Source organism: Gorilla gorilla, chromosome 13 (assembly GCF_029281585.2).
Source record: "Gorilla gorilla gorilla isolate KB3781 chromosome 13, NHGRI_mGorGor1-v2.1_pri, whole genome shotgun sequence".
Classification (NCBI taxonomy): domain Eukaryota; kingdom Metazoa; phylum Chordata; class Mammalia; order Primates; family Hominidae; genus Gorilla; species Gorilla gorilla.
Window position 1 is genome coordinate 129,350,895 of NC_073237.2, and position 264,540 is coordinate 129,615,434.

Here is a 264,540-nt window from a genome sequence, read left to right on the forward strand (position 1 = left end):
TGAGCTGAGATTGTGACACTGCCCTCCAGCCTAGGCGACAGAGCCAGAATCCGTCTCAAAAAAAAAAAAGGGAAGATAAGCAAGATATTTTCAGATAAGTGTGAATGCTAAGAAGAAAGAGGTGGGTGAAGGAATAGAAAGTGACTGGGGTGGGGAGGTCCTACTTTAGTTGAAGGTCAAGAAGGTCTTTCTGCAGAAGTAACATTTCCGCTAAGACCTGGATGACAAGAAGGAGACAGGCGTGGGGAAATCAGAGAGTTAGGCCATCCAGGCAGAGGGCACGAGAAGTGCCAATGACCTGAATGAGTGAGATTCCAGACAGTGTCATTTGAGCATCTGGATCCAACCATGTCAGAAGCTGAAAATTTTCTGTGACATGAATTAATTGTTTCATTGTTGTTATTAAATAAGTTTAAATTGTGTTTCTGTACTGGGCACGGTGGCATGCACCTGTAATCCCAGCTACTCAGGAGCTTGGGAGGATTGCTTGAGAGCAGGAGTTCAAGACCAGCCTGGGCTACAGAGCAAGACCCCATCTTTTTGAAACTTCCTGCAACTCGCATCTGGAAAAGTGCCGTTATTTGAAAGGGTGCCGACATTGTGAAAAACACGGAGTATTGATCTCTGAAGCTGAGATTTTTGTCCTAAAGGTAAAGGGAAATTATTGAAGGTTTTTAAACCAGGGAAGAATCTTCCTGATCTTTGTTCTTTTTCTTTCTCTAGGCTCAGCTCTCAAAAGTCCTAACCTTCCCTCCCCTTCCTTCAGTCTGCATTTCTTCCCTAATGAACTTGGCTGCTGTCAGCTCCCTTCAGGGGACCTCCAGCTCTTAGCACAATGCTGTTCCTCTTTGAGACATTTTTCCCTACCTTCCTTCTCCCAACTAACTTAGCCTAGGCATCAACTTAGATATCACTTCCTTCACCAACCCCCCCAAGCCTGGGTCCATTTCCAAATGCCCCAGGCTTCTTTTGTATACTATGTTTATATCACAGCACTTGTCACCCCAAATTGTAAATTTCAGGTTGCTCTTTCCTACCCTCTAGACCAGGAAGGAATATGTAAAGTCCGGCTGTTTTTTGAAACCCCAGCATGTGGTGCCTTGTTGTGGGCACTCGATACACACGTGTTAGATAAGGGAGGGAAGGAAAGAGCTGATACACGAAAGGTACCTAATGGTAACTGTTAAATGAATGAATAAACTGATGAATGGGCACGGGAATGCGGAAGTGATTTAGCTCTTGGGAGAGACTAAATGAAGGTGTTGACTCCAGGGCTGCTCACGAAGGGAAGGGTTGGTAGCTTTACAGGCAGCCCTGGAGGGGACACAGAGCATGGGAAGTCCAGGGCTGTAAGGGCCTGGGTGAGGCTGGCTGGGGACTCCTGGCTTCAACTGCTATGCCAGGGGACTGGCTGCCTGGCCACTGCTCTCCCATCAAGGGGAGCCTTGGTGGCTTCATCTGCAGGCTGGGTCCCTGGTCTGGGTCTGGGAAGGCTGTCCCTGCGTCAGTTACTCATGCGGGAAGGTAGGGACCCTAAAGTGGGATTACAATCTTAGAACAGCAGTTGAAGTGCAAGTGCCTGATACAGCCGCTTCCTATTAGAAAACACCCTAAACAAGTGGAGGAAGCGTTTGGTGAGATAAACCATGAAACCATTAAAGATTTAATGGTGGAACCATTAAAGATGTCAATAAAGGCTGCAAACGAACTTAGGAAGCACTTCCATAAAATCATGTTTCACGGAAAATGACACGCTGGTTTACAGTAGCAAAATGTGGGTATGTGTGTATAGGGAAGTGAGAACATGAGGAAACTGGGGACTTGTTGACTTGGAGAGAATATTTTAAGTTTTCTGCATAATGGCAAGCAGTTCTAGCTGATTGTTGGCAATGTACAACACCCACAGAATACTCAAGATGTGTCCCTGGCTGGGCACAGCAGCTCGTGCCTGTAATCCCAGCACTTTGGGAGGCTGAGGCAGGAGGATCGCTTGAGGCCAGGAGTTCAAGACCAGCCTATTGTGAATAGTACCACTATAAATGTAAGTGTGCAAATATCTCTTCGAGTCTGCTTCCAGCGATTTTGAGTCTATACCCAGAAGTAGATTCACTCACTTTTGACATTGCATTCTCTGAATTTTAGAGGAGACATTTGAGAACTTGTAAATTTCAAATAAAAATAATGATTTAGACCAGACTGGACAGCATAGCAAGACCCCATCTCTAAAAAAAATAAAAAAATTAACCAGGCATGGTGGTGCGCCTGTAGTCCCAGCTACTCAAGAGGCTGAAGCAGGAGGATCTCTTGAGCCAGGGAGGTCGAGGCTGCAATGAGCTATGATTGCAACACTGCACTCCAGTCTGGGCTACAAAGCCAACTCCTGTCTCTAAGAAAATAATAATAATAGTAATAATTTTCTTGAGACAGAATTTTGCTCTTGTTGCCCAGGCTGAAGTGCAATGGTGCGATCTGGACTCACCGCAACTTCTGCCTTCTGGGTTCAAGCAATTATCCCGCCTCAGCCTCCTAAGTGGCTGAGATTACAGGCATGTGCCACCACACCCAGCTAATTTTGTATTTTTTGTAGAGATGGGGTTTCTCCATGTTGGTCAGGCTGGTCTTGAACTTCCGACCTCAAGTGATCCTCGCCTGCCTCGGCCTCTCAAAGTGCTGGGATTACAGGCGTGAACCACTGTGCCCAGCCAATAATAATTTTTTAAAAAGATGTTTCTTTCCACCAAGAGAGGCCACAGTGGTCTGCTGTCTGTGGCCTGGGGCTGGGACTGACACCCCAGCATTACTGAGGCCTGGTGACCACAGGGTTGTGTCCTCCTGGCTGGTGCTCCAGGGCTGGCCCAGCAGAAAGACCTCGCCTGAAACACCCCTTTTTCTTCATTTTGAACCTTGGACTTGCAGTTTAAATTGGGGCTTCCTGTCACCAGACTTGTTTTCTTTATGAGGGAAACATAATATCTCCAGCACCCGGGCTGGAAGAGCAGGCAAAGCAGCCTAACAGTGCTCTGTTTGTGGCGTTCTCATCTTATGCAAAACCTCCTGAAATAAATCAGTCATCCTGCAAGCGGGAGGAGGCGGGGGCCAGAGGAGGAGGGAGAAGGTGGGGAGCCAGGGGATGGGACGCCCTGCCAAATGGGAAGAAATGCCCCAGCCAGCTCAGCCAAGCTTTACCGCCCTCACTCCCCCCCACATCAATGGGACACCCCAGAGGCCCCCACTGGCCTCCCCATCACTTTGTCTGCCACCAGAGGGCAGCACACACGGGCTCTGGCACCTGGCCTTCAATCTGTATGGCAGCTTCAGCAGGCCGAGCGTCTCCTGGCCTCCGAACTCACTGCCACACCTCCAGGGTGCCTCTACCCGCTCAAAGGTCATATCTGGGGGAAATGCAAATTTGATGTTTCTTCTGAAATATGACCTCTGCAAGGACAAGAGGGGCCTCTATGCATGTGGCCGGCTCGGGTACTAGGGGCTTTGCACGAGCCTGGCTCTCACAAGCCTCAGGGTGCTGAACTTGGGGAGGGAGGGATGGGAGGAGGCAGAGAGGAGGGAGGCAGGGAAAAAAGGAGGGAGGAAAGGAGGGAAGAGAGAGAGAGGAGAGGAGGAGAAGGAGGGAGGGAGGGAAGGAAAGAAGGAGGGAGGAAGAAGGAAACTAAGGAAGGGAAGGAGGGAGGGAGGGAGGAAGAAAGAAAGGAGGAAGAGAAGGAAGGAAAAAGGAGGGAAGGAGGGAAGGAAGAAAAAAGGCAAGAGAAAAGAAAGAAGAAAAAACCAAAGAGCAATGACTTCTCTATGCAAAATCGAGTTTTATAAGTTAGAGCTTTTTTTAACTTTAATTTTTAAAATTTAATAATTTAGCCATCACTTGCTTTTTGTGCAGATGTTATTCAAAATTTCCAGCGAAATTCTGAATTTCTCTGCAGAGAGAAAGCGTGCCGCTCCAAGTATCGAGGGTTAGAAATGAGAATTCGAAGTCTTGCGTCCTGGAAAGTTTTGATAAGCAAATACGGCTGAGCTCCCGCGCTCTCTTCATTGGCTGCTTCTTCACCGCCAGATTTTGACACAAATAATCAGATTGAAAATCAGGGAGGGGAACAGAAGAGGAAAAACACACAGAGAGACAGAGCAAAAAGGAGAAGTATCTATTTGTGCAAAGAGTCACACAGTTGACAGAGTGGAGGCCAGTCCCGAGAGAGGCTTTGCAGTTCCCACCTCGGGAAGCTCCGGCAGAACCCAGGCGAGGGACAGCTCCGGGCAGGTGAGTGCTGGAGGATGCGTTTCTGCGCTTTTGTTTTGAAATGTGCCTGTGCGCCGCAGGTGGCTTCACAGCAGGCTCCCTGGCTCCTCCTGCAGTCCTAGGAAGGGTGAGGTGGGCTGGAAAAGCTCTGGAAGGCAAGGAGCCAAGGGAGAAACAGGGTGAGGACGTAGCCTCGTCTGAGCCACTGTGCTAGGAATTGCGCCTTTGCCGGCTGCACAGAAACACTTTTCAAAGTTTGATTTTAGGCTGACAGACGTCACCTTCGGGCACAAAGTCATACCCACAACCCAGCTGTCCTGGGGACCTGGGCAGTGCTCAGGGAGACACACTTCCAAGTGCCTGAGTTGTGTTCCCCCTTGGAGACAGTCCCAGACTTTAGGGACTTGACTAAAGTTCCTGGGACACTTTTTTTTTTTTTTTTTTTTTGAGACAGAGTCTCACTCTGCCGCCCAGGCTGGAGCGCAGTGGTGCGATCGCACTGAAACCTCTGCCTCCCGAATTCAAGCGATTCTCCTGCCTCAGCCTCCCAAGTAGCTGGGATTACAGGCGCGTGTTACCACGCCTGGCTAATTTTTGTATTTTTAGTAGAGACGGGTTTCACCGTGTTGGCCAGGCTGGTCTCGAACTCTTGACCTCAAATGATCCACCTGCCTCGGCCTCCCAAAGTGTTGGGATTACAGCCATTAGCCACTGCGCCCAGCCAGTTCCCACGACACTTTGAGAGTCAGGCGCTCTCCCCTCCAGAGCCTACTAAAGGGAGATGACAGGGCTGCCCTCTCCCACACACTGCCCAGGCTCCAGGAACAATAGGACCGACCATGGAGAGGTACTGTTTCAGCTCTCCTTTCCCTGTGACTGTTGTTAGCCCTTTCCACCTATTTTTGGAGAAAAAAAACAAGTTTAAGTGTTGAGGCATCTAGGGAGACATGTTCACTCTAAAATAGGACTTGGGAAGAGGAGGTCTGCAGAATTGCCGTGGGTATGTGCCTGTGTACATTTTTCTGGGGAGAAAGTCCAGAGCTTTCATGAGTTCTTAGGGAGTAAATTCAATTACAATCTGTGGGCATGAGTCTGGTAGATATTAGAAGCTAGCTGAGCTGCACCTGACCGCCTGGACGCGCCTGCATGTTTCTTAGTAGGCAACAGGCAGAATATTTCTTCCAAGTCTAGCAAAGTGTCAAGTTTCTTGTCCTCAGAAGTACTGCAGAAGGAATTCTTTGGACAAGAAAATGCGTAATCTCCCTTGCTCTTTCTGTCAGAGTTTGGTCTTCCTGAAGAGAGTTCTTGGGGAACATTGGAGAGCTATACCTGGTTTCGGTTTGATTAACGGAATCACTCAAAACCAGTGCAGACCATTGCCCCAAAGCTTTCAGGGGGGCAGGGTAGGGTGGGTGGGAATCTTATTGGACAGTGCAAGGATTTTCAAAGGCTCTGGGACCAGATGGCTCCAGATCACCTGGGGAAAACAGCCTGATCAAATGGGATTCTTCACTGTCTGTGCCGCAATATCCAAACCCTTGGTTGAAACATCAGCAAACGCCACCCACTCTTAGCCTAGAGGGAGGCTTTTCGTGTGTTCCTTGCCAGGAGTTCAAGCCAGTGGGAGCTGCTTTAGTCTATAATATAGAGATATGCAGAAAGAGTTTCATTCACTCACTTGTCTTTTTATTTTGATGAAATACATATAACATAAAATTTCCCTTTTTAGCCATTTTCAAGTGTACCATTCAATGGTATTAAGTACATCCACATGGCTGTGCAACCATCACCACCATCCATCCACAGAACTGTTTCATCTCATAAAGCTGAAACTTCATACCTATTACACAGTAACTTCCATTCCCTTCCCCTCACCTCTGGCAACCTCTGTCTATTTCTGCCTCTATGAAATTGCCTATTTTAGGGACTCCTATAAGGAATCACACAGTATTTGTCCTTTTGTGACTGGCTTATTTCACTTAGCATAAATCCTTCAGGTTCATCCATGTTGTAGCATGCGCCAGCATTTCCTTCCTTTTAAAGGCCGAATAATGTTCAACCATATGTCTAGACCACATTTTGTTTGTTTGTTTGTTTGTTTGAGACAGAGTCTCTGTCACAAAGCTGGAGTGCCATGGTGCGATCTTGGCTCACTGCAACCTCTGCCTCCCGGGTTCAAGCGATTCTCCTGCCTCAGCCTTCTGGGTAGCTGGGATTACACGCACCCACCACCATGCCTGGCTGATTTTTGTATTTTTAGTAGAGGTGGGGTTTCGCCATTTTGGCCAGGCTTGTCTTGGAACTCCTGACCTCAGGTGATCTGCCCACCTCGGCCTCCCACAGTGCTGGGATTACAGGTGTGAGCCACTAAGTCTCGCCATAGACCACGTGTTGTTTGGACATTCATCTGCCATGAAACCTGGGTTGCTTCCACTTTTTGCCTATTGTGAATAGTGCTGCTATAAAAATGAGTATGCAAATATCTCTTTGAGTCTCCCCTTCCAGTGATTTTGGGTCTATACCCAGAAGTAGATTCACTCACTTTTGACATTGCATTCTCTGAGCTTTGGAGGAGACATTTGAGAACTCCTTCTAAATTTCAAATAAAAATGATGATTTAGACCAGCCTGGGCAACATGGCAAAACCCCGTCTCTACAAAAAATACAAAAATTAGCCAAGTGTGGTGGTGCATGCCTGTAGTCCCAGCTACTCGAGAAGCTAAGATGGGAGGATCGCTTGGGCCTGGTAGGTGGAAGTTACAGTGGGCCAAGATCAAACCACTGCACTCCAGCCCAGGTGACAGAGTGAGACTCTGTCTCAAAATAATAATAATAATGATGGTGATGATGATGATGATTACTTTCTGCTGGGGCCCCTGGGCCTGACCTGGGCTCATTTTCCCCCAACTCCTCCACGGACAAGTCTTGTTTTCCCCTTGAATCTTTTTTTTTTTTGACAGAGTCTGGCTCTGTCACCCAGGCTGGAGTGCAGTGGCGCCATCTGGGCTCACCGCGACCTCCGCCTTCTGGGTTCAAGTGATTCTCCAGCCTCAACCTCCCGAGCAGCTGGGATTATAGGTGCCTGCCACCACACCCAGCTAAGTTTTGTATTTTTAGTAGAGACGGGGTTTCCCCATGTTGGCCAGGCTGGTCTTGAACTCCTGACTTCAGGTGATCCACCTGCCTTGGCCTCCCAAAGTGCTGGGATTACAGGTGTGAGCCACCACGCCCGGCCTCCCTTGAGTCTTTAAACATAAAGGAAGTCAAAAGGGTTCTCTGTAGCTGACCCTGAGAACCAGCTGAGTCTTACCCAACCCTCCCAAAAGGGGAACCCAAGTGACAAGTCTTTTAGTCAAGGTGGTTCAATCTCTCACTGAAGGTCAACGAATTCTACATGGGATTTTAGAGCAAAAGGGAAGTTTAGAAATCTCTTAGCCCAACCGTCCCTTTTAAGAGATAGGAAAACCAAGCCCCAGGTTGGTGGCTGATGCGGTCACAAGCTCCAGGACCCCAAATCAGACTCAACTCCTTGGGCAACAAAGGGGCCTCATTACAGGGACATCACAGGCCTGTTGACCCAAGTCCAGCTGGAAGTTAGGGTGCTGGCTCCTGCCAGGGTGCAGGGTCCCCTGTCTTCAAGAAGCACTGACTGAGATTCTGACTCAGGGTCAGGGGGACTCTATCAGGATCGGGGGTTATGGAGTGATGTTAACAGTGGGCCTCTTTCCGGAGGTCCGATACCATCAAGTCCTCTGTTTTATGAAGAAATCCTGAGCTTCTTTCATAATCTCTGCTCTTAGCTCCTTCTCAGGACGGAGTTCATGTCAATCAAAACCAAGTGGTTGTTAATTAACTACAGTGTAGGTGATTGGTTCCTGTTTTTTCTTTAAAAAAAAAAAAAAAACAACAACTCTCTTAACAGGGGCCAAAAGGAAGTTCACTGGGTGCATTTGGCCCCTCTGTGAGCCGGAGGGCTTGGCCGTGGCGTTGGCTGTGTCACTGTCACTTGCCAAGCTCAGGGGAGAGCACACTGGGGGAGGCAAGAAAGGGGGTGTGGGGCTCAGGGGAGATCACTAGAATAAGCACGAGAATCACCTTCCTGAAGCTGGAGAACCCCAGAAGCCAGCCCCATCTTGCCCTGTGCCTAAGTGAAAAGTGCTTGGCCGGGGCTCATGAGTGCTAGAAAGTGTCCTTGTTGTGGGGCCCAGGGTTAGAGTCAGTTGACCTGGGGTATCCTTAGGCCCTGAGCCCAGGAGAATACCAATGCTTCCTGAAGGGAAGTCTGTCCCTGGCCTGGCCCCACCAAGACTCTTCAGGAGCCACGTGGGTCTTTTAGGAGCCTGGAAAGACTTGAGGGTCAGAGGGTTTGATTTTTCTCCCTTCTTTTTTATTTTTGAGACAGAGTGTGGCTCTGTCACCCAGGCTGAAGTGCAGTGGTGGTGTGATCTCGGCTCACTGCAACCTCCGCCTCCCGGGTTCAAGCGATTCTCCTGCCTCAGCTTCCTGATTAGCTGGGACTGTAGGCAAGTGCCACCATGCCTGGCTAATTTTTGTATTTTTTGTAGAGACGAGGTTTCACTGTGTTGGCTAGGCTGGTCTCGAACTCCTGATCTTGTGATCCGTCCGCCTCGGCCTCCCAAAATGTTGGGATTACAGGTGTGAGCCACTGCACCCGGCCTGATTTTTCTCCCCTCTTGCCCCAGCACCCTGCATTTCCCTCTGTGCTGCAGGTGGTGTTCACCGGGTGCTGTGAGGACCTCTGACAGTGCTGGGTGGCACAGTGGCTTGAGAGTAAAATCCTAACAGGCTAGGAGCCCTGGGTCTGAGTCACTTTCCTCTCTGCACCTCAGTTTTCCCACCTGCAACCTGGGAAGACACTGCTTGACACGGGCACACGAGGGAGCTTCAAACTGCTGTTTTCATCCCTAGCACGTCGGCTCCACTCCCTCTGCAGAGAGAAGCCCATGCTGGGCACTGCCCAGCACTTGGCACCCATTCTGCACCGAGTAACTGCCCACCTGCTGGGCTGAAAGTCAAGAGCATGGAGGCCTGGGGCCAGACAGACCCCAGTCCTTCCCTGCTCACTCTGCCCCAGGGTCCTGAGCCCTCCAGACTTCAGCTCCTCCTTTATAAAATGGGACAGCAGCGGGACTCAGCATCTGGATTAAGCATCAGAATTAAAGGTGTAATAAGCAAGGCAGGCTAAGCAGCCCCCTGCCAGAAGGTTTGACCAGCTCCTCTTCTATCACAGAAGCCTCGGCGAGTACCTTTGGTTCTAGTTGATTTCCTCATAAATATTATGCGCAAAAAAGGATCATCTTTTGATATTTTGATAGGCAAACCATGACCCTCACAGGCCCCCTCAAAACAAAGTGCAAGGGGAACCCCACACCCCCAGTCCTCCTCCTGCTCACTGGGTCCCCTCCTCTCCCCCTAGGGTCTGGCCTCCCCATGGGCTTTCTTGAAGCAAAGAAGAGTTAAAAGCGGGAAGGAAGGGGGGTGTGGGGAGCCCTGGTGAGGGAGGGGGAGGAGGCAAGAGGAGGAAGACGTGTCCCTGGGAGATAAGGCCGTGGGCTGCCCCCGGCCCGAGCCTGTGTTCAGAGAGCCGAGAATCTGACCGCGGGAAGGGACCCCAGAGGCCTTCAAGGTCCTTTCTCCTAATTTTAGAGCTCAGAGAGTACAGGGCCTTGAGCGCGGCCCTGGCTTCTGGGAGGCTGCTGCAGCCCTTGGCACAGGGCTTACCCCATCCTTTGAATGCACCTGCAGTGGGCTGGGTGCTGGGATGCGGGGGAGCACATGCTGAGCACCTCCCACACTCGCTCCTGATGGATGAAGGTCCTTTCTCGCTCCCCACCATCCCATGGGGTTGGATTGGGATCCCCGTTTAGCAGATATGAGCACTGAGGCTCAGTGATGAGCCTTACAGCAGACAAGGGCTGGGCCTGAGCTTGGCCCCCTGTGCAGAGCCCCCAGTCCAAACTCTTGATGCCCCCAGGCTCTGGGCCAGGGGGAAGCAGGCCTGGGCACAGTCGGGTCCCTCTTCTGCCTGGCTGTGGTTCATCTCCTTGGGGAAGGGGTGAGTCCCTGGCCCTTTTCCAAGCTGCATTCTCTAATCTCCCACCTCCCTCGCTGCTCCTGGGCCAAGGCCTTATCACCCAAGCCCTCACTGCTGTTCTGAAGCAGCTGTGATCCCTTTCCCGCCTTCTCTGGACCCTATCACCCCTGCAGCCTTGCATGGCGGCTGGCCCAAGGGGTGGGGGGGTGGGACTCCTCTGACGCCTCAGGCATGGGCCTGGTGTTGGCCTGGGTGCAGCATGGGGGCAAAAAGGATAGAGGACCACCAGAAGATGCTCTCCAGAGTGCCCGGGGGAACCTCACAGGCTGAGTGCAGGGATGTGAACCATTCTGGGGGCCAGGCAGGGCTCTCAGCTCCAGAGGGCTTTGCAGGGGAAGCCAGGAGTCCTGGGGTGGTCAAGTTGGTCCAGCCCTGTCACTCCCTGACTCTGCCTGGGATGGTCCCTTGACTGATGTGGTCCTTGGTTTCTTCCCCCACTCCCTGACTGGTGGGGTTGGTAGTGATGCTGGGCTGCCCACGGAAGCTGGGGGATGTTCACCTCTTCTCCTGTGTCCATGAAACCTCGGGCCTCCAGGTGCAGTGGAGTGGGGGGTCCCCTCAGGTCTTGAGTCCCCACACCCCACTCCTCAGAGAGAGAAAGCCTCTGTCTCTCTAGGGAACAGACTCTGGGCCAGGGCTGTGGACAAGGCGCAGCCGTGCTCTGGCGGCTGTGGCTTGCGGCTTGCAGGAGCACGTGGATTGGCAATGTCCCCTCGTTTGCTGCAGCTTCTCTGCCAGAGCCCCCTGTGATAGACCCTGAACACCTGTGATGCACCTGTCAGTTCTGCAAGCCTGGACATCCCCACTTACAGCAAAGGGGATAGGCCCAGAGAGGTTAAGTGTGTGTCCCAAATTGCACAGCAAGTGAACTGAGATTCTAACCCACGAACCACTGATTCCAAAACCTAAGCTCAGACCACCCGTTTCTATGGCCTCTGAAGGTGAATCTCACTGGTACCCAAATGTAGCTTTCTAGAATTGGGGTCCACCGTGTGTCACAGAGGGAGACCCCAGTCCCTGCCTTTCCTTTTCTGCTCCATTGCAGCCCAGATCATGCCAACGGGAGCAGGCTTGTCTGAGCGTTTTCTAGGGGGCGATGCATTCATTTCCTGGTGAAGGAGCAGTGAGGGAAGTTAGGATTTGTAGCTGCCGTAACAAAATAGCACAAACAGGTGGCTTAAAAACAACAGAAATTTATTCTTTCACGGTTCTGGGATCTAGAAATCCAAAATCAAGGCGTCCGCAAAGTGGGTTGTTTCTGCAGACGCCAGGGGAGAGGGTTTCATGCCCCTCTCCGAGTTCTGGCGGCTGTCGGCACTGCCTGGCATTCTCTGGCTGATAGAAGCTCTGAGTTCTGGCGGCTGTCGGCACTGCCTGGCATTCTCTGGCTGATAGAAGCTCTGAGTTCTGGTGGCTGTCGGCACTGCCTGGCATTCTCTGGCTGATAGAAGCTCTGAGTTCTGGCGGCTGTCAGCACTGCCTGGCATTCTCTGGCTGATAGAAGCTCCCTCCGAGTTCTGGTGGCTGTCGGCACTGCCTGGCATTCTCTGGCTGATAGAAGCTCCGAGTTCTGGTGGCTGTCGGCACTGCCTGGCATTCTCTGGCTGATAGAAGCTCCGAGTTCTGGCGGCTGTCGGCACTGCCTGGCATTCTCTGGCTGATAGAAGTGTCACTCTCTGCTCTGTTGTCAGCACACGGCGTTCTCCCTGGTTGTCTGTGTCTCTGGGTCCAAATTTCCATCTTCTTATAAGGACACGAGTCATCTTTGATTGAGGGCCCATCCTAAGCCGGAATGACCTCATCATAACTTGATTACATCTGCAAAAACACCCTATCGCTAATAAGGTCACATTCACAGGTTCTGGGTGGACATGAACTTTGGGGGCCACTGTTCAACCCAGTATAGCTGGTGTTTTATCTCAGGAGGAGGTTCTGAGATACGGAGGGGTATTGTCCTCTTGTCCTTCCTAACCGCTCCCATCCCTCCCCCTTGCAGGTGTGGGGTGCACACTGAAAATGCCACGCTCCTTCCTGGTGAAGAGCAAGAAGGCTCACACCTACCACCAGCCTCGTGTGCAGGAAGATGAACCGCTCTGGCCTCCTGCCCTTACCCCGGGTGAGTCAGAGCCCGGGCTGGCGCCTGCTGCACCCACGGGGGGCTCTCGGCTCTGCGTGATGAGGGTGCAGCAGCGTCCCTCCTGCAGCAGCCTCTTCTTCCAAGTCTGGAAACAGGAGTGCAGTAACTGTGGGTTGCAGATGAAAGGAGTAGACAAATGAGTGATGCCCTCATCCCTTCTGCCCTGTTAGGGAGACGAGAGTGTCAGGTTGGAGCCAGTACTTAGTTACTGGCATGTGGGGCCTCACTGGAGGCCCAGTCTAGGGCTGGAGTTGGGTTGCTCAGAAAAACAGACTGGTCCAAAGTCTTCCCCAGGGTCTCCTCCTGGCCTCTTCTTGCCGCCGCCTGCTCTGGGCAGAGCGGGGGAGTGTGAGCCGCCAGAAGCAGCGGCACATGGCTGTCTCTCTGGGCCTCCTCCTCCTAGGAAGGGCGTGCCCTCCTTGCTCCCTCTGGGCTTCCCAGAAACTGTGGCTATTGATGCTGATGGTCCTATCTCCCCACAGTGCCCAGAGACCAGGCTCCAAGCAACGGCCCTGTCCTCAGCACTCTATTCCCAAACCAGTGCCTGGACTGGACCAACCTCAAACGAGAGCCGGAGCTGGAGCAGGACCAGAACTTGGCCAGGATGGCCCCGGCACCAGGTACCCAGCTGTGACCCACTGTCATTCCCCAGGGAGTGCCAAGGGGAGGAAGGATGAAGGGACTCTCGCAGCAGGGCCCCTTGGGGCCCTGGAGTCAGGAGGGACCCACGAAGTCACTGGATGCAGCCCGGGCTCTGTGGCTTCTGCTTGGGCCTCCCAGACAGGGAGCTAATTCCCGGATGTGGGCTAGGTGGGAGAAGAGGCCAGAAGCAGCAGCTGGGCCGGTCCGTGCAGGGAGTGAGGTGGGCACTGTGGAGTGAGGCTGGGGGTGTCTCTGGGCTGGAAAAGCTGAGGAGCCACAGTGAGGACCCAGACATTCCTGGCAGTAAGTATCTGGGTTGACACCCTGAAACCCTCCACATGAGGTGATGAAGGTAGTGGTGTGTGGTAGAGGGTGGTGGGAAGGGGGTGCCCTGTGTTTATTTTATTTCATTTTATTTTTTGAGACAGGGTCTCACTCTGTTGCCCAGGCTGGAGTGCAGTGGCACGATCTCAACTCACTGCAACCTCCGCCTCCCAGGTTCAAGCAATTCTCCTGCCTCAGCCTCCCTAGTAGCTGGGATTATAGGTGTGAGCCACCACGCCTGGCTAATTTTTGTATTTTTTGGTAGAGACAGAGTTTCACCATGTTGGTCCGGCTGGTCTCGAACTCCTGACCTCAAGTGATCCACTTGCCTCGGCCTCCCAAAGTGCTGGAATTGCAGGCATGAGCCACGCCACTGTGCCCAACCCCCTGTGTTTAAATGAGTAACCAGGCCTGTGTCGCTATCTCCACAGAGGGCCCCATTGTGCTGTCCCGACCCCAGGATGGGGACTCTCCACTGTCCGACTCACCCCCATTCTACAAGCCCAGCTTCTCCTGGGACACCTTGGCCACAACCTATGGCCACAGCTACCGGCAGGCCCCCTCCACCATGCAGTCAGCCTTCCTGGAGCACTCCGTCAGCCTGTACGGCAGCCCTCTTGTGCCCAGCACTGAGCCCGCCTTGGACTTCAGCCTCCGCTACTCCCCAGGCATGGATGCGTACCACTGTGTGAAGTGCAACAAGGTGGGCAGCGGGGGGTGTGGTGGGCACCTGGGCCCTCCTCTCTGCACTCCCTCTCAACTCACTGGCAGCTCTGGGCCTTCTCTGTGCTGTGAATGTTGGGGCTCTGGTGGGATTGAAGATTCAAAACATTCATCCTCATCACCGTTCATTGAGCTCTGACCATGTGCCTGGCCCCGTGCTAAGCAATTGACAGGCACGAGTGCCAGAGTCAGGTGAAAGGTTAAGGTTCAGAGAGGTTAAGTCACTTTTCCAAGATCAGACAGCAAGTAGATATCAGAACCAGCATTCAAACCCAGCTTCGGCCAACTCCCAGCTCTTAACCACTGGGCTATTCGGCCTCTAGATGAGGCAAGGAGGGGCCTCCAGATCCCCTCTCTCACATCCAACGTTGTAGAAGGGAGACTGAGCCACAGAGAGGCAAACGGACCTCCCTGGGACACACAGCAAGCAAGCAGCAGAACTGGCGATCCAGTGCCCCTTACTCTGTGTACCCAGCCTTGGCCAGAGCTGGACGTGGAAGAGACCATGGGACCCCAGGCCTGTCCCTGTCACTGCAGCCCCCCAGTGGCCTCACATGCTGCCCCTGCTCCCAGGTCTTCTCCACCCCTCACGGGCTCGAAGTGCATGTGCGACGCTCCCATAGTGGGACCCGGCCCTTCGCCTGTGACATCTGCGGCAAAACCTTCGGCCACGCTGTGAGCCTGGAGCAGCACACGCACGTCCACTCCCAGGTGGGCACCTGGCCCAGCGCAGGACTCCCAACCCCACTCCTTCTCTGTGCTTCCCCAGGGAGCCTGGGGGCTGTGGCTGGGTCCCTCCCCCTGCCCCTGGGGGTGACACAGATTGGGAGGGGTCCCCTAGTACCCACCTCCCTGGGTCTGGGTCTCCAACACCTGCCGTTAACAAACTTCAGACTCTTAACTAAACCACTGTGCAGACCACAACCATCCCTGCCTCAAGGAACTCACTCTAGGTTAATGGTCATGAAATGTGAACCCCTAAAAAACCTCTGAGATCAGTCAGTCCATCAGTCAATCAACGAACATTTATTGAGGTTTATTTTGAGCGGGATACCGTGAAGATTACAAGGAAAAATCCCACAGGAGGCCAATGAGACTCCAAGCCCCAGTTTCACCTCAGAGGCAGAGATGAGGGGTCCCCTGGTCCTGCTCCTCCAGGCCACCCCAATGGAGTGTCCTGTTCCGCAGGGGATCCCGGCCGGGTCCAGTCCTGAGCCTGCACCTGACCCCCCGGGGCCTCATTTCCTCCGGCAGGAGCGCAGCTTCGAGTGCCGCATGTGCGGCAAGGCCTTCAAGCGCTCATCCACGCTGTCCACCCACCTGCTCATCCACTCAGACACGCGACCCTACCCCTGCCAGTTCTGCGGCAAGCGTTTCCACCAGAAGTCCGACATGAAGAAGCACACCTACATCCACACAGGTGAGTGAGTCTCACCTGCCTGTGCCCCCTGGGCAGAGCACCCCCACCTTTCCCTGAGAGATGCATCAGAGGTCCCCAGCGTGAGGCTGGGGGTGGGGTCTAGTTACAAAGTCAAAGGCCACTGCTGATGGAGGGCTGGGCACCTGTGCTACTTAAGTGCACTTAATGCATGGAAAAAGATACAGGGAGGAAACAGCAAAATCTCAACACTGGTGATCTCATGGCAGACATGAGACTAGCAGGCGAATTGCTCATTCATTTGTTCACTCATTCACTCACTCACTTGCTCATTCATTTGTTCACTCATTTGCTCATTTATTCACACATTTGCTCACTCATTTGCTCATTCATTTGTTCACTCATTCATTCATTTGCTCATTCATTTGTTCACTCATTCATTCATTTGCTCATTCATTTGTTCAGTCATTCATTCATTTGTTCACTCATTCATTCATTTGTTCACTCATTTGCTCATTCATTTGTTCACTCATTCATTCATTTGTTCACTCATTTGCTCATTCATTTGTTCACTCATTCATTCATTTGTTCACTCATTTGCTCATTCATTTGTTCACTCATTCTTTCATTTGTTGATTCATTTGTTCACTCATTCACTCATTTGCTCATTTATTCACATATTCACTCACTCATTTGCTCATTCATTTGTTCACTCATTCATTTGCTTATTCATTCATTCACTCTTTCATTCACTTGCTCATTCATTGCCTCCTTGCTATTAGCTGAGTGCCTCTTTTGTGCCAGGTATACCAGGCTTGGAGATGTATTGATAAACAAGATGACTCGCCAGCTGCCCCTAACCACCCTATAATCCAGTAGGGGTGGGAGGAGGGTCCAAGTTGTATCTTTGCTTCTCTCTCTTTTCTAATTATTTTCTAAAGTGAATGTGAGTTGGCCATGAGAGAAAACATAGGAAGGTATTGGAAAATGAACCCGGGGGCGGGGCAGGGGAGCAGCAGGCCTGGTGAGGAGGCCCTGACCCCGCCCTTGCTGTGCTGCACTGCCCTCCCTGCAGGTGAGAAGCCGCACAAGTGCCAGGTGTGCGGAAAGGCCTTCAGCCAGAGCTCCAACCTCATCACCCACAGCCGCAAGCACACAGGCTTCAAGCCCTTCAGCTGTGAGCTGTGCACCAAAGGCTTCCAGCGCAAGGTGGACCTGCGGCGGCACCGTGAGAGCCAGCACAATCTCAAGTGAGGCTGCGCCGGCTCCCAGCTCCTGGCCAGCCTGCCCTGCGGTCCTGTCACCTGGAGGCCAGCCTCACATGCCCAAATCTCCAGTCTCCTGGAGGTGGGACTGGACAGGAGTCTTCCAGCTTGTTTTGAGACTCATGAAATTGCTGTGTGAACTTGGGCAAGTCACTTACCCTGTCTGGATCAACATTTCTCCTGCTGCCAAGTGTGGCAGCCTGGCTGGGTCTTTCTCAGCAGAAGTTGTTTCCAGGTGTGCTCAGGTGCCTTCCTCTAACAGAGCACAGAAAGCTAGAATACCCCCAGGGAGACAGGGATGCCAAGAGTAGACCAGAGCTGGGACCCACAGACAGAACCTCCACCTGCCTGCTGCCCACTGAGCTGGGACCTGATCACCTTGGATTTTAGTGGGCCTCTTTCTGACTATAACAGGCAGAGTCAGAGCTGCCTCCCACCCCAGTCAGAAGCCTCACACCCCCTCTGCTTCGGCCAGATGTGCTGGCTGACTCCGACTTCCGACCAGCACTCAGCTGGCCACTGGGGATTCCAGCTCCACAACCAGGCCGTGAGGCTGGAGAAACTGGCAGTTATTGCTGTCAAAAGCCTGTTCTCTCAACTGCTGTCAATAAAATTAAAGATACAGATTTGCTGCCATGTGACCAGCATTTATTAAGTGCCTATGAGGTCCAGGGTACTGCATGAGGCTTTGGGGAGTGATGCGGGGAGGCTTGAGGAGCAGAGAAAGCCATGGAGGTGCTCATAGGCAAGTTGTGGAGACGTGTACTCAGCCCCCACGTGCACAGACCCGCTGACGAGCCGGGAGCAAGCAGAAGGGGCCCGTGCGACAAGACCACAGGGGTGGGCAAGGCTAGTGCAGCTGGGGCGGTATCCGTTTCCTGTGGCTGCTGTGACAAATGACCACAAACTTAGTGGCTTAAAACAACACACATTTATTCTCTTAAATTCTAGAGGCCAGAAACTCAAAATGAGTCTCATGGGGCTAACATCAAGGTGTTAGCAGGACTGCATTCCTGCAGGAGGCTCCCAGGAGAGTCTGTTTTCCTGTCTCTTTCACCTTCCCAAGGCCGTCTGTGCCTCTGATCTTGGCCCCTTCCTCTGCCTTCAAAGCACATAACTCGGACCTCTGCTTCTGCCTCCATCTCTGTCTTCTGCTTTCAACCTTCTTGCCTGTCTCTTACAAAGACCCTTCTGATTACACTGAGCTCAGGTATAAATCATCCCATCTCAAGATCCTGAACGTAATCACCGTGATTGGCTGAATAATGGCCCCAAAGATGATATCCACATCCTAACCCTGGAACCTATGAGTGTGACGCTATAGGGTAAAAGGGACTTTGCAAGAGTGATGAAGCTAAGCCTGGTGCCGCACCTGTCTAGCTGTGTGACTTCAGGTGAGTTCCTGAACCTCTCTGGGGCTCAGCTTCCTCCTCTGTAAAATGGTAAATACAGCAGTCCCTTCCACCGATTCGCTGAGACCATTCTTACAAAGCGGCATACAGGGCCAGCCCAGCATGTAGTAAGTGCTGCCGAGTTGTGAACATTCCTTTTTGAAGTCCTGTCCATCCTATAAGGCCCACTTAGCCATCTCCTCCATGAAGCCTCCCTCGGTCATCCAGCCAGAAGGTCTTCTCTCTCCTCTGTTACCGAGCAACTCAGTCTCTTTGCTTACAGCTTAGGAGCCATTGAATGTGGAATGCAGTTATGTGTGGATAACTTCAGGAGGTCTTCTGTCTGAGCTCCAGCCACACCCCATCCCCAATCCCACACCAATCCTGTGCCTGGCCCACAGCCATGGACACCTCTGAATGAACTTGCAGGTACTGAGCTAAGCCAAGGGTTTCCACACATTGTCTCTAACCCACGCAACCTTCTGCAATGGAATGCCATTCTCCCATTTTACAGATGGGGCAACTGAGGCCCAGAGAGGTCAGACATAAAAAAAAAACATAGATATGGGCCAGGCGCTCACGCCTGTAATCCCAGCACTTTAGGAGGCTGAGGCGGGCAGATCACTTGAGGTCAGGAGTTCGAGACCAGCCTGGCCAACATGGTGAAACCCTGTCTCTATTAAACATACAAAAATTAGCTGGGCATGGTGGCACGTGCCTGTAATCCCAGCTACTTGGGAAGCTGAGGCAGGAGAATTGCTTGAACCTGGGAGGTGGAAGTTGCAGTGAGCCGAGATGGTGTCATTGCACTCCAGCTCTGGGCAACAGAGCAAGACTCCATCTCGGAAACAAACAAACAAACATAGATACTAGGGCTTACCCTTTCCAGGTGTGCTCAGGTGCCTTCCTCTAGCAGAGCACAGGAAGCTAGAATACCCCCAGGGAGACAGGGATGCCAAGAGTAGACCAGAGCTGGGACCCACAGAGAGACCCTCTTTCCTAGAGAAAGAAGGATTCTTTCCAAAGAAACGCCACTATCGTCCGATGGTTTCTGTGTATAGTGTGATTTAGCCTTGGGTTCATGAATCGACTTGTTTAATGTGTATTTGATTGCATGCCAACTTATGAGGCTCAACCTGTCATGAAATGGCAAATGTCCCATGCAAACGCCCAATTCCCATCCATTGTGGGCAGCTCAAACCTGGGTCAAACTAGAAGCTGTTCACATGGATCGTCGGGGGAGTGAGGGACAAGCCCTCAGACTCATGTTCGTGGTTCCAGAGAGGCCCACAGAGCCGGCTGGACATGCCTCAGACCCGTTCTGGTGCTCCCCAGGCGTGCGCCACAAGCCTCCAGGGGTTCGTTTGCTTTAGACGGAGTACAGATCGCATTGCTCAAATAACTGGGAGGAACTCTGGGTTAACGTTCAGTCTATTGCAACTGCTTCTTAGAGCCTATAACGTGTGATACGCATGTGTCCATCCCCAAGGGGAGGATTTGGGTGTTCAGTGTTTTCCTAAGGTTAATTTGGGAACCAGAGAGGGAGAGGGAGAGGTTGGCCTACTTGCCCAAAGTCACACAGCAGGCAAAGGCAGGGCTGGGATCAGAAACTGATTCCGAGTTGAGGCTATCTTTTTGGAGTCTGTGTACTCTCCCTCCCACTGAGACCCAAAAGTGTTTCTTCCAGGTCTCTTCTCTGGTGTGCAAGGGGCTTGGGCCCCCAAGAGGAATGGAACTCTTACCCACCCCCGGCTCTGCATTTGGCTAGGCAGAACCCTGACATCCATTTCCTGCTAGAAGCTCTTCCTGTTTCCTTTAGCCAGAATTCCTCTAAGCAAACCTGTCAGGTGTGCGGGGTGGGCTCGGGGCTTGGGATTTGCATGGGAGGGTGGTCCCGTCTCCTCAGCAAGCTCCCTGTCGGTGTCCTGTCTTGAAATCCAGCTCTTGGAATCAGGAGAAGAGGGACCCTGGTGGCCAGAGCACCAGAGCCAGCAAAGCCTTAGAAACCACCTGTTCCCACCTCTCCTCCTGTCCAGGAGGACAGAGAAGCCCAGAGAGGGGAAGGGCCTTGCCCACAGCCACACTTCTGGGGCCAGGCCTGGAATGGGCTCCTGACTCATCTCTTACACACGCATGCACACATGCACACATGCACACACACGGATTGGGAACTGCTTTGCATACTCCCTGTTTGCTAAACAAAACCAAACCAGTATCGGGATTTCAGCCACTTCTGCAGCAGGGCGGGGCAAGGCGGAGGAGCTGAGCTGTGAGGGGAAGCCAGACAATGTTCCTTCTTAGTCGACTGAGGTTTGGCGAGATCGAGATTAAGCTTGTCGGTCTCCTCCAGTGAGTGGGTGTGTGGGGTGGCGCCAGCGGGAGGCCACAGCAGCCTCAGAGCAGTGAGGGCTGGAACCCCATTTGCATACAGCAGAGAAAGAGGGCATGTAGTGGGGAAGCCTGTGACACCTGCTTCCAGGGGAAGATTCTGCACTGGCTGGGAAGGCTTGGCTTGGGATTCCTGGCCCTGCTGAGGCCATGGATTGGGGCTTGGGGGTTGCTGTGAGCCAGAGGGCGGTGCTGCTGACCCTTCCTCATGCCTGAGAAGCTGCTGCAGGCTGGCCTCATGTGCAGAGCTGGGAGCCCCCAGGAGAAGGCAGCCCTGGAGAAGACTTGGATGGGCCCCAGTGGGAGCAGAGTTCCCTGGATGTTCCGTCTCCTTCTGGATGCAGAGGCTATGCCCATGACACTGGGGCGGGGAGGTGGCCCAGGAGGTGCTGTGGGGCACCACCCACCTGCAGTCTGTGATTTCAGGGAAGTTCAAGCTCCCCCACCAATTCTCCACTTCCCGTCAGCTCCCTGCGGCCAACTACCTGGCCTGCAATTCCTGCCACCGGAGTTGCAATGTGACCTGGAAGGCACTGTCCAGCCCTGTGGAGACTGTCCATGGCTTCCATGTGCCACACAAGGAAACAGAGGCCCAGAGAGGAGAGGTGCTAGCCCAAGGTCACATTGCCATTAACAGCATAGTACGACAGAACCCAGGTTTTCCAGCTCCAGTCTAGTGGCCGTCCTAGCAGGGCCTCTGGGTTGCCTGACTCCAGGGTGCTCCATGTGCATAGAATACGGTGTAAATGGTGTTGGTGGGGTGGGTGGCTGGGTGGGGTGGAAGGGTTCCTTAGACTGTGGCACTGACCCCCTGCTTCCAAGGATTGAATGGGGACTTGTGAGACCTCAGGATGCTGCTGGTGACATGACCCAGAATATCAGTTCACTCCATGGTAATTAACAAAACCAATATTTTAATATCAAAACTAGCCAGCCACATTAGGGAGTGGAATGCAACATCTGAATTAATTTTCAGATAAAATGTCCTGTTCGTGGTGACAGCTTCAGGCTACACTGCAGGCCCTGCACCCCGCATTCCCTCTGGATGCAGGAGAAGCCCCTCTTCCAAGCAGGCCACATCCCACAGGGCAACCAGGCCCAGGGCCAGGGCCTCCTGAGGGACAGACTGAGAGGTGCCCAGTGAGCCCGCCATGGAAATCACTGATAAGGATGGAAATGCATCTCCCAGGGTGAGCCTGGAGATTTGTGCGTGTGTGCACTCACACACATGTGTTGGCCCCAGCCTGTCTCTATCTGCCCATGACTGGAGTGAGCTGGCCTGAAAGCAGGGGTGGACAGACCGAGGTAAGGAGGCAGGGACCGGGCACTGGGGCTATAGGGAAGTGGAAGTAAACAGGGTTCTGTATGATCCAGAAGATCAGGACCTGTCCTGAAGGTTCCCTGGGGATCAGACATCCCCCACCCCATCGCCGAGAGAACTGAGCCCCAGCCCCAGCTGCTCACCATGACCTAGCCTTCAGGGCTGACCCCAGTCCCCTGACTTCAAACCCCTCTCTGCAATCCCTGCCCTATGGGGGCTCCCACTCAGTGTGGTGTGGGTGAAGGCTGTTCCACGGGAAGGAACTGAGAACATAGAAGAATCTGGGCTGGCCAGAAGTGAGAAGGAAGCAGGAAGGAGTGCAGGAAGTGGGCAGAGCATGGCACACGCTGTGCATCAGGGGAGACTGAAGACCCCCAGGAGTTCTTAAAGGCATTGCAGCCATTGACTTATGGGCCCGAAGCCCCGAGGGAGCTGCTATGACGTGGGCTGAGCTTTAGAAGGAAGACCCAGGTGGGTGTGCAGTGTGGCCTGGGGGCACAGAGCAGGGGCACTGGCTGGGGGCCGGTCTTGTCAGTATCAGGAGCGACAGCAGCTCCAGCCTCAGCGTCAGCCTGGCCTGCGCTTTCCCTGCTACCCTGTTGAGGCTGCTCAGGGAGGGGAGGGCGGCCCGGCCCTGGATGGAGGGCGGGACCCAGAAGAGTGAGGCCCCACCCCACCCCGCCTCCTGGGGTCACTGGACAAGCAGCAGGGCCCTTCTTGCTATTCCTAAATGTTCTTAAGAGAACTCTCAATGCTGTTTCCCACCCTCGAGCCTTTGCCCCTGGTGTTCCCTCTGCCTGAAATGCCCTCTTCTTGTTCTGAACCCTCTCAGCCTTAAGTCAAGTTCATAAGAAAAGCTTTTGAAATGTGATCGCCCATGACCCTCCATTCCACTCCTAGGAATGTATCTTCAAGAAATAGATATGGGACGGGCACAGTGGCTCACATCTATCATCACAGCATTTTGCAAAGCCCAAGTGGGAGGATTGCTTGAGCCCAGGAGTTCAAGACCAGCCTGGGCAACGTAGCCAGATCCCTTCTCCACCAAAAAAAAAATTGGCCGAGAGCGGTGGCTCACACCTGTAATCCCAGCACTTTGGGAGGCCGAGGCGGGTGGATCATGAGGTCAGGAGTTCGAGACCAGGCTGGCCAACATGGTGAAACCCCGTATCTACTAAAAATACAAAAAAAAAAAAAAATTAGCTGGGTGTGGTAGCGGGCGCCTGTAATCCCAGCTACTCAAGAGGCTGAGGCAGGAGAATTTCTTGAACCCGAGAGGCGGACCCGAGAAGCGGAGGTTGCAGTGAGCCGTGATCATGCCACTGCACTCCAGGCTGAGTGACAGAGCAAGACTCCGTCTCAAAAAAAAAAAAAGTTGAGAAGTAATTACTGATGGGAATGTAGATTCAGCTGCAAGAGCATCTTTGCAGCCTGTTTATAATGGCAAAAAAAAAAAAAAAAAAAGAAAGAAAGAAATCAGAACCATCCTAATGCCCATGGGAGGAGGCTGGCCAAGCCATTGGTGCAACAGATGACCACATGGCCAGGAAGAGGAGCAAGCATGCTTTAGAAGGCCTGACCGGGGGAGGAGTTTATCAGGCTGATGTGGAGTGAGGAATGCATGTGGCATGCTAGCATGCAGGTTCTGTAAGCCTCTGTCTGTGTATGCTTAGTAAAACACAGGTGAAGAAAGTCCACAAAACCACTGACGGCAGCTATTTCTGGGGGCTGGAACAGAGGGTTAAATTTCACTCTCCGTGCCACCTTTAAAAGAGACTTGTGGCCGGGCGCGGTGGCTCATGCCTGTAATCCCAGTGCTTTGGGAGGCCAAGGTGGGTGGATCACTTGAGGTCAGGAGTTTGAGACCAGCCTGGCCAACATGGTGAAACCTCATCTCTACTAAAAATACAAAAATTTGGCCGGGTGCGGCAGCTCACGCCTGTATTCCCAGCACTTAGGGAGGCCGAGGCGGGCGGATCACGAGGTCAGGAGATCGAGACCATCCTGGCTAACACAGTGAAACCCCGTCTCTACTAAAAATACAAAAATTTAGCCGGGCGTGGTGGCGGGCGCCTGTAGTCCCAGCTACTCGGGAGGCTGAGGCAGGAGAATGGTGTGAACCCGGGAGGCGGAGCTTGCAGTGAGCCGAGATTGTGCCACTGCACTCCAGCCTGGGCAACAGAGCAAGACTCTGTCTCAAAAAAAAAAAAAAAAAAAAAATTGGTGGGCTCCTGTAATCCCAGCTACTCGGGAGGCTGAGGCATGAGAATCACTTGAACCCCAGAGGTAGAGGTTGCAGTGAGCAGAGATCGTGCCACTGCACTCCAGCCTGGGCAACAGAGCAAGACTCCATCTCAAATTTTTTTTTAAAGAGACGGCGTTTGTTGCAGATTTTTGGTAACTAAAAAATTGAAGAGAAAATAATTTTGCAGAATAAATGTATTGACAGAGGAAGCTATTGATATCTTAAGTGAAAATGAGGTTTAAAAAATCAGTATACAACCCATGATTCATGTTGTTAATTACATACACACACACACACGGAAGAAAGTGTGCAAGGATAAACGGCAGTGTCTTTTTTCTTCTTATTTTTTAGTGTGTATGTTTTATTTCTCTGTATTGGGCATGCATGATAACATTATCACTGGCATGACAAAAAAGACTCTGTCTGCTGAAATATGATTTCCCGGCCTTGAGGTTTGTGTCTCTGTCCCCTCCCTCAAAGCTGCAGGTCCCTTCAGGCCCCTCTAGTGCAGTGCACAGCCTTGCAGGCAGGTGCCTTTTTACTTTACAAGTGCTGGCTGTCTCGCCCCCACCCTGCTACTCTGTGAGCCACCTCCTGGCAGATGCTGGGTCCTATCCTTTGGGGCCAGGGCCTACTAGGTCCCCAGTAAGTTTAGGATGGGTATGCAACCTCCCGACTCCTTCTTAGCAGCTGGGGCAGGGCCTCCAAGGTAGGTAGAGTGACAGCCTGGTTTGGGAACAGTGGGGTGGACACTGGACCTGTGACTTCTCACAGGGTCCCCAGCTCTTCCTCTGGTCTGGGTCGGGGGCTGTCCGGGACCACCTCCATGGGTGTCTAGCTGGAGTTGGGCCTGGCCCGGAGACAGGCAGGACCCAGGGTTCCCGGGGGATGGGGGCTGCAGGGATGCTGCGGGAGGGAAATCTGAGGCAGGGCATGTTCCGACCCGGCATGCTCAGGTTTGGCCTGATAAGTTTATCGCACGGTGCCGGCTGCCAACCGTCGGTGTGGAGTAGAACCATGGGCCAAGCAGGAGGGCACTCCTGAGCCGATAGCGCCTTCCAAGTGTTATCAGGGGCCTGGTGGCCCAGAGAGCAGGAGAAAGGGACCAGAGGAGGGAGAGAGAGAGAGAGTGAGGGAGAGAGACAGACACAGAGAGAGAGAGAGAAACAGAGAGAGAGAGAGAGAGACTTCCAACCACTTCACTCAAAGGACAAGCTGGGGAAGAAGAGGCCTCCGAGGTTCCTCAGGGGTCCTTGACATCCCAGCCTTGAGCCACTGCAGCAGGGAATCAGCCCCGGGTAGGCACAGGCTGAAGACCCCATCAAACCCAGGCACAGCCTTCCAGACCACCAGACCATGCTGCCACTACTCAGCTCTTCCGCAAGACCTAGAGAAAAAATCTCCCTTTCCTGGAAGGTCCGGGGGCTCCAGGATGCACGTGGAAAGCCCTGGGAGCAGGAGGGCCAGGCTGCCGGGGGCTGCTTCTTTAATTACTTGAACCCCATTCCTTCCCACCCCAACCCTTTTCCTCCCTAACCCCAAGCCCCAAGGCCTCGGGTGAGAGTCAGGCTCAGGTTATCTTTTGTGAGTCCCTCTGGGGTGTCCAGCCTGGCACTTGTCTCCATCCAGGGAGGCACGGCTTTCCAACATTACATCCCTCCTCATGACTGGGGAAACTGAGTCTGAGAGTCAGCAGGAGAGCAGGCAGGGGGGCAAGGACCCAGAAGACCAGGAGGAAGAAGAGCAGGAAGAGAAGGGAAAGCTGGGAGGTTCCACGCCCACCCTGAGGTCTGGAGGTCCGACAAGTGCTTCATGATCTGCAAGGAAAAGTCGCACATGAGGCAATGCCTCCCAGCCCTAAGCGCAGCCACAGGGCAGCCTGGTCCTCAGCCGCGCACAGCCACCTGGCGGGGGGAGGCAGGCGCCGGCATCCACAGGGTTATCTTTGGGGGGTGGATTTTTAAGTCCTTTTGTTTGTTTGTTTGTTTTTGTTTTGTTTTGTTGAGATGGAGTCTCACTCTGTCACCCAGGCTGGAGTGCAATGGTGTGATCTTGGCTCACTGCAGCCTCCACCTCCTGGGTTCAAGCGATTCTCCTGACTCAGCCTCCCTGGGTAGCTGGGATTACAGGTACCCACTGCCATGCCTGGCTAATTTTTGTACTTTTAGTAGAGATGGGGTTTCACCGTGTTGGTCAGGCTGGTCTCAAACTCCTAACCTCAAGTGATCCACCTGCCTCGGCCTCCCAAAGTGCTGGGATTACAGATATGAGCCACCGCGCCCGCCTAAGTCCCTTTTATATACATATATACAGTTTTCTGTGGTTTCTATAACAACAATGTTTTGGGGGAGGGTGTGGGGAAAGAAAGGTGATTTGTTCATTTGTTTTAAGAGGCAGAGAAGGAAAAGGCATTGCTACCAAGGCTCTCTGGCCTGGTGGGAACGGTCCCAGCCCAGGATCAGTCTGTAGGTGCCCACCTCTGCCAGCCTGGGGTGCAAGCAGGGGGCCATGCCAGTGTCTGCAGAGCCAGCAGTGTGTCCCCTGGAGTCATGTATGAGAGACTGCACCCAGGACCCTCACAGAGGCACAAAGACCACCCTGACAGGTCAGAAATCTTTCATTCATCAACTCCTATATCTATCGAGTGCCTGCCACAGGTGGTGAGGATTGGGCCAAGGGGAAAACAGACAAAATCCCTGCCCTCTTGGAGCTCAGCGGGGATGCAGAGACTAAACAAAGCCAGGAGAAACAGAATGCAGAGAAGCCGGGCATGGTGGCCCATGCCTGTAATCCCTGCACTTGGGAGGCAGAAGGGGGTGGATCACCTGAGGTCAGGAGTTTGAGACCAGCCTGACCAACATGGTGAAAACCCATATCTATTAAAAATACAAAAATTAGGCCAGGTGCGGTGGCTCACACTTGTCATCCCAGCACTTTGGGAGGCTGAGGCAGGCGGATCACCTGAGGTCGGGAGTTCGAGATCAGCCTGACCAACATGGAGAAACCCTGTCTCTACTAAAAATACAAAATTAGCCGGGCATGGTGGTGCATGCCTGTAATCCCAGCTACTCGGGAGGCTGAGGCAGGAGAATCACTTGAACCCAGGAGGCAGAGGTTGCGGTGAGCTGAGATCGTGCCATTGCACTCCAGCCTGGGCAACAAGAGCGAAACTCCATCTCAAAAAAAAAAAAAAAAAAAAGTTAGCAGGGTGTGGTAGCCAGTGCCTGTAATCCCAGCTACTCTGGGGGCTGAGGCAGGAGAATCACTTGAACCTGTGAGGCAGAGGTTGCAGTGAGCTGAGATCGTGCCACTGCCATCCAGCCTGGGTGATAGAGTGAGACTCTGTCTCAAAAAAAAAAAAAGAAAGGTGTGGGGGTGTTGATGACGTGGAGATCACCAAGTTAGACGGGTGGCCAGAGAGACCTCATTAAGAAGCACTGAGTTTTCTTGCACAAGAGAGGGGGTTGTGGAAGGACAGCCCTGGATGGAGTCAGGAGACCAAGGGATGTCACTCTGCTTGGCTGGGTGGCTTTGGTCAGACGCTGCCCTCTGGGCCTCAGTTTCTTTTTCTTTTCTTTTCTTTCTTTCTTTAAAATTTTTTGTTTGTTTGTTTGTTGAGAGAGGGTCTCACTCTGTCACCCAGGCTGGAGTGCAGGGACATGATCACAGCTCACTGCAGCCTCAACCTCCTGGGCTCAAGTGATCCTCCCACCTCAGCCTCCCAAGTAGCTGAGAGTACAGGCATGTGCCAACATAACCAGCTAATTTTTGTATTAGACAGGGTTTAGCCATGTTGCCAGCCTGGGCTCATACTCCTGGGCTCAAGCAATCCACCCACCTCAGCCTCTCAAAGTGCTGGGATTACAGGTGTGAGCCACTTCGCTCAGCCAGTTTCTTTTTCTTTTTTTGTGCAGACAAGGTCTCACTGTGTTGCCCAGACTTGTCTTGAACTCCTGGCTTCAAGCCATCCTGCTGCCTTGGCTTCCGGAATAGCTGGGACCACAGGTACTCACCACCACTCCAGGCTAATTTTGTACTTTTTGTAGTGATGAGGTCTCACTCTGTTGCCTAGTTAGTCCTGGCTTCAAATGGTCCTCCTGCCTCAGCCTCCTGTAGACACCTCTTGACTCCCAACCTCTGCTCTTTCTGTCCCCTCTACCCAAGTGACTCTTTTCCTCCTACCGATTTGCTCGGCTCTCTCCTAACTGCCCTGGGCCCAGCTCAAGCCTCACCTCCTCCGGATGCCTTCCCAGGCAGTTCTCTTCCCTCTGACACGTTTGTGGCACGATCACAGCACTTTCCTGTGAACGCTGTGAATGGCTCAGGGTGCGGGGTAGGCATACAATAAATGTAGTTGTTATTTCATTGCCAAAAGCTCTGACCTTGGAGCCCAGGTTCTGGGCTGGACCTGCAGGGCCACAGGTCCTCCCAGTCTGGGGTTGGGGAGCAGGTGGGCCCCCCCATGCTGTGATGAGCTGAATCCTGCTGCACTCCTCGGCTGTCCCTGCCGACAGCTGGAGCTACAGATGCCAGGCTGAAGCCCAGAGCTATTTCTGCCAAGGGTGACTTGGAACTTCCTCCCGGATCTCTTAAAAATAGAGGGGTTATCGTGGCCGTCAGGCCCCTTCCTCCACATGGGGAACTCGAACATGATTTCTGGGGAAGGCCTAAGCCCCAGGCCTCTCTCAGCCCAGCAAGGACTTATCTCTGAGCTCAGCTGGGCAGCAGGAAGGGAGTGAAGCGACCACCGTGGGCAGCTCTTCCTGCCCCAGGAGCCCCTTTTGGGAGCAGCAAGGGATGTGGCCACTGACTCAGGGGTGTCAATCACCCCTCTTCCCCGGAGCTGCGGTTGCCCACCGGACTCTGAGGGGAATCAGAAATCAGCCGCGTAGAGAGCATCCTGGGGAAGCTTCAGGCACCGTCCGGCCTGGCCTTTCTGCTCCAAGCCCTCCCCCTGCGCCCAGCACGACCCCATTTCTGTACACTACCATGAGATCACTGGTGGACAGCTGTCTCTACTGTGTGGCCAGCCCCAGCAGAGGCTGAGGGTCGGACACCTGGAGGTCAGGCTGGGATCTACCACTCCCAGCAGCTAGGTCCTCTCTGCAACAGAGGGCATTCCTGGGGGCCAGCCCAGCTCCTCTGGGGATTTCTTCCCACTTTGCAGACCCCAGACTTAGTGCCAATAGAAGACCACTTCTCGTAGGGTACAAAGTCTGTTCAACAAGTATTTGCTGGGCGTCCACTCTGGGCAGGGCCCTGGCAAGACCCAGGAGAGGAGACGCTGTGGGGGGCCTGGAGGCCCAAGGGGGTTACTAAGCCCAGCCCTGGGGGTAAGGGAAGTCTTATGAGGGAAGTCGGCATTTGCAAGACAAAAAGAATTTGATCTGTTGGAAGTGCAGAGGGCTGACCCAAGCCAAGAAAACAGCGGGGCGCAAAGCCCTGGGGGAGACAAGAGGCCTCCCCTGCCCCCAGCTCTTGCCCAACCTGTGAGGGACCAGTGCTCTAGCCAGCGCCTTCTCAGGGCTTCAGGAGGCCAGTGTGCAAAGCAAGGGTGACCTAGTGGGGTCCTGGGGGCTATCCTGTTGGGGCTTGGCAGCCAGCCACATGCATCTTTGGTCATTGCCAAGGTCACGGTCCCTGCCTTCCCGTCCCTGCTGGCTCGTAGGATGTCTACGGGGCTTGCCTGGCACCCCCGGCCCTCCTCTGCACTCCTCAGGAAGGAAGGTTCAGGATCCCTGAGCTCAGCCTCCCCAAGGCAGCTCTTTAGAAGCCTACAATCTTAGCTGGAAACCGTCACGGTTAAGGGTTTCCTCCCGGCAGCTCCCCAGCGCCCCTCAGCCTGGCCTGAGACTTATCACTGCCCCCCAGCTGGTGCCCCCCTCCTCCTCCAACCACCTCACCCTGGGTGATTCAGCAAATCTTCCCTCCATGGGGGGAAAAACAAGAGTGAAAAATCACAATGTCAGATTACAAAGCCCTAACTGTAGGGCAGGCCCCTGGCAGGGAGATAAGGGTCTCATTCCCCACCCTCAAAGCCTCTCTGGCAGATAAACCTCCTAGAGCAGTACGGGCTGCACTGCTGCAGGTGTGGGGTGGGGAGGCCTGGCCTCACGGAAGTCTGGTCAGGGGACACAGGGCCCTGCCAGGAGCTGAGGGCCCACAGCTCAGCCACTGTGCAGAGCTGGCCAAAGAGGAAGTGCCACGGCCAGCATTGATGTTGCCATCCCAACAACTGCCTTGGAGGGAAAAATAGAAGGGCAGGGCCTTCTGAGAAATTTCGATGACAGGATGCCCCACAAATGCCCTTCGCCCTGGGGTGTCCCTCTGCCAGCTCAGCCTGCAAACCATGATCCCTTGTAGGACTGCAGCCCAGCTGTGTTGCAGAAGTAAAGGTGTCTGCCCCCATGAAGCCAGCCCAGAGGAGGGAGGAGCTGGGATGCCATTCCTGGGAGGGGGGCCTCCTCTGGGGAAGCCTGGGTGGACTTGAAGGCAGTTCAGCCTCATCTGCCCTAGAGACCTTGCCAGGAGAAATCCTGGGTCTCCAGGCCAGGAGATCTGCTAGGCTGGGAGACCTGCCCTGGGAGCCACTTGTCAGCAGGCCTGTGATTGTGGGGATGAGGCTGGGGGTAGGAAGGGGGACGGTCACTAGGCTTCCTCTACTGGTGGAGGACAATGAAATGATGGATTTGAAGCTGAACTCTGTGCTGGGCCCTGGTGCTCTAAGCAAGTCATTTCTCTACTTTTTAGCCCCGTATGCTGTCTGTAAAGTGAGATAAGAAAACCCACCCGCAGGGCTGTCCTGGGGAGTCCAGGTGCATGCCAAGCAGGAGTGGCACAGGTCCTGGTCTCTGTTTCCCAGGGTTGGGGACCAGCATCTGGCTGGAATGGGGGTGGCTTTGGGATAAGTGCCTGCACAGCTCTTGGTATCCAGGGCCAAGGGTCCAGCTGCCCAGCATTCTAAAGACTCTCCTTTGTCTGGGGAAGCTCTCTGAGGTCATTTCCCACAACACCATGGGATGGCTGCGGTGGGCTAGGGAAAGGAGGGTGTGCAGCAGGCACATAAACTTTCTAGAGTAGTGTGGGTTGCACCACTGCAGGCATGAGGTGGGGCGCCCCGGTGTCACGAAAATCTGATCAGGGGACATATGGTCCTGCCAGGAGCTGAGGGCCCAGAGCTCGGCCACCGTGCAGAGAGCTGGGCGAAGAGGAAGTGCCGCTGCCAGTGGACTTGGTTCCACTCAGCTGCACAAGGAAGAGAGCTGGTCAAGACGAAGTCTGCAGTCCCTTCACTATAGAATTTTGCAAAATACAAACTGCTCAGTGGGTGTGTAGTTGGCCGAAGGTACTCCACCAAAGAGGTACCAAAAGCCGGTGGGCTTCAAAGCAGCATCGTCCCCAGCAGCCAAAAGGTGGGCACCCCAAGTGTCCATCCACAGATGATGGATAAACAAAATGGGGCCTGTCCATGCTAGGAAATATGACTTGGCCATCAAAGGGAATGGAGCTCTGACACATGCCACACGTGGACCTTAAGGACATCATGCTGAGTGAAACAGGTCAGTCACAAAAGGACAAGCACAGGATGATTCCACTTATATGAGGTCCCTAGAGTAGTCAAATTCATCGAAAGTAGAATGGTGGCTGGCAGGATCTGGGGGAGGGGAATGGGGAGTTAGTGTCTAATGGGTACAGAGCTTCAGTTTGGGAAAAGTTCTGGTGATGGCTGGTGGTGATGACTGCACAACAATGTGAATGTACCCAATGCCACTGAACTGTACACTTAGAAATAGTTAAGAAGGTAAAATTTATTAAGTATATTTTAGTAACCCCCCCGTCCCCACCAAAAAAAAAAAAAAAAAAAGCCCATGTGCACAGTGGTCTCTGCTGAATGAAGACTTGAAAACCGGAGCCCAGCCCTAAACAGCTCATGCATAGTCCAGGCAGAGAAACAGAGGAGGTAATGCCCCCTCAACTGATGGCAGACGGGCCAGGGAGCCCTGCTCTGGGATGGAGCAGGGAGGCACCTTCAGGGTTGTGGGAGATCTGCAGGGAGAGCCACTTCTCCCTAGCGGTGGGTGTCTGAGCAACAGCACCAGAATCCCAGCGACCTTCTCTCCTTCCTCCTTCCAGACTGGCTTTGCCTGCCTCTGAGGCTCTGGGAATGCTGTTCCCTCCACTTGGAAGGCAGTTTCTTCACTTCACCAATTCTTTATCTTTGTCATCCCAAACCCAACCCACGTGCACCCCACAAGAAAACCTCCCCTTGCCAGTTATAGACTCTCAAATCCCCCAGAAATTCTGCCCTCTGATGTTGATCATAATTGTCATGAAATAGCTGTTTGTGTCATTGTGTGACACGTTCTATGAAATTCTCCATTGCTTCCCCAGTACTCATTAAGGAAATGCTTTTTGTCGGATGGACAGATGGATGGTTGGGTGAGTGGATGGATGGATGAATGATGGATGGATGGATGGTTGGATGGATAGATGGAAGCATGGATAGATGGATGGATGGGTGGATGGGTGGATGGATGGATGGTGGATGGGTGGATGGGTGGATGGATGGATGGTGGATGTGTGGATGGATGGATGGATGAACAGATGGGTGGATGGATGGATGGATGGATGGTTGGATGGATGGATGGATGGATGGTGGATGTGTGGATGGATGAATGGATGAACAGATGGGTGGATGGATGGATGGATGGATGCATGGATGGATGGACGGATGGATGGATGGATGGATGCATGGATGGATGGACGGATGGATGGATGGATGGATGGACGGATGGATGGATGGATGGACAGACGGATGGGTGGATGGATGGATGGGTGGATGGATGATGGGTGGATGGATGGATGGATGGTGGTTGGGTGGATGGATGGTGGATGGGTGGATGGATGGACAGTGGGTGGATGGATAGGCAAGCAAACTGAGGGGTCTACCCACCCAAAGGGGCCAATGCATGGAGTGCCTAGGCCTGGATAACAGGGTGCAAGTGTACGTGTGAATGGGTGCTTTCGAGTCTTTTGCCTAGAACCATGAATTACAGTTCAGGCCCACTGTCAGTCCTACCTGACACTGTGTGGACTGTGGACCTGTCTGAGAACGGCTTCCTGGATCTAGAGGTTTGGCTGAAGGACAGCACTCACCATCTCCTGGGAGGATGAGCTCTCAATCTGATCTGATCTGATTGGCTTGGAGGGCCCATCCCATATGGCACCATCCATCTGTACCTAGCACTTGCTGTGACCTGGGCTGGCACTAGCTGAGCACTTCCCATAGAATAGCAGGAGCTACTTTTCCCTGTTTTACAGACATGGAAACTGAGGCACGCATTTGCCCAAGGTTTGACTGAACTTTAAAGGACCTCTTCCCCAAGGCTTTTTAATCCCACGGTAAACCCTTCCCAAGGAATCAAGGGGTCAGTGATGGACCTGTGGCCCACTCTCCTCTACAGATCCCCTAAAACAGACAGCAAGTTCCCAGTGTGGTGCTCTGGGCCGGCGTGGAGGGGTCAGGAAGGGATGAGCCTGGAGTAGGGGAGCACTTTGGAGAATGCCAGCCCCGGGGCCCTTCCCTCCCTCTCCACCTCCCTCCTCCTGTTCCTTTCCTCCTCTTCCCTCCCTCTTCCTCCCCACCTCTTCCCTCCCCTCCTCTCTCTCCCTCCTCTTCTCCCCATCTCCCTTTCCTTCTCCTCCTCCCTCTCCCCTTTCCCCACTCTTCCTAGCCGCAGGTGGGGTTGTGGCCCTGGCTGAAACTCTTGAATGACTTAGTGATTCTTTCCTCCCAGCATCTTGAGTTCTTCCTGGACCTAGGGGTGGGGGGCACTGCCAGTGGCCAGGGGAGGGGACTGCGGGGCACGCGTGGGACTCCCTGGCTCAGTCCTCTGTTCTCTCCTCCATTTACGGGTTTGCTCACTCAGCAGCATTGATTTTGTGCCAGGCACTGGGGAAGCGGGGTCCAAAGAGACACCCTCGACCCTGCTCAGTGACAGGGGCAGTAGGTGTGCTGCACGGAGGGGCCTCTTCAAGTGGGGGCAGAAACCCCTTCCCGGAGGTCACCCAGAACCAAAAGGGGAGCAGGAAGGAAAGGCATGGAGGTCCTGGGGAGGCCCTGGCATCGCAGGGCCAGGAATTTGGGGGTAGGGGCAAAGTGGGAGTGGTTAGGAGAAGACCGGGGTAGGAGCAGTAGGACCCACTCCCACAGTCTCTGTTAAAGCTTTGGGTTTCTGCCCCAGAGCAGTGGGATCCGACTTGCATTTTGGGGGGAGAAGCATCCCTGGTGTCCTGGTGGCCAGGGACGTCAGGAGCCCTGCAAGGTGACTGGAGCCCTACAACTCAGGGGGCAGGGGTTGCAAAGGCCAGCCAGGCAGCCCCCTCAAGATGGAACCGCTCACAGGTCTAGGGAACCAAGGTGGGCCACCGCTGGAGGGTGGCCTGAGTCCTCTGAGGCACCTGTGGTCCCAACACAGGCAGGTCTCCTGGTGGGAGAGACAGAAATGGTTGTGGCTCCAATGGGGAACAATGTAGTAATGTCTAACTAAATCACAGAGGCACACACCTTTGGCCCAACAATACCTTATAGATGCCTAGCCCATGTGTACACACTACAGTGATTCACTACAAGCGTTTGTTTTTGGGAAAGGTTGGAAACAACCTAAGCACCCATTAAAGAGGGTTGCGTAAATAAACCATGGTCCAGCCACACAGGGGAATACTGTCCATCTGTTCAAAGAAATGAGGAAGCACTTTCTGAATTGATGGAGAGTAATTTCCATGATATATTGCCAAGTGAAAAAAGGAAGGTAGGAAGGGAATGTATACCAAGGCACCACTGGTGGTCAACGAATTGATAGTTGGCTGTAATAGATGAAGGAGTCATATTATAATCTCTGGGGAAGCCAGTAAAAGCATGTGCAACTATTTATTACAGGGGAAGTTGAATAATAAAACCCATTTGTGAGTTAGTTGTTTGCTTTTTAAAAAGGGGATGGAGAATATATATATATATATATATATATAATTTTGTTTATAACACTGTAGATTGTCTCCAGAGAGATAAACAAGAAACCGGTGACATGGATCACCTCCAGAGAAAAGGTGATCTCAGTGTCTGGGGGAAAGGAGTGGGAGGGAGAATTTTCACTGAGTGCCTTTTTGTCTCCTTTGAATTTTGAACCACATGCATGTAGTTACCCATCCTCTTAATAGAGAAGTGTAAGTGGATGTGGGAGATGCCTTAGAAGGCTGTTCCCAGTGGCGAAGTGGAGGCTGTTCCCAGTGGTGTGAGTTGAACCAGGGTGATGGATGGATGGGTGGAGAAGATGGATTTCTGATGAATTTAAGAGATAGAGTGGACTGATGTGGCAGCAGATGGATGAGGGGCAAGAGGGGAATCCGGGATGACACCCACGTTTCCGGTGCTGCCATTCCTGAGAAAGAGAATCCTGCAGGAGGGAGTCATGGGAAGAGATCTGGGAAGATACAGGGTGAGTTCAGTTTAAGCATCATTTGTTTTTTTGTCTCCCCCTTTGACTGTCCAGGATTCTCCCATCTCCCCTGTGAATAAATTTCCCCATGTGGGTGTGGTCTTAGAGAATGGACAGTTCCCTGTGTGGCCCCTGCCTGTTGGAGTAAGTCCTGGGCTTAGATGCTTCCTTGGTCACCCTCTAGCAGGTAGTCCCATAACCTAAGCCCTACCCATTCTTGTCCATTCTAGGAGTTTTGATGTTCAACAAGTGATGCAAAGAACCCACTCACCCTCCAGAGCCCCCAGGTCCCCTGTCTGCCCCATTGGTGGGGTGACTCACTAAAAAGGAACCTGGGAATTCTTTGGGGGTGATTGAAATATTCTGTGTCATGATTGACATGGTGACTACATTTATATAGTTGTAAAGTCATCAAACTATATACTTAAACTGGGTGTATTTTATTGCATATAAATTATACCTCAATAAAGCTGATTTAAAAGTATAACACAGGCTGGGTGTGGTAGCTCACACCTCTAATCTCAGCACTTTGGGAAGCCAAGGTTGTAGGATCACTGGAGGCCAGAAGTTCAAGACCAGCCTGGGCAAGATAGTGAGACCCCCATCTCTACAAAAAATAAAAATAAAAAATAAAATGGCCAAGTGTGGTGACATGTACCTATAGTCTCAGCTACTCGGGAAGCTGAGGTGGGAGGTCGAAGGCTCAAAGCTTGAGACCAGGAGGTCGAGGCTGCAGTGAGTGCTACTGTACTCCAGCCCAGGTGACAGAGCAAGACCTTGTCTCAAAAAAAAAAAAAAAAAAGGAAAAAGTAATAATAAATACACACATACATGTATGACGTGATAACAACAGAACAAAAGGCAAGAGGCAAAGAAGCATTCAAATGTGTCTTTACATTGTTATGGAAGTAGTAGAAGTACTAATTTGTATTTGACTTTACCAGATCAAGGATTCATATTGTAATCCCCAGGGCAACCAGTAAAAGTTTATACAACTATTTATTAGAGGAAAAATAAAATAACAAAATATAATTAGTATTAAAGAAGGAAAAGGAAGGAAAACCATATAGAACAGATAGAACAAATAGGAAACAGTAATGTGAAAGCTTTAAACACAAATATATTAGTATTACATGAAATATAAAAAGATTAAATATTCCAGCTAAAAGACACAGGATCTTAGAAAAGAGAAACGACTACATGCTGCCTATAAGAGATAGACTTAAAATATAAGAATACAGTGGCTGGGTGTGGTGGCTCACACCTGTAATCCCAGCACTTTGGGAGGCCAAGGAGGGTGGATCACCTGAGGTCAGGAGTTTGACACCAGCCTGGCCAACGTGGTGAAACCTCATCTCTACTAAAAATACAACCATTAGCCAGGCGTGGCGGCTCGCACCTATAGTTCCAGCTACTTAGGAGGCTGAGGCATGAGAATCACTTGAACCCGGGAGGCGGAGGTTGCAGTGAGCTGAGATCACACCACTGCGTTCCAGCAACAGAGTGACACTTGGTCTCAAAAAAAAAAAAAAAAAAAAAAAAGATAAAGAAAGGTTGAAAGTGAAAAGATGGAAGATGGAAAAAGATATATACCATGAAAACACTAACCAAAATAAATCTCTTACAGCTATATTAACATCACACAATTTAGACTTTACTAGAGATAAAGAAGAACATTTCATAATGATTAAAAGAAATGATATAACATTTCTAAATTTATATGTGCATAAAAATATGACCTCAAATATATACAAAATAAAACTGACAAAACTAAAAGGACAAATAGGCAAATTCACAATCACAGTGGGAAATTTTAACACATCTCTCACAGAACAAGCAGACCGAAAAACAAAAGCAAACAAATACAACAATTAAGAAGAATATAGAACATTGTACCTGATGCTTTCAAATGTACACAGAACACTTAACCAGACTGACCATCTGCTGGGCCACAAAGAAGCCCCAGTAAATTTCAAATAATGGAATCATGCAGAATAAGTTCTCTGATCATGGTGGAACTAAGCTAGAAGTCAACAACAAAAAGGTTATTTTTAAATCCCCAATTTTTGGATACTAAGCAATAGACTTTAAATAACCCATGGGTCCAGTGGCTCATGCCTATAATCCCAGCACTTTGGGAGGCCGAGGTAGGCAGATCATGAGGTCAGGAGTTTGAGATCAGCCTGACCAACACGGTGAAACCCCATCTCTACTAAAAATACAAAAATTGGCCAGGCGTGGTGGCACGTGCCTGTAATCTCAGCTACTCGGGAGGCTGAGGCAGGAGAATCGCTTGAACCTGGGAAGCAGAGGTTGCAGTGAGCTGAAATCGAGCCATTGCACTCCAGCCTGGGCAACAGAGAGAGACTCCATCTCAAAAAAAAAAAAAATAGATGAGCGTGGCGGTGCACACCTGTAGTACCAGCTACTCAAGAGACAGAGGTGGAAAGATTGCTTGAGCGCAAGAGGTTGAGGCTGCAGTGAGCCATGACTGCACCACTGCACTCCAGCCTAGGTGACAGAGTGAGACCCTGTCTCATTAAAAAAAAAAAAAAAAAAAAAAAAAAATCCATGATAATAATAATAATCAGGCTGGGCGTGCCAGTGGCTCACGCCTATAATCGTAGCACTTTGGGAGGCCGAGGTGGGTGAATTGCCTGAGCTCAGGAGTTCAAGAATCAGCCTGGGCAACATGGTGAAACCCCGTCTATACTAAAAATACACAAAAAATTAGCTGAGCATGGTGGCACACACCTGTAGCCCCAGCTACTCGGGAGGCTGAGGCACAAGAATCACTTGAACCCGGGAGATAGAGGTTTCAGTGAGCTGGGATCACACCACTGCACTCCAGCCTGGGCAACAGAGTGAGACTCTATCTCAAAAAAATAAAAAAAATTAAAAAATAGTAATAATAATCAAAAATCACAATGGATTTCTCTTTATTTTCAACTGAAGAGAAGAGAGAGAAAGAGAGAGAATGAGGATATTGAAAATTGTGAAAGACAAATTCTCCACCATAACAATGAAAAAACTAAGAATGAACTAAAACTATAAAGCTTCTAGAAGAAAATGTCGACTATCTTTATGAATTTAGAGATAGGAAAATATTTTTAGTACAACATAAAAGGAACCATAAACCATAAAAGAAAAAATGTATGTTTAAGCTAAACATATTCTTAAGTATGTTTTAGCCATGTCAAAGCTAACAACTTCTACTCATCAGCAGGCAGCATTAAGAATGTGAACAGCCAAGCCATGTTCTGAGAAAACTTTCCCACTCCATATCACCGACAAAAGACTTAAATCTAGAATATATAAAGAACTCCTAAATTAAAATACAATAAACTTTATTTTACTAAAACACTAACTTGATTTAAAAATAGGCAAAAACTGGCCAGACCCAGTGGCTCACGCCTGTAATCCCAGCACTTTGGGAGGCTGAGGCAGGTGGATCACTTGAGGTCAGGAGTTTGAGACCAGCCTGGCCAAGACGGTGAAACCCCATCTCTACTAAAAATACAAAAATTAGTCGAGCGTGGTGTTGGGTGCCTGTAATCCTAGCTACTCGGGAGGCTGAGGCAGGAGAATTGCCTGAACTTAGGAGGAGGAGGTTGCAGTGAGCCGAGATCAAGCCATTGCACTCTAGCCTGGGCGACAGAGTGAGACTCAGTCTCAAAAAAAAAAAAAAAAAAAAAGCAAAAACCACTTTGGAAGGCTGAGGCAGGAGAATACCTTGAAGCCAGGAGTTTGAGACCAGCCTGGGCAACATGGCAAGACCCTATCTCTAGAAAAAAAATTTGAATTATCTGGGTGTGGTGCTGCATGCCTGTGGTCCCAGCTACTTGAGAGACTGAAGCCAGAGGATTGCTTGAGCCCAGGAGGTGGAGGCTGCTGTGAGTCATGATCGCACCACTGCAATCCAGCCTGGGCAGCAGAGTGAGACCCTGTCTTAAATTTAAAAAAGCAAAAAGGCTTGAACAGACATTTCACAAAACAAGTTATTTAAATGGCCAAAAAGCATGTTAAAAGATGCTCAATAACATCATTAGTCAGGGAAGAATGTAAATTTAAGACACAATGAGATATGACTGCAACCTATTAGTACAACTAACATAATACTAAGTGTTGTTGGAGATGTGGAGCAACTGGAAGTCTCAAACACCGTTGGGATGAATGTAAAATGGTACAACTGCTAAAGAAAAGAGGTCATCAGTTTCTTATACAGTTCAGCACACACTCTCCACGGGACTTAGCCGTTCCATGCCCAGGTGTCTAGCCAAGATGAACATTCATATCCATAGACATGACTTGTATGGGAATGTTCATCACAGCTGTATTTGTAATGGTGGAAAATTAGAAACCACCTAATCTGGTTACACAGGCTGCGTTACAACTTATCCCCAAAATAGAGTGGCTTGAAGCAATAGTGAGTAGTTATTCTCTCTCACGGTTTCTATAGATCAGATAATCAGACAGAGCACAGAGGCAATAGCTTCTTTCTCCTCTGTAGTGTCTGAGACCTCAGCTACAAGACTCAAAGGCTGGCAGTTGGAAGCATCTGAATGTCCTTTCATTCACATGTCTGGCATTGGACGTTGGCCCTTGGCTTGGGAGACTGGCTGTGGCTGTCATCTGGAACACTTGGTCTCTCCGTGTGGCCTAGGTTTTCTCATGAAATGGTGGCTGGGTTCCAAGGGCAAGCATCCCAAGAGAGGCCATGTTGCCTTTTATGATCCAGCCTTGAAAGTTCTGCAGCATCCTTTCTGCCACATTCTATTGGCTGAGGCAATTGCAAAGGTTCACCCAGGTTCCAGGGGAGGGAATATAGACCACCACCTCAAAATGGAGGATTGTTGGACATCACATTGTAGGAAGACCATGGGGAATGGGATATTCATTGGGCAGCCACCGCTGGGAAATGCAATCCGCTACACCGCCAAATGGCCATCAGTAGGAGAATGGATGTTATGGACTGCATGTTTACATCCCTCCAAAATTCATATGTTAAAACCCTAACTCCCAATAGGATGATAGTAGAAGGTGGGGCTTGGAAGGCGATTAGGTCATGAGGCTGGAGCCCTCATGATGAGATGAGTGTTGTTATAAGAAGATACCAGAGAGGTGGAGTGGCAGTGAGCTGATATTGCGCCACTGCACTCTGGCCTGGGCAACAGGGGGAGACCCTGTCTCAAAACAAACAAACAAACAAATAAATAAAAATAAGAAGATACCAGAGAGAGCTGGCCCCCTCTCTCTGCTCTCTGCCATGTGAGGATACAATGAGAAGATGGCTGTTTGCAAAGCATGAAAGGCACCCTCAGTGGACACTGGATCTGCCAGCACTCTGATCTTACACTTCCCAGTCTCCAGAACTATGAAAAGTAAATGTGACTGAAGCTGCCCAGTCTGTGGTGTTTTATTATAGCAGCCTGAACTAAGACAATGAAGAACCAAATGTTGGCATAGCACATTTATCCAACAATATACTGGCCAATAATATGAAAGAACAACTCTTGATACACACCATATAAATGAATCTCAAAATCATTATGTTGAACAAAAAAAGCCAGACAGAACAGATATGGAGTATAATTCCAGCCAAACTGTTACATATGGTGAGAGAAATCAAACAGTGGTTGGGTCTGACAGCAATGGACATATTGACTGGAAAGAGGCATGAGATGTTCTGGAATGATGGCAGTGTTTTTCTTCTTGATCTGGGAAATGGCCCCATGTATATGTATTAATTCACAGGCAAAAATTCATGAAGGGCAAGGCGCAGTGTCTTACGCCTGTAATCCCAGCACTTTAGGAGGCCAAGACGGGCAGATCACCTGAGGTCAGGAGTTTGAGACCAGCCTGGCCAACATGGTGAAACCCTGTCTCTACTAAAAATACAAAAATTAGCCAGGAGTGGTGGCGTGCGCCTGTAGTCCCAGCTACTCAGGAAGCTGAGACAGGAAAATCACTTGAACCCAGGAGGCAGAGGTTGCAGTGAGCTGAGATCGCACTATTGCACTCCAGCCTGGGTGACCGAGCAAAACTCTGTCTCAAAACAAACAAACAAAAAATTCATGAAGGTGTGCACTTCAGATTTGTGCATTTTACTACAAATAAATTATACCTCAATGGAGTACTATAAAAAGGTCATAAGGGAATATTATGAATAACTTTATCTCAATAGATTTGCAAATTTAGATGAAATTGAATAATCCCTAATAAAACATAACTTACCAAAGCTGACACAATAACTGGAAAATCTGAGTAGTCCTTGATCTGAATCTGTAATTTAAGACTTTCTCACAAACCTCCCTCCCATTCCCAACACTTAAAAAAAGAGATCATGTACAAAAACAAAAATTAAAAAAGACAAAATAAAAAAAGAAAAGAAAGTAACAAGTCATGTACAAATTTACACAAAGAGAATGGAAAAAGAGAGAACACTTTTCAATTTATTGTATAAAGCGAACATAAACCTTGCTATACAAAACTGGCAAGCACTTTACAAGAAAGAAAAATTACAGGCTAGTCTCTCTGGAAGACCTCTAAAGGTGAATATACTATACAGGGACACCTGGTTTTATAATGCTCTATTTTATGCAATTTTCAGATATTTCTTTTTTCTTTTCTTTTTTTTTTTTTTGAGATGGAGTCTTGCTCTCTCGCCCAAGCTTGAGTGCAATGGCACGATCTCGGCTCCCTGCAACTTCCGCCTCCTGGGTTCAAGTGATTCTCCTGCCTCAGCCACCTGAGTAGCTGGGATTACAGGTGTGCACCACCATGCCTGGCTAATTTTTGTTGGCCAGGCTGGTCTTGAACTCCTGACCTCAGGTGATCTGCCTGCCTCGGCCTCCCAAAGTGCTGGGATTACAGGCGTGAGCCACTGCACCCAGCCTGGTTTTTTTTTTGTTTTGTTTTGTTTTTTTAACAAATTGAAGGTTTGTGGCAACCCTGGGTCCAGCAAGACTATTGGCTTCATTTTCTTAACAGTGTATGTTCACTTCATGTCTCTGTATCACAATATTTCAAATGTTTTCATTATTATATGTGTTATGGTGATCTGTGATCAGTGATCTTGGATGTTATTATGGTAATTGTTTTGGGGTACCTCAAACTGCACCCATATAACAGCAAACTTAATCAATAATTGTTGTGTGTGTTCTGACTGCTGCACTGACTGGCCATTTCCCCATCTCTCTCCCTTTCCACAGGCTTCCCTCCCACCTGAGACACAAAATACTGAATTTAGACTGATCAGTGACCCTACAATGGCCTCTAAGTGTCCAAGTGAAAGGAAGGGTCCCAGGTTTCTCCCTTTGAATCAAAAGCCAGGAATGATTAGTGAGGAATGTTGGCATGAGGAAGGCAGGTTGAAAGCCAAGGCAGACCCAAAGCTAGACCTCTTGTGCCAGACAGTCAAGGTGTGAATGCAAAGGAAAAGTTCTTGAAAGAAATTAAAAGTGCTACTCCAGTGAACACACAAATGATAAGAAATCAAAAAAGTGTTATTGCTGACATGGCTAAGGTTTGAGTGTTTCGGATAGAAGATCAAACCAGCCACAGCATTCCCTTAAGACAAAACCTAATGCAGAGGAAGGCCCTAACTCTCTTTAATTCTAGGAAGGATGAGAAAGGTGAGGAAGCTGCAGAAGAAAAGTTGGAAGCTAGCAGAGATTGGTTCATGAGGTTTAAGGAAAGAAGCCATCTCCATAACACAAAAGTACAAGGTAAGCTGGGCGCGGTGGCTCATGCCTGTAATCCCAGCACTTTGGGAGTCCGAGGCGGGCGGATCACCTGAGGTCGGGAGTTCGAGATCAGCCTGACTAACATGGTGAAAACTCGTCTCTACTGAAAATACAAAATTAGCCTGGTGTGGTGGCACATGCCTGTAATCCCAGCTACCCGGGAGGCTGTGGCAGGAGAATTGCTTGAACCCGGGAGGTGGAGGTTGCAGTGAGCCAAGATCGCGCCATTGTATTCCAGCCTGGGCAACAAGAGTGAGACTCCATTTCAAAAAAAAAAAAAACAAGAAAACAGTACAAAGTAAAGCTGCAAGTGCTGATGGAGAAGCTGCAGCAAGTTATCCAGAAGATCTAGCTAAGATCACCGATGAAAGTGGCTACACTAAACAACAGATTTTCAATGTAGATGGAACAGCCTTCTATTGGAACAAGATGCCACCTAGGACTTTCCTAGCTAGAGAGAAAAAGTCAATGCGTGGCTTCAAAGCTTCAAACGACAGGCTGACTTTTGTTAGGGGTTCATGCAGCTGCTGACATTCGGTTGAAGCCAGTGCTCATTTACCATTCCAAAAATCCTAGGACCCTTAAGAATTATGCTAAATCAGCCAGGTGTGGTGGCTCATGCCTATAATCCCAGCACTTTGGGAGGCTGAGTTGGGCAGACTGCTTGAGCCCAGCAGTTCAAGACCAGCCTGGGCAACATGGCGAAACCCGTCTCTACAAAAATTACAAAAATTAGCCAGGCATGGTGGTGCATGCCTGTGAAACTCCCAGCTACTCAGGAGAATGAGGTGGGAGGATCACCAGAGCCTGGGAGGTGGAGGGTACAGTCTGTGCCACTGAACCCCAGCCTGGGCCACAGAGCAAGACCCTGTGAAAAAAACAAAAGAAAAGAATGATGCTAAATCTACTCTGCCCATGCTCTAGAAATGGAAGAACAAATCCTGGATGATAGTGTGTCTGTTTGTGGCATGGTTTACTGAATATTTTAAGCTCTCTGTTGAGACCTGCTGCTCAGAAAAAAAAAAAAGATTTTTTTCAAAATATTACAGTACAGTTCAATGACACTGAATACATCCATATTGTTGCGCAACCATCACCATATGACTTTTTTTTTTTTTTTTTGAGATGGAGTCTCGCTCTGTTGCCCAGGCTGGAGTGCAGTGGCGCGATCTTGGCTCACTGCAACCTCCGCCTCCTGGGTTCAAGCAATTATCTTGCTCAGCCTCCTGAGTAGCTGGGATTACAGGTGCATGCCACCATGCCTGGCTAATTTTTGTATTTTTAGTAGAGATGGCGTTTCACCATGCTGGCCAGGCTGGCCTCAAACTCCTGACCTCAAGTGATCCACCTGCCTTGGCCTCCCAGAGTGCTGGGATTACAGGTGTGAGCCACTGCGCGTGGCATGGCCCTATTTTTAAAATTTTTTGGAGACAAGATCTCTCTATGTTGCCCAGGCTGGTCTTGAACTCCTGGGCTCAAGCAATCCTCCTCTCTCAGCCTCCCAAAGTGCTGGGATTACAGGAGTGAGCCACAGTGCCTGACCAGGTAAACCTATTTTTAATATTTTGACGCTGGGCACGGTGGCTCACGCCTGTAATCCTAGCACTTTGGGAGGCTGAGGTAGGTGGATCACCTGAGGTAAGCAGTTCGAAACCAGCCTGGCCAACATGGTGAAACCCCATCTCTACTAAAAATACAAAAATTAGCCAGGCATGTAGCCTGTAGTCCCAGCTACTTGGGAGGCTGAGGCAGGAGAATCGCTTGAACTTGGGAGGCAGAGGCTGCAGTGAGCCGAGCTCGTGCGATTGCACTCCAACCTGGGTGGCAGAGGGAGACTCTGTCTCAAAATAAATAAATAATAATAATATTTTGAGAAACTGCCATACTGTTTCCACAGTGGCCGCACCATTTTACATTCCTCTTTTTATGTTTTACACATCTGCTGTTTGGTGAAATTTTCTACAGAGTAGCTTTTAACTCTGAGCACTATACTTCCTTTGACCCTGGACTTCACGTCAAAACATCAGTAAACTGTCACAGAAGGTAGTAATAATGTGTATTCCTGGAAGCCATTTCTACATGGGATGATCAGTGATAACTATTAAATTAAATGACTGCAAGCCACACATGCAGTCCATTCAATCCAAACTAAATGCATTCCCAATTCAACTTCCCCTCAGTCAAATTCCCCAAATGCCTGTGACTGCTTCAGTGTCTCCCAACACCAGGGGACATGTGATAGAGGGCAGGTCCCATGGAAAGAGACAGCAGGCTGGGCGTAGTGGCTTATGCCTGTAATCCCAGAACTTTGGGAGACGGAGGCAGGCAGATCACCTGAGGTCAGGAGTTTGAGATGAGCCTGGCCAACATGGTGAAACCCCATCTCTACTAAAAATACAAAAATTATCCGGGTGTGTGTGGTGGTATGCCTGTAGTTCCAGCTACTAGGGAGGCTGAGTCAGGAGAATCACTTGAACTCAGGAGGTGGAGTTTGCAGTGAGCTGAGATGGCGCCACTGCACTCCAGCCTGGGCAACAGAGCAAGACTCTGTCTCACAAAAAAAAAAGAAAAGAAAAGAAAAGAAAGAGATAGCAGTTTAAATTGCAGTTAAAATCTTGTGTTTTCAGTTTTTATAAAAACATGCCGCTCTCCCTCTCCCTCTCCCTCTCCCTCCTTTCCACGGTCTCCCTCTGATGCCGAGCCGAAGCTGGACGGTACTGCTGCCATCTCAGCTCACTGCAACCTCCCTGCCTGATTCTCCTGCCTCAGCCTGCCGAGTGCCTGCGATTGCAGGCGCGCACCGCCACGCCTGACTGGTTTTTGTATTTTTTTGGTGGAGACGGGGTTTCGCTGTGTTGGTCGGGCTGGTCTCCAGCTCCTAACCGCGAGTGATCTGCCAGCCTCGGCCTCCGGAGGTGCCGGGATTGCAGACAGAGTCTCGTTAACTCAGTGCTCAATGGTGCCCAGGCTGGAGTGCAGTGGCGTGATCTCGGCCCGCTACAACCACCTCCCAGCCCCCTGCCTTGGCCTCCCAAAGTGCCGAGATTGCAGCCTCTGCCCGGCTGCCGCCCCGTCTGGGAAGTGAGGAGCGTCTCCGCCTGGCCGCCCATCGTCTGAGATGTGGGGAGCACCTCTGCCCTGCCGCCCCGTCCGGGATGTGAGGAGCGTCTCTGCCCGGCCGCCCCGTCTGAGAAGTGAGGAGCCCCTCCGCCCGGCAGCCGCCCCGCCCGAGAAGTAAGGAGCCCCTCCGCCCAGCAGCCACCCCGTCTGGGAAGTGAGGAGCATCTCCGCCCGGCAGCCACCTCGTCCGGGAGGGAGGTGGGGGGGTCAGCCCCCCGCCCGGCCAGCCGCCCCGTCCGGAAGGGAGGTGGGGGGGTCAGCCCCCCGCCCAGCCAGCCGCCCCGTCCGGGAGGGAGGTGGGGGGGTTAGCCCACCGCCCAGCCTGCCGCCCTGTCCGGGAGGGAGGTGGGGGTTCGGCCCCCCGCCTGGCCGGCCACCCGGTCCGAGAGGGGAGGGGCGCCTCTGCCCGGCCGCCCCTACTGGGAAGTGAGGAGCCCCTCTGCCCGGCCAGCCGCTCCGTCCGGGAGGGAGGTGGGGGGGTCAGCCCCCCTCCCGGCCAGCCGCCCAGTCCGGAAGGGAGGTGGGGGGTCAACCCCCCGCCCAGCCAGCCGCCCCGTCCGGGAGGGAGGTGGGGGGGTTAGCCCCCCGCCTGGCCAGCCGCCCCGTCCGGGAGGGAGGTGGGGGGGTCAGCCCCCCGCCCGGCCAGCCGCCCTGTCCGGGACGGAGGTGGGGGGGTCAGCCCCCCGCCCGGCCAGCCGCCCCGTCTGGGAGGGAGGTGGGGGGTCAGCCCCCCGCCCGGCCAGCCGCCCCGTCCGGGAGGTGAGGGGCGCCTCTGCCCGGCCGCCCCTACTGGGAAGTGAGGAGCCCCTCTGCCCGGCCACCACCCCGTCTTGGAGGTGTACCCAACAGCTCATTGAGAACGGGTCATGATGACAACGGCGGTTTTGTGGAATGGAAAGGGGGGAAAGGTGGGGAAAAGATTGAGAAATCGGATGGTTGCCGTGTCTGTGTAGAAAGAGGTAGACATGGGAGACTTTTCATTTTGTTCTGTACTAAGAAAAAATTCTTCTGCCTTGGGATCCTGTTGATCTGTGACCCTACCCCCAACCCTGTGCTCTCTGAAACATGTGCTGTATCCACTCAGGGTTGAATGGATTAAGGGCGGTGCAAGATGTGCTTTGTTAAACAGATGCTTGAAGGCAGCATGCTCGTTAAGAGCCATCACCACTCCCTAATCTCAAGTACCCAGGGACACAAACACTGCGGAAGGCCGCAGGGTCCTCTGCCTAGGAAAACCAGAGAACTTTGTTCACTTGCTTATCTGCTGACCTTCCCTCCACTATTGTCCTGTAACCCTGCCAAATCCCCCTCTGCGAGAAACACCCAAGAATGATCAATAAAAAATAAAAAAATAAAAATAAAAATAAAAAAACATGCCTATGTGAATACGATGATAAGGGACCTACCAGGGCCTTCAAAAAGTACGTGCACTTGAGGGAATCTGATGCTTAAATTGTATTAGCTTTATTATAAATTTCCCTCTGCCTGTTACATTTTAAAAAATATTTATTTTAGGAATATAACTCTTTATGAACAGACTTTGAAATTCAGTACTATATGTATGTAACTTAATTTTGCTTCAGAATGAAAAATTGGTTAAAAGGGAGAATATCCTTTGGAACAGGTTGCCCCACTTGGAAATAAAAAGAAAATTGTGAAGTATCTGCATAAACCCCATCCCCAGGTCCCCATCATTTGCCACCCAGTGTTGGAACCGTGTGGGAGTATTCTTGGACCTGGATATGGGTGTGTGTATGGTCGGACGTGATCGGGAGCAGGCTGGTGCCCCCTGGCCCAGCACATGGCTTCCACGAGGCTCTAAGCTCCCCAAGCTGGGTTCACCTTCCGTCGCTACTTCGCCCTTTCTTCCAGGTTGTCATGGGCACTGATGGTCACCAGGTGGCGATGTTGCCTAGGAGGACGCTCTGTTGCCATCTCATGGCCAAAATTCAACACTACACTCTTCCTCCTGCTCAGGGTGCAGGAATCCGCTCCAGACCAGGGAATACTAAATAAATACCCGCTGTGTGCTTCACAGACTGACCTAGCATCCCAGGAAGGAATATTCAGATTCTGGGACCCGAAGAAAACTTTTTTTTTGAGGTGGAGTCTCGCTCTGTTGCCCAGACTGGAGTGCAGTGGCACAATCTCAGTTCACTGCAGCCTCCGCCTCCCAAGTTCAAGCGATTCTGCTACCTCAGCCTCCCGAGTAGCTGGGACTACAGGCGCCCGCCACCACGCCCGGCTAATTTTTTTTTTTTTTTTTTTTTAGTAGAGATGGGGTTTCACTCTGCTGGCCAGGCTGGTCTTGAACTCCTGGCCTCCAGTGATCCGCCTTCCTCAGCCTCCCAAAGTGCTGGGATTACAGGCGTGAGCCATTATGCTCCAGTGCAAAGAAAACATTTTTGAAAGCCCTCCTTGTCTTCAGTTAGTAGAGGATCAATATCCCCCCACCCAGGCCCCATCACAGAAGGGCCTCCCCAGACAGTATTAAGTATTCAAGGCCCCAGACAGAAGTCAGGTGTGGGGGTTGTGGGGTGGCCAGAGTGTAAGGCCCCCCACCGCACGGGATTTGGTCCTGTCAATCAGCCAGTAGCCCCTTTTTTGCCTTGGGACACCTCAGCAGACAGGACAGCTGTGTGATGTTCCCCACGTCTACAATCAGGGAGCAGGGGCGGGGCTTCAGCTGGATGCTGGGGCAACTGAGGGCGGGGACTGGCAAGTCCTTAGTGCTTGAGCTGGGACCATAGACGGCACGGCACGGTGGCACCGGCCACCCCCTAACTTCCACACCGCTTGCCCCTGCTGCCCAGGGAGGCTGTGAGCCTGTGTGGACCTAGTTGAGAACTCACTCTGTGACTTCCGGGGATCTGGAGGCAGCGGCTGCGGTCGGCAGGGCCCACTGCAGGTAAATGGTTAAAATGCGCTGGGCTTCGTTTTTCCCAGAAGCCCTCATTACCTGGTATTACCTTAGGTGTGGATTTCCTTTATTCGCCTGCTGTCTGTCTCTGCCAATCAAATGTGAGCTCCGTGAGGGCGGAGGAGGGCGGTCCTCTCGGCTTCATCGTCCCAGCCCAGCACAGGATCGGGCACATCGCGGGGAGCATTTGGTAAATGGATGTCTGAATGGCTGCTGTGAAGTGACCGGTCTTAGTTCAGGCTACTAGAACAAAAATGTCATAGACTGAGGGCTTAAACAACAGAAATTTATTTCTGGCAGTTCTGGAGGCTGGGAAGTCCCAGGTCAAGGTGCGGGCAGATACAGGGTCTGGCGAAGGTCCTCTTCCTGGCTGGCAGGCGACCGCCTTCTTGCTGTGACCTCACATAGCAGAGTGGAGTGAGCACGCACTCTTGTCTCCTCTATGAGGGCACTAATCCCGCCACGAGGGCTCCACACTCGTGACCTCATCACCTCCCAAGGCAGCAACTCCTAATACCAGCTCAGGGAGTTAGAGTTTTAACGTATAATCTGGAGAGTGGGTGGGGACAACACTTGCTGCAATTCAGCCACCCAGGCTGGGCTGCGACATTTACACCATGTGCCCCCAGTGATGGTCAGTACCTCAAGGAGGACCCCCAGCCTGGAAATGGGTGGTCTCTGGCCCCATAGGAGGGGTAAAGAATGAAGCGGGGAGGCCTGATTTATAGTGAGTGAGCTCCGGTAACTTAAGAGAAGAAAACCTGACCTGCTTATGCCAGAAAATGTTATGACTCGGCCCTGCGCAGTGGCTCACGCCTGTAATGCCAGCATTTTGGGAGGCTGAGGCAGGTGGATCATGGGGTCAGGAGTTCGAGACCAGTCTGGCCAACATGGTGAAACCCTGTGTCTACTAAAAATACAAAAATTAGCCAGGTGAGGTGGCATGGTCCTGCAGTCCCAGCTACTTGGGAGGCTGAGGCAGGATAATTGCTTGAACCTGGGAGGTGGAGGTTGCAGTGAGCCGAGATCATGCCACTGTCCTCCAGCCTGGGCAACAGAGCAAGACTCCGTCTCAAAAAGGAAAAAAAAAAAAAGAAAATGTTATGACCCAAAAATGAATTGTGGAAATGCTCTGGAAATTCAAGGACTCCCTGATCTGTATTCATCTCCTAAGGTGACTGTGAGAAATCGCCACACACTGGGTGGCTGAACACACAACACAAATGTGATTTTTAGAGTTCTGGAGGCCAGCAGTCCGGTAGCAAGGTGACAGTAAGATCCAATTTCCCCCCCACTCACGTCACAGGAAATTAAACATTTAAGCTGAAAAAATGTTCAAACCAAGCAGGGCAGTGCCCATGCACAGAAGTGAGGCCCAACGGGCGAAGCGGACTCATCCTCCCTCCTCATGCCAACAGCAGCTCAAAGCTTCTCAATGGCAAAACTTCTGCCAGGTCCTGGCTAAGGCCAAGATTCCTCCTAAAACCCAAACCATCCCCGAGGGGGCCAGCTCCTCGGTCCCTTCAGCAGGAGGGTCCCTGAGTCTGGAAAGAGGAGCTCAGCTCCAAGGGGTGGTGGTGGAAGATGCACCCTTCTGTGTCTTGTGCCAGGGGTCCCCGCCTGTGGGCAGCAAGCCACCCAGGTGCCGAGGCAAGAGACTGAGGGCACAAGCTGTTCCAGTATAATAAAATATATAAAATAACAAGAGTTATACTACATATAGATCATAGATATGATTATATGTAAGTATCACTAATCATTAGTTTGTAGTAATTACTCTTTATTCAACTATTATAATAATCCTTGCTCTACAATCATAACCGAGGAAAAGCCAGGCCATACAGAGATAGGAGCTGAAGGGACATGGTGAGAAGTGACCAGAAGACAAGAGCATGAGCCCTCTGTCACGCCCGGACAGGGCCACCAGAGGGCTCCTTGGTCTAGCGGTAACGCCAGCGTCTGGGAAGACGCCTGTTGCCAAGCGGACCGTGTTCTAGCAGTAGCATCAGTGCCGAGGAAAAGCACCCGCTACTTAGCCGACCGGGAAAGGGAGTCTCCCTTTCCTGGGGGAGTTTAGAGAAGACTCTACTCCACCACCTCTTGTTGAGGGCCTGACCCGCCCACAGTTATCTGGAGGCCTAACCTCCCTGTGATGCTGTGCTTCAGCGGTCACGCTCCTGGTCCGCTTTCATGTTCCATCCTGTACACCTGGCTCTGCCTTCTAGATAGCAGTAGCAAAATTAGTGAAAGCACTAAAAGCCTCTGATATGCAGAAATAATGGTGTAAGCTGTCTCCTCCCTCTCTTTCTCTCCACCTTGGCTGCCAAATAGGGAAGGGCCCCCTGTCCAGTGGACACGTGACCCACGTTACCTTACCTATCATTGGAGGTGGCTCACACTCCTTACCCTGCCCACTTGTCTTGTATCCAATAAATAACAGCACAGGCTGGCATTCGGGGCCACTACCGGTCTCCACGTCTCGGTGGTAGTGGTCCCCCGGGGCCCAGCTGTCTTTTCTTTTATCTCTCTGTCTTGTGTCTTTATTTCTACGATCTCTTGTCTCCGCACAAGGGGAGAAAAACCCACAGACCCTGTAGGGCTGGTCCCTACATCCACCCTTTCCCTGAGCAACAAACGCTGGTTGCAGCTCCCAAGCGTCCTTCAGGAGCTCCGAATCTCTCCCGTGTGGAAGTGGCACATAGAGGCTGCCCCCCATCCCCAGTGTGCCCAATCCGCCCATAGGAGGTGGCTAGAGCTTTGTGCCCTTCTGTCCAGTGGGATGAAATCTGCCACCCCACAGCAGGGCAAGATGCGAGAAGGATGCCGCGTTAGTCTGTTTTCTGCTGTTACAACAGAATATCCCAGACTGGGTAATTCCTACAGGAAAGACATTTGTTTCTTGTAGTTCTGGAAGCTGAGAAGTTCAAGGACACGGTGGCAGCATCTGCTAAGGGTCTTTGCATTCTTGCTGTGCCATAACATGGTGGAGGGCACACATGCAAGAGGGCAGGAGAGAGAGAGCCGGAGAGAGCTTGCCTCTATAACAAAGAGATAAGCAACTCACTCCCACAACAGCGACATTAATCCATGCATGAGGGCAGAGCCAACATTAATTTATTCATGAGGGCAGACAAATTAAGTTTCCAACACATGAAATTTGGGGGACATTTTCAAACCATAGCATATGCCCTGAATCCAGGCAGAGAAAGTGTCCCCTCAGTGCACAGATATTGTCACAGCTGCCTGCTCTGAATGCTGCAAGGTTTTGGAGAACGTTAAAGCTACTTCTTTTTTTTTTTTTTTTTTTTTGAGATGGAGTCTCACTCTGTCACTCAGGCTGGAGTGCAGTGGCATGATCTCTGCACACTGCAACCTCTGCCTCCTGGGATCAAGCAAGACTCCTGCCTCAGCCTCCCGAGTAGCTGAGATTACAGGCATGTGCTACCACATGTGGCTAATTTTTGTATTTTTAGTAGAGACGGGGTTTCACTATGTTGGCCAGGCTGGTCTCGAATTCCTGACCTCAAGTGATCCACCCGCCTTAGCCTCCCAAAGTGCTGGGATTACAGGCATGAGCCACCGCTCCCAGCCAAAGCTACTTTTTAACTGGGTTCCTGATCTTTCTTGGCCTGTCTCTGCTCCCAGCCTTGCCTTACTGCTCCTGCCTCTGACCTCCCGCTTTGGATCTCAGGCAGGACCAAGTCTAATCTCAAAAAGCTTGGTCTAATGCCCTGGGGTTGGTCCCTTGTCTTCCCCTCACACCCAGCCCCTCCTCACTTCCTGTGCACTAAGGGACACTCCTTGTCTGACAAGCCTTGATTTAGTGTCCCTATGACCATGCCCTGACCTGGGGCTCGATTGAAGGCTCAAATAAGACAAGTGGCCTCATTCAGTTGTTCAATAAATACTTCCTGAGCACCTGCTCTGTGCTCAGCCCCGTGCAAAGCAGTGGTGACAGTGGGAAGACAGTGGTGAATAAGACAGACATGGTCCCTGTCTTCAGAAAGTTGCCACTCAAGTGGAAAAGTAAAAAAGAAAAAAAAATAATAGTGCTTCAGGCTCCATGATGCAGTGGGTTTGGGACCCCAGGCAGCGAGGATGGCACCAAACTAGTGTTTTGGGGTCAGGGAGGATTTACCAGGCAAAGTGAAGTCTAAGGCAACAACCTAAAGGAGAGGAGTAGTTAGCCAGGTGGTGGGCCAGGGATGCTGGGGAGTCACTGGAGGCGGGGACAGACTGTGATCTCATTCTGGAAAGATCACTCTTGCTTCAGTAAGGAGGAAAAATACAGCAGACAAACTAGAGGGTCACTGGATTGCAGGGTGGGCTCACTAAGGTTCCAGGTGGTTTGGAATCAGCTTTCCAAATTCAGAAACTCAATCTCTTCAATACCCAGAGGTGGGAGTGCCATATTTAGCAAATTAAAAAATCATCTAGCTAAATATGAATCTCAGATAACACATATTTAGTGTAAATATGCCCCAAATATTGCATGAATTCAAATTTAACTGTGTTCAATATTTTATTGGCTCTACCAACAGTGACCAAGTCTTCATGACTGTCTTATGTGCACCAAACTCACAGGGATCTGATGTAAATACACCAATTTATTGATTTACAATTGCAGGCAAGGTTAAAATATACATGTTATTCAGTTTCTCCTTTCTGGAAAATGAAACAATCAGAAGATTCGTGAACATGGAATGAGGACAAAAGGACACAAGGAAGTTTGAAAGGAAATTTCATCTCAAGGCATGGTAAATTCTGGAGAATCATCCTGGCCTCCCTACAGAGAATCCTCTTTGGTGGCAGAAAGTACAGGTCCCCCCTGGAGAGGGCAGGTCAGGGACCACCGGGTCCTCGTGTGCAGCTCCCTGTGGAAACACGTGCTTCTTCTAGCTCAACCATCATCTGCTGGTGGTTGATTTCCCACTGTACTCTCAGGAGGCGTTCTTTCAAAGCTTTGGGGCTCCTGACCCAGCCTTCCAATTACAATACAATATATTTCACATTGAGGTTACACTTTAGAATGTATTCAGTGGGCTGAATTCATGTAGCTATTTATTCTGCCTTCTTAAACCCAATGAGAGCAATCAGGTACTCTTCTGATTAAGAAATCACAGGCTGGGCACGGTGGCTCACGCCTGTAATCTCAGCATTTTGGGAGGCCAAGGTGGGCAGATCATGATGTCAGGAGATCGAGACCATCCTGGCCAACATGGTGAAACCCCATCTCTACTAAAAATACAAAAATTAGCTGGGCGTGGTGGCGCATGCCTATAATCCCAGCTACTCGGGAGTTTGAGGCAGGAGAATCGCTTGTACCAGGGAGTCGGAGGTTGCAGTGAGCCGAGATTGTGCTACTGCATTCCAGCCTGGTGACAGAGTGAGGCTCCGTCTCAAAACAAACAAACAACAAAAAGAAATGACTTTAGGCAACATAGTGAGACCCCGTCGCCACACACACACAAATACAAAATTAGTCAGGTATGGTGGTGCACGCCTGTAGTCCCAACTACTCAGGAGGCTGAGGCAGGAGGATCACTTGAGCCCAGGAGTTCGGGGCTGCAGTGAGCCATGATCACACCACTACACTCCAGCCTGGGTGACAGAGGGAGATCGTGTCTTTCAAAAAAAAAAATCACTTCAGAAACGGGGTACCCATACCCAAGGGGTCACTTGCTCTTACTAATTTCTAGCTGTAATGCAAGTGGCATGATCATAGCTCATTGCAGCCTCCAACTCCAGGGCTCAAAGGATCCTCCTGCCTCAGCCTTTTGAGTAGTTGGGACTACTGTGGCATGCGCCACCATGGCCGGCTAATTTTGTATTTTTTGGTAGAAATGGGGTCTTCCCCTGTTGCCCAGGCTGGCCTCCAACTCCTGGGCTCAAGTGATCCTCCCGCCTCAGCCTCCCAAAGTGCTGGGATTACAGGCGTGAGCCACTGTGCTGGGCCATGATTCTCATCTCCCAATATTCTCAAACCCAGTCCCTTCATCTCTTGACTGGATTATGGAGTCTCGGAGCTGGTTTATCTGAACTCACTTTCTCCCCCTTTGATCTGTTCTCCACACAACAGCCAGAGAGGTCTTTTAAATGCATGAATGGGATCACTGCTCTGCATAAAACCCTTCAAGGGGCCAGGCGCGGTGGCTCACGTCTGTAATCCCAGGACTTGGGGAGGCCAAAGCAGGCGGATCATTTGAGGTCAGGAGTTCAAGACCAGCCTGGCCAACATGGTGAAACCTCGTCTCTACTAAAAATACAAAAATTAACCGGGCATGGTGGCAGGCGCCTGTAATCCCAGCTACTCGGGAGGCTGAGGCACGAGAATAGCTTGAACCCGAGGCGGAGATTGCAGTGAGCCGAGAAAGCGCCACTGCACTCTAGCCTGGGCGACACAGCGAGATTCCTTCTCAAAAAAAAAGAAACCTTCAGGGGCTCTCCACGGCACTGGGAAGCAGCCAGCCCGACGGGTGGACCCTTTTCGTGGGTGCGGGTCTCTGACCTCGGTCGGCCTCGGACCTCATCTCCTCCCTGTTTGAGGGGCTACACTCCTCGCTCCGGGGCTTCGCAGCAGCCCTGGGCGCCTACCGGACAGACGCTGTTCTCCCTGCCTGGGTCTTGAGTAGGGCCCAGCACAAGTAGGCGCTTAATGTCTGCCTGCCTAACAGACGAACGCCGGATGCCCGCGTTCGGCCCCGAGCCGGCGCTTCGGGGCTTTCTGTGGAGGCGGGGCGATGGTTACAGCACAGTTCCCTCGCGCTCGCCTTTTCCACATCCACCTCCGCGAGGCCCCCCGCAAGCGCCGTTAGAAACCTAGTCCCGAGGGGGCTGCAGGAGCTTGGGAGAAGAAGCGCCAACACCGACAGAATACCAGGACGACCCGATGCGGAAATCAATTCTCAGCCGGGACCTTTTCCCACCCAAGCAGGCGGGCCGGAAGTCTGCCTCTGGCCCGCCCCCGAGGTGTCATTGGGTGGAATACCCAGAAGAGGGCTGGGACGAGGTCAACTCTAGTTCTTTATTGGTTAAAACGTACGAAGCTGGAGGAGAAGGTGGGACCTAGCTTCCTCCGGACTTCTCATTGGCTCAAAAAAAACTCGCTCGGCCCTCGGATTCTCATTGGCTGAAGTCGAGGGAGGTTGGTGTCTTATTATCCTCCGGGTCCTTCGCTGGCTAGTAGGAGAGACTGGTGCTTGCCCCGCCCGGTGGACTAACCCGCTTAATTTTAAATAAAAAGTCGAGGACACGGCGGTCGTTTTCCCGAAGACATGGGCCCTCCCATGGGCCATTTGCTCCCTGGAGGCCCTCGCTTCTTGCTGAGCCCGGGGAGTTAGGATGACGCGAGCGGTGAGGGAGCCCGGAACGATTCCTTCGCGGAACAATTGAGGCGAGGCCTTTGGGAGTACTTTGTGGGACGGACCCTGGCGGGCCCTGCCAGACGCGCAGGGATGGCGGCGGAGGCGGCCGATTTGGGGCTGGGGGCCGCCGTCCCCGTGGAGCTGAGGCGGGAGCGACGCATGGTGTGCGTGGAGTACCCGGGCGTGGTGCGTGATGTGGCTAAGATGCTGCCGACTCTGGGCGGCGAGGAAGGCGTCTCCCGGGTAAGGGGCTGGGAATCTCGGTGTTGGAATAAGAGCTCGGAGTCGCAAAGAAAACGAGCACCCAAAGGATTTCTCAGCAAGGGAAATTTAGCAAATTGACTTATGCAGAAGGGTGCTGCTCGCTCTTCTGGCCGCTGCAAGAGAGCCAACAGAACAAAGAAGGGGAGGATTTTTGTTTTTGTTTTTGTTTTTTGGTTGGTTTTTCAGGCGGAGTTTCGCTCTTGTTTCCCAGGCTGGAGTGCGGTGGTGCGATTTTGGCTCACTGCAACCTCCGCCTCCAGGGTTCAAGCTATTCTCCTGCCTCAGCCTCCAGAGTAGCTGGGATTACAGGCGCATGCCACCACGCCCGGCTAATTTTGTATTTTTAGTAGAGAGGGGGTTTCATCATGTTGGTCAGGCTTGTTGGAAATAAATTTGGGGTGCCGCAAAGAAGAATCAGCACTCTGGCAAACAGTTTTCTCAGCAAGGCAAATTTACTTCTATAGAAGGGTGCATCTTGCGGATGGAGCAATGGCGAGAGCACACCGACAAGGGAGGGGAAGGGGTTCTTATCTCTTACACAGCTAGTCTCTACTGCTGTGTCTTTCCCATATTGGCTAGGGTTGGACCGCACAGTCTAAGCTAATTCCGATTGGTTATTTCAAAGAGGGCAGGGGCACAGGCCTGAGTGGCGGGGTAAGTAGTTTTGGTGGGAAGGATGGTTACAGAGCAGGTGACTCAGGATGACTAAGGACAGAGCAGGTGATAGAAGCTAGGAAGGGGTTGTTTACTGAAACTAGGGGCAAGGAGGCGTAAAGAACGAGGGGTTAAACTTTAAAATGGAGAACAAAGAACAGGGAAGCTGAACATACTGACATATTGGTTCTTTGAAATGGAACTCATAACTCATTGTATTTATTAATTTTCCCCCTCTTGAATTTAAAGGAAGGTAACAGGTTAAAATCTTTGAAGTGGAATTTACTGTGTCCTATAGGCTGGTCTTGAACTCCTGTGCTCAGGTGATCCACCCGTCTTGGCCTCCCAAAGTGCTGGGATTATAGGCGTGAGCCGCTGCGCCCAGCCTGGAATGGGTTTTTATCCCTAACGCAGTCAGTCCCTGTTTTTGTGTCCTGTCCCTGCTGGTTGGAGTTGGACCACACAATCTAAGCTAATCTCAATTGGCTATTTTAAATAGAACAGGGGTGTGGGTTACAGTGGCGGGACGAGCGATTTCGGTGGGAAGAATAGTTTCGGCGGGAAGGGCAGTTAAACAGAGCGGGTAACTAAGGGCAAGGAGGCACAAAGAACAAGGAAGTTAGACTTTGAAGATGGAGAACAAAGAACAAGGGAGTTGAAGAAGCTGAACCTTTGAAGAAGAATTCACTGTATCGAACAGTTTCCCCCTCTTGATTTTCATACTTCTTTCTCTTCAAACCTTTTTAGCATGTCTCGACTTTGCTGTTCTTGGTTTTCTAAAAGTAGAAGTTTGTCTGAATAAGGCGGGGGGAAATTGGAGGTTGTAGTGAGAGCTGTCTCCGTAAGTCTTTGTATTAACCCTCAGGCACAGGGTATGATACAACATCCTACGAGAATAAACACGTTTTTTACAATGGCAAGGGACATAAGGATCGAGGACATAAGTCCTTTCCACCTGCCAAACAGTCTTCCCATTAGATCAGTGAAGAGATCGTTTAGCCCAGAATTTTAAGCTAGCTCACTGGATAAAGCAGTAAGACCTTGCAGTGCCTTTGCTATGGTTCCGTCAGGAACGGTATTATTTGGGATAAAAGTACAACATTGGGTTCCAAGCATGACACAAACGCCACCCCTCTCTGCTAGTATCATTTCTAATGCTATTCTATTTTCCCAAGCCATTTGACTGGTGGGTCCTAGTTGTTCAGCTGTTCCTTTGATAGCATTCCTAGTATAATTAACAAATTGTTGCTGGTTGTAATAGATGTAATTTATCCAATCTACATTTTTATTTATAGTTAACCACCAGAAAAACATAGACTCAAATCCCGCAGCTATTTGATTACAAGCCTTAAATTCATCAGGTACCCCTCGGGGGAACTCCAGTGGCATCTGTATAAACATGAGGGTCAAAAGAACCACGGGGGGCATCTCTTACTCTACGGTGCCTTGTTTTTACTTCTTCTGGTTGATGAAATGCCAGAGTGAAAGGGATGGCCAATTGGATCAGAGCACAGGTACCGCTCCAGTTACTTGGCAGAGTATCCAGTTACGGTCCACCACAATGCCACCATACATCTGCTCAGGATGAATGACTAGGGGCAGATTCATGGGTAAGCTCTTGGAAGGGCTTAAGCTCACTGCATCCTGTTAGGTCCCCAAGGAATGCCAAATTTTCCCTGTCACAAGAGACACAAAGTAAAATTTGCATTGGGAGACGGAAGCCGGATAGCCCTCAGGGGCTGACCCGCAGGGTGTTGAACTTCAGGGAACAGCAGAGAGAGAGCGCGGCACGATTTATCACCCCAGGCTGTGGGGTCCTGGAAAAGAGCTACCATACAGCCCATGCCCACTCGGCTGGAGGACCATCCAAGTGGAAAGGGGACAGTCTGGGCCTCTGGTCTACCGTGTGCACAAGTGTAACCATCACTTTTGGTTAAAGTGCGGACAGAATATTTAATCCATTCCATTCAGGCGTTTGCATCTCAGTACCCTGTTTCAATTGCTAGAGTTTGCTTTAGGTCTCTTACTTCTACAGCTGCTACTTTGGCTGGGTCGTTGTGGAGACGGGAGGGGAATGCTGGGCCTGATATGTTTGGGGAGAGCGTTGGGTCTCATACGTTCCCTGGACTCTGGGTCTGGGTTTCTTCATTGTTTTTAACCGCCGATGGTCCAGTCAACCTTAGAGAGGGTTCCTATGGGATCGAGTCCTGTAACATCTGCTCCTAACCCATACCGTCCGAATACAGAGGGTTCTTAGGCCATTGTTTGGGGATTATCTATAATTAGCAATAAGGGGTTACACTGCAGTGGCTTACAATTTGGTGGAGTGGAACCATGGATAAGTTAGAGTTTTTGTTTGAGTTTCCGCAACTTATTTAAAGGAGGGGGGTTGGCTGTCCACCTCCTATATTGATTGGTCCACCAAACCTTTGCCCAGTCACCACAGGGGCCCTTTAAGGCTCCATACTTATACTTGTTTGACTGTCTGCGATATGGACATAGATACTTACCTACATCCGATAGCTGCCTTTGAGCTTGTTCGTATCTGCACGGGGTAAGAACAAGGGTCGAACTGAAGGGTCAAGGGATGGTTAGCCTGAGTCACATTGATGACAAGATGACCTTCTGTTGGAAAGAAAAGGAAAAATAGACAAGTGATTATTAAGCCCTTTTTAGGGTTAGTTTGGTAGGGGTGGGTCCCGGGGTGACAGCCCATTTTTCCCTGTCTGTGGACATTACTCCTTTCACCTGGCGTGTAGTGTGCCCAAACCTTTTCAGCCGTTCGGATCGCTGTTTCAGTAGTTAAGAGTACCAGATAAGGCCCTTCCCAAGCTGGTTCAAGTTTTCCCTCCTTTCAGCTTTTGATGAGAACGTGATCCCCGGGCTGATGCTGGTGTGCTGGAAACTCTAGGGCTGGCGTCTGTGCTAAGAGGCCTTCAGTCCTGAGGGAAGAAAAAGTGGAGGATAGACCAAGTTTATAGTTTTTAAGAAACTGATCTTTGTTTCAAACGTAGCAATGTCAGCAATGGAGTGTAGATAAGGCAACCCATATAGCATTTCGTAAGGGGATAAGCCAACATCTTTCCAAGGGGCAGTTCGGATTCTTCACAAGGCAATGGGAAGGCATTTAGTCCATGGCAACTGAGTCTCTAAGACTAATTTGGTTAAGTGACTCTTCAGAGTTTGGTTCATTCTCTCCACTCTTCCTGATGAAGGTGGGTGCCAGGGAGTGTGGTATTCACCTGCTATGTCTAGTACTTGGGCTAGTTTCTTGATGGCTATGTGCAGTGAAATGAGTCCCATTATCTGAATCAATATTTTGTATTAATCTATTAAACCTGGGTATAATATTCTTAATCAATGCTTTAATTACATTATTAGCAGTTGCACTTGAAAAGGAAATAGGTTCCCTCCAGTGCGTAAGGTGATCTACTATCACTAATAAGTACTTTAGGCAACCGACTGGGGGCATTTCGGTGTAATCAATTTGGACACTTTGGGACGGTCTTAACCCTGGACTCCTTTCCCCCAGGAGTGGTTTTCTTAGGGTCTGCTTATTAGTCTTTTTGCATATTAGACAACTATCTGTAACTTGTCTTTCCAGAGTATAAATTCCTGTACATCCCTAAACCCTGAGAACTGCATCACACATAGCTTGGGGTCCCCAGTGAATTCCTTGATGCAGCTGAGATAAGACTTCTCTCTTGAGGGGTTTGGATAACATTTCTCTTTGGTCTGGTAACACCCATTTCCCTTCAGAATTCTCTTTGGCCCCTATTTTTATTAATTTCCCTTTTTCAGTGGAAGAGAAGATGGGAACTGCGGTCGGGGGAGGAAGACAAGGGGTTAGGTGAAAAGTGAGCGTTTTGAGGAAATGGTAGCTTGTTTGGCTATTTGATCTGCAAGGTTATTCCCTCAGCTTTCACAAGAAAGACCTTTCTGGTGTCCTGGGACATGGACAGTAGCTATTTCTTCTGGCAGCTGGAGGTTACCTAATACTTGGGTGATTAATTCCTTGTGGGCAAGGTCTTGGCCTTTGCTATTAATGAGACCTCATTCGGTCCAAATTTTTCCAAAGGTATGAGCTAGCCCGAAGGCGTACTTGGAATCAGAATAAATAGTTCCGTCTTGGTTTTGCAAGTGCTTTAAGGCTTGATTCATTGCAAACAATTCACATGTTTGGGCAGACCAATGATTGGGCAGCCTTCCTGACCCTCCTTCTGCAAGGGCTTCCCCATAGACTACTGAATATCCATTATGTCTTTTTCCTTCAGTTACCTGGGAAGAGCCATCTATAAATAAGTGCTGCCCTGTTTGAAAGGGGTCTCCCTTACATCGGGCCTGAATCTAAACACTCATGCTCAGGTCCTTTTAGATTTGGATTCCCTGTTAGGAAACCTGCTGGGTTAAGTGAATTATCAGTGGTTAGTGTTAAATCATCTCTCTAATAGGATAGCTTCATACTTTAAAATTTTTGAGTCAGTGAGCCATCTCCCTGCTTTCTGGTTTAAGATAGTTCTAACTTGATGAGGCGTGCTCACAACTAAATCTCCCCCAAAGGTCTTTCTGCTTTCTTCAGTTAACAAAGCCGTAGCCGCAATGGATTGAATACATTCAAGCCATCCACAGGTTGCCGGTGAGCCCCATGTTCTTGAGTAGTACCCCTAAAGCTACCCCCTTCTTTACATTAATGAAAAGGTGAGATGGCTTTTCTAGGGAAGGCAGGGTTAGGATGGGGCAGTTATGAGCATATGTTTTAGTTCTTCAACCTGATGGATTTCTTCAGAGGTCAACAGAAGAGGGTCAGGCTTTTCTTGGGCAAGCTTTAGGTATAAAGGTTTTGTTTTTAGGGCATATGAGTCAATCCGTAAGTGGCAATATCCAACCAATCCTAGGAATGTTCCGAGTTCCTGCTTAGTTTTAGGCAAAGGTAAGAAGGACACAATCCCTTCAACGTGTTCAGTCCCTATCCTTCGTTTGCCCTTACTTATCAAGTGTGCTAGGTATTTAACTTCTGGCTCTACAAATTGAAGCTTTCCCTTTGAAACCCCGTAACCCTTTTCCTTGCAAATGGTTAAGGAGGTGGACGGAGAGGGCAGCTATCCGTTCTGTAGCTTCACCAGATACCAGCGGGTCATCCACGTATTGGAGCAGGCATGTGTTTTGGGGTAGAAATTTGTTCTAGAACTTGTTCTAGAATCTGACTGAAGAGGTTAGAGGAGTCTGTGAAGTCTTGGGGGAGAACTGTCCGTTGATACTGTTGCTTCTATCCAGAATGGGGATCTTCCCATTCGAAAGCAAAAATGTCTCGGCTGTCCTCAGCCAAGGGGCATGCCCAAAAAGCATCTTAAATATATTACTGTAAACCACTGATGGTCATATGGAATTTTGCTGAGGAGGATGTAAGGATTAGGGACAACAGGGTGAGTAGTCTGGAATATCTGGCTGATGGCCCAGAGGTCTTGCACTAGTCAGTATGACCCATCTGACTTTCTTACAGGCAGTATTGGGATAAGGGGACACACAGGGTTCAAGGAGCCCGTCCCTAATGAGACTCTCAATGATAGGTTTTAGGCCTATTCTGCCTTCTAAGGGGATGGGATATTGCTTCCTTCTTACTATTTCCCCCCGGGGTTTTTAACTTTATATGTATGGTGGGGGGGGGGTGGGACTTGGAGTCTTCCCCAATTCCCTTCCGTTGACCACAGATCGGGATGAATGTATTTTTCTTCATGGTGGTAAGTAGGTTTAATGAGGTGAGGAATCCTTCTGGGCTAACATGTAAACCTATACCTAACTTTAAGTGTCTTCCTGACAGGTTAGTTCCTGCTTCAGGGATTAGCAGAAATTTAACATGGGCTGTTCGATTTTTATGTTTGACCTCTGTGTCTTCTAAGATTTTTGCTCTAAATCCTTCTCCCTTTACCCTTGAAACAAAAAGCTCTTCTGAGGAGCAGCTGATGCTAGACGGAAGGGAACAAACAGAAGAGCGAGCAGCCCCCTTCTGCAGAAGTAAACGTAGCACTTTTAGTTCTGCAGAAGAAAGGTGCTGTGCTGCTCGCTCTTCTGGCCACTAGAGCACACCGAACAAAGGAGGGAAGGTTCCTGTATCTTGTCCCACTGGCTGGAGTTGGACCGCACAATCTAAGCTGATCTCGATTGGCTATTTCGAGTAGAACAGGGATGTGGGTTACAGTGGCTGGACGAGTGGTTTCGCCAGGAAGAATAGTTTTGGCGGGAAGGGCAGTTACAGAGTGGGTAACTAAGGGCAAGGAGGCGCAAAGAACAAGGAAGTTAGACTTTGAAGATGGAGAACAAAGAAGAAGGGAGTTGAACAAGCTGAACCTTTGAGGAGGAACTCACTATATCTAATATCCGGGACACCGAGAGAGGGACGGAGTTGCTGGACGGCGGCTGAAGGGGAGAGTCTACCTGGGTGTGTGGTTTCCTTGGCAACGGAGAGTGTGGTGGACTCTGGGTGGCCAATGCGCAGGGCTTTGGTATCTGTAATTGCCAGGAACGGCCTTTTTCTCCCCAGGGAACAGAGGGGAAGGGACTGTGGGGGAGACCCCTAGGGGCTTTTTTTTTTTTTTCTTTTTTGAGACGGAGTCTGGCTCTGTCGCCCAGGCTGGAGTGCAGTGGCGCGATCTCGGCTCACTGTAACCTCCGCCTCCCGGGTTCAAGCAGTTCTCCTGCCTCAGCCTCCTGAGTAGCTGGGGTTATAGACACCCACCACCATGCCCGGCTAATTTTTGTTTTTGTTTTTTTAGTAGAGTTGGGGTTTCGCCATGTTGGCCAGGCTGGTCTTGAACTCCTGACCTCAGGTGATCCACCCGGCTCGGCCTCCCAAAGTGCTGGGATTACAGGTGTGAGCCACTGCGTCCGGCTCCTAGGGGCTTTTTTTTCATTCCATCCACAAATGTGAGCCACAGCCTGGGCACTGGTGCCAGGAATGCAACTCTGCAGCCCCACAGGGTGTGTTGCACTGCCGTATCCTCATTACCCGGGGTAGAAAACTGAGGCACGGGGAGATGAAGCTCTGTTGACTTACCTGAGAGGGATAGACTGTTATGTTGTTAGGATTAGAGGTAGTGATGGTTGACATCTTATTCTGTGCCACGTACGGCTCTAGGTGCCTTACTTAGAGTCCATCCTCTTTAGAACCCTACCAGGTAGGAACTGTCAGTGTCTGTATTTTACGGGGGAAGGAACTTGTTCGAGGTCACACAGCAAGTGGGGCAGCTGGAGGATGCTCTGTGTAAGTTCTTTACATGTACCAGAACTTGAAGTGTCTCTTTAGAGAAGTTTTCCCTGATTGCCCTAACTAAAGTGGCCACTGGCAATTATCTGCCTCCTCATCCTGTTAATTCCCATCTGAAAATGTTTTAAAATGTTTATTCTGACAAAGGCTTATACATATAAAACATTTAAGAAAAAAGGAAAAAAAAATTTACTGTCTCTCGTCCTCTTGACCCTAAGAGTGTCAACTCCATGAGAGTGGGGACTTCTTTTGTTCACTTCGGTACTTCTTTATTTTTATTTTTTTATTTTTTGAGACAGGGTTTCATTCTGTCACCAAGGCTGGAGTGCAGTGGAGCAATCATGGCTCACTGCAACCTCAACCTCCTAGGCTCAGGTGATCTTCTCACCTCACCCTGCCAGGTAGCTGGGACTATAGGCATGCACCACCACGCCCAGCTAGTTTTTGGTATTTTTTTGTAGAGACGTGGTCTCCCTAAGTTGCCCAGGATGGTCTCGAACTCCTGGGCTCAAGCGATCCGCCTGCCTTGGCTTCCCAAAGGGCTGGAATACATGCATATGAATCTGCCGGGATCTTGCTAAATGAGCCACCATGCCTGGCCCAGTTCTCTGTTCCTAACATCCATAACAGTGCCTAGTTCTGTAAATACTTGTCAAATGCACGATTGAGTCTTCACAGCAATCTAGTGAGTTAGATGCCATTTTTATTCACATTTTTCAGATAAAGACACAAGAAAGTTTAGGTCAGACATCTACATGGTACAAGGGGATTTGAACTCACGCTTTGCTCTAGAGTCTGAACTTTTACCTGCTGCTTCCTCATCCTTTATGAATATGGAAAAGCCCTGAATTCATTAAGCACAGGCTGCCAGTAGAGCCCCAGTTAATCACGTTTTCTTCTTTTATATTATTCACTTGATTTATGGCTTTGACAGAATCCTTACTCTCGCTAACCTCAGGGATTATTACAGTGTGAGCACTTTGGGAAGGGACCTTCCTTACCCATTCACTCTTCTCATGTTTCTTGAGCACCTCCCCTGTGCCAGGCCTACGTTTGGGTTCATTCCCACCCCATCAGGACTCAGAGGTGTGTGTTTTATGAGGAGGAGATTCCTGAGGACCAAGTATTCTTCATTCTCTCCCGAGATAGTTCCTGATCACTTCCTAAGGGACAGACCCCGTCCTGGGTGTTGGGAACCAGCTCACCAGCACGTAGGTGACCTTGTCCCAGTTCACGTTGTTGGTGCTTTCATATGCACACATCCAGTGCTCATTGTGACCCAGCATTGGGCAAGTATTCATTCATATGTACGTGGCACATATTGAATGTCTACCATGAGTTAGGCACCAGGAGCTGTGCTTTATAGATATTTAATCATAACAGTCGTATGACATAGATGCTATTCTTGGGGTTTTTAAGGAGAGGGACCCAAAAGAGTGTTGGTATTCAGTTTCATGTGCTTGGAAAGCTAGAGGTAACAGCAAGTCAGAGCCCAAATGGTTGTTACTGATTGATTTAATCTCATTTGGACCTCGAAACATTTGCATATGAGACTAAATACCAACACCCTTTATGGTGGGTAGTTGTTAGAGTAGGTAGCCCTAGACAAGCCACTCCACCCCGCACCAAGCCTGAGTTACCTCCAAGATTGTGGGTGGCAAGCCACCCAGGTGCTGAGGCAAGAGACCGAGGGCATGAGCTGTTCCAGTATAATAAAATATATAAAACAACAAGTTATACTAGATCTAGATCATAGACATGATTATATATGAATATCATTAATCATTAGTTTGTAGGAATTACTCTTTATTCCAATATTATAATAATCCTCACTCTATAATCATAACCTAAGAAAAACCAGGTCATACAGAGATAGGAGCTGAGGGGACATGGTGAGAAGTGACCAGAAGACAAGAGTGCGAGCCTTCTGTTATGCCCAGACAGGGCCACCAGAGGGCTCCTTGGTCTAGCGGTAACGCCAGTGTCTGGGAAGACGCCTCTTGCCAAGCGGACCATGGTCTAGCGGTAGCGTCAGTGTCAAGGAAAAACACCCGCTACTTAGCAGACCTGGAAAGGGAGTCTCCCTTTCCCTGGGGGAGTTTAGAGAAGACTCTGCTCCTCCACCTCTTGTGGAGGGCCTGACGTCAGGCAGGCTTGCCCACAGTTATCCAGAGGACTGTCTCCCTGTGATGCTGTGCTTCAGTGGTCACGCTCCTAGTCCGCCTTCATGTTCCATCCTGTACGCCTGGCTCTGCCTTTTAGATAGCAGTAGTAAATTAGTGAAAGTACTAAAAGTCTCTGATATGCAGAAATAATGGAGTAATCTGTCTCTCTCTCTCCCTCTCTCTCTGTCTGCCTCGGCTGCCAGGCAGGGAAGGGCCCCCTGTCCAGTGGACACATAACCCACATGACCTTACCTATCATTGGAGATGACTCACACTCTTTACCCTGCCCCTTTTGTTTTGTATCCAGTAAATAACAATGCAGCCAGACATTTGGGGCCACTACCGGTCTCTGCGTCTTGGTGGTAGTGGTCCCCCGGGCCTAGCTGTCTTTTCTTTTATGTCTTTGTCTTGTGTCTTTATTTCTACAGTCTCTTGTCTCCACACACACGGAGAAAAACCCACCGACCCTGTGGGGCTGGTCCCTACAAAGATAAGGGTGATAGTATCTCCCCTCAAGTGTTGCCAGAAGGACTAACTAATGCCCCACACCGAGCAGGCACTTGATGGATGATAGCATTTACTTAGAAGGAAGGAGACGATTCTCATTTTTTCCACCAGATAAAAACTAAGATACATGGGTTTTAAAAATGGGCCTTTTGGGAATTAAGGGCCCAGAATGAAACGTGAGCCTCCTGGCCTTTCCTGGATCACCGCCAGGCTTTTATTGAGAGAGGAGCAGCTCCCCACTGGCTGCTTGGCTTGTCACTGCTTCACTCTGTCTCCTTTGGCCTTGCCACAGATCTACGCGGACCCCACCAAGAGGCTGGAGCTGTACTTCCGGCCCAGGGACCCATACTGCCACCCAGTGTGCGCCAATCGCTTCAGTACCAGCAGCCTGCTGCTCCGCATCAGGAAGAGAACGAGGCGGCAGAAAGGGGTGCTGGGCACTGAGGCCCACTCCGAGGTCACATTTGACATGGAGATCCTTGGCATCATCTCCACCGTTTACAAGTTTCAGGGTAACTGAAATCTGCTCTTGCAATGTCTGGTTATTTCGGGGCCGGCCATCCCAGCTGCCTGCAGGAGCTGTGTGGGTCATCTGCACCAGTGGAGGGGGCCAGGATATGCCCAGGGGCTGTGGGGACACAGCAGGGCACAGGCCCCATCCAGGAGGCAGCCTTTCTTCCCTCCAGCCAACAGTTCCCCAGAGACTGCGGGTTCATTGCTGCCCAATCTTCAGCATTCTTAAGCTAGAAATCTCCGAATTTTTAATGAAACCATTGTGTGGGACCAAATAAAACTGGTCAGTAGACCTCCAGTCTTTCCCCCACCACAGTGTTTTGAACCTTCTCTTGTCTCGGCTGCTGTTGGTCTTGCCCTCCTAGCTCCCGAAGCCCCTTGGGACCTCCTCCTTCTCTGAACTCTCAGCAGGTTGAACGTCCCTCGTGGAGCCCTCAAATCAGGTTTGCCACCTACCAGGAACCCCAGTGAGGAAGCAATAAAGCAAGGGAGGGAGACGGGTGAGAAAGACAGACTCTGGCATTGTGCCTGCCTGAGCCCTGCCAGTTTCTTTGGGAGGTGGCTTGGCTTCCCTGAGCCTCAGTGTCCTTGTCTGTGCAGTGTGGGCTACAGAGCCTGCGTTCCTTAGGCCCTCGTGAAGATTCCGGGAGGCAATGCTTGTGAATGGGCCAGCCTCTGGCCCACAGGAGGTGCCTGGCATATTACTAACAAGCCTTAGAGATGGCTAAGTTACATCTGCAGTTCTAGGCAGAATCTGAAGAGTATAAAGATTGAGAAGGGCAAAGAGGACTAGAAAGAAAAGAGGGGAAGAAAGAAAAGTGAGATGAAGGAGAAGCAGGACCTGGGGTCCCATGGGTTGGGCATTTTTAATGGCAGTCATTCTGGTGGGTTGTGGCATTCACCAAAGAGGGCTGTTCTTTCTGGGACAAGGTTTCCCAAGTGATTCATAAAACATAACACCTCGTATTTTTCATCGAATTGAACCAGCATCTTGCTGCTCAGTGTGTGTCTCTGGACTGGCAGCATCAGCCTCACCTGGGAGCTTGGTAGAAATGCACCATGTCAGAACCTGCATTTAGCAAGATCCCGGCAGATTCATATGCATGTTACTAGGTTGGTGCAAAGGTAATTGCAGTTTTTACAGTTAAAAGTAACATCCATCTAAGAAGCACTGACCTGGACTCCATCCTCACCTATCACGTAGCTCCCCACCTCCCCAAAATAATTTTCATGTAAGTGACTTAGACTGCATCGAGCCAACTTTGCAGAGGCATTTGGGAAGGGTGTGTTTTCCTGCCACCCTCACCCTGCAGCCTCCACCACATGGCCCACTCAGCACCTCCCTAAGCAGATGTGGGTGTCGGTGTGTGGCAGCTGCCCATTCCTAGACTCAATGTCTGCCATCTGCCCACCTCTCTTTCTAGGGATGTCTGACTTCCAGTACTTGGCTGTGCATACGGAAGCAGGCGGCAAGCATACGTCGATGTATGACAAGGTGCTCATGCTCCGGCCCGAGAAGGAGGCCTTTTTCCACCAGGAGCTGCCGCTCTACATCCCCCCGCCCATCTTCTCCCGGCTGGACGCCCCGGTGGACTACTTCTACCGACCAGAGACCCAGCACCGGTAAGGCCCCCCTCCATGCAGCCTCAGTTCTCCATCCTGAAAATGGGATGGGCCGGGCACGGAGGCTCACGCACTGGGCGTGGTGGTGCACACCTGTAATTCCAGCTACTCGGGAGGCTGAGGCTGGAGAATCACTTGAACCCAGGAGGCGGAGGTTGCAGTGAGCCAAGATCGCGTCACTGCACTCCAGCCCGGGTGACAGAGTGAGACTTTGTCTCCCCCCCAAAAAAAAGAAAATGGGATGACAGTAGTACCTACCCAACAGAGGTATTGGGATTGAATTTAAAAAGCATGTGCAGTTCTCAGCACAGGGCTGAGTACAGAACAGGGCCTTAGTAAGCGGTGGCCTGTGCGATCGCCAGGTTGGCCTCAGTCCTGAGGACAGTGCAATAACGTGACTGTGGGACATGTGGGTTCCTGCTGAGAAATGTCCGTTGGCTTAATCCCCTGGTCATTGCTGACCAGCCAGTCTCTGGACCTTGCTGTCACTGGTAATGACACTACGTAAGCAAGCCGCCTGGGAATGTCCCACTCTCTGACCCCAGCTCTTGCCTACTTCCTTTGCTCCCCATGGCCTCACCGTCCCTGTCCCTGGCGGAGATTTCACAGCCTCTTTATCATCTGTCCCTGCCCTGCCCTCCTCTCTTTGCCACACTCACCTGCCAAGCCTTGGCCCTACTTCACCCCAGCTGTTTACCCTTTCCTGGTCTGCCCTGTGCGGCTGGAGGTCGCTTCAGAGAACCCCTGACCCTGCCCATCGCCCAGTGCCATCCTTCTCAAGGCATCTGTGACTCTACACAGCTCTCGCCTGCTCTGTACTTGGTTATGGACTGCGTCCCCTCCGGAACACGGTGCCTCTCCTGAGGACGGGCGCTCACTCTCTCTCATCAGTAGTGGGTTTCTCCTACACCGAGAGCTATGAAAAGCCACATGGACGTGACTCATAGTGCACCCACCGCCACCCCCTGCCACCCACACACAGGCTCCGTGCACAGCCTGCCCAAGCCCACATGCAATTCAGATGAAATGAATTCTGTAACTCAGAGGTTCTTGACATAATTAGAGACCTCAGCGGCTGTTGGAAAGGCAGGCCTGGGCATTGTCAAATGTAGTCAAATTGTCAAATGCCATACATTGACATAAAAGAATAGGATTTCCTTTATATAAAATCCAAGATTGAATACTGTGAAAACAAAATGAAGAAAACAAGTTTGAAAATACCCAACTGGGGATGAATAACATTGACCAGCTACACTGCCAGTTATTTCACGTCCCTGTGCAGCAGCGCTGTGAGTGCATCTCACCCCAGCCTGGGAGCAATTCCCCAGGGTTCCTGACACCCCCATCGTACACATGAGGAAGCTGAGACATGGGGTCAGCGCCACGTCCCGCCGGCAGCACCGCCCCGGTCTCTCCCACTCTGCAGGCTTTGCTCGTGGCCCAGTGCCACGGTGTCCTGATTTTTGTATGCTCTACTTTCTAAAATTACACACAAAAAGACAACATGGAAAAAAACTTTGCATTGTAATGGATGCTTCCCAGAAGTAGCGACTTGGCCTGCTTCGGTCTCTGTCATAGCCCCGGTGCCCAGAACAGAGCCTGGCCTGTGAGAGGTACTCAGCAAGTGTCCATGGGCCCCACACAGATTTAGGGGAGCAAGATTACTGCCAACAGATGAGCAAAATGAAAGGGCCTTTTTTTCTTTTTCTTTTTGAAAGGCGGAGTCTCGCTCTGTCCACCCAGGCTGGAGTGCAGTGGCGCAATCTTGGCTCATTGCAACCTCTGGTTCCTGGGTTAAAACAATTCTCCTACCTCAGCCTCCTGAGTAGTTGGGACTGCAGGCGCCCACCAGTACGCCCAGCTTATTTTTGTATTTTTAGTAGAAATGAGGTTTCACCATATTGGCCAGGCTGGTCTCGAACTCCTGGCCTCCAGTGATCCGCCCACCTCAGCCTCCCAAAGTGCTGGGATTACAGGCATGAGCCACAGCGCCCAGCCCGAAAAGGACTTTGAAAACTGGGCCAGAGGTGATGGTGTTTGTTGAATAATTGTTCCGTAGCATGTTTTAAGCTTCCAAAAATGCAGCCCTCAAGAGAATGGGCTTGGGCCTAGTGTAGTGGCTCACACCTGTAATTCCAGTGATTTGAGAGGCCAAAGTAGGAGGATCACTTGAGGCCAAAAGTTTGAGACCAGCCTGGGCAATATAGCAAGACTCTGTCTCTACAAAAAAAACTAAAAAAGTTAGCTGGGCGTGGTGGCGTGCACCTGTATAGCCCCTAGCTACTCGGGAGGCTGAGGTGGAAAGATTGGTTGAGCCCAGGATTTTGAGGCTGCAGTGAATATGATCACACCACTGCACTCCAGCCTGGGTGACAGGACAAAACCCTGTCTCAATAAACAAAACAAAAAACAAACAGAAAAAAGAGCGGACTCTGTGGACTGATGGGACCCATGCCCAGGTGCCTCCCTTGCTCTGTGAGAAAGGCAGATGCAAGACCAGATTCTGTGGAATAGAAATAAATGGTGGTGTGATAACAGAAGCCTAGAAAAGTCTGGAAGATTTGGGGCTCAGAGCAGTTTTCTTTGAAGGGGTGGGAGGGCTTTCTCATTCCTCATTATGTATTTCCTTTATGTCCTGACTGAGCACCTGTGGTGGCCCAGGACACTCCCTGGAGCCTGGTGTCCACGGACAACACAGCAGCTGGGGTGCAGTGCAGGGGCGGGGAGCTAGACGGAGCATGAGTACATGGCTGGGAGCCTTAAAGGAGATCATGGGGAGTGGGCCACACTGGTGGAAGGCAGTGGGCGGGGGCTACAGGTAGCAGCGAGGGCCCTCAGAGGAGCTGACATCTGGAGCTGAGACAGAGCCGGCCAGGTGAAGATCCAGGGAGAACTTTCCAGACCAGGGGATTGGCGCATGCAAAGGAAGGCTGGGGAGGCTGTTGTGCCCCAGAGCAGGTGAGCCAGAGAATGGGGGTGGGGAGTGGAGACCAGTGCCTAAGCTTCATCCTCAAGAGAGAGTGTGTTATTCTCTGCCTCCAGAAAAGCATTGCAGAAAGGTGGAGAGAATTGGATTGTCTAGCAGCCCCCACGTGCCCATCAGGAGCGTCCAGTGAGCAACATTCTGCTCCTCTCCACCCCCAGTGGCACAGTGCTGCCTTCAGAAACAAGCAGTGCAGATCTCCGACAGGGAAGACTCATGTTTCAGACAGACTCGCAATACCAGTCTCCTACCCAACAGAATTAATAGCACTCCCCAACAGCCCCCACAACCAGTCCTTGTTCACTTTTTCCCGATTGTCTCAAAAGCCACTCAGGAGCCAAACAAGGGCCACACATGTTGCTTTTGGTTGCTGTCCCCTAGTCTGTAACATCGTCTACCACCACCACCCCCTACTTTTTTCTGATTGTAAGAATAAATTGTACCTGTTAGAAAAAAACAAAACATTGTGGAAATGTATTAACTAAAAAGAATCAAGTCACTTTGCCTCCCTGCAGAAAACTGTTGCACATAGAATGATACCATTTTCTGTAAGTATATTGTACTCACTATAAGAGTTTGAAGCAGGGGGTGACATGATCCTTTTTTTTTTTTTTTTGGAGACGGAATTTCCCTCTTGTCGCCCAGGCTGGAATGCAGTGGCGCGATCTCGGCTCACTGCAACCTCTGCCTCCCGGGTTCAAGTGATTGTCCTGCCTCAGCCTCCCGAGTAGCTGGGATTACAGGTGCGTGCCATCACGCCCAGCTAACTTTTGTATTTTTAGCAGAGACGGGGTTTCACCACATTGACCAGGCTGGTCTCAAACTCCTGACCTCAGATGATCCGCCTGCCTCAGCCTCCCAAAGTGCTGGGATTATAGGCGTAAGCCACCGCACCCAGCCTATTTTTTAAAATTACTTATTGGCCAGGCATAGTGGCTCATGCCTGTAATTCCAGCACTTTGAGAGGCTGAGGTGGGAGGATCGCTTGAGCCCAGAAGTTTGAGAACAGCCTGAGCAACATAGTGAGACCCTGTGTCTACAAAACATTTTTAAAAATCACCCAAGTGTGGTGGCACGTGTGCCTGTGGTCCCAGCTACTTGGGAAGTTGAGATGGGAGGATGGCCTGAGCCTGGGAGGTCAAAGCTGCAGTGAGCTGTCATTGTGCCACTGCACTCCAGCCTGGGTGACAGAGTGGGACCGTGTTTTAAAAAAAAAAAAAAAAGTGGTTTTTTGGTTTGTTTTTTCTTCACCACAAGCAGCATACTCTTGTCAGAAACAAAAATACATAAAAGAAAACAGGCTGGGCACGGTGGCTCACACCTATAATCCCAGCACTTTGGGAGGCCGAGGCGGGTGGATCACCTGAGGTCAGATCAAGACCATCCTGGCTAACACAGTGAAACCCTATCTCTACTAAAAATACAAAAAAATTAGCCAGGTGTGGTGGTGGGCGCCTGTAGTCCCAGCTATTTGGGAGGCTGAGGCAGGAGAATGGCATGAACCCGCGAGGCAGAGCTTGCAGTGAGCCGAGATCGTGCTACCGCACTCCAGCCTGGGCGACAGAGCGAGACTCCATCTCAAAAAATAATAATAATACAAAAAATTAGCCGGGCGTGGTGGCGCATGCCTGTAATCCCAGCTACTTGGGGGGCTGAGGCAGGAGAATCGTTTGAACCCGGGATGTGGAGGTTGAGGTGAGCTGAGATCGTGCCATTGCACTCCAGCCTGGGCAACAAGAGTGAAACTCCATCTCGAAAAAAAGAAAACAGCACTTGTCAGTACTGCCGCCCCTGGCACTAGATGGCAGCAGCATCTGAGTCACTGCTCTGCCCTGTGGGCCAGTGGGAAGCTGTTTCAAGCCCCTGGGGTAAAATGAGGGAGGAGGGCCAGCTGCCCTCGGGCCCCAAGGCCCCCCTCCCTCCCCATGTGGTTTATCAGTTTCCAGCACCTGGAAAGAACCTGCATTTTCTCCCAGGGCTGCTGTCGATTTTCCTGCCCTGCTGACGTTGCTGGATGCATGAGGACTGGCAGGGAGGAGACCTAGCCACTGCCTCCTTGGCCCCTTCCTGGGGAGACTGAGCTTCCCACAAACCAGGTGGGCAAGCAGAGGCTGCTGGGTGGCCCGACAGGGTCCTCCTAACTGGAGGATGGTGGGTCCCTCCTGTTCCTCAGGGACTCTCCAAGGTGGTCCTGTTGACTTTGCCATCAGCACCCTTCGACCCCTGCCAGCAGTTCCCCACCTACTTAGAATCATGGTGACACAGACCACAGCCTGAGGCCACCATGGGGAGTGGGCTGGGGGTGCAGCCAAGGCTGCCGCAGCCTCTCGCTACAGGGTTGGGCACAGGTGGGCTGCTCTTGCAGGTGACCACCCGGTTTTCCTGGGGGACATCTTTGAAAACGCGATAGTGCTGACCCGTCCTGTGTGGTTTCTAACGCAGGCACTTTAAAAAGAAGGCCCAGGCTTGATCCCGTCTTTCTAGTTTTGTTTCACAATGTGAAAATTACTGCTATTCTTTGTAAGTGTGCAGATGCTATGTGCTCATGTAGAAAACTAAGGTAAAATGGAAGCAAATTTTAAAAGGTAATGATCACCCGAGTGAATTCGATGATGTCTGGGACCTACTTTAAGATGCACTTCGATGAAATGCAGTTAACCACGTGCTGATCATTGTTGAAGCTGTTGACGGGCTTGTGGGGATTCTTTACACTGGCCTGCCTGCTTTTGTGTCAGTTTGGTGTCCAACCTTAAAGATGTAACCACTACAAATCGTTTGAGAAATACCTACCTAAGGGTGTTCTGTGCCAACACACAGAGGTAGTTCTAGAATCTCTGCTTCGTATGTGTGTGTATGTGTTTTAAGACTTTATTTTTTTAGAGCAATGTTAGAATCACAGCAAAATAAGGCGCAGCGATTTCTCCTATGCCCCCCAGCCGCCCCCACTCAGCCTCCCCCGTGATCAGCATCTCAGTAGAGTGGGGCGCTTGTTACCAGTGGATGAACCTATGCTGAGACATCGTCACCCAGTGTCCGTAGTTGACATTGGGGTTCCCTCTTGGTGTTGGACATTCTACGTGTTTGGACAAATGGAACCCTTGGCTTTAACCCCTGTGTTTCATGACAGTGCCATTTGGTGAGGTTCTTTGTTCATTCATCTACATGTGGTCGAGATGCTTGTGAGCCAAAGAGTCATGCTCTGTTGGGTGGCAGGACAGGTGTGTGATGGGACCCTTGCAGCCAGGCTTCTCGATGGGAGTCCCAGCTCCTTCCCAGGAGCTCCATCTCTGGGCAAATTTCCCAGTCCCTGTGGTTTCAGCTGCTTTATTAGAAAATGGTCCCTTCTCTGTAGGATTAGTTTGAGCGTTAAATAAGTGAATCGCATGTAAGCAGATGTGAGTGAGTGCAGCTCTTGTCCCTGTTTTGACAATGGATTGCGTTCTCTCATGCAGCTGTGCTGGGTGATTTCACCATTGCCAGCTGCTGGACATTAGACTCTGTCCAGTTTTTCACTGGCTGGACAGTGCTGCGCCTGACTCAGTGCACTTTTGGTGCCACCAGCCCCATGACAGGTGCCCTTTCCTGCACTCCAGCCTCTAGGACCTTTTGGCCTTTCCCCAGTTTGAGAGCTGCAGGCCCCAGGGTTTCTCTGAGTTGTCATAGGCAGTTGTGGCTGCGTCTCTTCCTCTGTGAATACGGGTTCCTTTAGCAGCCGACTCTGGGGTCTTTTTCCAGCACAGATGTCCAGAGAGAGGCACACGGTGGCTGCGGGCCTTGCCGGGCTTCTGGGCTCCCTGCCTGGTCTGGCCCAGCGGGTGCCTGGGATGGCCTTGGTGCTCCTGTTCTCACCTGTACTCTCTGCCCCCAGGGAAGGCTACAACAATCCCCCCATCTCAGGTGAGAATCTGATTGGCCTGAGCAGAGCCCGGCGCCCCCACAATGCCATCTTTGTCAACTTTGAGGATGAGGAGGTGCCCAAGCAGCCGCTGGAGGCTGCAGCCCAGACGTGGAGGAGAGTCTGCACTAACCCCGTGGACCGGAAGGTGGAGGAGGAGCTGAGGAAGGCAAGTCCTGCGCTGCGCCTGGCCCCGGTGGCTCCACCCTCACTGTTGGCTTCCCGTATTTACCCAGCTGCTCCCTGTTCCTGGCTGTGGGGTTGGCTGCACTGACCTTTACCCATTCCTTAGTGCGTGGGAACTTCTCACCTTCAGATGCCATGTCTAAAGGCTGTGTCGGTATAAGTTCTACATTCCCGAGGTTGAAAATGCTTCTTAGAGTTCTTAAGAAAAATATGCGTGCATTGTTCAAATGTGACATAAACGTGGAGCTCTGGGATCCACTGAGCTCTTATTCATCCATTCACTCATTGCAGCCAAGCCAGTGGGGCACCTAGTGTGCCAGGCCCGGCACTTTCTTACCGTTAGAACTGGAACCGTGCTGCCAGGCAGCCCTCCTTCCCTGGGCTTGCGGGTGCCGTGGAGTCCTGCGTCCCCACTGGCATGAGCATCAGGTTCACAGTGAGGCCACTGCCACCTGGAGCCCGGCGCTTCCCTTACGCAGTGTGCCTGTGGGAGACCACGTGGATGTCTTGTTGATTTCCAGCAGTCACTGGGGCACACTGTCAGTGGCTCCTTATTGCCCACCAGGCACAGCCCACATTCCTGACCTGAATTGGCTTGTGAGGCCCGCTGCCCCGGCCACCTGGCCCTCTACACTCCGGCCACACTGACCTTTGCAGTCCTCTCCAGGCCAGGCTGTCCCCTTCAGCCCTGACGATGTCCCACCTCAAGCACCTGTTCTGTAGATTGGGGCAGCATGGGGACGCTGGGACTCTAGCATGTGCCCCCTGAGCCCTACTCCCCACCACGCTGTGGGCTGTATGAGGACAGCGACCATGTCTCTTATCGTTTGAGAGACCCAGCCCCACAACTGCACTTGGCACAGGCTGGGCATGCAGCCCAGGCTTCTGAGGGAAGGGATGAATTAGTGAGAGCAGGAGGTCCTAGGGCCACGTCCTGTGTGTCCAGCCCCTGTCCTCTACCAGCTCCTCTCTGGAGGGGCCGCTGGGGCCCAGAACATGTTGGGAGTTCAGGGCAGAAGGGTGGAAGCTGCTGGTGCTCATCTCAGCCTCTGCCCTTGGCCTCCCCAGCTGTTTGACATCCGTCCCATCTGGTCCCGGAATGCTGTCAAGGCCAACATCAGCGTCCACCCAGACAAGCTCAAGGTCTTGCTTCCCTTCATAGCCTATTACATGGTAAGTGTCAGCTGCCCACCCACCTTCCTTGGTTCCCACCCATGTGGTCCCTGGTCCCTGCTGTGATGTCTCAGAGCCACAGTAAGAGCAGCCAACCCCCTATCCTGGCTCCCCATCCTTCCTGCCCCACCCCCATCCTGGCCCATCCTTCCTACCCACCCCTGGCCTGGCCCTCATCCTTCCTGCCCTACCCCCAACCTAGCACCTCCCCCGTCCTGGCACCCCCATCCTTCCTTCTCCCCTGTCCTGGCCCCCCGATCCTAGCATCCCTAAGACAGCTTATTAAAGCCAGCTAGAAAAGTTTCAGCTCACTGAGTCCAGGGCGCCCTCCACAGCCTGTTGGGCTGCAGAACCCAGCCCCTGACCACAGCGGCCCCATGTCGTCCTCTACCTGTGTTGAGTGGGGTTCAGTGGGAGGCACATCCACCTTTGATCCACAAGCATGTAAAGACAGATGTCATTACTGGGATTCCCAAAGGTGCTGGTTGGAAAGGGATCCTCCCCGCTGCCAGGCCTCACAGAGCATTAGGGGAGGCCAGCGTAAGACATGACCGTGAGGGTCTGCAACAGGCAGTAGGACACAAGAAAGACTCATTTCTTCTGCCTTGTTGGACTTCCGGCTCAGGAGAGCGACCTGTGCTGCTTGGCGTTAGCATTTTATTTTATTTTATTTTTTTTATTTATTTTGAGATGGAGTCTCACTCTGTCTCCCAGGCTGGAGTGCAGTGGTGTGATCTCTGCTCACTGCAACCTCCGCCTCTGGGATTCAAGTGATTCTCCTGCCTCAGCCTCCTAAGTAGCTGGGAGTACAGGCACACGCCACCATGCCCAGCTGATTTTCTTTTTTTGCATTTTTAGTAGAGATGGGGTTTCGCCATGTTGGTCAGGCTGGTCTCGAACTCCTAACCTCAAGTGATCTGCCTGCCTCGGTCTCCCAAAGTGCTGGGATTATAGGCGAGAGCCACTGCGGCTGGCTGGCATTGGCTTTTTAGATATAAGCCATTCAAAAGCTCCATTTGGAGACAGAAGATGTCTCATCGATTAGGCCAGTAGTAACATTGGGCACTTAATATGTGCCAGGAACCATGGTAAAGGCTCCACGGGCGCTATCTCATTTAATCCTCTGAAAAACCATGGGAGGCCAGGCACGATGGCTCACGCCTAGAATCCCGGTACTTTGGGAGGCTGAAGCGGGAGAATCGCTTGCATGCAGGAGTTCGAGACCAGCCTGGGCAACATAATGAGACCCCATCTCTACAAAAAAATTAAAAATTAGCTGGGTGTGGTGGCTCGTGCCTGTAGTCCCAGCTACTTGGGAGGCTGAGGTAGGAGGATCACTTGAGCCCAGGAGGTTGAGGCTGCAGTGAACCGTGATTTTGCCACTGCACTCAGCCTGGGCAACAGAGTGAGACCCTCTCCCAAAAAAAAACAAAAACCCACAGGAAAGGGTGCTCCTTTTCCCTCCATCTGACAGGAAGACCAAGGTTTGGAAAGGCCACGTGCCCTCACCAAGGTGACAGGGCCTGCATGTGGCAGAGCAGGGCTGGGCATCCAGAGCCCTGTCCCCAGCTCCTGAGCTCTTCTGCTGCCTCACTGTAGGCTCTGCCCCGTCCAGGGACCTGGGCCTTCACCTCACCTCACATTTTCCCCCCCTTTTCTGTCCCAGATAACAGGCCCCTGGCGCAGCCTATGGATTCGATTTGGGTATGACCCCCGAAAAAACCCAGATGCCAAGATTTATCAAGTCCTCGATTTCCGAATCCGTTGTGGAATGAAACATGGTAAAAATTCCTGAAAGCTTTGCTTCCTGCCTTTCTCTCTATTTATCTTTCAGTTTCTAGCATTCTCTTTTGTAGTAAGAATCTTTTCATTTGGAAAGAATAAAAAAACCTTTTGCCCCCGTTGCTGAGACTCTTGAATGCAAAATGGCGTGGAAACGAAAGTCCTAGTTCTGTGCTGGCCCCACCGCTGACCGCCCGTTTCTGAACCACAGTCCCTCATTAAGTGACTCCACGTGCCCTATGGTCCTGTGATGCAGGCCAGGCACTTGTGAGGGCATCAGTGCCCGCCCTGTCTGGGAAGTGCTGAGATGTGTTGGTGACCGCAGTGGCGTGCTTGGCAGCCTGGGGTTGCCCTCTCAGGAGCTGGCCCCATGGACCCAAGTCCCATCTCCAGCGTGAAGCCAGTGTTGTGTGCCGACGGGCCATGTGCCCGCCCACCTGACTTGCCTGCCCTCGTCTGCAGGTTACGCCCCCAGTGACTTGCCGGTCAAAGCAAAGCGCAGCACCTACAACTACAGCCTCCCCATCACCGTCAAGAAGACACGTAAGCGTGCCAGGCGCCTTTTGTGGGTCATCAGTGATTTGCCAAGGAAGGCGGGGCACCTGGACCCAGACAGGGAGGTGGTTCCTGGGGGTCACTCCAGGGCTCTGCCGGTCATTCCTCCCCTAGGAGGGGTGGGCTGGCAGGAGGGCAGGGCATGGTGGTTAGGAGAGACACCTCCTCCCCACCCTGCACATTCCAAGCACTGCTGTTGTCCCCACGCAGCCAGCCAGCTTGTCACCATGCATGACCTGAAGCAGGGCCTGGGCCCATCAGGGACGAGTGGTGCTCGGAAACCAGCTTCCAGCAAGTACAAGCTCAAGGTGGGTGCCCCTGAGCCCCAGGAGGGAGTGGCTCCCAGGGGAGGCCAGGAATGGAGGGGAGGACTTCCCTCTTGGGGCCGGGCACCTTGTGGGTGACACCTGGGGGGCTGTGATTAGGGCAGCTCTGCCCACCGGGGCCTCGGCACCTTGCCTACTTTTAGGTCAGCCTTCAGACACTGAGGGTGAGAACTCGGGTGCAAACCCCCAGGGCTGTGTGTTTTGGGGACATCTGGCGAAGAGGTGGTGACAAGTCTCAGACAGGGAAGTCTGGCACCAGCAGCTGCATGTGGTTGTCCTTCTCGAGCCCTTTGGGAGCCTGGGCCCCCACTGAGCCACGTGACCACTCCGGGAATGATCAGAATTGGGCACACACAGGAGGACAGAGCCAGAGCAGGCCATGTGGGCTACAGCTGTGGCAGGAGCCTCACCGGCTCACGTTTCCATCAGTGCGGTTGCCCAGCGGGGGTTGGCAGTTTCCAGAGCTGTTCCCACATTCAGGCTCCCGCAAGCCTCTCCACAGTCCTGGGGGAGGCCGAGAAGGGGGCATCCCGCACGGTGGAATCACCTGCCGAGGGAGTGGGTGGCAGAGATGAGTGCAGCAGAGACGGGTGATGCGAGGGACTCGCTGTCCCCCAGTGTCTGGGGCCCCTGCCTATTTTCTAGGTTTTTCAGACCTTTGCTGTCTTCCCAGTGAGGGGCGATCATGCCACAGCCTGTGCGGCCTTCCTTCTCGAGGCCTCTCCTAGGAGGCCGTTATCCTTACCTCTAGAACTACATGGCTGGGTACGGAAAGGAGAGAGCAAACACTCACTAAGCCCTGCTTTCCCCAGAAAAGATGTCAGGGCAGCCCATAGGGGGACATAGGGTGACAAATTAGCAGCAGTGGGTGAGGGATAAGGTCAGAGTGCAGGAGGGCACAGAGAGCAGAGCCCGGCACAAGGCTAGTGCCGGCCCCATGCCATGGGCGCCATGGCCTGCTGCACAGGCGGGCTCACCGTTTCCAGTGGCCCCAGGAGGGCCTGGGTGCTCCTCTGCCTCTCCCAGAGCCTCCTGGGGAGTTGGACATTGTTTTTTCCCCAACTCCTCCGTGGCCTTCCAGCCTGTCTGCCCAACCTGCTCCTGGTGACCAGCCAGCTCCCTGGAGAGACCCCATGGGAGCCTACATGGAGTCTGCAACACTGGCAGCCCCAGGGCTCTGGCTCACCTTCCCTGTCTCTCTCCCCCTTTGTCACCAGGACTCTGTCTACATCTTCCGGGAAGGGGCCTTGCCACCCTATCGGCAGATGTTCTACCAGTTATGCGACTTGAATGTGGAAGAGTACGTATGGGAGGGGCCCTGAGACACTGAGGGGGGCCCGTGGGACCCAGGGACCAAAGTGGTCTCTGAACTCTTCGACTTCACGTCGGCCTTCATCTCCGGCAAGAGCACTCGCCTGTCTGGGAGTTTGGTGCTGCCGAGAGCCCTGGCATGCTGGTGGCCCTCGTAGAGGGGGTGCCCTATAGAAAGCCATGGCTCCAAGCTGCGCAGAGACAGTTCTTACTGTTATGTCCTTGCTCCTCTTCCACTGTCCACATAAAGGCCCCATGAGGTGGTTCTCAATCCCAGGACCCATCAGATCCCAGAAACCTTTTATCGACTTGTTCTCAGTGATGTTTAAAGAATTGCAGGGAAAGGGCACTCACTGGGATGGGAGGAGATGGGAACACATCAAATACATCTTGAAATCTGCTGAAAGCCATGGTTCACCAGCAGCATGTGCAGTGGTAACACGGCCAGCTTCATGTGTGTGAGGCGGTCCAGGGAGCACACAGGTTTAGAGCCCCAGCTGGGAGCACACAGCTTGTGTTTCCAGTTCCTCTCTGTAGACTTCGCTCACGGGGCTGCCTTTCTCAGTACAGCTCTGCCTCCGGCAAAAACCAACACTGGCATCTCTTAGCAGAGACCCACCCTGGGACTTTATGTCCCAACCCTCTCCCCACCCCCAGGTTGCAGAAGATCATTCACCGCAATGACGGGGCAGAGAATTCCTGCACAGAACGGGATGGGTGGTGCCTCCCCAAGACCAGCGACGAGCTCAGGGACACCATGTCCCTCATGATCCGTCAGACCATCCGCTCCAAGAGGCCTGGTAAGAGCCGCTTGGGGTAAAGGGGGTCCAGGATGCCTGGGGATCTCCTTTGAGACAGAGGTGTCCCTAAGGGGACCCATTCCTGGGAAATGGCACCCAGGTGGCATCATCTTGCCCCTGGCCCTGGTGGGAGGAGGACATTGTGAGCCAGAGCCCAGCCCAGGTGCTGGCATCACCCCAGCTGCCCAGAGGCTGCCTCAGCCGAGGCCCTCAGCCCTGCGGTCCGGGGCAGGAGACAAGCCCAGAGGGGCCGGGTGCAGCAGCGTGGCACTGCCATCGGGGCCTCCACCTGACGCCCTCACACCAGCCCATGTCTTTCAGCTGTGCATGCGCAGGCTCTGCCTCTGTCTTCTTCCTGTTCTGTGTGGCCCAGCCCCTTCCTGGAACCAGGCAGCCCTGGCAGGAGTGAGGGCCAGCTGCAGGGAAAGTGAAGGGGGCAACACCTGCCAGGCTGTGGGTCTGACGAGGCTGGGGGGAGTTATAAGAGGCCCCCTCTCTCAGGGAACTCCTCCCAGGCTTGGGGAGGAGGCATCCTGGACCCAGCCACGCCCCACAGATCTGACCGAAGCAGGGGTTCTTGGTCTTGCTTGGAACCCAGATTCAGCCCCCTTTGGGAATCTAATCAAGGGTGTGGACCCTTTCCCAGAGAAAATGGTGTGTTCACTCTTGAGGGTCCGTGGGCCCTTGAAGCTGCTCATGGCTCCCCTGTTGCAGGATTCCCCTGGGTGCCCGTCAAACTACAGCTTCCCTGGGGGGCCTCCACCCCATACTTACCCACCAGCTTCTTAAGAGCTCGAGCTCGGACCCTTATAGTAGTAAACAGGCTCCCCAGAGCCTGGTGGCCTTTCTGGGGCCACCTGGCAGCCTGCATGGGACACCCATGGCCTTGTCTCCTCCGGCCCCAGCTCTCTTTTCCAGCTCAGACAAGGCTGACGGCGGGAAAGAGCAGCTGACGTACGAGTCTGGGGAAGACGAGGAGGAGGATGAGGAGGAGGAAGAGGAGGAGGAGGACTTCAAGCCATCCGACGGCAGTGAAAACGAGATGGAGACAGAGATTCTGGACTACGTGTGACAGGGCCCAAGGCTGGGCCTTCCTGACCTGGCCAGACTGGTGTCTGGCCTAATGAGGGAGCCGGTGCTCCCCATTGCCACCCACAGTGCCCGGAATGGCCCTAGGAGGCCCTCTGAGGAGAGCTGGAGTCCCAGCAAAGGGTGCAGCTGACCCTAGCACTGGCTGTGACGTGCTGCTTGGTGCTGCCTCTGGTCCTGAGGGGTTAGGGACATCCCCAAAGGGTATACCCTGGCTGCCACCCATGAACCAGCCCAGCATCCAGCCAGTGAGTGGGCACCCAATGCCTCTCAGGATGAGACCAGTAAATGCCGGAGGTGGAGCTGGGCAGCTGTGGAGCCCCAGGCCACAGGCCAGTCTCGCTTGGCTCTCATGACTGTGGTGGTGGAGATAGAGTGGGGAGCCTCGCCCATGGTGTCACGTGGCAAGAAGTGCCTTTAGCTCTGGATCCCAACCGTTTGGCACAGCTTTGGCCACAGCCAGGCCCCTCTGGAATTGTCCTTATTAAACTAGTTTCCCGAGAAGTCTTGGTTTCTCGGTGTGAATGTTGGCGCTGCAGGGGAGTCTTCTTGTTGCCTTGGGGCTTGGGCCCCCTTTGTCCCTTCATATATTCCTTCATTCATTCCTTCATTCATTCAGTGACATGCTGGCAGTGCTGGCCTGTGCCCCTCACATGTGGTCGGGTTGGGTGAGGGCAGCTAGGAGGACTCCAGGCCTGGGGTCAGTTCTTCTCTAAATGAATACCTTCTTGACAAAGTCATGGGAAACGGGCCCTGCTGTCCCATGGCTGCCCAGTGTGAAACTAGTGGGTCCTGAGCCCACCGAGCCTGCCTGCCTGGCCCCGCTCCCCATGTTGCCCTTGGCTGAGGCACCTCTTGTGTCTCCCCAAGTCGGCAGCAGCACTCCCTCCCAACCTGTGTGCGTGCCGACTATTTGTTGAAGAAACAGTCATTTGTCCTAGAGAATGGCCCCGTTCTGGATTGGCTGGTTGCTCCTGTGTGGTGCTGAACCTGCTCCTCTCTCCCCTGTATTTCCTGGGGACAGGTGGAGGCTCAGCCAGATTCAGGTTCAAGGTCTCTTCCTAGGCTGCGTCAGTCTGCATGCACGGGAGGTCTGCTTACTAGGATTGACCAGCAGGTTTAGGTGTTGTCAGCCTGATGCGTTGGTCTTTTATCTAACGGTTTTTGGGTTTCTGTGGTTTTTTGTTTCATTTGTGGGTCTTTTTTTTTTGAGATGGTCTTGCTTTGTCGCCCAGGTTGGAGTGCAGTGATGCAATCAGGGCTCACTGCAGCCTCAACCTCCTGGGCTCGGGTGATCCTTCCACCTCAGCCTCCTGAGTAGCTGGAACTACAGGTTGTGTACCGCCATGCCCAGATAATTTTTGAATTTTTGTAGAGATGAGGTCTCACTAATGTTGTCCAGGCTGGGCTCAAGGGATCCTCCTGCCTCAGCCTTCCAAAGTACTGGGATTACAGGTGTGAGCCACTGCGTCCAGCCTATTTAATGGCTTTTGAACAGCCGTTGATAATTGCCTGGACCTACTACTTCCTTAAGGGTGCAAAATAGTGATTTTTTTTGAATTATATCGTTCCCTCTGCATTTAGTAGCTGGAATCCTATAAAGGAATCTTCCTCATCGTCTATTTGATTACCCTGAAATACTATTTTCACAGAAAAGAAGGGAAAATGCCTGTTTTCACCTCTAACAGTTTTCAGAACAATGAGTTAGTGCCCTGGCAAGGGCCAGTGACAGGGCAGGAGGGGGTGGAGAGCGTGTTTCCTGGGCTGCCTGATGAACTCTCAGGTCTGTCAATTGCAGGCTTGCTTTTTCATGCCCAGCTTGTCTATCTTTGCCCAGAGGCGGCCTCAGGTTGACCTCTGTAGTCCTTTGACACAAGCCTTGGGTCTTGGGCACCTTCCTTACTTACAGCTACCACGATGCTGCAGGCTCCAGCCCCTCCCTGGCATTTCCTGTTGCGGACCCGGCCCAACCATCTCCCCAGGGTGCATTCAGTCGGTGTGAATATGGTGTTTAGAGACCCCAGCCTGGTCACCAGGGGTGGTGCTTGCTCCTGGGATTTCTTTACTGCTAGGGCTTTGGAAGAGACAGAGCCAGGAAATAAGTTTGTTTGTTTGTTTTTTGCCAATTTTAAAAAAATAAAGTATGAGGCTGGGCACGGTGGCTCATGCCTGTAATCCCAGCACTTTGGGAGGCTGAGGCAGGCAGATCACTTGAGCTTAGGAGTTTGAGACCAGGCTGGCCAACATGGTGAAACCGAGTCTCTACTAAAAATACAAAAATCGGCTGGGTGTGATGGCGCACGCCTGTAATCCCAGCTACTTCAGAGGCTAAAGCAGGAGGATCCCTCGAACTCAGGAGTTCAAGACTGCAGTGAGCTATGATTGTGCCACTGCACTCTAGCCTGGGTGACAGAGACCCTGTCTCAAAAAAAAAAAAAAAAAAAAAAAAACCTCTGTGGACTCCGGGTGATAATGACATGTCAATGTGGATTCATCAAGTGTTAACAGCTGTACCCCCTGGTGGGGGATGTTGATAATGGGGGAGACAGGTGGGGCAAGGACACACGGGAAATCTCTGTAATCTTCCTCTAATTTTGCTGTGAACCTAAAGCTGCTCTAAAAATGTACATAGATATAAACTGGGGCCTTCCTTTCCCTCTGCCCTGCCCCAGCCCTCCCCTACCTGCTTCCTCTGCCTGCTGCCTCCCCTCTGCCCTCCCCTTTCCTCCTTAGCCACTGTAAATAACACTGCAGCAAAGGCCTGAGGCAAATGTGTTTGCTCTGGGGCGCCCCAGCCACCTGCAGGCCCCTTATTTCCTGCGGCCAAACTCCTCCTCCCACCCTCCAGTCCTTTCCCCAGCCTCCCTCGCCCACTAGGCCTCCTGAATTGCTGGGCACCGGCTGTGGTCGACAGATAGAGGGACAGACGTGGCTCTGCAGGTCCACTCGGTCCCTGGCACCAGCCGCAGGGGTGGCAGAACGGGGGTGTGGCTGGTGTGGGAAGCACAGGCTCCAGTGTCTCCTGGGGGGCTGTTGGGTGGGAAGGCTCTGGCTGCCCTCGCCCTGTTCCCATCACTGCAGAGGGCTGTGCGGTGGCTGGAGCTGCCACTGAGCGTCTTGGTGAGGGTGACCTCACACTGGCTGAGCTTCTTAAAGGCACCATCTGAAGACTTTGTTCATGGTGTTTTCACTTCTCAGAGCCTTTCCTGGCTCCAGGAGTAATACCTGTTCACAGAAAATACGAGTCGCCTCCTCCTCCACAACCTCACACGACCTTCTCCCTTCCCTCCTGCTGGCCTCTTTCCCTCCCCTTCTGTCACTCTGCCTGGGCATGCCCCAGGGCCTTGGCTGGGCCCTTTGTTTCCTCAGGGAAACCCACATGGTTTGGCTAGGTGCCTCCGCACCCCCCCACCCACACCCCCTGAACCTCTAGTCCTCCCTCCCAGGACACATCAGGCTGGATGGTGACACTTCCACACGCTTGAGTGGGACTGTCTTGTGCTGCTCTGGGATTCGCACCCAGCTTGGACTGCCCGCTCCACGGGCCCCAGGAAAAGCTCGTACAGATAAGATCAGCCACATGAGTGGGGGGCCTGCAGCATGCTGCCCTCTCTGTCCCAGAAGTCACGTGCTCGGTCCCCTCTGAAGCCCCTTTGGGGACCTAGGGGACAAGCAGGGCATGGAGACATGGAGACAAAGTATGCCCTTTTCTCTGACAGTGACACCAAGCCCTGTGAACAAACCAGAAGGCAGGGTACTGTGCACCCTGCCCGGCCCCACCATCTCCCTTACCACCTGTCACCTTGCCACCTGCCTCGGCTCCCAGGTAAGTGGTAACCTGCACAGGTGCACTGTGGGTTTTGAGAAAACTGGATCTCCCTGCACCTGAGGGGGTAGAGGGGAGGGAGTGCCTGAGAGCTCATGAACAAGCATGTGACCTTGAATCCTGCTTCATAAATACCCGAGGCCCAGAGGGAGGGCCACCCAGAGGCTGATGCTCACCATGGGGCGCCTGCAACTGATTGTCTTGGGCCTCACCTGCTGCTGGGCAGTGGCGAGTGCCGTGAAGGTAAGAGCCCAGCAGAGGGGCAGGTCCTGCTGCTCTCTCGCTCAATCAGATCTGGAAACTTCGGGCCAGGCTGAGAAAGAGAGCCCAGCACAGCCCCGCAGCAGATCCCGGGCACTCACGCTCATTTCCATGGGGACAGGTGCCAGGTAGAACGCAGGATGCCCAGTTCCATTTGAATTTCAGATAAGCTGCCAAGAACTGCTGTGTAAGTATGTCCCATGCAATATTTGAAACAAATTTATATGGGCCGAGTGAAGTGGTTCACACCTGCAATCCCACCAGTTTGGGAGGCCGAGGTGGGTGGATCACTTGAGGTCAGGAGTTGGAGACCAGCCTGGCCAACATGGTGAAACCCCATCTCTACTAAAAATACAAATATTAATCGGGCGTGGTGGTGGGTGCCTGTAATCCCAGCTACTCGGGAGGCTGAGGCAGGAGAACCGCTTGAAGCTGGGAGGTGGAGATTGCGGTGAGCTGAGATCACACTACTGCACTCCAGCCTGGGTGACAGGGCGAGACTCTGTCTCAAAAAATAGAAAAAGAAAAAAATGAAACATACTAAAAAACAATTCACTGTTTACCTGAAATTCAAATGTAACTGGGCCTCTTGAATTTGCATTTGCTAATCCTGGTGATCCCACCTACCAACCTCTCTGTTGTTCCCATTTTACAGAAGGGGAAACGGGCCCAGGGACAGGGAGTGTGGAGAGCAGGCAGACGGGTGGAGAGAAGCAGGCAGGCAGTTTGCCCAGCATGGCACAGCTGCTGCCTCCTATTCCTGTGCAGGAAGCTGAAAGCCGGGCTACTCCACACCCGGGTCCGGGTCCCTCCAGAAAGAGAGGCGGCAGGCAGGAGCTCTCTCGAGGCATCCATAAATTCCGCCCTCTCTGCCTGTGAAGGAGAAGCCACAGAAACCCCAAGCCCCACAGGAAGCCGGTGTCGGTGCCCGGCCCAGTCCCTGCCCCCAGCAGGAGTCACACAGGGGACCCCAGATCCCAACCACGCTGTTCTGCCGCCTGCTTTGTCTCAGGCCCTGGGGACTCCTCTCTCCCCCTCTGCTGCCTGCTCTCCACACTCCCTGGCCCTGGGACCTGGAGGTTTGGGCAGTGGTCCTGGGCCCCTGACTCAAAGGAGAGGTCACCTTCTTCGGCAAGCTCTTCTTGGGGTGCTGAGAGGCCTTCGGCAGGTCATCACGACCCCTCCCCATTTCCCCACCCTGAGGCCCTCAGGCCAGTCTCAATTGCACAGGGATCACACCACTGGCACAAGGAGACACAGATGCCTCTCAGGGGATGCCCACGATGCCTGCATGTGTTGCTTCTGGTTCCTTTCCTCCAGTTCCAACCGCCGCACTCTCCCACACCAGTGTGACAGGGGGCCCATCACCCTAGACTTCAGAGGGCTGCTGGGACCCTGGCTGGGCCTGGGGGTGTAGGGCCACCCTGCCCTTCCCCACCTGGAACCTGGCATAGGTGACAGCCAGCAAGCAATGACCTGGTCCCACCATGCACCACGGGAAGGGGGAGCTGCTGCCCAAGATGGACAGGAGGTGGCACTGGGGCAGACAGCTGCTTCTCAACAGGGTGACTTCAAGCCCAAAAGCTGCCCAGCCTCAGTTCCGTCAGGGACAGAGGGTGGATGAGCACCAACCTCCAGGCCCCTCGTGGGGTGGACAGCTTGGTGCACAGAGACCGTTTTCATGGCACAGGGAAGCGTGGCGGGGGTGGGGGGTGTGGTCCCTAGGGGGTTCTTTACCAGCAGGGGGCTCAGGAACTGTGGGGACTTGGGCATGGGGCCATCGACTTTGTGCCCAGCCAGCTAGGCCCTGTGCAGGGAGATGGGAGGAGGGAAAAGCAGGCCCCACCCCTCAGAAAGGAGGAAGGTTGGTGTGAAACATCCCGGGTACACTGAGCATTGGGTACATTCCTGCCGGGAGCTGGACAGGCCTCCCATGTGATGGCAAACAGGCCGACAGGAGACACGGCTGTCGCTCGTCTTCCACATGGGGAAACTGAGGATCGGAGTCAAAGCTGGGCGGCCATAGCCAGAACCCAAACCTCCATCCCACCTCTTGGCCAGCTTCCCTAGTGGGAACACTGGTTGAACCAGTTTCCTCTAAGATTCTGGGAGCAGGACACCCCCAGGGATAAGGAGAGGAACAGGAATCCTAAAGCCCTGAGCATTGCAGGGCAGGGGGTGCTGCCTGGGTCTCCTGTGCAGAGCTGTCCTGCTTTGAAGCTGTCTTTGCCTCTGGGCACGCGGAGTCGGCTTGCCTTGCCCCCTCCGGATTCAGGCCGATGGGGCTTGAGCCCCCCGACCCTGCTCGTGTCTCCCTCGCAGCTGGGTGCCGTGTACACAGAAGGTGGGTTCGTGGAAGGTGTCAATAAGAAGCTTGGCCTCCTGGGTGACTCTGTGGACATCTTCAAGGGCATCCCCTTCGCGGCTCCCACCAAGGCCCTGGAAAATCCTCAGCCACACCCTGGCTGGCAAGGTGGGAGTGGGTGGTGCCGGACTGGCCCTGTGGCGGGGCGGGTGAGGGCGGCTGCCTTCGTCATGCCAACTCCTGCCACCTGCAGGGACCCTGAAGGCCAAAAACTTCAAGAAGAGATGCCTGCAGGCCACCATCACCCAGGACAGCACCTACGGGGATGAAGACTGCCTGTACCTCAACATCTGGGTGCCCCAGGGCAGGAAGCAAGGTCTGCCTCCCCACTACTCCCCAAGGGACCCTCCCATGCAGCCACTGCCCTGGCTCTACTCCTGGCTTGAGTCTGGGGGCTGCAAAGCTGAACTTCCATGAAATCCCACAGAGGCGGGGAGGGGAGCGCCCACTGCCCCGGATCTACTCCTGGCTTGAGTCTGGGGGCTGCAAAGCTGAACTTCCATGAAATCCCACAGAGGCGGGGAGGGGAGCGCCCACTGCCATTGCCCAGCCTGGGGCAGGGCAGCGCCTTGGAGCACCTCCCTGTCTTGGCCCCAGGCACCTGCTACACAGGGACAGGGGACCGGCTGGGGAGAGGGCCAGGCGGGGCGTCTGGGGTCACCAGCTGCTCCCCCATCTCAGTCTCCCGGGACCTGCCCGTTATGATCTGGATCTATGGAGGCGCCTTCCTCATGGGGTCCGGCCACGGGGCCAACTTCCTCAACAACTACCTGTATGACGGCGAGGAGATCGCCACACGCGGAAACGTCATCGTGGTCACCTTCAACTACCGTGTCGGCCCTCTTGGGTTCCTCAGCACTGGGGACGCCAACCTGCCAGGTGCGTGGGTGCCTTCGGCCCTGAGGTGGGGCGACCAGCATGCTGAGCCCAGCAGGGAGATTTTCCTCAGCACCCCTCACCCCAAACAACCAGTGGTGGTCCACAGAAAGACCCGGAAGCTGGAGTAGAATCATGAGATGCAGGAGGCCCTTAGTAGCCATAGTAAAATAAAAGATGCTGCAGAGGCCGGGAGAGGTGGCTCACGCCTGTAATCCCAGCACTTTAGGAGGCCCACACAGGTGGGTCACTTGAGCGCAGAAGTTCAAGACCAGCCTGAAAATCACAGGGAGACCCCCATCTCTACAAAAAAATAAAAAATTAGCTGGGGACTGGGCGCGGCGGCTCACCCCTGTAATCCCAGCACGTTGGGAGCCCAAGGTGGGTAGATCACCTGAGGTCAGGAGTTTGAGACCAGCCTGACTAAAATGGAGAAACCTCTTCTCTACTAAAAATACAAAATTAGCCAGGCGTGGTGGCGCTTGCCTGTAATCCCAGCTACTCGGGAGGCTGAGGCAGGAGAATTGCTTGAACTCAGGAGGCGGAGGTTGCAGTGAGCCGAGATCATGCCACTGCACTCCAGCCTGGAGAACAAGAGCAAAACTCTGTCTCAAAAAAAAAAAAAAAAAATTATCCAGGCGTGGTATCTCATGCCTCTGTTCTCAGCTACCTGGGAGGCAGAGGTGGAAGGACTGCTTGAGCCCAGGGCTTCAAAGCTGCAGTGAGCCGTGGTCGTGCCACTGCACTCCAGCCTGGGCGATAGAGTGAGGCTCCATCTCAAAAATAAGAGGCTGTGGGACAGACAGACAGGCAGACAGGCTGAGGCTCAGAGAGAAACCAGGAGAGCAGAGCCGAGTGAGAGACAGAGAACAATACCTTGAGGCAGAGACAGCTGTGGACGCAGAAGTGGCAGGACACAGACAGGAGGGACTGGGGCAGGGGCAGGAGAGGTGCATGGGCCTGACCATCCTGCCCCCAACAAACACCACCCCCTCCAGCACCGCACCCACCCAACCTCCTGGGGACCCACCCCCTTTAGCACCCCACCCGACTGAACATCCTGGGGACCCACCCCATACAGCACCGCACCCGACTCAGCCTCCTGGTTACCCACCCACTCCAGCAACCAACGCGACCTAGTCTCCTGGGGACCCACCCCCTCCAGCACCCTACCCGACCCAGCTTCTTAGGGACCCACCATTTGCCAACTGGGGCTCTGCCATGGCCCCAACTCTGTTGAGGGCATTTCCGCCCCACCCATGCTGATCTCCCCTCCTGGAGGCCAGGCCTGGGCCACTGGTCTCTAGCACCCCCTCCCCTGGCCTGCCCCCAGGTAACTATGGCCTTCGGGATCAGCACATGGCCATTGCTTGGGTGAAGAGGAATATCGCGGCCTTCGGGGGGGACCCCAACAACATCACGCTCTTCGGGGAGTCTGCTGGAGGTGCCAGCGTCTCTCTGCAGGTCTGGGGATCCCCGTGGGGAGGGCCTGCCCCAAAGGTTGAGAGGAAGCTCAAACGGGAAGGGGAGGGTGGGAGGAGGAGCGTGGAGCTGGGGCTGTGGTGCTGGGGTGTCCTTGTCCCAGCGTGGGATGGGCAGAGTGGGGAGCGGCCTTGGTGACGGGATTTCTGGGCCTCGTAGACCCTCTCCCCCTACAACAAGGGCCTCATCCGGCGAGCCATCAGCCAGAGCGGCGTGGCCCTGAGTCCCTGGGTCATCCAGAAAAACCCACTCTTCTGGGCCGAAAAGGTAAACGGAGGAGGGCAGGGCTGGGCGGGGTGGGGGCTGTCCACATTTCCGTTCTTTATCCTGGACCCCATCCTTGCCTTCAAATGGTTCCGAGCCCTGAGCTCCGGCCTCACCTACCTGCTGGCCTCGCTTCTGCCCCCAGGTGGCTGAGAAGGTGGGTTGCCCTGTGGGTGATGCTGCCAGGATGGCCCAGTGTCTGAAGGTTACTGATCCCCGAGCCCTGACGCTGGCCTATAAGGTGCCGCTGGCAGGCCTGGAGTGTGAGTAGCTGCTTGGGTTGGCGCATGGGGTCTCGAGGTGGGGGTTGAGGGGGGTACTGCCAGGGAGTACTCTGGAGGAGAGAGGAAGGTGCCAGAGCTGCGATCTTGTCCTGTCACCAACTAGCTGGTGTCTCCCCTCGAAGGCCCCAGCTGTAAGGGAGAGGGGGTGCCATTTCTTCTTTTTTTTTGAGATGGAGTCTCACTGTTGCCCAGGCTGGAGTGCAGTGTCGCGATCTCAGCTCACTGCAACCTCCAACTCCTGGGTTCAAGTGATTCTCCTGACTCAACCTCCCATGTAGCTGGGACTACAGGCACATGCCACCATACCCAGATAATTTTTCTGTGGGTTTAGTAGGGATGGAGTTCCATCGTGTTAGCTAGGATGATCTCGGTCTTGGGACCTCATGATCCGCCCACCTCGGCCTCCCAAAGTGCTGGAATTACAGGCCTGAGCCACTGCGCCCGGCCCCTTCTTTATTCTTATCTCCCATGAGTTACAGACTCCCCTTTGAGAAGCTGATGAACATTTGGGGCCCCCTCCCCCACCTCATGCATTCATATGCAGTCATTTGCATATAATTTTAGGGAGACTCATAGACCTCGGACCAAGAGCCTTTGTGCTAGATGACCATTCATTCGTTCATTCATTCAGCAAACATTTACTGAACTGTAGCACTGGGGCCCAGCCTCCAGCTCCACTATTCTGTACCCCGGGAAGGCCTGGGGACCCCTTCCACAAACACCTCTGCATGTCAGCCTTACCAGCTTGCTACGCTAAGGCTGTCCCTCACTCATTCTTCTATGGCAACATGCCATGAAGCCAAGTCATCTGCACGTTTACCTGACATGAGCTCAACGGCACGGGCTGGACAAGCCCAAACAAAGCAAGCCCCACGGCCCCGCTGGAAGCAAAGCCTGCTGTGCTGGGCCCAGTGACAGCTGGGCCCCACCTGCCTCAGCAGCCACTGGGTCCTCTAGGGGCCCGTCCAGGGGTCTGGAGTACAATGCAGACCTCGCACCATTTTTGGCTGATGGACTGGAACCCAGCCCTGAGAGAGGGAGCTCCTTCTCCATCAGTTCCCTCAGTGGCTTCTAAGTTTCCTCCTTCCTGATTCAGGCCCAGCAAAGAGAGAGGGGAGAGGGAGGGGCTGCCGCTGAAGAGGACAGATCTGGCCCTAGACAGTGGCTCTCAGCCTGGGGACGTGTGGCAGGGCCTGGAGACATCTGTGATTGTCACAGCTGGGGAGGGGGTGCTCCCGGCACCTCGTGGGTCGAGGCCGGGGATGCTCTAAACATCCTACAGGGCACAGGATGCCCCTGATGGTGCAGAATCAACCCTGCCCCAAGTATCCATAGATCAGAGAAGGGAGGGCATAGCCAATTCCGGCCCTGAGAGGCAAGGGGTGGCTCAGGGGAAACTGGAAGGTACAAGAACCTGCTGACCTGCTGGCTCTCCCACCCAGACCCCATGCTGCACTATGTGGGCTTCATCCCTGTCATTGATGGAGACTTCATCCCCGATGACCCCGTCAACCTGTACGCCAACGCCGCCGACATCGACTATATAGCAGGCACCAACAACATGGACGGCCACATCTTCGCCAGCATCGACATGCCTGCCATCAACAAGGGCAACAAGAAAGTCACGGAGTAAGCAGGGGGCACAGGACTCAGGGGCGACCCGTGCGGGAGGGCTGCCGGGAAGGCACTGGCAAGGGGGCCAGCCTGGAGGAGGAAGGCACTGAGTAGAGGATTGGGAATGAGGAAGTTAGCACCAGTTGGGGTGAGTATGCACACACCCTCCTGTTGGCACAGGCTGAGTGTCAGTGCCTACTTGATTCCCCCAGGGAGGACTTCTACAAGCTGGTCAGTGAGTTCACATTCACCAAGGGGCTCAGAGGTGCCAAGACGACCTTTGATGTCTACACTGAGTCCTGGGCCCAGGACCCATCCCAGGAGAATAAGAAGAAGACTGTGGTGGACCTTGAGACCGATGTCCTCTTCCTGGTGCCCACCGAGATTGCCCTGGCCCAGCACAGAGCCAATGCCAAGTGAGGATCTGGGCAGCGGGTGGCTCCTGGGGGCCTTCCTGGGGTGCTGCACCTTCTAGCTGAGGCCTCGCTGTGGGTGGCTCTCAGGTGTCTGGGTTGTCTGGGAAAGTGGTGCTTGAGTCCCCACCTGTGCCTGCCTGATCCACTTTGCTGAGGCCTGGCAAGACTTGAGGGCCTCTTTTTACCTCCCAGCCTACAGGGGGTTTACAAACCCTATGATCCTCTGCCCTGCTCAGCCCTGCACCCCATGGTCCTTCCCACTGGAGAGTTCTTGAGCTACCTTCCATCCCCCATGCTGTGTGCACTGAGAGAACACTGGACAATGGTTTCTATCCACTGACTCTTATGGGCCTCAACTTTGCCCATAATTTCAGCCCACCACCACATTAAAAATCTTCATGTAATAATAGCCAATTATAATAAAAAATAAGGCCAGACACAGTGGCTCATACCTGTCATCCCAGCACATTGGGAGGTCAAGGTGGGAGGATCACTTGAGGTCAGGAGTCTGAGACTAGTCTGGCCAACATGGCAAAACCCCATCTCTACTAAAAATACAAAAATTATCCAGGCATGGTGGTGCACACCTATAATCCTAGCTACTCAGGAGGCTGAGGTAGCAGAATTAATTGACCCAGGGAGGGGGAGGTTGCAGTGAGCCCAGATTACGCCGCTGCACTCCAGCAGGGGCAGCAGAGTGTGACTATGTCTCAAATAAATAAGTAAATAAATAATAAAAATAAAAAATAAGTTAGGAATACGAAAAAGATAGGAAGATAAAAGTATACCTAGAAGTCTAGGATGAAAGCTTTGCAGCAACTAAGCAGTACATTTAGCTGTGAGCCTCCTTTCAGTCAAGGCAAAAAGGGAAACAGTTGAGGGCCTATATCTTGTCCAATCTAATTGAAGAATGCACATTCACTTGGAGAGCAAAATATTTCTTGATACTGAATTCTAGAAGGAAGGTGCCTCACAATGTTTCGTGGAGGTGAAGTATAAATTCAGCTGAAATTGCGGAACCCGTGAATCCACGAATTTGGTTCTCAGCTTTCCCTTCCCTGGGTGTAAGAAGCCCCATCTCTTCATGTGAATTCCCCAGACACTTCCCTGCCCACTGCCCGGGACCTCCCTCTAAGTCCGGTCTCTGGGCTGATCGGTCCCCAGTGAGCACCCTGCCTACTTGGGTGGTCTCTCCCCTCCAGGAGTGCCAAGACCTACACCTACCTGTTTTCCCATCCCTCTCGGATGCCCGTCTACCCCAAATGGGTGGGGGCCGACCATGCAGATGACATTCAGTACGTTTTTGGGAAGCCCTTCGCCACCCCCACGGGCTACCGGCCCCAAGACAGGACAGTCTCTAAGGCCATGATCGCCTACTGGACCAACTTTGCCAAAACAGGGTAAGGTGTGGGTTGAGTGCAGGGTGGAGAGCCACGGCCGAGAAGGGCCTCCCACCACGAGGCCTTGTTCCCTCACTTGCCAGTGGAGGGACTTTGGGCAAGTCACTTAACCTCCCCCTGCATCGGAATCCATGTGTGTTTGAGGATGAGAGTTACTGGCAGAGCCCCAAGCCCGTGCACATGCACAGCCAGTGCCCAGTATGCAGTGAGGGGCATTGTGCCCAGGGCCAGCTCAGAGGGCGGGGATGGCTCAGGCGTGCAGGTGCAGAGCAGGGCTTCAGCCCCCTGGGAGTCCCCAGCCCCTGCACAGCCTCTTCTCACTCTGCAGGGACCCCAACATGGGCCACTCGGCTGTGCCCACACACTGGGAACCCTACACTACGGAAAACGGCAGCTACCTGGAGATCACCAAGAAGATTGACAGCAGCTCCATGAAGCGGAGCCTGAGAACCAACTTCCTGCGCTACTGGACCCTCACCTATCTGGCGCTGCCCACGGTGACCGACCAGGAGGCCACCCCCGTGCCCCCCACAGGGGGCTCCGAGGCCCCCCCCGTGCCGCCCACGGGTGACTCCGGGGCCCCCCCCGTGCCGCCCACGGGTGACTCCGGGGCCCCCCCCGTGCCGCCCACGGGTGACTCCGGGGCCCCTCCCGTGCCGCCCACGGGTGACTCCGGGCCCCCCCCCGTGCCCCCTACGGGTGACTCCGGGGCCCCCCCCGTGCCGCCCACGGGTGACTCCGGGGCCCCCCCCGTGCCGGCCACGGGTGACTCCGGGGCCCCCCCCGTGCCCCCTACGGGTGACTCCGGGGCCCCCCCCGTGCCCCCTACGGGTGACTCCGGGGCCCCCCCCGTGCCCCCTACGGGTGACTCCGGGGCCCCCCCCCGTGCCCCCTACGGGTGACTCCGGGGCCCCCCCCGTGCCCCCTACGGGTGACTCCGGGGCCCCCCCCGTGCCCCCTACGGGTGACTCCGGGGCCCCCCCCGTGCCCCCTACGGGTGACTCCGGGGCCCCCCCCGTGCCCCCTACGGGTGACTCCGGGGCCCCCCCCGTGCCCCCTACGGGTGACTCCGGGGCCCCCCCCGTGCCGCCCACGGGTGACTCCGGGGCCCCCCCCGTGCCGCCCACGGGTGACTCCGGGGCCCCCCCCGTGCCGCCCACGGGTGACTCCGGGGCCCCCCCCGTGCCCCCTACGGGTGACTCCGGGGCCCCCCCCGTGCCGCCCACGGGTGACTCCGGGGCCCCCCCCGTGCCCCCTACGGGTGACTCCGGGGCCCCCCCCGTGCCGCCCACGGGTGACTCCGGGGCCCCCCCCGTGCCCCCTACGGGTGACTCCGGGGCCCCCCCCGTGCCCCCTACGGGTGACTCCGGGGCCCCCCCCGTGCCCCCTACGGGTGACTCCGGGGCCCCCCCCGTGCCCCCTACGGGTGACTCCGGGGCCCCCCCCGTGCCCCCTACGGGTGACTCCGGGGCCCCCCCCGTGCCCCCTACGGGTGACTCCGGGGCCCCCCCCGTGCCGCCCACGGGTGACTCCGGGGCCCCCCCCGTGCCGCCCACGGGTGACTCCGGGGCCCCCCCCGTGCCGCCCACGGGTGACTCCGGGGCCCCCCCCGTGCCCCCTACGGGTGACTCCGGGGCCCCCCCCGTGCCCCCTACGGGTGACTCCGGGGCCCCCCCCGTGCCCCTTACGGGTGACTCCGGGGCCCCCCCCGTGCCCCCCACGGGTGACTCCGAGGCCGCCCCCCGTGCCCCCCACAGATGACTCCAAGGAAGCTCAGATGCCTGCAGTCATTAGTTTTTAGCGTCCCATGAGCCTTGGTATCAAGAGGCCACAAGAGTGGGACCCCAGGGGCTCCCCTCCCATCTTGAGCTCTTCCTGAATAAAGCCTCATACCCCTGTCAGCGTCTTTCTTTGCTCCCAAGGCTAAGCTGCAGGATCTGCCTGTCAATTGCAGGCTTGCTTTTTCATGCCCAGCTCGTCTTATCTTTGGCCAGAGGCGGCCTCAGGTTGACCTCTGTAGTCCTTTGACTCAACCCTTGGGTCTTGGGCACCTTCCTTACTTGCAGCCACCATGATGGTGCAGGCTCCAGCCCCTCCCTGGCATTTCCTGCCATGGACCCGGCCCAACCATCTCCCCAGGGTGCACTCCTTCGTCGGTGTGAATATCGTGTTTAGAGACCCCAGTCTGGTCACCAGGGGTGGTGCTTGCTCCTGGAATTTCATTACTGCTAGGGCTTTGGAAGAGACAGAGCCAGGAAATAAGTATTTTTTTTTTAACCAGTAAAAAAAAAAAAAATAAAGTATGAGGCCGGGAACAGTGGCTCACACCTGTAGTCCCAGCACTTTGGGAGGCTGAGGCAGGAGGATCACTTGAGGTCAGGAGTTGGAGACTAGCCTGGCCAACATGGTGAAACCCCATCTGTACTAAAAATACAAAAAATTAGCCAGGTGTGGTAGTGCGCACCTGAGGTCCCAGCTGAGGCAGGAGAATCACTTGAGCCTGGGAGGTAGAGGCCGCAGTGAGCCGAGATCGCACCACTGCACTTGAGCCTGGGCAACAGAGCAAGGCACCATCTCAAATAATAATAATAATAAAAGTATGAATTCATACAGGTATTTCCCAGTTGTAAGACTGTCAGGTTTTACTTCTCTGATTTTACACTTGTTTCTTTCTCCACCTGTGCTGAAAGTCTGGGTTCGACAGCACCAACATAATTGTTTATGTTCTTTTTCCTATAACATACATATGCTAGTTTTGAAATATAAGATACAGGCCGGGCGCAGTGGCTCACGCCTGTAATCCCAGTGCTTTGGGAGGCCAAGGCAGGTGGATCACGAGGTCAGGAGATCGAGACCATCCTGGCTAACACGATGAAACCCCGTCTCTACTAAAAAAATACAAAAAAAGTTAGCCAGGCACGGTGGCGGGCACCTGTAGTCCCAGCTACTCGGGAGGCTGAGGCAGGAGAATGGTGGGAACCTGGGAGGCGGAGCTTGCAGTGAGCTGAGATCATGCCACTGCACTCCAGGCTGGGCAACAGAGCGAGACTCCGTCTCAAAAATATATATATATATAAGATATTGCAATAAATCATATGAGTTATATTTAAAGTACATGAATTTAACAAATTATAAATTATATAAAATATTAGGATAAAATATTAAGACTACTAAGGATCATTTAAGATCATTTTGCTCATTCTCCTTAAATTATCCCACAGAATAAATAATTGTGCCTCTAGGTTCCTTAAGTAACTCTATGGTTACTTAATTGGTAGATTAAGCCATCTACCGATACACAGTTAGAACTTTGGGGTTTTTTTAGTCATGCAGATGTAGACACTGACCAAAGACTTCTTGTTTTTTTGTTTGAGACTGAGTTTCGCTCTTATCACCCAGGCTGGGGTGCAATGGCATGATCTTAGCTCACTGCAACCTCTGCCTCCTGGGTTCAAGCTATTCTGCCTCAGATTCCTGAGTAGCTGGGCCTACAGGCGTGCGCCACTACGTTCAGCTGATTTTTTTTGACTGATTTTTTTTGACTTTTAGTAGAGACAGAGTTTCACCATTTTGGCCAGGCTGGTCTTGAACTCCTGACCTCAGGTGATCTGCCCGCCTCAGCCTCCCAATGTGCTGGGATTACAGGCATGAGCCACTGTGCTCAGCCCCTACCTAGGACTTTTAAGCGGATTTTTCTCTGCCTGAAAACAAAGTTTAAGTGTTCCTTTTAGAGCAACCTGTAAACAGTGACTGTAGACCCTGATATTTGTTGTGCCATGAACTTCTCATCCATAGTTTTGCTGAGTGAAGGTATTGATGGGAAATGTGAAATTCAGAGAGGCAGGCACGGGCCCAGGCCACACAGCTGGGGAGCGGCAGCATTGGTTGGGACCTGTGTTGGATTTGCAATTCTGCCTTGTGTGATTTAACCTGGACTTCATTAAAATTAAAAATTTCTGCTCTGCAAAGACACTGTTAGGAAAACAAAGACAAGCCACAGACTGGGAAAACATTAGCAAAAGACATCTGATAAAGCACTGTTATCCAAAAATATACAAAGAGCTTTTAACACTCAATAAATAAAAAAAACCTGATTCCACAATGGGTCAAAGGCAGACACCTCACCAGAGAAGCTATACAGGTGGCAAATAAGCATCTGAAAAGTTAACCTAGGTTGGGTGCAGTGGCTCACACCTGGAATCCCATCACGTGCGGAGGCCAAGGCAGGAGGATCTCTTGAGCCTAGTTAATTCAAGACCAGCCTGGACAGCATAGCAAGACCTCATCTGTATTTTTTTCAAAAAGATATCCACATATGTTGTCAGGAAAATGCAAATTTAAACAGTGAGCTACCACTGCATACCTGTAAGAATGGCCAAAATCCAGAAAATTGGCCAAACACCAAATGCTGATGAAGGACGTGGAGCAACCAGAGCTCTCATTCAGTGCTGTTGGGAATAACAAACGGTACAGCCACTTTGGAAGACAGTTTGGCAGTTTCCCAAAAAATAATGCCTATTTCTTCCATGTGATCCAGCACTCTGATTCCTTAGGATTTACCCAACCTGCAAACAGATGTTTGTAGCTGTAAACCAAAAATAAAACTCCAAGCCCGGCAACTGACTGAATGGAACGCCCTCTCGGCCAGGGAAACCCAAAGGGACCTGAAGGTTCAGGCCATGATGGGCAGTAGGGGTCAGACATGCCTCATCGTACACTCTTCCCTTTGGAATTCAGGCACAGCTGACCAGCTTTTAAACAGAGATCTTAAGACTGACAGAACAGACTCTGTAGAAATAAGATATCAAATTCCAACCTGACTGTAGTATAGCATCACATGACAGATAGCAGGTCATGAAAGAAATTGAAATATTTTACCCCAAAATGTATTTCTTTGACATATTTTGGAATGGCCCTGCACAGCTGTCTCTTGTGGAGGAAATTTGTGTTCTGTAGAGAATCTCCTTCCCTTACCAGGTCATTTCTGAAGAGTCCAGCACCTTTTAGAGGTCTGAGAGGAAACATTTGCCATCTATTGTCTCTAAGGGAAGCCATCTATGAGATTTCATCTACATAACAAAAATCTTGGGCCAGGCACGGTGGCTCATGCCTGAAATCCCAGCACTTTGGGAGGCCGAGGTGGGCAGATCACCTGAGGTCGGGAGTTTGAGACCAGCCTGACCAACATGGAGAAACCCCAACTCTACTAAAAATACAAAAATTTAGCTGGGCGTGGTGGCGCATGCCTGTAATCCCAGCTATTCAGGGGGTGGAGGTAGGAGAATTGCTTGAACCTGGGAGGCGGAGATTGCAGTGAGCAGAGATCATGCCGTTGCACTCCAGCCTGAGCAACAAGAGTGAAACTCTGTCTCAAAAAGAAAGAAAGAAAGAAAGAAAGAAAACAGAGAAAGAAAAGAAAAGAAAGAGAACCTTGGTCTTCACAACTTTTTAACTTAACCAAGATCCTCCTTTCTATTGATTCCAGGGTTTTTGATAAAAACTCTTTCAACCAATTGCTAATTAGAAAGTCTTTGAATTCACCTGTGATTTTTAAGCCATCCCAAACCCTCTCACATTACTGATTTATGTCTTATGTTCCCCTGAAATGTATAAAACCAAGCTGTAACTCAACTGCCTTGGGCACATGTGCTCAGGAACTCTTGACACCATGCCTCTGGTTATAGTCAATCATATTTGGCTCAGGATAAATCTCGTCAAATATTTTACAGTTTGGGTTTTTTGGTCAACATAGCAGATGTTTATAGTAGCTTTATCCATAATTGCCACAACCTGGAGGTAACCAAGATGTCCTTCAGCAGGTGAATGGATACAATACATCCAGACAATGGAATTTTTTTCAGGTCTAATGTTGCAGGACGCAGAGGACTAGAGAGACCAGTACAGGTGAATGCAGGAGGATATTTATTTTAAGGTATGCACCAGCTCAGTGGATTCACATCCAAAAAGGTGAGCCTTGAACAAAGACAGAGTGGGGTTTTTATAAGTAGGCTTACAAAAGTAAAACAAAGGCAGTCAATCATAGAGTGCATAACTTGTGGCCTTGCCTAGCTGGTGGCCTTGTAGCTGTGTCAAAAGAAAAACAAGAACTGGCTAAATACAAATATTTGCAAAACATAGTCATGCTTAAGAGGCCAGGGAAAGGAGTAACAGTAAAGGAATTTGTCTTTCTTTTTTTCCTCAGCCTTGCTCTGGAGGTGGGGGGCTGTCTGGAGCTCATTCCTTTGGCCTTGGCTTTTTGGACAGCGTTATCTTATAACTGTCCTCGAAGTGAGCTGCTAAGCAGAGGAAAACTTGTTTCTTTTTCTTTTTAACCCTCACTACATTTTTCCCCGCTTCAAGTCCTTTTATAAAAAGAAGTTTAATAGAAGGCCTCACTATTACTTAATTCTGCGTGAAGAGACAAGTTTTCTTCTTTGGGCAAAGGTTGATATTTATGCAGAGCCGTCAGCTGAGTGGGGCTGAGTGGTAGTTTGCCTAGCTACTATTGCCTCTATAGCTGATTGAATGCTTCTAGCAAGGAGAGGTAAGAGACAAAGGAGTATTAGGCAACTTCCTAGTACAGCCAGAACTACTCCTATTAAAGTCTTGAACCCTCTGAAAAACGAAAACCAGTCTCCAAAGAGAGAATCTGGAGACCAACCTTTCCAAGTTTGAAGTGGAACATGGGCGAATTTTCTCATTCTTGCAGTTATTTCTATAATTGCCTTTCCATTGTCATCAATTTCCAGGCAGCAATTAGTTCGATTGAACTTTCCACATCCTCCTCCTTCCTGGGCGAGGAGGCAGTCTAAAGCTAATCTATTTTGATAGATAGCATTCCTCATTTTTGTAGATTGCTGGGCTAATAGATCTAAAGCCCTTGCTGTTTCATTAGTGATGATCTCAAGCACTATCTGTAACCTCATGATGCAGTTAAGCATGTAAATAGGAGAACAGTAACCCCATGAGCCATCTTCCCCCCAGGTAGCTGGTCCATAGTAGTGAATTATTCTCTCAGGGGGCCATTCATCATCTTTCCAGTCCCCTATGGCTATGTCTTTCTTTACGCTCCTTCTATATCTTTCTCTGTTCTCATCATAGACAGGATACTCTAAGGCTTCTCCTTGTCTTAGAGGGATTAAGAAGAAAGACGGCCTAATTGTTCCAAGTACACAGGCCCCTGTCCATTTGGCTGGTAACTGTCGGTAGGCCCGTGGCCCACAGATCCGATAGAGACCAGAGGGTGCTTGCCAGGTGTTTGGAGCTTCAAGCTGATACCAGGTGTGGTTTAGAGAAGAGAAACGGGAGAATGGATTTGGATGAGGTGGTTTGGGACTATCTTTGCCACGCCATAAAGTTTTTCCTAATTTTTTAACATGTTTGCTGTCCCAAACATGTTAATTCCCCTACTGGGTCTGTGGAAGTTTTTCCCTAGCAAGCAATACAGTATTTCCCAATAATAGAAGTTTTTAAGAGCCAGACGCTTGAACTTGTGGGAGTCAGTTTGCGGGAAGAGTCAGTCAGAGTAAAGTTATCTTGAGGCATTAAGTCTTTTGCTTCCCAAGGCCATTGGTCTCCCATGTTATTTCCTCCACAAACATAACATGAGGAGATGCCTAGGCTGCCAGCAATGTTTTCAGCCATCTGAGCAAATAGGTTTTTGGCTAAAGGGGGAGGCTCAGCAACTTTTGATTTATATGCTCATAGAATGACTTAAAGACTCGGAATTGCTGCTGGGATGACTTCTTGGTTTGAGTCCTCTTTATGATATATAAATTTACTTTAGCTTTTTGACTGCTGCTTTGTAATGCCATGGAGTAACCTGTAGTCCATATAGGTAGATCCAGCTCTAAGATAGTAAGATTTACAGGATTGCAAGTGCTTGTCTTACAGTCCGGTTTTGCTGGCGCTTTGATGAGCAAGATTGGCTTTAGCCTCAGTGATGATCGGTCAGTGAACTGTGTTGTGCGGTTCCAGCAAGCTAGTGCTAGGGCCTTGGAGGGGCAAACAGGGTATGCACATACAATTTTGTACTGGCAGTTTGTACAGTAGCCTGTAGGACCAGAGATTGTGAGATAGGTTGGGTTCATGGATGTTAACTGACAAATATCAAAGTATATAGCTATAGCCCCCCCTTGGGGGATAGAGGCTTGGGTTTGACTTATAAGACTTCCTTTCTTTGACTCAGTATGAACCTCAAACCAAGTCCTAGGTAAAGACTTAGAAGGTCATAGCATATATAAGGCTGGCCATTTCCTGGGTCACAAATTGAATAGGTGATCTGATTGTAAGTACAAGTTCCTAGGTGAGTCCCTGTACACTCCTAATAAGTATCGAATAATAGAGTCCTAGTTATACTGTTTCCTGACCCTGTAGTGTGTGTACAATGGGGACACCTTTCTAAGGGTACTTCTTTTAACATGGTCAAGGGGGGTAATAACAGCAAAACAATGTACAGCATATTCATATCCAGCAAGGACAGAAGAGGGCCTTGCCTGGGGGAGGAGAGTGAGCACAGCAACAGAACAATAGTAAAACAGTTAGTATTATAAGGAAAACTACCAGTCCTAAGATTTCTAACCACATTTACTTGCTTGACGAGTCCTCAAGCTTCGGCCGTGCGTAGACTAGTCAGCTTCGGGTGTGTGACTAGAGCGGGGCTTGTCTCCTTAAGCTTCAGCTGTGCGTTGACTGGTCAGCCTCACGAGTGACCAGAGCAGGGCGGTCGTCCTCAGCAGCAGCTTGTTGTCTTCTCAGGATCAGCTGGGTTGGATGATCTGTGTCCTGCTGGCTGGTCCACTTGTCCTGAGCTGCCGGTTTCAGCCGACTGTGGTGGATCCAAGACATAACACCTGCAACTTTAACAGCAACAGGAGTGGACAAGATTACAGTATAGGGCCCATCCCATATGGGTCCTAGAGAAGTTGGATTCCACTTTTTAACCCAAACAGAGTCTCCAGATTTAAAGGGGTGTACTGGGTCTGTCAGGCTTATAGGCATCCTTTCTTGTACCCAGCCACGGACCTCTTGCATGGCTATTCCTAAAGCCTGCATTTGCTTTCTTAAGGTTAATTCCTCTAGTTCCTGGAGATCACCTTTAATTTGACCTATGATTTGGGGTTGGCCAACTGAACAAAACCTCATAGGGTAAATACTCAGTTTGTTTGGTGGGGGTGCACCTGTCTCAGAGGAGGACCGTAGGCAAAACGTGAACTTATCTCAGATGAGTTTCCTGGCAATATTTCTTCAGTAGCTGCTTGAGTGTCCACTTCATGCGTTCCACTTTTCCTCAACTATGCAGCCGATAGGCTGTGTGTAACTTCCATTTTATTTTTAACAGTCTTGTTAAATCTCGTACTATTTCAGCTACAAATGCCGGCCCATTGTCTGACTGTAAAGATAGAGGCAGTCCAAACCTGGGGATAATATCTTTTAACAGTACTTTAGTCATTTGTCGTGCTTTTTCTGTCCTGGTGGGGAAAGCTTCAACCTATCCTGAAAAAGATGCAAATAAACACTAGCATATACCGATAGCTTCTGGCACGGGGCATTTCGTTAAAGTCTATAAGGAAGTTTTTACAAGGCATGGCTCCTTCTCCTGTTCTGTTTCCCAGAGGAGGGGTTCCTTTTCTCCTCTTTTTGTAACTTCATGTAATAGCTCAGCCATCAGTGAGAAATCTGGAATCCAGATACAGCAGAATCCTGCTGCCTTCAACTTCTAATGTGACCACAGACTCCTGGAGGCCCAGTGAGAAGGAGTCCGGTCTGTCCTAGTCCTCACATCCTTCAGCTCCTGCCAGCCCAATCAGATTAGTATCTGGTTCCTCTAAGGTACGGCAGCCCTTGGACAATGGCCTCTTTGTCTCACGGCCCTGGCCATTTCCCTCATTGCCTTCTGGACATTCATCCTTCCAGTGCCCCCTTTTTTTTTTTTTTTTCTTTTTTTTTTTTTTTGCATCTCTCACATTGATCCCTCTTCTAGCCTTGGTCAGCTCTTAAATCCTTGTCTAACTTGACCTCTTCCACGTCCACATCTGCGTCCACGTCCTCTCACATGGCTACTTTCTCTTTCTATAAGGGCTGCTGCCAACAGATCCGCCTTTTTCTTAAGCCTTTCATCCGCTTCCTTTTTCCTTCCTTAGTTCTCCTGCTCCTGCAGTCGGCTGGCAGGGCTGGGCAAGGACAAACCTGAATATAAAATTCAGTGTGTCTGCTGCCCACCAGTCCTTTATGCTTGGAGAAGAGAGAGATGTTTCTCTTTTTCTTCTCTTCTGTCTATTAAACCTCCGCTCCTAAAGTCCTCATGTTTGTCCCTGTCCTAAATTTTCCTGGTGCATGACGACAAACCCCCGGTATGTAGACCAGACAATGTAGCCGCTTCAAGGGATTTGAGTGAGGAAGGAATGAATCAATGGAGCCCAGGGGGGTTTTAGAGCATTCAAACTATTCAGGATGATACTGTGGGGACCAAGGGAGAGCTTTCCCCTTCTCCCTCTGAAGGACCACTGAAAAATCACTGACAGATTGTCTCATAGGAGAAAAGGCATACGTATTTGTTTAATGCGTATACACGGGAGCCTTTGAAATGAAGACCCAACTTCTCAACAGAGTACAGAGCTTAGATACCATCTTGAGGTTCCACAAAGAATGTGGGCTCAGAGCATGGCCAAAACTAGGTTAGGGGCTGGGCGCAGTGGCTCACAACTGTCATCCCAGCACTTTGGGAGGCTGAGGCAGGCAGATCACTTGAGCTCAGGAGTTCGAGACCAGCCTGGCCAACATGGTGAAACTCCCTCTCTACTAAAAATACAAAAATTAGCCGGGTGTGATGGCGGGCGCCAGTAATCCCAGCTACTTGAGAGGCTAAAGCAGGAGGATCCCTTGAGCCCAGGAGTTCAAGACTGCAGTGAGCTGTTATTGTGCCACTGCCCTCTAGCCTGGGTGATAGTGAGACCCTGTCTCAAAACAAACAAAAAAAACCCCTAAATCTGTGGACTCTGGGTGATTATGACATGTCAATGTAGGTTCATAAAGTATAACAGCTGTACCCCCTGGTGGGGGATGTTGATAATGGGGGAGACTGGGGTGGGGCGAGGACACACGGGAAATCTCTGTAACCTTCTTCTAATTTTGCTGTGAACCTAAATCTGCTCTAAAAATGTATATATATCAAAAGTGGGGCCTTCCTTTCCCTCTCCCCTGCCCCAGCCCTCTCCCCCACCTCCTTCCTCTCCCTGCTGCCTCCCCTCTGCCCTCCGCTTTCCTCCTTAGCCACTGTAAATGACACTGCAGTGAATATCCTGGAGCACAAAGGGCATGTCTCCCAGTTCAGAATTACCTCCTTTATTTAGAGCAGGTTCTCAGAACTAGAGTAGCCAGGCAAAGGCCTGAGGCAAATGTGTTTGCTCTGGGGCACCCCAGCCACCTGCAGGCCCCTTATTTCCTGTGGCCGAGCTCCTCCTCCCACCCTCCCGGCCTTTCCCCAGCCTCCCTCGCCCACTAGGCCTCCTGAATTGCTGGGCACCGGCTGTGGTCGACAGACAGAGGGACAGACGTGGCTCTGCAGGTCCACTCGGTCCCTGGCACCGGCCGCAGGGGTGGCAGAACGGGGGTGTAGCTGGTGTGGGAAGCACAGGCTCCAGTGTCTCCTGGGGGGCTGTTGGGTGGGAAGGCTCTGGCTGCCCCTGCCCTGTTCCCATCACTGCAGAGGGCTGTGTGGTGGCTGGAGCTGCACCGAGCGTCTTGGTGAGGGTGACCTCACACTGGCTGAGCTTACAGGCCCCATCTGAAGACTTTGTTCGTGGTGTTCTTTCACTTCTCAGAGCCTTTCCTGGCTCCAGGAGTAATACCTGTTCACAGAAAATACGAGTGGCCTCCTCTTCCTCCACAACCTCACACGACCTTCTCCCTTCCCTCCCGCTGGCCTCCTTTTCTCTCCTGTCACTCTGCCTGGGCATGCCCCAGGGCCTTGGCTGTGTCCTTTCTTTCCTCAGGGAAGACCACAAGTTTGGGCTAGATGCCTCCGTACACCCCCCCACCCACACCCCCTGAGCCTCTAGTCCTCCCTCCCAGGACGCATCAGGCTGGATGGTGACATCTCCCCACCCTTGAATGAGACTGCTTTGTGCTGCTCTGGGATTCGCACCCAGCTTGGACTGCTTGTTCCATGGCCTCAGAAAAAGCTCGTACAGATAAGGTCAGCCACTTGGGTGGGGGGCCCACAGCATGTCACCCTCTCTGTCCCAGAAGTCACATGCTTGGTGCCCTGTGAAGCCCCTCTGGGGACCTAGGGGACAGGCAGGGCATGGAGACAAAGTATGCCCTTTTCTCTGATAGTGACACCAAGCCCTGTGAACAAACCAGAAGGCAGGGCACTGTGCACCCTGCCCGGCCCCACCATCCCCCTTACCACCTGTCACCTTGCCACCTGCCTCTGCTCCCAGGTAAGTGGTAACCTGCACAGGTGCACTGTGGGTTTTTGGGAAAACTGGATCTCCCTGCACCTGAGTGGGTAGAGGGGAGGGAGTGCCTGAGAGCTCATGAACAAGCATGTGACCTTGGATCCAGCTCCATAAATACCGGAGGCCCAGAGGGAGGGCCACCCAGAGGCTGATGCTCACCATGGGGCGCCTGCAACTGGTTGTCTTGGGCCTCACCTGCTGCTGGGCAGTGGCGAGTGCCGTGAAGGTAAGAGCCCAGCAGAGGGGCAGGTCCTGCTGCTCTCTCGCTCAATCAGATCTGGAAACTTTGGGCCAGGCTGAGAAAGAGCCCAGCACAGCCCCGCAGCAGATCCCGGGCACTCACGCTCATTTCTATGGGGACAGGTGCCAGGTAGAATGCAGGATGCCCAATTCCATTTGAATTTCAGATAAACTGCCAAGAACTGCTGTGTAAGTATGTCCCATGCAATATTTGAAACAAATTTATATGGGCCGGGCGCAGTGGCTCACACCTGCAATCCCAGCACTTTGGGAGGCCGAGGTGGGTGGATCACTTGAGGTCAGGAGTTGGAGACCAGCCTGGCCAACATGGTGAAACCCCGTCTCTACTAAAAATACAAAAATTAGTCAGGCGTGGTGGGTGGCCTGTGCCTGTAATCCCAGCTACTCGGGAGGCTGAGGCAGGACATTCACTTGAACCTGGGAGGTGGAGTTTCCGGTGGGCCAAGATCATGTCACCACACTCCAGCCTGGGCGACAGAGTAAAACTCTGTCTCAAAAAATAAAAAAGAAAAAGGAAAAAATGAAACATATACCAAAAAACAATTCACTGTTTACCTGAAACTGAAATGTAACTGGGCCTTTTAAATTTGCATTTGCCAATCCTGGTGATCCCACCTACTAGCCTCTCTGATGGCAACGCTGTTCCCATTTTACAGAAGGGGAAACGGGCCCAGGGGCAGGGAGTGTGGAGAGCAGGCAGACGGGTGGAGAGAAGCAGGCAGGCAGTTTGCCCAGCATGGCACAGCTGCTGCCTCCTATTCCTGTGCAGGAGCCTGAAAGCCGGGCTACTCCACACCCGGGTCCGGGTCCCTCCAGAAAGAGAGGCGGCAGGCAGGAGCTCTCTCGAGGCATCCATAAATTCCACCCTCTCTGCCTGTGAAGGAGAAGCCACAGAAACCCCAAGCCCCACAGGAAGCCGGTGTCGGTGCCCGGCCCAGTCCCTGCCCCCAGCAGGAGTCACACAGGGGACCCCAGATCCCAACCATGCTGTTCTGCTGCCTGCTGTGTCTCAGGCCCTGGGGACTCCTCTCTCCACCTCTGCTGCCTGCTCTGCACACTCCCTGGCCCTGGGACCTGGAGGTTTGGGCAGTGGTCCTGGGCTCCTGACTCAAAGGAGAGGGCACCTTCTTCTTGGGCGAGCTCTTCTTGGGGTGCTGAGAGGCCTTCGGCAGGTCATCACGACCCCTCCCCATTTCCCCACCCTGAGGCCCTCAGGCTGGACAAGCCCAAACAAAGCAAGCTGCATGGCCCCGCTGGAAGCAAAGCCTGCTGTGCTGGGCCCAGTGACAGCCGGGTCCCGCCTGCCTCAGCAGCCACTGGGTCCTCTAGGGGCCCGTCCAGGGGTCTGGAGTACAATGCAGACCTCGCACCACTTTCGGCTAATGGACTGGAACCCAGCCCTGAGAGAGGGAGCTCCTTCTCCATCAGTTCCCTCAGTGGCTTCTAAGTTTCCTCCTTCCTGATTCAGGCCCAGCAAAGAGAGAGAGGAGAGGGAGGGGCTGCCGCTGAAGAGGACAGATCTGGCCCTAGACAGTGGCTCTCAGCCTGGGGAGGTGTGGAAGGGCCTGGAGACATTTGTGATTGTCACGGCTGCGGAGGGGGTGCTCCTGGCACCTCGTGGGTCGAGGCCGGGGATGCTCTAAACGTCCTACAGGGCACAGGATGCCCCTGATGGTGCAGAATCAACCCTGCCCCAAGGGTCCATAGATCAGAAAAGGGAGGGCATAGCCAATTCCAGCCCTGAGAGGCAAGGGGTGGCTCAGGGGAAACTGGAAGGTACAAGAACCTGCTAACCTGCTGGCTCTCCCACCCAGATTCCATAATACACTATCTGGGCTTTGTCCCTGTCATTGATGGAGACTTCATCCCCAATGACCCCATCAACCTGTACGCCAACACCGCCGACATCGACTATATAGGAGGCACCAACAACATGGACGGCCACATCTTCGCCAGCATCGACGTGCCTGCCATCAACAAGGGCAACAAGAAAGTCACGGAGTAAGCAGGGGGCACAGGACTCGGGGCGACCCGTGCGGGAGGGCTGCCGGGAAGGCACTGGCAAGGGGGCCAGCCTGGAGGAGGAAGGCACTGAGTAGAGGATTGGGAATGAGGAAGTTAGCACCAGTTGGGGTGAGTATGCACACACCCTCCTGTTGGCACAGGCTGAGTGTCAGTGCCTACTTGATTCCCCCAGGGAGGACTTCTACAAGCTAGTCAGTGAGTTCACATTCACCAAGGGGCTCAGAGGTGCCAAGACGACCTTTGATGTCTACACTGAGTCCTGGGCCCAGGACCCATCCCAGGAGAATAAGAAGAAGACTGTGGTGGACCTTGAGACCGATGTCCTCTTCCTGGTGCCCACCGAGATTGCCCTGGCCCAGCACAGAGCCAATGCCAAGTGAGGATCTGGGCAGCGGGTGGCTCCTGGGGACCTTCCTGGGGTGCTGCACCTTCTAGCTGAGGCCTCGCTGTGGGTGGCTCTCAGGTGTCTGGGTTGTCTGGGAAAGTGGTGCTTGAGTCCCCACCTGTGCCTGCCTGATCCACTTTGCTGAGGCCTGGCAAGACTTGAGGGCCTCTTTTTACCTCCCAGCCTACAGGGGGTTTGCAAACCCTATGATCCTCTGCCCTGCTCAGCCCTGCACCCCGTGGTCCTTCCCACTGGAGAGTTCTTGAGCTACCTTCCATCCCCCATGCTGTGTGCACTGAGAGAACACTGGACAATAGTTTCTATCCACTGACTCTTATGGGCCTCAACTTTGCCACCTTACAAAATAATTTCAGCCCAAGGCCTCATTAAAGACCCTCATGTAATAATAGCCAATTATAAGGAAAAATAAGGCCGAGTGCAGTGGCTTGCCCTTGTAATTGCGGCACATTGGGAGGTCAAGGTGGGAGGATCACTTGAGGTCAGGAGTTTGAGACTAGTCTGGCCAACATGGCAAAACCCCATCTCTACCAAAAATACAAAAATTATCCAGGCATGGTGGTGCACACCTATAATCCCAGCTACTCAGGAGGCTGAGGCAGCAGAATCAGTTGAACCCAGGAGGTGGGGGTTGCAGTGAGCAGAGATTACGCCACTGCACTCCAGCAGGGGCAACAGAGTGAGACTGTGTCTCCAATAAATAAGTAAATAAATATATAATAAAAATTAAAAATAAATTAGTAATCTGAAAAAGATAGGAAGATAAAAGTATACCTAGAAGTCTAGGATGAAAGCTTTGCAGCAACTAAGCAGTACGTTTAGCTGTGAGCCTCCTTTCAGTCAAGGCAAAAAGGGAAACAGTTGAGGGCCTATACCTTGTCCAATCTAATTGAAGAATGCACATTCACTTGGAGAGCAAAATATTTCTTGATACTGAATTCTAGAAGGAAGGTGCCTCACAGTGTTTCGTGGAGGTGAAGTATAAATTCAGCTGAAATTGCAGAACCCGTGAATCCATGAATTTGGTTCTCAGCTTTCCCTTCCCTGGGTGTAAGAAGCCCCATCTCTTCATGTGAATTCCCCAGACACTTCCCTGCCCACTGCCCGGGACCTCCCTCCAAGTCCGGTCTCTGGGCTGATCGGTCCCCAGTGAGCACCCTGCCTACTTGGGTGGTCTCTCCCCTCTAGGAGTGCCAAAACCTACACCTACCTGTTTTCCCATCCCTCTCAGATGCCCGTCTACCCCAAATGGGTGGGGGCCGACCATGCAGATGACATTCAGTACGTTTTTGGGAAGCCCTTCGCCACCCCCACGGGCTACCGGCCCCAAGACAGGACAGTCTCTAAGGCCATGATCGCCTACTGGACCAACTTTGCCAAAACAGGGTAAGGCGTGGGTTGAGTGCAGGGCGGAGGGCCACGGCCGAGAAGGGCCTCCCACCACGAGGCCTTGTTCCCTCACTTGCCAGTGGAGGGACTTTGGGCAAGTCACTTAACCTCCCCCTGCATCGGAATCCATGTGTGTTTGAGGATGAGAGTTACTGGCAGAGCCCCAAGCCCGTGCACTTGCACAGCCAGTGCCCAGTATGCAGTGAGGGGCATGGTGCCCAGGGCCAGCTCAGAGGGCGGGGATGGCTCAGGCATGCAGGTGCAGAGCAGGGCTTCAGCCCCCTGGGAGTCCCCAGCCCCTGCACAGCCTCTTCTCACTCTGCAGGGACCCCAACATGGGCCACTCGGCTGTGCCCACACACTGGGAACCCTACACTACGGAAAACGGCAGCTACCTGGAGATCACCAAGAAGATGGGCAGCAGCTCCATGAAGCGGAGCCTGAGAACCAACTTCCTGCGCTACTGGACCCTCACCTATCTGGCGCTGCCCACAGTGACCGACCAGGAGGCCACTTCCATGCCCTCCACAGGGGACTCCGAGGCCACTCCCGTCTCCCCCGACAGGCAACTCCGAGTCTGCCCCCATCCCTGCAACGGGTGACTCTCAGGATGCCCCTGTGCCCCTCACAAGTGACTCTGAGGCTGCCCCCGTGACCCCCTCAGGTGACTCTGAGGCCTCCCCCATACCCCCTACGGGTGACTCTGAGGCCCGTGCCCACCTCGGGTGACTCTGAGGCTGCCCCCATCCCTGCTACGGGTGACTCTGAGGCTGCCCCCGTGCCCACCTCGGGTGACTCTGAGGCCACCCCTGTGTCCCCCACAGATGACTCCCAAGGAAGCTCAGATGCCTGCAGTCATTAGTTTCTAGCATCCCATCAGCCTTGGTCTCAAGAGGCCGAGAGGGTGCGACCCCAGGGGCTCCCCTCCCATCTTGAGCTCTTCCTGAATAAAACCTCATTCCCCTGTCTGGCGTCTTTGCTCTCAAGGCTAAGCTGCAGGAAGGAGTGGACCTCAGTTACCCTTACAGCACCAGGTGGGGGCCCAACCTGTGACCCCATCAGCTGGCACAATCCCCAGGCTCCGGGGTGTTAATGGTGCCATCCTCACTTTCGAGTGGAGGAGGTGGGCCCAGGCAAGTTGATTGGCAGGCCCAGGAGTGGGAGTCAGGCACAGGTCACTCCAGAGCCTGCCCTTCCCTGAATGGAACCAGGCTGCTGGCTCCCAGGGGCTAGATTCTGTCCCAGATGGTGGGAGGGGCTGGTGGCAGCTGCAGTCAGAGAGGGAGCTGGGGTCTGGCAGGCTGTGGCTGCCTCTGGACTAGGGGATCCCAGCCACACCCACATCCTCTGGGTGCAGGGAGTGAAGTCTGTGTTCTAACTGGGGTCTGAGGAACCCGCCTGGGAAAAGAAACGGATTCTGCTCCTCCAGCCGGATGCAAGTGGAAGAAAGAATAACACATCACACCAGAAGGTTGGGAGCAGAGGATGGGGAGGGTGCTGGGCAGTAGGCGCTGGGTGGTGGGCCTCTGGGGGGTGCCCAATGGCTCTGGCAGAGTTGACGGGGCAGGGGGCAGAGGGCAGAAGGCAGAGTCAGGAGTACTCCTGCCTCTGCTGGGTCCAAGCCCAGGCACATCACTGAGCACTTGACCAGCCCGACCTCACCATGGCCTTGTGAGGTGGGTATGGTGTACACCCTCCTTTTAGACGTTTATAGATATTTAGAGGAAAATGAGGCCCTGACAGGGCATCACGTGCCCAAGGTCACTCACAGCAAGGATTTGAACCCAGGTCCCTGACTCCAAAGCCAGTGCTTGGAGCAACGTTGGGGGCCTTCTTGCCCGCTCCTCACCTACCTTCTAAACAGGCACTGTGGGGGCAGGGTGGGGCTTAGATGAGAGAAAATTCTGGAATCCTGAGCAACTTTGCCTGGGGGGCTCCGTGGTGGAGGGCAGCAGCACTCAAGGACCAGCTAGCCACTCTCTCTGCCCCTCCAGCCTACAGGTGGGAGGATAAGGCTCAGGGCCGACAAGTCCTGTGGCCTCATGCAGCAGAGCTGAGCCGGGACGAACCCTGTCCCCTGGAGAAGCAGGGGACACCCTGGCTGGCTGTGACCACTTTGGCCACCCTGGGCTTCCTGGGTTGGTCAAGGGGTCTCTGGTGTAAAAAGGGGACTCCCTGTCAAAGACTGAGTGAGATGGAGCTGCCCGGCAATGTGGGCCTCTCCCAGTGACTGTCCCTGTTCTCTTGGGCAACGGAAGCCCGAGGATACAATGATGTGTCCCTTCCTTGGCCACACTGGTACCCACAGGGATTATTGTGTTTCTACCTGTGCAGTCAGCTGCAGGCACTTCCAGCACTGTGGGAGAAACCCCTGGGACCCTAGTGCCTCTTCCCAGCCCTCGGGACTGGCACCTGTCTCTTGTTGAGAGAAAGCACAGTCATGTCTGTCATTCAGAAAATCACACCCCTGGATGGCCAAGCCATGTCAGAAGGGATGGGCTGTGGGGATCCAAGCGTGTTCTACCTCTGGGCTGCACCCGCCATCCCTCTGCTTCGGTTTGAATGCTTGTCCCCGCCAAAACTCATGCTGAAATTTAATCCCCAACGTGGCAGTATTGACAGGTGCTGCCTTTAAGAGGTGACTGGAGCATGAGGCCCTGTCCCCGTAGATGGATTCATCCATTCATGGATTCCTGCGTTAGTGGGTTATCATGGGAGGGTAACTGGTGGCTTTGTAAGAGGAAGAGAGACTTGAGCTAGCATGTGAGCGGGCTCAGCATCCTCACCACGTGATGCCAGTACCGTCTCGGGACACCAGAGTCCCCACCAGCAAGAAGGCCCTCACCTGCTGCAGCCTCTCTGAGGCAGGAGGAAAGGGAATTAGGGAAGCCAAGGGTTGGGGCATAAGCAAAGGGACAGCAGGTGCAGCCTGTTCTCATAAGCCAGAGAACAGCAGGTGCAGCCCGTTCTAGGCAGGATTGGGGAGCACACAGGCCACATCCTCACTGCTGTGATAACAAGTCAGGAGCTTCCACTTCAACCTCTGATTGACCCTGGGCCAATCCTCCACTTCAGCCTCTGATTGGTCCCAGGCTAATCCTTCACAGGGTGTAACCAATTGGAGGCCTCTAAAGGGCGTCTGGGGTGTTCTTTATAAAAACCCTGAGGAGCATTGCAATTGGGAGGTCCTTGAGCCGTTTGCTGGGGCCCGCTCCCACCCTGTGGGTTGTACGTTCGCTTCAATCAATCTGTGACTTTGGTAAGCTGTTTTTTTGCTGCTCTGTCTTTTTTTTTTTTCTTTTTTTTTTTGGTAGAGTTTCACTCTCGTTGCCCAGGCTAGAGTGCAATGGCACAGTCTGGGCTCACTCCAAACTCCGCCTCCTGGGTTCAAGCGATTCTCCTGCCTCTGCCTCCCAAGTAGCTGGGATTACAGGTACCCGCCATCACGCCCAGCTAATTTTTTTGTATTTTTAGTAGAGACGGGGTTTCACCATGTTGGCAAGGCTGGTCTCAGGTACCTCGGCCTCCCAAAGTGCTGGGATTACGGGCGTGAGCCACTGCGACTGGCCTGTTTTGTCTGTCATTGTTTCATTCTTTTGTTACTTTGTGAGTTTTGTTCACTTCTTTGTTCAATACACCAAGAACCTGGACAACTCAGTCAGGACCTTCCATCCTATAACACCTCAACTTCGGACTTCTCAGCCTTCATAACTGTGAGAAATTCTTTTTCTTTATAAATTACCCGGTTTTAGGTATTCTGTTATAAGCAACAGAAAATCTACTTTAAAAGCCTCCATGGCACAGGTGAGCCCTGCAGTGTGTCTGGGTGATGCCTGCAGCTGTCGAGAGGGAGGAGACAGCTCCGAGTCACCTGCAATCCATCTGGCTCTTGCCATTACAGACTCCAGATGATGCAGTTGAAAATACTGACAGGCTGGAGGCCATCTGGGGTCCTGCTGGCTCCCAGTCCCAGGAAGCCTGGAAGGGCACTGGGGTGAGCTCGGGCCAGCGCATGTTTACCGTCACAGGGGACATGTTTCAGCACTTCATTGTAAGGCTGTGGCCTTCTGTGCTTGTGGATCCTCAGTCTCAGTGGCCTTCCTCTTCCCCCCACCCCAACTCCTGTGTTGCATGTTTAACACACCCACCCCCAGCCAGGACATAACCAAATCCTAGACTGTGGACAAAGAATACAGTCACCTCAGGGGGCTGCGAGCTCTAAAGGCTCAGGGCCCAGCTACCCCTTTAGGATGGGTCAGTAACAACACGACTGACTGTAAATTGGTGATCACCTGAGACTGGACCTCAGCACCACACGGACCTGTGCTTCACCTTGGCCATCAGGGGAGAGTATGGAGGTCTTTTGCTGGCAGGAATCAGCACCCTTATCCTGGCAATCAGCACTCACTGGCCGTTCATGAGGCTCCAGCAGGACGAGTGGCCACAGTGTGCAGGGCACAGGGGATGGGGCTTTCCAAGGTGTTTCTGGATGACATCAATCACACAAGGAGTTGTAGGAATGCTGGCGTCCTGGTTCACGGGTAGACGCTAGAGGATGCCAAGGGTGCTAGGTAGAAAGCAGAAGATGCCAGGGGTGCTGGGTGACAGGTGCTGGGTGGTGGGCCCCTTGGGGGTGCCCAATGGCTCTGGCAGAGTTGTTGGGGCAGAGTCGGGACCACCCCCACCTCTTCCGGGTCCAAGCCCAGGCACTGCACTGAGCACTTGATGAGCCTGACCTCACCATGGCCTTGTGACGTGGGCACTGTGGGCAGGAATGCTTATGGAATGAGGCCCACTGTAGCCCTAACACAGCATCACAAGTCTTTCCCCAGAGAGAAAACGCACAGGCAATGGAAATCTGTGGTTAGGAACAAGGATTCCCGTCTAAGAAAAAGGGTGGACCACGGGCCTCTAGAGAGGACTGAGGTGAGGGGGCAAAGTCCTGCCCGTGCACTGGCTAACACTCTTCCTTTAGCTTTTTCCCCCACTTTCCATATTGTACATTTTATCTGTTTATAATTTTTCTTAGTGCTGACTAAATTCCAGGGTTAGACCTTGAAATCCACAAGTTCCTAATTGGTGGGCAACAGAAACCTCAGCAAGACAAGCAGAAAATGCTCCTCTTCCCCTAAAGCTGTAGAAAGGCAGCCACCAACCTGGGCTAGGAAATGGTCCTTACAGATACTATTTTTTTTTTAACTGTGGTAAAACATATATAACAAAACTGATGCTAATTTAACTGTTTTTAAGAGTAGAATTGAGTGACATTAGTTCGATTCACTGTTGGGCAACCATCACCACTCTCTATTTCCATAATTTTTTCATCACCCCAAATAGAAGCTCTATATCCATTAGCTAACTCCTCATTTCCCCTCCCTCTAACCCCGTAACCTCTATCCTTTCTGTCTCCATGAATTTGCCTATTGGAGATATTTCTCATAAGTGGAATTGTAATGTTTTCAAAGTTCATCCATGTTGTAGCATGTGTGGGCACACCATACCTTTTTTTTTTTTTTTTTTTAAAGAAGCAGAGTTTCCCTCTTGTTGCCCAGGCTGGAGTGTAGTGGCACAGTCTTGGCTCAATGCAACCTCTGCCTCCCGGGTTTAAGCAATACTGCTGCCTCAGCTTCCCAAGTAGCTGGGATTACAGGTGCTCACCACCGTACCCGGCTAATTTTGTATTTTTAGTAGAGATGGGGTTTTACCATGTTGGTCAGACTGGTCTTGAACTTCTGACCTCAAGTGATCCACCCACCTTGGCCTCCCAAAGTGCTGGGATTACAGGCATGAGCCATTGCACCTGGCCTTTTTATGACGGAATAATATTCCACTGTATGTTGCTGGCATGCAATGGTGCATTCTCTTATAAAGCATTATCTTCTCATCCTTTTTATTTCTGTAAAGTTGGTAGGAATGTTCCCACTTTCATTCCAAATTTTAGTAATTTGAGTCTTGTCTCTTCTTTGTTCATCTAAAGTATTGTCAATTTTGTTCTTTAGAAATAACCAGTTTTTGGTTTTGCTGATTTTCTCTATTTTTCTATTCTCTATTTTGTTTATCTCTGCTGTAATCTTTATTATTTCCTTCATTCTGCTAGCTTTGGGTTTAGTTCGCTCTTTTTCTAATTCCTTAATGTGTGCAGATAAATTATTGATTTGAGATCTTTCTGCTTTTTTAATGTAGTTATTTACAGCTATAAATTTCCCCCAAGCACTGCTTTCGATTTCACTGCATGCTGTAAGTTTTGGTATGTTGTGTTCTTGTTTTCATTGTCTCAAGGTGTCTTCTAATTTCCCTTGTGACTTCTTTTCAGACCCATTGGTTGTTTAAGGGTGTGTTAAGGCCGGGCGCGGTGGCTTACGCCTGGAATCCCAGCACTTTGGGAGGCCGAGGCAGGTGGATCATGAGGTCAGGAGTTCAAGACCAGGCTGGCCAACATGGTGAAACCCCATCTCTATTAAAAAACACATAAAAATTAACCAGGTGTGGTGGTGCACACCTGTAATCCTAGCTACTCAGGAGGCTGAGAGAGGAGAATTGCTTGAACCTTGGAGGTGGAGGTTGCAGTGAGCTGAGATCATGCCATGGCACCCCAGCCTGGGCAATGGAGCAAGACTTTGTCTGGAGTCGGGGAGGGGAAGAGTTAAGATCCTTTTGTAGTTGATGAACATGATGATTGGGTGTTCATGCACATGTGCGAGATGTGTCACCCTCAAACCCTGTTACGTCGGCACGTTACCCATCTCATGTGGAAAAGAAGAGAGTGCGTTAACTTCCACATATTCCTGAGTGTTCCAGTTTTTCTTCTGCTATGGATTTATAATTTTATCCTATTGTAATTGGAATGATACTTTGTATAATTTCGTTTTAAAAATTTATTGCTGGGTGCGGTGGCTCATGCCTGTAATCCCAGCACTTTGGGAAGCCGAGGCAGGGAGATCACCTGAGGTCAGGAGTTCGAGACCAACCTGCTTAACATGGTAAAACTCCATTTCTACTAAAAATACAAAAATCAGTCGGGTGTGGCGGCGGGTGCTGTAACCCCACCTACTCAGGAGGCTGAGGCAGGAGAAGCGCTTGAACCTGGGAGGTGGAGGTTGCAGTGAGCCAAGACTGCACCACTGCACTCCAGCCTGGGCAACAAGAGCAAAACTCCGTCTTAAAAAAAAAAAAATTAAGACTTACTTTATGGCCTAACATATGGTCTATCCTGGAAAATGTTCCATGTACACTTGACAATAATGTGTAGTCTGTTGTTGCTGGTTTGTGTGTTGTGTATATGTCTGCTCAGTATAATTGGTTTATAGAGTTGCTGAAATCTTCTTTCCTTATAGATCTTCTGTTTGGTTGTTCTTATCCATTATTGGAAATGAGGTATTGAAATCTCCAATTGTGTATTTCTCATTTAATTATATCAATTTTTGCTTCATACATTTTGGGTGTTTTAAGTGTGAGTATGTATACAATTGTTGTATCTTGATAAGTTGAAGCTTTTGTCAGTGTATACTGACCTTGTCTTGTTACAGTTTTGACTTAAAATCTATTTTGTCTGATAATACTATAGCCATTGTTAAAATATACTATTTTCATGGAATAACTTTTTCCAACATTTTACTTCCAACCTTTTTGTATCTTTGTATTCAAAATTTGTCTCAGCCGGGTGCAGTGGCTCACGCCTGTAATCCTAGCACTTTGGGAGGCCAAAGCGGGTGGGTCACTTGAGGTCAGGAGTTCAAAACCAGCCTGGCCAACATGGTAAAACCCTGTCTCTACCAAAAACACACAAAAAATTAACCAGGTGTGGTGGTAGACACCTGTAATCCCAGCTACTCAGGAGGCTGAGGCAGGACAATTGCTTGAACCTGGGAGGTGGAGGTTGCAGTGAGCTGAGATTGCATCACTGCACTCCAGCCTAAGCGACAGAGTGAGATTCTACCTCAAAATAAAATAAAATTTGTCTCTACAGGCTGGGCATAGTGGCTCACACCTGTAATCCTAGCACTTTGGGAGGCCAAGGCGGACAGGTCACCTGAAGTCAGGAGTTTGAGACCAGCCTGGCCAACGTGGCAAAACCCTGTCTCTACTAAAAATACAAAAATTAGCTGGGTGTGATAGGTGCCCATAATCCCAGTTACTTGGGAGACTGAGGCAGGAGAATTGCTTGAACCCAGGGGGCGGAGGTTGCAGTGAGCCAAGATTGTGCCACTTCACTCCAGCGTGGGTGAAGAGTGAAACTCCATCTCAAAAAAAAAAAAAAAAGCCTGTACAGCATATAGATAGACAAAGTTCTAAAAAATCCATTCTGCCCATCTTTTTTTTTTTTTTTTTTTCCTGGGACAGGGTCTTGCTCTTGCTCTGTTGTCCAGGCTGGAGTGCATTGGCAGGATCACAGCTCACTACAGCCTTGACCTCCCGGGCTTAAGCGATCTTCCCACATCAGCCTCTTGAGAGCTGGGACCACAGATGCACATCACCATGCCTGGCTAATTTTAAAATTTTTCTGTAGAGATAGAATCTCACCATGTTGCCCATGCTGGTCTCAAACTCCAGGGCTCAAGCCATCTCCAACCTCAGCCTCCCAAAGTGCTGGGATTACAGGTGTAAGCCACTGCATCTGGCCCAATCTCTGCTTTTTAATTGGAGAATTTAACCCATTTATATTTATAGTAATTAATGAGAAAACCTTTACTTCTGCCATTTAGCTGTTTGTTTTCTGTATGTCTTATGATTTTCATTCCTCAATTCCTCCACTACTGCTTTTTACGGATTTATTTTTGTACAATTTTGATCCTTTCTTTGTTTTCCTATATACTTTTTAGTTATTTTCTTACTGGTTACTTTTGGTATTACAAGTAACATCTTAAAATATAACAATCTAATTTCAATAATACCAATTGAATTTAAGTAGTATACACTGCTATTACACATCTTCCGTCAGTCACAGATTATATCTTTATACATTGTTTCCATTAATGTGGATTTATAGCTTTATGAATTTTACCTTTAAATCATAAGAAAAAAGGATGAGTTACACAAATCCAAAGTGAAATAACACTGGCTTTGCTAACTACCTGTTAGTTATCTCTACCAGTGTTCTTTAGTTTTTCATATGGCTTCAAGTTACTGTCTAGTGTTTATTTTAGCTGGAAGGACTCCCTTTACCATTTATTGTAGGGCAGGTCTACTAATAAAACTCCCTTAACTTTTATCTGAGAATGTCTTAATTTCTCCTTCATCCTTAAAGGATGTTTTGCTTCTTCTTTCAGCACTTTATTTTCAGAATATTTTTTGAGACGGAGTCTTGCCCTGTCGCTCAGGCTGGAGTGCAGTGGTGCGATCTTGGCTCACTGCAACCTCCGTCTCCCGGGTTCAAGCGATTCTCCTGGCTCAGCCTCCAAATAGTTGGGACTATAGGTATGTGCCACCATGCCTGGCTAATTTTTGTATTTTTAGTAGAGACAAGGTTTCACCATGTTGGCCAGGTTGGTCTCGAACTCCTGACTTCAGATGATCTGTCCACCTCAGCCTCCCAAAGTGCTGGGATTACAGGTGTGAGCCACCATGCTCAGCCTTCTTTCAGCACTTTAAATATGTCATCCTATTACCTTCTAGACTCCATGGTTTCTGATGAGAAATCAGCTGTTAATCCTGAGGATCTCTTGTATATGATGAATCTCTTCTTGCTGCTTTCAAGATTTTCTGTCTTTTGACAATTTGACTAATAAATTTGGGTATGGATCTGAGTTTATCCTGTTTGAAACTCATTGAGCTTCTTGGATATGGAGATTTATGTCTTTCATCAAATTTGGGACTTCTGGACCATTATTCAAATAATCTCTGCCTTTTCTGAACTCTCATTAAATGTTGGTACATTTAATGGTGTCCCACAAGAACCTCTAGTTCTGTTCATTTTTCTTCCTTTTTCTTTCTGTTCCCTAGACAGAATAATCTCTATTGCCTTATCTTCCAGTACACTGATTCTTTCTTCTGCCTGCTTAAATCTGCTGTTGAATCTCTCTAGTACATTTTTCTTCTCAGTTATACTTTTCAGCTCTGGAACTTCTGGTTGGTTTTTATAATTTCTATCCCTTTATTGCTAATCACCCATTTGCTCATACATTATTTTCTATGGTTTCCTTTAGCTCATCAAGCATATTTAGGACAAATGATTTAATGTCTCTAACTAGTAATTTTAATGTCTGAGCTTCCTCAAGGATAGTTTTTGTTAAATCCTCTTTTCCCCTGTGAATGAGCCATATTTTTGTTTCTTTGTAATTTTTTGAGAACTGAACATTGAGTATTATAATGCAGTGACTCTGGAAATCAGATTGTCTCCCTCCTCAGGAATTGCTTTTTTGCTTATTGAAGGATGCAGTCTTCTGTGTCCATAGTGACTTTTCCAGGCTTATAGTTGTTAGGCTTATATTTGTATTTTTGCCAGGCTTATATTTGTATTCCTTGTTGTGTATAGTCACGAAGTTTCTGTTCTGTTGTCTCTTGGTCAGCCTGTGACTTGATGGAGATCCCGTTAACTGCTGGAGTTCAGCAGCATCTCCCTTCACCAAGTGTTCCCCTGGTGACTATGTCCGACCAGGTTCCAGAGTCCCAAAACAGTTTACTCTGATAGTTTTCTTTTTTCCAGCTTAATCGTTGTTTCTGTGCGGAAACTGAACCCTGGGGCCTCCTACTCTGCCATCTTTTGTCACAAATGTTACTTTATTATTATTATTTTTTGAGACAGAGTCTCACACTGTTGCCCGGGCTGGAGGGCAGTGGCGTGATCTCGGCTCCCTGCAACCTCCGCCTCCCAGGTTCAAGCGATTCTCTTGCGTCAGCCTCCCGAATAGCTGGGATTAAAGGTGCCTGGCACCACGCCTGGCTAATTTTTTTTATTTTTAGTAGAGATGGGGTTTCACCATGTTAGCCAGGATGGTCTCGATCTCCTGACCTCATGATCCACCTGCCTTGGCCTCCCAAAGTGCTGGGATTACAGGCATGAGCCACTACGCCTGGCCACAAATGTTACTTTTAAAGACAGCTAAATTTCAGAAATTCTTGCTATGCCTTGTGAAAGTACCTCCAAACTCTAGTCCCAGGAGTTCTGAGGGCTGTCTCAGCACATTTCCCAGTTTAATGGTGCCGAAATGAACATCTGCTGTATGAAAGGTAAACTTCTGTGTTTCCTTCAGTGTGCTGAGAAGAGTGGCTGGCTTTTCCTGTGCATAAAATAACTGGATAACCCTGCAAGGGTCCTTATTTAAACACAGAATGTGAGAGTCTCTATCTCATTTTAATTAAGACAGGTAATGAAAGAACAAAATTGCAATGACCAGGCTATAGTAGAAACAGGATTTTAATATAATATTCAAGTCTAGCATTTGCTATTTACAACAAATAAATATTGCCCCTCCCCAATCAGTAAACATTTTTTTTTCTTTTTGCTTTTTATACAAATATTCAATCACCCCACCCCCACCCCAAATCCTCCTTCCTCACTAACCCCCATCTTACATGGTCTCGTAAAGCCCAGGACGCAGTGGTGAATGGCACTTGCAGTGGCATGAGATTCAACATCGATGGGACTCAGCTGGGACTGTCCTCACTCACCGGGTGCAGAGTCTGGTCCATGAAGAGGGTTTCTCTCTCTGTTCCCGGGGGAGGGCTGGGGTAAGCGGTAGGTGAGACCCCCTCACTCTCAGTTGGCCCTGATGATGGAATCTTTGGTGCAGCCTGAGAAAGGCTAGAGTGGTGGGAGGGGCCGGGACCCCTGCGAAGGTCACAGGCCAGTGCCCGTGGGCATGAGAGAACTGCAGTGGTCACGGTGGGCGAGTGGGTGCTCTGGGGTGCCCATGGGCACAGGTGGCAGTGACCCACACCTGGGAAGGTGTCAGGGAAGTGTACAGAGGTGGCGCCCGGGGGCAGGCAGGGCACCATGCCATGCCCGTTGGCACTGCTCCTTGGCAAAAGTCAGCTAGTCCTCTGGTTCCAGAGAGCAGAAGGCACCTAAGGCAGCGAGTGGTCCACGGGAGGCCAGGTCAGCCTGACCAATGGCAGGCGTCAATCCCAGCAGCGGGAGAGGTTCAGGATGAAACTGGAGTCTGGGGTACCCTGGGCTGGCAGGTGGGAGGAAGGTGCCCAGCTGGCCTGGGCCACTCTGGTCCATAAGTGCTTGGCTACCAGCCAGCCAGACCCGGGGAGGATGCCCTCAGAAGATGCCCTTGGCAATCTTGAGTCCTTTCTGCTTCATGCGAGGGAGGGTTGAGCTGGCTCCAGGCTTGGCCTTCACTCCCTTGGTGAAGGTCCGCTTCTTCAGGACAAAGTCGTAATTGGCAGTAGAGTTCATGGCATAGAAGACGTTGGCGTTTTCAGGGATCTTCAGCTCTAGTGGGGAGGGGCAGAGGGGTGATCAGTGATGCTCCTGGGGGCCCTGCAGGATACCCCTACTGCTTGAGAGCCCATACAAGGACTGTCTTGAGCCACAGACCTCAGATCCCCTCCAATACAGCTCCAGGACTCCAAGGACCCCTCTCAATGACTCCTGCCTGAGGACAGACTCTGCTGAGGTCCTCACAAAACCTGATGACTCTTGTTTAAACAGCGACTGACTCCAGAACCCCCCAGCTTGGCCTGAGCTGGCAGAGGGTCACCCCCTCCTGCCCATACTGCAGTGCTGGCTGCCCACCTGGAACAGGCTTTCTAGAATCCAGGTCACCTCCCAGAATCCTGCCCTACTCAGGACAAGGGATCCAAGGACCAGGAAAGGACAGGCCTGCCCCAGGGCTCTGGCGCCCGTTCCAGGGAGGCCTGTACTCCTTGAACCCTGGCACCCGGCAAGCACTTCCTTTTGGCTCCATTTCCCACCATCTCCTCTGGCCCACAGCCTGCTATAAACCAGAGCTGGGCTCGATTTGTGCTCCTGCCGACATCGTGTGGCTTTTCGTCATCTTTAACCTCTCTAGGCCTCAGTCTTCCTTTTCTGTAAGATGGGGGTCCCGCCTACCCTGCCCACCTAACCGAAATGGTGCAAGAAGCTGCCAGAGGATTTAGACTATAACTTCTAGGGATCATAGGAGTCATTGCTTACTGTCTGGGCTAATGGTGGGGGGTGGTGTTCAGCTCACTGGAAAGAAAACAGCGATGATAGTATTTATAGTTAACTTTTATGGTGCACATAGATGCTTTATATATACATGCATATATATACACATATACATGCATATATATACACACATATACATGCATATATATACACATATATACATACATATAGATTTTTATATATATGATGAACACACTGGCTACTTTCATTTCCATTTGGGGGATGAGAAGACAAGCACAGAGGGCTTAAGGAGCTTGCCCAGCGTCTCCAGGCCCAGGATACCCCACTCTGAGCCTGCACTGGTTCTTGACATTTTCCCAGTTTCTAGAATACTGAGTTGGCCTCCTAGTAGCCTGTTCTGCTTTTAGAATCACACACTCATGGATTTTAACACTTGACACTTTGGTCCACAGCTGTCACCATTCTTTGTAGAGCACATTTTCTTGTCTTAGCCAGAAAGCGTCCCTTCCAGTGGGCCACGTGGCTAACCTGTCCCAGTGAAAATGCCTTTTCTCTTTGCTCCTCACTGATGTGAGCTTTGAACTGCCTGTTCACGCCTAGGGAAGGGCACACACTGGGGAGGTCCAGTGGTCGCTGGGGGCAGCAAGCAAACAATGGGGGCAGCCAGGGCTGCCCTGTCCACAGTGTCTATCCACACTCTGCTGGTGAATTTTCTGGGGCCAAAGGCTTCCAACCTGGGGCTGGGGAGTGGTGTGGACCTGCCCCCTCTGCCATCGCCCTCTGGTCTTCTGACTTACTCCGGTCATCTGAGAGAATCTGCAGCAGCTCATAGTCCTCCGGCTCCTCCTCCTCCAGGTTGTGTTTGTCCATGGCCTTGCGGATTACAGCTGGAGCCTTATCTTGGCTGGTCACCTGCATCGCGGCGGGGGATGGACCATCAGGGAAAAGACCCTGGAGCGGCTCCCCCAGAGTGCAGTGGCCAAGGACCCTCTGGAGTCCCCTCAGCACCGAGCACAGGCACTCACAGCCTCTGGCCAGGTGCTGGGTCCGGAGAGGGTCTTGTCACATTCTCCTACTCCCCAAGTGAGGCCTCTGTCCTTCTCCTGTTCCCCATGTGATGCCTCCGTGGAATGAGGAGAGGTCTGTCCCAGCAGTGCCTACCCTGCTTCTCCTGTAAGAGCCTGTTCCCTCCTCCCACACTTCCCTGGGAAGCACTTGCCCCTCCAGAATAACAGCATCACTGAGCCTGGGGAACAGACAGTCCCTAGTCCAAGCCCTGGAGGTAAGAAAGGAGGGGCTGGCCAGGATGCTCAGTGTGGTCAGCATAGGCCAGGCCCCTGCTACCTTGACCCTGAGGGCCAGAGCACAGGCGGAACTTGGACATAGGGCCACAGGTGACTGCTTAATGACAACCATGCTAGCTCCTGGCAATGAGGGGTCAGGAGCGTGTGTGAATAATGGGGCACCTGACCCACGGCTGGGGTACAGAGGGTGGGGGTTACAAATGGTTCATCTGTCGCAGGACACCTGGAGGATGAAGAAAGAGCCCCCAGGCAAACCCATTCTGTGAGCAATTCCCATCTGCTGTCTCCAAATCCTGTCCAGACTCTGACCCTGCTGGCCCCTTCCAGGGCTCCCAGCCTGGTTGCCACAGCGGCCTCCTAACCAACACCCCTGTGGCTCTGGTACCAGCCCACGCCAGACAGAGAAGCCAGCCATCGTTGCTCCTGTCTTCCTCCCCGAGAAAGTCGAGGTCCCAGCAGTGCTCAGGGCCTAAGTGGCCAGGCCCTGGATACTTCCCTGAGCTCATCTCCCCTACAGCACCGCCCCTTCAGCTCCTGGGGGCTTTGCACGGCTGCTCCTTTACTCCCCCTCTGCCCTCAGGCCAGCCTTGTCCCTGATCACTACCTTCTTCATTTCTGTACCTGGCTGACATCTGTCCTTCCCCGCCAACTACAAGGTAGACCCCGGGAGGGCAGGGATGGTGCACTGTGTTCAGGGTGCATTTGCCGCCAGTGGAGGGAGGGACCCAGGCCACCCCCCCCCCGGTTTACCAGGATGCTCTTGTACATGTTGCCGTTGTCTACGTCCAGGCTGACGCGGATGATACAGCAGTCGCCCACCTGCTGGTTGTAGAGCGGCAGCGCGGAGCTGGAGTTGCAGAGCCCTGAGACGGAGCGCTTGTGGGTGCGTGTGGCAGCCACGGGCGTGGTGGAGGCTGAGGAGGACGAGGTGCTGCTGGAAGCCGAGCTGATGCCGGAGGTCTCCGGGGATGACTGTGAGGCTGATTCCCAGAACTGAGGGAGACGGTAAGATCAGCAGATCCGCCTGCCCTGTGGGGGCACCCCAGGCCAGCTGCCAGATGGGGAACCTTCTAGAAGCTGTGTTCAGGATCCAGGACTTCCTGGCCCCATGCATGGATTTGGAGTGGGGAGATGGGAAAGGATATTGGGGAGAAGGGCAGACAGTCACCTTCTTTTCCTGGCCGTCAGGAGACTCCGGGACGAAGCTGATGTTGATCTCCTCCACGTCGGAGCTAGAGGAGCCGGCCGAGTGCACGCTGAGCGCGTCAGCGATGTCCCCGCTGCTGAGGTAGGGGCCACACCTGAGCTGGTCACAGGACTTGGAGTGGGAGCTGCCACTGGTACTGAGCTCAGTGCTGGGGGCCTGGCGGCTGGGTGAAGGGTTGGCTTAGTTAAGGGGGCTCCCCAAGGACACATCCCAACCCCACAGCCCCTGCACTCTGCGCCCAAGGAGTGTGCAAAGTGCTGGGACAGTTGCCAGTACTCCATTCACCACAGCCATCTGGGAGAGCATTTAGTATCACCCCATTTCACAGAGGAGGAAACTGAGGCCCAAAAAGGTGAGGGGACTCATCCCAGTCTCAGGGCCAGTCAGCAGCAGGGTAGGATTCCAGGGCCAGCCTCCCTGACTCCCTGAGCCCAGGCTCAGCCCTGAAGCTTCTGAGCCCCAAGGCAACTGCCCCTACCACCCTTAGCCAGGCCCTTACTCGCTCCAGCGCTTGACAATGGCTGTGTTCTTCTTGGTCCTGAGGGTGTTGCTGGCTGACTCGGATGGGGGCTCCAGCTCGCACGACAGGTTGTAGCTATGAGCAGAGAGGCAGTGGTGTGACAACCAGGGGCCATGCTCCGGCCTTCCCCAGCACCTGCCCAGAAGCTGGAGTCGGGGTGCCCCAGCCATCCTCAGGCAACAGGGGCTGACGCTGACCATGGGTCATAGCTGCTGGCCCTCTGGAGCTGGCCCCCTAGGACAGCCTGCCCCCACTGTCCCCATTTGGTGCCCCAGCCTCACCTCTCAGTCTCACTGAGCCGCTCCACGGCCCGGAACCAGGCCCCAAATTGCTCATCTGGCGCGATGCTGTAGTTGTTGCAGGCCGACTGCAGCAGCTTGATCTGGGCGATCACCTCGAACTCCTGGGGCCAGAGGGAAGCACAGGGCGGTGACAAGGCCCCCTGGGCAGGACAGGGGCCAGTCTCTGGGTCTTTGTTCTTGGGGTCCCTTCCTCCCCTCTACTCCCATCCAGGCCTTCCTGTTCTCAAAGCTGGGCTCAGCCACTCCCCAGGAGGTGGTCCTGGATTATAACCTCCTACCCTCACCCTCCAGTGGGAGGGGAGCCCCTTCTCTCGGTGTCCAAATGTCCCATGAATCTAAGGAGAGGGTAGGAGTTGAAATGTCCTAACCCTGGTGGGTCTGTTTTCCACCCCTCCCCAAGTCAGGGCTGCCTGCAGCTGCTTACCTTCCTCCTCTTCTCAAAGTTGATGAGTCTGCCCTGGAAGGTGGACACCCAATGGCCGTCAGAAAGTGACCCCTTGACCATTACAGTCTCCCCACCTCATGCTGCACTATCAAGAGTGCCCACCAGGGGGCAGGGCATGCACACCCCTGGATTGAAGCCGGTGCTGGGCACCAGGGCAAGGGGACATGCGGGCAGAGGCTTGGGGACTTCTTGTCCAGCACTCTCAGAGGACAATGGACTGAGGCCTTGGGTGAGAAGGCCCTGCTCAGCCACCACGTGCCGCCTGACCTCTGAGGGCCTGGCTTCCCTCTGTGCTCAGGGTCACTGCCTGAGGGATGGGCTGTGTCCCACTCAGCCAAACCCTGCTGCAGCTCTGTGTTTGGGCAGCCCTGGGGTGTCACCAGCAGGGCACTGAGCTGTTTACTCATTGCTGGGACAGGTGTGGCAGCCCAGCCCCCAGGGCTCAGGGAAGGTCTCTCCTCCCGGGCCCTACTCCAGCCCCGCCCGGCACACTCACATACAGATAGTCCTTCATGGCAGTGTCCAGCATCACCAGGTCGGTGAGGAACGTGCCCAGGTAGGGAACGGTGCCCTGGATGATGCCCTGTGACATTGGGGTAGGAGGATGAGCAAGGCCCCTCCCCTGAAGGCTTTCTCAGCCCCCAGCCCCAACTGGTCTCACTTGGAGCAGCTGGGGGACCTCTGGGGGCCTCCTGGGGCCCACTGTCTCCCTGGACCCCAGACTCCCTCTAGCCATCTCCCTGGCTGGCATCTGGGAAATGCCAGGTTCCCGAGTCGTGTGGCCCCTGGCCCTCCCCAGCCCCACACCCGCCTGAGCCGGCTCTGCCAGGCCTGTCCTTTCGTGGCTGCAGCTGGTCTTCCCAGATACCAGCTGATCCAGACGTGGCTCTGCTAGGGTCCAGAGGAGGCCACCTCTAATGGGGCCCATAGGCACCGTGGCTAGAGAGGAAAGGGCCCTCCTCCCTACCCCCAGGCCAGCCCCCTGCCTCTCCACGGCCTTGGGCACTCTCACCGTCTCCTTCGGCCGTTTCTGGGCTCTCTTGGGGTTCATCTCCAGGGTGGCAAACTTGGAGGTGCCCTCCTGCCAGGGTAGAGGACAGGGTCAGCAAGCCCCTATCCCCTCAGCCCTCAGGCACCCTGACCTGGGGTGCTGCCAGTGTGCTCGGGTTCCAGGGCTGACCCTATATCAATACTCACTAGTGTGGGGTCCTGGGCCGGTGGCCTGGCCTTCCTGAGCCTGCCTCCCCCTCTGGAAAGTGCGGATGAGAACTCCGCCTGCTGCATGGTGCGGTGGCTCACACCTGTAATCCCAGCATTTTGGAAGGCCAAGGCAGGTGGATCACTTGAGGTCAGGAGTTTAAGACCAGCCTGGCCAACACAGTGAAACCCCATCTCTACTAAAAAATACAAGAATTACCTGGGTTGGTGGTGTACACCTATAATCCCAGCTACTTGGGAAGCTGAGGCAGGAGAATCCCTTGAACCCAGGAGGTGGGGGTTGCAGTGAGCCGAGATCATGCCATTGCACTCCAGCCTGGGAGACAGAGCGAGACTCCTTCTCTAAAAAAATAAACTCCACCTGCCTCGCAGGGTCTCAGAGACTCTGCGCTACAGTCCTGTTATGGCTGCACACTCCTTTCTCCCTTGAACCTTCCATGAGGTCAGCACCCCAGGGCTGGCATTCCTCCATTTTCCAGATGAGGAAACTATGGCCCTCAGATGGGCAGTGACTTGCCCTGGGCCCCCCAGGGACTCAGAACAGGCTCTTCTGTCCTAGCCAGAGGGTCTGCCCCATCTGCCTTTACCCGTTTGGTCACTGATCAGGGTACTGTCCTCTGGGCTTCTCGTGCATGCCAGGGCCCCCAGTGGAGCTGTGCCATGGAGGGAGAGGGACAGGTGTCCCAGGAGCCCCCTGCGATGCTCCCCTGTAGGGAACTCTGTGTTTGTCCACGCAGCAGGGGGGCCCTAGATGCCATTTCACTGACCGGGTATGCCAGGGGCACCAGGCAGTGACACTTGACTCCCTCTGAGGCCTCGTGAATCCATTAGTCACTGAAAGTTCTCCTCAGTCATCTGGGGTATCTGCCACAGCTAATGGGGTGCCATGAGAAGAATTCTACAGGGTTCTCTGGTCAGTGTCTCTTCTCGGGGCAGGGTAGGGAAGCCACATGGGGCCTCCAAATCTGCCTCCCAGGTCTGGCCACCTGGCCCCGGCATCCCCTGCAGCCCCTGTCCCTGGGGTAGGCAGGCTGCCCTCTCCTTGGGTGTGTAGAGCAGACAGAGGTAGCGTCAGGAGCCTGGCCTCCCGGGGACAGACTGGGCCGGTGTGGGGGCAGGAGCCGCATCCCCTTCCCACCCAGCAGGAGGGACCAGCGAGGAAGCCAGAGACCTGCTGGTCCTGATGCCCATCTACTCCTCCTGGAACCTCCACTGCCACCCTTACTGTGTCCAATTAACTGGGGCCCTATCCCTCAAACACCCAGGGGCCAAACAGATCCCTCTTCCCCCTTCATGCACACAGGAAAGGAACTTTCCCAGCAAGAAGCGAATGCCACCGCCCACCGCCCCAGCCTCTTCCTGCCACCCCAGCCCCAGCCCCAGCCCCAGCCCCAGCCCCAGCCCCAGCCCCAGCCTCTGCCTGCCGCCACTCCACCTTGATGAGCAGCTCCCGGCTCAATGAGTAGTTGTTCTCATCTGAGAAGATCTCTGACAGCTTCTGAAAGATCCGGAAACTGTCCCTGTCAGAAGGGCAAAGAAGGAAGGAGAAAGCTGGGAATGGTAGGGAGGGGTGTGAGTGCAAATCCATTTTATTTTAGAGCTGAAAGACCCCAGACTGCCTGAACGCAGCACACAGGGTCCCCCAGCACTAACGCTCTGCAGGTCTGGGGAGGGGGCCTTCATGTTGGTGCAACAGGACCCCTATTCCCGTTTCCACTGAGCAGCTATTTCCAAAGGGGTTTTTTTCTTTTTTTGGAGACAGTTTCAGTCACCCAGGCTGGAGTGCAGTGGCCAGATCTCGACTCATTGCAACCTCTACCTCCTGGGTCCAAGAAATTCTCCTCAGCCTCCCAAGTAGCTGGGATTACAGGCGTTAGCCATTGCGCCTGGCACAAAGGTTTTGATTTCAATTGGTTGAGGGTTCTGTGGCGACAACACGAATACCTGAAAATCTCTGATGTGGCTCAACCCACCATCTGACAGCTTAGGAAGCCGAGCTCTGAGGCAGAGCTGCTGCCAACTCCGGTCAGTGGAGGGTCCCTGCCCTCAGGGTTTGTGGCCTCCCATGGGCTCACTAAGGGGGTGATGCCAGCCCTGTGGGAGGTCCCTGGTGCACCAGGAGCTCCTACAGAGGCATGCCCACCTGGAAACGTCTTCCCACGTCTTCTTCAGACGGTGGATGGAGTTGCTCTGCAGGGCAGAGAGGATGGCATACAGTGACGAGAAGTTCTTGAGGATCCGGCACTCCTGGGGCGGGAAGAGCAGGAGGCATGAGGTGGGGCTGGAGCTCCCAGCTTGCCTGGCCTCCGTCCCCATTGGCCAAGCCTCCCCTCCCAATGAGACAGACACCCAGGGAGTCCCCAGAGGGCACGGCTGCAACCCGGGGGTGACAGGAGGATTTTAGCTCAACCCAAGGAAAGAGTGTAAGGAAGACGTGAGCATCCAGGCAGTGGGCTGGGAGAGTCAAGGCCAGCATGCCCCTGGGAAGAGTAGACTGGGGACTGTACAGGGCCTTGGACTGTAGACCACAACCTGAGAACAGATGAAGCCAAAGTGGGGGCCCAGGCCCCTCCTGTGGCATACCCTGGCCACCTCGATCCAGTGCTCCACCACCCTGGCCCTGTCTGGGGCTTTCGTGCTTCGGTTCCCGAGGCAGGTGGTGATGACACAGTTGGCCACACTGTTGAACTGGGTGACAGTGGCGCGGATGGTGGGCGCCAGGTGCTCCTTGCCCTTCTTGTCCCGCTGGGACCAGATGGAGCCCAGGCAGTGGTAGGGCACCACCTTCTTGAACAGTTCCTGGGGAGGAGGCTAAGTGTCACCTGGTCCTGCCCCAGCAGTCTGGGCTGGCGCTGGGGAAGCTGAGGATGCAGCTTGAGCCTTGTGGGGATCTCTGGGTTTTATCCCGTGTCCATGCAGGGTGCCCAGCACACAAGTGACCCAGGACAAAATGCTGGTGGGAAGAAGAGGAGCACTGCCTCGCGCAGCCTCACCAAGCCCCAGCTCCAACAGGCGGCTCATGCCTGCCCACGCCCCCCACGCCCCACCCCCCACCCCCCATCCCCCCGCCTCAGTCTGCTCCCCATCCAGACGCACATCTGCTGTGGGCGCTACAACTAAGGGCTTTGTCCAGTGTCTGCCATAGGCTCCAGGACACATCAAGTGCCTAATGAGTGCTGAGGCTGGTGAGCCTCCTAAACAGATGGGGGTGACCCATGGATGCACCTTGGTGAGCACCCTCCACTCCCACAGGCCAGGCCTGCTGAGCTTCCTGTCTGTTCCATCTAGAATCTGCATAGTCACTCTAGAGGATAGGGGTGACCTCATCTCTACTGTCCAGAGGGAAACTGAGGACTTGGGGTTAAGGAACGACCTGGTTACTTGGTGTGTAGCAGCAGAGCTGGGATTTGACCAGAACATCAGCTCTGGACCAGGAAATGGTAGGTCTGGGACAGCAGATGCCAGAAGGCAGGCCCACCCCTGCCCTGCCAAGCTGAGCTGCTCACCGCATCCATCAGTGTAAACTGCTCTGCCACCAGATCAGGAGGGAACACCAAGAGGTGAGGCTTCTCCTCACTCAGCCCGTTCTCTGCAACCACAGGTGAAGGCCAGGAAGGCTGTAATGATGGAACTGGCGCTGGAGCTGGCTCCAGCTCTAGAGTTTGTGAGGGAGCTGGATCCTGTTCTGGAGCTGGCTCTAGTTCCGGAGCTGGCGCTGGAGCCAATTCTAGTCCCACAGCTGGCTCTGGAGCCTGCTGGAGCTCCGGAGCTGGTGCTGGAGCTACTTCTAGCTCTGAACCTGGAGCTGGTGTTGGAGCTGGCTCTGGCTCTGGGGCTGGAGCCGGCACTGGGCTGGGTGCTCGAGCTGGTGTTAGAGCTAGCTCGAGCTCTGGAGTTCGTTTTAGAGCTGGCACTGGTGACAGAGCTGCAAGAGGAGAAAAGTTCAACAACATGCCAGCCTTTCCTGTGCCTTTCAAAGACACAGAACAGCCCCGGCTTCCAGAGAAGCCTCTCCCCGCTGAACCCACAAAACGTGTACCAGGCCGCTCTCCCGCCTGTGGTCCCTGCCTGTGTGGTCTGAGGCTCATCTGTGCCCCTGACCCAGCACCAGACCCTGGAGCCTCCTCTTTGTGTGGCCCAGCACCGACCCCTCCTCATTCACCCTCTGGCATCCACCCCAGTCCTCCTCACCCTCAGGCTCTGCCTCAATGGGTTCCGAGTGCTCCAGCTGGGCCAGGAGAAGGTGGGCACGGCGCTCCAGGTCTGAGCCTGGCATGTTGAGCTGCACGTAGGCCACCAGCTGCTTGAGGCAGGGAAAGTCTGGAGGTTGACAGAAATCCTCCGAGTACTGGTCCAGCCAGGTGCCCAGGATGGAGGAGATGGCACTGGGGACAGGTGGGTGGCAGCAGAGTCAGAGGCCTGGGCTCCCCTGAGCCAGGCTGGGCTCCTGCGCCGGCCCCTGTCCATCTGAAGGCCACCTGCCCCAGCCCAAGCCCAAGCCCCCTTGGCTGTCCAGCCAAAAGAACCAAGGAGGCCCCTGGTCAGTGGCGACCACCTCTCCCCTCCTCCAAGGAAGCCCCGCCCATGGCTCTGCATGTCTCCCAGCACCCCCTCCTCGCTGGAACGTAAACTCCATGAGGGATCGGTCCTCCTGCCGGGCATCTGCAGGTCCCTGGCGGCTCCTCAACTTGTAGCTCAGTGCTGGTGAGCTGCCTTACTCTCTGAGAGCTGTGTGCAGGTCTCATCTTCCCACTAACCCTGTTCTCCCAGAGGGTGGGGTGCAGCCTGCCCGCTGAGCACTCACTATTGAGGGGTGAGGCAATGTGAGAGCAGAGGCTCACCCCACCTCTTGCCCTGGGCCCCTAGATCAGGGCACACTGAGCCAAGCCCAGCTGGGATGAGGCTATGGTGGGATGAGTTCCTGCCGGGGGCTGCTCTGAGCCCCAGCCACCCCAGGACCCCTCCACAGCTCTCGGTCGTCTTTCCTCCTGCAGGCGAAGCCCCCAGACCCCAGCCCTCTAGCACGAACCACAAGAGGTGTGGGAGCCAGGGTTCTGCCCAGCCAGCCCCGGCTCCAGCCCCAGCCCCATGTACTCTCCCACTGTTCGGTGGGGACAGGGTCCCTTCCTCTTGGCTCAAAGCTCACTCACTTTTTAAGTTGGTCCTGGGGTCCGCCATCCTCGTCGGAATAGGGGAGGATGCAGCCGTATCTAGAGGAGGCCGTGAGGGCGTCACATCTACCGTACCTGCTTACGACGTCTAGTGTTACTGTCTGACTCTCCGACTAGAACGGAGGCCCAGGAGGGCAGGGTTTTTTTTTGTTTTTTTTTTGCTTTTTTTCATCAAATTATATTAAATGCCTAGAAAAGGGCCAGCACACAGTAGGTGCTTCATATATATTTGTTCAATGAATAAGTCCCAACCAGCTCCTTCCCAGCTATCTGAGCGCCCCTTGGGTCCCTCCAACAGCCCCCAGATAGAATCCGGAATCTCCTTGACAAGTGGGAAAACTGCTTCGCCCAAGGCCACATACAAGAGAGGCTTGGGGCAGAGAGCTTCCCCATGGGGGACAGGAAAATCATAAAAACGAGCACCACAGCCCCCGCAGCCCATTCCCTACAGGGCCAGGCGTTGAGGGAGCACTTTCCACGCTTCATCCCGCCCAGGCCTGACGACAACCCCACGAGGTCCTCTTAGCACTCAGTTTCTCTTTCGTATGAGCAAAGCGAGGCTCAGAGAGGTGAATCAGCATTGCCAAGACCCGCAGCCAGGCGGGGGCGAGGGCCCCTGTGCACCCTGTGCAGTGGAGGGCTCATGCTCACCTTTTGAACAGCAGGTCCAGGACCTGTTGGGTGGTGGTGAAGGCTCTATAGGTACACAGGAAGATGGTGACGTAGGAGAGGTCGCTGCCCTGGAAGGCTGGCACCAGGTGCTCCACCAGCTTCTCCAGCGTGCCAGCCTTCACGGTCCGCACCTTGCAAGTCTCATAAAGGTTCAGGGCCGACTCATTCTCATACTGGGGTAGGACAGAGGAGGGACAGACAGTCAGTGGCAGCACACGAATCTCCTGGAGCTCAGATGGAACCCCGAGCCCTCAGCAGCTTGTGGCAAGAGGCAGGACTGAGTATCTCTAGCAGAAAAAGGTTATCAGCTTTAAAAGCAGAATTTCAGGCCAGGTGTGGTGGCTCACACCAGTCATCCCGGCACTTTGGGAGGCCAAGGTGGGAGCATCACTTGAAGCCAAGAGTTTGAGACCAGCCTGGGCAACAAAGTGAAATCCCCCAGCTCTACAAAAAATTGTTTACAAAACTTAAAAATTAGCCAGGGCCAGGCATAGTAGCTTAAGCCTGTCATCCCAGCATTTCGGGAGGCTGAGGTGGACAAATTGCTTGAGCCCAGGAGTTTGAGACCAGCCTGGGCAACATGGCAAAACCCCATCTCTACAAAAAATACAAAATTAGCCAGGTGTGGTGGTCCCAACTACCTGGGGAACTGAGGTGAGAAGATCGCTTGAGCCCAGGAGGTCAAGGCTGCTGTGAGCTATGATCATACCTCTGCATGGCAGCCTGGGTGACAGAGTGAGACCCTGTCTCTAAAAGAGTGAAAAAATTTTTAAAGTAGAATTTGAGGTGCGGGAATGATTTAAATACTAACACCTTCAGGTCCGTTGTTAGCTGAGTAATGGTAGCTGCCCTGTGGGAAGAGCGTCATCTGAGAGCTCTAACAAAATATCCCCATTCTAGAGATGAGGAAACAGAGGCTTATCCAGGGGCTGGGAGGGACTGGCCCGTTAGGACGCACAGCATCTTCCCTGTGGCACTGTTTTGTTTTGTTTTGAGACAGTCACCCAGGCTAGAGTGCAGTGGTGTGATCTCGGCTCACTGCAACCTCAGCCTCCTGGGCTCAAGCAATTCTCATGTCTCAGCCTCCCAAGTAGTTGGGATTACAGGCACACACCACCATGCTTGGCTAATTTTTGTATTTTTAGTAGAGATGGGGTTTCACCATGTGGGCCAGGCTGATCTCAAACTCCTGACCTTAGGCAATCCTCCTGCCTTGGCCTCCCAAAATGCTGGGATTACAGGCATGAGCCACTGCGCCTGGCTCCTGCAGCACTGTTGAAGTGTCCTCAGAGGACTCACAGTGGCCCCACAGCCATGAGGAGCTGAACTGGGGCAGTGGCTCCAGCCTCCCTTCTGGAATATTATGCAGCTGAGTCAGGCCCCGGCTCTCAACCTGGAGCAACCCCAGGGATGTGTTCTGGGAGATGGCAACTTGCAGAGACCTAACAGCCTGAAGCCCTTTTGTTCTTGGGTGAAGACAGCCCCACTACTCCAGATGGTGTGCACATCTGGGAGAAGGCATGGAGGATGGTGAGGCTGATGGCTGCACACCTGGGGAAGGGAGGTCAAACATGAAAACCTGATTAAGCCTGGGCTGGACAGTCGGGGTCGGGAAGGGAGTGAGGGCCATTTCCTTTGGGATCAGAACTGGGGGCCCTCAAGTGAAAAAGCCCTGGGAGGGATCCCCAGCTGCATCTCCTAGTGGAGACCCCGAGCGCACTAACCCCGAGCCAGCGCTGGCCCTTGTTGCCTCCGTGGTGCAGCTGCACCTTGCGCAGGGAGATGGAGTAGATGACTCCGTTGATCAGCTCCTCACCGATCTCCTGCGTGGAGCTCTGTGAAGACAACGCCCGGCAGCCGGGCGCGGGGACGTCAAGGGCCTGCCTGGCCACCGTGCAGGGGATGCACCTGTGCAACCTGTTTCCCAGATAGGGCACAGACTGGCGGCTGCACAGACCTACAGCCTGGGGTGGAATGAGATCACAGCTCAAGGGCCACTGTCCCGGCACTCCACTTCCCCAACCCGGCTAGCCACGACCTGGGACGTGATTATGATGAGTCCACCAGGCTTCCAATCCCCTAGTAACTGGCTTCTGCTCCTGCCCAGGACAGACCCACCCTCAAGCCATCCCCTTCCACACAGGGGACTGTTATTCAGCCATTGCACAGATGGGTAAATGGAGGCTGAGAGAGGAACAACTGGTCCAAGGTCATGCTGCCTCGGGTAAGTGGTGAGGCAGGGACCCCAGGGCTCTGACACGGCTGACTGCATCCAGGCGGCTATGCCCCAAGAGAAGGTCCCCCTACCTCCCCAGGGCCAGAGGCCCATGGGCATCCTCACACTCACCCCTCCTCTACCCAGCCTGGGGGGCCCTGGCTGACCTAGCAGGAATGCGCAGCTCCTCTGGGCCCAGCCCTGGTGCGTTGGCAGCCCATGTCTGGGCAGGTGTGGGGCACCCCAGACAGCCACAGCCACATCCCAGCCACTTCCTTCCCCTCTGCTCATTCATGCCCTCATGCCTGCTTGGGCAATGGGAGTTCCCAGTTCCCTGACCATCATCACGTGAGGGGACGGGTGTGAGAGGTCACGGTGCTGGTATCCAGGCAGATGCTGGGGTTCCACAGAGCCCTAAACCACAGGCCTAGACTGGAACAGGAAGGGGGCATCTGGCCCCAGGCAGTAAGGAAAGGCCGTTGTCTTAGGAGACAGACTCCCACCACCTGGCAGGCTGATCTAGGTCACTTAGCCACAATTACCCCCGGCCTCACAGCCCCCTACGCCACCTGCTCTGTCCAGGGACGGAATGAGCTTGCAGCGGGTAGAGGAGCCGGGGGGTTAAGGACATCAACCTCAGAGGTTAGGAAGGAGCTGAGAGGTACTGGCCTGGCCCAGGGTCATTAACCGCGCAGTCAATGCCCCAACCCAGGTGGGCGTGGAGCTCAGAGAAGGCCTGGCAGACAGTGCTGACTCAGGCCCTTCCCTCAACCCCAGCAGGAGCCAGGTAGACTGTCCAGCATGCTGTGGACGGGACCCTGGCCTCCTGCCTCCTGCGCACCCTCAGAGGCCCAGGAGCCATCCTGGAAGTCCACTTCCTCCGACCTGAGGTCGCCTCCCACGCTGGGCTTTGTACAACAGGAAAGCTGCGGGCATTGTGCCGGGCTCCTGAGCGCCACCGCCTCTGGACAGAGAGCCAGCCCCACTTCTTGGAAGTTAGCAGGGAACCCACAGACACACACCCACACCCCACAAACAGCCCCGCCAGGGGAGGTCTGGCCCTTCCACTGACAGGAAAAGAGACATATGCTCACCCCCCTTTTCCTGACTCACACATCTCTCCCCTGCCTAGAAAATTGTTCCTTTGAAAAGAAAAGCATTAGAGGTTACAGTGACCAGGCCCCCAACCACCCGGGCCTCCTCGGGGTCCCAGACTGCCTCCTGTGAAGGCCGTTGGCTCAGCTGGGAGTCTCTCTCTCCCCCACGGATTTTAGCCACATCTGGACCAGCTGGGAGGCAGACAGTATCCTGAGTGTCCAAGTCACCGACAGTGGCTCTGAGATCTCGTGCAGGACAAGCCCGCCACAGGGGACTAAACATTAACCCTGGGGGAGCCCAGCACAGCACCCAGGTCCTGGCTGAGCACCATCAGTGCCTGCTGGACAGAGGTGTCCCCAGGCAGGCCAATCCCCAGGAGGGGCTGAAGCCAGGTAGCCTCGCTGTCCCTGAGCAGGTCTAGAGAGCGGCTCCTCCGTGAGCTGGCAGGCCAGCAGCTGGCCCAGCCCTGCTTGGTGTCATGTGATCCCTGCACCCTTCCCCCACCCCCGGGGGGCCCTCTTCTGCCAGCCGGGTGGTGGGGAAGGATGCAGGCCCAACGCTGAGAGCCATGCATGCTTGGGGTAAGGGAGTTGCCACCCTGTCACACAGTCAGGGAGACGCTCTAGCCTGCGTGGAGCTGGCCTGTCTTCTCTGGTCGCTTCCCGTCACAGCAGCAGCAGGCATGGAACCAGACCATAGAGCTATGTGGAGTACAGGGGCTGTTTAAACCGTCTGCTCAGATGGTGGAGGTGCAGGCTCCAGAGAGAGCTGCCCTGGGGTCTGGGAACAAAGTGGCAGAGTAAGGCCTCTAACCCTTGCCCCCTCACAGGACAGAGAAAGAAAGCAGCCAACAGCCCTGGCAGCTGCCCCAGGACCCTCTGCAGCAAGAAAGGCAGGGTTCCAGCACCCACAGGCCACCCTAGGTCACTCTGTTAGCAGACAGCCCATCTGGGCAGCGCCTGGGCCCCAGGGCACTCTGGCCAGGCTGGGAGCTCAGAGCGGGAGGAGCAGGAACGGCCTAGTGAACAGCTGATGCAGAGAAAACGCTTTCCCCCGAGGGCAGGTGCCCAGGCAGCCACTATGAGCTGACTGCTAGGAGGAGAAAAGAACACCACGTGCTTGGCTGTGTCCTCAAGGGACACTCCTGTCCCACCCCTAGCAGGCATGCTGATGTCCCTGGGCTCTGGGACCCAGTCGGCAGCTGTGCCTGTAAACACACTGTCTGGCCTTCTAACATTTGGGTCAGTGCAGTGAGGGTGGCATGGGGTCCCTGGTGAGCAGGGGCCCCCACACCCCAATGTCTCCAGGGACACAGCCCAGAGCCCTGAAGATGAGGATGGGAAACAGGGCCTGGTGGTGTCTGGTGAGTGTGTCACCTGATCAGCCTTCTCAGAGTGACAGGCCAGCAGGATGCCGTGTCCCTGGCTGACAGAAGCAGGAAGCCACAGGCCAAACCCAGACTCCCTCTGGGTAGAATAGTGAGGGTCTTGAGGAACCCTACAGGGCCTGCCCCAGCCCTACCATCTCCCCGCTCAGGCCAACGGCACCTCCTCCCAGCATCAGCCTTCTGGTGCAGCTCCGGACTCAGACGCCTTTCCTTGGAAACCGTAGCTAGTGGCCCCCTGCCCCATGGATGGCTCCAGGAACTCACCGGCCCCTCCCAGGGAGACCTGGCTGAGGGCTGAAGCGGAGTGAGGAGAGGGCTCTAGCCTGCACCTCGGCCTGCTCCGCCCCTGGTCCTCCCTGGGCCTGTGTGTGGAAAGGCTCATGGCAGAGCCTCCGTGTGCATGAGATTGTCCTGGGGGACCTCCCAAGCCCCTCTGAGCTGCTGCTCAGGTCCCAGTCACCAGAGGTCACTGCGGGGTGCTTGCCACCCCCCTGTCAGCACCTCACAGTTCTGGCCCACCAGACAGCAGCTCACTGTCTCTCGCTGGCTCTGCCCAGCCCCGGCCCTTGGCCTTGGTGTGTCATCTGGGGAGGGCAGCACTACCTGTCACAGGCAACAGTGGGGGTCAAGAGAGAATGCACACAGCTCGGTGACCGGCACTGGGACCTGATGGCGTGGTACCGGACAACACGTGACATCACATCCCCCCGGGGCCGGCGACAGATGCTGGGCTGTAAAAACCTGAGGGAAACTTGTGTGAGGCCTGCCTAAGGCTCAGGGACCTAGCCGAGGGACACTGTAAAGAGAGGCTGAGTCACCCTGAAACCCAGTGGGTGGGAGCAGCTTTCTGACTTCAGCTTTCTGCTCCAATACAGAAGCCAAACATAAAATGCATCACAGAAGGCTGCTTGCTCTCTACAGAGCCCAGGCTCCTGCGACAGTGCGGGGCCCACGCTGCTGTGCCCTTCTCCGTCCTACAGAGGTGGGGACCCATGCCCGAGGACGGGAGCCAGTAGGGCGTGTGCTGGCTGAGCCAGAGGTGAGAGCCCAGGACTTCTCAAGTCATGAGCTCGGACCATGAGCCCCATCAAGGGAGGTGGAACGCAAGGGCCTCGTGTCCGTGACCCTCCTGCCCTCGGGCCTGCCCTCCAGCTCCGGGTGGGTGGACCCAACCCTGATCCCCAGCGCACGGACAAAGCATCAAGATGACAGGAGGCCAGCCCGGGGTGTGGGTGGGCCACACTCCTGATCCTGGGCACGGCAGCCCACAGAGGCGGCCTCAGACCGGGACGACACGTGATGCCTGCCCACCAGGATGCTCCCTGGCCTCAGAAAGTGGAGGCTGAGGCCCCACAAAGGCCGGCCCATCTCTCCAGAAACCCTCCCTGCCGGCCTGTGCCCTGCTACTCACTGATGGGAAAATCGTGCCTCAAGCAGGAGAAGGGAGAACCAGACCTCCAGGTCAGCCGCAAGCCTTGGGCATCCAGGGTCCCTGTCCACGCCCAGCCCCTGACAGTCAGGTGAACACAGGGCCAGGCCCGGGAGGGGCGTGGCTGGTGGCAGCTGAGGAGGAAGGTGGGCTGGTCCCAAGGGGGTGCAGGGCAGCCCCAACTTTAACCAGCCACAGTGCCCAGCACATGCGGGCACTTCTTGGGTGCAAGGCCCTTTGGACACCCATCACGTTTAATCCTCCTAACGCCCTGCCTGATGGACAAGGAAACAGCCTGAGAGGAACTCGCCCGGGTCAGGAGCCAGGACGTGGCAGCCAGAACAGGGATTTGAACCCTGTCCTGTTGGGACCCACCCAGGCCTGGCGCTGCCTCTGCCACAGTCTCAGGCTTGGAGCAGAGTCCAGCCCCTTGTGGCACAGATGTGGAGGAGGGGCCAGAGACAGGAAGGATTTCCTCAGGTCACACAGCAAATTCGCAGGGGAGGGTGGCAGGGCCAGCTTTCTAGCACCTGCATCTCCGAGAGGTTTGTGGACGTGCCCTGGGCAAAAGGCCTGCAAGACACCAGGCCAGGGAAGTGCCATGCTGAAGGTGCCAGGTGACGCACCCGAGGAGCCCAGGGCACTTGGAAGGGTCAGGCCGCTCCCCTGGCACCTAATCAGAAAACCTCATTGTGGCAGCTGCCACCTGTCCACTGTGCCAAGTGCTATGCAGGCTGCTCCTCAGGCCTCTTGTCTAACTCGAGGGTCCTCACCAGAACCCTAACAGGAGAGCTGGCATCATGTCCATTTTACAGATGAGGAAACTGAGGCTCAGGAGCACGTCTACATCTGCTAGGGGGCTGAGCTGGCATCCCAGCATAGCTTTCTTCTCTCCAGAGCCCAGGCTCCCTGCCCCTCGGATGAGATGGACAAAAGTCTCCAGGAATGACTGCAGGGGAGGCTGCCAAAGCATGCAAGCTTCCCCATGGAGGAAGACGCCAAAACCCTCCAACGCAGGTGTCCTGCCCCGCCCGCCAAGCCACTGTTGGGCTGCCATCCCACTGCCTCCCCCGCCCGTGGGCAGCCAAGGTGTGCGGAACTGGGAGAATTGGGTCTGCTCAAAGCTCAGCTTGTCCTGCATGAGGCTGCAGGCATCAGTGTCTGCCCCTTAACAATCAAATGGGGAGCAGTGCTCTGCTGGTGCTGTATATCTGGGAACACAGTGATTCTGGGCCTGCAAGGCTGGAAGTCCAACCCTGGGACTGGGTGGCCACAGCATGGTGGCACCACGCCATGGGAGCCATCTGGGCGGCCAACCAGCAGCCCTTGGGAACCAGTCCTTGACTGCCTGGGCGCAGCTTCCTGAAACCGCTCCACTGGCTCGTTCAGAGCCTGCCTGCAGAGGGCCAGTGATAAATCTCCCCACTCTTTTCTCATTGGCAACGCAGACAGGTCCTGGAAATACCCAATTTCCAGGTTAAGAATCAGACCCCAGCTCTGGCAACAAGCAGCTTGATATCTCCCAGGGCCATTCCTGAGCCTCCCGGGAAACAGGCCAGCATGCCTGAGCATCCCCCGCCTGGAGAAGGAACAAAGACCCAGGACCAGCCAGCCTGGTCCCCCTCTTCTCCTGGGGGACCCTCCCGAGTAGAGCAAGAGGGGAACCTGAGGGTCCTGGGGGCTGCCCCTTCAGAGTCACCTAGGAAGCTCTCCTGGAAGACCACAGTCTGTACAGATGCATGCAGGGACACACACCCACACAGGGACAGGCCCTTTGTCTTGGGGTCTTCAGTGCCAAAGTGCTCATGAGCCCTGGGGATTAAACCGAAGACCTGCACACAGTGTGATCAAGAGATCAAACAGTGGGAAGACGTGGGAGGCTGAAGGGAGATGCTCCCTGTGAATACAGAGAAGCCCTCTTCACTCCAGCCCACCTGCAACTGCCCTCGGGCCTTGGGTCAGAATCCTGGCCCTGCCACTGACCAGCTTGGTCACTCTGTGCAATCTAATTCACCTCTGTTGCCTCAGTGACTTTATCTGTCAAGTGAGCTCTTAACAGTCTTGACCCCAAAAGGAGATGATGCAAATTACTTAGCCAAGGACCTCCCCAAAACCTGCTGGCTCTTATTAGCTGTTATTTTAAACCTGTGGGGTCCAGTTCTGGGCTTGCTTCCTCCAGGTAGCTCTCCCCAGCGTCCTGTGGCCCAAAGCACTTTTGCCTTCCCCTGAGCCATAAGCTTCCCTACTGCTCACCTGACCTCAGGGCTTCTGGGCTGCCTGGGCTTCCTCTGATTCCTGGTGGCTCCTGCACACAGTAGGTGCCACGGAGAACATAGCCCATGCTTAAATCCTGGCTGTAGCCCTTGCTGGCTGCACGGGTGTTTAGGTCAGAGACTTCCCTTCTCTGACCCCCTAGCTTCCTAGAAGGTGGTGTTGGCACCTACTCTGTAGGGTTGGTCTAAGGCAGATGAAGTGAGGGGGTGGCCCACAACCTGCATTTTTTGTCTGGCCAAAGCAACAGCCTGTCCAGAGATGGGGGCACGGACCAGGTCACCTCCAGAAAGCAAGAACTGTGCAGGCCAAGCTGGGTCATTGGTGGCTTGGCTTAGAATCGGGAAGATAAGCGGAAGCCCAGATGTGAGGACATCTGGCAGCCCAGAGGGAAGCACCGGGTGGAAGCTAGGTAGGGAAACAGGGATGCGAGGGAAGGCAGAAACTGTCTGGTGGTTTCCAGAGAGGACAGGGACCAAGTGCGCAGCGTCAGCTCTGGCAGGCCACATAGCCACCAGGAAACCAGCCCCAGGATGGGGGGTGTTGGCAGGAGGGACAGGGACTTCCCCGCCCCCTCCCTTGGGCCCTTGGTAAATGGTCATTGTGTTCAGTTTCCGGCAGTGGCCTCCTCTCCTGCCAGGATCCTGGTTTTCCTGACCCAGCCAGAAGCTTCCCCTTTGATTTCTAAATAGCAGTCGAGGTCTGGATCTCAGTGCTGAGGCTGGGCGAGGAGCGCCAGGGCCAGAGAGAGGGAAGACAAGACCCCGAGGCAGGGGTGGGGCTCAGCTCTGCCTCTCCCTCAGTTCCTCAGGGACGGAGAGAGGGAACCTGCATGGCCCCTGTGAGCGCTCGGCCGGACCCTCCCAGCACACAAAGCCCGAGCTGCTGCCAGAGGTAATGAAAGCCAGATGAGCGCTGGGCTGGTGTCAGCCTCCCACCCCCACCCTCCCAGGGGTCCCTCTCCAGCCGCCAATGAGGACCAGAGCCCTGGATAGATGAGGGTTGAGGGAACACGTCTGGTCCGGCCATCTGCCAAGCTCAGGAGGAAAGGGTCTCTCAGGCGTGGGGTGCTCCCCCACGAAGAGCTCTGCCCAACACTGGGCGGAGAAACAAGTCTCATCCAGGCCCTGTCTAGGTACCGGGACACCAAGAGGCACGAGACTCAGGCTAACAATCGCCAGCAATAACAACGCGCCACAGTCTAAAGCCATGAAGCGACTGGAGACGCACCAAGGCGACACGATGCCGCACGGGGACTCAGGAGGTTCACTGTGAAGGCTGCAGCCCAGCCAAAGCTCTGATGGGCCCTGAGCGCCCGATCCAGGGATGGCCTCTGTGCAGGCCCTGTGCCCAGGCAGAGCAGGGCGAGAGGGGCGTCTCTGGATTCCACTCCCTCTGCTGTGTAGTCAGGAGCAGTCAGGTAGGAGGCAGATGGCACCACCCAGAGACCCAGGGCACACGAGAAACAAGCCCCCGCCCTCACCTAGTCACCCTCCCCTCCATCCATCACAGGTACACCTCTCCCTTCTCTGAATCCTACCCAGTCCTTACCGATTCAGGGTGTTGGCACTCTTTCCAGTTAAGCAGAAACAAGTCTTGCCCGCCCTAGGCCTGGGCCACCCTGCTCCCCTCACCACCAGGACATCTGGTCCCACGTGTTGGAGGCCTGCTGCTCCACCCCATCCCCCGACCCCCCCCCCCCCACCCGGCTCTGAGCAGCCCCGATGTCCCCGGTCACCAGATCCACATCTGCCCCAAGTAGGGTCTGTCTGGAAGGCCCCTATGGTCTCATCACCTCTGAGGATTCTAGGATTTGGCCTTCCCGACCACTTGTTCCACACCTGCATCGTAAAGGCTAACGACGCGCTGCGGGCCCTGGGTGGGAACTGAGTGAAATAAGGCACAGGCCACCGATGTAAACAGGGACAGTTCCGCAGAAAAAGGTCCACCTGGGCTGCAGGGGCCTTGGTGGCAGCAAGCCCTGGGACGGTATTGAGGGGGGCAAAACCCCAGCCGTGGTCCCTACTGTTGGACGGGGCGCGACGAGCCCCCACTGCCCACCCTGCTGGCTGATTTCTGCAGAAGGCCCCGACCCCCACCTATGGAGGAGAGAGGAGGGAGGCGGCCCGCTGGGATCGCCCGGCCCCGTCCGGGGCTCGCCCCGACCTGCCCAGCTCTGCCGCGGGTGGGGAGGCTCCGACGCACCCCCCGCCCGACCGCCCCAGCTCACCCACCTCCGGGCGCGGCAGGTCGGGGTCTAGCTGCGTGAAGCTGTGCAGCACCACCGGGCAGCTGTCGGGGACGCCCACCTCCAGGCGCACGGCGTCCCACACGCTGCGGCTCCGCCGGGAGCCCGGAAACAGCGGCTCGGCGCCGCCAGCAGGCCCGGCCGCCTCGGCCCACATGCGCTGCACCATGGAAGGCTCGCGGCGGGGGCCGGGCCGCGGGACCCGAGGCAGCGCGGGCGCGGGGCCGGCCCGGCGCGCGGCGGGGGCGGCGGCGCGGCCCGCGCGGCTGGGCTTTGCCACCGCTGTGAGCCCGCGGCCCGGCTCTGCTGATGTCAGGCTGGGGGCGGGGCCGGAGGGGGAAGAGGGTGGGGCCAGGGAGGGGCGGAACCGGAGAGTCCGAGGGACGCGTGCGTGCGCGCGCCCGCGGCCCCGCCCTCGCCGAGGTCAGACTCGGGGCGGGACCGGGAGCCCGGAGGGGCGGGGTCTGAACAAAGAGGGCGGGGCCGGGGAGGTCGAGGGGTGCGCGTTGACTGGGTCTCCCGGAGGACCGGCCGTCACGTGTGTCGTGGGGCCTTGGGTACCCCGGTTAGGCACCGTTTGCGTGTCACGCTGCTGCAGTGCGTGTGTTGCGTAGGGCTGAAATGTGTACGTGCTGATGATGTGTGGGGAAGCCGCCCTGGAGTCAGCTACCCCGAATTCCAGCGAAGCCTCTCCCCAACTCTGTGGCCTTCCACAAGTTGCTTAACCCCTCTGAGCCTCACTGTTTCTTCATCTGGAAAATCCGGGTAGTGAAAATGACTTCCTCAAACAGTTGTGGGGAGGATGACATTACGTAATGGACATAAAGCACTCAGCACTCAGCACCTGCACCTGACTACAGGCTCAGGCGGAGTTTGGAGAGGCTGACCATGTGTTCAGTGACCCTGTCAGTGCAATTGGAAATCCTGAGTGTGGGGCTGTGTGTGCAGTGGGGGAAAGGGTCAGAGAGTGGGGCCCTACCATTTTTGGGGCAAAGCCCCACACTATCCCCTTACAGACACCCTCAGAGGAGGGGAAGCCAGGGAGGTGGGGGAGAGCGGGAGGCACCAAGGTTGGGGCTGAGAGGCATCTGACAAGGAGGAAGGCATCAAGAGTGACAACGCTGGGCAGAGCACATGGCTGCGTGGCCTGTCAGCTGGGGCTGCTTGTCGCTTGGACATCCCTGGTCTCAGGGTGGAAGTGGGGCTGCTGGGGCTGAAGGGGAAGTAGGGACAGGGAGATCCTCAACTACTCTTTCTGGAAGCCAGTGAGGAAGGAAGACAGCCTGGGGCTTAACAGCAGGGCCAGGAGAATGAATGAATGAATGGGACCCTTCCTCATGCCTCACCCATCACTGGGCCTGCCCTGGCCTCAGCCTTCAGTCTTCACGGAGGCCAGCAATTGCTGCCAGCAGCCCTGGCCATGCCAACCTCCCCAGGTCTGGTCCCTACCATTGGGCCTCAGTTTCTCCATCTGTAAACTGAGAGGGCGGGACCAGACAGCACATTCCACGAGCACATCTTGCCCCCTTCCCAAGTGCCAATCCTCAGACACCCACGAAACACTTCCACTGTGACTGGAGTGAGGTGGCAGGTCATCCGTTCAGAACAAGACCCCCATGTGCGCACGACTAGAAGGGCCTACTTCACAAAAATTATGGTGGTAAGTTGCAGCTGGGTGGAAGCTATACTGGTTTTCATTTTACTTCTCTGAATTTCTAATTTCTAAAATCAGTATTTTAATAATCAGCTGTATGTGATAAATGCTGTTTTTGATTTTGTTTTTGAGACAGTCTCACTCTGTCACCCAGGCTGGAGTGCAGTGGTGTGATCTCGGCTCACTGCAGCCTCCGCCTCTTGGGTTCAAGTGATTTTCCTGCCTCAGCCTCTCGAGGAGCTGGGATTACAGGCACCCGCCACCATGCCCAGCTAGTTCTGTATTTTTCGTAGAGACAGGGTTTCACCATGTTGGTCAGGCTGATCTTGAACTTCTGACCTCAAGTGAACCGCTCGCCTCGGCCTCCCAAAGAGCTGGGATTATAGGCAGGAGCACTACGCCCAGCCTGTTTTTGTTTTTTTGTTTTTTTTTAAGCAGCAAGATGGGTAGATTTGATTTGGGATGGAGATCCCTAGAGGCTGTTTAGGAAGCCTCCAAGCCATTTGGCCAGGGAGGGTAATGTGGGTGAGGCGTATTTAGAGGCAGGAGGTCCCCACAGGGCCACAAAGAGGTGACCGAGACATTGCCCTCTGGCCCTAAGCTCCTCCTCCCATCCCTTTCTTCTGGGGCCAAGCTCCCAATGCCTCCAGAAACTGAAAGTCCAGAAGCTGCCTGCCACTGACTTTATCTCCTCTGCTCTCTTTATCTCCTTCGCTGAGTGATGGGCCTGGGAACAAGCGCCCACCCGTTTTATAGCCCAGAAGGACAAGTGACTCATGAGGACATAGAGGAATCACCACTATTCTGGCCTTGAAGGTCCTGGGTGCTGGGGCGAGGGGTGGCCCGAAGGAGGCTGGAGAGATGAAGAGTAAAGAATTCATCACACTAAATCCCCCAACGCGGCTGGCCTGGCTCCCTCCCATCTGACTATATCATCTACAGGAGCCAGGGCGGGGGAGGGCATTACTTAGCCAGTCCCTCTGGCCGGTGTCTGTTTTTACAAAGTTCCTCTTCCTGCCTTGTTCCCCTACCTTTGGGACTCCCCTCCCAACTTCTGGGAAGCCTGATCACTGCTCTGGCTGTAATGAGACACACACACACAGACACAGACAGACACAAAGATACACAGAGATGCACACACAGAGACACACACATAGAGACACAGACACAGACACACACACACAGACACAGACACAAAGATACACAGAGATGCACACACAGAGACACACACATAGAGACACAGACACAGACACACACACACACACAGAGACACAAAGATACACAGAGATGCACAGACAGAGACACATACATAGAGACAGAGACACAGACACACACACACAGACCCACAGAGACACATAGAGACAGAGACACAGGCACACACACACAGAGACACAGGCACACACACACACACACACACACACACACAGACAGACACAGAGACACAGACGCACAGGGACAGACACAGGCACACACATTTAGAGATGGAGACACACACAGATACATTGGAACAGAGACACACACGCAGAGATAGAGACACACAGACAGAGACATACCTACTCAGAGACATAGAGACAGACACAGAGGCTGGGTGTGGTGGCTCATGCCTGTAACCCAGAGCTTAGGGAGGCAGAGGCAGGATTTCTTGAGCCCAGAAATTGGAGACCAGCCTGGGCAACATAGCAAGACCCCATTCTCCACAAAAAGGGAAAAAACAAGTTTGAGATAGACACAGACACACACACACACAGACATAGAGACACAGACACAGATACACACACATAGAGACAGAAACACAGATACACATGCCCCCCTAATGAATGCACAGATAAAGTTCCCTGCACAGGATGTGTTGCCCAATGCCCTCAGATCGGGCGGGCCTGACTCTGCCCCACACTGTTAGAAACTGGGGTTGGCGTTCATGGGACGCCTCCTGCATGCAAGACCCTCTCCTGAGGCCTCCTGTGCCTCCTGCAAGCTGTGGGGACACCCCAACCAAGGGCAAGGCCATCCTGGGACGGCGTGTGTCACCAGTGGAGGAACACAGCACCACTCACAGTGTTCTCCTCAAAACCCAAACCTAAATCAAGGCAGGCCTCTGCATATAACTGCCATCTGTGGGATTACAGGGGACAGAGGAACATGTTCAACACACCACAAGGGTGCAATCCACAAATCCAGGCTGTGGGAACCTCTACGGGACAAACAACCCAGTTTCTTCAACAAATACATTGTGGAGGAAAAAGAAAGGGGAAACTAGACTAAAAGAAGGGTCAGAGACATCTAACAAATGCAATGTGTGGATTTTGGATCATGATGTCAGCAAGACAACTGTTTAAAAAAACAACTATAAGACATGTGGATTGTCTGAACACTGCTGCATATTGGATGACATTAGACATCTTTTTAGGTGTGAGAATGGTGTTGCCGTCACTAGTAGAGTTACATCTTGGGCTATCTGTGGATGGCATCACATGCCTGGGATTCATGTAAACATCTCCAGGGGCGGGCAGGGAGTGGGCAATGAGAGGTGAACAAGAGTGGCCCTGCACCGATGGTCGTGAAAGCTGGGGGTCTTTATGCCATTTTCTCTATTTTTGTGTCTATTTAGAATTATCCATAATAAAAGTTATAAGAAGAAAAATGGCCAGATGCAGTGGCTCACGCCTGTAATCCCAGCACTTTGGGAGGTTGAGCTGGGTGGATCACTTGAGGTCAGGAGTTCAAGACCAGCCTGGCCAATGTGGTAAAACCTCGTCTCTACTAAAAATACAAAAAAATTAGCCTGGCATGGTGACGCATGCCTGTAATCCCAGCTACTTGGGAGGCTGAAGCAGGAGAATCGCTTGAACCTGGGAGGTGGAGGTTGCAGTGAGCCGAGATTGCACCACCGCAGTCCAACCTGGGCGACAAAGCGAGACTCCGTCTCAAAAAAAGAGAAGAAAAAGGACACAGCCTGAGACTCACCCTCTGATGCCTCTGAGGCTCCCAGCAGTCCTCCAGAGAGGGCTACAAACTTCTGACGCCGGGCAGTGACTCCTGCCAGGCTCACCATTTCCTGTATTACTCTCTGTGGGCACAGGGGTCACTGATGGCATCTTTACTACAAAAGGGGTTGGGGGCTCTGCTGTGGAGACTAAGGCTGTGGGCAGCTAGAACCCGAGTCCGGATGCCCACGTGGGGCTGTCAGAGGTGGCTGGGGGCAGTCCAGGTGAACTTGGGTGGGTTTGACACTCAAGGCCAATGACAACCCTGTGCTTGGCGGTTGGAGCCTCTGCTGGGAGGAACTAAGGACTCTCGAGAGCACTAAGCAGCGCCCGGAAGTGGGGGGTTCTTATGAATCGGCATCGGTCCCTTCCTCCCTCCTGCCCCAGCTCACGCCCCCCCCCACACCCCCACTTAGCCTTCCCAGGTTCCCAACCTCCCCCCGGGACGTGCACCTGCCTTTCCTTGGGGGCTACAACCACAAGCCCCTGGAGAGCGCGGCTGCACAGACCTTTCGGAAGTCAGGACACTGCTTGCAGAGGAACTTTAAAAGGCAGGCTGTGAACTGACAGCTGGCAGCCAGATCCCGCCCACGCATGTGTTTTGTTTGGCTTGCGAAGTGTTTTTAAAATTTTAAGCCAACAGTAAAAGGTCAGGTGACTTCACATAAAAATCCACATTTCCCTCTTCTCCTGTAACTCTGGGTGACCTGACCACACCGGGTCTGTGTTCCCAAGTGCCGCCGGAAGCTGACTGCAGCTGCCCCCTGTAGTCAGGGCATGTGTGGGGATCGCTCTGACAACTGTCCCCCACTCCTGCAGTGCCCAGTGCCCGACACCCTGGGGAGTCACTGCCACCCCAGAGGGGCCACCAATTCAACATGTGACAACCCGAAGTGGAGGGAAGCAGAGGAGGAAGAGACAGAGGGGGACACACAGATGGAAACTGAGCCCAAGAACCAAGAGTGAGCCTGAGGACCACAGCGAGGGACAGCGGGAGAGGGAGGCAGCAGGCAGACGGAGGCGAGGAGAGATTCCCTGGGCATCTTACGTCACTCTCCGGCCCCTGAGCAGCTGTCTCGTTTAGGGAAAAGGTGTGTTCAGGCTGAATCTCTGTGGTCCCTCTTCTCCCTGCTCCCATACCCAGACACCGCGGCCAGTGGGGTCTTGATCCCGCAAAGCCCCCCACTGCCCTCAGGCAGAAGACCACTGGCTTGGTGTGGCCCCAGCTCCCCACTCCAGATTCCCTCTCAGCAGAACTGCTGCAGCTCCTTCTTCATGCCGCCCCTTCTGTCTGGCTGGTGCGTCCCTCCTTCCACCCATTCCTTGGCCAGTACATCCTTGGCCGGTACCTGAGAGGCAGATCATAAAAGCTGCCCCTGTGGACCTTCAAGTCGGGACCCAGGCCTGCCTTAATGCAGGGCCCCAGACAGTGGGCTTTGGGCCTGGGGTGCAGTTCTGGGGGCTGCCGGACACACAGCAGTTCAGAGCGGGAACTGGGCACAGGGCAGTGTCTGGGTGACTGTGGCCTTTGGCCATCACCTTTTCCAACCTGGGCTTGGCCAAGGCCGGGAGGAATGGCAGCCAGGTACCCTGACTCAGGTCAGGCCCTGGTGGAAAACCTGTCACCTCCTGTTGGGCAGGTGGAGGTCACTGACCCCTTTCTGTCTCTTGTGATCTATATTTAGAGCCTGGGGAGGACATGAAAAGGGTGAGGCCTGGACACGCTCCTTGGTCATTTCCCAACACTGACGTCACCATTCCTAGCCTGCCTAGGTCCTGGGGTGGCCCTCTGTGGGCGGGTGAGCACACACCTTGGCAGGAGGTGACGCAGCTGGACCACGCGTGGGAACTCCCGGCACAGCGGGCGGGCCTGGCTCAGCCCCACCTCCCCTGCCGCTGGGTTCCTGGCAACCTCTGGTGGCTTCTTCCTCCTCCTTCTGCCCCCAGGATGCAGGGGTCCCCACAGGCGAGAGGCTGAACTCAGAGCTGGCCAGGTGAGAAGCGAAGCACCGAACCACTGAAATCTCCAGGAGACCACACTGGGTGGCAGATGTGACAGCAACCCTCTGACCTCACAGGGCGCTGCTGTCCCAGCACAACCGGAACAAGGTGTGCCGATGCCGGGAGCAGTGGAAACGGCCCTGGACGGGGATGCAGAGGGCTCCGGATCAGCCTGGGGCTCGCTGTGGGGCCCTGCTGTCATCCCCTGGAAATGGGTATACCCCCGGCATATTGAGGGGGAGGCATGCAGAGGAACAAACGTGATAAATGCATCCATGGGCTGCAAATCAGGGGCTGCTCGGACAGCTGTCCCCCACTCCTGCAGTGCTCGCTGCCTGGCACCGTGAGGAGTCACTGCCACCCCCGAGGGGCCACCAATTCAACATGTGACAGGCCGAAGTGGAGGGAAGCAGAGGAGAGAGGAAGACATAGAGGGAAACTGAACCGAAGACCCAAAAGTGAGCCGGAGGACCACAGCGGGAGAGGGAGGCAGCAGGCAGACGGAAGCGAGGAGACAGGGCGCAGAGGGGCTGGGGAGGGCGCTGGGCACACCTGGCTGAGGAAGGGACCAAAGGCCCAGAGGGTCCCATAGTCTCAGCCTAGTACCTGTCCCCAAGCCCAGGGGCCCTGATCACAAGGCAGAGACGTCTATCCCACAGCTGTGATAGGTGGGGCACATCACACCCCGAGGGGCCCCGGCGTCCATGATCTCCCCTCCTGGAGGGTGGTCAGCCGCCATCCTGGCCCCGGACTCCTTGGAAATGCTCCACAAAGTGCCAGCTGGAAATGTCACAGCACAGGGGGCCTTGGGATGAGCCAGCCCCAAGGGGCCATTCTTTCCTGTGGGTTTGGGGAACTCTTTTAAGATCTGGAGTGCAGATTCAGGTTCCAGTGCCTGCTCTGTGTCTTCCTAGCCTTAGTTTCACCTCCCCCAGGAGGCCTCAGTTTCTCCATCAGTAAAATGGGGACAGTAACCGTCATAGCACCAGGCTCTCAGGCTTCTCAGGGGAGCAGACAGTGAAGCAGTGCACAGAAGTCCTTGGTAATACAAGAAGCACCCTCTGGACGGAGCTGCCAGGACAGCCCGCAGCCACCCTGGACTGACCCGTGGGGCTGGGGGCAGCTGGGGAGGCCAAGCGTGTGCACACGGGCACCAGCAGCAGAGCAGACCCCCAGTCTCCTCTCTCATACCCGAGATGGGAGATGAAGACTCCCCTGTGAGTTCCAAACTCCTCCAACCAGTTCTGGCAGGGAAGAAAGGGAGTCCTGGGAAAGCAACTCCCATGCCTGGGGCTCGGCGGTGACCCACCCAGCCCTTCCCCGGCAGAGGCACTGGTTGCCCTGGAAACTCACCTCGGTGGTGGCCGGTGCTGGCAGAGGTGCCAGCCAAGGTGTTGGGCTTTGGAGAGCGGCACGACGGGCGACGGCCCTTCTCCTGGCAGTCACCACAGAGACACAGGCAAAGAACACAGAGCCCTTCCTCCCCCTGGGCACGGCAGGCCTGGCACAAACCTGGCCTGCTTCCCGGGCCATGGTGGGGCGAGAGCCAGGTGGGGAGTGGGCGCTGCGGGAGGCCCTCTGCCAGTGTGCTCGTCGCCTGCGTGCCCTAGTGGAGTGGAGCACCCGAGTGCCTGGGCCTGGTGTCACCCGCGTGGCTGTCATACCTGCTGCTGTGACAGGCAGGGCCAGGAATTCCCGCTTGTACCAGGCCGTGGGCCAGCCGACGATGAGTGGAGAGGCTGCCCCAAGCTAGCCTAGCTTTCTCCCTTAATTCTCCAAGTCCCCACTCCCATTCCCCCTGTGTAGGGGGCCTGGAAACCACCACACAGAGCCAGAAAGGTGACAGATACAAGTAACCAAATCAAAACAGGGTTCGGTCAGCAGAGCCACCAGGCGGATGTGAGTCTAGCCAGAGGCACTGGAGGCAGGCAGGAGACCCCCACTCACTTGTTCTGGAAGGCTTCCCTGCCCCCTAGACCTGAGCTCTTCCATCCCTGGCACCCAGGCACGAGATTTCCTTTCTTCTTTTTTTTTTTTTTTTTCCTGAGATGGAATCTCGCTCTGTCGCCCAGGCTGGAGTGCAGTGGTGTGACCTCGGCTCACTATAACCTCTGCCTCCCGGTTCAAGTGATTCTCCTGCCTCAGCCTCCCAGGTAGCTGGGATTACAGGCACACGCCACCATGCTCGGCTAATTTTTTTTTTGAGACATCGTCTCACTCTGTCACCCAGGCTGGAGTGCAGTGGCATGGTCTCGGCTCACTGCACCTCTGCCTCCCGGGTTCAAGCGATTCTCCTGCCTCAGCCTCCCGAGTAGCTGGGACTACAGGCGCATGCCACCACACCCGGCTAATTTTTGTATTTTTAGTAGAGATGGGGCTTCACTACATTGGCCAGGCTGGTCTCGAACTCCTGACCTCGTGATATGCCTGCCTCAGCCTCCCAAAGTGCTGGGATTACAGGCGTGAGCCACCACACTCAGCCACTTGGCTAATTTTTTTGTATTTTTATTAGAGATGGGGTTTTGCATGTTGGCCAGGCTGGTTCGAACTCTTGACCTCAGGTGATCCACCTGCCTTGGCCTCCCAAAGTGGTAAGATTACAGGTGTGAGCCACCGCACCCGGCCACAAGATTTCATTTTAACTGGGCGCAGGGGTGGGGGTTGCCAATGGTTTGTTTCATTAAGTAGAGTGGTAAAAAATAATAATATTACCACCACTACTCCCACCATTCAGAAAAACCACCACCAAAGGTAACAAGAAAGGGCTGCCATCAGAAAGAAGGGCAGGCTTGAAATGAGTACATTTGGCTTTTAGAATAATTTACTAGAGTGACTACTGGAGTTGTAAACAACCACCACCACCACCACAACAATACAACAACTTACTACCTTGTCCCTGTCCCTGTTTTTCTCATTTTGCTGCAAACCAGACATTGGAAGCCATCGGACGCATCCAACACACCCGTCTGATAAGTGGAAAGACTGAGCCCCAGAGAGAGCAGGGACTTGCCCAAGATCTCACAGGAAAAGTGTCTGTCCAGCTGCTCTGCAAAGCTTGCAGGCGCTCCTTCCATCCTGACCTGGGGGTCAGAACACTCAGAGCCCCAACCCCAAAGCCCAGAGATGCCAGGGCGAAGTCAGAGGCCAAGAGTCTCAGCTACTTCCTTACCTTCCGGGGACCCTGGCCGGGTGGATGCCCAGTCCCTGGCTGCAAGTGGAGGGCACAGGGCAGGGAGCAGAACAGCAGAGGCAGGGAGGAGAGGGTGTGGGCAGGGGCTGTGGAGTGCCCCCACAGGCACATCAGGCCCCGGGGCCCGGCTTCCCGCCCAGACACTGCCCCAGCAGCACCTCGCTCCCAGCCCTGCTCCTCTGAGCATCTCACATCCTCTTCCGGTGGCTTTGTGGGCCTTAGGGGACCCAGCTGAGCAGACAGTTCAGAGCCTGGAAGCTCTGCCACCCTCAGGGTGGGGACTCTCAGGGGATGTGGGTGGGCATGTGGGGGTGGGCTGGGCTGGGGTGGGGGAGCATCAGAGAAATGGAGCTAGAGGGTTTCAGGGGAGCCCTGAAACCTGCCTCCCTGTACTCACCCTGTGGCCAGAACAAGTCACCTCCACTAAAATCCCTCCACCATTTCTGTCCCACCCAGAAGAGAATCCCAAGTCCTCACCTGCCCACAGCCCCCTCCTACTAACTCCAGCTGCCAGCGTCCTCTGCTGGGAACCATGTTCTTCCCCCTTGGTCTCAGGACTCGGCCCCCAGTCAGAGCAGCCTTCTCCAACACCCCTGTCTTAATGCAGCAACACCATCCCTGCCCCAGCCACCCATTCCCTGTTCTTTTTCATCTGGCACACTTCCTCCTCTGTGCCAGGCTCCAAGGCCCTGTCCCCTGGGAAAGTCAGGCATCACCACTGGCCTCTCTTGCGCACAGTGACTCAACCTTGACCTTCGAGAAACAGTAGAGCCAACCAGGCTGTGAATTGGTCAGCCCAGGACTGAAATTCTGATCCCCAGGGACTCTGGAACCCTGGGCCAATGATTTAGCATCTCTGGGCCTCAGTTTGCTCCTTATAAAATGGGCACAAGGGCGCTGGAGGATTCCACAAGAATTCAGCATGGGCTTGGCTCATGGCCGTGCTTGGCGGATGTGCAATGATCATCTCCAGCGGAGATTGAGGAGTTCAGGTGCCACAGGGTTACATGCCTGTCCCGGTGCCAGGCACATAACAGACATTTGATCAATGTTGGTGGATGCTGCCCCTGTGCCAGGAGTGCCATAGCCTGACTCCATCCCTGACAGCAAGGTCCAGATGGCAGTCCGGGGTCTGCTCAGTGCTCAGAGTGTGGCTTGTAACTGGATCCTAGCAGATAGCTTGGAAATGTTTGCTGATGTAGAAGCACACACAGATGGGTACTGCAAGGCAGGCCCAGTCCCGGGAGAGGGGACCAGCGAAGAGGTCACTGTCTGGGTACACACTATTAACGGGAGAGAAGCCCTGTGCAGACAGGCAGGATCTGGGTGAGCCAGGCGCCAGGGGTTGGTATCCGAGCAGGGATCCGAGGCTGTCCCCAGCCTCGGCCTCTCACCCCGGTGTTGCTGACTGCCTGGCCATGTGACTGTGGGCATTGTGTGGTGTGGTTCGGCTGCCACTCCAGGTTTAACAGGGAGCTTACCACGTGGTTTGAGGGGGTGGGGAGGGCTTTCCCTGAGCCTCGGTTTCCTTGTCTGCAAAGTGTGACCTCGCAGCCCAGCCCCGTAGAAGGGCTCAGTGGCCGAGAAGGTGTTTCCTACAGTGTGCGCATGTTTGGTTGGGTGAGGGGCTTAAAGAGGCCCTGGAAAGAAGCGCTCAACTTTCTTTTTTTCTTTTTTTTTTTTGTTTGAGACGGAGTCTCGCTTTGTCACCCAGGCTGGAGTGCAGTGGCGCCATCTCGGCTCACTGCAACCTCCGACTCCCGGGTTCAAGCGAGTCTCCTGTCTCAGCCTCCCGAGTAGCTGGGATAACAGGCATGCGGCACCACGCCCAGCTAATTTTTGTATTTTTAGTAGAGATGGGGTTTTACATGTTGGCCAGGATGGTCTCAAACTCCTGACGTCGAGATCCGCCCGCCTCGGCCTCCCAAAATGCTGGGATTACAGGCGTGAGCCACCGTGCCTGGCCAGAAGCGCTCAACTTTCATAGTGGGGGTGGGGGACCAGCAGGGAAGTGGCAGGGAACCAGGCCACCCTGCTGGTGTGTTTGTGAGCTAATGCCTTTGCTTGGACAAGCAGCTCCCGGGTACCAGGCCCTCTGCAGGGCCTTGCATCTCTCACGCAAGCTTTCTGTGCTATTCTTGAATAGCCCACTCCAGCCCAGCTTCCCAAGCCTGTTACCCCCATATCTCCCCTGCCCCCACCTCCAGCACAGGTCAGCCTGGCCTCAGGGCCTAATCCTGGGGCTCCTCCTTTCGGAGCCAGGGTGGGCAGGGCTACCTGGGGCAGTGGGCACTGAGCTTGCTGGAAAGGCCATCGAGGGACTGCTGACACAGTCAGGCTGCAGGAGGAGCAGCACCAGCTGCCACGCAGAAATGCAGGAGTCCCGAGGAGGTGGTGCTGGCAGGAGGGGAGCAGCAGGGCCATGCACCCCTCCTCCCACCCACGTGGTCCCTGGCCCTGCCTCTGCCGCCAGCCTGGGGGAGAGCAGGGTCTTTGTTCCCTGCTGGCCAGGCCGCCACGTGATGCGCCACATCACTGTCACTGCCTGGAACGAAGACTGCCATGGACAGCCAAGGCGCTGGGCCTGGGGATGAGGCCAGTTGGAGGAGCTCCACCTGCAGCCTCCCCACCCCAACTCTGGCTGCCTTCAGGAGCTGGGCCTAGTGAGGGCCATACATGGCACAAACATTTCCAGCTACTGTGCATGAAGCTCACGATGACCCTGACCCCAGGCTTCTCCCAGGACACACGACCTGCCAGTGGTCCCACGATGCTCTGCCCAGCACGCCGGGTGGCCTGGGATAATGCACCTGGCCACACACCCAAGCCCAGGCTAGCAAAACCCAACCCACAGGCACCTTTCTAGGTAGGGGCAGGCCCTGGCTGGGTGCGAGGCCCATTGTTTACAAACACTGTGCAGCTGTCGCTAGGAGCTGTGACTCAGAGCCAGAGCAGTGACTCCTCGCGAAGCTGTTTACTCGGCACCACATCCTGTCCAGGAAGCAGATAGCAGAGGCCGAGGCCTGGCTTTTGCTCCTCTTTCCTGCTGCTAACTTGACTCAGAGACCTGCTGGCCAGACTCGGTGTCCAGCTGGGGGGACACTCCAGCTCCCCTCCCCCTGGCTTCTGGGAACCTGAGGCCCCGTCAAGTCGCTCAACACACATTCGGGCCCAGCCGGCTCTGCTAGGTAGTGATGCTGTGTTCATGCAGGAGACAGATCCTGCCCCTGGAGGCTGCACCTATGCCTGGCATCCCCTCCCTCTTTGGCTCTGACTAGGAGACTCCCAGGGACGGGGGCATCACTGACACCTGTCACCGTGCAGCCCAGAGGCAAATTCTTGCCACTTTCAGAAGCCTGGGAGGCAGGATCAACTCCTGACACCCCTTCGTACCCTAGAGCCTAGTCTGGCGCCGCCTTTAGCACACCTCAGTGGGGACAAAGCACTTTTCCAGACAGCCTCTGCCAGAAAGATGAAGCCACAGTCATCATCTCTGTTGTAAAACTGAGAAAACTGAGGCCCAGAGAGGGCGAACAACTTGCCTGATGTCACACAGCATGTTAGTGCCAAGGCAGGGTGTAAGTCCGGCCCCCAAGGCTGCTTGCTTTCCTCTACTCTGTTCCAAATTAAGGATCACAAGTAGATTTGTTCCAGGCAGCACACAGACTTGACGCTGCTGGGACCCTGTCCCTGGGGTGGGTGGTCTGTCCCCTGTAGGAGGCCTAGGCTGGGGACTCTGACTTCCATTTCTGCTGATCACTGCTGCCTCCAACCTGGCGCCTAAACCAGAGTCAACAACCCTCTGATAATTTCTACTACGCACTGCCATGCCAATGTGGGTATCATTTCACCATCATGATATGTGAGGCAGGTTTTGCAGGTGAGTTTGAGGACGAAGCTCAGAGACGGCACAAAGCTCATCCAAAGCCACACAGCAGAGCAGGGCTTCCAATCCTGTCTGACTCTCAGGTTTGCGCTCCCAGTCACTCCTTCCTGCAAACTCCTAGCAGGAAGACTCTTTATGACTCTTCGTGAAGAGTCAAAGGTGATTTTATCCTCACGGTGCCCTTCTAAGTTCAGGGTGCAAGTATCTCAATGACCTCCAGTTCACAGGAGGGCCGCTGTGTGTGGCGGGGAGGCAGAGCCGCAGAATGACTTGTGGAAGGCTACACACCCCAGTGGGGAGGCCCTTTCCCCTGCTCCAGGCTAGGGAGACCTGGGGACTCCCAGGAGCAGCAGAGCCACAGGACATACCTGCCAAGGCATGTGGAAGGTGGGCCACCCTGGAGTGGGGAGAGAAAGGCAAAGAGGGGCTGTGCTTATTTTGGCAGTTGGGGCTTGGCACCACCCCAGGCAGGACAGTAATTCAGCAACTGCCTGATTCACCCACCGCAGGGCTCCCCTGCACTGGCTGCCTGCCCGCCGGCCCCTATTACCAGCCCACTGAGTCACGCAGGTTGCCAAGAAGCTGAGGATCCAAGAATCCAGGCCCTGCCCCAGCCGCTCCCATTGGCTTTGAGCCCAGCAGGACCCAGCCCTGCCAAGGGCACCGCAGCTCCCCTCCCCAACCCTGCCTGCCCCCAGGTCCAGCTCCAGGAGGAACCCAACGTCTAACTGTAAGGATCCAAGCAGTGGCTGGGAGCTGGGGCCTACAGTGTCAGGAGTCTTGGGCCAAACCCTCGTCCTGTCACTTCCTGGCTGGGTGGAGCTGGGTGAGCCGGGCAGGTTCCTTTCCCTTGCTGAGCCTTGGTTCTGGCCCAGAAACAGGGAACATCTCTGCCTCAAAAAGACTGCATGCTGAAATGAAACATGGGATGGGAAGCACTCAAGATAGGGCCTGGCACATGCTCCGTGTCAAAAAACGGCACCCCAAGGTGGCATCCTCTGCAGGGAAGAACCAGAGTTCTTATTTTGAATTCAAGGCCAGCTGATACTTCTGGAAAATGCAGCTGAAATGATGCAGCAATGTCAACTGCCATAGAGTTTCTAAACAATGTCCATTTCTCTACTGAAGGAGATGAGGATCAGTAACAGAGTTTGTAGCCTGCACTGTCTGCAGACCACAGAGAGGGCCCGGGGCACAACTATATTCACACAGCCAGACCATGCGAATTTACTGAACACCTACTAGGTGCCAGGCACTATTCAAGTGCCAGCGACAGACCAGGGAAAAACACAAAACATAAAAATCACCTTTGGCCTGGGTCATAATAAGTAAAATGCATTTTTGAAAATAAGAATGCTCCAGAAGGCAAAAACAGAACAGGGAAGGCTGATGGGGCCCATGGGGCAGGAGCAGGTGCTACAACTACAGACAGGCCAGGAGGGCTGAGGGGGCAGCGCGGGTATGGATGGAAGGAGGGACATTAAAACATTTCACCTTGGCCGGGCGCGGTGGCTCACGCCTGTAATCCCAGCACTTTGGGAGGCCAAGGCAAGTGAATCACTTGAGCTCAGGAGTTCGAGACCAGCCTGGTCAACGTGGTGAAACCCTGCATCTACTAAAAATACAGAAAAACTAGCTCGGGTGCAGTGGCTCACGCCTGTAATCCCAGCACTTTGGGAGGCTGAGGCAGGCGGATCATGAGGTCAGGAGTTCAAGACCAGCCTGGCCAACGTGGTGAAACCCTGTTTCTACTAAAAATACAAAAATTAGCCAGGCGTGGTGGCGGCGCCTGTAACCCCAGCTACTCGGGAGGCTGAGGCAGAGAATTGCTTGAACCTGGGAGGCAGAGGTTGCAGTGACCAAGATCGTGCCACTGCACTCCAGCCTGGGCGACAGAGCAAGACTCCATCTCAAAAACAAACAAACAAAAAAACTAGCTGGGCATGGTGGTGTGTGCCTGTAATCCCAGCTACTCAGGAGGCTGAGGCAGGAGACTGGCTTAAATCCAGGAGGTGGAGGTTGCAGTGAGCTGAGATAGCACCACTGCATACTCCAGCCTAGGCGACAGAGCAAGACTTCGTCTCAAAAAACAAAACAAGGCTGGGCATGGTGGCTTACGCCTGTAATCCCAGCACTTTGGGAGGCCGAGGCGGGCGGATCACTTGAGCTCAGGAGTTTGAGACCAGCCTGGCCAACACGGTAAAACCCCATCTCTACTAAAAATACAAAAAATAGACGGGTATGGTGGTGCGCCTGTAGTCCCAGCTACTTGGGAGGCTGAAGCGGGAGAACCGCTTGAACCCGGGAGGTAAAGGTTGCAGTGAGCTGAGATCGTGCCACTGCACTCCAGCCTGGGCGACAGAGCAAGACTCCGTCTCAAAACAAAACAACACAATTCACCTACCACAGGGTCCTTTCATGCCCCCCATGGCAGGGAGTTTGTAAGCTCCTTGAGAGCAGGGACTCTGTGCCCCAGGGTCCTGATGCCTGGAACAGCATCTAGCACACAGCCGGCTCTCCATAAATGCCTAGATGAACAAGTGAGCTCGATGGGCCAGACTCTAAAATATTCGGAGGTTCTTGTGGGAAGATCACCAGGAGAGCTCCTTGGAAGAGGTGATGAGGCTGGAGAGGAGCCTGAGGGAGGGCAAGGGGGTGGAGGGCCAGGGAAGGGTGGGGCCGCCTCTGCTTACCTGGCTCCCTCCCATTAAAGTGCTTTCCCCCCAGGAACCAGGCTGAGAAGAGAAGATAAGCAGAGGGAAGCCAGGCGGGGGAAGAGCGAGGAGGAAGGCAGCCAGGCTTTCTGGGAAGCAAGAGCCCTTTTTCTTAGAAGCAGGGCCCTGGAGTTTCCCAGAAGCCAGCCTGCCCTGGGACGGTGGAGGCGGTGGTAGGTGGTCAGGTTGGCCCTGGTTTAACCTAGGGGATTTTCCCTTCCTAAATTCCTGGCCCAGGAACAATTCTTGGGGAATGGGTCTCTGTTCACAGGTAAGTAGAAGTTGCTCTGGTGTGGGCAAAGAGACCCCTCCCCAAGGCACAGCCGTGGCTGGTGAGGATGGGGGATGGGGGCTGAGCCCACAGTCAGGCCCCTGTGTCCAGCAGGCCCTGGTCGCCCAGTGCACTCGGGCCAGGGGAACCAGGACAAACGGGCCCTTGTGGTTGGGAGGCTGCCTGCCGTGCCAGGGACAGTGTGTGCCCGGTGCTGCCACCAGCCTGCCTCCTGCCTGAAGGGGCTGAGGGCGTGGGAAGTGGGGCTACCATTTCCGAAGGGGACCTCCTAAGCTGCCCTGGCCTCTGGAGAGGGCACAAGGCCTTGGCTGGCTGCCAGGAGGTGGCAGGGCTGGTGCCCGCTGCCCTCTTTCTCACTGTCCTTTGCCTGCAAGAAGTTCCCCAGGGCTAGAGAAGAGCAATCCCTTGGGACTCTAGGGCCCTGGGTCTGAGGGACACTGCTGTGTCCCACCCTCCTGGGACCCACTGTCCCGTTAACCCCTGGGCTTGGCTCCTTCCTTGGCTTCTCCCCTGGAAGGCGAGGCTCAAGGGCCTCTCCTGTCTGCCTCACCTGGGATGCCTGACAAACGACAGCAAGGTACCAGCTGCCCTCCCCTGCCCAGGGACCCTCCAAGAGCTGTTCAGGTCTCCATGCCAGCATCACGGTGGGCAGCTGGGTGTGCCAGGCAGTGGCTGAGCAGTTCCCAGCCACCACAACCCTGTGAGCTGGGCCCGGCTGTCAACCCAGTAACACATGAGAAAACTGACACTCAGCCCTCCTCATGGTCACGGCTCCGGCCTGGGCCTGGTGCTTTGTTTGTTTGTTTATCTGAGACAGAGCCTTGTTCTGTCACCCAGGCTGGAGTGATCTCGGCTCGCTGCAACCTCTGCCTCCCAGGTTCAAGCAATTCTCCTGCCTCAGCCTCCCGAGTAGCTGGAATTACAGGTGTGCACCAACATGCCCGGCTAATTTTTGTATTTTTAGTAGAGATGGGGTTTCACCGTGTTGGCCAGGCTGGCCTCAAACTCCTGACCTCAGGTGATTCACCCGCCTCGACTTCCAAAGTGCTGGGAGTACAGGCATGAGCCACCGCACCTGTCCAGGTCTAGTGCTTTAAAAAGGCAAAATGCAAACCCCCACTTCCTCCCACACTCACTGTGGCAACATGCTCTCCCTCCCCAGGCACCAGCCATGTGTCCCCACACGCAGCCACACATACCCCTTCATATATGTGCTCCCTCAGCCACTGTCAAGCTTGTCACATCTGAGCACATGCATGCTGCAAACATATGGGGTCACCCAAAGGCAGAGAGATGCCCCTGCCCCCAACACACGTGCTAGAGTGCACATGTGCCCCACCGCATCCCACAGCACACAGCCGCTGCCCCTGCAGGCCCAGAGGCCCCGGATACACACCCTGCTCCCTGCATATCTGCCAGACAGCAATGGGTGCCCCGGCGTCCCCAGACCCCTGAGCACCCTCCCTCAGGGCTGCGGAGAGGGGAGGAGGCAGGGCTCCATGCAGGGACTCCCCAACCCCAGCAGCTGGGAAGGAAACACCTCATGGAGTCCTGAAGAACAGCAAGCGGCTATTTCGAGGGGGCAGGGGGACCAGGCAGGCGGTGCCGCCAGCTGAGACCTTCCACACTGGGCACTACCCACCTGCCCACTACCCCCAGCTGTCACCTCCCCAGCCACCCAGGGCCTGGGACCAGGTGGACTGCTTCACCCTTGAACTCCAGTCCTGTCAACTGGGCAGCAGGGCCTGGAACTTGGCCTCAGGGAAGAAGGGGGTGGGGGGAGAGTGGGATGCGTGTCCTGGGCAACTTACTCGCCTCCTCGGGGCCGTAGTTCCCCTACCTGAAAAAAACCTGTGGATTCAACTTAGGGCCTGCAAGTGTCCCTGCCCTCCACCCACACCCCGGCTCCCCAAAGGCAGCGGGAGCTGGTGGGCCATCGGCCATCTCCCTTCTGCGAAGCGGAGCAGACATTGGCTGCCATCTGCGGAGGGCCTGCCCATGCGGTGCCAGGGGCCTCAGGAACATCTCATACTCCCCCACATCCGTAGGCCCACAGAGGAGGCAATGGGGGTGCAGAGGAGTTAAGGAACCCACTTGTCTGGGTCCGCTGAGGCCAAGCCAGGGCTCCCATCCCAGCTCCCAGGCTTCTCTCCCCTTGACCTCTAGACAGCCCGAACTTCCCTGCGGCTGCTGTTCCTGGTGAACCTCATGACAGATGACAGCACTAGTCAGGTGACTAATCAGCTGATCACTTGATCATCGGGACAGATAAGTGCCGCTGCAGCTATAGCCCAGCAGGGGTGGGGTGGGGTGGGAGCGGGAATCCCTTTGGAATGGATTCAGGTCAGGTGGTGGCAGCCCCCAGGACTTAAATACCTTCTGCCACCCTCCCCACGGTCCCACCCTCCCCACGGTCCCACCCTTCCAGTTTTGAACTTACATTACAGGCAAAGGGCAACCCCCCCACACATCTGGGATCAGGACAAAGTCCCAAGAGGGGCGGGTGCCAGAGGTGGGGGAAGTTCCTGGACTCAGGGCCTCTGGTTGGCCAAGGGTGCTTTCTTCTTTCTCTCCAATGGACAAGCCCACCCCTCCCTGCCTTCCTCCCTCGGAACACAAAAGTCAGATGGGCACACCTGACCTCTCAGGTGGCGTCCAGCAGAGAGGTCCTGCACCCTTCCCATGGGAGCCCTTTCTGGACCCTAACCTAGAAAGAGGGAAGGACTGGGGTGCCCTCCAGCAGGCAGTGGGTCCCGGCCCCCCTTATCCTTCCCAGAAGGACTGGGCAGCTCAATTCAGTTAATTATGTGCCCACCGGGCAGTGCAGGGAGGGGAGGCCAACGTGGGGGAGGGGGTGGGGAAGGTCCTTGGTGCAGCACCCACGCAGGGTGGGTGGGGCTGTGTGCCTGAATCTTCCCTCCCACCAACTGGCCTCCTGCAGCCTGTTCCTTGGTGCTGGGCTGGGGGCTTGCCTCGTCCGCCCGCCTTCTTGGCGTGGCATCCAGCATGAACGTGGGCCGGGGCTGCACGCACCTTGGGCTGTGGGCCGGCAGCTCCCCGCCACTGTCTGTGCTGCCCTCTGCCCTGCCCCTCCTCCTGTGGCACTCCAGCTGGGGGTGGCTGGGCAGAGTCCCCATGGGATCACCCTGAGCCCAGCCGACGACCCCCAAGTGAACATACGAGCCCAGCACCCAACTCTGGAGGTGGGCACGCCCCTTGCCCATTTGACAGATGGGGCAAGGGAGGCTCAGAGGGGTGAAATCATGACCCAGGGCCACACAGTGAGCAAATGATCAGGGTCAGACTGGCATCCTGGCTCCATGAGAGCACCCGGAGGTCCCGGGGAGTGGTCACCAACAGTCCTACCCTCACTGCCATCCCCAGAGAGAACATCTGAGGCAACCAGGTCTCACAGCCTTCCCATCCCCAAAGTCCAACCCACTGGGCAGTGTGGCCCCACCTGCCTTCTCCCACCATTCTACTGCCCCACCCTCTCCCAGGGTCTGGGGCTCCACCTCGCTCCTTCCAGGCCGGACACCCCTCATCCATGTTCTCACCTCGGCTCCCGCAGTGCCCAAGTCTGGGTGCAGGGCGGGTGCCCACAAACTAAGGCAGCCCCTATGGGAGCCCAGAGGGCAGGGCTTTCTTACACCCTCACAGCAACTGCGGGGGCCTCAGGGCAGACAGGGAGGCTCAGAGGGGTCCTGCGCTGCTTCTAGGATGCCCAGCAATAAGCGCTGAGCTGGAATTTGGACCCAGGTGTCCTGCTCCAAAGCCACCTGCCTCACCTGAGGACCAGGGGCCTGATGGCCGAGGTGGATGCTGACATATGAGGAGGAAAGGCAGTGGCGGCCTGGTCCTGGTCCCCTCACTCTCCTGCCCCAAGGCCCCAGTAGGTGACATAATTCACAGGGCAATGTTTATGCACTGAACGGTGAACACACAGGCAGAGGGGTAGATGGGCCACCAATGGGGAAACTGAGGCCAGTGAGAAGGGACACACTAAGGTCACATAGTCAGTCGGTATCAAAGTTGGCCCAGAACCACAGTCCCCTGTTCCAAGGTCTGTACCCAGCCCAACCACAACCTGGCATGCCATCCAGCCCCAGGCCAGGGAGCCCACGGCTGCAGGGCGGCAAAGCACACGGTACCACACGTGGTACCCCATGGCCCCACACACTCTGGCTGGCACCGAGCCATCGCTGTGCTTTCTGACCTTGCGTTTTCTGACATTCTGCCACTGTCAACTCTCACTCAGGTATCCAGGAAGCGGCCTCTGTTGCTAGGGGACTGGCTTGATGCCGGGTGGCTGGCAGAGTGGGGAGATGGGGAGAGGGGAGTGGACTGGGGTGTCCCTCAGGAAGGATCCAGGGGCAGAGGCTACTGGGTCCTGTGTCAGGGTGGAGGGCCATGAGAAGTATCTGAGGAAACTCAGCAGGTCAGGCCCCTTCCTCCCCAGGCTCTAATGAAGGTCCTGGACCCTGGTCTCTGCATTTTCTCTTTCAGCCTCAGAGTCTTCTTTTTGGGCCAGGGGTGGGTGTGCGCTGGTGGGGGTTGGAGGTGAGCCATCGGAAAGCCCATCGGAAAGCCCCAGCCCTGAGCCTTCCTGCAGGCAAGTATTTTGGGGGCCAGCAGTTGCCAAGCAACTGCTCTGGGTTGCCATGGGAATACTCCCTTTTTTCTGGGGCTTGTCATTTTTAGGGGGATGCCACAATGCTTCCCGTTCCCTTTCCTCTCCACTTCCTCACCCTGGCTTGGCTGCCCTGGGAGAGGACCCTGGGAGTCCACAAGCTCACACCCCACCCCTATGGGGGGCCCACATACCCCTGGCCCTAAGACTCTTTGAGGCTCCAGAATCAAGAACCCCCAAAATGCAGAGCCCAGAGTCCAAGGCCTTCATTAGAGCAGAGAGACGATGAAAGGGGCTCATTACTCTGTTTACGTCTCCTTGCCGCCATTAACCACCACTTGGGGCCTAGGGCCTCCCAGCCCTGCCCTGCCCAGCAGCCGGGCCCAGCCCTGACCGTTGGAAGGCCACTGTAATTGGAAGGAATGTGGTCCTGGTGCCTGGCCCTTCCCAGGCTTGTGTGCACACAGGGAGGCACCATTGCCAAGCTGCCACTACCTAGCTGTGGGAGTTCCTTCCCCTTCCAGTGCCTCAGTTTCCCCACCTGGAAGTGAGGATGGCAGTGGCATTTATCTTGCAGAGTGCTGAGCAGATACAAGGGACACTTTAGCACAAGGCCTACGGGCTGGCTGTCATCACCAGGCACCTCTGCAGCAGGGGACAGAGGGAAGGACTCTGTGGAGAATAGCCCTGTGGCTAGCGTGCAATGGTGACTGACCACGCCACTGATGGCAGAGTGGCCACTGAATCCAGGACCCCAGACAGGCAGCCCATGCCTTCTCCACAAGATCTGTCTGCCCCATACCCCTGACCCTTCCACAGAAGCCAGGGTGCTCCCCACGGGCCAGGCACCCAGCGCCAGCCAGGTGTACAGAGGCCAGTATCTGCTGTGTGAATCAATCACTGAACCAACTGTCAAGGACCAGCAGCCTCAGGGGCGGGCCTGGTGGCTCGGTGAGCGAGGAGGTGGTGGGAGGGCCTTGTGCGGGTAGGGAGGTGACAGTAAGAAATGGCCTCTGGCTGGATGCAGTGTCTCAAGCCTTTAATCCTAGCAGTTTGGGAGGCCGAGGCGGGGGGATCCCCTGAGCCCAGGTGTTTGAGACCAGCCTGGGCAACATGGTGAAACTGTGTCTACAAAAAAATCCAAAATTAGCTGGGAGTGTTGGCGCGCACCTGCCGCCCCAGCTACTCTGGAAGTCTGAGCCCAGGAGGTCGAGGATGCAGTGAGCCGTGATCTGGCCCCTGCACTGCAGCCTGGGCCACAGAGCAAGACCTTGTCTCAATAATAATAATAATAATAATAATAATAATAATAATAATAATAATAATAAAAAATAAAGGAATGGCTTCCACTCATTCCACTCCTGGGCCAGCGGCCCGCTGTGCACTCCGCTCCCTTTCGCTGATGCCATGTGAGCGGCTCCACGGCGGGGACCTGACCCCTGCTCCTCAGCCCCACACTGCCTCGCCCCTTTGTATATCAAAGGCGCCTCTGAGGGGCTGTGCTGACCCCCACCAGGAGCAGCAGGACCACCTCAGGCATCCCAGCTCCCCTGAGGCAGGGTCTGGGGCTGGTGTTGGGGGGAAGGACCCCTCAAGTCTCTATCTGCACAGACAGCCCACCCGTGCCCAGGGCTGCCTTCCGAGCACCTGCAGACCTGGGCCTGCAGTAACAGGAGAGCTATTTGCAAACCGCAGTGTAATCAGCCGCACGGCCTCTGGAGAGGCCTGAGAAAGGCCGGCTCAGCTTGCAGGTGAGGAACCAAACGAAAGGCAAACTCCTGGCCCCTGTGGGCCCCGGCCACTGCAGCCTCGCAGGTCCCCTATCCCTCCTCCCTGCCTTCCTTTCCGCCCCGCGGACACCACGGTCTGCAAACCATGGTCCTCCTCGCCACCCCTGTCACCTCCTCCTCGGCCCCGCGCCGGCCTCCGACGCAAAGTCGCCACCCAGTCACCCCGCCTCGGCCCCGCCTGGTTTGATTTCCTCCCGTGTGTGTCACCCATGAGGTGGCCGTGCCCCTGGCCTGTTTACAGCTGTGCGCAGGCTCCTCGCAACCTGAAGGCGAGACCTTTGTCTGCGGCAGCTCCGCGCCGGGCTGGGCGGCCGCACGGGAGGGCACAGCGCCACCTGCTGGTGCTGCCGCCAGAACGCGCCAAGCTGAGGAGCAGGCGGGCTCCGCTCACGCCCCCACACCCCCTAGCTGGGGGCTGGGTTCCTGCGATGTCTTCCGACTCCCCGCTGCTCCCCTAGTCCCCGTAGGCACGCGGGTACCCGGCCTTTGGGAGGGGGATCATTCCCAATACTCCTGTTACGGGTTGAACTGTGTCCCTGAACAAAAAGATCTCTGGTACCCGTGAATGAGATCTTATTTGGAAATAGGGTCTGTGCGGATAGAATCCGGATGAGGTCATACCGGATTAGGGTGGGCCTTAATCCAATGACTGCTATCCTTATGATAACAGGGAAAATTGGACAGACACGCACAGGCGGACAGACACGAACTGATGAAGGCACAGTTTGCAGTCACACGTCTACAAAACCAGGAACGAATGCCAAGGAAACTGGCAGCCACCAGAGGTTGGAAGATGCAAGGAAGTATCCTCTCCTAGAATCTTCAGAGACAGCATGGCCTTGCTGACCCCTGGATTTTGGACTTCTGGCCTTTAGAACTGTGAGAGAATACATTTCTGTTGTGTTGAGCCACCCAGCACTTTGTGACAGCAGCCCAGGAAGCTGACCCGATAGACACTGGTCCCAGTCATCACCCTCTGTGCCATCACCACACCTCCCCTCCACGAATCAACCACGACCACAGGACACCTCCTTCTGGAATCTCTCTGTGCCCACGCACTCCCCAGATGAGCACTTCCCCTTCCCCTGGCAACTCCCCGGACTCTTGTTACCCCCACCCCCCGCCCTGGCATGGCCTGGGCCCAGGAGACAGATACGAAATGAATGAGTGAATATCCACCTTTGCTACTTCATCATATTCAGATGTTCGTAAAAATCTCTATGTTCGTCATATTCAGATGTTCGTAAAAATCAAGTGGCAGCAGTGCTGGGGGTTAAGGAAATGGGGAGAGTGATGGCAGATGTGTGAGGGGAGACAAGGGGCACTTCCAGGTACTCATAGCCACCCTGGGAGCTGGGACAGCCAACCAGTGTGTTCTCATGCTCCCAGCCCCTGAGGCTCAGAGAGGGGAAGCCATCTGGGTCACCAAGCTCCTGCCTCTTGCCAGTTCTGTGACCCCAAACTAGCCATTGTGCCTTTCAGGGCCTCCCCAGTCTCCTGACCTGCACAATGGGGATGGTTCTAACGTCTACTTCCTGGGGACATCACCACGCTAATGTGCGACAATACTACAAAACCTGTTAGCTGCCTCACAGACTTAGAGATGGAAGGATTAGGAAGGAAAGGGGCCTTCAGAGGCTGCAGGGTCCTGCTGACCCCCGGATTTTGGACCTCTGGCCTTTACAACTGTGAGGAAAGAAACTTCTCACAGGGGCGAGACACAGCCCAGAATACAAGTCGGACAGGCTGGGCACTGGTGCTGTGATCTGGGGAAAGTCACTCCCTTCTTGGTCTGGTTTCCTCATCTGCACCATGAACGGGTTGAAAATGAAGCAAAAATCAGATATCGGCCCCCTGTGGCATACGGGAGCATCTTCCAATGGGAACACCTTCCAATGGCTCCCATGATGTTTGTTTGTTCGTTTGTTTATTGAGACAGCGTCTGGCTCCGTCGCCCAGGCTGGAGTGCAGTGGCATGATCTTGGCTCACTGCAATCATCACCTCCCAGGTTCAAGTGATTTTCCTGCCTCAGCCTCCGGAGTAGCTGGGATTATAGGCACCTGCCGAGACACCCAGCTAATTTTTGTATTTCTTTTTTGTAGAGACGGGGTTTCACCATGTTGGCCAGGCTGGTGTTAAACTCCTGACCTCAGGTGATCCACCCGCCTCGGCCTCCCAAAGTGCTGAGATTACAGGTGTGAGCCACCGCGCCCAGCCTCTGTTATGTTTAGAATCAGGCCTGACTGCCTCCTCTCAGACACTGTCCCAGGCAGCCTCCACACTGGCTCCAGAGATCCCTGCCTCCTGGTACATAAGTTGCTGAGTGATCCCCTTCCTCCGAGGGTGATTGGATTTAGTGACTGGCTTCTCACCAACAGAACACAGCACAGGTGACGTGAGGTCACTTCCAAGATTTACAAAAAACTATGACTTCTGCCTTGCTTGTTTGCTCTTGTTTTCCTCCCCACCTTCACCCCTCACTCTGGGGAAGTGAGTTCTGATGCTGTGAGCTGCCTGCCCTACAGAGAGACCCACATGACAGTGAACCAAGGGAGGGCCCCCACCAACAGTCACAGAGGAACTGATGCCCTCAGTCAAAACTGAATCCTGCCAATAACATGAAAATGGCCTGGGGGCTGGTCCTGCCCAGTCCAGCCATGGATGAGACCCCAGTCCCAGCCTCCCTTGAGACCTGGGGGCAGAGGCACCCAGCTGAGCTGCCCTGGATCCGGGTCCACAGAAACTGTGTGATGATCAATGTCTGTTGCTGGAAGCTGTACATTAGGGTAGTGTTGTCACACAGCTGTCCACAGGCCCCTGGGCTGCCCCTCCCACCCCCAGCTCACTTGGGCCACACTGGCCTCCTTTCTCACTCCTCTCTGGCCAAACTCATTTCTGCCTCCCAGCCCTGCCTGCTGAGCCTTCTCCATCACACTGTCCAGACTCGTGCAGGGCTGGCTCATGCTTTGTCTTCTGGTCACAGCACAGATGTCCCCTTAGCGAGACCTCTCAGATCCCCACCCAGCAGGCCCCAGCCCTCCCTGGCAGCCCCGGCATTATTTTCGCTGCAGCACTTGCTTTTTCCTTTCTGTGCCTGTTTGCTTTTGTGCCCTGTCCGTCGCCCCCTCCAGACTGCCAGCTCTGGAGGGCAGGCCCCCCTGGGTCACTTTCAGAGCCACGCCCAAGCCCAACGCTGCCCCCCCACAACCCAGGGTGAGTGCTTGGGCACACCTGCTGAAGGGAAAGAGGAGGCTCTTGGAGCCCCCTCCCGCCTCTGAGCAGCTAACATTGTGGAGAGGGATGCTAGTAATGGGGGGTGTGCATTGGGTGGAGGCCAGGGTCCCCCAGAGGGACCCTGCCGGGCTCTCCCTGACTCCAGTTGCTCCAATGAGCACAGTGGGCACTGCCTCCCCCTGGTGGCCGGCACTAGCACAGCAGCAGCCTCAGGCAGAAAACCCAGAAAACAAAACACACACCTTTGTTTGGGTGTTGTCAAGGTAGCAGCTCTCCTGAGTCCCAGGGGGTCAAAGGAGCAGAACCTGCAGGCTCCAGGGGTAATTCAAGGAGCCTCAGAAGCTTCATTTGCTCCCCTCTTTCCCTTTGCTGGTCCTGGGGTGTCCAGCTCACTCGTGAGGCCTCCTCACTCCAACCAGGGCAACGGCTCTGGCCCCACTTCCAAATAAGAACCCTGAGGCTCCAACAAGGACAGTCTTGTCCCACAAGAGTTGTCCAGTGCTTGGCCATGCTCTGCACCACCCCAGGCCCTCAGCCCTTCAGCCCCGCCGGCTTCTCTTGCTCAGAAGAACCTCCAAGAAGAAGGCATTTTCCACAGACCTCGGTGGGTAGTGGGGGCATCCGCAGTGGAGACCTAAGGCCGACAGACACGTCTACGAGCCTGTGGGACCCTTGGGGTCACCCAGGCCAAACATTCCAATTTGTAGAGCAGGAATTTGAGGCTTCCTTTCCTACAGCCCCGTCCACACTGAAGGGGTCTTTTCCTGCTTCCAGGTGATCACAGCGGTGAACACAGAACCCCACAGTCTGTCCTCTCCAGGGTGCCCCAGCCCAGACAGATCCTGGGAACCTTGGAGAATCCCCGCCCATCAAGCTGGCCTGTCCTCCCCTTGCCCCCCACCCCGTGCCATGGCCCCAGGCATGTTGCTGGGTACTGGATGCCCCTGCCCATGGCAGAGTAGCCCCCGCCCTCTTTCTTCTTTCCCCCAGTCACTTCCCCAGCGTCCCGTCCTACTCTGAGCCCCAGGAAGTGTGTGGTGTGTGTGTCTGCGTGTGTGTGAGCATGTATGCGCAGGCCTGCGCCTGTACGTGCGCGGAGAAGCCCAGGCAAATGAGCCCACATGGGAGATGGGCAGGGGTCCCCAGGATCTTAGAGGCTGTCATTCCCAAAGCAAACCCCACGGGAAGGGTGAGCCGAGCCCTTCCTGGACTAAGAAGCCGGAACCCTCCCTTCATCTCTGGACTCCGCCAACTTCGTGTGCCCCGGGCCAGTCCCTGCCCCTCTCCTGTCCTCAGTTTCCCTACCGTCCCAGGCGGGGTTGGACGCGGAGCTGCGTAAGCGCACGCTCAGCGTGGACGCGGCGCCGGGCTCCCTCCCCACGGTGGGTGTGGGCTGGGGCATGCGGTCCTCCCTCCACCCGCGACGCGGGGCTGGGGACGGCGCGCACTCACCTGGCAATCTACCATCATCCTCAGCCTCGGTGGCACATCGCCGGCCCCAGGGCGGGACCCGGGGCTCGCAGAGGCCGCTCGCCTGGGCCCGCGCGCGGCGCAGGGGTGCGCCCGGCTGCGGGGCTCATGGCGCGGCCTCCGGTCCCCGCCGGGCCCAGGACTCTGCGGCCCTCGGGGCCGCCCCGGCCGCCGCCAGCGCCGCTCCCATTGTCTGCGCCGCGCCGCGCTCCGGCCGCCCGGGCCTCGCCGCTCGGTTCCGCCCCGGCTCCCCGGGCTCGGGCCCGGGTGGGCGGGGACAGCCGCGGCCCCGCCCCAGCCCGCCCGCAGGTGCGAGGGGCGCGCCCCGCCGCGCGAGCTCGGGGACGCGCTCGGGGGCGCGCTCAGGCCTCCCTCCCGCGGGGCAGCCGGGCCTGGTGTCTAAGGCCGGGCGCGCACACGGGGCCTGCGCGGGACCGCAGACAGCGCGTGCACGTCACTCCGCTTCGCCGCGCGCACGCGCCACGCGCCACGCGCCACGCTCCCAGCGCGGTGTGCGGCCGATCTCACGTGTCCGTCCGCCCCAGCCGCCTGCTCAGTACTCCCCACCCCGCTAGGACCTAGGGCCAACCTCGCCCCAGCCAGGCGGGGGCCGCTGAGTCGGCGCGCCGGCGTCACCAAATATACAAGTTCACCCTGGCGCCCAGCACCCCGATGCCACCTGCTGGACTCGGCTCGGCTGATGGCTGGGAGCTGGGGGACCCGAGGTGACAGCGAACTCAGCCTGGGCAGGGAGAAAGTCAGGTCTCCCCTTCCCCTCCTCTTCCCCACTTCCCTCCTTGTCTTCCCTGACAGCACCTGGGACCACAAAGTCCAGCTGCAGCTTCAGCTGGTGTAAGATGGGGCTCAAGGGAGCCTGGGGGAAGGAGGCCTCACACTGGGGTTGAGCGACTGTTGGGGGTAATCAGTGTTATTAGGGCTAACTGATTTCGTCCCTTTTTATTTTTTATTTATTTTTGTTTTTGAGATGGAGTCTCGTTTGTTTGTTTTTTGAGATGAAGTCTCACTCTTGTCCCCCAGGCTGGAGTGCAATGGCGCGATCTCGGCTCACTGCAACCTCCACCTCCCAGGTTCAAGCAATTCTCATGCCTCAGCCTCCTGAGTAGCTGGGATTACAGGCACCTGCCACCACGCCCGGCTAATTTTGTATTTTTAGTAGAGATGGGGTTTCACCATGTTGGCCAGGCTGGTCTCGAACTCCAGACGTCAGGTGATCCTCCCGCCTTGGCCTCCCAAAGTGCTGGGATTACAGGCATGAGCCACTGCACCAGCCGCGGTCTCCTTGTCGACCAGGCTGGAATGCAGTGGCTAGATCACGGTTCACTGCAACCTCTGCCTCCTGGGTTCAAGCGATTCTCCTGCCTCAGCCTCCCAAGTAGCTGGGATTACAGGTGCACGCTGCCACCACCACACCCGACTAATTTTTGTGTTTTTAGTAGAGACAGAGTTTCACCATATTGGCCAGGCTGGTCTCGAACTTCTGACCTCAGGTGATCTGCCCTCCTCGGCCTCCCAAAGTGTTGGGATTACAGGCGTGAACCACTTTGCCTGGCCGACCCTTTTGATTTATTTTATTTATTTTATTTTTTTGAGACAGAGTCTCACTCTGTCACCCAGACTGGAGTGCAATGGCACAGTCTCAGCTCACTGCAACCTCCGCCTCCCAGGTTCAAGTGATTCTCCCGTCTCAGCCTCCCGAGTAGCTGGGATTACAAGCATGTGCCATCACACCCGGCTAATTTTTGTATTTTTAGTAGAGATGGGGTTTCACTATGTTGGCCAGGCTGGTCTGGAACTTCTGACCTCGTAATCTGCCCACCTTGGCCTCCCAAAGTGCTGGGATTACAGGTGTGAGCCACTGTGCCCGGCCTTTTTTATTTTTAAAAAAGCTATATAGAGACGAAGTCTCACTATGTTGCCCAGGCTGGTTTGGAACTCTTGGGCTCCAGAGATCCTCCTGCCTTGGCCTCCCAAAGTGCTGCAATTACAGGCGTGAGCCACTGTGCCCGGCTTCATTCAATTTTATACCAGAGCCAAGGCACCAGCACTGCAGGCCACTCAGCTGTAAGTGGCCAGGCCCTGCTGTGCGTGGTGACCCCCACTTCATGGCTCTTCCCTGTCACTCATCCCCAAGCTGGTCATCAGAGGCCTCATCCTGTGTTGGGGCCTCGCTGGCCAGGTATCCCCTGAGTCCAGCGCTTGGGCCCCATATATATTGATTCCCCTGCTGGGACAGCCCTGCGGTGACCCCTGCCTCCTTGCCTGGCATTCAGAACCCTGTGTGACCTGGTCCTTATACCCCAACTGTAGCCTCCTGGGGCCATCCTGACCCAGGGACCCCATCAAGCCCCTGCCCCTCTCAGAGCCCCCTGCCAGCACTGCCCCTCCCTGTATCCTCCTCCACAATGCACTCACCTTCAGAGCTGCACTCCTCCCACCCTGTGCAGAGCACAGTCTTGAACCCAGATGACCTGGGTTCAAACCTGCAGCTGAGCCACATCACAGGCAAGCTCATGGTGACCTCTCAGAGTCTCAGTTTCCTCTACTGAAAATGAGTCAGGGACTCCCACCCGGGAGGGCGTGCCAGGGGTAAAGCTGGGTGTAAGTGGGGTGAGGGGGGTATGGGGGACTTCTCCCCTGCTAGGCGGAGCTGCCCAGGCCTCAGAGTCTGCTGTCACCTGGGGTCCCCCATCTCCCAGCCATCCACCCAGCTGAGTCCAGCGCTTCCATGGCCCTCTCTGTGCTTTCAACAGAAGCTCCTCGGAGGCAGGGCCTACTCCTTCAGCACAGAACCCCTCCCCTGGAGCAGGTGCTCCCTATGAGGGACACAGAGGCCATGGTTCCATTCCTGCCCCTCTGCCCAGGAGGCACCCAATGCCCCTTCAAGACTCCAGGCCTCTCCAGCCCAGTCTGTCTCCTCCAACTGGTCACTCCATCTGTCCACGCTCTTCGGGTCTGTCCCTGCTCGCCGGGCAAACCACAGGTGAAGGAAGAATGAACTCAGGGCTGGCCCCAGCTTTTCCACAGGTGACCAAGTGGGTGGGTGCCTGCCCGTTCTAATATGACCAGAGTCTACCCCACCGTCCTCTCTGTCTTCTCCTTCCATGAAAAAGATGCTGCTGTCTCCAGGGCAGTGAGCACCAGGCCGCCAAGCCCTGAACCCATACCCCACCCCATCTCTGCGTGGCCAGGCAGACAGAACCACACTGTAGGCCTCTGAAGTCCTTCTGGGTCCAGACTGGAGAGGTCATCTTCCCACGCCCTCTAATCCTGGCCTGCACCATTGGCTCAGAGTCCCACGCCCACTGGTGACCTCACAGGGCTGCAGTGACCCTGGATACGGGAGCTCCCAGGGTTGTCCGGCTGCTGGGCTCCATACCCCTCTACATAGTTGGGAGTGTGTTGGATCTGCCAGCATGCTCCGCTTCACCCAGTCTCCCTGGAGAACTGGAATGAAATCCTGTCCGTTGCAGCCTCTAGCTTTAGCTCAGATTTTCTGGAGTAACTATATCCCTATTCGATTGTGTTTGACATCCAGTCTGCCTGTGTCCCCACTGCCTGATGGAACAGACACTGGGGACACAGGCAGGCTGGATCTGCAGGTAAAAACCACCTTAGTGGCCGGGCACAGTGGCTCACACCTGTAATCCCAGTACTTTGGGAGGTCGAGGCAGGTGGATCACTTGAGGCCAGGAGTTTGAGACAAGCCTGGCCAACATGGTGAAACCCTGTCTCTACTAAAAATACAAAAATTAACTGGGTGTGGCGGGCGCCTGTAATCCCAGCTACTTGGGAGTCTGAGGCAGAAGAATCGCTTGAACCTGGGAGGCAGAGGTTGCAGTGAGCCAAGATCACACCACTGAACTCCAGCCTGGGTGACAAGAGCGAAACTCGGTCTCAAACAAAACAAAACAAAACAAAACAAAAAAAATCACCCTAGCTAGGGTCGAGCACACGCCCCCTTTATTATAAACTGCCCCAAACCCTCTTAAGAAGGAGGTGGCTAGTCCCCTGAGAGTGCGGCTCACTTTGGGGTGCAGGAAACTGAGGGAGCCTAGACCTGCTCCATTTCAAAGGCTCACTCTGGGGGCCTGAGTGAGGAACTGGCTACATGTGGTTTGGAGACATCAAGGGACCCAGGACCCCTGTGACCAGAGAAAAGGGGTCTAGGGCGCCTTCACACCAGGGTATTAGAAATGCTACGTTAAGGGCAATATGCAATAAACGGGGGACTGGCACGGCAGGGTTCAGGCACTCTGAGTCGGGCTGAGGCTTCAGAGCCTGCCCCTCAAAGCACGGCTGCAGAACGTGGCAAGCCTGCCGGGCCCTGCCTTTGTAACTGCACCTCCCCTCCCCGTCTCATCGTTCCTATGCCGCATTACTGTGAGATCTTGTGTGCTACTGTGTGCACAGCCCTCTGCAGTTCACAGTGGCCTTTCCACGTCCCTTTTCCGGTTGAATTCGCCTGACTGACAGGGAGGCGGGACAGGGCTGGTCTGCACGCTCGTGAAGCACTGGTGGCTGCAGGTCTTTGGGTCCCTATCCATGGCAACCCCCAGCTCTGTGGTCAGCTCCTCAGGCAGCTGATATCCTTGTCCAGTGTAGAAAAGCGGATCAGCTTCAGGCTGGGTGGCTGGGGCTTCCTGTCGTCCCAGAGGTACTCGGGGGACAGCACCTTGGACGGCTTGTTTGAGATGAAGCGACGGTTCAGGTGGCTTTCCTCCCGCCAGGCTGCCATGATGCCATTGGCCTTGTCCGCCAGGATGGTCATGTGGCAGCCCCTAGTAAACTCATATACCCTGGCCACCTGCCCCCCGAAGACTGCCCCACCATAATAGAAGTCCCCTTCGCTGTCTGCCACAAAGGCAGTGGAAACACGCCTGCGCTCATAGGGGAACTGCTGGCGGGGAACGGCGTAGTAGCTTGGGTGAATGGCAGCCACCAGGTCTCCCAAGGTCTCAGGGCCCCACGGGTTCCGAAACACCATGTCCACATCAAGGCAGAAGAGGTAGTCCACCTCCTGGTGAGCCCTCTTAGCAATGTGCTGGCTGACGGTCTCCATCCGGCGCATGGATGTCTCCTCCCAGTGGGAGTGACCCTGGATGGGGATGGAGCTGAGGAGCCGGTGGGGACCCAGCGGGACCCCGGGAACGGCTGCAGGGTTGTCAGTGAAGATGTAGTAGTGCACCCGGTACCCACGCATGAAGAACTCCTCGGCTGACTCCAGGAAGGACTGGATGAAATGAGTGTACCTAGTGATGATCACCCGGTCACCCACTGCTACACCAGCAGCCTGCCAGGGTCCCCACTGTGTGCTGGGGTCAGCCAGGCTGGGGTCCACTTACCAGCTCCCCATCTCAAGATGTCACTCTGCTCTGGCCCTCTGGGTCCTCATTTGTCCAATTCCCAAAATGCTAGTACCAGCCTCTTATGGCTGTTGTAAGCATGTTCCTGGTAGAGATTCTTATGCTCCTAGGCCAGGTGAACTTTTACTGAGCAATTTCTAAGTGCCCAGCGACGTTCTAAGAATTCTTATGATCTTTGATCTGCATAAGCATGCCCATTTTATAGGCAGGAACATTGAGGATCACAGAGAAGAAAGTAGTGCAGAAGCAGGTAAGTGGACGAATCAAGGGAAGGCAAGTTGAGCTAGATGCTGGGGGCATGGAGGGGGGTGTGGTTGACACAGCCCTGCCCCCAGGCCAAAACTCATTGGACAAGGGGGTCACCTGACCCTAGGTGGACCGTTCATCATCTGGCCATGCTTTAGGGCCCCAGGAAGTTCCAGGAAGGAGTCCCAGAGGCCCAGAGGGAGGCTGCCAAGCGGCAGCTCCTAAAGGAAGGCCAGGTGGGGTCATGGGAGAGACGAGGGCAGAGGAGGGGTCTAGATGAAACAGGGAGGGGCAAGGGGGCCTCCTGACAAAGGCTCCTGCTGTCCCCTCACCTGGACTCTGCATCCTGTCTATGCTAGAGCCAGATCCCCTACTCCAGGAAGCCCCCATCCCACTATCGCACCCTACACTGTACTTTCTATCTGCTTGGCACCTGGTTCCGAGACTCCCGGGTGCCCAGCAGGGTCCTGTGTGCACGTCTGGTCTGGTCTCTTCCCAACTATAAACTCCCGTGGCTCAGGGAGAACTCCCTCCCCTTCCCCAGCCCACTACTCACTTCCCCACGGCAAACACCGTGACCCCAGTGGTCAGGTTCAGTGGCTGGTAGATGTGCTGCAGAAGCTCTGGGTTGAAGGTTCCCTCGGAGACGATGGGCGCCAACCAGGGTGTGAGTGTCAGCAGCTGTGTGGGCCTGGCAGCAGGGGGGCCGTGGGCACTGAGACCCTCCCCTGTGAAAGCCTAAGTCTCATCCCGGCCCTGGCTCTCACACTGTGTGACCCGGGGCAGCTTCGTCCCCATCTCTGGGCCTCCCTTTCCTCATATGGAAAGTGGGGATAATGATAGCCACCTCCCAGCAGGGTTGGGAGTACCAGGAGTTAACGCACACCAAGGAGAAGCCTGGCATTATTCATGTGTGCCAAGCCCCTAATAAATGAGGGTCATTAAAAAGGGCAAGACCACGTTGTTATGAACAATGGCCTGGGCACCTCCTGAGTGCAAGCACGGTGCAGATGTTACAATACCTCTCATCTGCTCCTCCAAACCCCAGTGAGCTAGGCACTATTATCCACCTGCACAGAAAAAGCTCAGAGCAGTTGGGTACGCTGCCCAGGGTCACACAGCCCAGGTCCCTGACTCCCAGCCCTGTGTCTTTCCACAGTCCCTAACTCTCTGGGCCCCAAGGCTACCCTGATGTTAGCACCTCCACTACCCCACCTTATAAATCAGAGCTCTTTTGTCCCTTCCCCCCGCCCCCATCAGGCCTCTCCATGACACCTACCTGTGCTCCAGCAGCTTGGGCTGGGGGTACTGTGACCTGCAACCAAGAAGGACCAGTGGTGGAGAAGAGCCACCACCCTCACGGCCACAAAAGAGGAAATGCCAGTCTCCTTACCATACCACGGGCTGGAGTGGCTTCTCCCTCTTGTAGTGCAGCTTCATGTTGCTGGTGGTAGAGGCAAGAAAGAGCCATCATCATGGGGCTGGGTACAGAGACACTCAGCACAGGAAGAAGGAGGAGTCAGAGGCCCCTGCGGGCGGGCACCCAGGGTCCATGCAGTCTCCCTCTGACCTTCCCCCACAGCCCCACGCGACTCTACAGAGGAGCTGGGGACCCCTACAGAAGTGATCTGTCCAGGGTCACTGAGAGAGTAAGTGGCAGGGCAGTGATTCGAACCCAGTGCCACTTGCTCCCGAGGCTGATGCTTTTCCAACCATGTCGCTCTCGTTGTCGGAAAGAAGATTTGAAAACCTGCAAAGGGCCAGGCGCGGTGGCTCACGCCTGTAATCCCAGCACTTTGGGAGGCCGAGGCAGGTGGATCACAAGGCCAGGAGTTCAAGACCAGCCTGACCAAGATGGTGAAACCTCGTCTCTACTAAAAATACAAAAATTAGCTGGGCGTGGTGGCGGGCGCCTGTAATCCCAGCTACTCGGGAGGCTGAGGCAGGAGAATTGCTTGAACCCAGGAGGCAGAGGTTGCAGTGAGCCGAGATCGCACCATTGCACTCCAGCCTGTGTGACAGAGCAAGATTCCGTCTCAAAAAAAAAAAAAAAAAAAAAAAAAAGGAAGAAAAGCTGCAAAGGCCTGGTGACTGGGACCTCGGGTGAGCTAATAGCTAATTAACCTGAGCCCACTGTAATGGTCAGTTGTAGGCAATCCTCCTGCCTTAGCCTCCTGAGTAGCTGGACCTGCCAGGCACTCATTACCACCCCCGGCTGATTTTTTAAAATTTTGTAGAGATGGGGTCTTGCTATGTCGCCCAGGCTGGTCTGTGAAAGTATTTTGTAGATGTGATTAACATTCTATATCAGTTGATTTTACGTAAAAGAGAGTATCCTAGACAACCTGGCTGGGACCGATCCAATCGGTTGAAAGGCCTTAAGAACAGAACTGGTGGCCAGCCCAGGTGGCTCACACCTGTAGTCCCAGCACTTTGGGGGCCCAACGCGGGCAAAGCGCTTGAGCGCAGTAGTTCAAGACCAGCCTGGGCAACATGGCAAGACCTTGTCTCTACAAAAACAACAAAAAGTAGCTGGGTATGGTGGTGTGCACCTGTGGTCCTGGCTACTTGGGAGGCTGGAGGATGGTTTGAGCCCAGGAGGTGGAGGTTGTAGTGAGCTGTAATCACACTACCGCACTCCAGCCTGGGCCACCCACAAAGTGAGACCCTGTCTCAAAAAAAAAAAAAAAGAACTTCACCTGTGGGCTGTGGTGTCCGCTCCTATCTGAGTTTCAGCTGCTTAGCCAGCCTCACCATCACATAAGTCAATTTTCCTAGGTATGTTGGCCATCTGTCTACCTTCCTACCTCTTACTGGTTCTGTTTCTCTAGTGGAACACTGACTGCCATTTCTCTGCATCTGCAAAATGGGCAAAACCATCCTTAGCCTTAGCGATGTGGTGAGAATTACACAAGGTGCGTGAGGGGCTCTTGACCATGTCCAGCATGGAGCAAGTGCTCAGTAAGGTGAGGGATCCTGGGCAAGTCTTGGCAGGCAGCCTCCATGGTCAGTTTCAAGGTCAAACTGGATGGAGAAGAAAGAAGGGGGTCCATGAAGGGGGTGCCAGGGCTGCAGGGTCAGACCCCTGGGCTCACCTCTGGCTCTGCCACTAACTGGCCCAGGGACCTGGAGCCAGACAGTTGACCCTGTGAACTTTAGTTTCCTCGTCCACAAAATGGGGACAATAAAACCATCCACTTAGAGTGTTTCCAGCAGGTGGAAGCGAGGTGCAGAGAAGGGAAAGACCGGCCGGGCGCGGTGGCTCATGCCTGTAATCCCAGCGCTTTGGGAGGCCAAGGCGGGCGGATCACAAGGTCAAGAGATCGGGACCATCCTGGGCAACATGGTGAAACCCCATTTCTACTAAAAATACAAAAATTAGCTGGGCGTGGTGGTGGGCACCTGTAGTCCCAGCTACTTGGGAGGCTGAGGGAGGAGAATCGCTTGAACCCGGGAGGCTGAGGGTGCAGTGAGCCGAGATCCCACCACCGCACACCAGCCTGGCGACAGAGCAAGACTGCATCTCAAAAAAAAAGGAAAAGGCCACCCAGCCAGCAGCAGCAACAAAAGGCCCGAGGCTGACTGTCCCCAGGCAGAAGCTCATAAGGATCCCACCCACTGATGACACAGTAGTCTGCCAGGTCCTTGTACGTTTCTTTTCTTTCTTTCTTTTCTTTTTTGAGGTGGGGTCTATCTGTGTTGCCCAGGCTGGAGTGCAGTGGCACAGTCTCGGCTAACTGCAGCCTTGACCGCCTGAGCTCAAGCGGTCCTCCCACACCAGCCCCCTGAGGAGCTGGGACCACAGGTGCCCACCACCACACCCAGCTGTTTTTGTATTAATATTTTTTGTACAGACTGGGTTTCACCATGTTGCCCAGGCTGGTCTTAAACTCCTGAGCTCAAGTGATCTGCCTGTCTTGGCTTCCCAAAGTGCTGGGATTACAGGCATGAGCTGCCTTGCCTGGTCCCCTGTGAGTTTCAATACGTCGTCTATGATGGGGTGGCTGAAGTCTCCTTGAACTCTTCCCCCCTCTAGGCTATGCTCTTTTATTTGTGGTAAAGTATACAAAACACAAGATCTACTACTTTAGCCATCTTTAAGTGTACAATTCAGTGGCATTAGGTACATTCACATTGTCATGCAACCATCCAACATTTGTGTCCAGAACTTTTTCATCATCCCAAAAGGAAGCTCGGTCCTCATTAAACAACAGCTTGCCGTTGCCCCTCCCCCAGCCCCTGGGAACCATAATTCTACTTCTGCCTCTATGAACTTGAGTATGGAAAGTACTTCCTATAAGTGGAATAATAAAGTTTTTGTCCTTTTGTGATTAGTAGCTACTTTTTTTTTTTTCTTTTTTTAGATGGAGTCTCAGTAACCTTGTCATCCCAGCTGGAGTGCAGTGGTGTGATCTTGGCTCACTGTAACCTCAGCCTCCTGGGATCAAGTGATTCTCCTGCCTCAGCCTCCCAAGTAGCTGGGACTACAGGTGTGTGCCATCACACCCCGCCGATTTTTGTATTTTTATTAGAGACGGGGTTTCATCATGTTGGCCAGGCTGGTCTCGAACTCCTGAGCTCAAGTGATCCACCAGCCTCAGCCTCCCAAAGTGCTGGGATTACAGGCATAAGCCGCTACACCCAGCCAAGTTGCTACTCTTGAATCAACAATTTTTTAAAGTCAGTTCGTCAAATTGGCCCTCTGCCCTAGTTTCCTACAAGAAAGCATGTTTCAGGGCCGTGCTCAGAAAGCCCTGGGATTCCAAGAAGCGGTCAGGAGTTAGAAGGGGTACCAAACAGCCCAGCATTCTGCGCCTCCCTGGCAGCGAGCTCCTCTTTTCTCTCCACAAGCCCAGACACACTCCGGCTGCAGTGAAGAGTTACACACAAGAATACAAAAGCAGGCCAGTGTGGTGGCTCATGCTCGCAATCCCGGCAGGGGCGAGTTGGGACGACCCCTTGAGGCCAGGAGTTCCAGACCAGCCTGGGCAACACAGTGAGACCCTGTCTCTACAAACAAATAAAAAAAATTAGCTAGGAGGTGTGGTGGTGAGTACCTGTGGTCCTAGCTACTCAGAAGGCTGAAGTGTGAGGATCACTTGAGCCCAGGAGGTCAAGGCTGTAGTGAGCTGTGATCGTGCCACTGCACTCCAGCCTGGGCAACAGAGCCAGACCTTATCTCCCCCCGCCACACACACACACCAGATAGACAAACTGGAAAGAAAAAAAAAAGTTGTAGGTATACTCAGCCAAGAGTGATGATAGAGAACCCACAAATGGACCAAACAGAGAAGGTGGGGAAGGAGCACTTCACACAAGAAAAATTTCAATTAACGGGAAGACGTAGGGAAATGAGAGTCTCGCTAGTAATAATAAAAATAAAAATAAAAAATTAAGGCCAGGGGTGGTGGTTCACGCCTTTAATCCCAGCACTTTGGGAGGCCGATGGGGGGCGAAGCCTGGCCGAAGGGGGCAAAGACCAACCTGGCCAACATGATGAAATGCTGTTTCTACTAAAAATACAAAAATTAGCTGGTGTGCCTGTAATCCCAGCTATTCAGGTGGCTGAGGCATGACAATTGCTTGAACCTGGGAGGTGGAGGTTGCAATGAGCTGAGATCACGCCACTGTACTCCAGCCTGGGTGGCAAAGGGAGACTCTATCTCAATATAATAATAATAATAATAATAATAATAATAATAATAATAAATAAATAAAATTTATACCAAAGAGGATAGCATTTTCCCTCTCCCAATCAGCAAGGTAGGTTCATTTTTGTTTTCATAACCTCTGGTATTCCCAGCAGTAGCCCAGGTGTACTACACGGTGGCTTTGCTGGGTACTGCTTGGGCAGGGCACATGAATGAGTGACTGATGTGCTGTGGTCCTTCTGGAAATAACCCAATGAGTTGGATCAGAACCTATCCACATCCTCCGGCCACTAAGGGAACATATCTGAACAAAATGATCTTTGAAATGGAAAAGGGGTTATGCTGCTCATCACAAACTAATTGAGAGCCCTGGGAAATTGGGAGCAACCTAAATCCCGAGAGCAATTGGTGGTGGGAAAGAGAGAGGGGCTCAAAAATTATGTGTCAGTCCCTGGGTGGAATAAGATGATGGTGACCGGACTGATGCAGTAGCTCATGCCTGTAATCTCAGCACTTTGGGAGGCTGAGGCAGGTGGAACACTTGAGGTCAGGAGTTTGAGACCAGCCTGGCCAACATGGTGAAACGCCATCTCAAATAAAAATACAAAAATTAGCCAGGTATGGTGGCGGGTGCCTGTAATCCCAGCTACTTGGGAGGCTGAGACAGGAGAATCTCTTGAACTGGGGAGGTGGAGGTTGCTGTGAGCCAAGATCGTGCCACTGCACTCCAGCCAGGGTGACAGAGTGAGACTCTGACTCAAAAAAAAAAAAAAAAAACTCCTTAGGTGAGGAGGACTTTGGTCACATGTTCATTTGTTCCTTGAATCCATGGAACACAAAATTGAGCAACAAGGTCAAGTCCTAAAAGCACTGAACACAACCCCTGCTGGTCACCGGGAGCAACAGCAGGCTGTTTATGGGCATCATTGCACTCTGTGTTCTCAGTGGCCAGACACAGCAAGCAAGGCTCACAGCTGTGCAACATGTGGACAGTCAGACCATGCAGAGGGCTGCAAGGATGCTGGAAGACCGAAATGGGAATTTCACTTCACGCTTGTCACAGCCCTTAAATTACATAAATACTATTGCATTTATCAGAAACATGAACTTAGGAATCAGGAACCGGCAGATGAAGTGAACTTAAATACTCTCCTGTCTCCCCAGCTGTGAGCAGCCCTCAGGGCTCCCAGTTCTCTTAGCCACACCCATACTTACAAGATCTCTGGGCAGGGGAGATAATAGGGGACATAGGAGACTGGCAGCCAGTTCTCAAGATACACCCTGTGAATAAAAAAAAAAAAAAAAATCTGTTGATCCACTCTGCACCAGAGGCTGAAAACACACCTCATGCACATCATTGGGAGTGCAGGTCTCCCACAGTGCATTAGGAGGCCAGGTCCCCTGTCATTCTGTAGGTCTGGCTGACCTTGGAGGACAAAGCCTGCTGGTATTCCTGGCATGTGTCACAGGGCCTGCCATGCAGTCATTCATTCACCCATAGAGTCATTCATTCCTAGGGAGTGTATATTCTTGATGCCAGGCCCCCCACACAAACAGCAGGGTGAGGGGCAGCCCCAGGAACTTCATGGAAGGACAGAAACAGAGGGTGAATTTGGGAGCGTGAACGGGGATTCCCCATCAACATTGTTTGAAGGATGATCCAGGCAGAGAAAAGAGCAAGTCAAAGGCCAGGAGGCCAGTACAAGGCAGAATTCAGAAGCCAGAGACACTAGTTGGGTCTTACTGGGGCTGGGGTTGGAGAACAGGTGAGTCAGGAGGGGTTGGTGGGATCTGGAATCCTATGAGGAGATCAAGGTTTTGGGGTTGATCTGCAGAGACAGGGGGAGTCCTGGGTGGGGACAGAGACAGGGAGAGCTCCGTGGGGCAGACTCACCATAGGACACTGAGGCTTGTGCCCGCCAACAGGCAGAACCCCAGACCCAGGGCCAGTCTCCGGCGATGCATTGCTGGGGGCTGCACCTGAGCCTGGGCACTTGTAGAAACCCCCACCGGCCTGGGCGGATGAGGCTGTCCCCTCGCAGGGATGTCAGGCTCTGAGCCTGGTCTCTGAGGTCCCAGGAACACCTGCAAAGGAACACTTTTGTTTTTTTGAGATGGAGTTTCATTCTTGTCAACCGGGCTGGAGTGCAGTGGCGCAATCTCCATTCACTGCAACCTCTTCTCTTGGGTTCAAGCGATTCTCTTGTCTCAGCCTCTTGAGTAGCTGGGATTACAGGCATAAGCCACCATGCCCAGCTAATTTTTGTATTTTTAGTAGAGAAGAGGTTTCTCCATGTTGGTCAGGCTGGTGTCCTGACCTCAGGTGATCCACCCGCCTCGGCCTCCCAAAGTGCTGGGATGACAGGCTTGAGCCACTGCACCGGGCCAGGAATGCCCTTTATGGGGAGACGGTGACCCCAGCCCTGCAGCCCTGCCGCCCTGCCCTCCCCTCGGTCACCCACTGGGGTCATGTGGACTCTAGGTCCCGCTGGACCCCGGGCTCAGCTCTGGCAGCTCTGGGAGGCGCACGGTGGCAGTGGCTCGGTGCTCAGCTGTTGCTTCCAGCTGTCCTTTGGGAGAGGGGCTGGGACCGACTTCGCCGAGGCCGCAAAGGCGGACCCCTGCCTTGGCTCCCGCGTCTCCCTCACTAGGTCCATTGTCAGAGGTGAGCCGAGGCCGCCGGGAGGGGCGCATGGGCCAGTCCACCGTCCGCTGGAAATCAAGCACCGAGGCACAGCGAGGACACATGCAGTCCCAGCGCAGGATGCGCGGGAAGGGGCGCCCAGGATTCCCCGAGGGGAGCGAGGTGGCCGCTGTCCACCTCTCTGGGAGGCAGGGCCCGGGTTCTCCACGGAACGATGGGAACGCGCCTCAACTCGCTGGCTCGTTGACCTTGGGCCAGTCATCCCCTGCTCCCGGCCTCAGTGGATGGGGGGCGGCACGCGGCGCCCGGGGGGAGGACACGCGGGGACGGCTGTAAAACGCTGGGCGCAGCCCGGGCCACAGTGAGCGGAGAGCCGGGGACCTGGGGATTAGGCCGCTGCCACTCGGGAGTGTCCGGCAAGCCCTCTCCCTCTCTCTTCCTCTGGGGCCTCAGTTTCCCCACCCGGGCCTCCAAGCCCCGTCTCGCCCCCGCCTCCCGGGAACGCAGAGCCCAGTCCCGAGCGCCGCCGGCCCCAGCCCGTGGTCGGGACCCGGGACCCTGGGTCCGAGATGCGCACCTCCCGGGCTCAGGGCCCTCCTCCTTGGCCCCTTGCGTGGCAGGGACTGGGTGGGGCCAAGGGAGCGCGACTGTCCCTGCGGGGTGCAGACTTACTCCTTGCTGCCGGACCGGCGTTAGGACGGTTGGAGGGGCGCCACCCCGGCGCAGAAAACGGACTCAGCTGGCCTGGGCCCCCGCGATACCCGGGCGATCGGCGGCGCAGGTAGAGCTTGGAGCAGGGCAGGCAGCGGGGCCGCGGGCCAGACAGAAAAGAGGAAGACAGACAGGAAAGAGGACAGAAAAGAGAAGCCAGACAGGAAAGAGGGAGCCGCAGCCCCGCCCACCTACCGCAGGCCCCGCCCCTGCGGTCCGAGAGCCCCTTCCCTGCGGCCTGGGAGCAGGATCCCGGGGGACCGAGCGCCTGGAGCTGACCCCTGGGCCTGGCTTCCGCTAGCCGCCTAGAACTCTGCCTAGGATGCAGCGGGCCCAGCTCGGGGGGCCAAGAACCGCAGGTCCGGGGCCATGGTAGGGTGTGGGTGGAGAAATGAAGCGATTTGTGGGGAAAACCTTACCTTGTTTATAAGAGCTTTGAAGCAGTCACGGAAAGGGAGAACCAGCTGGACGCAGCTTGCTGTCCGGTTTAGGATCTGTCCTTCTTTGCTCGGGGCCTCTGAGCCAGGCGCCCCTACCCAGCGAGGGGACACAAGTGAGTGGCTCCCAGAATTACCCGGAGCCTCCGTGTTCTCTTCTGTGAAATGGGACTGGCCACACTTTCTTCCCACGGCCTGTCGGGGTTGCATTATCCCTTCCACGAAGGGCTACTCTTTTCCACCCCAGGGACTCTGGGACCCCAGGAGAGACCCTCTTGCAGCTCAACAGAGGTCGGCCAGTGCATGGGGTAGAAAGTTTTCGTAGCAGAAGCCTCTCCTAGGAAGGGTGCGAGAGGGGAGGGACAGTAAGGTGAAATGAAGGGGCCCTAAGGGAAAATAAAAGAGAGAGTGACCAAAGGGGTGGGGGGTGGGACCCAGCCAGAGCCGGGCTCAGAGAGGTTATGGGTGTGCTCCAGGTCACAGTGCAGCTGGAAGTTGGAAACCCAGCCCTGCCTGGTGCCTGGGCACAGCCTCCCAGGCCCCTCAGGGGTGTGATGATTACCTGTGTCCTTGGGGTTTCTGTAGAGCACCTTGGGGTTCCTGTAAGGCAGGGCCTGTTTTCTCAGTTGGCAGGAGCCTGGCACCGGCCCTGGGAGCTGGTGAGTGCTGTTCAAAAGGTCATGCTTCCACCTTTTCGCTGCAAACACTAGCTCCCTGGGACCTGGTCTGGGATCTGCTGATTCATTTTCCTTACTCAGTTTATGTTTGCAAAGTTCCCTGGTCTGCCTTCCAGACACTGATGCCTCTCTGGGAATTGTTTTCTAATACAGCTTTAAGGTGAGCAAGACAGGGCCGACCTAGCCCTATGGCTGTGCCTAATGGCCGCAGCCCTCCCTTGGCCCATCCAGCAGTCTCTCCATCCCTCCCCGCTGCACCCCCAGAGGAGAAAAAATGTGGCCTAAAGACAGCACTGGCCTGGAGGGGGCTGGGTACAAAGGTAAAGAAAGACAAGAGAGACCTCCATGACTTAAAAATATAATAATCAAAGGCAAGGGAGGTAAAAGGAAGATGGGAGAAAACACTGTAGGTGCATGTGGGCATCTTTCTCATTGGGGAGTTAAGTGGGCTGAAATAGGAATGTAGGCAGAGACTTGCAGTGTTCAAGGGAACCAGAAAGAACAAATCCAAGCCAGGCAGAGTGGGAGAAGAGCAGTGGGGAGAAGAGTCACTGCTAGCCTTCCAGTTCTGTCTCTGTCTCTGTTTTTCTGTCTGTCTCTCTATATATGACTTAAAGAAAACTCTTATTAAATATTACTTAAGGCTGAGCATGGTGGCTCAAGCCTGTAATCCCAGCACTTTGGGAGGCCAGGGTGAGAGGATCACGTGAGCCCAGGAGTTCAAGAGCAGCCTGGGTAACATAGCAAGCTATGAGGCTGGAGTAAGGGTGCCAGAGTGAGACTATGTCTCAAAAATAAGTAAATAAATAAAATTTATGTTTTACTTAACTTTTTTTTTTTTTTTTTTAATGGAGTCTCGCTCTGTCACCTGGGCTGGAGTGCAGTGGCGTGATCTTTTGAGATGGAGTCTTGCTCTGTCGCCCAGGCTGGACTGCAGTGGCACAATCTCGGCTCACTGCCTCCCAGTTCAACCTCTGCCTCCCAGTTCAAGCAATTCTCCTGCCTCAGCCTCCTGAGTGGCTGGGATTACAACATCTGGCTGATTTTTATATATTTTTAAGTAGAGACGGGGTTTCACCATGTTGGCTAGGCTGGTCTCGAACTCCTGACCTCAGGTGATCCACCCACCTCGGCCTCCCAAAGTGCTGGGATTACAGGTGTGAGCCACCGTGCCTGGCCTTACTTATCTTTTGAGGAGATGGTGGGCCACTGAAGCCGGGACCCAGATTGGCACTTCCACTGCTAGCTGTGGGTGAGATGCTGTCCCTGCTTTTGCGCTGTGAGCTCTCAGGACAGGGATGGTGTCTGGGGTTCACTGTCATATTCCAGGTGTCTGCACACAACAGGGGTGCTGGATGCATGAATGAGTGAAGGAATGAATGAAACCAAGACTTGTTTGTGTCTCAGGTTCCTCCTCTGTCAAATAAGAGTACCTGCTTCAAGGGGCTGTTGGGAGGATGACACTGATTCATTCATCTATTTATTCAATAAATGTGAATTGCCTCCTGTGCCTGAGACTCTGTTCTAGAGGCTAAGAACACACGGTGAACAAGCACGTTCCCCGCCGGTGTGGAGCCCCCCCCTCACCCTGAGCAGGGTTTAAATGAGGAAAGACAGGTCTCAGGCACGTGGTCCAAGCTCAGCGAGGGCAGCAGCTGGGATTGGGAGGTCACGCGCAAGTTCTTGTGCAGCAGCTCAGGGCCAGCCTGGGTGGGGTCGGCGGTGGAGGGGATGTAGGACTCTTGGTCCGAACTCCTAGGCTATCCAGTGTCCCTCTGTGACCATTCCCCTCACTGGGCCTCAGCTTTTCATCTGGAAAATGGGCTTGTGAGGACTCATCTCTCGGTTTCTCCGTAAATTGGTCTTGATCTTCTGAAGCACACAAAGAAGTGACCTGTCTTCCCACTGGTAATCCTGGAGGGCTGAGGTTTGCATTCATGAAGGGAACAGGGAAATGTCCTCTCGTAGGGGACTGGCTAAAGTCCCCCTTCTGGTTAGCGGCAGAGCTGGGCTGAGACCCCTTGGCTCAGACAAGAGAGACCTCCATGACTTAAAAATAAAATAATCAAAGGCAAGGGAGGCCCTTGGGCTCCCCACCATGCACAGACCCTCTGTAATTGATCCCCAGCTGGGCCCTACCTCTGGGATGCCAGAGAATGCTCCAGAGTGTTTCCCAGAAATAAGGGAGTTCATGGTCAAGTCTGGGAACTCAGGTGAGCAGGGGTGGCAGAACACCCCGGACCTTTAATCTCTAAGGGGAGGTGGGGAGAGTCTGCAGAGCTTCCCTGGCCATGGAGCTGGGGTGGAGGGACTGGGTGGGGTGGAGGCAGGCCCCATGGCCCCCCGTGTGGGCCTCACTCTCCTCACTTTAGGAGAAGCTTCTGTCTGGAACAAGAGCCAGTGCTCTCCTGAGTGGCCATCAGGCATCTCTGCAAAGCTCAGTTTGGACCCAGACATTGATTTTGGTTCCCATTGGCCTTGGAACCTGGGGGTGGGCAGCAGCAGGAGGGTCCTGAGGACAGACCCCAAGTCTCAGCTCATCACCCAAGGTTCTGCCCCTGCTTTGCTGGCTGATCTCGGACAAAGCCTCAGTTTTTCCCACTATGCATCGCAGTGACAGCTTCCTTTAGTGCTTTTCAAGCTGGGCCTCTCAGAGGCCTAGGAATGGGGTGTCGGGGAGGAGGCTCCTGAAATGTGTCTGTGTGTCTGGGTTGGGGGTAGGGAGTCCAGACCTCATCCCAGCTCCACCCTGAGCAGCTCTGTCCCGGGTTTGATACACTGGGGTTCTACATCTGTATTATCAGAACAATGTATCACTGCCCCAAAAAGGTGGGGTTTAAAGACTCCAGGGCTGGGTGGACTCTGGGCCAGCCCTGCTCCTCTGGGGCTCCCTGCACTGTGTTCCTCTTTGACCTGGTGGTTCAGGAGGACAAGTGCATTCACATCCATACAGCTGGCCCACCCAGAACCCAGCGGCATCCAGGAGCCAGTCTCTGATCCAAGCCCACCATCCTGCACTAGCTAAGGCCTGGCCTGGATACAAGCAGAACCCACCGCACCCTGTCCCAGGGGAGCCAGTCCAAGCACTAACTGAAACCAGCCAGCTAGGCTCGGAGGAGGGATCCCAGGGCTGGTTCCTGGGCCCCCAGCACCCGGGAGAGGAGCTTCTTGGCTGTGCTGGAAGCCACACCTAGACCTTGACCCCAGGGATGCCCAGAAGAACACATGTTCAGCAGGCTCCCCTGAGAGCAGAAGGGGCCACGCTTCAGAAATGGTGGAAAGATGAAAATCCAGCCTCCGCCTGCATCAGGACAATGAAATAAGATAATGAGTTAGATAGCATATCTCACCTACGAAGTGTGCAGCCATTTCCCCCAAAGCTCCTTGAGTGGAAAACACACACATACACACACTCTCTCTCTCTCTCTCTCTCTCTCTCTCTCTCTCTCTCTCTCTCTCTCTAAGGGCTTTTTCTCTTCCCTCATTCAACAGTCAACACAGAAGACTTCTATGGTCCAGCGTGTGGGGGTTTCCCACACACCAGGCAACAGACACCAGTTGGGTGTCCTCTAATTCAATTTGATTTTGACGCTGTCTACCTGGAGGTAGCATCAGATCTCCCGGGTTGAGATCTCAGTCCCACAAGACTGCCCCCTCCCCCACTGCCCACTGACGCCATCACAAATCTGGGTTTCCAAGGAGAATCGCTTGAACCTGGGAGGCAGAGGTTGCAGTGAGCTGAGATCACACCATTGCACTCCAGCCGGGGTGATAGAGTGACTCCATCTCCAAAACAAACAAAAAAAAACAAACAAACAAATCTGGGCTTCCAGAGCTTCTGACTCACCAGCTGCAAACTGGAGTTCCCAGAGCCTCCTCTTTGGGTTCAATTAATTTGCTAGAGCAGCTCACAGAACTCAGGGAAACATGTTTACTGGTTTATTATAAAAGATATTACAAAGCATACAGATGAAGGAATGTGTAGGGCGAGGTATGGGGGAAGGGGTGCGAAGCCTCCAGCCCTCCCCGGACGCCCACCCTCTGGGAGCCTCTATGTGTTCAGCCATCCAGAAGCTCCCTAAACCCTGTCCTCTTGGGCCTTTTATGGAGGCTTCATTGGATAATCGGATAGGCATGACTGAAGCATGGACAACTGTGTAGAAACACGGTTGGACAAAAAGGGCATGGTCTAGCATTAGCGCACGGTCTAGCATTAGCGCACGGTCTAGCATTAGCTCACAATCTAGCATTAGCGCACGGTCTAGCACTGGCGCACGGTCTAGCACTGGTGCACGGTCTAGCACTGGCGCACGGTCTAGCACTGGCGCACGGTCTAGCACTGGCCCACGGTCTAGCATTGACGCACGGTCTAGCATTGGCGCACGGTCTAGCATTGGCGCACGGTCTAGCATTGGCGCACGGTCTAGCATTAGCTCACAATCTAGCATTAGCGCACGGTCTAGCATTGGCGCACGGTCTAGCACTGGCGCACGGTCTAGCATTAGCTCACAATCTAGCATTAGCGCACGGTCTAGCATTAGCGCACGGTCTAGCACTGGCGCACGGTCTAGCACTGGCGCACGGTCTAGCATTGGCGCACGGTCTAGCATTGGCTCACAATCTAGCATTAGCGCACGGTCTAGCATTGGCGCACGGTCTAGCACTGGCGCACGGTCTAGCACTGGCGCACGGTCTAGCATTGGCGCACGGTCTAGCATTGGCGCACGGTCTAGCATTGGCTCACAATCTAGCATTAGCGCACGGTCTAGCACTGGCGCACGGTCTAGCATTGGCGCACGGTCTAGCACTGGCGCACGGTCTAGCATTAGCTCACAATCTAGCATTAGCGCACGGTCTAGCATTAGCGCACGGTCTAGCACTGGCGCACGGTCTAGCACTGGCGCACGGTCTAGCACTGGCGCACGGTCTAGCATTGGCGCACGGTCTAGCATTGGCTCACAATCTAGCATTAGCGCACGGTCTAGCATTGGCGCACGGTCTAGCACTGGCGCACGGTCTAGCACTGGCGCACGGTCTAGCATTGGCGCACGGTCTAGCATTGGCGCACGGTCTAGCATTGGCTCACAATCTAGCATTAGCGCACGGTCTAGCACTGGCGCACGGTCTAGCATTGGCGCACGGTCTAGCATTGGCGCACGGTCTAGCATTGGCGCACGGTCTAGCCTTAGCCCATGGTCTAGCATTAGTGGAGTGGGAAACTCACAAGGCCTGTCTGTGCAGATTCTTCTTGGCTTCTCCCTGCAGCATTCCTTCCTCCAGGGTATGGGGTGGGACTCCTAAAATGGGGATCTTGTGACCTACAATTAGACAAGGTAGGTCAGAGAATTTATGGCCAGACAGAAAGGCAGGGGAAGATTCTTGCCTTGGGGAGAAAAAGGAGCAGGTGAAAGGAGGGCAGGAGAAGGTCAGAGAGAGAGAGACAGAGAGAGACATTCTGTTTTCTGAGGCCTGCTTCTGAGGCCTAAAACACCCCAACATTATAACAAGCACTATGGGAGTCATGAGCCAGGAATCATGGATGGAAATATATATATTTGGCATGATATCACACCCCTGAAATTTGAAACCCTTGGATTGGCTGAGGGGGATGGACACTTTCCCCCTGGCAGTGGGAGAAGGGTCTGGACTCTCCTTCTGGAGGGTGAGTTGGCACTAAGACCCCAGCACACCCGCCCTTGGATTCAGTTTGTCTACTTCTAGAAAACAGGAAAGGTTTAGAGACACGAACAAAGGGTTCAAGTTCGAGGATAGTCATCTCTGCCCATCTCAGAGCCCCGAGTGGCACACTCGCCCCCCAGCCTTGAGCAGGGGGATCTGGTGTCCCTGGAGGAAGAAACACGCCCCACAGCCATTAAAGGTGCTGCTGTTGGCTGGGCACGGTGGCTCACGCCTGTAATCCCAGCACTTTTGGAGGCCAAGGCGGGCAGATCATGAGGTCAGGAGTTTGAGACCAGCCTGGCCACATAGTGAAACCCCATCTCTACTAAAAATACAAAAAAAAAAAAAATTAGCCAGGCATGGTGGCATGTTCCTGTAGTCCCAGCTACTTGGGAGGCTGAGGCAGGAGACTCGCTTGAACTTGGGAGGCAGAGTTTGCAGTAAGCCGAGACTGCGCCATTGCACTCTAGCCTGGGTGACAGAGTGAGACTTCATCTCAAAAAAAAAAAAAATGCTGGTGTCAGATCAGGCACGGTGGCTTACACCTGTAATCCCAGAACTTTGGGAGGCCAAGGCAGGTGGATCATTTGAGCCCAGGATTTCAAGACAAGCCTGGGTAACATAGGGAGACCCCATCTCTACAAAAAAATTAGCTGAGTGTGGTGGCATGCACCTGTGGTCCCAGCTACTTGGGAGGCAGAGGCAGGAGGATGGCTTCAGCCCAAGAAGTTGAGGCTGCAGTGAGCCATGATCGTGCCACTGCTCTCCAGCCTGGGCGACAGAGCAAGACCCTGTCTCAAAGAAAAAAAAAAGCTGGTGTCAGACAGAGGTCAGCACACCCCTCACTGGACCATGAGCCGAGTTAATGGGGTAGACTGGGATTTTATTTATTTATTTATTTATTTTTGAGATGGAGTTTCACTCTTGTTGCCCAGGCTGGAGTGCAATGGTGTGATCTCAGCTCACTGGAACCTCTGCCTCCCAGGTTCAAGCAATTCTCTTGCCTCAGCTTCCCGAGTAGCTGGAATTACAGGCACCCGCCACCACGCCCATCTAACTTTTTGTATTTTTAGTAGAGATGGGGTTTCACCATGTTGGTCAGGCTGGTTTCAAACTCTGACCTCAGGAGGTCCACCCACCTCAGCCTCCCAAAGTGCTGGACTTACAGGCAAAAGCCACTGCGCCTGGCCTGGATTTTAAACAAAATAGAAAACATTGGAGAGTGGCCTCCCAGGAAGGGCCAGGGTTTCGTGGACTGCTGGTCTCAGGTGTGTGCTTGTGGACACCGTCAGACATGAAGTGTTCTCGATGGGGGACAGGCCAGGTGTGGCAGGTGTGGGAGGGGGTTGGGGTAGCCCAGGACACCCGTACAGGAGAGGCCGCCTCCTGGCCTCTAACATCCTTTCTCAGGGCTCCCCCTTCCCAGGAGAGTGGGGAGCCTTGTCTTTGAGCCAGACAGACCTGGCTAAATCCCCAGCACTGCTACTTACTGGCCAGGAGGTGCTTCCATTTCCCACTTAGAGCATGGGGGAACCACGTTCTCCACCTCAGAGGCTTGGTTGCAGATGACACGGTTTGCGCTCCAGCCCCTGGCACACACTGATGGCAGCTGGTAGATGACTGCACCTGCATCTGGCCTGGCTGTACTAGGCAGCTCCCTCACCCAGCCCGCTGCTCCGAGCTTGACCAGGCACTATGGTTACCTCTCAGGCACCAGGTGCCCTCCCGGCTGAGCTTTCCTGGCCCGAGGAGGCCACTTACTCCGGCCTCTCACAAGGGGGGATGCGTGCGGAGACCCCAGGGAGGCAGAGAGGATGCAGCCCCTGGCTGTGCTGGGGTTTTTCTACTTACAAAGCTCCTGGTGCATTTGCTTCAGGCTCTGTGCCGAGGCAGCCCGAGCTGGGCAGGAACCACAGCTGCACTGCTCTCTGGCCGAGAGACTTTAGTCGTGACCGTTTCCCTCTCTGAGCACCGGCTTCTTTGCTTAGAACAGAACAGGGATCCACGGTGAAGACCCCTGCTCCCAGGTGGGATAGCATCATGTACCTCAAACCCCATGGGAGCGTCCTCTTTTGCACGCCAGCACCAGCCAGCAGAGCAAGAGCATTAATGCCCCAGGGATGACCCTTTACCACAGAGACAGAGCCCATCCAGGTGGGACACCGGGAGGCTGAGCCGAGACTGAGCCCGGGCACCCACTGCAGAGCTCGCTCATCAGGGCCACTCTCTGGCTCCCCTCCTCCGGGCTCACCTTCCCATGTCCTCACTCAGGTGTCCTGGGATCATCTGCAACAAATGACGTGTCCCCAAGTCCTTGTCTGCTTTCAGGGACCCAGACTCTGCTAGGGTTCCGCACTGGCTGCAGGACTTGAGCAGGTGGTCTCCACCTTCTGGACTTGAGTGTCCTAATCTGTAAAATGGGGACAAAAGTCCTAACTCATGAAGTCATTAAAGGAGACACGGCATGTGCATATGCAAAGTGATGCACAGTCAAAATGCCAATCAATTGCAAAGGGAAATGCAAATCGTGGGAAGAAACCGGAGCTCGCCTGGCTGAGGAAGGGCTGCTGGCAGCCTGTCCAGACATAGCAAGCCACTGCCAAGGGAGACCCTGGCGGAGTCAGATCACTTAGCAATGGAAAAAGAGACAACTGACAAAAAAGATAATGCGACAGACGGTTTCAAAGAGAACAATTTAAGCACTAGAAGATTTAAGAACCCTTAGGAAAACTAATGAGGCCCTAGAAGATTTCTGCTGATACGCTATAATTTTGTCGTAAAAATTGTGTCACACATACCTAATCTACTGTGGACTTATTTATTCATTGTTGTTTCTAAAACTCAGTGTATACTTGCTATTATAGCTTCCTTTTCTGGGGGAGGGGGGTTGGGACAGAGTTTTTCTCTGTCACCCAGGCTGGAGTGCAGTGGCATGATCTCAGCTCACTGCAACCTCTGCCTGTCAGGTTCAAGCGATTCTCAGCCTCAGTCTCCCCACTAGCTGGGATTACAGGTGCCCGCCTTCACGCCCAGCTAATTTTTGTATTTTCAGTAGAGACGGAGTTTCTCCATGTTGGCCAGGCTGGTCTCAAACTCCTGACCTCAGGTCATCCGCCCGCCACAGCCTCCCAAAGTGCTGCGATCACATGCGTGAGCCACTGCACTGGGCCACATTTTGTTAAATATACATTTGGCTGGACGTGGTGGCTCACACTTGTAATCCCAGCACTTTGGGAGGCCGAAGTGGGCGGATTCCTTGAAGCCAGGAGTTCAAGACCAGCCTGGGCAACATGGAGAAACCCCGTTTCTACAAAAAATACAAAAATACAAAAATTAACTGGGTGTGGTGGTGTGTGCCTGTAGTCCCAGCTACTTGGGAGTCTAAGGTGGGAGAATTGCTTGAGCCAGGGAGGGAGAGAATGCAGTGAGATTGCACCATTGCACTTCAGCCTGGACAACAGAGTGAGACCCTGTCTTAAAGCAAACAAGCAAACAAAAAAGGCTACATTTATTTTTCATATTTTTATTTCATTTTTCAAGATCAAGTGCCAAGTAGGCCTTTTCTCCATTATTTCTTTCAAATACAGGACTCTCTTTTAATTAAATGACCAATTCCCGGTGCTCATCATCCCTGCTAACCCCAAGGACAGTCCCTGCACGTCACACAGTGGGCGTGAGCTCCACGTGGGGAGTGACCTCATCGGATCACGCTCACTGAGGCACACAGCTGGGCACATAGCAGGACCAGAGAATATTTGCTGAATGAGTGAATGCATCGGGAAGCTATGGTGCTGGTGTTACCAGCTGTTAAAACTTCAGACAAGTTAAATTTGATGGAGTTTAATTGGAAAAAAATAAAAAAGAAATGATTCACAAATCGGGCAGCCTCCAGAATCACAGCAGATTCAGAGACTCTGGGGGTTCCTCGTGGTCAGAACAAATTTATAGACAAAAAAGTAAAGTGATGTACAGGAATTGGAAATGAAGTACAGAAACAGAGATTGGTTGCATCTCGGCGTTTGCCTTAGTTGAACACAGTTTGAACACTCAGCAGTCTATGAGTGGTTGAAGTATGGCCGCTGGGATTGGCCAACATTCAGCCATTGTTATAGGTGCATACTACTAAGTTGGGTTTTCCATCTTGTCTGCCTATTAAGCCAGTTTATGGTTCATCCACAAGGACTCAAATACAGAGGTAGGGAGTCCCTTCTTAGGCCATATTTAGTTTGCTTTAACAATTCCCCTCTTTTGGTCAGCCTCTCAATTTAGAGAGATTGACCGAAGCTTTAGGCATTGATGCCACTCTCTGTCATCATCCTAAAGACTTATTTGGTCTCAGTGTGGAATTCACAAGTCTTCTTTAGTTTCAGTATGGAGTCTCACACATCTTCTTTGGTGTTAACATGGAATTCACAAGTTGCAGCTTTGTACCAGCTAAATGATTCTTTATGTTCTTTTTGACCTGGTTGGAATGAGACCATTCAACTCTCAATGGATGGCTGCATACAAAACATTTAAGACTTGAGAGGATACAGTGTATCAGGGTGACGATTATTACGACTATCAAGAGGATACTATCAAAATGCCAAGGCGTACTCCTTAATGAGAGTTCTTATGAAATGAACCGAACCAAATTAGCCAAGTGAAGGTTCAGACAATATAGGCAGTTCAACAGTGTTAGGGTCTAATTGGTCATTATCCTCGTTTAGAGTATGATAGCGATTAAGGACCATGGTTTGCTGTAAAGTGGCCTGACTTAAAGAGTTACTCATTTTCATTGTTACATTGGTAATACAAGTCATAATAACTTGGAAACCTACTAGAAGAATTATAAGGATTAGAAGCCCTTGGAAAACCCAAGCTTGCCATCCACCCTTAGGATGCCTGCAGACCGTTAGTTGCTCTTGTAAACATGTCATGGGCTCCTTTCTCTTGAGAGATGTCTTTAATGTATTTGGTGGCAGTGTCTAAGGAAACAGCAGTATCAGCACCTTTTAAATTAAGCTTCCTGTAGTAACAAAATCAGGTAAGAGAACAGTACAACATTCAGTTTTGTTTAACACCAAACCTAGGCTTCCAGCTTGAGCAAAAAGATCTGAGGTTGCACGATGTTCCAGTAAGTGTTTTTGCTGAAATCGTGTGTTGTCATCTACCTTTTTTTTTTTTTTGAGATGGAGTCTCACTCTGTTGCCCAGGCTGGAGTGCAATGGCATTATCTTGGCTCACTGCAACCACCACCTCCTGGGTTCAAGCGATTCTACTGCCTCAGCCTCCCAAGTAGCTGGGATTACAGGCATGAGCCACCATGCCTGGCTAATTTTTGTATTTTTAGTAGAGATGGGGTTTCACCATGTTGGCCAGGCTGGTCTCAAACTTCTGACCTCAAGAGATCTTCCCGCCTTGGCCTCCCAAATGCTGGGATTACAGGCGTGAGCCACCATGCCCAGCCCTGTCATCTACCTTTCTGAGAGCAGCTTCTACCCATCTGAAACCCTGGGAGGTCTGATTGATTACAAAATCCAAGATTTTTCCCAATTTACAAATTAGCTTTAAATTCCATACAACTGCTATCTCACTACCACCAAGAGTGCACCCCTAGGAATCCCACTGGAATCTTTCCTCAGTAGAAACTAGCTTATCCTCGAATATTTCAAGGCTAGTGCTAATTTCAGTTATTGATCATTTTGGCCTCCAATCATAAGGGCCATCATGAGAATTTTCAGGGGAAGCTATTTGAAAGGCAGGAGCAAGCCAGGCCACATAACAAGAACCGAACCAATGAGGAGGCAGAACAGGATACGCAGACTCTTCACAGACCCAGTATAGACCCTTGGGGATTGGAAAAGAGGGCCACCTAGTTGCATTTGAGCAGAGATCAGTCAGGTTTGTTCGACCATAAATCTGCATACGTCCTGAACAACGTCCGGTGGGAAATTTACTTTTCTGTGGCCCCTTTATAGCATGTTGTAAGGGTATATAACCATATCTAGTAAAAAAGAGACCCTACTGGATTTAATCCAGTTACATTATACAAGCAATCACTTGTATCAACATAAGTAATTCCCAAATCTTGAGTGCGTGATGTCTGGAAGCACAATGTATCTTTTGCTGGCATCACTTGGATTTTTTTTTTTTTGAGACGAAGTTTCGGTCTTGTTGCCCAGGCTGGAGTGGAGTGTAATGGCACGATCTTGGCTTACTGCAACCTCTGCCTCCCAGGTTCAAGTGATTCTCCTACCTCAGCCTCCCCAGTAGCTGGGATTATAGGCGCCTACCACCATGCCTGGCTAATTTTTGTATTTTTAGTAGAGATGGGGTTTTACCATGTTGGCCGGGCTGGTCTCGAACTCCTGACCTCAGTTGATCCACCTGCCTCAGCCTCCCAAAGTGCTGGGATTACAGACGTGAGCCACTGCACCCAGCCTTGGATTGGTTTTTTATATTTGGTAATGATCGACTTATCAATTGAAAAAGTCAGAGTGTTGTTTTTAGTGAGTGTAGGAAGCAAGTAGCAGTGATGTTTAGCATATCAAGAATAACTTCCTGTTCTTCCCTTAGTTTCAGGTAACTCTCATTGGGAACGCGGAGGGGCACTGGCACCAGTGGAATCATTTCCTGATTTTTTTTTGGCATTAGCCCACAAACCCAACAATTACTCTGGTTTTGTGCTAGAGCATAAACTTGAGCTAAAGCCATCCACTGATTATGGTGCCATGGGTTTGCCTGTAGGGAAAAGGACAAGATTAGGGCAGAAGATGAGGAAAACAGAAAAACACATAAGGCTTTCCTGATGATAGAGAAGTCTTGGTCCATGATCTTGGGAAAGCTGTCCAAAACTAGGATGCTGTCTGCTTCTGAAGAGAGATTTCCTTGGTCAGCTTTACTTTAAAGTCTCCAACAGGTGTACAGTTCCAGGACTCTGAAGGGGCCCCTTTTTGTTTTTTTGAGACGGAGTCTTGCTCTGTCGCCCAGGCTGGAGTGCAGTGGCGCGATCTCGGCTCACTGCAAGCTCTGCCTCCCGGGTTCACACCATTCTCCTGCCTCAGTCTCCCGAGTAGCTGGTACTACAGGTGCCTGCCACCACGCCCGGCTAATTTTTTTGTATTTTTTAGTAGAGAGGGGGTTTCACCATGTTAGCCAAGATGGTCTCGATCTCCTGACCTTGTGATCCACCCACCTCGGCCTCCCGAAGGGCTGGGATTACAGACGTGAGCCACCACGCCCGGCCAAAAACATGCAAACTATTACAAGAACATACTGATACCCCATTGCGCGTCACAACTAAATTAAGTCCATCTGTAAATGCTCAAATTGTTCATTAGGTGGTGGAAATATATGACCTGAAGTTTTGATTGTTTTTCCAGGATTATAAGTTTGACAAGTCAAACATTGATTATAAACCATTTTAGCAATTTTGGAACAGTCACCCGACCAGTACTTTTTCATAATTTGGATCATTTTGTCTGTTCCATGATGAGCGGTGGAGTGCAGCGTTTTCAACAATGGAAGCTTCAAAGACTCAGGAAGGACCAGGCGGCCGTCTGGGCCCTCCGTGAGTCTGTGCATCACATTAAATTTACATCCTTTTAGATACCAATTTTGCTTTTCCAAATCAGGTGCACTGCACTGTTTACTAAACAGGTCATCATAAGGAAGTGGGCTCGGCTTAATCCAATGGAGTTCATTCAGATTGCATTTCTTAACAGTTTCAGCACTAGCTGATTTAGCATAAAAATTTGCTAAAGCATTTCCCTGATATTTGGGTTCAGTTCTGCAAGTATGAGCTTCAATCTTAGTAACAACAATCTACAATGGCAACAGGATAGCAGAAAGGGGCTCATTTACTTGGGGTCCATTTTTGATGGAGGTCCCACTAGAGGTGAGAAACCCTCATAGTTTCCATATCATGCCAAAATCATGTACTACTCCAAAAGCATATCTACTAGCTGTATAAATATTTACTGACTTGTCCTTAGCTATATGACAAACTTGGGTAAGGACAAAAAGCTCTGCAGGTTGGGCTGACTTAAATTGAGGAAGCGTTTCCTTCTCTATTAACTCATTTTGGATGGTAACAGCATATTCTGCCTGGTATTTTCCTTCTGAGATTTTAGGATAGGACCCATCAACAAAAAGTATTAATCCAGGATTATCCAGTGGAGTATCTTGTAAATCAACATGAGGGGCCGCTATTTCTGACACTACATTTACACAATTGTGTTCTCCACCATCGTCAGGCAGAGGTAACAGAGTAGCAGGGTTAAGTAGATTACAGCATTTTAGGTGAAGATTAGGAAACAGCAGTAATTCATAAGATGTTAGTTTACTTACTGAAAAATGCTGGGTTTGGTTGGAATTTAACAGACTTTCCACAGCATGTGAGATTTGCAAATTAAGTTTGCTTCCTAAAACCAGATCGATGAAGCTTCTACCAGCTTGGCAGCTGCTGCTACTGCTTTTAAACAGTTAGAATATGCCTTAGAGTTTGGGACTAATTGCAGGCTATCGTATGCAATGGACCTATGTTTAGTACCATGTTCTTGTGTAAGGACTCCTAATGCCCGATTGTCACACTCATGAACAAACAAGGTGAAAGGCTTAGGGTAATTTGGAAGTCCTAAAGCTGGGGGCTGTTGTAAGGCCAACTTCATTTGGCTAAAAGCCTGCTCATGACTATCTTCCCAAGGTAAAGGCTCTGGTACAGCATTTTTAGTGAGTTCATACAATGGCGAACCTATTAAGGAAAAATTTGGAACCCAAGATCTGCAATATCCTGTAAGTCCAAGAAATCCTCTAAATTGTCTTTTGGTTTCAGGTCAAGGAAAACTTTGAATAGTTTTTATCCTCCCAGGTGAGAGGAAATCCCTTTGGCAGTCAAGTCATGTCCCAAATAGTGGAATTTTTCTTTTGAAAACTGAAGTTTTTCCATTTAAGCCTTGTGATCTTTATATGCAAGTTGTTGTAAAAGGTAAACTGAGTCCATTTCAGAGGACTCCTTAGTGGGAGAGCATAACAATAAGTCATCTACATACTGAATGAGAGTACAATTTTGAGGAAATTGTAGTGTTATTAAGTCCTGATGCAATGCCTGGGAAAAATATGAAGTGGCTTTGGTAAACCCTAGTGGCTTTACAGCCCAGGTGTATTGCCTGTTTTTCCAAGTAAAGGCAAACAAGTATTGACTTTTTTTTTTTTTTTTTTTTTTTTTGGAGACGGAGTTTCGCTGTTGTCGCCCAGCCTGGAATGCAATGGCATGGTCTTGGCTCATTGCAACCTCTGCCTCCTGGGTTCAAGCGATTCTCCTGCCTCAGCCTCCTGAGTAGCTGGGATTACTTACAGGTGCCCGCCACCATGCCTGACTACTTTTTGTATTTTTAGTAGAGATGGGGGTTTCACCATGTTGGTCAGGCTGTCTTGAGCTCCTGGCCTCAGGTGATTCACCTGCCTTGGCCTTCCAAAGTGCTGGGATTACAGGCGTGAGCCACCAAACTTTCTTTATGAACTGGAATGCTAAAGAAGGCTAAGCAGAGATCTATTACTGTGGACCACTTGGAACTAAATGGTACATTAGATAATAAAGTATCAGGATTTGGAACTACAGGAATCTTGGTATTACAATTTTATTAAATGCCCGTAAATCTTAAACAAATCTCCAGCCTTGTCCATTTGGTTTTTTAACTGGTAGTACTGGACTGTTACAAGGGCTGGTGCATGAGATTATGAGTCCTTGTTTAATGAAATCCTCTACAATTGGTGACAGCCCTTGAATTGCTTCAGGTTTTAGAGGATATTGGGGTAATTTAGGCAAAGGTTTAGAATGATCTCTTTGTACTTTTATAGGTTCCAAACTTTTCATTCTTACCATATCAGTTGGGGAAGAGGCCCAAAAACATTTAGATATTTTTGAAAGATCAGGGGTGTTACAGGCCTGAGTTTCAATCTTATAGATTTCTGTCTGTAGACAGCATAACAATTCTAGTCCAGGAGAATCAGGAAACTCTAAGATTATTTCTCCTGAGAAAAATTTTATGTGCCCTTTTAGCTTTGAAAGCAAATCTCGCCCTAACAAGTTTACTGGAGCAGTATAACATAGTAAAAAAGTGTTTTTCTGAAAAGGGGCCCAAAGTTAATTGGATTGGTTCAGATACGGGAACCTCTTAAACTTGATTTGAAACCCCCACCACAGAAATGACCTTTTTACTCCAAGGGATTTGTTGGCTTATTAAAGTGGAGTTTATGGTAGATAGAGTAGCCCCCATATCCCCGAGGACTGTACACAACTCCCCATTTATTTTAACCTGTTTCTCCACGTTGATTTAAAGGCATGGAGAGCAATCTACTGGAGAATCCCTTGGAACCTCATCAAGGTTGATTATCAGGAGGCCTGAGGTCTCTTGAGCTCCCTCTAGTGGTGAAACAGTTTGGCCGAAAGGGAGGCTCATTGGTGGACTGATATAAAAGCGGACAATCCCTTTTCCAGTGCCATGGTTGTTTGCAATACAGGCAGACATCTTGGGGCAAAGAACTTCTTGTTCTAGGACCTCTTGATTGTGATTTAAAATGAGAAGGAGGCAGAGCGCAGTGGCTCACGCCTGTAATCCCAGCAATTTGGGAGGCCAAGGCGGGCGGATCTTTTGAGGTCAGGAGTTCGAGACCGGCCTGGCCAACATGGTGAAAACCTGTCTCTACTAAAAATGCAAAAATTAGCCGGGCACGGTGGCACGCACCTGTAATCCCAGCTACCTGGGAGGCTGAGGCATGAGAATCGCTTGAACCTGGGAGGTGGAGGTTGCAGTGAGTCGAGATCTCACCACTGCACTCCAGCCTGGGCGACAGAGTGAAACTCCATCTCTAAATAAATACATAAAATGATTGATCCCTTGGGTCCCGGTCCCTGCAACTGTTATAACTGAAGGGCCATAAGCTTGTTAGCCTTTTGAGTTTTTTCTTGCTCTAGAGTCCTCTCAAAATGTCCAGCTAAGGCCAACAATTTAGTCATATCTGTAACTTCCTATCCCAACTCATGTATTTTAATTAAATTGCTGAGTTCGGGATGGAGTCCATTTACAAATAGAGCACTTAATGCCGTTTCAGTCCTTGCAGAAAATACTTCTTGTTGTACTTGGATCCCAGAATGTTTCACAAACAGCATTTCTAAGTGAGTTCTGTAATCTGAAACTGAAATCTTTTTTTTGTTTGTTTGTTTACAAGATTGTATGATGGACCAGTCCATTTTTTGCGGAAAAATTTTAGGAATTGAATTTAAAAGGTTTTCAGCAATTTTTCAGCGACTTTTGGTCCTTCTTGTGAGGAGCTTTTGGAGGGGTCTTTAACATCCTCCTCAGGTTTGCCCCATTCTGCTGCTGCCGTCCATTTCCGAGCTTTACCAGGCCCCAATATCATGGGAATACATTAGTCAAGGTCAGGAAGTCCTGGATCATAAGCTACTATGAGGATTCTAAATTCCTCAGTAAATTTTTGAGGATTTTCTCTTGGATCAGGCAAGTCCCTCACAATGGCTCTAAGCTCAGTTTTAGACCATGGAGTGAAAGTAGTTACAGCAGGCAGGCATGACTGATCAGAAAGTCTCACTTTGTAAGGTGCCTGTCTAACTTATTATTATTTTTTTAATCGTCTTCAGGGTGAAAGGGTAATATATACATATTTTTTATTTTTTTGAGACAGGGTCTCATTCTGTCACCCAAGCTGGAGTGCAGTGGTATGATCTCGGCTCACTGCAACCTCTGCCTCCTGGGTTCAAGCAATTCTCCTGCCTCAGCCTCCCGAGTAGCTGGGATTACAGGCATGCAGCACCACGCCCAGCTAATTTTGTATTTTTAGTAGAGACGAGGTTTCACCATATTGGCCAGGCTGGTCTCAAACTCCTGATCTCAGGTGATCCACCCACCTCGGCCTCCCAAAGTGCTGGGATTATAGGCATGAGCCACCATGCCTGGCCTGAAAGGGTAATTTAGCAAAAAGGTTAGTGGACTCAGAGTATGTAGGTAGAGAAGGATAAAGAGAAGGAACAGTCAGGATGAGGTCAGTCACAGTACAGTCCTCTTTCATCATGTCGTTAGTTTGTTGCTTAAGCTTTTCGTTTGCTTTTTGCAAAGAATCTTTTAAGGAGTCAATTTTTGATTCATTTACTCTTTTAGGGGCCTCTGCATACCAATAAAAGAATACACATCCCACTGTTTTATGGGGTTTTTCACTCCCCTTTTCTAATATGCCTCATAAATAAACAATTTTATCCAAATTAAAACTTCCCCATTGCAGCCATCTTAATTCTAAGTTTTCTTTAGTTAGGTTAACCCATTTTTCTAAAAATGCACAAGTTCTGGGCCCATAATTTTTATGCATAAAATTAGCTGGAGTCCCAGAATGTGGAGTCCCAGACTCCTTGGATTGAGAGGGTTGCATCTGAGCTGGTTCCAGCCTTGGAGTAGGGGCTGCTGCTGGTCCCAGGCTCCATGCTGGGGGCCTGGTGGCCAGATGGAAGGTTCAGCTTTGCAGCGGTCACACCTGCTGGGTGAATGGGTGTTCTAAGGGTGCTCGTTGGCACAGGTGGCTGTGACTCATATCTGGGAAAGTGTGAGGGAAGCGCACAGAGGGCAGCCGTCCCTTTGGTGTCAGGGCTCCGTCCCCATGGGCAGTGCTCCTTGGAAAAAGTCAGCTACTCCTTTGGATCCTGGGGAGCAAAAGGCACCTAAGGCAGTGAGTAGTCCACAGAGGGCAGGTCAGCCTGGTGACCAGGAGGTGTCCTGCCCAGCAGCAGGACAGGTTCTGTGTGAAACTGGAATCTGGAGGTGGCCTGGGCTGACAGGTGGGTGGAGGGTGTCTGGATGGCTTTGTCCACTCCAGTCTGTAAGTGCTTAGCCACTCTGCAGGTGAGACCCTAGGAAGGGAAGCCCTGGTTGGTGCCAGGGGTTGATTAGAAGATGCCCTTGCAGGCATGGTGGCTCACGCTTGTAATCCCAGCACTGTGGGAGGCTGAGGCAGAAGGACTGCTTGAGCTCAGGAGTTCAAGACCAGCTTGGGCAAGATGGTGAAACCCTGTCTCTACAAAAAATTTAAAAAATTAGCATGTGCTTGTGGTCCCAGCTACTTGAGAGGCTGAGGTGGCAGGATCGCTTGAGTCCATGAGATCAAGGCTGCAGTGAGCCAAGATGACACCACTGCACTCCAGCCTGGGTGACAGAGTGAGACCCTGTCGTAAAGCAAACAAACAAACAAACAAACAAACAAAAACCCCCCCAAACCCCATAAAGTTAGCAGATGGAAGGAAATAATAAAGATTAGAGCAGAGATAAATGGGATAGAGGAGAGAGGAGCACTAGAGGAAATCAGTGAAAACATGTTCCTTCTATGAAAGGTTAACAAAATTGAGAAACCTTTAGCTAGTTGACTAAGAAAAAAAGAGATAAGACTCAAATTACTAAAATCAGAAACGATAGGGTGACATCACCAATGACCCCACGGAAATAAAAAGGATTTATAAAGAGAATGCTAGGAACAATTGTAGGCCAACTAGTTGGTTAACGTAAATGAAATGGACACATTCCTAGAAACATACAAACTACCACACCTGAGTCAAGAAATGGAAAATCTAAACAGACCTGTCAGAGTGAGGAGATTGAGTCAGTGATCAGAAACTTTCCCACAAAGAAAAGCCCAGAACCAGGTGACTTCACTGGCGTATCCTCCCAGACATTTAACATGTAACACCAATCCTTCTCAGACTTCTCAAAATCTTCAATATGATACACCGTCTCCCTAGAATGAAGGGAAAAACCCACCATCCCAATTCACGCAGAAAAAGCATTTGACAAAATCCAACACTGTCATGATAAGAGCACTCAATAAAAGAGAAATAGAAGGGAACTTCCTCGACAGGATTAAGAGTACTTACGAAAAACTCACACTGTGACTCGGTGGTGAAAGGCTGAGAGCTCTCTGCCTGAGATGAAGAACGAGACAAGGATGCCTGCTTTCACCACTTCACTCCAACATCGTGATGGAAGTTTGACCAGAGCAATTAGGCAAGACAAAGAAATAAAGGCACTGAAATTGGAAAGAAAGAAGTAAAAGTATCTCTGTTTTTTTTTTTTTTTTTTTTTTTTGAGATGGAGTCTCACCCTGTCGCCCAGGCTGGAGTGCAGTGGCGCAATCTCGGCTCACTGCAACCTCTGCCTCCCAGGTTCAAATGACTCTCCTGCCTCAGCCTCCCAAGTAGCTGGGATTACAGATGCGCACCACCACGCCCAGCTAATTTTTGTATTTTTAGTAGAGACGGGGTTTCACCATGTTGGCCAGGCTGGTCTTGAACTCCTGACCTTGTGGTCCACCCGCCTCGGCCTCCCAAAGTGTTGGGATTACAGGCATGAGCCACTGCGCCTGGCCAAGTATCTCTATTTATTGATGACATGAACTTATGTGTAGAAAATTCTATGGAATAAAAATAATCTTAGAGTTAATGAACCATTTCAGCAAAGTTTCAGCAGAGATGAGGAATGCACATACAGATCAGTGGCATACAGTTGAGAATCAGGAGATAAATCCATACATGTATGTCAATTGATTTTCAACATGGCTATCAGGATCATTCAATGAGACAGAAACAGTCTCTTCCACAAATGGTGCCAGCAGAACTGGATATCCTCAGGCAAAAGAGGGAAGTTGGAGCCTTACCTAATACCATATAAAATATTGACTTAAAAGGAATTAAAGACCTAAATTTGAGAAATGAAACTTTAACACTCGGCCGGGTGTGGTAGCTCATGCCTGTAATCTTAGCACTTTGGGAGGCTGAGGGGTGTGGAACGCCTGTGGCCAGGAGTTCGAGACCAGCCTGGCCAACATGGCAAAATCTGTCTCTATTAAAAATACAAAAAAAAAAAACCAGATACGGTGGCACATGCCTGTAATCCCAGCTACTCGGGTGGCTGAGGCACGAGAATTGTTTGAACACCGGAGGCGGAGGCTGCAGTGAGCCGAGGTCATGCCACTGCACTCACTCCAGCCTAGGCAGGGGGAAGAAAAGTGACACTCTTAGAGAAAACATGGGAGCAAATCTTTATGCCCTTTGATTTGGAAATGGTTTCTTAAATATACAAAAAGCACAAACAACAGAAGAAAAAAACCAGGTAAATTGGATTTCATTGAAATTAAAACCCCTTAAGTACACCCTGAAAAGAATGAAAAGCAAACCCACAGGACGGTAGAAAATATCTGCAAATTATAAATCTGACAACGGTTTTATATCCAGAATATATACAGAATTTTTACTGCTCAACATCAAAACACAAATAACCTAATTAAAAATGGGTAAAAGACTTGCAGAGACATTTCTTCAAAGCAGATGTACAAGTAAGTGGCCATTAGCACAGGAAAAGATGATTCCCATCCCGAGGTATTGGAGAAATGTAAACCAAAACCACAGTGAGATCCCACTCCACACCCACTAGGTGGCCACATTTTCAAAAATGAAAGTAGCGACTGCTGGAGAGGATGTTGAGGAAACCAAAGCCTCATATTTTGCTGGAGTAAGTGTAAAATGGTGTAGTGGCTGGAAAGCAGTTTGGCAGTTCCCCACACAATTCAGCATAGCGCTGCCATTTGACTCCGTGATTTCTTTCCTAGGTATATACCCAAAAGAATTGAATACAAGCTGGCTGTGGTGGCTCATGCCTATAATTCCAGCACTTTGGGAGGATGAGGTAGGAGGATCACCTGAGGCCAGGAGTAGTTCAAGATCAGTCTAGGCAACACAGTAAGACCTCATCTCTCCAAAAAAAAAAAAAAAAAAAAAAAATTTAGTCGGGTGTGATGACGTGTGCCTGTAATCCCAACTACTCAGGAGGCTGAGGTGAGACGATTGCTTGAACCTGGGTTGTCGAGGCTGCAGTGAGCCATGATTGTGCCATTGCACTCCAGCCTGGGCAGGCAACAGAGTGAGACCCTGTCTCAAAAAAAAAAGTATGGTCTGTCCATACAGTGGAAGATTATCCAGCCATAAGGAGAGATGAGGTATTGATATATGCTACAAAGCGGATGCACCTTGAAAACATCTTACTAAGTGCAAGAAACCCTTCAGCGAAGGCCACACGTGATATGATTTCACTTGTATGAAAAATCCAGAGAAGGTAGACGAATAGACATGGGTGGCAGATTCGAGGCTGACAGCAGGGGGAGCTCTAATGCCAGCTCAGGGGCCAGCTCTGGTGCTAGAGGCGCCGAGTGGGAGATGGGGCGTGACTACTTACCAGGGGCCGGGTTTCCGTTTGGGGTGATGGAAGTGTTTAGAACTGAGAGTGGTGATGGTGCCCAGGATGGTGAATGTAGTGAATACCACTCAGCTGTACAATTGAGTACGTTTTAAAAGGTAAACTTTAGGCCGGGCACGGTGGCTCACGCCTGTAATCCCAGCACTTTGGGAGGCCGAGGCGGGCGGATCACGAGGTCAGGAGTTCAAGACCAGCCTGGTCAACATGGTGAACCCCCCCCGTCTCTACTAAAAATACAAAAATTAGCTGGGCATGGTGGCAGGCACCTGTAATCCCAGCTACGCGAGAGCTGAGGCAGGAGAATTGCTTGAACTCCGGAGGCGGAGGTTGCAGTGAGCTGAGATCATGCCATTGCACTCCAGCCTGACGACAGAGCAATACTCCGTGTCAAAAAAAAAAAAAAAGTAACCTTTATTTTATATGAATTTTATAACATAAAATACAGGTAACTATAAAGTATATGAATAAAAGAAAACCAGGCAGGAAAAAAAGAATGCCTTGACAGGTGAGGGCCATGAAGGTTCTGGTCCTGGGGCTGGCACTGGCTGTATCTTGGGAGCTGGGACTGGAGCTGGTGCCAGAGCTGATTCTAGCTGTGGTTCTGGGCCAGCGACTGGCTCTCCCTCTGGAGGTGATGGCAGAGTCGGGTCTTGACATGTAGCCGGCACTAGCCTTAGCTGTGAGGTGGATGCTGGAGTGGCTCTAGATCAGGAGGTGATGCTACAGGAGGTTCTGGACCTGTATCTGAAATGAAAACTCTCACTGGCTGTCTCCTTGAATTGGTGCTGGGGCAGGTCATAGTTCCAGAGATGGCACCAGAGTTGGCGTTAGAGCTGCCTCTATCCCTGGAGTTGCTGCGAGTGGTGGTGCTTGAGCGATTTCTAGATTAGTGTTGGAGCTAGAGCTCTTGTTGCAGCTGGGGTTAGCTCTAGAGATGGTATCCGAGTTGAGAGAGCTGCCTCTATCTCTGGAGTTGCTTTGGTGTTGGAGCTAGAGCTCTTGTTTAGGCTCTGGAGGCAGCACAGGCTCTAGCTTGGAGCTAGTGCTAGAGTTGGTTCTGGACCTGACTTCCTCTGAATCTGGTGCTGGCCATAGTATGAGCCTGGCATTGACTCTAATTCTGTAATCATTTTGGAGCCGGTTCAAGCTCTAGAGCTGGTGCTAGAACTACCACTGCAGCTAGTGCAGCAATTTGTGATAAAGGTGCCCAAACTCTGGATTTGATGTTCAAGTTCGTACTGGAGCTAGATCTACCTCCGCTGATGGTGCTAGAGCTGTTTCTGGAGCTGCTTGTAGCTCTGAAGCTAGTGCTGGGGCCATCTGTAGCTCTGCCGCTGGTGTAGGAGCTGCTGCTGGCCTGGGCTCTACCTCTGGAGCTGATGCGAGAGCCAGTGCTGCCACTGGCTCTTCCTCTGAACTTGGCACTGGGTCTAGCTCCGTGTCTGGTGCTGGCTCCAATTCTGAATTGGTTTGGGAGCTGGTTCTGGCTCTAGATGAGGACTGTGGGGACCATCTGCCTCCGCTCAGGCTGGGCATGCTGCCTGGATGGCCCAGAACTGGTTACCTATCAAAACAGTCCTGCAGGAGAGGTCTGTCTGTACCCAGAGAGGCCTGAGTGAGGGGACCAGGGACTGCCCGCCTGCCTGGCACCCCAGGACGCTCTTGTACCTGTTGCCTTGTCCTTGTCCGGGCCGATGTGGATGACGTGGCGTCGCCTACCTGCAGGCTGTAGAGCAGCGTGAGGAGCTGTGGCTGCAGAGCCCTGAGACTGAGAATTTGAAGGTGGGTTTAGCAGCCGTGGTGTGCTGGAGACTGAAGAGGAGGAGGTGCTCTGGAGTCGGAGTTGGTGCCGGAGGTCCCTGCGGATGACAGCAAGGTCGATTCCCAGAACTGAGGGGAATAGCAAGATCAGCAGAAGCCTGGACCCTGCAGGGCTTCTGAGGCCAGTGTCCCCCTCTGGGGCTTGTTAGCAGCTCCATTCAGCAGTCAGGGGTTTGTTGCTTCTTTTTTGGGTGCAGAGTGGGGAACGCAGGCACCGGCTGCGAGGGGACATAGAATGAAAGAGCTGTCAGGGAGAAGGGCAAGCAGTCGCCTTCTTTCCCTGCCATTAGGGGGCTCCAGGACAAAGCTGACATTGATCTCCTTCACTTTGCAGCTGGAGGAGCTGGCTGAGTGCACGCTGAGTGCATTGGCAATGTCCCGGCTGCTGAGGGAGGAGCTCACCTGAGCTGGTCTCAGGGCTTGAGTGGAAGCTGCCTGTGGTCCTGAGCTCCCTGCTGGGGGCCTGGCGGCTGGAAGGGCAGCTTCACCATTGTCAGATCTGCTGGGTGAGTGGGTGCTCTAGGATGCCCCGGGCATGGATGGCAGTGACCTGTACTAGAAGGGTGTCAGGGACATGCTGGCGGGGGGCAGCGCGTGGGGCCAACAGGGCTCGGAGCATGGTGGCAGCACCTGCTGGAAAGGGTTAGCTGGTCCTCTGGTTCCCAGGGCACAGAAGGCAATTATGGCGGTCCACTGAGGCCAGGTCAGCCTGGTGACCAGCAGGTGTTTTATCCAACAGAAGGACAGAGCCACTGGAGTCTGGGGTGGCCTGGGCTTGCAGGTGGCTGGAAGGTGCCTGACTGGCCTGGTCCCCTCCAGTCTGTAAGTGCCTAGCCAGCAGCCAGACCCTGGGGAGGGCGGCCCTGTGGTGAGTCAGCACAGGAGACAGCTGAGAGGATGCTCTTGGGAATCTCCAGTCCCTTCTGCTTCAGGCAAGGAGGGCCGAGCTGCCTCCACACCTGATCTGTGTCCCCTCGGTAAGCGTTGCTTCTTTTGGACAAAGTCATAGTCAGCGGTAGAGTTCACGGTTGAAAATGTGTTGGCATTGTCTGGGGTCTTCAGCTTGGTGGGGAAGGGCAGAAGGATGGTCAGCTGTGCTCAAGAGGGGGCCACAGGCCAGACAGAGAACTCCACAGGGACAGAAAGCAGATGAGTGGTTGTCAGGGGGGAGGGGTGGAGAGTGACTGCTTAATGGGTACAGGGTGTCTGTTAGTGGTGATGAAAAAATTCTAGAACTAGAGAGTGGTGATGGTTATACCACATAGTAAATGCATTTAATATCCATGAATTGTATAGTTTACAATGATTAAAGTTTAAATTTCATTTCGTTGTGTATAATTTGTTTTAGTTTTTTGAGACAGAGTATTGCTCTGTCACCCAGGCTGGAGTGCGGTGACACGATCTCGGCTCACTGCAACCTCAACCTCCCAGGCTCAAGGGAAACCCCCACCTCAGCCTCCCGAGGAGCTGGGACTACTGCTTGGCTAATTTTTTTTTTTTTTTTTTTTTTTGTAGAAACAGGGTTTCACTATGTTTCCCAGGCTAGTCTCAAACTCCTGAGCTCCAGCGATCCACCTGCCTCGGCCTCCCAAAGAGCTGGAATTATAGGCATGAGCCACTGCACCTGATCTGTATATAAAATTTAAATCACAAAATATAATAAACCATAAAGAATATGAAATAGAAACATACTATAAAAATGAAATGTTGCCAGCCCAGGGAGGGGCCTTAAATCTCTGGCACAGGAGCTGGTGCTGAAGGTGGTGCCTGCCTGAGGCTCCCGCACTGGAGCTGGAGTGGTGGCCGATGCTCGAGCTGCCGGGTTCTGGCTGTGGAACTGGCTCAGTAGCTGGGGCCTGAGCCAGGGCTGGAGCTGCCTCTATCCCGGGCAGTGGTGCTGGAGCTGGATCTAGAACTGGCTCTTATTCTGGAGCTGATTCTAACTCTAGCCTGGTGCCAGAAGGGGGGCAAGAACCGACACTGAAGATGGCTTTAGCTCTAGAGCTGGCCCGAGTGTTGGAGCTGGAGGTGGCTCTAGCTCTGTGGCTGGCACAAGACTTATGCTAGAGCAGGCTCTAGCTTTGTAGCCTCCACTGCTGGCTGTGGGTGAGATGCTGTCCCCTCTGTTGGGCTGTGAGCTCTCAGGACAGGGACGGTGTATAGGTTCACTGTCATATTCCAGAAGTCTGGGGTTCACCATCATATTCCAGGTGTCTGGCGTTCACTGTCATATTCCAGTTGTCTGGGGTTCATCGTTGTATTCCAGGTGTCTAGGGTTTACCATCGTATCCCAGGTTTACGGGGTTCACTGTCATATTCCAGGGGCCTGGGGTTCACCACCATATTCCAGGTGTCTGGGGTTCACTGTCGTATTCCAAGTGTCTGGGGTTCATCGTTGTATTCCAGGTGTCTGGGGTTCACTGTCGTATTCCAAGTGTCTGGGGTTCATCGTTGTATTCCAGGTGTCTGGAGTTCACCGTTGTATTCCAGGTGTCTGGGGCTCACTGTCGTATTCCAGGTGTCTGGGGTTCACTGTCATATTCCAGGGGCCTGGGGTTCACCACCATTATTCCAGAGGTCTGGGGTTCACCATCATATTCCAGGTGTCTGGCGTTCACTGTCGTATTCCAGGTGTCTGGGATTCATCGTTGTATTCCAGGTATCTGGGGTTCACCATTGTATTCCAGGTGTCTGGGGCTCACTGTCGTATTCCAGGTGTCTGGGGTTCACTGTTGTATTCCAGGTGTCTGGGGTTCACTGTCATATTCCAGGTGTCTGGGGTTCACCATCATATTCCAGGTGTCTGGGGTTTACTGTCACATTCCAGGGGCCTGGGGTTCACCATCATATTCCAGGTGTCTGGCGTTCACTGTCGTATTCCAGGTGTCGGGTTCATCGTTATCCAGGTGTCTGGGGCTCACTGTCATATTCTAGGGGCCTGGGGTTCACTGTCGTATTCCAGGCGTCTGGGGTTCACTGTCGTATTCCAGGTGTCTGGGGTTCACAGTCATATTCCAGGGGCCTGGGGTTCACCACCATATTCCAGGTCTCTGGGGTTCACTGTCGTATTCCAGGTGTCTGGGGTTCACCGTCATATTCCAGGTGTCTGGGTTCACTGTTATATTCCAGGTGTCTGGGATTCACCATCGCATTCCAGGTGTCTGGGATTCACCATCACATTCCAGGTGTCTGGGATTCACTGTCATATTCCAGGTGTCTGGGGTTCACTGCTGTATTCCAGGTGTCTGGGATTCACCATCGCATTCCAGGTGTCTGGGATTCACTGTCATATTCCAGGTGTCTGGGGTTCACTGCTGTATTCCAGGTGTCTGGGTTCACCTCGTATTCCAGGGGCCTGGGGTTCACCATCGTATTCCAGGGGCCTGGGGTTTATCATCGTATTCCAGGTGTCTGGCATTCACCATCATATTCCACGGGCCTGGGATTCACTGTTATATTCCAGGTGTTTGAGGCTCACTGTCATATTCCAGGTGTCTGCATACAACAGGGAGCAGCACACAGGTGCTGAATGCATGAATGACTGAATGAATGAACCCAAGACTTCTTTGTGTCGCAGGATTCTTTAGAGCACCCCCCGAAGGGCTGTTGGGAGGATTACACTGATTCATTCATCTATTTATTCAGTAAACATTAAGCACCTCCTGTGTCAGGCTCTGTTCTAGAGGCTTGAGAGAATTGCTGTGAACAAGTACGGTCCCCACTGGTGTGAGGCTGCCCGAGCAGGGTTTAAATGAGGGGAGGCGGGTCTCAAGCACATGGTCCAAGCTCAGTGGGAGCAGCTGCCGGGATCAGTAGGTCAGGCACAAGTTCCTGTCCCGCAGCTCAGGGCCAGCCTGGGTGGGGCCTGTGGTGGAGGGGATGTGGGATCCTTGCTCCAAACAGCCATGCCATGCTATCCATGATTCCCAATGGCTTTCCCCTCACTGGGCCTCAGTTTTCCCATCTATAAAATGGGCATGTGAGGATATCCATTTCCTGGTTCCATAATGAAGTTGGCCTTGATTCTTTAAGGCAAGCAAAGAAGAGCTCTCTGCAGTTTGTCTCTCTTCACGTGACCTGGAGGCCCAGGGTTAGAGTTCACTGCAGGACCTGGGCTATGTGTCCCCACAGGAGGACTGGCCAATATCTCTCTTCTGGTCAGTGGTTGAGCTGGGCCAGGAGCTCCGGCCTGGCCCATAGTGAACATGATGACCCAGGTGTTGGGGACATGCTGGTAAAGCAATCTCCCAAGGTGCTGGTAAAATCCAGCTGGGTGCCTCAGGCACAGAGCAGTAAGTGCTAGCCCTGGTAGCCATTGGGTTTAGCCAGAGATCTTTCCAGAGTGATACATAAAAGGCTCCCTCCTTTCACTTTTTCTTATTTTCTTTCCCAACTACGTTGTATTTTGTCATGTGGGTGGTCATCATTTATTTAACCGGACCCTTGCTGGAGGAAATTGGGTTGTTTCTAATCTTTGGCTCTTGCGAGGAAAGCTGCAATCAATAACTGTGAACACACGTCAAGTGTAGAAGTGTTAAGTGGGATGAATTCCCTGTACTGGGACTGATAAATGAAAGGGTAAATACATTTGTAATTTTGTGGGGTTTTTGTTGTTGTTGTTATTGTTTTGAGACAGAGCCTCTCTCTGTTGCCCAGGCTGGAGTGCAGTGGTGCGATCTCGGCTCACTGCAACCTCCACCTCCTGGGTTCAAGTGCCTCAGCCTCCCAAGTAGCTGGGATTACAGGAGCACCATCATGCCCAGCTAATTTTTGTATTTTTTTGTAGAGGAGGGGTTTCACCATGTTGGCCAGGTTGGTCTCGAACTCCTGACCTCAAGTGATCCACCTGCTTTGGCCTCCCAGAGTGCTAGTATTACAAGTGTGAGCCACTGCGCCTGGCCAATTTGTAACTTTGATAGATATCGTCAAACTGCATCCATTGGCAGGCAACTTATATTTCTGTCGGCAATGAATAAAAGTTCCTATTTCTACACAGCTTCGGAGTATACTTTCAAACCTTTGGATTAGACAATTTTGTATATTATCATTGAGAATGAACATACGTTCATATGCTTAAAACCTTTTGTATTTCTTTCTGTAAAGGGTCTCATACTCTCTTTTGCTGATCTTTTTCTTATCAATTTCTAGGAGCTCTTTACATATTGGGGATGCGAGTCATTTTCCTGAGATGAGTTGCAGATATTTGTTCCCAGCTTATTCCTTCTTTTTCACATTGTGGGGCTCCCCCTACCATGTATTACTGAGTTGGGTTCTCCCCAAATTGATCTATAGACGCAATACATTCTTTATGAAATACAACAGCAGATATTGCTATGTGGAATCTGAGGAACCAATTTAAAAATTTATGTACAAATACAAAGGACTAAAATAGAACCAGAAGAATCTTGAATAAGAACAAATTTGGAGGACTTATGCTATGAGATGTTCAGACTTCTGATGCTACAGGAGTCAAGGCAGTGAGGTTGTAGTGCACAAAACAGACCCACAGAGCAACAGAAACAAATGGAGGCCCGCGGGGTGGGGTGGCTCGCACTTGTAGTCTCAGCACTTTGGGAGGTTGAGGCAGGCGGATCTCTTGAGACCAGGAGTTCGAGACCAGCCCGGCCAACATAGTGAAACCCAGTCTCTACTAAAAATACAAAAGTTAGCCAGGCGTGGTGGCGCATACCTATATTCCCAGCTGCTTGGGAGGCTAAGGCAGGAGAATCACTTGAACCTGGGAGGCGGAGGTTGCAGTGAGCCAAGATCATGCCACTGCACTCCAGCCTGGGGAACACAGTGAGACTCTGTCTCAAAAAAAAAAAAAAAGAAAGAATGAAAGAAAAAGAAAGAAAGAGAAAAAAGAGAGAAAGAGAGAGAGAGAGAATGGAGGCAATCCAGACCGAAACAGACATTTATGAATCCCATGAGCTGAATTCAGGAAGCCAGACACATGAGAGTATATTCTGAGGATGAAGCAACATATGAACCATGCAGACACATTAGCAGAACGAAGGACAAACCCCATGGTAATGCCAAATGATGCAGAAACAGCATGTGACCAAGATTCAACATCCTTTCACAGTAAAAAAAAAAAAAAACACTCCACACATAGGAAGAGGACGAAACTGCCTCAACACAATGAAGGTCGCTTATGAAAAGCTCACTTCTAACATCATACTCAATGGTGACAGGCTGAACGCTTTTCCTCCGAGAGTGGGAACAAGCAAGGGTGCTGGCTCTTGTCTTTTCTGTTCGAGTTAGTATTGAAACTCATAACCAGATGAGTTAGGCGAGAAAAAGAAAGCAAAGGCACCAAATTGGAAAGAAAGAAGTAAAATCATCCCTGTATGCAGATGACATGATCTTATATTTAGCAAACCCTAAAGTTACCAAAAAAGTTAGAAATGTAAATGAATTCAGCCAAGTTGCTGATACAAAATCAGCATTCAAAAGTCAGTTGCCTTTCCATACACCAACAATCAACAATCCAAAAGGAATTAAGAGAATAATTTCAATACAATGGCATCAAAAAGAATAAAATACTAATGGATAAACCTACCCTGCAAGCTCAAAGACTTGTACACTGAAAACTATAAAATGTTGCTGAAAGAAATTAGAGAAGACCCAAATAAATGGAAAGATATCTTGTGTTCTTCAATTCAAAGACTTTAATATTGTCAAATTTCCCTACCACTTGAAGTGATTCACTGCAATTTCTATCAAAATCCAAATGGTATTTGTTTCATAAATATAAAAATTCACCCCAAAATTCACATGGAATCTCAAAGGACCCCAAATAGCCAAGACAATTTGGAAAAAGAACAAAGTGGAGGACTCATACTTCCTGAATTCAAAACATATTACTAAACTACAGTAATCAAAACAGTGTGGTACTGGCCAAAGGCAAAGATATAGACCAATGGAATAAAACAGAGAACCCCTGTGTACATATGTTCAAGCAATCCTCAACAATGGTGCTGAGACCTGTCACTGGGGAAAGGACAGTTTCTCCAACAAATGGTGCTGGGAAAAATGATATTCATGTGCAGAAGCATAAAGGAAGACCCTTGCCTTACACCACATCCAAAAATTAACTAGAAATGAAATAAGGACCTAATGGTAATACCTGTAACTGCACAACCTCTAGAAGAAAATATAGGAAAATTTGAAATTGCATATCTGACTTTTCAGATATGACACCAAAAACACAGGCAAACCAAAGCAAAAACAGACAGACAGAAGTACATCAATCATAAATACTTTCAGGCATCAAAAAACACTAACAGCAAAGTGAAAAGGTAACCTACAAGCTGAGAGAAAATATTTGCAAATCATATCTCTGATACGGATTTTTATCTAGAATAAATAAACCCTACAACTCAACAAGAAAACAATTAAATACTCCCACTTAAAAAAATGAGTAAAAAAGGTGCTGAAGAAAAAAAAAAGAAAAAAATGGTAAAGGACTTGAGTAGACATTTTTCTAAAGGTGGTTTTCTTTTCTTTCTTTTTTTTTTTTTTTTGAGATGGAGTTTTACTCTTGTCGCTCAGGGTGGAATGCAATGGCACGATCTCGGCTCACTGCAACCCCCGCCTCCCGGGTTCAAGTGATTCTCCTGCCTCAGCCTTCCAAGTAGCTGAGATTACAGGCGTCTGCCGCCACACCTGGCTAATTTTTGTATTTTTAGTAGAGACAGGGTTTCACCATGTTGGCCAGGCTGGTCTTGAACTCCTGACCTCAGGCGATCTGCCTGCCTTGGCTCCCCAAAGTGCTGGGATTACAGGCATGAGCCACCACACCCGGCCTTAAAGATGGTTTTCAAATGACCAACAAGCACACACAAACATGCTTCACATCACTAATTATCAGAGAATGCAAACCAAGTCCACAATGAGGTAATATCCTCACATCCATTAGGACAGCGACTATCAATAACAAATGTTGGCAAGGATGTGAAGTTGGAACACTTGTGCTCCATTGGTGGGAATGTAAAAATGGTGCAGCCTATGTGGAAAAAAGTGTGGAGGTTCCTCACATCATTAAAAATACGAGTACCATATCATCCAGCAATCCCACTCCTGCATGTATTGCCAAAACAATTGAAAACTGGGTCTAGAAAAGATACTTCCACATCCATACTCACAGCAGGACTATTCACTGTAGCCAAGAGGTGGAAGCATCCTAAATGTCCATCAAAAGATGAACAGATAAGCAAATATGGTATGTGGTATGTATGTATAAGAAAATATTGGCCAGGCGCAGTGGCTCACGCCTGTAATCCCAGCACTTTGGGAGGCTGAGGTGGGTGGATCATGAGGTCAGAAGATCGAGACCATCCTGGCTAACATGGTGAAACCCCGTCTCTACTAAAAATACAAAAAATTAGCCAGGCGTGGTGGCGGGCACCTGTAGTCCTAGCTACTCGGGAGGCTGAGGCCGGAGAATGGCGTGAACCTGGGAGGCCAGGCTTGCAGTGAGCCGAGATGGCGCCACTGCACTCCAGCCTGGGTGACAGAGCAAGACTCCATCTCAAAAACAAAAACAAAACAAAAATACAAAAACAAAACTTGTACAAAAACAAATGTGTGTAGCAGCTCCATTCATCATTGCTAGAAACTGGAAACAACTCAAACACCTTCACCATCAATAGGGCAAACTGTTGTACATCCACGCAATGAAACTTCTCAGCAATTAAAAGGAGCAAGCTGTTGATATGCTTAACAGCATGGATTAATATCAAAGGCAGTAGGCTGAATGAGTGAAGCCAGTCTAAAAAGGCTGCATACTATGCAGTTCCATTTATGTGATATTCTAGAGAAGACACAACTACAGAGATGCAAGAAAGATTGAGGTCCCCAGAGGTGAGGGGCTGGGGGAGGATTTGACTGTGGAGGGTAAGCAGTGGGTGGTGCTGGGGTGGCAGATCTGCTCTGCCTGCTGACGACAGTGGTGGTTACACAAATCTACACATGTGGCTGTGTGCGGTGGCTCACGCCTATAATCCGAGCACTTTGGGAGGCCAAGGAGGGCAAATCACCTGAGGTCAGGTGTTTGAGACCAGCTTGGCCAATATGGTGAAACCCTGTCTCTAGTAAAAATACAAAAATTAGCCAGGCATGGTGGCAGGCACCTGTAATCCCAGCTACTTGGGAGGCTGAGGCAGGAGAATCGCTTGAACCCTCAAGGCGGAGGTTGCAGTGAACAGAGATCGCGCCACTGCACTCCAGCTTGGGCGACAGGACGAGACTCTGTTTAAAAAAAAAAAAAATCTATGCACGTGCTAAAATCCACAGAACTGTCCATGAAAAAACCCACTTTTTTTCTGTGTGAATTTCAAAATAAAATAATAAAAAAAATCAGAAAGAGACTCACGTTAAAAAAACAAAGAATGAAAAGGAAAATATATTTTCCAAAAGAAGTTGCTGTGAAATATGAGGAGAAACATCAAATGTGAACACACAAAGATGCTTGGTGCTGATAACAGGAATGATCATCCTTAGGGAAAAGAAAGTCACCACCACTGAGCTGGCCACACCAAAACAATTGTAAATTCTAAATATATGGAGCAAAAACTAATTGAATTTAAGGAGAAGATGAGAAATCAACAACTGAAGCAGGATTACTTAACGGAGATATTCAGAAACAAATGGATGAAGTAGAGAAAAATATTTGAGAGTGTAAGATGTAAGTAACGTGATCAGTTAAGTTCATCTAATAGGTGTTTGTGGAAATATGCAACTACCAAAACCCACAAATTAAGTTCAAGCACATGAGAAATGTTTGCAAAAACTTTTCAGCCATATATCAGAAAGGAACTATCAACAGATTCCCATAACTGACAGTGTATACTCTTAGGATTACAAAGGAACTTATGAACTACTGAGAAATGAATATCAGTGACAGCAATCTCTATCAACATTTGTTGGATGCAGCCAAAGGTGTCCTTTGTTGCACTCAGAAAATTACAGACATAAGCATTAGAAACATAAAACATGGAAATATGGCCGGGCGCGGTGGCTCACGCCTGTAATCTCAGCACTTTGGGAGGCCGAGGCAGGTGGATCACTTCAGGCCAGGAGTTCAAGACCAGCCTGGCTAACATGGTGAAATCCTGCCTCTACTAAAAAAAAAAATACAAAAATTAGCCGGGCATGGTGGTGGGCACCTGTAATCCCAGCTACTCAGGAGGCTGACGCAGGAGAATCGCTTGAACCCAGAAAGCGGAGGTTGCCGTGAGCCAAGATCACGCCACTACACTCCAGCCTGGGGCGACAGAGCAAGACCCTGTCTCAAGAAAAAAAAAAAAAAAAAAAAAAGAAACATATAACATATAAATAAATGAACCAAGTGTTCAAATCAATATTAAAAATAATAACAGAGCAGGCCAGAAGCAGTGGCTCATGCCTGTAATCCCAGCACTTTGGGAGGCTGAGGCGGGTGGATCACTCGAGGTCAGGAGTTCAAGACCAGCCTGGCCAACATGGTGAAACTCCGTCTCTACTAAAAATACAAAAATTAGGCCTGGTGCGGTGGCTCACGCCTGTAATCCCAAGCACTTTGGGAGGCCGAGGCAGGCGGATCACAAGGTCAGGAGTTCCAGACCAGCCTGGTCAACATGGTGAAACCCCATCTCTACTTAAAATACAAAATAAATAAATAAATAAATAAGCCGGACGTGGTGGTACTTAAAATACAAAATAAATAAATAAATAAATAAATAAGCCGGGCGTGGTGGCGGGCACCTGTAATTCCGGTTACTCAGGAGGCTGAGGCAGGAGAATCGCTTGAACCTGGGAGGCGGAGGTTGCAGTGAGCGAGATGGCCCCACTGTATTCCAGCCCGGGCGACAGTGTGAGACTCTGTCTCAAAAAAAGAAAAACCCAAGAAAACAAAAATTAGCCAAGCGTGGTGGCCCTCTCCTGTAGTACCAGCTACTTGGGAGGCTGAGGGAGGAGAATCACTTGAACCCGGGAGGCGGAGGTTGCAGTGAGCTGAGATGGCGCCACCGCACTCCAGCCTGGGGGACAGAGTGAGACTCCGTCTCAATAAACAAACAAACAAATAACCGAGCAAAACCAAAATGCCAAGGGGACGTGAGACAGGAGTGCGAGCTGGGAGTCGGCACAGGGCGAGGCAGAGACACTCCTCGGAGGCAGAAGCTGGTTCCTTATAGAGATGGAAAGAAAGAAATGGACTCTGGGGAGACTGGAGAAGAACAGAAACACAGGAGGCAAAAATAAATACTGCGGATGGAAGCAGAGACAAAACAAAATGTAAGCTGCTCCAAATCGGCGGCGGAGCGAGTTCTGGAAGAGCGGCGGTGTGGGAACCTCCGGTGCCTTCCTCTCCCAGCTGCAGCTGCGTTCCCAGGCAGGCCTCCCCGGAGCCAGGGACGGAGGCCCAGGACTCCGCCAGGGGTGGGTCCGTTCCCCTTCTTGGAGGGAGTGTGACCCACAGGCCCCACGGAAAGGCAGTGCCACTCCCGTGACATTCCACAAGGCCCCGCTGGCCGGCCCCTGGCCTGCCCCCAGAGAACTGCTCGCAGGCAATGATGCCCTGCAGCCTGAGACCTGGGCACCTCGGCCTTTGCCCCAAGGAGGCTGGGGATAGAAAGGCTTCCCCCAGGATTCTCTGCAGGAGATGAGCAAAACGTCCGCAGAGCCAGTGACTGCGGGACCCACGACAATCTCAGGTCACGCCTGCCGGGAGAAGCAGCACCTGGACCTGAGCCCGGGGACGGGCAAAGGAACGCAGCTCGTGAGTGGCCCAGAGAGTGGGAACCAGAGCGCCCCGACGGCAGCGGAAGCCACCCGGGCGCCAAACCAGTAACGCGCCCCTTGAGGACAGGAGGCCACGGCGCAAAAGCAGACTGGGCTCGGAAACACGTGCTTTACAAATGGGGAAATGAGTGAGACGATGCAGGAGAGACCGCAGCCAGACGTAGAAGGTGAAGACCACCGCGAAGAGGAAGCTCGCAGCCAGAGCTGAGTGAGAGCCCGCGGGCGGGAGGGGGCCGGGCGCGCGGGAGCCTTCCCTGCAAACCCCGGGCGTTCCAGGAGCAGGGAGGCACACGGATGGAGGACAGGAGACCAAGAATGGCATAAAATTTCTCCGAGCAGAAGGAACGCCGCAGAGTGTGAGCGTGAGATTGCTAGCGCTCACAAATTCAGGCAAGGCAGGTGAGGAGAGACACAGGCCTGCGCATCCTGGAAAGCTCTTGGACTTAAAAGATGAAAATAAATGATCCTGGAAAGATCTCGAAAGATCAAGAATATAAAGCGCTTTTGTTTGTTTGTTTTTAATAAAACGAACCCCTAAACGCAGACAGAAAGGAAGAACAAGCATCCATGGATTGTTCGGAGAAAAAGGTTGATATCCAAGAATGCGGTACCAGGCCAGGAACGGAAGAAAGTGAAGTGACCTGGGGGGAGGCGAGCGCTGATCCGAGGAGAGGAGCCAATGAGAGGCGCTCACCAGGCAAGCGGGTGGGCGGGGGCCTGGCGCTGAGCTCAGACAAGTCCAAGGGAAGATGCATAGGAGTTGATCGTGCAGAGATGGCAGCAAGCGGCAACGGAATCCCCCTGCATTGACAATAAACCTCCAGGAATCCCCCTGCATTGAGAGAATAAACCTCCCGGCTCTGGTTCTGTTCCGTGTCTGTTAGCGGGTTTTAGGGGTGAGTTAGGGGGAGGGCACTGCCACCAGCCCTCGGATATATTTCTCCTGCTGTTCACTATGTGTAATAGACAAACACCAACAAGAAGAGAAGAGGCCAGGCACAGTCGGTGGCTCATGACTGGAATTCAGGCACTTTGGGAGGCCAAGGTGGGAGGATCATCTGAGCCTAGGAGTTTGAGACTAGCCTGAGCAACGCTGGGAGTTTCTGTCTCTAAGAAAAAAAAAAATTACCTGGGCATAGTGGTGCACACCTGTAGTGGCAGCTACTCAGGAGGCTGAGCTACTCAGGATTGCCTGAGCCTGAGATATCAAGGCTACAGTGAGCTGTGATTGTACTACTGCACTCCAGCCTAGGCAACAGAGAAGGACAGTGTCTCATAAAAGAAAAAAAAAGAGGAGAAAAGCTTCCCAGACCTGCCCACACCATGGTGTCCAACAGGTGGCTGGGACCCCATGTCCTCCGGTCAGCTCTCATCAGGGCCTCATGGGACCTTCCTGCTGGGGCCTGATCTGAAATGCACTGCTTCTTCAGACGGCTGAGGGTTTCTGCCCACCCAACCTTTGGCAATGCCAGGCGAGACAGGCAGCTGCAGCCCCACCGTCACTGGCATCCTCTGGGCAGGTGCTCAGCGTTCCTCAGGGCCCAGGAGCAAGCCAGACGCCGCCTTCACTTTTGCAGGCAAAATAGAACTTTTTAAACTTCTGCCCATCTCTCTTTTGCACATACAGTATGATAGTCTTGCTAACCTACTGCCAGATGAGTGAATCTGCCTATCACCAAGCAACAGGTGCACTGTCCCATGAGAGGGATGGGGGTGGACGTACAGAACTCCAGGGTTCTCTGGGCACCCTCTGGTGCTTCCAGGCCTGCGAATTGGCACAGCAGGACCACAGACCTCCAAGGTGCCCACCTGGGGGCTCAGAACCCTGGGGGGGAAGGTCGGTGCTATCCCACCGGAGAAGAGACCTAGTCTGGCTGAGCCCCTGGCCAGCGGCGAGGAGGAAAGGATGAACATCAGCCACACCTGGCACTGACTGCCACAGCCAGAGCCTCGCCCAGCCCAAGAATGTTTCTGTTCTAAGACTTTTTTCTTTTTTGTTTTTTAGAAATTATCACAGGCAAATGTCACCTTGAAGACCCGGTGGCAGCAAAGTGTGAGCTCAGTGTGGGGCATGAGTGTTCTGAAGCTGCCAGGGGTGGACTGCAGTGGGTGCCATGGGGGCTGTCATAGCCCCTTGGGTCTTGCCATTGCAGGCCACGCTGGCCACGTTTCCACCGCAGTGTCCTCAGCTCCTCTCTGGAGGGGTCGTCTTTCCACCTAAGCCGCCCTGCCCTGCAGCAGCGGGAAGTGCCAGGAATAAGTGCCCCATGGAAGCATCCCCATCCCGTGACCGGCTGGAGCTTGTCTAAAACATGGCAGCGCCAGGGACTGAGCCCCAGTTGGTCGCAAGTGGTCACCTTGATGCTGGACCCTTCACCAGTGGCCTTCCCTGCTAACGTCACCTCTCCAACCCTACTTAGGAGGGTCTCCTGGGACCACCTCCTAAGTAAACCACTTGAGCTTGCATCTGCCTCATCTGCTTCTGGGGGACTCACACTAGAAAAACAAAATTAATATTTTTTTGTTATATGAAGTGGTGTGATTTGAAATCCTTCTATGGATAATGAATGCTTGCTTATGTCTTTTAAAAAAAATTTTTTTTTTTTGAGACAGAGTTTTGCTATGTTGCCCAGGCTGGTCTCAAACTCCTAGGCTCAAGTGATCCTCCCATGTCAGCATCCTCAGGAGCTGGGACTACAGGTGCGCGCCACCATGCCCGACTCCAGCATCTTTGTTCTCTTAATATTGAGTCCAGACGTGGAGTTAGGCAACTGCAGGCATGCAGATTACACTCCCCAGCAAGAAGGCTCATCATTGACACACATGCAGACTTAGGCTGTACCAGGCATGTATGCCAGGGGGGTGCATTGTGAGTAGGTAGGTGTGTGTTCGGGTGTGAGACTGTGTGTATGTGTGAGAGAGAGCATGTGGCAGTGTGTGTGTAGGTGTGTGTGCATGTGTGAGAGCATGTATAGGTGTGTGTAGGGGTGTGTGTGTGCACATATGTGTGTTCATGTGTGAGATTGTGTGTAGATGTGTGCCCGTTCCTCACAGCAACCCTGCTGGTGAGTGCTCCTGTGGTCCTCTCTTTACGAACAAAGAAACAGGTTAAGCACTTTCCGGAAGGCTGGTGACCCACGAGCCCCGTGTCACACTTCTCGGTCTGCCTGGGGCCCTCGCTCTCAGCCTGGACACTTGGCCCCTGGTGAACAAGTCATGTCGGAGAGAACCTGTCTGGTGCGCCATCTCCAGGATACTTGTGTCCCTTTGTACATATATTTAAAAATTCATTTTGAAAGAACAAAAAATCTCCACTGCCCTCCTTCACATCTGCGATTTCTTGATTTTCAAACACTGAAAGGCTTGTTTTGCTCCTGGAGAGATTCTGCTCGGTGCCTCTGCCATGCTTGGGTTGGGAGTGAAAGTTTTCCTGACTTATTTGGGACACTGTCCTCAAATATTTCGGATGTTGGGTGTCTGTGAGGGTCTCATGGTTATGAGCCATGGGAAGAGGCTTCGTGTGACTCAGTGATTGGAGAGTTTGTGGGTGGAACTGGGGGGTGCTGAGCTTGGAAGGGGAAGCTGCATGGGGCCAGGGCTCTCGGGAGCAGAAATGGATGATGGTCGGGGCCCACGTCCGCCAGGACAGAGCCTCCCACCTCGAGGGCTGCATTCCCAGGGCTACAGGTCCCTGGTCCACCCCTCATGAGGTGGCCAGGACATTGGATGGATAGGGCAGATGAATGGACAAACAGCCCAGGCAGGGATGCAGGGAAACCCAGAGCCGCCCATGCCAGGCCCTCCAAGTGGGCAGGAACAGGTTTCCCAGCTTCTTATGTGCCCACCTCCTGTTCCTGCCAGAATCTCCCTGCACCCACGCTCAGCGCTCTGCAGTCCAATCTCTGTCTTTCCCAAGGAGACTCTCCCCACTGCTTAGATGTGTCAAAAATCCTTTTCCACCAGGTAAATATTTTTACTATTTACTATTTTTTCTTCTTTTTACAAACAGAGATGAGGTATCGCTGTGTTTCCCAGGCTGGTCTCGAACACCTGGCCTCAAGTGTCCTTTCTCCTCGGCCTCCCAAAATGCTTACAGATGTGAGCCACTGTACCCGGCCAATTTCATATATATGTATTTTTTTTAACTTTTTAAGTTTTCTATCCAATAGCAAATAACCAACCAATCTTGAATTTTTACACATATCCTAACCTTTCTGGAATCTGCATGGTAGCACAGGGTGAGGGAGATGGCTTACTGCTCACCCATCTTTGTAGGGTGAGGTCTGTCCTGCCCTCCACATGTGGCCCGTGGACACCCAGGTTGGTTCCGCCTCGGCTCGCCTGGGCCCTGCTGGCCTGGCTCACTTCAGGACCACCCTGTAGCCTCACCCAAGAATCATGTCCAGGTGGGAGAGGAGGAGATGAGGATGCTGGTCTGGCGGGAGGCGGGCAGTGGTTACTTGGTGTGGCCCGGGGGAGAGGTGATCGCTTTGAAGGCTCACCCCCCAGGAGGCCTGTCCAGCTTGGGTTTGTGGTTCCTGGGGCATGTTTATCACTGCGGTGCAGTGGCCTCTCGTCCCTCACTGTGGTCGGCCTCCTCATGTCCCAGCAGCCCCAGTGTCTGCACAGACCATGGCCCCTGGACAAGCCATGGGAAGGCCAGGGTGGCGCCAAGGATCTCGGAGACCAGGGTCGGCTCTGCCTTGCTCTGGGGGTGATGATGGAGGTGCCAGTGCCCCTCTCTCCAGCGCCCCTCTCTCCAGCGCCCCTCTCTCCAGTGCTGCCACTGAGCCCAGGCTGCTAAAATGGGGCAGCTTGGAGGATCCCTCTGAGACCCCTGGGGCGGGAGCCCTGCAGTGGCCCCACTGCTGCAGCCCTGACGCCGTGTCCCCGCTCCTGTCCTCCCCAGTGGCTTTCCAAACGCTCCTGCCCAGGGCCCTGCCTGTCCTAAGCTGAACCTGAGACCTGAGGGCGGCTCTGCAGGAAGCGCCTCCAGGACATCACGCAGCCCCGCAGGCCTGTTGGACATCATGCCTCTTGTGGTTTGGCCCTTGCTAGGTCCAACATCTCCCCAGCTTCCCTTGTGGCTCCCCCTCCCAGCAGACCTCCCAGGGAGCGGGTGCAAGCCCCTCTGTCCCCACAGATAGGCCTGCCCAGAGCTGGGGGAGAAGGTCTTTATTTGGAGTCAGGTGGGTGGGAGCAGGGAAGGGTCATGGCTGGAGGGTAGGTCCAGGTGGTCCGGGCTCTGTATCTGGTGGTAGGGTGGGCTCTGGAGGTGCAGACCCGGGGGCTGCTGTGCTGGGAAGAGGAGCAGAGGTCAGGGAGGCTGCAGGGTAGGGCAGAGGCCAGGCCCAGAGCTCCCTCCCCAGGCTCTACAGCCCCCACATCGGCCACTGCTGGGCAACCTCGGGGCCCCAGAGCGACCTCAGCTCCTCCAATGACTGGGCAGGCCTCTGAGCATCCTTGGTGGGTGGATGGTGGGGAGTGGACCGCGTGGGGACAGGTGCAGGGGGCGATGGGCTGAGCTGACACCTGAGAGAGCCCGAGGGAGGCCTCGCTGTGGAAAGGCCGAGGAGGACCCTCACTCGGGCTGGCAGGCGCAGGAATGGTAAAACAAAGGACTTCCCGAATGTCCCAGGAATTGTGGGTGGGCAGACTCTGAGGTGCCAACCTCGTGCCTGACCCTGGGGGGGTCTCCCTGGCTGTGTGGGATGGGAGGGGCCAGAGCAGATGTACCCTCGAACCCCGGGAACCCAGGACTCTGGGCTTGTCCAGTGTCCTCCCAAAGGCTCACTCACCCTAGTGTTCGAGAACGCAGCTTCCTGCAGAGACCAAGAAAAACCCAGGGATGAGAAGGCGCCCTAGACCGGGGCCCAGACCCCATCACAACCCAGAGCGCGGAGCCCCCCGACCCCATCGCAGCCCAGAGCGCGGAGCCCCCCGACCCCATCGCAGCCCAGAGCGCGGAGCCTCCAACGGAGGACGCTAAACAGGGCCCGGGAGCCCCTGCGAGGAGACTCGGGGCACACGGGGAATGCGGGGGACATGGGAGGACACGGGGGTCATGGGACACTGGAGACAGCAGACAGACACAGCAGAGGGACACAGGGGACTGGGCACAGCCGTCCTCACCCGTCTGCAGGGGCGTGAAAATGTCCTCCTCCGAGAGTCCCTTGCACTGCACAAATTTCTTACATTCTTTCAGGGCCTCCAGGTTGGTATCAGAATTCCTACCTGCAGGTGAGGTGGCCAGGTGAGCCGAGGTGGGGAGAGCGGCACGGCCCTGCATGGAGCAGATGCTGAAAGGAGATGACCACAGCCCAGCACCAGGACAGGGGGAGAGGCCTGAGAGTGGATCAGAGCTCGGGGGTGGGGCTGGGGACAGAGGAGATGGCCACTGCCCAGCACCAGGACAAAGGGAGAGACCCAAGAGTGGACCAGAGCTCTGGGGTGGGGCCGGGGACAGAAGAGATTGCCACAGCCCAGCACCGGACAAGCAGGAGAGGAGGCTTGAGAATGGGCGAGAGCTCAGGGGTGGGACTGGGGACAGAGGAGACAGTCACTGCCCAGATGAGAGGTCCCCAGGAAGGGGGACAGTGGCGGGGACTCTCCAAGCCACTTGGCAAACCCAGGGGACCTGGGCAGCTCCCAAAGCCACCCTGCAGGGTCACAGCCCTCACCTGGAGGGACCTTGTCTCCCAGAGGCACTGGCCACCCTCCTGCCCTGGAGGGTCCCTGCCCCATGAAGAGCTCTGTTAGGACGCTTAAGGTGACCCTCCCCCTTAAGGTGACCCTCCTACACCCGAGACCCTAGAAGCAGCCCTTGGCAGGTTCATGTCACCGAGGGCCATGTCTGTCCCTGCCTGGCCCACCCCATTCCCACTTCAGGTACTTGGACTGGCTGCCCAGCGGTGCCCGGCACATGAAAGCCGGCACAGGGGGCTTCCTTTTCTCACATGCCAGGGCATGGTGGTGCTGGTTCCAACGGCTTCCAGAGGCAGAGACCGTGGGGCAGGACACGCAGACCCCAGCGAGCCCCTCACCCACAAGCTTTCCCATGTGGAGCAGGCCCCCATGGCGCTGGTCTTTGCAGTAAAAGACGTAGTGGTCCCTCCTGGGCAGCTCCTGCAGGTACATGAGCTTCCTGCCCCCATCTGTAGATGACAGAGAAAATGGGTCATTCCCAGAGAGAACACTTGGGGCCACATGAAGAAACACTCGGGAATGTTTCAGCGGTCACCCAGGTGCCCTGGACAGCCTGAGCCAGGCCTGGCTGCTCCCCACAGTGTGGACCCAGACACGGAGGCAGGAGCCTCCTCTCAGGAAGGTCCCAATGCAAGTAATGGAGCCACAAGGCCAGAGCACATCCAGGACTAGAGTCCGGCCTTCCCAGCTCCAGCAGCTGCTCCTGCCCCACTTCCCTGTCCCTAACCCTCATCTTCCCCCTCAGCCTCCCCATCTCTAATCCTCAGCTTCCGCAGCACTAACCCTCGGCCTCCCCATCCCTAACCCTCGGCCTCCCCATCCCTAACCCTCAGCTTCCCAATCCCTAACCGTTAGCCCCCGTCCCTAACCCTCAGCCTCCCCATCCTTAACCCTCAGCTTCCCCATCCCTAACCCTCGGCCTCCCCGTACCTAATCCTTGGCCTCCTTGTCCCAATCCTCAGCTTCCTCAATGTGTCAATGGCTAGGGCCTCCCAGAGGGCAGGTGTGATCTGGTCCATCTCGACTGCGGACAAGCTTGTCACACCCGGTGTCTGATGTCAGGGCCACCAGCCCCCCAGGAAGGAGAGGCTAGCCCCTCCTTGGAGGTGGGCAGAGCTGGGACCCTGGCAAAAGGGCAGCCTGGGCACTCTCTACCTGTGGGGGTTGGTGCACTGGGGTTGGCGGTGGGGGAGGGTGGGGGTGGGAGTGGGGGAGGGGCTCACAGGCGCTGAATTTGCCAGGCTCCTCCGTTTTCCGCATCAGGATTTTCTTCTGGATGCGCCGATCCTCCCTCCTGGAAAACAGGAGACACGCGGGCAGCAGCTCCCAGGACACACCTGGCCCATCCTCAGCTCACCTGGTGCATGGCCCTGACCCAGCAACCTGAAAATTCCACTGCCTCCCAATCCCACTGAGCTTTAGGATGCCCAGGCTGTTTCCCTCCAAGGCAGGGGGTGATTCTTACCAACACCTGAAACATGGATGGGGCAACGGGCACCAGGTGGGTCTGGGGAGGGGAGCGAAAGTGGACTGAGGGGCCCTGCAGTGGGCAACACTCACATGAAGGTGAACGTGGCTTCCAAGTTCCCACCGCCCAGGGCTGTCACCTTCACTGGGGACACCTTCCTGGGCCTCCTGTCCTCCGGAAAGTCCTTATCAACCACCATGGCCTTCATGTACCATGTCCCTGTGATCTGGAGCAGGCCGAGGCCGTGAGCCCACCATGGGCTGGCCCAGATTCTACTCTGACCCTGGCACTCAGGCCTGCAACTATAACCAGACACCCATGGTGCCTGGCTGCTGCCCCAAAGACAGGCTGGTTTCCTGCACCTTAGTTAGAGCTCAGCTGGAGTGAGTTAGAGCCAGCCCCTTGCTCAGGGATTCTAGCCCCCAGTGGAAGGAGAACGTTTCTGCACCCCATGGACCCCTGGGCCCCAGCACCAGATGAGCCCTCCCTCCACAGGGCCCAACCCTGCGAGACCTTCGGGCTTCAGGCGTCAGTGCAGCAGGAACCCCTGAGACGAGCCTGCTCCGGCCCTGGGCCTCATGGGGAGCCGTGTCTGCTGAAGGAACAATAGGACCCCCCTCCCACCACCCCAGGTTTAAGTGACACCTCCTAAAGCAGGGCCCCTGGCACTGCCCCCTGCCCAGGAGTCCGCCTGGCTCCTCCATCTGCCCACGCCAACCCAGCTCACATCCTCCTCCTCCCGGGTGAAGGACAGGGCAGCGGCCAGGCCGAGTGTGACACCCAGGAACAGGGCCTTCATCTCCAGAACTCTGTGCTGCCGACCTCGGCAGGTCACTGGGCATCTGAACGAGGCTGTGCTGGCTCCTCTCGAGATGTTCTTTATAGCCCCCTGGCCAGTGTCCTGGGAGCACGTGGCACGGTGCACCCCTCCCCATGGTGGCAACCAGTCCTGCATCCGGGAGGGGGAGTGTCCTCACTGCTGGCATCTGGCGAACAGCAAGTCAGTGCCAGCCAGAGAAGAAAAGACACGCGATGCTGTCCAGAGTTTGCACCACCCGAATGCGCCCACTCAGATGAGCCCAGAGGACTCGAGAGGACAGGGCAGGGTGGTGTACATTTGCACCCCGAGCCACAGAGGCAGGGCCCACAGCCTCGGGATACTCCTTCCCCAACCCCTGCGCCCTCCCAGGGCCACGGCTGGGACCCTGGGCAAGTTCTCTGGGGAACTGGCCATCTCCCTGCTGAGCAGAAACGGATTGGGCTTTAGAACCAGAGAGACGTGGGGCTGCTGCCAGCTGAGTCCCTCACGCCCTAGAGCCCAAGCTTCTGCCCACTCTGGGACCCACTCTGGGACCCACTCTGCATTGATCTTCCCTGCCCGGACCCTGCACTCGAGCTTCCTAGGGGCAGAGGAGGGCACTATTGTGTGGCTCAGGGTCAGTTTATATACGGCCTCCTCGGGCCATATGAGGGACCACGCCGCCTCCCCCACCCCGCTTCACTCCGTACCGGAGCCTGGCTGTGCTGTCCTCAGAACACACGATCTCTCTGGATTGTCCTGTCCGTTTCTTCCTGCACGTATTCATCGACCATCTCCCTGTTAGAATATACATTCCCCTCTCTCGTCAGCTTTGACGGCCCCCAGCCCCCAGGACAGGCCTTGAATCTCATCCCTTTAGATAAACAGGTCGCATGAGGCACCAAGAGCCACCTGCCAGCCTGTGCTCAGAGTTCGTGGCTGAGGTCCCTTGGGCACCTGGCTCTGCTGGCCTCATCCCCAGCCAACCTGAGCCAGAACTTTGCCTTCTCCCTCCCGGACCCTGTATTTCTCAGGTGTGTGTCATCTTCCCTGGGACCCACGGCTGACCCACGCTCTGCAGGCAGGTGCTTGACCCACACAATGGCATCTTTGTGCCTCTCTGGCCCAAGATCAGACACTCTCAAGTACTTACTCAATAATACTAATGCACACTCTAATAAACCCTGGGGCTGTAACAAACGGGCTGGCGTGACCCAGTCCCTCACCCCTCCCACGGCAAGTGCTGCAGAGCAGAAACCCCCCACCCTCATCCCCCCGGGCAGGAAAGGATGGGGCCTGGGCTCTTCAGGACCAGAGATGAGCAAACAGGCTGGAGTCTCTACATCAACGGGAAGGTTTCTCTGTTCTCTGTGTTTGTTGACTGTACCCCAGGCACCTCGTATTTCATTGGTTGTTTGTGAATCATTGATCTAAGCACCTTACAACACTGGTGCTGCTGGCTCAATCCTTGAAGAAAATGCTGGAACGACATGCACAGATGCTTCAGAGAACAGGGCTCTCCCATGAGGTCCACGCTCAGTGCGACGGGTGCTCTCCAGGAGTCTCCCATTGTCCACCCATCTTGCCCTGTGTCCCAGTCTCATTTGCCAACTGTGTTCTTTTAGATACTTATTGCGTTCAACTGGTGCAGACACCATCAGGAGATAGTAGGGCTGGAGGTTGGGGGTCAACCCATGGCAGACATGAGGGGCGAGATCTCTGGCCCCCAGTGCTTTGTGGCCTGGGGCACTTCTCTGGATGGCTGTGTTCCTTCTGATGGTGGCTCCTGTTGGGCTGCCGCTACCACACAACTTTCTCTCTCACCACTTCCCTCACGACCCTTTTCTTTGAATCTCAGGGTGATCACAGCTTTTCAGGGCTGCTAATTCCTAGGTGCTTCACTGAAGTGGACAGTGTCTGGGCTTTACTCGACATCTGGGCATAAGAAGGTTTAGATGGCACCACCAAACAAGCACCTAGACCAGAGCATGTGCTGGCTGGGACTGAGGCACGCCAAGAAGGAGCAGAGGGGGAGCTTACGATGAATCTCAGTTAAGGCTGCAAGACCAACTGCACAGTAGGGACCATCGCCTGTGCCACCAACCACCTATTTTAATTATTTCAGAGACTGTGGCTGGCCACCATGCTGAAGCATCAGTTACAAAATGGACTTGATTTGCTGTGTGAGTGGGTCAGTGCAGTGCAAGGGGTGGCTGAAGGCACTGGTGACCCACGCTCTCGGCCCACCTGCCACAGTTGTAGATCGTTCCTGGTGCACGGACGTATTCACAGCTTCCCACCTTAAGTGCCTGCACCTTTTCTTCTGTGCTTCCCCTGACACTGATGAAACCCAGATATGCAAGTGAATCAGCATCCTCAGTCCGTAGGGATAGTAACTGATGGGATAAATGGTCTGGACTCTTCCTTCTAAGTGGAACAATCAAATATGGTTCCACCCTATTTCTCAGATGGTCCTCAGAAGGACTGAGTCCCAGTTGCCCACAATGGTAACATCATTAACATGCTTTGTTGGTTTTTCTGCCTTCCAAATCTCACTTGATCTCAGACTTCTGGCCACCAGAATGTGAGAAAATAAATTTTCGTTCTAAGCCACCCAGTTTGTAGTATTTTGTTATAGCAACCCTATAAAAATAATACAAACTCTAGCATATTAATGATTATATTAAATGTAAATGGTTTAAATATTAAATGACAGTGATTGGCAAAGTGAATTAAAAACCATTATACAACTATATGTCGTCTACAAGAAACTTACTTCAAATGTAACAATAGAGGCAGGTTGAAAGTAAAAACATGAAAAAAGATATATAAACATTAATCAAAAGAAAGCAGAAGCATTATTTCAATAACAGATAAAATAGACTTTAGAACAAAGACTAATTAACAGAGAGGGAAATTATACAATAATAAGTGGGCCATTCTGCAAAGAAGACATAGTAGTCCTAAACGTGTGTGCACCAAACATTAGCTGCACAATATGTGAAGCAAAACAGAACTGAAAGGAGAAATTTAAAAAGCCACAATTATAGTTGGAGACTTCAATACCCTTCTCTCAGAGCAGCTAGACAGAAAACCAGCAGGGACATCAAAGAACTTGGCCACCCATCAATTAACATAATCGAATTGACATTTGTAGAACACACCACCTGGTAACAGCACTACACACACTCTTTTCAAGTGCACCAGAATATATACCAAGATAGACCATATCCTGGATGAGAAAATGAGCCTCAAGAAATTTTTAAAAATTTAAATGATATAGAGGGTAGTCTCTGACCACATGGAATCAAACTATAAATCAATGCCAGAAAGATAATGGAAAATCTTTCTTCAGATGTTTGGAAACAACACACCTGTAAATAATCCACAGGTCAAAGAGGAAGCCTAAAGGTAAATTTAAAAATATACTAGGCTGGATGAAAATGAAAATACAACATATCAGCTGGGGGTGGTGGCTTGCGCCTATAATTCCAACACTTTGGGAGGCCCAGGCGGATGGATCACTTGCGATCAGGAATTCGAGACCAGCCTGGCCAACATGGCGAAAACCCATCTGTACCAAAAATGCAAAAACTAGCTGAGTGTGGTGGTGCACGCCTGTAATCCCAGCTAATCGGGAGGCTGAGGCAGGAGAATCACTTGAACCCGGGGGGCGGAGGTTGCAGTGGGCTATCATGCCACTGCACTCCAGCCTGGGTGACAGAGCAAGACTCCATCTCAAAAAAAACAAAAACAGGCTGGGCACAGTGGCTTATGCCTATAATCTCAGTGCTTTGGGGCCCCACGTGGGCAGATCACTTGAGGTCAGGAGTTCGAGACCAGCCTGGCCAGCATGACAAAACCTCATCTCTACTAAAAATACAAAAATAAATAAATAAATAAATTGCTGGGCATGGTGGCGTATGCCTGTAATCCCAGCTACTTAGGGGGCTGAAGCAGGAGAATTACTTCAACCCAGGAGGTGGAGGTTGCAGTGAGCCAAGATAGTGTCGCTGCACTCCAGCCTGGGATACAGAGCGAGACTCTACCTCAAAAACAAACAAACAAAAACATATCAAAATTTGTGAGACACAGCTAAATCAGTGCTGAGAGGCATTAAATGCATATATTAGAAAAGAGAAGTCCAAAATCAACTATCTAAGCTCCCACTTCAAGAACCTAGAAAAAGAAGAGCAAAATAAACCCAAAGCAAGAAGAAAAGAAATAACAAAGAGCAGCAATTAATAAATCGAAAGCAGAAAAAATCAAAAGCAGAAAAACAACAGAGAAAAACAATGAAACAAGGGCTAGTTCTCTGGAAAAATTAATAAAATGGAGGCAGTTCTAGAAAGACTGACAAAGAAAAAAAGAAAGAAAGACACAAATAACCAACATCTGGAACAAAACAGTGACTATCACTACAGACCCTGAAGACATCAAAGGATAATAAGGGAATACTATGAAGAGACCTTCCCACATATATTTGACAACATAGGTGAAATGAACCAATTTCTCAAAAAACACAATGCCAATATAAGATAGATAACTTTAATAGCTCTATGACAATTAAAGTTAACATTTTAATTTTAAAAGCTTCCAAAAATAATTCTTCATGTCCATATGGTTTCATTAGAAAATTCTACCAACCGTTTAAAGAATAAATAACACCAACTCTGCATAATCTCAGAAGATGAGAGAATATCTCCCAACCAAAACATGACAACACAAAAAGGAAAGCTGCAGAACAATATACCTCATGAATATAGATACAGAAATCCTTTACAAAATATTAGCAAATAATAATATATAAAAATAGTTCTACACCATGACCAAAAGCAGTTTATTCCAGGGATGGAAATCTGGTACAATACTCAAAAATCAACCATATTAATATGTTAAGAAGAAAAATTACATGATCAGATCGATCAATGCAGAAAAAGTATTTGACTAAATTCAACACGCATTCAGGAAAACAACTCTCAGAAAAGTAGGAATAGAAGAGAACCTCCTTAACTTGACAAAGAGCATCTACAAAAAACCTATGGCTAACATTATTTCTAATGGTGAAAGACTGATGTGTAACTGGCTCAAGTCCAGCTGCTCGCTGCTCAGAAGTCAAGGCATGAGAAGTGAAGTGTGGTGAAAGGAAAGCAGCATTATTCAAATGCTAGCAGTTGAGGAATGGCCAGGCCCATGCCTTTAAAAGACCATTCAAACTTTCTGGACTGAAGGAGGGGTTTAAGGAGGAAAAGGTGTGGGAAATATGTGGGAATGGTGCAGGAGGATGTTGGTCTGCATCTTGTTCCGATGGTTATCATGAGTCATCAGTCGTCTGTCCAGAGGTCTGGTTTGCGTCATCTTGATTTCAGCCGGGAAGTGGTAGGCTACCTGTAACTCCCCCTAAGAGGGAGGATTCTGCAGCTGGGTCTCTCTGCCTGGTTTGTTTCAAAATTGGCCCCTGGAATTTCTAAGTAAGCCCATAATTAGATAAGCGAGCACTGCTCACGGAAGTGCCTGGTGGGAAAGGGAGAAATAAAGAGTTTTGAAGTATGTTTCAAGGCTGAAAGCAAGAAAGGAAAAAAGTTTTAAAGCACATTTTGAGGCTGGGATACTCAGTTACAAACGCTTTCTCCTTAACATCAGGGACAAGGCAAGGATGTCCACTTTCACCACTTGTATTTAACATAGTACAGAAAGTTCTAGCCAGAGCAATAAAGGTTTTTTAAAAAGGAAATTAAAGACATACAAATTGGAAAGGAAGGAAGAAAACTGTCTGCATCTGCAGATGACATGATTGTCTCTGTAGAAAATCCCAAGAAACTGAAAAACAAAACGAAAGAAAACAATACACCTCCTAGAACTATTAAGCGAGTTCAGCAAGGTTGCAGGATACAAGATAAATATACAAAGATCAATTGTGTGTCTACATACTAGTAATGGACCCTGAACTTAAAAACACAATACTACTTATAATGGCTAAAAAAAAGAGATACCTAGGCATAAGTTTAACAACCCATATGCTGGATTTGTATGCTGAAAATAATGCAATGATTATAAAATAAATCAAAGAAGATCTAAACAAATGGAGAGATGTGCTATATCCATGGATTAGGAGACTCAACATAATAAAAGCGTCATTTCTCTCAAATAATATAAAGATTTAACACAATTTCTATCAAAATTCCAGAAGGAATTTTTGTAGACATACACAAGATTATTCTAACATTTATATGGAAAGGCAAAGGAACTAGAATAACTAAAACTTTTTTTTTTAAGAATAAAGTGGGAGGAATCAGGCTACCCTTTCTTTCCTTTTCTTCTTCTTTCTTTTTTTTAGAGACAGAGTCTTGCTCTGTCACCCAGGCTGGAGTGCAGTAGCACAATCTCGACTCATTGCAACCTCCACCTCCCAGATTCAAGTGATTCTCCTGCCTCCACCTCCCGAGTAGCTGGGATTACAGATGCACACCACCATACCCAGCTACAGGCTACCCTTTCAAGACTCATTATATAGCTAGCAGATGGACAGATGCATAGATCAATGGGACAGACAATAAAGAATCCTCAAACAGACCTGCATGCATATACCCAGTTAAGTTTTTACAAAGATGCAAAAGCAATTCAATGGAAGATAGCTTTTGTAGAAAATGGGCTGGAGCAACTGGACATCCGCAGACAAAATCACCAAACAAAAAGAAGAACCACAACCTTGGTCTCACACCCTGCATGAAAATTAACTCAAAATGGATCATAGACTTAAACATAAAATTTGAAACTGTAAAAGCTTTAGAAAACAGAAAGAAAATCTTTGGGATATGGAGCTGGGTCAGGAGATTTTAGATGTGTCACCAAAAATATGATCCATAAAAGGAAAAATTGTTAAAATAGACTTCATCAAAATAAAAACCTTTTGCTCTGTAAGAGACCCTGTTAACAGAATAAAAAGACAAGCCAAAGACTGAAAGAAAATATTGACAAACTACATATTCAACAAAGAATTAGTTTCTATACTTTATAAAGAATTTTTCAAAACTCAACAGTTTCAAAAATAGAATGTAAACAAAAGACATGAAGGGACACTTGACTAGAGAGGATATACAGATGGCAAATAAACACATGAAAAGATGCTCAACACCATTAGTCATCAGTGAAATGCAAACAAAAGCCATGATATATCAGTACATACCTATTAAGGTGGCTGAGATAAGATCATAGTGATCACAATGAAGCCTGGTGAGGATGCATGGAAACTGGACGGTTTCTGGAAAATGGCTTGACAGGTTTAAAAAAAAAAAAAACCCTACAACAAGCATAGAACCCCACAATAGAACCCCTGGGCCTTTGTCCCAGAGAAATGAAAACTGATGTCCATGCAAAAACCTGTACATGTGTCATAGCCCAAATCTATAAACACAGACATCCTCCAACAGGTGAATAGTTAAACGGACTGTAGTACATCCATACCATAGAGCACTACTCAGAAGTAAAATGGAATAAACTATTGATAAATGCAACAATGGGATGAATCTCCAGAGAATGATGCTGCACAGGAAAAAAAAAAAGCCAATCCCACAATTTTATGATCGCAATAGACGACATTCTTGCAATGAGCAGATTGCAGGAGGGGAGAACAGGTCTGTCATTGCTGGGATTGGGGCTGGAGCAAGCCAGGTGAAGATACACATGATAGCTCTGTGTGGCTTTTTACAACTGCATGGGAATCTACAATGTCTCAGGGTTAAATGTTTAATTTAAAAACCACAATGAGCATAAATGCTTAAAAAAAAAAACCTAGAGCCAAAGATTCAGCAACTCCACTCAGAAGCATCATTTCAACAGATACACTCCCACACATGAACCAGCAGAAGGGTTCAATTGTTACTTACAAATCTTGGAAATGCCTGAAATATCCATCAAAATAACAAAGACTGAATAAAGGTTCATTTTTATGTTTGATTTTTGCAGACTTTCTAGATGCCTCTCATTCTTTGGGGCACAAGGAATACATCGATCAATAAAACAAATGTCCTGTGCTCGGGGGGCTTATATTCTAGGTGTAGGGGACTTAAAATGAACAAAATAAATAAGTGAATTGCAGTGCCAGCTATCAATGTCTTGCCTCCAGCTCCACACGCACCCTTCATGGCCGGTTCCGAGGCAATGGAGCTGGAGCCAGCAGGTGCTTCTCTTGTGCACCTGGTGCAATGCTAAGCTTTGTTGGTTGAGGCGTAGGGGGAAGCGCCTCCTAGCATTGGTCCAGGATGACTGGTTCCAGATGCTTCCATTTCTTCCTTTTTCTTTCTCTTCCTGTACAAATGGCAGTGGCACAAGTCGGGGACGTCTGGCGGCACACACCACATTGAATTCAGGGGACCCCCCCAGATGGCTTCCTATTGAGATTCAGTGGCATCTGCACCTGTGGGTTCCCAGTGACTCTTGTAGGCTTCCCAGCCCCAGCCCACCTGCCTTCGGGGGGAAGAGAGGCTTCCTGCTTGCCAGACCCAGCCTATATTTCCCTGACTGCTGGCCTCTGCCCTGACCGTGGGCCAGCTGTGGCTGGGACAACCCAGCAAACTTCTCCAGCTTCCCTTGGGAGAACCACACCTTCTCCCATGAGGTCTGAACCCAGACTTGTGGAAAGGATCCCCACCCCTGTTTATTTCTTCCTTAACTGCCCTCGTGCAATCCTGAGCCATTCTTTGTGGTTCTCTTTAAACCTCTAGAGCTGATTGTTCACTGTGCAAGCAATACCTGTTCAATCTATTGTCTCTGGATCCTGATGGGTCACTGGTTCATACATTATTTTAAATGGTGATCAGTGCTATGGAAAAAGCAAAGTGGACAAGTTGGACAGGAGTGGCCAGACAAGGGGTTATTTGTCCTTTACATGAATTGATGAGGAACAGCCTCGCCAAGGTGGCATTCAAACACCGAATTTAAGACATGAAGGAAGCAAGCCATGAGCTCATCAGCTGGAAGAGGAGTCCAGGTGGCAGTAGCATCCAGTGCCAGCCCAGAGGTGGGAGAACGCTGGCAGTTTCCGGGAACACACGGCAGAGCAGCCACAGCAAATGATCCAGGGAGACCGGCCACACGTGAGGCTGGGGAGTGGGTGGAACTGCCATGTAGGGATTAAGGACCACCACGAGGACTTCAGCTTCTGCTCTGAGTGAAAGACCCTGGAGAGCTCTGACAAAGGCAAGCTGTGACTTATGTATTTAAGGGGTCACTCCAGTTGCTGCATTGAGCACAGATTTGGAGGCCGAATATAGAAGCAGAGAAAGCAGTTAGAAAAGACACGGCAATAACCCAGGATGGTGCACTGATTTCTACCTGGGCATCCAGGAGAACAGGGGATGGGCCTAACTGTCCCACCACAAACAGAGGGAAACTGGCCCCCAGGTGTGAAACGCTTGTGTTTAGAAACTGGACACAGACAGCGCAGGCTGTGATCCCTGAGAGTGGGAGCTAACGAGCTCAGCTGGATCATGGCAGCTTTATGCCTGGAGGGAATTTCAACCCACCACAGAGAGAGGAACCCAACAGAGCAAGGAGTCAGACGGCGTGGACGGGACACAGATTGGACTCTGGGCATTGCAGACGACTAGAATGTGGGAGACAAGGAAGGAGATAGGAGAGCCCTCTGCAGAGGAAGAGCTCCAGAAACGTGCAGAGCGGTCCTCAAGACCATAGCTAAATACCAGTCCACGCAGACGAGGGTGGAACTCCACAGGGCCAGAGAAAATGACGTTTGGGTAAAGAAGGATTCCAAGGAACTGAAGAAAATCAGCACCCCACAAACACAGGTGCAAGAATGAGTTGAGATGCCAAGATAAGAACTGTCTTCAACAAATGGCTCTGGGACAACTGGATGTCCACATGCAAAAGACTGAGGTGGGACCTCATGCCACACACAAGCTTTCACCCAGAATGGATCAAAGACCTCAATGTAAGAGCTAAAACTGTACAACTCTAAGAAGATGTGTAAATCTCTGTGACTTTGGCTTTGACAATGAATTCTTCTCTATACACCCAAATAGCATGCAACTAAAGGAACAGACAAATTGGACTTCATCAAAATTAAAAACTTTTGTACGTCAGTGGACACTGTCAAGGAAATGAAAAGACAAGATACAGAACGTGAGAAAATACTTGCAAATCACATATCTGACAAGAGTCTAGTCTAGTATCAACAATATATAAAATACACTTATAACTCAACATAAAAACACAACTAGCCCAATTTTAAAAAGGGAAATGAATAGACTTTCTTCAGAGAAGATATAAAAATGACCAATAAACACCTGAAAATATGCTCAATGTCATTAGTCATTAGGGAAATGCAAATCAAAACTACAGCGAAATACCACTTTACACTCATTAGGATGGCTAGAATCACAAAGCCAGATAATAATAAGGGTTGGCAAGGATGTGGAGCAATTAGAACCCTCATGCACTGCTGGTGGGAATGTAAAATGGCACAGCTGCTCAGAAAAACATAGTTTGGCAGTTTATCCAACAGTTACACATAGAATTATTTAATACCCTATGACCCAGCAGTTCCACTCCCAGGTATACACCCAGGAGAAATGAAAACATATGTTCCCATGAAAACATTTATGCATAAATGTCCCTAGCAATATTACAAAACCCAAGAAGTAGAAACAACTCAAATGTCTACCAATGGATGAATGGATAAAAAAGGTGGTATTATCCACACAATGATATATTATTCTGTCATAAAAAGAAAATACCGACACATGCTACCACATGAGCAAACGTTGAAACATTATGCTAAGGGAAAGAAACCAGGCATAAGAAACACATATATATGATTCCATTTCTATGAAGTGTCCAGAACAGGCAAGTTCATGCAGACGGAAAGTCGATGAGAGGTTCTGGGGCGTGGAGGGAAGAATGGGGGTGAGAGCGGACGGGCGTAGGGACCTTTGTAAGATGATGAAGATCTCCTGGAATTAGATAGTGGTGATGCTTTCACAGCCTTGTGAATTTACTGAACCCCACTGAATTGGGCACTTTTAAAGAGTGAGTATGATGGCATGTGAAATATATAGCAAATAAAAATTTTAAAAACCACCTCCCCAGAGAAGCCTCTCCAGGCTACACAATGGAAGATGCAGCCCCTCCTCTCCCTGTCACTTCCCTGAGCTGCGCTCCATTAGGACACATCACTCCCCAGAGACACCCTGTTCATTTCCTTGCAGTCCTATTGATTGCCAATTCCCTCCATGGGTAGACTGAATAATGGTCCCCTGAAGATGTCCACATCCTCATCCCTGGCCCTGTGTCCCCCATGTGTAGACGGAATAATGGTTCCCTAAAGATATCCACATCCTCATCCTTGGCCCTGTGGATGTGTGTATGGTAAAAGAGACTTCACAGATATAATTCAGTGAAGGATCTGAGATGAGCAATTAGCCTGGATTATCTGGGTGGGCCCACTGTTATCACAGGGGCCCTTATAGGAGAGAGGCTGGGGAGCGAGGGAGGGAGAGAGAGGAGGGTGGGGAGAGAGAATATTTATGAACAGAAGTAGAAGAGGCTGTGCTGCTGGCTTTGAAGGCGGAGGAGGGGCCACAAGCCAAGGCATGTGGAGGCCTCTGGAAGCTGGAAATGGCGGGGACAGACTCCTCCCCAAGAGCCTCCAGAAGGAACCAGCCCTGCCAACCTTCGTTTTAGCCCCGTGAAACACACTGAAAAGAAGAGCTGGAATGAAGCATCTGAAGCTGTCTCAGCAAAACCTGCACGCTCGGTTGTGGTTGTGGGTTTTTTGACCAACAAATGAAAGCGTTCTAAGACCCCATGCACCATTGGCTGAAGGGGAGCATGAATATCTATTCCCAGTCCCAGCCTCACAACCAGAGGATGCGTTTCCTCACGCTTTTCTCCTGCAGCTCAAGGAGGGAAAGCATTTGGAATTATTTGACTTCTCCCCCTCACTCAGTGGAACTTTGGAGTCATTCTTCCCACCCTTGTCAACCACAGGGCTTTCTCATGTCTACAGGCGCGTGTGCAGATTGCTTGGGTGTGCACAGATGCAGGGAGGGCATCTCGTCGATGGAAAATGGGATACTCATGGGCACGGCATGAAGTGACACCACAATTCCCTAAATTGTTTGCTGTGGTTGCTCATTGGGACGTGGCACCCACTGGAACCAAGGCTTTGGGAAGCCAACTGGCTGCTGTGCTTGGCCACAAACGTGGTAATGACTGCAGGGAGAATGGGGCGGGGGCTGCCTGACTGATCTGGGGCTTTCAGAAAGGAAATGCCAAGGTCTGAGCTTGAGTAACAGGCAAGACACTGGAGACATTCCATCCTGACCTTAGAATAATATTTCATTCTTGCAGCCACAGAGCAGAAATGGCTGAAAATCAGACTCCATATTTAATAATGTGGATTGCACGGTGAGTTGGATTCAAAAGTCGCCAAGGGTTTTATGTGAAAGTTGGGTCACTGCTTAAGGAGTGGGACCATGACACACAGAACTGGGACAATTATGTGATCTCAGATGGAAGTGAGAATCTTGATCCCCTCCCCAATCCCCCTGAACCTGCCGGGGCAGAATCACCCCCTCCTCCCCTCCCCAATCCCCCTGAACCTGTCGGGGCAGAATCACCCCCTCCTCCCCTCCCCAATCCCCCTGAACCTGCCTGGGCAGAGTCATCCCCTCCTCCCCTCCCCAATCCCCCTGAACCTGCCTGGGCAGAGTCATCCCCTCCTCCTTTGCGTGAGGAGATGAGACTTCCCTTTCTCAGACATCTTCCCCCGAGGCAGTTGTGTGGGGACGGATTCTAGGGGCTTTACACCAGGAGAACCGTGCTCCGATGTGGACCCAAGCTGAGTGTGTCAGTGCGTATGTACTGAGCATGGCAGAGCTCTCGGCATGGATCGGCTCCGCCCAAGCCCCTGCACCAGGAGACAGGAGATCGCCAAGCTCTCATGGCATCCAACAGCAGGAGGCGCATCCCTGGGGTGGCCCCAGCCCCCTAAATGCTTGCCTGAGAGCTCAGCACTGCAGGTGAATTTGCTGTGTGTCCTGGCCAGCACCCAGCTGCCCCTTCTTAGAGCTTTTGCTAAAAAGGGCTCACACCTGTGACTCCTTCCTCTGCCCCTTTGAGAAGTCTGTGTTTCTCCTACAATGCAGAAGTGTCTTTCTCAGGCTGGGTGCAGTGGCTCACATCCGTAATCCCAGCACTTTGGGAGGCATAGGTGGGTGGATCAATTGAGGTCAGGAGTTCAAGATCAGCCTGGCCAACATGGTGAAACCCTGTCTTTACTAAAAGTACAAAAATTAGTCGGGCGTGGAGGCACGTGCCTGTAATCCCAGCTACTCGGGAGGCTGAGGCAGAAGAATTGCTTGAACCCGGGAAGCAGAAGAGGTTGCAGTAAGCTGAGATCATGCCACTGTGCTCCAGCCTGTGTGACAGAGCAAGACTCCAAAAAAAAAAAAAAAGTGTCATTCTCAAGGACCTGAGAGCCATTCCTTAGAAATGTGACCTTCAGGAAGAATGGGCCTCCTTCTTCCAGACTCTGTTGGGGGATAGAGTCCTCCTTCCATAACTGCCACACAGCTGGTCCCGCTGCACTGACCCTGACCAGCACTCTGTAACTCTTCACTGGAGCCCCCACTCCCTCCCACACCCCCTCCTACTCTCCCTTCACAACACCCCTTCTCCCCTGCACAAAGTGGCATGGAACCAGTCTGTCCCTGGCTCTGAGAAATTGCTGAATAAAACCTGTCCTCACTGCTTTAACTAGCATTCAACTTGGCTCACTGGTGACGACGTATCCAAAATGCCATATTTCACACATTGGCTTGAGCAGGAGAGCCGCTCTCAGATGGCTTCCAGGACTGGCTGAGCTGGTATTGAGGCCTCATTCACAGGGGCTGGGACGCCAGGATGGCCCCACATAACATGGAGAAAGGACTCTGTGCTGCAGGTGTTTGAAGGGTTCCCAGGGTTTGCTTTAGGCTGGTGGGGGAAGACACAGCCATAGGAATGACTGTGGGACGGAGGCTTATTACACTTAGGCCCCTAGAAACAGGAGGGGCGGGGCCTCACGGAAGCACCAGGGCCTGTCTGGAGGCACCGGGCGGAGCCTGCATTGCGGTTCCCACGTTTCCCACGGGAAGGAACGGAGGAAGCAGGGTAAACAGGCTCAGGGCGGGCTGGTTTCAATAATGTCCCAGGCCCTGGGGTGTGAGGGCTGGCTGTCCCTAGCTGTCTGGTACCTGCCCTGGGGAGGGTGTGGGCTCTTGACTGGTTACCCGTTTGCATATGGAAGGCACACTTACAGACAAGTCATCTGCTATTTCTAGAAATTAGCCAACTCCAGGAGAAGCACTTTCTCCAGGGTTAGCAAGGCCCCAGATGTCAAAGTGTCCAAATTCAGAAAGTAAAGGCCATGGTTCACACAGAGAGGGTGTCGGAGACAGGTCGCGCAGTCATTTGAAGAGCAAATTACTGTAAAGAATCCCCAACTGGTAACAGGAGAGGGGCTACCAACGGGTAAAGAGGACTCTCAAACCACAGAAATAACAGAAATGGGAGCCAGCTCTACCCCAGGGCTGAGGCTGCGCACCGGGGTAGGAACAACCTGGAAGGTGCTCAGGCCTCTGTGGAGAGGGTCTTGCTCTGTCCCCCAGGCTGGAGTGCAGTGACATGATCATAGCTCATCGCAGCCTCGACCTCCTGGGCTCAAGCAATCCTCCCACTTCAGCCTCCCAAGTATCTGGGATTACAGGTGTGCACCAGCAAGCCTGGCTAATTTTTGTGTTTTTTTTGGTAGAGATGGGGTCTCGCTATATTGCCCAGGCTGGTCTCCAACTCCTAGCTTCAAGTGATTCTCTCACCTCAGCCTCCCAAAGTGCTGGGAACACAGGCATGAGCCACCATGCCTGGCCAGAATTGAGTTTTTTTATATATATATATACACACACACACATACACACACACATATATATATATATACACACACACACACATATATGTATATATATACACACACACATATATATGTGTATATATATACACACACACATATATATACATATATATATACACTTTTTTTTATTATACTTTAAGTTCTAGGGTACATCTGCACAACATGCAGGTTTGTTACATATGTATACATGTGCAATGTTGGTGTGCTGTACCCATTAACTCGTCATTTACATGAGGTATTTATCCTAATGCTATCCCTCCCCCTACCCCCCACTCCACGACAGGCCCTGGTGTGTGATGTTCCCCTTCCTGTGTCCAAGAGTTCTCATTGTTCAATTCCCACCTATGAGTGAGAACATGCGGTGTTTGGTTTTTTATCCTTGCGATAGTTTGCTGAGAATGATGGTTTCCAGCTTCATCCATGTCCCTACAAAGGACATGAACTCATCATTTTTTATGGCTGCAGAGTATTCCATGGTGTATCTGTGCCACATTTTCTTAATCCAGTCTATCATTGTTGGACATTTGGTTTGGTTCCAAGTCTTTGCTATTGTGAGTAGTGCCGCAATAAACATACCCCAGGGCCTCTTGAAGCACCACTGAGCCCCAGGGCTGGATTTTCTCAAATGTCCTCTAAAGTTGTTCACTCACCCTAATCACTCCCTGGAGAGCAGGTTTCTGCAGGAAAAGGAAGCACAGGTGAGTCAGGAGACCCCAGGAATGCAGTCAGGACCGGGGCCCCTCATCAGCCACCAGCTCCACCACCCCAGGAAGGACAAAGCCAGAATTAGACGCAGCACAGTTATGCGCCTGTGCAATGTGGCTCTGCTGACGTCCCCACGCGGGGACATGGGGGGCTCTGCAGGGCCATGCCTCCTACCGCTCTGCCTGGGGATGAGGATGCTCTCCATGCTGAGTCCGCAGGCTCCTGCGGCTTTCTCAGAGTCCTTCAAGGCTTCCAGATTGTTCTCGGGGTCTCTGCCTGTGGGTGCCAGGACAAGATGTGGGTGCTCGAGGCAGCACTGGGCCGACGGCACCCCGTCCCAGTCTGGAGGCCTGAGCTGGGCTGGGGAAGGGGACCTCGCCCACCATGGGGGAACTTAAACCCAGAGGCCCTCAGGCTGGCAAAGTGGGACCAGGGTGCCGTGCATGGCTGAGAAGGCTCCCGCAGCAGCAGAACCGGGAGAACGGGAAGCGCTCTCCGTCCATCCCCAAGCATCTCCCGGAGTGAGAATGGACTGCGGGACAGGCCCGCCCTGGAGGAAGCGCCTCTCCCCTTGGGGGCACCAGGGTCCCATTCCTCTGTCATTCGCACACCCCTGGCTCCAGGGAGAACTCAGGAGCCTTCACGGGCCTCATCCTCTGACAGGGACCGCACCGATGCGCCACCGTCCGTGGGAGCCACCGCGTCTGGAATTCAACCCCGGGAGCTGGAACGTTCTTTCCACACAGACTCCTGCTCACATTCCCATTCCTCTCCCCTGCTGGACACCCCACAGGAACGCGCTCAAGGATGACACTGCAGGGAGCTGCCCCAGGGGAGGGCCTGGGCCACTCTGGGACACGTGTGACCTTTGAGCCCCTGTGCTGACAGCTGTGGCTCCTTCCTGCCTCTGCTGCAGAGACCGAGGCCGGGGCATCCCAAATCCTGAACTCCAGGGTGGGAATTGGGGCTTTTATCAGGAAAACTCATCCTAAGGAAACTGCAGTGGGTTCCTGGGTCCCAGTGGCTTCTCCCATGGGGAAGAGGGTGCAGGAGGCCGAGGGAGGAGGGAGGGCGGGTGGAGGCATGGGTTGCAGGGTGGGGGTGCGGGACCCACCCACGAGCTTCGCCCCTCGGATCGGCTTCCTGTGCAGCTCGCCCTCACAGTAAAAGATGTAGTGGTCCTTCACGTGCGACCTGATGATGTATGCCACGTGCTTGCCCCCGTCTGCAGAAGGACAGCAGCACAGTCCTGAATTAGCCACCGGGCCTTCAGAGAGGATCCTGGGACAGTGTGCATTGCCAGGCCCAGCAAGCCCTGCAGCTCCTGCACCCTTCCAGCCTCCCAGAGCTCCCTGACCCAGGTTCCCCACCAGGCCTGAGCCCCAGGCCATGGGACCCCCACTTCCCAGGAACCTGATGCGCCCGAGAGGCGGCCATATCCCAAACCAGTGAGTCACGGGGGGTTCCTCCGGGTGTGAGGTTTGCAGAGGTGGGAGTTGGGGTGCAGCCCCCCGCAGCCAAATACGACTCTGCTCCTGGCCCTGCCAGAGCCACAGCCAGGGCTACAGGGAAAGCCCAGAGGGTCCACCCAGGGACAAACCCGTCACACCTGGTGTTTGGGGTCAGGTGTTCACATTTCTAAAGCAAATTGACCAGTGGGAGAGGAAAGTGGGCTTTTAGTGGAGTCAGGGGCAGCAGGCCAAAAGGCCACCCCAAAAAGGCACTGGCATCGCCCCCCCCCCCACATCCAGCGTGTGTTTGAGTTCAGGCTCTGGCTTAGGCTCCGGGACTCACCAGCCGTGTATTTTCCCGGCTCGTCAGTTTTCTCCAGGACGACCTTCACCTCCTGGCACCAGCCACTTATCCTGGAAAACAGAACCTGCTGGCAAAGCGGCCCTCACCTGTGCCTCCCCCGGCCCTGGAGCAGCCACGCTACAATGCCCTGCAAAGGTGGCCCCGAGTCTGCCACAGGCCCATGGAAGAGGGTGCTTCTCTGCATCTCAGACCCAGGCACCAGCGACCCCTCTGGGTCCCATGCGGCAGTTCCCGGGGTCTCCCGAGGTGGCCAGGAGCTCTGCACCGCTCCTCCTGGTGGCTGCCTTCCCAACACCCCCGCCCCCAACACATTTCCTGCCAGACGCACCCAGGCTGCCTGGTTTGCAGGCAGCGTCTGTGGCATGGGCCTGAGCCTCATCCCACCAGCTGCATTCTTCCTTTTAGAGACATTCAGGCACAAGCCCCATATCCATCATCATCCGGCCCAGACAGGGAAAGGTTCAGTGAGGGGCTTTGGGGGAAAAAAAATCAGGGTCATTGCCAGGGTCAGTGACTTCCTGAGATTCAGCCCCCAGGACCGGAGCACAGGCACTGCATGCCACTCAGGAGGGAGCCACGGGGGTGAAACCACACAGGTGGGAAGTTGTGCAGGTGGGAGCCACACCGGTGAAATCACACAGGTGGGAAGCCACAGATGTGAGCCACAGGGGTGGAAGCAGCACAGGTGAGAGCCGCACAGGTGAGCGCTACACAGGGACTTCAAGGGGGTCTTCTCCATGGTGTCCTATGCCCCCTCTTGGTCATTCTGCAACCCCATCCCTGCACTTCTCCAAAGCAGAAATTTACTGCCAGGACTGGCTCTGACTCTGATCGGGGGTAAACACCTTTTCCCAAAGGGACCTGCACGGCACCAGACATTCCCTAGTCGGAGGAGGTGGTGGGTGGTACCCAGCACTGCCCCTGATAGCCCACAGGGGCCTCTACTCCCTCAGGCCCCCTCTAGCTGAGGCACCTCACTGGCACAGTTTGCCCTCAAGCATTGCCTGAGCAGGCAGGGCTGAGAGAGGCCTCTCAGCAGGTCTGCCCACCTCCCCAGCACCAGAGCTCTCCTGGGTGGGGAAAGGGAAGGCCCTTGACCAGGTTGCAGGCTGCCCGGCCGGCTGGCAGACACTCACAGCATGGTGGCCTTAGCTTCCAGGTTGCCCCCTTCCGGGGTTGTGAGGGTCATGGGTGTCACCGATTCCAGATTCATCTCAGGGAGCTCCCTGTCCACCGTCATGGCCTTCAGATACCACATCCCTGACACCTGGAGAAAGTTCCTCTCTATCAGGCTCGGGCCGACCGCTCCAGAGCCTCCCCCTTCCCTGGCCTGCAGCCCCCAGACTCTACCGCACCCCAAGGGCTGGAGATGGGGAACATTCCCCAATCTAATCCACCCAGAAAACACCCAGCACCCTTGCCAGGCCCACCCGAAGGTGGCTCCAGCCCCCGCAAGTTGGCCAGGACCACAGGAGCCCTCACCCCCAGGAGAGAAGTGAAATCAGCCAGACCCCCACCCTCCCAGCCCTGCCCTTCTGCACCCCGGCCCCCTCCCAGCCCAGACTCCTGCTGTCCCATCTCACCATCCTTCAGGGCAGGGCTTTAATGCCCAACCTGAAAACGAGGGTCTCCTTGGATGGGGGAGTGATGTGGTCTCCATCCAGCAGTCTCAGCCTTGCCCCGTGGCCCCTCCAGCCCACCCTCCCCATCCAAGCCTCACATCCTGAATCTCCTTGTCTGAGGCCAGGAGGTGGTGGGCCTGCAGGGCAGCAATGAGGCTGAGGCTGACGGCCAGGAGCAGGGGCTTCATCTCTGGGGTCTGAGCTCACGGCCGCCTGACAGTTCGCTTGCTGGGGCTGGGAGAGGCTGTGCCACTCCCACAGCCGCCCTTTATACCGCTGGGCTCAGGATCCCCTGGGGACCTAGCACAGGTGACTGACCAATCCCTTCCTGGATGTAAACCACGGCCAGTTCTGCAACGGAGCAGATAACGTGCCATTGTTGCTGGAGGCTGGTGAATAACAGCTTGTTAATTCCAGAGGATCATCCGGACAGGACCAGGTCCAGAGGAGCGGGTTTGCAGATTTCACCTGGGAGGAAACTGAAGGGAGTGAAGGGTGTGCAGGCCTCCTGGGGATGTGTGCGGTAGTAACAGGCGCCCCCCAGCCATCCCACATGCGCTGATGTGCACACCGTCAAGGGGGTTTGGGGTTGGAGTCCCAGGGCCGTGGGCTTGGCGCTTGGCTGAGCTTCCTGCATCTCTGGGCAGGTTACTTGGCCTCAGATTCATCATGGAAAAAAAGGGACCCTCCTGTGTGAACACGATACCGTGTGCATTTAAGGACGGTGTCCACTGTCCTGAGCAAGGTGTGCAGTAAGGACCCTCTCTGCTCCACACACAGAGCAGCAATAGGTCAGACAGAAGACCAAGACAGGTGTGTGTGTGTGTATGCAGGTGTGTACATATATACATGCACACACATGCACAAACACACACACACTCACATAAAACCAGGAATGGAGGAGAAGCACAGGCTGGTGATGGGGCAGAGGCAGGGGCCTTTCAGTTCCAAGTCCCAAGGCAGGCAGAGAGGGCCTAGATCCAGCTCCTGGGAGTGATGGGTGTGTCTTCCCTGACTCCAGAAAGGAGGCTGAGAAACCCTCCTTGACACATCCCAGGGCTGTAACTTCGTATAACTTAGTGGAGCACTGTGGGCATAGGAAGGCAAGGGGACATCAACACAGCCTCAAGGGCAGAAGCTGAGACAAGCCGTCCTCAGAAAGGGTGACTTTATCTGTGACATCCTCCACATCACTGCAGAGCAGAAGCCTGGGACCCGGGGCAGAGGCTACGAAACACTGCTAGACAGAGGACAATGACAACAAGATGGTGGAGAAACGCAGAAATGCAGAGACACAATATCCCTGCCTTGAAATAAGCTAGAAAGGCCAGGTTCCAAATTACCCAAGGAAACACCACACCAAGAAAGGCAGGCTAAAAATGAGCAATTGGTACAGGAACTTACACCAGCTAAGGAAAGTCTGACACACACTTTAAAACTGCAGGAGTATGATCAAGATGCCTAGCGATTTAAAAATATATAAAGTATAAAATTAGAACTGGCCAGAATATAAGAAACGAGGAGAGATGAAATAGAAATAATTACAAATCTTGAAGATGAATAATAAAGTGGATAAAAAACTCAATAGACAGGTTAAATTCCAGACTTGACATAGTAGAAAAGAGACTTAGTGTCATGGAAGATAGTACTAACAAAATCAATGAAGACAGAAAAATTAGAAAGAGAAATTGAGGTGTTACAGATAGATTCAGTCTCCATCCTGGAGCTAGTAATAAAATGAGTGGAGAAAACCAACCAGAGTGCAGCAGCTCTGAAAACACAACACACACAGATATACACACACACATGCACACACACACACGTGCACACATACAAATGCACACACCCATACACATACACACATACATGCACACACGCAGACATACACACGTGCACACACACCATGCATGCGTACATACATGCACATACATGCACACATACATACACACATGCACACTCACACACATACACACATGCACACACATGCACAAAGTTAACACACATGGAGAATAGATCAGGAGGCTCCAATATAAACAGAATAGGAGTTCCGAAAGAAAAACGTTTCCTAAAATGGCAACAAAGCAACGGAATAGCTCAGAATTCTTCAGAATTGAAAAGACATGAGATCCCAGATCTAAATTACCAAGGAATGATCAAAATTGAGAAATCCACTCCTAGAATATTACAGTGAAGTGCAGATCATCCAGGAGAGGAGAAAAAAAGTCAAAACGACCAGAAAGAAGAGCCACACTACACACCATAAAAGCAGATGTGGACTGACGGCAGACTTCTCAATAGCAACGCTACCTTCCGGAAGACAGTGGAGTGACGTCTTTAACAGATCCAGGGGAAATCACATTCACCTTTGAATGTTATTCTCAGCGCAACTTTCATAAAATATTGAAGGCAAAATAAAGACATCTCGGACATTAAAAAACAACTAAGGCCCAGCGTGGTGGCTCACACCTGTAATACCAGCACTTTGGGAAGCCAAGGTGAGGTCAGGAGTTCGAGACCAGCCTGACCAACATGGTGAAACCCCATCTTGACTAAAAATACAAAAATTAGCCAGGCATGGTGACGTGCACCTGTAATCCCAGCTACTCGGGAGGCGAAGGCAGGAGAATTGCTTGAACCTGGGAGGCAGAGGTTGCAATGAGCTGAGATCATGCCACTGCACTCCAGCCTGGGCAACAGAGCAAGACTCCATCTCAAAAAAATAATAATAATAAAAATTAAGCAACAACAACAACTGAGAGTGTCTACCACTCACTGGTCTCCATCAAAGGGAGTTTGAAAGGGAGAATTTTAGCAAGTCTATAGGAGACCGAGGTCGGAGGGATAAATGATGTCAGCAAGGCAAACTACCTGCTGGCTGTACAAACACGAGTGGTGCAGACTTTGATGGTGGGGGAAAGGTTCTGTTTTAGTGCATATTTAAAGAGTGCTAAATGCACACAAAACACACTTGTGCCCACATGCATGGGTTCATATGAACAATAATGCACACAAAACACGCTTGTGCCCACACACATGGGTTCATACAAACAAGAATGCACACAAAACATGCTTGTGCCCACACGCATGGGTTCATACAAACAAGAATGCACACAAAACACACTTGTGCCCACACGCATGGGTTCATATGAACAAGAATGCACACAAAACACACTTGTGCCCACACGCATGGGTTCATAGGAACAAGAATGCACACAAAACACACTTGTGCCCACATGCATGGGTTCATATGAACAAGAATGCACACAAAACACACTTGTGCCCACATGCATGGGTTCATAGGAACAAGAATGCACACAAAACACACTTGTGCCCACACGCATGGGTTCATACAAACAAGAATGCACACAAAACACACTTGTGCCCACACGCATGGGTTCATAGGAACAAGAATGCACACAAAACACACTTGTGCCCACACGCATGGGTTCATAGGAACAAGAATGCACACAAAACACACTTGTGCCCACGTGCATGGGTTCATATGAACAAAAAGATGCACGTTAAGCACGGGAGAATGGTGATGCATGGAGAGGGAAGTGGAAAGGGGTGGGCAGGGATAATAAATTTTCAAAATACATAAACAAGCCTGTTAGACAAAAGCATGATTTACTTTTCATCAGTATAGATGAAAAGGGCGCCAACATGAAAACAATTAAAAGCACAATCACAAGAAGACGAATGTTCATGAATTTGAAGGCATACTGCATCAAAATGCAGGAAGCCAAAACAGACTGAAGAACAAAGGGGTCAAATACACAGTCGGAACGGGAGACGCCAGGACTTCTCCATTAGAAACAGAGGGCGAGGGTGTTAAAAGTTCACACCCATGTCGAAGATTTGGAACCAACATTGTAAAGTGTACAAAGACACTGCCTCAAAAGCTAAACAATTATATTGTTATAATTGTTACAATGAACAATTCTTAATTGCTAATTCTTATTAAATACACACGGAATAGTTTTTAAATAGGCCACATACCAGGCAATATGGGGAACTTCACAGAACTAACGCAGCAGAGCCTGCCCTTTGTAGCTACAATGCAATAAAATAGAATCAACAATGAACAGAGTGTTACATAAAGAGAAATATAAACTTGAAGTCTACAGCCTTAAACGCAACTATTATACAATAAAGACGTCAGGACAGAAGTCCTATCTGTGAAAAGTTCTCGGTCATGAACACGCACGAATGCCCGGCCAGCTCTGTGATCCTTCGTCAGGACAGAAGTCCTCTCTCTGTGTGAAAATTTCTCAGTTATGAACATGCACGGATGTCCGGCCAGCTCTGCACTCTTTCGTCAGGACAGAAGTCCTCTCTCTCTGTGAGAAGTTCTCGGTCATGAACACACACGAATGCCCCGGCCAGCTCTGCGATCCTTCGTCAGGAGAGAAGTCCTCTCTCTCTGTGAAAAGTTCTCAGCACACAAATGCCCGGCCAGCTCTGCGCTCCTGCGTCAGGACAGAAGTCCTCTCTCTGTGTGAAAAGTTCTCAGTCATGAACACGCACGAATGCCCCGGCCAGCTCTGTGATCCTTCGTCGGGAGAGAAGTCCTTTCTCTGTGAAAAGTTCTCGGTCATGAACACGCATCAATGCCCGGCCAGCTCTGCGCTCCTTCGTCAGGGCAGAAGTCCTCTCTGTGTGAAAAGTTCTCGGTCATGAACACGCACGAATGCCCGGCCAGCTCTGCAGTCCTTTGGTGGTCACCTCGCAAAGGAGAATTGATCGGAGCTGCTGCTTACGGGACAGACGCCCGTGGCAGCATCACCACACACACATCGTGACGGCAGCTGAGTGTGTCATGCAGCCCCCAACCGATGATGAGAAACCAACCTGAACCTCACGTCAGCGGGAAGGCTGAGTTATCTTTCCATTCTCTTTAAGAAAAATTATTTTAATACGAAGCAATAATCAAGGGGTAGCAGCCAAGAGATATAGAAAAAATAAGTTTGACAGAGGTATCCCAGGGAGTAACTAATCAAATCTTGTTTTTTTCTTCCATCTGATGATGCTTAGTGCACCTATCAGCTTTTTCATGTGTGAGCCTTGTGATTGTTTTATCACTTCAAATAAATATTTCTTTTCATATCTAATTTGGATTCATATTGCTATTATTATTTAAAGTAACCCCTAAAGTTTACATATATTTTAAGCCCCACAAAATCCATCTACTCCTGGCTATATCTGTGAGTTTAATTTCCTTTTAAAATAATCTGAATATATACCAATGAGATTTTCTTTTTTTTAATTTTTATATATACATATTTTTATTATACTTTAAGTTCTAGGGTACATGTGCACAACGTGCAGGTTTGTTACATATGTATACATGTGCCATGTTGGTGTGCTGCACCCATTAACTCGTCATTTACATTAGGTATACCTCCTAATGCTATCCCTCCCTGCTCCCCACACCCCATGACAGGCCCTGGTGTGTGATGTTCCCCTTCCTGTGTCCAAGTGTTCTCATTGTTCAGTCCCCGCCTATGAGTGAGAACATGCGGTGTTTGGTTTTTTGTCCTTGCGATAGTTTGCTGAACTAGAAATACCATTTGATCCAGCAATCCCATTACTGGGTATATACCCAAAGGATTATAAATCATGCTTCTATAAAGACACATGCTCACGTATGTTTATTGCGGCACTATTCACAATAGCAAAGACTTGGAACCAACCCAAATGTCCATCAATGATAGACTGGATTAAGAAAATGTGGCACATATACACCATGGAATACTACGCAGCCATAAAAAATGATGAGTTCATGTCCTTTGTAGGGACACGGATGAAGCTGGAAACCATCATTCTCACCAACAATGAGATTTTCTAATGCCGTGCATGGGTGATGGGTGTTTTTGTTCTTGGCTTGCTCTCTGGGCGCTGAAATAGTCAGGATTACGACAGCAGACCATGGAGAAAGTGCCCAGATGTGCTGGTACCTGCAGCTCAGGAGAAAGGGAGGCAGCATGAATGACACGTTCTTTTATTTGGGTTCTTGCTGCTCCCACGTTACTGTCACAATATTTTCCATGGAGTTGAAAAGCAAATGCCCCAAGGCAAGCACAGAGAGTGCAGGGGTTGGGGTGTCCCAAGGGTGGGGCTGTGGGCAGAGCCTGGACCCCCTGCACTGCGGCTCCTCCTCTGTCCCTGGGGTTCCGTCCTCCTTGGTGGCCTGCAGGGCCTCTGTCCACTGCTGGGCCACCGACTAGGCTACAGAGACACGGTGACGGTCAGGTTTCTCAGGTCCCCCGGGCTAGAGGAACACGTGAGCCTTTCAGCCACCCCGTTGACCACCCATGGGACAAAGGCAGAGGGGCCGCCTGGTCACGGAGGACGAGCAGCCCTTTGCCCCGTCTCCTGGAGGCTGGCGCTCAAATGAGTAAACCCAGGGAGTCCTGAGATTCTTCCTGCTCAGACACAATGCCCTAGTGATGTCGCTTCCTGACACGAGTTTAAAGGACGCACACATGTTATAAATCTTAGAAAGCTGGAAGAGGGGAGAAAATCACTTCCAATCCCACCTCCCCAGTGACTCACTCGCGAGTTGGAACAGTTTCCTTCCTGTCTTTTTTCTAACAGAGCATCTTACGTGGATGCAGTGACAAAGATGCGTCATCCACCTGCGACCAAAGGAAGCTGCGGGAAGAACATCCAAGGGCCTTGTGGCATCTCTCCTGCGCCCTGCACTTCCCTGGGGCCAATGCCAAGGGCAAGGCCAGCCGTGGCGGGCAGCAGCCCCTCTGCTGGACACGGCGCCTGCCCCAAGGCCGAGGCTCCAAACTTGGCCCCCTACTGAGCATCTGATTTCCTGAGTCCCCCTCCGAGGGCTCCAGGATTTGACCTCACATTTTCCGCCCGCCTAAGTCTGTGTGCTTTTAGGCCTGCATGGCCTTCCCTGTCTACCCAGACGCTGCCATCCTTCAAAACCCAGCCCAGTCCCACCTCCTGGAGGAGGAAGGGGCCCTGCCCGCCTGGCCTCCAGGGCGTCTTGGGCCAGGGCAGCCGCAGTGGTCCCTGCATGTCCCCGTCACAGATGGGTGCCTGTCCTGAAGGAGTGCAGTCATCCCGACAGGCCTCGGCCCTCTCTGGCCACCCAGGCTCCGTCGTCCTTCTGGGCTGAGCTCAGCAGAGGCTCTTGAGGCTCAGCTGGGCTGAGTGGAGTCACGGGTGGTGGAAGTGAGGGGTACTTGGCCATGGAGGCCCAGGGCATGGCAGGGGGGCCCAGGGCGCATTCGTGGAAGGGCTGCTTCCTGGGAAAGGTCGCGCTGTGTTTGTGTTCCGGCTCTTTCCTCCGCCTGAGTTCCTCCGAGGCCCTGGCTTATCTGAACACAGCACCCTGTGTGCCACGGCATGCACCATGTCACAGTGAATGTCACACAAACAAGAACGTGCCTGGAGGCCGCCTGGACCTGTCCTCCTGCCCATCAGCTGCCAAGGTGATGCTGTGGACACGGCCGTCCCCACTTGCTTCCCCACTCATGGAGCTCCTCATGGGCTCAACACCCCCTTCCAGAAGGCTGGTCCCAGGAGGGGAGTCGCCGGCATCTGGCAGCCTGGCAGGCCTCCGTAGTGCAGCCAGCATGGGGTCCATGAGCCAGGGGGTGGAAGAGGCCCCGTGACATGGGGAACACACTAAGCTCCTAGCCCAGCTCTTCTCCTGGAGGACCGGATGCCCTCACTCTGCCGCTGGGGAAGGAGTGCGCAGGGGGCTTGAGGCCAGCAAAGGAACTGCCCCCCAAATCTTACTCCGGGATCGGCACTTTCCTGGAAGACCCCAGGAGTAAGGAGAAGGAAGAGCAGTGGGGAGGGAGGGAGTCCCAAGCCAGGTGCCACAGAGATGGGGCAGCGTGATCCTGTCCAGGTCACCTCCTGGGAAACTGAGGCCCAGCCAGGCAGAACCGGGTCTCCTGGTTCCAGCCACCACCCACCACTCAGGCAGCTGCCACCTGGGAGGCAGGAGATGTCTGAGGTGGGGTCTTCATACCACGAGCCACATGGAGGGAGGCCAGGATCTCCGTCCTCCCACCTGCACACACACCCTCCCCCAGGTGAGCACTAGGAAGCCCTCTCTAGGGTGGGGGTGGATGCTAATGTTCTCTGCAGCTCTTTGGTTCAGTGAGTCCTTTTTGGTGAAAGGGCTCAGAGATGCGGCTAAAGCCTGTGCCAGCCTTGCACTCCCATGAGGTTGCTGTTACCCTCATGCCCCTTTCTTGGGAGAGGAAGGTGAGGCTGGAAATGGTAAGGGGCTGAGCTCACTCAGAGGCTAGCACGACCCCAGGCTCACACCTGCCAGCAACGTTAAGAGGCACTGGGAGCTGAGAAGGGCTGAGGGTGCCACGCTGGGGTTGGCCGGGTCCAACCTGCCCCCTCCTTTGAGGCCCTCTCCTTCCTTCCTGTGCTGGCCTTTGGAACCCACGGTTTCAGCATCCATCACGGACCCCACCGCACACCCAAGCGCTGCTGAGGACTTTAACTCCTGCTTTTGAATTTTCAGTGCTTCTGATTATTCGTAGACTCAAAATCAGAAGAGGCTACTTGCCCTAAACAGAGCATGGTATATTTGCATTGCAGATCATTTTACATTTTTAAGAAAAAATGCAGTTTCTCTACAAAGTCATCCCCCTCCAAAAACAAAACAAAACAAAAAACCTCCCTAGGGATTTTGACAGGGCTGCCATCAGGTGTGTGACTCATTTGGGGATAACTCCCCCATCCCTTTGCTTTCCATTACCCTGTGGCCCCTGCGTCCTTCAGGGCAGGTGGCCTTTGCCTTGTGAGCATCATGCCCGTTTGGGAGCATTTCCTGGGCATCTGGTAGAGCCGTAGGTGAGAATGGCCCCAGTGGTACTGGGCAGATGTGAGCACAGGGACAATGTTAGTGCAGGAAGTCAGGGGCCCGTCAGGGCTGTTGGTGGCTGACATGGCATCCATTCCCCTCCCTGCATCCCCCAACACACCGGCACCCTCATGGATGGTGACTGCACTCCCCACTCCAGGGCTTGTCTGATTGATCTAATGGGGCGCCGTCCCTCTGGTCTGTGATTGCTCTGGAATGAGCCAGGGAGCCCAGAGAAGGAACATGCAGAGGGCATCTGAGAACCGCAGCAGGGGACCCAGTTGGGATGAGGCAGCCCTGGGGGCCTCGAGGAGAGAGGCAGGAAGCGCCCAGTCCTTGACACCATCCCGGAAGCCTGCCCCACGCCTGGACTCCAGCCATGTAGGCATGTAGGGCCAGGTGGACTCAGCAGTATGAGGCAAAGCACGGTGCCCGGCTTGGATGCCACATGTGTTGAGCCAGCTGTGCTGTGGACAGGGCGCTGTGGACAGGGCACAGCAGACAGGCGGGGGATGTGGGCATCGGGAGGGGGAGTCATGTCTGGTGAGAGCACCCCTGGAGCGGTGAGTGCTGGGCAGCGAGAGGTCAGGGAGGCGTGGGGGCTTGGGACGGCCACCAGCCACATCAGAGCAGCACCGCTGCTGATTCCCAGCAA

At 52.8% G+C, this 264,540-nt stretch overlaps 9 protein-coding genes, 1 long non-coding RNA gene and 1 other non-coding gene across 33 annotated transcripts; 5 read left to right on the forward strand and 6 right to left on the reverse strand.

Moving 5' to 3' along the window:
- The first annotated feature begins 3,935 nt into the window (after positions 1-3,935).
- Positions 3,936-17,459, forward strand: GFI1B (growth factor independent 1B transcriptional repressor). 2 transcript variants are annotated; one of them, XM_004048790.5, is made up of 7 exons: positions 3,936-4,270; positions 12,361-12,480; positions 12,984-13,121; positions 13,899-14,170; positions 14,764-14,901; positions 15,445-15,610; positions 16,644-17,459. In XM_004048790.5, the coding sequence occupies exons 2-7, from the start codon at positions 12,381-12,383 to the stop codon at positions 16,820-16,822; spliced, it is 993 nt and encodes a 330-aa protein (XP_004048838.1). In that variant the 5' UTR covers positions 3,936-4,270; positions 12,361-12,380; the 3' UTR covers positions 16,823-17,459. The 2 variants fall into 2 exon arrangements, with proteins under 2 accessions (XP_004048838.1, XP_055207409.1); XM_055351434.2 differs by lacking the exons at positions 3,936-4,270; positions 14,764-14,901 and adding an exon at positions 4,725-5,249.
- A 36,593-nt stretch (positions 17,460-54,052) lies between these two features.
- Positions 54,053-56,375, reverse strand: LOC109028174 (uncharacterized). Its single transcript, XR_008668604.2, has 2 exons — positions 56,053-56,375; positions 54,053-54,440 (listed from the first exon to the last, which is right to left on the reverse strand). It is a non-coding gene; the product is annotated as an uncharacterized lncRNA (long non-coding RNA).
- Positions 56,376-56,574: 199 nt separating this feature from the next.
- GTF3C5 (general transcription factor IIIC subunit 5) lies at positions 56,575-84,413 on the forward strand. Of its 2 annotated transcripts, none has more exons than XM_004048792.5 (11): positions 56,575-57,065; positions 67,966-68,185; positions 69,611-69,809; positions 76,661-76,856; positions 77,942-78,046; positions 79,713-79,827; positions 80,291-80,371; positions 80,594-80,691; positions 81,927-82,009; positions 82,678-82,820; positions 83,726-84,413. In XM_004048792.5, exons 1-11 carry the CDS (start codon positions 56,913-56,915, stop codon positions 83,890-83,892), a joined length of 1,560 nt encoding a protein of 519 aa, XP_004048840.2. In that variant the 5' UTR covers positions 56,575-56,912; the 3' UTR covers positions 83,893-84,413. The 2 variants fall into 2 exon arrangements, with proteins under 2 accessions (XP_004048840.2, XP_055207412.2); XM_055351437.2 differs by having other exon boundaries at positions 56,616-56,811.
- On the reverse strand, positions 83,993-87,290 carry LOC101144007 (uncharacterized). Its single transcript, XM_019033071.4, is given in 4 exon segments — positions 83,993-84,086; positions 86,657-86,802; positions 86,804-87,095; positions 87,097-87,290. Coding segments are annotated over 4 exon segments (726 nt in total).
- A 39-nt stretch (positions 87,291-87,329) lies between these two features.
- CEL (carboxyl ester lipase) lies at positions 87,330-99,011 on the forward strand. Its single transcript, XM_063696830.1, is given in 13 exon segments — positions 87,330-87,978; positions 90,319-90,469; positions 90,555-90,677; positions 91,043-91,240; positions 92,571-92,701; positions 92,879-92,986; positions 93,129-93,246; positions 94,710-94,896; positions 95,094-95,297; positions 96,500-96,697; positions 97,026-97,574; positions 97,576-98,437; positions 98,439-99,011. Coding segments are annotated over 13 exon segments (2,964 nt in total). The 5' UTR covers positions 87,330-87,903; the 3' UTR covers positions 98,499-99,011.
- A 10,285-nt stretch (positions 99,012-109,296) lies between these two features.
- LOC101125608 (bile salt-activated lipase-like) lies at positions 109,297-113,867 on the forward strand. Its single transcript, XM_031014230.3, has 5 exons — positions 109,297-109,384; positions 111,234-111,420; positions 111,617-111,820; positions 113,036-113,233; positions 113,562-113,867. The coding sequence occupies exons 2-5, from the start codon at positions 111,353-111,355 to the stop codon at positions 113,836-113,838; spliced, it is 747 nt and encodes a 248-aa protein (XP_030870090.3). The 5' UTR covers positions 109,297-109,384; positions 111,234-111,352; the 3' UTR covers positions 113,839-113,867.
- Positions 113,868-119,884: 6,017 nt separating this feature from the next.
- LOC115935914 (small nucleolar RNA U13) lies at positions 119,885-119,985 on the forward strand. The gene has a single exon (XR_004071505.1). It is a non-coding gene; the product is annotated as a small nucleolar RNA U13 (small nucleolar RNA).
- A 4,588-nt stretch (positions 119,986-124,573) lies between these two features.
- RALGDS (ral guanine nucleotide dissociation stimulator) lies at positions 124,574-175,923 on the reverse strand. 7 transcript variants are annotated; one of them, XM_031014335.3, is made up of 18 exons: positions 175,612-175,923; positions 138,860-138,970; positions 137,115-137,308; positions 136,443-136,538; positions 135,484-135,677; positions 134,799-135,217; positions 133,876-134,091; positions 133,436-133,539; positions 132,728-132,812; positions 131,087-131,155; positions 130,571-130,657; positions 130,054-130,086; positions 129,609-129,730; positions 129,307-129,402; positions 128,769-128,970; positions 128,351-128,593; positions 127,094-127,208; positions 124,574-125,617 (listed from the first exon to the last, which is right to left on the reverse strand). In XM_031014335.3, the coding sequence occupies exons 1-18, from the start codon at positions 175,627-175,629 to the stop codon at positions 125,442-125,444; spliced, it is 2,580 nt and encodes an 859-aa protein (XP_030870195.3). In that variant the 5' UTR covers positions 175,630-175,923; the 3' UTR covers positions 124,574-125,441. The 7 variants fall into 7 exon arrangements, with proteins under 7 accessions (XP_030870195.3, XP_055207418.2, XP_004048845.4 ...); XM_055351443.2 differs by having other exon boundaries at positions 136,443-136,502; positions 175,612-175,922; XM_004048797.4 differs by lacking the exon at positions 175,612-175,923 and adding an exon at positions 157,592-157,738 and having other exon boundaries at positions 136,443-136,502.
- Positions 175,924-179,588: 3,665 nt separating this feature from the next.
- Positions 179,589-190,438, reverse strand: GBGT1 (globoside alpha-1,3-N-acetylgalactosaminyltransferase 1 (FORS blood group)). Of its 14 annotated transcripts, none has more exons than XM_063696834.1 (8): positions 190,227-190,438; positions 188,805-188,995; positions 188,126-188,191; positions 184,170-184,283; positions 182,658-182,703; positions 182,539-182,574; positions 181,816-181,950; positions 179,589-180,880 (listed from the first exon to the last, which is right to left on the reverse strand). In XM_063696834.1, exons 2-8 carry the CDS (start codon positions 188,873-188,875, stop codon positions 180,215-180,217), a joined length of 1,134 nt encoding a protein of 377 aa, XP_063552904.1. In that variant the 5' UTR covers positions 188,876-188,995; positions 190,227-190,438; the 3' UTR covers positions 179,589-180,214. The 14 variants fall into 14 exon arrangements, with proteins under 14 accessions (XP_063552904.1, XP_063552903.1, XP_063552901.1 ...); XM_063696833.1 differs by having other exon boundaries at positions 179,589-180,899; positions 182,653-182,703; XM_063696831.1 differs by having other exon boundaries at positions 181,816-181,987; positions 182,653-182,703.
- Positions 190,439-232,109: 41,671 nt separating this feature from the next.
- OBP2B (odorant binding protein 2B) lies at positions 232,110-235,978 on the reverse strand. Of its 2 annotated transcripts, XM_004048802.5 has the most exons (7): positions 235,850-235,978; positions 235,215-235,348; positions 234,878-234,948; positions 233,993-234,103; positions 233,082-233,183; positions 232,748-232,771; positions 232,110-232,506 (listed from the first exon to the last, which is right to left on the reverse strand). In XM_004048802.5, exons 1-6 carry the CDS (start codon positions 235,919-235,921, stop codon positions 232,749-232,751), a joined length of 513 nt encoding a protein of 170 aa, XP_004048850.3. In that variant the 5' UTR covers positions 235,922-235,978; the 3' UTR covers positions 232,110-232,506; position 232,748. The 2 variants fall into 2 exon arrangements, 1 of the variants encoding a protein (XP_004048850.3); XR_010130142.1 differs by lacking the exons at positions 233,993-234,103; positions 234,878-234,948; positions 235,215-235,348; positions 235,850-235,978 and having other exon boundaries at positions 232,113-232,242; positions 233,082-233,188.
- A 15,203-nt stretch (positions 235,979-251,181) lies between these two features.
- Positions 251,182-255,219, reverse strand: LOC101147034 (lipocalin-1-like). The gene is made up of 6 exons (XM_004048803.5): positions 255,130-255,219; positions 254,546-254,676; positions 253,389-253,459; positions 252,709-252,819; positions 251,769-251,870; positions 251,182-251,566 (listed from the first exon to the last, which is right to left on the reverse strand). Exons 1-6 carry the CDS (start codon positions 255,217-255,219, stop codon positions 251,541-251,543), a joined length of 531 nt encoding a protein of 176 aa, XP_004048851.5. The 3' UTR covers positions 251,182-251,540.
- Positions 255,220-264,540: the final 9,321 nt, after the last annotated feature.

Excerpts from the sequence above, each read along its gene's own strand:
- GFI1B (XM_004048790.5), top strand. The coding sequence starts at position 12,381 with ATGCCACGCTCCTTCCTGGTGAAGAGCAAGAAGGCTCACACCTACCAC. Across the intron at positions 12,481-12,983 it reads GCCTCCTGCCCTTACCCCGG|TGCCCAGAGACCAGGCTCCA; the intron begins GTGAGTCAGAGC and ends ATCTCCCCACAG. Across the intron at positions 15,611-16,643 it reads GCACACCTACATCCACACAG|GTGAGAAGCCGCACAAGTGC; the intron begins GTGAGTGAGTCT and ends CCCTCCCTGCAG.
- GTF3C5 (XM_004048792.5), top strand. The coding sequence starts at position 56,913 with ATGGCGGCGGAGGCGGCCGATTTGGGGCTGGGGGCCGCCGTCCCCGTG. Across the intron at positions 79,828-80,290 it reads CCGTTGTGGAATGAAACATG|GTTACGCCCCCAGTGACTTG; the intron begins GTAAAAATTCCT and ends CCTCGTCTGCAG. Across the intron at positions 82,821-83,725 it reads CATCCGCTCCAAGAGGCCTG|CTCTCTTTTCCAGCTCAGAC; the intron begins GTAAGAGCCGCT and ends CTCCGGCCCCAG.
- LOC101125608 (XM_031014230.3), top strand. The coding sequence starts at position 111,353 with ATGGACGGCCACATCTTCGCCAGCATCGACGTGCCTGCCATCAACAAG. Across the intron at positions 111,821-113,035 it reads CAGCACAGAGCCAATGCCAA|GAGTGCCAAAACCTACACCT; the intron begins GTGAGGATCTGG and ends TCTCCCCTCTAG. Across the intron at positions 113,234-113,561 it reads ACCAACTTTGCCAAAACAGG|GGACCCCAACATGGGCCACT; the intron begins GTAAGGCGTGGG and ends CTCACTCTGCAG.
- RALGDS (XM_004048798.4), bottom strand. The coding sequence starts at position 156,084 with ATGACAGCCACGCGGGTGACACCAGGCCCAGGCACTCGGGTGCTCCAC. Across the intron at positions 136,539-137,114 it reads CTGGACCTGCTGTTCAAAAG|GTACGGTAGATGTGACGCCC; the intron begins GTGAGCATGAGC and ends CGTCGTAAGCAG. Across the intron at positions 125,618-127,093 it reads GATTCTCTCAGATGACCGGA|AGCTGAAGATCCCTGAAAAC; the intron begins GTAAGTCAGAAG and ends CCTCCCCACTAG.
- GBGT1 (XM_063696831.1), bottom strand. The coding sequence starts at position 188,875 with ATGCATCGCCGGAGACTGGCCCTGGGTCTGGGGTTCTGCCTGTTGGCG. Across the intron at positions 184,284-188,125 it reads CTCCCCTGCCCAGAGATCTT|TTTGACCTTGAAACTGACCA; the intron begins GTAAGTATGGGT and ends TTCTCCATCCAG. Across the intron at positions 182,704-184,169 it reads GAGCCCCTCACGCACCTTGT|CAACATGAAGCTGCACTACA; the intron begins GTAATTCTCACC and ends CTCTACCACCAG.
- OBP2B (XM_004048802.5), bottom strand. The coding sequence starts at position 235,921 with ATGAAGGCCCTGTTCCTGGGTGTCACACTCGGCCTGGCCGCTGCCCTG. Across the intron at positions 234,104-234,877 it reads GCCTGGCAAATTCAGCGCCT|ATGGGGGCAGGAAGCTCATG; the intron begins GTGAGCCCCTCC and ends TGTCATCTACAG. Across the intron at positions 233,184-233,992 it reads CCACATGGGAAAGCTTGTGG|GTAGGAATTCTGATACCAAC; the intron begins GTGAGGGGCTCG and ends CCTCACCTGCAG.
- LOC101147034 (XM_004048803.5), bottom strand. The coding sequence starts at position 255,219 with ATGAAGCCCCTGCTCCTGGCCGTCAGCCTCAGCCTCATTGCTGCCCTG. Across the intron at positions 254,677-255,129 it reads CAGACAAGGAGATTCAGGAT|GTGTCAGGGATGTGGTATCT; the intron begins GTGAGGCTTGGA and ends AACTTTCTCCAG. Across the intron at positions 252,820-253,388 it reads GCCGGGAAAATACACGGCTG|ACGGGGGCAAGCACGTGGCA; the intron begins GTGAGTCCCGGA and ends GTCCTTCTGCAG.